Raw genomic sequence first — 240412 nt, forward strand, 5'->3', positions numbered from 1 at the left:
ACTTTTCCAACTTTGCACTAATGTCCTCTTTTTATATCAACATGTACATTTGTCTATTGTTTTTTTTTTTTTTTTTTTACTTCCATGTAATGGACAAAACCTGTCAACGTTTTTTATACGCTTCCGAATTTTGAGACAGCTGAAAACGCTTTCACTGCCATCACCAACGCACTTATTTTATCACATTGTATTTCATTTACTGTATATACCGTATTTTACGGACTATAAGTCGCACTTTTTTTTCCAACTCTGACCTTTCAAAACCTGTTAAATTGTGTTTTTTTTAGACCAAACTGTTAATGGCACTTGTATTGTCATAGTAGTTAAATTTAAATTCAGAGATTAATCCAATTTTTTTTTTTAAAAAAGGGGCTGGGCATAGGCTCATGATTTATTTACAAAGCTATTTCTTCCTTTCTAATTTTTCGTAAATTTCTTAAAATAAGGGAACCTACCCTTTTAATAAAACATTTTATTTTATTTAGTTTTTTATAAATGTGATTGTTAGACTTAGACAAAATATTAAATGCCAAACTAAAAGAAATATCACAAAAGGGAGAATAATGGGCAAGATTAGGATAATGTAATTGTTATTTTATTAGTACATTTCAATTGGAAAAGTTTTGATTTAGTTCATGTGTTTTTATTGTTATGTATTACGTCTTTTTTGTGATTAAATCTTGTCCTTTCAGGTTTGAGCTATTCGTTGGACTTTCCAGTTAGAAGGTGAGCTCGATAGGGTTCGGGTCGGGGTTATGGTTAACGACTATGTTGAGCACCAATGCTTTAACATATAATATATATTCTTGATTTCTGATGAATTTTAAAAATTGCATTTTTTTTTAACGGTACACTTTATTCTGGTGCGACTTATAGTCCAGAGAAACACGGCGTATGATCCATAATGTCTTATTTTGTCGTGGAAAGCTGAGATCTACACACTCGCCTTTTACTCAGTTGAATGTAGATGTCCGCATTCTATGCTGAAAACAATGGCCTTTATTTCAAATGTTTTTGTACAAATACAAAATAAAGGAATGTTTGTAGCATTTTTGGATTGTACCACCAAGTGTTTTCTAGAGATGGATGTAAGAGATCTGCACGTCGCCCGCCATCTCAAGCGTGTCAATCTCATTGACGGCGTTTTGCACACGGTGGCGGAAATCGAAGAGTGGGCGACCATTGACAAACACCTTGAAGCGGTCGCCACTGCAACGGACGGACATCTTTGGAAGGAAAATAGCAAATTCGGGTGAGAAACATTTTTTTTACTATACATGGTCTTTTTAAAAAAAAAAATAATAGCATTCCCAAAAATGTTGCCTCTAATTTTTCATGTATAACATACTGTAAAACACGAAAAACATAAGTGTGGACAGAGCTACTACTACTGACCACCGCGTAAACAGCGCCATCATGTGGATAGGTGTAATTTTGTTTAATTTGGTCTACTACAAATTTTAAAGAAAATTCTTTTTTTTTTATACAATGCAGTTTTCTTCCCCGGACCATACCAAACCACCAGACGGGCCGGATCCGGCCCGCGGGCCGTATGTTTGACACCCCTGGCTTAGAGGGAACATTGATTCCCACACAGTATTTTTTTTAACGAGAAACTAAAGTCTTACTGTACATGGCCTTATAACATTGAACCCTAATGTCATTCAACATGAAATTAATTCTATGTTATGCTTATTCTGATTTTATACCTCTATATCACGTAACATTTTTTTCTGCAAAATGTAATGGTTAATTTTGCAATACAGAAAACTTACGTCAAAGTACTGTCCTTCCTCGAAGGGGTTATCACCAAATAGCTGTCGTTCTTCTTGACCCCATTGACCTCCGATCATACTGTTACGCACCACCACGCCATCCTTGATGCGAGGGTTGACGTGCAACGCCGTGTCACGAGATCGACTCACCAAAAAGTTAATGCCGAATCTAAAAATACACACAAAACCAACACAGTTCCTAATTCTCGTCTCTATTAAGTTAGGTATCAACGGGTGACATTTTGGTGGAAATAAATGCACCTGCAGGCCTTTTTGGGTACCATGCCTCGGATGACGACGGTCCTCTTGGGGAACATTCCTCCCGGGATCGCACCCGAGTACGGTATGGGCTGCATAAACGCATCATGGCATCACAAATGACATTACCAGAAGTGGTTTAGCAAAAAAAAAGTACTTACGGGGTTGTAGATGGGCTGCTCAGTCATACTCTGCAATAACATAAACAAAAATTCCCAAAAATATGTAAAAAATTTTTTTTAAATACAGTTATACATTTATTATATACACCTATTATAATAATGATTAGTTTATCAAAATAAAAGCTGTTGTCATGTGTACTCACAGGCAATTGTGATCCTGGAAATCCACCCTAACAGAAAAATACATAGAATCCAATGAGTAAGTGTACCTAATCAATTGGCCAGTGGATGCCCAGTATGTATACCTATATTGAAACCAGTACATACCCCCATATCTCCAGGATATCCACCCTGTGATGTAAAAAATGGTCAAAATAAATAATACAAAACACTCAGTGGCTTCCATTGACGGTTCTAGACGTCCAATCCCCTTTAAAAATAATATTTACTACCTGAAATTGTTTTAAAAGTTAAATCTCTCACCCCTCCGCAATCTCCTGGAAATCCTCCTCCGCAATCTCCTGGAAATCCTCCTCCACAATCTCCTGGAAATCCCCCTCCACAATCTCCTGGAAATCCTCCCTGTAACAAAAATTGTTTTAAAATTATTTTGGGGGAAAAAAACAAAGAATATCTAAAGAAATTCCCTGCTGTTTAGTGAGAAAACAATCTTTTACAACACTAGATTCCATTTTGCTGCTTTGATTAACCGTTTAAATAAGTTGACGTTGTAATGTTTTATTTTGAAAAGGCTGTATTTTTTTTTTTTTTTTTAGATTTGGGAGGATATACTACCCCCTGGTGGTACCTGTGAATATGACAACTTTTATCGACCAAGTTCACAACGTGCAGGAGCAGCACAAACTTCCGGTAAGAAATATGACTCAAAAGTCATGTAAATCAATGATTATATGATTCATATAGATGTATAATAACTTGTTTACTTTCTAGGAAAATAAATATGCCTAAACGTCGATGTGAAGAGCTTCGGATCTTCACTATTTTGAACGGTAAGCAATGCATGGCTTGATTAAGCGTCAATGCTCAATTGTTTGTTAATGTTTTTATGCTACTCTATATGTCGATCAAGAAATCTAAAGGTATAATCGTAATTATAGAAGTGTTGAATATTGTTGTAGCGGTTATACTATCGTCCTTATGTAAATATAACACTAATAAGTGATTAGCACGAGGCTAACGCGAGTCGCGAATGGATAGTGGCAATGCAACCCAGTTACCGTAATACTTGATGTAGATACATTGTGAATTCTAAATGCACGTTGTGATGCACGGTAATGCACTGCATTACCACTGCTTAGTTTAGATATGCTATATAATACATTTCTTTTTTTTATTTATTTATTATGCATTGATTATTTGTTTGTGCACTTCATGGCCAAGCTTTAAATCTCACTATACTTTTATAATGTCAATACAAGCATTCAAATCTAATATCAATAAGTGTGTAATAAAAATAGTGTTTACTTCATTCAATAATAAGGAATATCATTTTGATAATATGCATTATGTGAGACTATATATATATATATACTTTATGTTGTTTTGGTATTTTAATGCTCTTTCGAAGGTACTATCTTAAAAATAAATACTATATTGATAGATTCATTGATTACTTAAATAATCAACAGACGCAGCCCTAATATTATAATTAAAATCAACAATTAAATGTAAACATTTTGCAACTTACCCCGATTCCGCCACCCTGAAAATAAAAGAAAAACATTTAATTAGGATTGAAATTTCCAAAGCGCTTTCCGAAATGGGTGCCATCTCACCCCAATCACGTTAATGCTCTGTATGACCACGTCACCCCCGATTTGTATGGCGCACACTTGGGCCAAAGGTAGGCGATACTTGAAGGTGTACAAAACTTCCCCATTGACTTTGAACTGTTGAGACAAGTTAAATAGTATAGTAAGGCTTTTTTTTCTTTTAAAAAATGACAGTATTGTAAGGCTTTTTTTTCTTTAAAAAAACGACATAGTATTGTAAGGCTTTTTCACTTAAAAAACGACATAGTATAGTATGTCTTTTTTCCAAACAAAATGACATAATATGTAAGGCTTTTTTTGGGGTAAAAATGAATAAAATAAATCAAATAAATCAATTAGGATATTATAAAAATCTGCTTTATTTGTAGATATATGTTTATATGTATACTATAGAAATAAAAAATATTTTTAAAACTCAGATAACTTGTAATATTGCATTATAGAATTTTTTCCAATTCATTTTTTAATCAATAAAATCCAACACTGTCACCTGGTAGTCGTGCGGCGAACACGTGATGACAATCTCGAAAGTTTCGCCTTTGCCGAACGGCATGCTGCGAATTTTCTCTTCGGCGTCCCACGTGTTGTTGCGCCGGCTGTTGAACACCACTTTGTCCCACCCGTCGAAACGCGGGTTGAAGTGGACCGCGATGTCGCTGCACTCGGATTGCCCGCATAATAGGTTGACGAAAAATCTTTCAAAACCAAAAAACGTTACATTTATCACATTTGTGAACTCGTTAAATGTCGTCAACGGCCATAGAAGTCATTTTTAACAAATTTGCTTGTGAAATTTGAGTCACCGCAACCCATAAATGACCTTTGAATCCCATTGGGCGTGCTTTGAAATGTTTATTTCCTTAAAAAACTGCACTTTAACCCCCTAAGCACATGCCCCCCCCCCCCCCCCCCCCCCCCCCACTTCCCCACCCAATAGTGTCGAATGTAATCACCTGGTGATCTTGTCCGGGACCGAACCCTGCAGATAGATCGACGCCCCCTCCCTTAGACCCCCATAGATGGGCCCCAAGTATGGAATTGCCTGCGAACGATTGGCAAATAAAACAAAAAAAAAACATCTACTGTAAACTCATTGCGACCAGAAAAGATTCTAAATCAGGGGTGTCAAACTTGGTCTGCGGGCCAAATACAGCTTAATTTGAGATCAAGCGGGCCGGAACAGTAAACTCATTGCAAAATGACATAGAACTAACAATAAGCCCACTTTTTTTCCTTTGTATTAGTCACTAATACTAATAATTAGTGCAAAAAATGAGTAAATTATCAAAATGTTTATTAACAAAATGTTCCTTTTACATTATGAACAATATATTATGAACAAGAGAGTAACATAAGAACATAAATAAATGTCAATCCATGTTGTCTGCACATATAAAACACTGCGCCCCCTAGCGGATAATACAAGAATTAAAAAAATAAGAAAATTCATTTTTTTTTATACAATGCAGCTTTCTTCCCCGGGCCGTGCTAAACCACCAGACGGGCCGGATCCGGCCCGCGGGCCGTATGTTTGACACCCCTGTTCTAAATGATATCTAAAAAGAAAATAGAGTACTACCAGAGTACATTTGTGAGAAAAGACAACTCACTGGATTGTAGACAGGCTGATAACCAGGTGGTGCCATGAAAGCCATGTTGGAGGTTGGTAGTAGAACCAAAATGGCGGGGCGTCGTCCTATTTTATAGTGGCTGGCAGGCAGGGAGGGGCAAGAGGCACCAAAGAGCAACATTTGCTTTAGGGCAGAACTCTTAAAAGCTCAAAGGCCGAATGTGATTTATGAAGGGTATTGTACGTATATAGATAAGAATAAAAAAGACTTGTATTTACTATTTCCGTCTGGCATTTTCAACCAATGAGTCAATCTGGGATTGGATGTCTAGTGGGGGTACAATGGCAGCTAATGGGTTAATCCTTAAAAGGAAAGTTATTTTTTTAAAGCATTTATTTTGAAGGATTCATTGGCATTAATGCAGATAGGTGATAGTTCATTTTTACTTGTATTGGATGTCTATTGCTGTCAAAGGCAGTTAATTTGTTTACAAATGGGTCAGAAAATGAGGGGATACGTAAGTATATCATTCTAATAATAATAACTACTTGATGTATAAATGTAGTATTAATTTTGCCTGGCCATGTTGTGCGATAAGCAATAAAAAATCATAATAAATGAACAAAATAATTGATTTTATTTAGAATTGTACCTGAAATTTGTTAAATTAGCTGTTCATTTTTATTAGAATATTGTTTTGTGTTTGCGACTGGTGGAAAGCAAAGTTTAGGACAAAGTTTTTCTCTCAAAAAGTTTTTCATTGCTGGTTCTGTGAGGGTGAATTATGTAGGGCTTTAGAAAAAAATACTTTATTGTTCTTGTGGGAATGTTCCACCCAAGACAAACAAAAGTTCTTATCTTTTGCGCCATTTCACGGTGGGTGTTTCCTCCAAGTTTGAAGTGGAGCTGATATTTTGATTTGGTAAATAGAAAATCAAAGTGAAAAACACACTTTTAATCCTTAAAAAAAACGACATAGTATAGTATAGTAAGGCTTTTTAAAAAGTCAAAATGACATAGTATAGTAAGGCTTTTTTTTCTCCAAAAACGACATAGTATAGTAAGGCTTTTTTTTCTTCAAAAACGACATAGTATAGTAAGGCTTTTTTTTCTCCAAAAACGACATAGTATAGTAAGGCTTTTTTTCTCCAAAAACGACATAGTGTAGTAAGGCTTTTTTTCTCTCCAAAAACGACATAGTATAGTAAGACTTTTTTTTCTCCAAAAACGACATAGTATAGTAAGGCTTTTTTTCTCCAAAAACGACATAGTATAGTAAGGCTTTTTTTTCTCCAAAAACGACATAGTATAGTAAGGCTTTTTTTCTCCAATAACGACATAGTATAGTAAGGCTTTTTTTCCTCCAAAAACGACATAGTATAGTAAGGCTTTTTTTCTCCAAAAACGACATAGTATAGTAAGGCTTTTTTTCTCCAAAAACGACATAGTATAGTAAGTCTTTTTTTCGTCAAAAAACGACATAGTATAGATAGGCTTTTTTCCGTCAAAAAACGACATAGCATACTAAGGCTTTTTTTTCGCCAAAAACGACATAGTATAGTAAGGCTTTTTTTTGTCAAAAAACGACATAGTATAGTAAGGCTTTTTTTCGCCAAAAACGACATAGTATAGTAAGGCTTTTTATCGATAAAAAACGACATAGTATAGTAAGGCTTTTTTTCGTCAAAAAACGACATAGTATAGTAAGGCTTTTTTTCGTCAAAAAACGACATAGTATAGTAAGGCTTTTTTTCGTCAAAAAACGACATAGTATAGTAAGGCTTTTTATCGATAAAAAACGACATAGTATAGTAAGGCTTTTTTCGTCAAAAAACGACATAGTATAGTAAGGCTTTTTTCGTCAAAAAACGACATAGTATAGTAAGGCTTTTTTTCGTCAAAAAACGACATAGTATAGTAAGGCTTTTTTTCGTCAAAAAACGACATAGTATAGTAAGGCTTTTTATCGTCAAAAAACGACATAGTATAGTAAGGCTTTTTATCGTCAAAAAACGACATAGTATAGTAAGGCTTTTTTTCGTCAAAAAACGACATAGTATAGTAAGGCTTTTTATCGATAAAAAACGACATAGTATAGTAAGGCTTTTTTCGTCAAAAAACGACATAGTATAGTAAGGCTTTTTTTCGTCAAAAAACGACATAGTATAGTAAGGCTTTTTTTCGTCAAAAAACGACATAGTATAGTAAGGCTTTTTATCGATAAAAAACGACATAGTATAGTAAGGCTTTTTTCGTCAAAAAACGACATAGTATAGTAAGGCTTTTTTTCGTCAAAAAACGACATAGTATAGTAAGGCTTTTTTTCGTCAAAAAACGACATAGTATAGTAAGGCTTTTTATCGATAAAAAACGACATAGTATAGTAAGGCTTTTTTCGTCAAAAAACGACATAGTATAGTAAGGCTTTTTTCGTCAAAAAACGACATAGTATAGTAAGGCTTTTTTTCGTCAAAAAACGACATAGTATAGTAAGGCTTTTTTTCGTCAAAAAACGACATAGTATAGTAAGGCTTTTTATCGATAAAAAACGACATAGTATAGTAAGGCTTTTTTTCGTCAAAAAACGACATAGTATAGTAAGGCTTTTTATCGATAAAAAACTAAAGGCTTTTTTCGTCAAAAAACGACATAGTATAGTAAGGCTTTTTATCGTCAAAAAACGACATAGTACAGTAAGGCTTTTTTTCGTCAAAAGACGACATAGTATAGTAAGGCTTTTTATCGATAAAAAACGACATAGTATAGTAAGGCTTTTTTCGTCAAAAAACGACATAGTATAGTAAGGCTTTTTTTCATCAAAAACCGACATAGTATAGTAAGGCTTTTTTTTCTCCAAAAACGACATAGTATAATAAGGCTTTTTTTTCTCCAAAAACGACATAGTATAGTAAGGCTTTTTTTTCTTCAGAAACGACATAGTATAGTAAGGCTTTTTTTTCTCCAAAAACGACATAGTATAGTAAGGCTTTTTTCGTCAAAAAACGACATAGTATAGTAAGGCTTTTTTTCGTCAAAAAACGACATAGTATAGTAAGGCTTTTTTTCGTCAAAAAACGACATAGTATAGTAAGGCTTTTTATCGATAAAAAACGACATAGTATAGTAAGGCTTTTTTCGTCAAAAAACGACATAGTATAGTAAGGCTTTTTTTCGTCAAAAAACGACATAGTATAGTAAGGCTTTTTTTCGTCAAAAAACGACATAGTATAATAAGGCTTTTTTTTCTCCAAAAACGACATAGTATAGTAAGGCTTTTTTTTCTTCAGAAACGACATAGTATAGTAAGGCTTTTTTTTCTCCAAAAACGACATAGTATAGTAAGGCTTTTTTCGTCAAAAAACGACATAGTATAGTAAGGCTTTTTATCGATAAAAAACGACATAGTATAGTAAGGCTTTTTTCGTCAAAAAACGACATAGTATAGTAAGGCTTTTTTTTCGTCAAAAAACGACATAGTATAGTAAGGCTTTTTTTTCGTCAAAAAACGACATAGTATAGTAAGGCTTTTTATCGATAAAAAACGACATAGTATAGTAAGGCTTTTTTCGTCAAAAAACGACATAGTATAGTAAGGCTTATTATCGATAAAAAACGACATAGTATAGTAAGGCTTTTTTGGTCAAAAAACGACATAGTATAGTAAGGCTTTTTTTCGTCAAAAAACGACATAGTATAGTAAGGCTTTTTATCGATAAAAAACGACATAGTATAGTAAGGCTTTTTTCGTCAAAAAACGACATAGTATAGTAAGGCTTTTTTTCGTCAAAAAACGACATAGTATAGTAAGGCTTTTTATCGTCAAAAAACGACATAGTATAGTAAGGCTTTTTATCGTCAAAAAACGACATAGTATAGTAAGGCTTTTTTTCGTCAAAAAACGACATAGTATAGTAAGGCTTTTTATCGATAAAAAACGACATAGTATAGTAAGGCTTTTTTCGTCAAAAAACGACATAGTATAGTAAGGCTTTTTTTCGTCAAAAAACGACATAGTATAGTAAGGCTTTTTTTCGTCAAAAAACGACATAGTATAGTAAGGCTTTTTATCGATAAAAAACGACATAGTATAGTAAGGCTTTTTTCGTCAAAAAACGACATAGTATAGTAAGGCTTTTTTTCATCAAAAAACGACATAGTATAGTAAGGCTTTTTTTTCTCCAAAAACGACATAGTATAATAAGGCTTTTTTTTCTCCAAAAACGACATAGTATAGTAAGGCTTTTTTTTCTTCAGAAACGACATAGTATAGTAAGGCTTTTTTCGTCAAAAAACGACATAGTATAGTAAGGCTTTTTTTCGTCAAAAAACGACATAGTATAGTAAGGCTTTTTTTCGTCAAAAAACGACATAGTATAGTAAGGCTTTTTATCGATAAAAAACGACATAGTATAGTAAGGCTTTTTTCGTCAAAAAACGACATAGTATAGTAAGGTTTTTTTTCGTCAAAAAACGACATAGTATAGTAAGGCTTTTTTTCGTCAAAAAACGACATAGTGTAGTAAGGCTTTTTATCGATAAAAAACGACATAGTGTAGTAAGGCTTTTTTGGTCAAAAAACGACATAGTATAGTAAGGCTTTTTTTCGTCAAAAAACGACATAGTATAGTAAGGCTTTTTATCGATAAAAAACGACATAGTATAGTAAGGCTTTTTATCGTCAAAAAACGACATAGTATAGTAAGGCTTTTTATCGTCAAAAAACGACATAGTATAGTAAGGCTTTTTTTCGTCAAAAAACGACATAGTATAGTAAGGCTTTTTATCGATAAAAAACGACATAGTATATTAAGGCTTTTTTCGTCAAAAAACGACATAGTATAGTAAGGCTTTTTATCGATAAAAAACGACATAGTATAGTAAGGCTTTTTTCGTCAAAAAACGACATAGTATAGTAAGGCTTTTTTTCGTCAAAAAACGACATAGTATAGTAAGGCTTTTTTTTCGTCAAAAAACGACATAGTATAGTAAGGCTTTTTATCGATAAAAAACGACATAGTATAGTAAGGCTTTTTTCGTCAAAAAACGACATAGTATAGTAAGGCTTATTATCGATAAAAAACGACATAGTATAGTAAGGCTTTTTATCGTCAAAAAACGACATAGTATAGTAAGGCTTTTTTTCGTCAAAAAACGACATAGTATAGTAAGGCTTTTTATCGATAAAAAACGACATAGTATAGTAAGGCTTTTTTTCGTCAAAAAACGACATAGTATAGTAAGGCTTTTTTTCGTCAAAAAACGACATAGTATAGTAAGGCTTTTTATCGATAAAAAACGACATAGTATAGTAAGGCTTTTTTCGTCAAAAAACGACATAGTATAGTAAGGCTTATTATCGATAAAAAACGACATAGTATATAGTAAGGCTTTTTTGGTCAAAAAACGACATAGTATAGTAAGGCTTTTTTTCGTCAAAAAACGACATAGTATAGTAAGGCTTTTTATCGATAAAAAACGACATAGTATAGTAAGGCTTTTTTCGTCAAAAAACGACATAGTATAGTAAGGCTTTTTTTCGTCAAAAAACGACATAGTATAGTAAGGCTTTTTTTCGTCAAAAAACGACATAGTATAGTAAGGCTTTTTATCGATAAAAAACGACATAGTATAATAAGGCTTTTTTTTCTCCAAAAACGACATAGTATAGTAAGGCTTTTTTTTCTTCAGAAACGACATAGTATAGTAAGGCTTTTTTTTCTCCAAAAACGACATAGTATAGTAAGGCTTTTTTCGTCAAAAAACGACATAGTATAGTAAGGCTTTTTATCGATAAAAAACGACATAGTATAGTAAGGCTTTTTATCGTCAAAAAACGACATAGTATAGTAAGGCTTTTTTTCGTCAAAAAACGACATAGTATAGTAAGGCTTTTTATCGATAAAAAACGACATAGTATAGTAAGGCTTTTTTTCGTCAAAAAACGACATAGTATAGTAAGGCTTTTTTTCATCAAAAAACGACATAGTATAGTAAGGCTTTTTTTTCTCCAAAAACGACATAGTATAATAAGGCTTTTTTTTCTCCAAAAACGACATAGTATAGTAAGGCTTTTTTTTCTTCAGAAACGACATAGTATAGTAAGGCTTTTTTTTCTCCAAAAACGACATAGTATAGTAAGGCTTTTTTCGTCAAAAAACGACATAGTATAGTAAGGCTTTTTTTCGTCAAAAAACGACATAGTATAGTAAGGCTTTTTTTCGTCAAAAAACGACATAGTATAGTAAGGCTTTTTATCGATAAAAAACGACATAGTATAGTAAGGCTTTTTTCGTCAAAAAACGACATAGTATAGTAAGGTTTTTTTTCGTCAAAAAACGACATAGTATAGTAAGGCTTTTTTTCGTCAAAAAACGACATAGTGTAGTAAGGCTTTTTATCGATAAAAAACGACATAGTGTAGTAAGGCTTTTTTGGTCAAAAAACGACATAGTATAGTAAGGCTTTTTTTCGTCAAAAAACGACATAGTATAGTAAGGCTTTTTATCGATAAAAAACGACATAGTATAGTAAGGCTTTTTATCGTCAAAAAACGACATAGTATAGTAAGGCTTTTTTTCGTCAAAAAACGACATAGTATAGTAAGGCTTTTTATCGATAAAAAACGACATAGTATATTAAGGCTTTTTTCGTCAAAAAACGACATAGTATAGTAAGGCTTTTTATCGATAAAAAACGACATAGTATAGTAAGGCTTTTTTCGTCAAAAAACGACATAGTATAGTAAGGCTTTTTTTCGTCAAAAAACGACATAGTATAGTAAGGCTTTTTTTTCGTCAAAAAACGACATAGTATAGTAAGGCTTTTTATCGATAAAAAACGACATAGTATAGTAAGGCTTTTTTCGTCAAAAAACGACATAGTATAGTAAGGCTTATTATCGATAAAAAACGACATAGTATAGTAAGGCTTTTTTGGTCAAAAAACGACATAGTATAGTAAGGCTTTTTTTCGTCAAAAAACGACATAGTATAGTAAGGCTTTTTATCGATAAAAAACGACATAGTATAGTAAGGCTTTTTTTCGTCAAAAAACGACATAGTATAGTAAGGCTTTTTTTCGTCAAAAAACGACATAGTATAGTAAGGCTTTTTATCGATAAAAAACGACATAGTATAGTAAAGCTTTTTTCGTCAAAAAACGACATAGTATAGTAAGGCTTATTATCGATAAAAAACGACATAGTATATAGTAAGGCTTTTTTGGTCAAAAAACGACATAGTATAGTAAGGCTTTTTTTCGTCAAAAAACGACATAGTATAGTAAGGCTTTTTATCGATAAAAAACGACATAGTATAGTAAGGCTTTTTTCGTCAAAAAACGACATAGTATAGTAAGGCTTTTTTTCGTCAAAAAACGACATAGTATAGTAAGGCTTTTTTTCGTCAAAAAACGACATAGTATAGTAAGGCTTTTTATCGATAAAAAACGACATAGTATAATAAGGCTTTTTTTTCTCCAAAAACGACATAGTATAGTAAGGCTTTTTTTTCTTCAGAAACGACATAGTATAGTAAGGCTTTTTTTTCTCCAAAAACGACATAGTATAGTAAGGCTTTTTTCGTCAAAAAACGACATAGTATAGTAAGGCTTTTTATCGATAAAAAACGACATAGTATAGTAAGGCTTTTTATCGTCAAAAAACGACATAGTATAGTAAGGCTTTTTTTCGTCAAAAAACGACATAGTATAGTAAGGCTTTTTATCGATAAAAAACGACATAGTATAGTAAGGCTTTTTTTCGTCAAAAAACGACATAGTATAGTAAGGCTTTTTTTCATCAAAAAACGACATAGTATAGTAAGGCTTTTTTTTCTCCAAAAACGACATAGTATAATAAGGCTTTTTTTTCTCCAAAAACGACATAGTATAGTAAGGCTTTTTTTTCTTCAGAAACGACATAGTATAGTAAGGCTTTTTTTTCTCCAAAAACGACATAGTATAGTAAGGCTTTTTTCGTCAAAAAACGACATAGTATAGTAAGGCTTTTTATCGATAAAAAACGACATAGTATAGTAAGGCTTTTTTTCGTCAAAAAACGACATAGTATAGTAAGGCTTTTTATCGATAAAAAACGACATAGTATAGTAAGGCTTTTTTCGTCAAAAAACGACATAGTATAGTAAGGTTTTTTTTCGTCAAAAAACGACATAGTATAGTAAGGCTTTTTTTCGTCAAAAAACGACATAGTGTAGTAAGGCTTTTTATCGATAAAAAACGACATAGTGTAGTAAGGCTTTTTTGGTCAAAAAACGACATAGTATAGTAAGGCTTTTTTTCGTCAAAAAACGACATAGTATAGTAAGGCTTTTTATCGATAAAAAACGACATAGTATAGTAAGGCTTTTTATCGTCAAAAAACGACATAGTATAGTAAGGCTTTTTTTCGTCAAAAAACGACATAGTATAGTAAGGCTTTTTATCGATAAAAAACGACATAGTATATTAAGGCTTTTTTCGTCAAAAAACGACATAGTATAGTAAGGCTTTTTATCGATAAAAAACGACATAGTATAGTAAGGCTTTTTTCGTCAAAAAACGACATAGTATAGTAAGGCTTTTTTTCGTCAAAAAACGACATAGTATAGTAAGGCTTTTTTTTCGTCAAAAAACGACATAGTATAGTAAGGCTTTTTATCGATAAAAAACGACATAGTATAGTAAGGCTTTTTTCGTCAAAAAACGACATAGTATAGTAAGGCTTATTATCGATAAAAAACGACATAGTATAGTAAGGCTTTTTTGGTCAAAAAACGACATAGTATAGTAAGGCTTTTTTTCGTCAAAAAACGACATAGTATAGTAAGGCTTTTTATCGATAAAAAACGACATAGTATAGTAAGGCTTTTTTCGTCAAAAAACGACATAGTATAGTAAGGTTTTTTTTCGTCAAAAAACGACATAGTATAGTAAGGCTTTTTTTCGTCAAAAAACGACATAGTGTAGTAAGGCTTTTTATCGATAAAAAACGACATAGTGTAGTAAGGCTTTTTTGGTCAAAAAACGACATAGTATAGTAAGGCTTTTTTTCGTCAAAAAACGACATAGTATAGTAAGGCTTTTTTTCGTCAAAAAACGACATAGTATAGTAAGGCTTTTTATCGATAAAAAACGACATAGTATAATAAGGCTTTTTTTTCTCCAAAAACGACATAGTATAGTAAGGCTTTTTTTTCTTCAGAAACGACATAGTATAGTAAGGCTTTTTTTTCTTCAGAAACGACATAGTATAGTAAGGCTTTTTATCGTCAAAAAACGACATAGTATAGTAAGGCTTTTTTTCGTCAAAAAACGACATAGTATAGTAAGGCTTTTTATCGATAAAAAACGACATAGTATAGTAAGGCTTTTTATCGTCAAAAAACGACATAGTATAGTAAGGCTTTTTTTCGTCAAAAAACGACATAGTATAGTAAGGCTTTTTATCGATAAAAAACGACATAGTATAGTAAGGCTTTTTTTCGTCAAAAAACGACATAGTATAGTAAGGCTTTTTTTCGTCAAAAAACGACATAGTATAGTAAGGCTTTTTATCGATAAAAAACGACATAGTATAGTAAGGCTTTTTTCGTCAAAAAACGACATAGTATAGTAAGGCTTATTATCGATAAAAAACGACATAGTATATAGTAAGGCTTTTTTTCGTCAAAAAACGACATAGTATAGTAAGGCTTTTTTTCGTCAAAAAACGACATAGTATAGTAAGGCTTTTTTTCGTCAAAAAACGACATAGTATAGTAAGGCTTTTTTTCGTCAAAAAACGACATAGTATAGTAAGGCTTTTTTTCGTCAAAAATCGACATAGTATAGTAAGGCTTTTTATCGATAAAAAACGACATAGTATAGTAAGGCTTTTTTTCGTCAAAAAACGACACAGTATAGTAAGGCTTTTTATCAAATAAAAAACGACATAGTATAGTAAGGCTTTATTTTCTCCAAAAACGACATAGTATAGTAAGGCTTTTTTGTCCTTCTTGCATTTCTCAAATTACTTATTGGGCTTTTGAAAGGGATAAATATAACTTCCAATCATTTCATTTCAGAAAACTCCAGTGGAAAAGACAATGAATCAAAACACAAGGTGGATACAACTTCAAATCAGGAGTGAGTCCAATTTCTTTCTTTAAAAAAGGACGTTTTTTTTTGTAAAACCGATACCACTTCCGACTGATTGCATTTGTACAGTTTATTATAACTTAAGGGTAATTGTAATTCATAATAATGGGAGCAATTGGCCAAAGTTGACAGGTATAATTTTTATTATTTTCCATCAAATATATTGACTTTGGACATAATGATTTAAAAAATAACTTTTTAACTGGAGTTAGACCACTTTAATTCTCCTTAACAATATTAAGCATCCTCACTTTGCCCCCCAAAACACAAAAATTGAAACAGTGACTTTGCTCTAGGCACTAAAAGACAACCTCCTCCACGCTCACGTTCATTTTATTGGATGAACACGTTGCGTTCAGGCACAGTTCGGAGTAGAACGAGCTGCGCAGGCATTTGAAGCAAGGCAATCTACGGACATGGTCGTTTTTTTAAAACAAAGACCGAAGGGGTTGTGATGTAGGGTCTCTGATCCAATGGGATGCTGCCTTTAAAGTGTGCATAGCATTTTTTTGACTTCTTTCTCCTTTTTGTTATCCTAGCTGATCTTCATACTGCTTTCGGAAACAGTCGCCGGCGGGGAAGAAGTCCCAGCAACGTTCCTGGTACATCTTCCAAACGTAGGATTCCTAAGAGACGTAAAATACTTGTTAATGTCCACATCTTGTTGTGCAATTCTTTCAAGAGAGAGAGAGAGGAACGGACCTGTCCAGTGTGCTCCGTTTCGTCCTTGTTGATGAGATACATCAGGAAGAACCTGCAAGACAACAATGAGGGAAGTACGTATTCCTTGAAAAGTAGCGGAAAAGCACAACTTACATGTAGTTGGCTAAGTTGTGTTCCTCCAAAGTATGCGTCTCGAAACCGTGTGGCGTCGTGTCAAAGTAATCGCTGCCGATTCCACAGATGAAGCACTTTGTCTGCAAGGACCCAAAATGAAGACGTTACCAAGAAAGCCAGCGAGATTAATAACGGCGAGGGAGCTACTCACCTCCATGTCTTCCCTAACTTGCTCCTGCTGATCTCTCAACTCTCCGAAGGCGTCGATGATCAGACCTGATAGACCACAATGCAACTCAGGATTGAGCCCGCGAGTCAGATGAACGCCGGGCGAGATATCCTACCCTGAATAATGGCCAGCAGGATGACGATGACGAAGAAGAAGAAAGTGATGTCGAAGACCACTCTGTAGAGCTCGTATTCGTCTCCGGCCGGGTCCTCGATCTCGTCTCCGATTCCTCCTCCGGCACGCACGCCAACGTACATGTGGAACAGGTAACACTGTGTGTAGAAGCATCCGTAACCGTTATTAAAAATAATGACAAAGTAGAAATGATCAAATGTGTGGTAAACTACAGAAGATTCTAGAGAAATTGCGTGGGGATGCTTTGTTTTATTAGTAAACTGTAGCCAACTTGTTTTCAGTAGCTCAACAGTAAGTGTGCACACTTTTATTATAATAGTGTTTATTTTTATTGTGACAACATTTCGCACCGTCATCATGTCGTCACACTTCATGTCAGGCTCATCTTCATCCTCGCTTTTGTTGTAGAACTTGCGGAAGAAGTTGAAGGCCACCACAGTGTAGAGGTACACCACCACGGCGAGCAAGCCTACCGTCATCATCAGCTGTAAAAAGGTACACATATTTCAATAAACATTAACTACTTCTGCCTTTGTACATGCATACATCCATGTATGTATACATACATACATGTATACATGCATGTATGCATGTATACATGTATCTATACATACATGGCTAATACTTGGATGGGAGACTGAACATTTGGTTCAAATCCCGGTTAGGATTCATTTTCCCCTTAAATAGAAACAACCATGTGTAGTCAAAACCTTCCAATAGTGACTAAGACTTGTGTAGCCAGTATGGCGCAGAGGTTAGTTCACTGGACTCCCGTCTGGGAGACCTGGGTTCGATTCCCGATGCCGTCGTTTGGCTGAAAATACTTGGAAAGAAGAATTGGTCAATGGAATAAGAAGAAGGGAAAAAAAAAAAGAAAAAACTTTTTAATTTATATTAAACACTTAGTCATACTTTTCAGCAAAAGGTTATATTCCGAACTGCCTTCGGCAGTTCGGAAGACAGTTGAAGGACCTGTCTGTGCGAAAGGCGTTCTCGGGTCGGCCTTCGGCCGACCCTCGACCGCTTGCTTGGTCAGTGAACCGCCGACACCGGGAAGCGAACTCACGTTCTCTCGGTGCAAAGGCGAGTGTGCAACCCACTACACCAACTCGTGCCCCACTTATACATGGGTGTTGAAACGTTTTATCCAAGGAAACGGGGTGAAACACTTAGTCATTTTTTTGACTAAATGCTTCATCCACCACTGAATACTTATACACTTAAACACTTAGCCATTAGAACTTATTCTTTTAACTGAATAATATTGGGAAAATCTTTGCCTGCACTGGGATTTGAACCCAGGACCTCATAGGCGGCAGACTGATGACTTAGCCACTGGGCCACCACCCTGTGAAAGAAGGTAGTAATACTTATACTTTTATCTCATTCATTTACCTGAATAATTTTTGGAAAATCTTTGCAGGCACTGGGATTTGAACCCAGGACCCCACAGGCGGCAGACTGATGACTTAGCCACTGGGCCACCACCCTGTGAGGGAAGGTAGTAGAACTTATACTTTTATCTAATTCATTTACCTGAATAGTATTTGGAAAATCTTTGCAGGCACTGGGAATTGAACCCAGGACCTCACAGGTGGCAGACTGATGACTTAGCCACTGAGCCACCACCCTGTGAGGGAAGGTAGTAATACTTATACTTTTATCTCATCCATCTACCTGAATAATATTTGGAAAATCTTTGCAGGCACTGGGAATTGAACCCAGGACCACATAGTTGGCAGACTGATGACCTAGCCACTGGTCCACCAAGCTGTAAGAGAAGTTAGTAATACTTATACTTTTATCTCATTCATTTACCTGAATAATATTGGGAAAATCTTTGCAGACACTGGGATTTGAACCCAGGACCACAGAGGTGGCAAACTGATGACGTAACCACTGAGCCACCACCCTGTCAGCGTAAGCAGTATTACTTATACTTTTATCTCATTCATTTACCTGTATAATATTGGGAAAATCTTTGCAGGCACTGGGATTTGAACCCAGGACCACAGAGATGGGAGACTGATGACTTATCCACTAGGCCACCACCCTCTGAGGATATGTGGTAGTATCTGCAGTACATATGTATGCATACATACATGTATGCATGCATACATACATGTATGCATGCATACATACTTGTATGCATGCCTACAGACTTGTATGCATGCCTACAGACTTGTATGCATGCATACATACTTGTATGCATACATGCATACGTGTATGCATACATGCATACTTGTATGCATACATGCATACTTGTATGCATACATGCATACTTGTATGCATACATGCATACTTGTATGCATACATGCATACTTGTATGCATACATGCATACTTGTATGCATACATGCATACTTGTATGCATACATGCATACTTGTATGCATACATGCATGCTTGTATGCATACATGCATACTTGTATGCATACATGCATACTTTTATGCATACATACATGCATGTATGTATACATACATACTTGTATGCATGCATACATACTTGTATGCATACATGCATACGTGTATGCATACATGCATACTTGTATGCATACATGCATACTTGTATGCATACATGCATACTTGTATGCATACATGCATACTTGTATGCATACATGCATACTTGTATGCATACATGCATACTTGTATGCATACATGCATACTTGTATGCATACATGCATACTTGTATGCATACATGCATACTTGTATGCATACATGCATGCTTGTATGCATACATGCATACTTGTATGCATACATGCATACTTGTATGCATACATACATGCATGTATGTATACATACATACTTGTATGCATACATACATGTATGTATACATACATACTTGTATGCATACATACAAGTATGTATACATACATACTTGTATGCATACATACATACTTGTATGCATACATACATGTATGTATGTATACATACATGTATACATACATGTATGCATACAAGTATGTATGTATACATACATGCATGTATGCTTACATACATGCATGTATGCATACATACATGTATGTATGCATATATACATGTATGTATGCATACATACATGTATGCATGCATACATACTTGTATGCATACATACTTGTATGCATACATACATGTATGTATGCATACATACATGTATGTATGTATACATACATGTATATACAAGTATGTATGTATACATACATGTATACATACAAGTATGTATGTACACATACATGCATGTATGCTTACATACATACATGTATGAATGCATACATACTTGTATGCATACATACATGTATACATACAAGCATGTATGCATACATACATGCATGTATGCATACATACATGCATGTATGCATACATACATGCATGTATGCATACATACATGTATGTATACATACATACTTGTATGTATACATACATACTTGTATGAATACATACACACTTGTATGTATACATACACACTTGTATGTATACATACATACTTGTATGCACACATACATGTATGTATGTATGCATACATGTATACATACAAGTATGTATGTATACATACATGTATACATACAAGTATGTATGTATACATACATGTATACATACAAGTATGTATGTACACATACATGCATGTATGCATACATACATGCATGTATACATACATACTTGTATGTATACATACAAGTATGTATGTATACATACAAGTATGTATGTATACATACAAGTATGTATGTATACATACAAGTATGTATGTATACATACAAGTATGTATGTATATATACAAGTATGTATGTATACATACAAGTATGTATGTATATATACAAGTATGTATGTATACATACATGTATGTATGTGTACATACATACTTGTATGTATACATGTATGTATACATACATACTTGTATATACATGTATGTATGCATACATACATGTATGTATGCATACATACATGTATGTATGCATACATACATGTATGTATGCATACATACATGTATGTATGTATACATACATGTATATACAAGTATGTATGTATACATACATGTATACATACAAGTATGTATGTACACATACATGCATGTATGCTTACATACATACATGTATGCATGCATACATACTTGTATGCATACATACATGTATACATACATACTTGTATGCATACATACATGTATACATACAAGCATGTATGCATACATACATGCATGTATGCATACATACATGCATGTATGCATACATACATGTATGTATACATACATACTTGTATGTATACATACATACTTGTATGTATACATACACACTTGTATGTATACATACACACTTGTATGTATACATACATACTTGTATGCACACATACATGTATGTATGTATGCATACATGTATACATACAAGTATGTATGTATACATACAAGTATGTATGTATACATACAAGTATGTATGTATACATACATGTATACATACAAGTATGTATGTACACATACATGCATGTATGCATACATACATGCATGTATACATACATACTTGTATGTATACATACAAGTATGTATGTATACATACAAGTATGTATGTATACATACAAGTATGTATGTATACATACAAGTATGTATGTATATATACAAGTATGTATGTATACATACAAGTATGTATGTATATATACAAGTATGTATGTATACATACATGTATGTATGTATACATACATGTATACATACAAGTATGTATGTACACATACATGCATGTATGCATACATGTATGTATACATACATACTTGTATGTATACATGTATGTATTCTCTTAAAAATGAAAAATTCTACTGTCACCTGCTTGCCGTTGTGTGTGACTGATGACAAGATTGTTCGCAGGGTCTTCACTCCCATGGCGATGTCCAGCAAGTGAGCAGCGAAGAAGAAGTTGTTGTAGTGACCCAGCAGAGACATGAGCATGTACCACACCAGGTACAGAAAGGTCTACAAGGAGGAAAAACAAATAGTCAAAAACAGCCTCTAATCAAATTGTCGGCTTTCAGAACTCACGTTGTCCGTGAACACCACACCAAACTTCCAGATCTGGTACTTGATGTCAATGGATGTTATCCTGTGAAATACAATAAAACCAAATGGGAACAAATTTTGAGTCTTTTTTTAGGGATGGACTTGTGTCCCAAATATCAAATAGTCACTGATTACAAGCTACTGCTAAAATTCACCCTACCAGCTAAACACAGAGTTGTCCGGCTCCGGTTTCTTATCGTGGGTCATGGCGCTAACATCCAGGGAGGCCAAGTCCATGCCCAGCAGTTCAGCAATCCTCTCTCTACCGTAGATGTCCCCGTATTTATCCAGCACCTGAAACAAATACAACAAAACGTCCTTTAAGCAAAAACACGGGGCGACCTGGGAGAAGAACCAAACCGAATAACTCACCTTTCGTTTCACAAACTTGTCCCAGTAGTTGTTGGGGAACGATCTATAATAAACATACAACTCTCATTTTGGGCTAGTTCGGATTTAGGTCTACGAAAACTAATCTTACGGAGTGTTGAGAACAAGGCGATCCCACTGGCCCTTGATATCGTCATCTTCTGGCTGCTCTGTTACGTAGACGCCATCAAACTCCAGCTTTCTGGCCAGTTCCTTCTCTCTCTTGAAGATAACCAGAGGAACCTACAAGGGAAGAAGAGACCAAAACATGGGATGGTATGCTGAAGACAATGGCGTCAACTTAGGCCTCACCTTGAGGCAATTGTATCCGATGATGCAGAGGAAGGAAATGACGGTGTGGAGAATGCTAAGGAAGGCCAATGCGGGCTCCATGTAGCCCGTACTCTCCTCCAGGAAGTAGTACAAGGGGCCCTCATCTTGGTCTTCGTCATCTCCCGCATCTTCGAACCCGGATCCTTCCTCGTCGCCGGCCGAACCTTCAAAGAGTCCCGAGGCGCCTTCAAAAAGGCCAGAACCTTCAAAGTCTTCCTCTCCTGGTGGGCTGTCGGACACCTGGGTGGGAGGAACATTCCTTAGCTTTAGTAATCAAGTCAATGGAGTTTCTAAAATGACAGTAATCCCTCATTTATCGCAAATTCACTGTGTTTTTTCCCCTCGCTATGTATTATGATTTTCAGCACGGAAGAAACAAAGTTGTAATACTGTACCTTATAGAAGAGCAGGATGAAGTTGAGTGCAAAAGCAATGAAAAGCGCTAAGAAACGTAAGTTGTAGAAGTTTCTGGAGAGGTAGTTCTGCAAGGAGATATCCACAGAAATCAGCAACTTTACACATGGCAACTTTTTATTCCGTGGCTTCGTGAGATGGAAGAATGGGCAACTCACCATGAATTTATTCCTCTGGATCTCCAACTCGTTCCACAGCTCAAAGCCTTCCTCAATGGTTTTTTTCTCCTTCTTGACCTTAGCCTTCACCGGCTCACCGGGCCGATCAGTTTCTTCTTCTTCTTTTGACTCGGGCTCAGGCTGCGCCTCCACCTTCTCGGGCTTTTTCTCGTCGCTCTCGGTGCTGTAAAAGTATGAGGTCAGGTACTTCAAACTTATTTGGTGACAAAATAAAGGACAATATAGATAGTTTGAAGGCATAACCGGACGTTTGTTCGGCCGGACAGTAAACTCTATCATGTTGTCAAACGTCCGGGCGACCAAACGTCCGGGCGACCAAACGTCCGGGCGACCAAACGTCCGGGCAACCAAACGTCCGGGCAACCAAACGTCCGGGCGACCAAACATCCGGGCGACCAAACGTCCGAGTACCATTTTAAGGTGTTGGACTTACTCTGCTTTTTCTGGTTCTGGAGGAGTTTCTTCAGTTTCTGTAATCTCTCCTCCTTCACCTCCTTCTGTTGCTCCTCCTTCTCCTCCTTGTTCCTGTCCTTCACCCTCAGCGGTCTGTGGGAATAAATGCAGAAATAAAACCAATCGTCTTCCACCGATCGGGCATCCATCGTCGACTTACCGGCTTCCTCTTGAGCAGCGGCGTTCCTTCAGGAGTGGGCGGTTCTTCCGGCGTGGTTTCCCCAAAGTCCCCAAGTCCGCCCGGGGCGTTGAAACCCGGCAGCCTCCCCCCCTCACCTTCTTCCCCATCTTCCTCCTCTTCCTCCCCGCCCCCAGCGTCCAAGTCCACCGCTCCATCCGCATCTTGAAGCACCCCGGCTCCCGGTTCCGGCGGTAGGTCGCCATGCACCTCATCCTGCGTGGGGTCCGGCATGCTAGCCAGGATCTCGGTCACCGTCATCTTCTTGGCGCCTTCCACCAGGCCTCCCCCAAAGAGTGCTTTCCAAACCAACGTGAAGAAACCCTTGGCCACGCCGTAGACGAACATGAGGACGCCGAGAAGTACGGCGTAGAAAAAGGTGACCAATCCCACCACCATCTCCTTCAGGGTCATCTTACGTAGCTTGCGGTAACGCCGCCGAAGATTGCGGAAGGTGAACATGCTGTAGAAGTTGAAGACGCCGGTTAAGAAGTCTGCAAAAGCCGAGGCCGACTCGGGTGGCGATTCCTCGCCATTGGCGTCCTCCCCTTCGGCGGAGTCCCCCTCCTTGGCCGTCGCCGCTGACTCCTCCTCCTCTTCCTCAGGCTCCTCCTCCTCCACAGCCTCGCCCTCGGGCTCCGAGATGGAAGCGGCGATGTTCATCTCGAAAATAGTGTCCTCGCAGAAGTTAACAAACAGCTCCATCTTCTCGCTCTCGCCACCCTCGTTGACCACGTCGAAAATGAACTGGCGCTTGGACTCGCGCACCTGCGGCATCTCCCATTGGTTGCGGTTGGCCTCGCTGATCTCGAAGTAGATGCGTTCGATTTTCCGGCTAGCGCCCATGATCTCGATGCGGCCTAGGAATGGCCGGAAGTAGTTGAGAACGCTCTCGGCCTGCTCCAGGAAGTTCTGAAGTCGAGTATCGTGGGGGACGTGTTCCGACAGGTTGGTGAGAAGCACGGCGATGTTGAAGCCGATGTCTTTGGCGGGTTCCTGGAAGCGGTCGGCGAATTCCTCGAAGTTGATCATCTCGTTCTCGTCCGCCTCAGAGCAGGAGAGCAAGAACTGGATTTCCGAGGGCGAGTACTGCTTCTGGCTGTCCATGGCTTTGGAGAAGTCTTTCTTGGAAATCAAGCCACGCGGGTCGGTGACGTAATCGCGGAAGGCATCCGACGCCACGATGTCTTTCAGTTTCAGGAACATGTCGAAAAACTTGAGGATCATTTCCACGTTGCTGGACGACTCCACCAACATGTCCACCATTTGTTTGGCGATGGTGCCATTCACCACATTGCCTGCAGGGGACAAAAACACATTTTTAAATACAGATATTTTCACGGCTGACCCAAGATATTAAACTTTCTCATGAATGTAATTTGGAGAACTGGTTTCAACAGTACTGGGACATTAAACAGTACTTCGATATTAAACTCTCTCTCATGAATATAATTTTGAGAGCTGGTTTCAACAGTAAACTCTCTGTCATCATTTGACCGGCGACCAAAAGACCGGCGACCAAATGTCCAGGAGACCAAAAGACCGGCGACCAAACGTCCGAGCACCATGTGACATGGACTACTTATTTTTTGATTATTTATTTGTCTGATTGTTGCTGTTATTTGCACACTAAATTATGAAAAAGCTTTAAATCTTATTCTACTGTAGTATAATGACAATAAAAAGCATTTAAATTCCATTCAATTCACTTTATCTTAACTTACCTTCCAGGAGAGAAAGAAGCATAACCACCATATCCTTCTGCAAATCCAGTAGTTCCTTCAAAAGCCCAATTTGACTTGAATCCTAAAGACCAACCAAAACACACAAAAGAACAAATAGTAGAGAGAAAATAATCTTTAAGATTCTCCTTTTTGGGGGAGAAAACACGACTTTATAGAGGTTTTGTTCATTCTAAAATCAGGATAGAAGGTCTTAAAAACGCTACCTCAAATATGATTCCACTCCAAAAAAAATCCTGGGTTTGCAGTTATTAGAAAGAATACATTTTTTTAGCAAGGTAATAAATAAGGACATGTGATTGGATGATGGACACATGAACAGACTTTGGAAATGTTTGGCTTCTGAACTTAACTTCTGAAAGTGACCATTCAGTTGAAAATTACTATAACCGAAATGAAATGAAATATAATACTAGCATGGAAGAAAAATGGGATGGCGTTGCTATGGGGAGTGGACAAAAGATAAACATCTTACGCCATTTTGTGGTTCTGAATCAGGATGCATCTATCAAAGATACAGAACAAGTTTTTGTATATACTTGTTATTCATTTTTAGACATTAATAAATCATTTTATGATCATTTTACTTACAAAATTGGGACATTTTAACCAATCTTAAAGACTTTAGTTGTTAATTGTGTGAGCACTGTGGAACGCATTACAGAATTTACATATAAAGTACTGCTCTACTTACGAAAAAAGTCTGGAACCATTTAATTTTGTAAGTAGAGGTATGACTGTACTATTTTCAGGTTTAAACCAAAAGTGAAACCTGAGAAAAATGTGCCAAAAAACAAAGCAATAAAGGATTAATTTTCCATAAAAATCCATACTGTAGCCTACCTGAGCTAGCTTCATCATCATATGAGCAAAGACGTGTAGGAATCCCACCACGGCATCCCATAATCGGCTATGGGCTAATGACTGCTGGTTGCCTGTGCATGGACCCTGCGTGTTGGACAGAAAACGTGGGTTATTTCGAAATTTAGATGCCAAAAAGTACAATGGGAAGTACCTGAATGTACTCTGTCAAACTGTTGAAAACCTGCTTGGCAACCGTCATGGCTTTGGAGAAGTTCCTCTTGCCAGGCTCGTCCATGATGTCCTTGCCCGAGTAGTACCAGTAGAAATCGCTAATGGACTCCTGTGTAGGCATAAGGTTGACTGTTTAAAGTGGGAATATTTTTTGGGGGTAAAAAAGGGAAGTAAATTGAACTGACCTGTAATCGGAGTAGGTAGTCCACTGTGCAGATGATTACGTTGATGGTGGTGGTGCTGCCCGTTTGGGTCCTCAGGTAGTTCTGGAAGTCTAACAGGGGGGACAATTTTAGTTCAGGCATGTCTTCTGTGGAGTCATTTTTTGAAATTTTTGACTTGGATTTAAATAGTGTGGGAAAAAAAATCGTGACCGGACGTTTGGTCGCCGGTCTTTTGGTCGCAGGTCAAATGTACTTGGATATTAAACAGTACTTTGATATTAAACTCTCTGTTTTAGATATTAAACTCACTTTCACCATTTGACCGGCGACCAAAAGGGACCAAAAGACTGGCGACCAAAAGACTGGCGACCAAAAGACCGGCGACCAAACGTCCGAGCACCAAAAAAATAATTAGTAAAATTCATCTTCAAGATCTACTCTCAAAGTGCCAGTCGCCAAACCCAAGCTAAAATGATCCAAGATTCAAGTCATAATTCAGATTTCTCAAAATTTGGACAGTTAGGAATTCAGATTTTAAAGACAGAATATTGACTCTACTTTTAAAATGATGAATATTGACTTTTAAGTCGGATTCTTCTTATTTTTCCATCATTTTGAAATTGGAATCGCGTAGAATTTGCAGTGAATAGGGTTATAATTTGCTATTTTCTTCTTATAGGTTTTGACTTACTGACCGTTATTGTGTCCCTCGCAAAGAAGCTGCAGGAAGCGGAAGAGGTCGCACGTGAATTCGTCGTCCGCCATCACTTTCTCATCTAAATGGACAAAAGAATGAGTCCACCATTTTGAGACAATCATTAATCGTTTAGTAAAAAACACAAAATTGTAGTATTAGCTTTGCTTTTTCCAAATAAAAAGCAGAGGTGCCCAAACTTTTTTCTTCCATTTCTTTAAGATTAAAATTTGGAAACACTCTATATTCAATGACATTTCCATAACTTTCCAGGCAAAAGAAGGCGGAGCTTGGACACCTCTGAGGAAAACAGATAGCACTTTGTTACATGATTCTTTTCACATTTCATAGATTAAAAATTAATCATTTGAAACATTCCAGTGCTGTACATGCAAGAAGAAAAATGACTTTGAAAGAAAAAAAGTTGTGCCTTGTCTTGCATGCGAGAAAATGCACGGGAATTAATGCAAAATCAAATATTTTGCCATGAATATGACCATAAAAAAGTTAAGTGGTACGGGGGGTCCCGAGAAGCGGATTAATTTGTCACGCAGGAAGGCCAAGCCAGGTCTAATTACCACGTTCGAGCTTCTTATCTGACGGCAGCGACGGACGGAAAGACGGACGGGGGAGGGAAGGAGGGAGGGAGGTTCGGGAGGGGAGGAAAGAGAAGAGAGAAGATGCGGTGAGTGCACAAACCTCGGCGCTGTCAGTCAATTTGTCACTCACTCGCTCAACCACATTCGTCACGAGTTTCCCGTCGGGAAAACTCGGACGCACGCAAGTGCACATGAATATTGCGGTAAAAAAATACAGTGCTGCATATAAAATATAGTAGTTTTTTTTTAAAAGGGGGTATTTTTCCAACAATAAAATTAAAAAAAACACATTTTTTTTAACTAGATGAGCCCTATTTTTAAGTGTAAAGTGTTTAAATAAAGATTTTTGTTAAAGATTACCATTGTTTTTATTTTTTTAGATTATCAGAAAGCCATATTCCACAAGGCTCACAGTTAAAAGACTTGTGATTTTAAAGGGTTAAATGCACAATTATTCATAAATATAGGTATTCAAAATAAAAGAATAATTAAAGCCTACTTTAAAACAAAACTGCATTTTATTAATAATAGTTTTAATTTTGAATAGAGGCAGATATCTCTAATTTTTTAACTGAATCTTAAGAAGAAAAGGTAAAAGTCAATACTCACTGGTGCCTTCTTCTGAAACCATTCCAAGTCCTTCTGCCTTGTTTTGCCTCTCAAAAGCGTTCAGGTCCAAAACGCTGCTCACAAGTGGCACGCAATGATTTCAAGAATTCAAACTTCCAACATTGAGATCTGACAAATACTTGAAAAAAATAAAAAGTGAAAAAGTCTAGGCATAAAACCTGCAAGTCTGCATCAGCGTTTGAACGCTCAGGAAAAAGCCCACGTCCTTTTTGTCCTTCAAGTAGTCCAGCATTCTCTGCAAAAAAACAAAGTTTATCGCTCATTAGCTATCGTCAAGGGCGAAGAACTTGGGATTTATCTGACCAACCTGTTGCACGTCACAGTTGCCTCCGTTGAGGATGGAGATTCCCAGTTTAAGGGTGGAAGAAACCATAACACCAGGCTCACCTAGTATTAAAAATAAAATAAAAATAACATGACTTGCTTATAAGGTACAGTATTCCCATGTTTTTGTAGTACACTGTGAAAAATTGGGTTTTCCTGTGTTTTTTTGTATTTTTTGTGGTACTAATGAGGAAATATTTTTTACAGTATATGTCATTTTTTGCAGTTTTTGCGTTTTTTTCTGCAGTACATAGCAAAAAACTTTTTGCATTTTTTGTGGTACATAGCATATAAATGAGAGACTATTGAGGAAATATTTTTTACAGTGTATTGCCCCATTATTTGCAGGTTTTGCATTTTTTTTGTGGTACATAGCGAAAAAAGAGGGACTACTGGGGGAATATTATTCATAGTATTCCCCATTTTTTGCATTTTTTTGCATTTTTTGTGGCATGCAGCAAAAAAAATGAGGGACTACTACGCAAATATTTTTCAGGTGTTCTCCATTTTTCACATTTTACAGTTTTTTGTGGCCCACCTTTGCAGGCACTGATCATCTGCAGCACCATCTCAGCAGCTCCTCTGTTATGCAAACGAGACTGTTGATAGAGAAGCCTCTGTTTCTCCATCTCCTTTTCCTAAAAGGAAAAACATAGTAGCTGTGAGAACAGCTAAGCAGAGTGCACGGCCCCCCCACACTCTCTCGTTCACACTACTATATCTACTGTGTGCATTAGTTAACTTAGCATGCTCACTTGTAACATGCAAACAGCATTTGGCCCAAAAACCAACATAAAAACAAACAAAAATGTGTACAAATTATTCCATTATAACAAAATTACCATTCAAAAAAACCATTCACTCAAGCATGCACCTTCATAACCCCAAAAAAGAAAAACAAACTTAATTAAATAAACATCTACTGCCCTAATATGTTGATATATGCAGCCCACAAAAACTTTAACCAATGATATTCCACTACATGTCCATCTCATTGAAGGCTGGACTCAAGTTTCTTGTGGGGGCCATATTCAAGAATTTCAGCTACTTTACAGCAACTATTATATATATTTTTTTAAATATGACGATTTTTGACAACAGCCTTCTTCTACTACTCTTAAGTCAAAGGCAATGATTCGAGCCACTCATATCTCAAGACACCAGCCACTCCACACTATCATTCCAACAACAGTGCTCTATTTTAGTCTTAAAAACACACTAAATATCATGCCCCGCCCCTCCATCCCCAGCTCCGCCCTCGCTGAATATCATGCCCCGCCCCTCCATCCCAGCTCCGCCCACCTGCTTCACATTTCCCCATCATGTTGCTCGAGTATGAACGTCGTAAGACTTGCTTTAAAGGTTGTAAAAGTGTTTGACTCAATAAGTGAAGTGAGTGCGCGCCATTCATGCATTAATTTACTGTTAGTGGGAGTTAAAAACTGGGTCTTCCCATGTAAGTACATAAAGGGGAGGGGTATACGTCAGTTTTCAAATCAGGTGCGATGCAAAACTTGGACCCCGAAAGGGTCTGGGGTTGATACGAAAACTCTGCGATGCTCCGAGCTCAATCCACCATCGCAGGAAGTGTGAGTGTTTTCAAATGAAAGTTGAATGGTGTCGCATTGCTAGGGGGCGCTGCCGTGTGGTCGATGTCGTCTCGGGGGGGGAGCGGCATCTGGGCTCGCTCCCCCGTGTCCCCTTCCCCCAGGTCCCCCCATACCATCTCTGTCTGCCGCACCTCAAAGGATGGCTCCTCCCCCTCTTGCTCCTCCCCTTCGTCATCCTCACCAATATGGCAACTCTGTAGTCGGGTGAATAAAAAGAACAAATTCAATTCAATTATTATATATCATATATATTATATTATATCATTTATTAAAATCCTAGATTGAAACAATTCATTACATATTTTTTAACAGAAAAACTATACTAAAAAATGCCCTATATAATTTCCAAATGTAAAAAAACATCCATTATAAATTTGAACCAAGTGAAATAATACTTCAAATATTATTTAAGTTAATTAATTCTTAAAGATCATTCATTTAAACACTATTTTAAAAAAATAACATGAAATGGCCCCACAACATATTCCGGTGGACCAAATCTGGCCCCCATCCCTCGGGTTTGACATCCATGAAATAATTCATGTCATCCGGTTATCCTCACAAATGTGGCCAGGGGGTGCTGGAGCCTATCCCAGTCAACAATGGGCACGAGGCAATAAGTCAATGAAAAAAAAACATTGTTTGTATTCTATTGAAGTTGTTCTCACCTTTGCCATAATGTCAGCATATGACATATAAAGATGGTCGACATCAAGTTTTCTGCAGTGGAAACAGAGTTGGTGAGTCCAAGTAGCCAATCGCAAGGAAAGTAAGAGACGAGGATGCGTTTTTACGTTTTCTCCGTGAGAGCCGTTCTGCTGAAATGCAGGATGAGCTGATGAAGTGGGTCGGGCTTAGTCTCCGTCTCTTCTTCCTCCTCTTCCTCTTCCTCCAGAGTTTTCTGCAAATATACCAGAATAATTCTTACTCTATTTCTGATTGGGACTAGCATTTCTGTCCATAATTAATATTGTTCTCGAGTATGAAGAGTCGACAAACCGATAAATCGTCGATCATCTTGTCCTCAAATGAGTAGCCCTCCGTCTCCAGCCAGTTTCGTTTGTAGGCATCCAAAAACATATTTGTTGCTCGATGTCTATGATGGTCACATAATAGATTAGATTCGAACTTTATTTCATCCCGTATTTGGGTAATTTCATTATTTGCAGTAGCAAACACAGACACAGAAGACATTATAGAGCTAGGTAAAAAAACTGGAGCCACACATAGGAAGTAATAAGTAATTACGTGGGTATGTTGTAGAGGGGCGTCATCCTGAAGCAAGCCACCACGGCTCTTCGTCGTTGCTTGGACAGCAGCTTGTGCCAAACCATCTTTTTGGATTTGAAGGGATGCTCTGTCTATAGGAGAGATAATTACAATTTAATACTAGAGAAAAAAAATTGGAAGACCTTATGCAGTCATCTTGGGACTATTTAAACTCGTAATGTGGCTTTTTAAACCCATATTGTGGCTATTTAAATACATATTGTGGCTATTTAAACTCATATTGTGGCTATTTAAATACATGTGACTATTTATGTTGGTGTTATGCTATTTACATTTGTGTTGTGACTATCTAAATTCATTTTGTGGCTATTTAAACACGTGTTGTGGCATTTAAATTAATGTTGTGACTATTTACATTGATGTGTTGGCTATTCACATTCGTGTTCCAACTATTTACATGTTTGTTGTGACTATTTATATTAATTTTGTGGCTATTTACATTTGTGTTTTGGCTATTTAAATGTGTGTTTTGACTATTTACCTTCGTTTGTGTTTGCCATTTGGCCACTTTGCATCTTTTTTGGATGCCTGCCATCGGCGATCAATAAAGTTATCCAATCCAATCCAAATCCGACACCCCTAGTTTACCAAAATTTGTATATTTCCACTCACCACCTCAATGTGGTAAAGCACCGCCGACACTTCTTGCACCCTTCTGACCACTTTCTCCTGGTCCTCGGCATCTTCTGCCTTTCCGGACATCTCTTTGTAAAGCGACATCTGCCAGCGCATTGCTGGGTCCTCCACCTAAAAAAACCCACAAAAAAACACATATTTAAACATGTTTTGCTAACACGTAAGCAATAAATGACTTACTTTGCCTTGGAGATGAAAGTTGTTGTGCAAAAATTCCCTCACTTCCTCATCAGTGTCTTTCTACAAAGAGGAAAACGTTGGATCGGGTTATTATTTGTTCAGAAGTGGATATAAAAGACATAGACCTACCAGCGAGTATCTGATCTTAGCTAAGTTGATGAGTTCTTGGTCCGCGGGGGAGCACATGTTGAGTCCAATAGGAAGCATTTTCTTCAAGGCCGCCACAATCAGCGAAGTCTGCACCGAGTAGCGATCCCCCCGACGTTTCTTCTTGGTTCGTTCCTGCTCGGAACCTCCAGACTAGAACGGAGAAAACACAATGTTCACACCAACATGGCAGTGGGGGTCTTATCAATGTTACTTCAGACCACCTTTTGGATTTGGTTGCCAGTCAATGGTCACGTTTTTGTGGCATTGACGCCCTATTTTTCAAAGTAAAAGCATCAGATATCCAATTTTGGAAAGGTGGTTTCAAGTGACTTGGTAAACGTCAACAAATTTAAGCCAAAACTGAACAAAGTGTGCAGAAAAATGTTACAATTGTGATGGTTACATTGGTCATGCACAATGGCAAAATGCATTAATGTTAACTACTCACCATGCAGGGAATGGTGACAGTGGGACTTCAATGCCGGGATATTTTTAATAGTGTCAACGAATTAAGAGGGATTTGTGTTAGTACAAGTGCGACAGAGTCTCCCTGTGACCAACGCGGGTTGTGGGAAAGAATCCCGGACAGTCGGACGAAGTGACGAAAACCAGGCGTGTCCAAAGTGAGGCTGGCAAACTGTGACTCCATGAATCAAAGTGAAAGATGGCACCCGGTGGCGAGTGTGAAATCTCCCAGCCGAGCGCCATGACACCCGTCAGACCACTACAATCTCCGAGAGATTTTGTCAAGACATTGCAGAGCCAAGCTCGCTAACACATGCGAAAGTTCATTTTGATCGTAGCAGACTTGGACGTTCGCACTAAATGTGCAGACTTTAAAAGTTATGTGTTCAAAAATTGTTGCTTCACAACATCGCAGATTTTTTTTCAGGGAAATCTAACCTCTCCGTCTCCAGCCTAGGGAACCGCCGTCCGAGCGAACCCGACCCAGGATACAAAGAAAGAGCACAGTTAGCGACGCGAGCCAGCGTCCGTCCGTCCTCGCCCGCCGTACCACCCTTCTGGGAGTTTGCCATGTTAGTGGGGGGGTCGGAGGGAATGGCTTCTCATGAGTGGGTGAAATGGTGAAATTGGAAAATTGTCAGAGGTGCTTTGCTTTTGTTTTTCAATAAAGTTAAAAAAATGAAAAAGAAAACATGACGTAGCACACAGTGGTGCATTATTTTAAGTCTATTAAGATTATTTTAAGTCTATTAAGACTATTTAAGTCTATTAAGACTATTTAAGTCTATTAAGACTATTTTAAGTCTGTTAAGATTGTAACAATAGTTTTTTGCGCATATCTGTGGCCTAGAAAACAACAACAGGAGTGATAACAAAATTAAAAACTTACCTGAAAGGTCTAGAACAATCTATAAAGTGTGTTTAAAGCCTGGTAAATACTGAATAATAGAAAAATATAATACTGCACTGTTTTTTTTGTGTGGTAGCAAAAATTCCACTAGTTGAGCTCTGATAACATAGAGGGGAAAAAAACATAGTGGTCATGAAATGGTCAACTTGGAATTGTTGCAATCTGGCTTGCCAACCGTCTCTTGAAAAACGGAATAAGGCCTTTTTTCAAATAAAAGTACGCGTTGAGAAAAACGAACGAAAATGGAGCATGGTTTTTATAGAAAAATGTTTTGTTGTTCCTTTTTATTACTAATAAAAATGGCAAATGTGATTAATGGCATGCCATAATTTCTATTTGGAACCAATAGAACACTGAAAATAAGTCAGGTTTGAGTCAAATAATATATATATATTTTTAAAACCAAGAACTTTTGACTTCAGCAAGTTGGCAAACCCATCTTGCAATATGTTTCAATTAGTAAGTTGCCCAAATATTAGTTCCTTAATGTGTTATGGGATATGAATTGGCTGGATTGAAATTGTCAAAACTATTCAACAAAATAGACATTCAACCCATAGAAATGGATTGAACATCTATCTCGGCGCACCTGGTCCTTAGACGGCCATTTTTTTTCTGAATCCTCTCTCACCTTACTCATCTTGCTCTTACTGTCGGCAGTGAGGAAGGACATGTTGTTGATCTCGTTCATCACCACAAAATTCTGCTCCTCACGCTTGAAATTCTGCCAAAAAAATAGAGCATAGTTAGCCAGGGACCGACAATTGATGGACGGACGGGAAAATGGAGGCCTTACGTGGGATTTGGACCAGAAAATGAAGACCTCGCCCACCATCCTGAAGAGTTCCTCGGCGTCGGGATCGGGACACGTCAGCCATCGAGCCCTGAGGACAAAGACGGTTTAAATGGGATGAAGGGAAAGTAGGGTGGAAGGTGTTTTTTTGCCTGTTGTTGTCCACGTAGCGGATGAGCAGAGGGTAGAGGGCGTAGAGGTCGCGGCAGAGGACGGCAAACTCGTCTCGGATGGTGCCGTTCTCGCTGTCCACCTCGGTTTTGCCTTCCATGCGAAGGTGGTCCTCCTCGGCCACCACCTTGCCAGAGCGCTTCTTCAATTTCTCCATGGTGGGGATGAAGTGCGACTTGAGCATCTCCGGTTTGGCCCGGCTCACGATGGGCTGTGCGAATACTGACAAAAAACACAAAAATTTGCACTTGAAAATAGATATACTCCCACCGGGATCAAAATATTCATGCACACATCTTTCTTCCCTCTCAGGTTTTCATTCAACTGTAGTATGCGCAAGTACAAGCACTTGTAGTACAAGTACACACAAGTGCAAGCAGTTGTAGTAAAAGTGCACACAAGTGCAAGTAGTTGCAGTACAAGTACACATAAGTGCATGTAGTTGTAGTACAAGTGCAAACAAGTGCAAGTACTTTTAGTACATGTGCACACGAGTGTAAGTACTTTTAGTACAAGTGCACACGAGTACACATACTTGTAGTACAAGTAAACACACTTGTAGTACAAGTACACACACTTGTAGTACGAGTACACACACTTGTAGTACGAGTACACACAATTGTAGTACAAGTACACACACTTGTGGTACGAGTACACACACTTGTGGTACGAGTACACATACTTGTAGTACGAGTACACACACTTGTAGTACAAGTACACACACTTGTAGTACAAGTTCACACACTTGTAGTACTAGTACTATAGTACATGTACACAATAGTTCGCTAATACGAGCATGTACACATCCTTTTTTTGCCAATTCCCTTCCTAAACTACTAAAAACAACCAAAAAAGCAAAAATGTAATGACTTGATCAAATCAATTTATGGGCCAGAATTAGTTCAAATAATATTGGTCAAATCAATAGCCAGGTACTTTCTGACTTGATGAATAATATATTTTTTTATAGAATGTTGTCTCACCCGCCAACCTCTTCATCCAGGAGGCCTCGTCGATGCCCAGATTGTTGACCACGATCTTCATGATGCTCCCCAGGAGTTGGTTGAGGTGTTCGGAAGTGACGCAGGTGCAAATCTGGCCCTCCAAGTCGGGAAAGTTCTCCAGGCCTCGCTCCCACCAGCGCGGCAGGTAATTGCACAGCATGGGCAGCGTGATCTCGATCACGTGCGGCATCTCCGTGTAGCGCGCCCCCGACTCGGCCAGGTCGCGGATTTCCTTCATCAGGACGTCCAGTTCGGGGATGTCGGGGCACAGCTCCTCCACTTGGCTTGGTAGACCCAAAACTAGGGGGCGGGGCAAGAAAAGGAAATGGAGAAAGGGCTCGGCGTGATTGGCCGAACTCGCGTCAGGGACTCACTGGTCCTTTCCCGTGGCGTCTTGGTGGTGTAAACGGAGAACGCGTTGAATTCGTTCAGCTCCGGTTCCAGGAAGGCCACCGGCATGGCGGCCGCCAGGTGGGCCAGACACTCGCCCAGGGCGGGACGTTGCCTGTAGGGTAGGGGCAAAAAATGAAAGAATGGAGGGAGAGGAAGGAAGACATGGCGAAGGAAAAAGCGCCTACTTTTCCACGTGCGGCGTCTTCACGGTGCCCAGCGAGTAGATGCTGCACATGAGCCGATAGCAGGAAATCTGCAGGTCGTCCACTGAGGAGACCAAAAAATAGGCAAGGTCGTCATCAGCGAGCGGCCCAGCCGTGGCACGCAACCGAGGCGTGACCGGACGTTTGGTCGCCGGTCTTTTGGTCGCCGGTCAAATGTACTACGATATTAAACAGTACTTAGATATTAAACAGTACTTAGATATTAAACAGTACTTAGATATTAAGCAGTACTTAGATATTAAACAGTACTAAGATACTAAACAGTACTTAGATATTAAACAGTACTTAGATATTAAACAGTACTTAGATCTTAAACAGTGCTTAGATATTAAACTCTCTCTCTCTTAGATATTAAACTCTCTCTCATGAATATAATTTTGAGAGCTGGCTTCAACAGTAAACTCTGTTACCAGCTGGCTTACTCACTCATCACGTCGTCTCCGAACTGGTGCTGGGCGATGTGGTCGAACAGGGACGTGAGGACGGGCAGCAAAGCGTTGGTGGTGTAGTTGATGTTCTGGGCCACGCCTTTCACCTGCAAGGCCGGTCCACTCGCATCAGATGGGTTCCAAACACTTCTTTTGTCTTGTCTTCCTCACCTGGTTGCGGCTAGACATTTTGCCCAGCTTGAGATTCTCCACCATCTTCTCGATGTCGTCGGCGGCGCTCTCGAAGAACTGCCGCAGGCCGGCTTTGACGATTTCGGGGCCCGATTTCATCACCGTTCTAAGGATGGCGGAAAAGTTGCTTGGCATTTTGCTTTTGTTTTCGAAATATGAGACAAGGAAACAGTCCTTCGTACCTGGCGTCCAGCGAGCGGGACAGGATGTGGAGGCAGTTGACCACGGCGCCGGCGTCCGTCCCTGCAAACGAGGAAAGGCTATTTTTACACATGAGTGCATTGAATTGAAAAAAATAAGTAAACAAGGAGTTAAATGGCGTGACAAAAAGAAATGAAGGAATGGTTTGTCTATAAAATTGAACAATTTGTGGAGGAATTAATTTTGATTAGATTAGATTAGGGTAGAACTTTTTTTTTTATCCCGGGAATTTAAAAAGACAAAAGTGCAAGTCCATTTTCCATTTTCTGGAATTTTAGGTCACTTTTTGTTGATTACCACATCATGTCCTTTCTGTATCAGACTCCCTTTCTGGACAGGCCCGTTTTTCAACTCTAATCATAAACTCGTACTCGACTAATCCAGATAACAAAAAATGAAATCCCAAGGAATATGTTAGCAGCACAGAATAAAAACAGATGGCAGCAGAATGTTAAAAAAAAAGTGCAAGATCAACAAACTGAATAAAGATACTAAGGAAATACCAGCGTGCAGATTGCTTACCAAAAAGAGAAACTCGGTGCCTCACCAAAGCAGCCAACTTACAGAAGATACTGACACGAAGGAGGAGGGAAAAAAAGAAGGCGGCAAGGAGACAACCAGAGGAGGAGAAAACGATGTTTCAGGCCAAAACGAGGAGAGCCGACATTAGGAAAGGGAAAAGACGGACAGAAAGATGGACAAACTTACCTGGCGATCATCTCCTTCTCCTTATTGGACGAATGTCCTCCACTGCCCAGGACTTTGGCAGGAGTGGACAAAAAGTACAAGCAGTGGTTCTTGAAGTACTGATTGACGAGCGGCAAGAGAATCTGGCAAGGGGAAATAAATTTGGTTAATTAGAAGGCTTTTTTGACAAAAACTTGGAAATCAATGGATGCTATCTTAACGAATGGCATACCTTAGCGAAGAATTTAATCTCTTGCTCATGAGGCGACTTCTCAACACGACCACTGCTAACCACGGCCTCTGCCAAGAGAAAAACAAAGCCACATTGACGTGATGTGATGTCAGGAGTCCAATCGCCGACTTTAGCCGATCTGGCGCACCCAAATGAGCGATAAACTCCTGCGCAATGTCCATCCATTTGAGCAGTTTCTGCAAAAATCCGTAGGCGAATCGCTTCTCGATGGACGAGATGTCCTGTTCCATGTCCTTCATGCCTCTGAAAATGGATGTGTATTAGATACCAATCTGCGATTGGACCATGTGAAAACCAACCTGGTTACGGCGTAACCGTTGAGTTGGAGGAACTTGAGCAAGTCCTGGGCTTTTTCTCGGTCTCTGGCCTTCTCTTTGGCGGTCAGTGTGTCGTAAGGTACCAGCAGAGGATGAGTCCCACCGCCTGAAATCAGAAGTTTGGGTTAATTTACCTTTCTATAAAGACTTGGTGATGAAGATTGTGACCTTTGGATTGAAGCTCTAACTTCTTTTTTCTGCCCCAAGTGTTGTGGTAGTTCTCCGCCAGTTGCTCGGCCATTGACTGGGAAGTAAATAGACAAATGCATTTTTCAAAGGTCATGGTTTTATTATACGGGATAATTTGACTGACAAATGGGCTGTCCAAAACAAAGAGAATGACTTGACAGATTTTATAATGGTCAATAGATTATTGATAAACATTAAAATTTGTCCAAATCTTAATTTTAAGCCTGATACGAGCCAATATTGTATACATTTTTTAGTATAAGATTTATTTTTCGGAAAAAAATTACATATTATACCCTATTTATGTTCTGTTTTTATATTAAAAAGCCAAAACTGTCAATATTTTGCTTTGTTTCAATGAAAAACGAAAGGAAAAACCAGTCAACATTTCCTGTTTCATATTACTAAATTTTCAATGGTAGGGACTCCAGCACCCCTCCAACTCTCACCAGGAAAAGTGAATGAATATCATTAACTGGTTATCGAGTTTAGAAAAAAAACTGGAATTAACAAATGACTAAATGAATTTCCAATACATACCTGCAACTCTCTGGATAAAGCCATTCCCGCGATGTCTATGGGTTGAGGATTGTAACATTGACTGGGATCATAAGTTGCCTAAAGACAAAAAAAAATGGGTTTCATTTAAGGCTGCCACTAAACCACCAAGGTGAACGTAAACTAGAACCTGAGCAGTTTGTGAGATTTTGCGCGTGGCCGTCCCTGTCGTCTTCTCCGCCTCTCCTTCGCCGTCTCGGGCTTTCTCCAAGGTCCACTCCCACGCTATCATGGCTTTGATGGACTCTTTGATAGGCCAACGATAGATTTCTTTGTCCTGAGAGACAACATGGAAAAGGTCAAGTACCTGGCCACGCTCGTGACTGGACATTTGGTCGCCCGGACGTTTGGTCGCCCGGACATTTGGTCACCCGGACATTTGGTCACCTGGACGTTTGGTCGCCCGGGTGAATATAATTTTGGCGACCAAACATCCGGGCATTACGAGAAATAATTTGACGGAAACCTTTTCGGAAAATGTTTTGTACGGCCTCAACATGGGGTGAGTTTTGGCGTCCTCGTCCAAGGTTTCTCCGTAAGTCCAGTTGTTCTGAATCTGTGAATGGACAGACATTAGCATGGATGGAAAAAATTGACATTCCCATGATTTAATCACCCACCTTTTCAAATGCCCATTTATCATGAGTATGCTCTGCGTATTTGTTAATGAAGACGTCCAACCTCTCGGGGATGATGGTGCTATTGACAAAAGGACATTTTGTTTGGACAAACAATTAGACAAACTGACAAATGCCTATCCAATCTCACTTGGTGGTCTCCACAGGTTTGGGGTCAAAGTTCCCCTCGGCATCCACAGACGCCTTTTTCTCGGTATGAGAGGAGTAAGTGGCGTCCACGTAATCGGGTGGGATGGCTCCGGCGATGCCACACAGGCATGGCATGGCGATCTTGAAGAGCTCCGCCTCAAATTTCTATGGGGCAAAGACTTAGAGTTACCCAACTCAATGATTTTTTTCGGTTGCCATTCAAGGTGGTTTTCCAGTACCTTGTGAGCCAAAGACTCAAAGATTCCCCAGAAGAGTTTTCGGGAAAGATGTAGTTCTTCCTCTGACGTCACCCCGAAATTTGCCCAGCCATTGGGCAGGCAGTAGTACTTCCAGCATCGCTCGTAGTGATTGGTCAGAAGCTGCGGAAATCGTTTGGAATCGTTGATATTTTATTTTCAAGTAGCGGTTGGTTAGTAGAAAATGGCAAACCTTAAGAGGCATCTTGGCGTATTCGTTGAGGATGGGTACGTCAAATACTAATCTCCTGAGCAGGTGTTGGAGCATGGATGGCCGGAGGTACCTGCCCACAGAACGCCGTGAGCATCGTTCATAGCACCCCCAAGTTTTTTTTTGTTTCCTAGACTGACCTGCAAAGCGACATCAGGCATTCTTCGATCACATCCCGCTGGGCTTTGGTGAGGGCTCGGCCACGAGATAGCCGGTAGATGGTGTGGAGCATGGAGTCGATCATGATGGCGCGGTGGTCCGTGCCGGCGAAGAGGGGGGCGCACTTGGTCAGTAGAGGCAGGACGGCCGAGCTGAGGTAGCGGTTCAGGGCTAGTGCCATTTCTGTGGTGCTGAAGGCCGCCTATAAAGAGAGAGTTTGACTGGGTTACAACTTTGATCAGCTCTGATGGAAATAAATATGTCTTCATTGGGAGAAACCCCAAAGAACGAATGAGGTACTACAACCTTTTCTTTCATCATAAAAAAAAACTAAGCAATTTTCTCTGAATTCAGTAGTAACAAAAAAAAACATCATCTGAGTTAATTAAATATAAAATATGCCACTGGAATTTCAAATAAAAGATGATAATAGAAATGAGATCTAGAAGAAGTTTGGAAAAGCTACACTCTATCACGACCAAAACAGACAGATTTCCAAAATGACTTGAGTTAGAAAGTAAAAGCCAGAATAGTAATTGGCCGTGCAAAAACAAAAACAAAACAAAAAAGATTTCCAGAACAAACTCACCGTGTCCAGAGACGCCGCCGCCCTCATATCAGGCAGGAATCCGACCTCCAGCACATGTAGAAGGAAGTCCTGGTTCTCAATACCGTACACTCTGTCCAGAAAGAGCACCATGGAGGCTTTGTGGTCGGGTACGAAGCTGGCAGACATCTTGGGTTCCACCACCTGGCCATCTGGAAAGCCCCCAATACAAAAAAAAGCATTAAACAGCAGCCATCAGGCCATTGACCACCTGATGGGGCCCGGACTCATACCTTTGCCGTGAGCTGGGATCTGCACGGGCAAGCTGATGACCCCCACCAGATCCTCAATGGGAACCAGTGATCTCAAGATGGCTCGGATCCTCAGAGCTTCGCCCTTTCCAGCTTGGATCAACTAATGGACGTCAAAAGAAACATCAAGAGTCCGTAGGAACCATTCTGGGAAGAGCATCTTCACTCACGTGCATTTCTGGGGCGCAGCGTCCCAGCAAATCGATGAGGGCCGAGTAGAAGGACATGATGGCGTTTCCCAGGTGGACCCGACTTTCCTCCTGTTGCTCTTCTCCGCCGAACCTGACAAAATAACCGAGGAGTTCGTCCAACGTGAATGAAGGTCCCAAGACCCAACAATGTAGAGGAGCTCGAGGAAAACCCACATAAAGCGTCTATCTTTTTTGACAGTTGGTCCATCCCTAGCAGGATCCTCGGAGATTTTAATGGCTTCCTCCATGGCGGCCAGTAAACCGTTGCCGCCCTCTCCTCTCAGCGCCGGGCCGAAGCATTCGGGTCGGCGGATGAGAAGACGCACCACCACGTTGGCGTTCTCCTCCACGCTCTCGCCTGCAAAAAAAAATACCACATTTTCTTGCATACATGCCGTAAATTGTAAAATTCAACAATTTTAAGGCAATTTTAAGGGTGAGGCTTATATGTGGGTGCGACTTATATGCGAGAAAATGCGGTAGAATAAAACTAACTGGAGCAAAAGTAATGACTAAAACGAAAGGTAAATGACGAGAAGAGAGGAGCAACTTTACCATTGACAAAGACTGCAAATCGCAGGAAATCCAAATATCTTTCCCCTCCACAAGGGTTCCAGGCAATGTCGGGGTAACCCTTGGAGAGAAGCATAGGACACATTCGTAGACCACAGCCTGCCAAGTACGTCACCACCTGTAACATACAGTACCATCATTAAAAAATACTTAAAATAAGGTCTGGTGTAATGGTTTTGGGGTTTTTTTGCTCGGTTTTCAAACCATTTCTAAGTCCTGCTCCTGCAGGGCTAAAGCTAGCTCGTTGTTGTCGATGCAAGACGCCGCCGCCACATCCAGAGGAGTCGAACCACGCATGCCTAAGAGTCAGAAGCATATGACAGATAGTTGTTTTAGACAGTGTTGTGATTGCAATTTCGTTCGTCTAACAGCCTGAAAATAAGATGATTGGCCAAGAAATTCAGAGACAAGAGTTCATGTATGTTAATTGGTATTGAGTATTTGTATTGCTTTGGCTAAAAAGCACTCTTTTGGACGGGAACTACACAGCCACCTCTAGAGCCAGCCAGCCCTCATGCCTCGAGTTGGACACTCACCGAGTCCGATGCCACTGTTTTGCAGCAGGTAACCAAGATGGTCGAACATGGATCGTTGGTTCTGTCGACTAATTCGGCAGAAGTAGCAAAGGAATCGGCAGCAGTTGGTCACCATTTGTGGGAAGCGGATCTCCTGTGGACAAAAAATGTGAGACATCTTGTCAAATGTCTGCTTTAAGACCGCCAGGGTGGAGGTTTTTAGTGGGAAGATGGCCTACCTTGGAGTCTCCACCCCCACCCAACACATTGACCATCACCTCCATGACGGTCTCGTGCATACCGAGGGCTCTCATCAAGTTGGGGTGCTGGTAGAACACTTTATTGTTCATGATGTTCCTGGGGAAATCAAAATCAGGGTCGATTAGAATGTTTTAAGGCAGATGTGTCAAAGTGGTGGTTCGGGGGTCAAATCTGGCCCGCCACATCATTTTGTGAGGCCCGGGAAAGTAAATGATGAGTGCCCGCCCACTTTCTGTTTTAGGATCAAATTAAAATGAAGAGTATTGATGTATATTAAATTTCCTGATTTTCCCCCTTTTAAATCAAAAATTGTCATTTTTTGATCATTTTTTTCTGTTTTTAGTTCAAAAATCATTTTGTAAAATCTAAATATCTAATATATTTAAAAAAAAGCTAAAATAAACATTGTTTTATATCTATAAAAAAACTGAATATTCAGGGCTTATAATCCAGTTCTTTTAAACCATTTATAAGAAAAAAATTCTAAATATTATATCCCCTGTTTTAAGGGCTGTTTTTTGACATAGGCTGGTCCACCCATGTCACCCACCCATCTCTGACTAAAAAGATCCTAACCCAATGCTCTGGATCATGAGTCTCTCCTCTTCCGGGCCCATCTGGACGATAAGCAGCGATCGGATCTGTCCCAAACACTCCAGGAGGTCCATGGTGTCCTGATAGGACACGGCGTTGATAGCGTAGGCTTTGGGCAAGGCCCGGATCAACTCCCCCAGCCCGTCGTACTGCCGATGGAGCAAGCTGAACATCAGGCGAACCAACTCCGGGTTCTGAATAAACGACTCTTGGGCCCAATGGATCATGGTGTGGGAAATCAGCTCCTGGAGGGTGCCTGAGGACATAGAAAAGACGTTTTATACGCCAGTTACTTCCGACTTTCAAACCAAGACGTCTCACTGGGTTTGGCTTCGTCCTCTGGCTCGGGCTTTTCGTCTTCTTCCTTTTTTCGCAAGTTCTTCACTTTCTCCACTAAGCTGAGGAGACGCCCACTTAGCGAGGTGACCACTTGCTCCTCCTCTGTCTCCTCCTCAATGTGGACCCCTGCGAGGGGGAAGGGGGGTAAAAGTTTTGATTGAGGATGGCGAAGAAATAAATACGAAAATTGTTTCTGGGAATACTGACCACAATGAAGGAGGAGGTCGGTGTGAAAGTCGCCCAAAGTGTCTCGCACGTCCTCAGGTACGGGACAATCTTCGTCCTCGGGACTGTGTTTGAAATTGGTCAGCAAAAGAACCTTTCCGATAAAAAAATGAGAATAAAAATGAAGCCTTTTGCTAACTGTGAACATTTTTACTTTATCAAATGATTCATTTGTTCATTGAAAATCCCATTAATGTTAATGATTAGTTTTCTATACATGTACAATAGCATTAAAAACAGTGAAGTTATGAATAATATTATTCTAAAATCCATAATTTAATTCCCTATCCAAGTCGCTTATAATCACAAGGGTCGCGGGGGTGCTGGAGTCAATCAATGATTTTCAAAAATCACTGTTAAAAAGTTAAAAATACATAAATAAAATACATAATTTTCCCAATATTTATTTTCGTTACCTGATCTTGTGGCGGCGAACGGAACTCCCGGGTCTTGCGTGCAGTTTCAGCCGCCGACATGGTAAAAGCCGTCATCAGCTGGTTGTAGCGAACACGCTGGTTACTCTGAATTTCGTGCACAAAGTTGTCCGAGTAGGCCACGATGGCTTCCACGCGGTGTCGCAGCTCGCAGTCGCAGAAGTACTGAAGCAGTGTGCACATCTGACAAGAAAAATGAGATTTAGTCAAATTGAGTCCAGTAAAATCATTTCCGCATCTTTCTAACCTGCAATTTGACAGATTCCGGCAACTTCATTTGAAGCAACCCCTCCTCCAGACCCTCTTCTTCTTCTTTAGGCTCCGCCTCCATCATCTCCGCTTCCTTCTCATCTTCTTGCTTTTCCCCGCCCACCTTTTTGCCCAAGACTTCTTCTCCTTCCGACTTTTGCTCATCTTCTTCATCCTCTGCATTTTCCAGAGCTTTCAGCTCCTCCTCCTCTTCTTCCTCGTCGTCTTCTGGCTCCGCCTCCTCGCCAACTCCGCCTTTCGCCTCCTCCGCATCGCCCTCGTCCTGTTCCTTCCCGCTGAAGACGTTGGGGTCAATCATCTTGAGGATGTGTTTGGTGTCTTCGTCATTGAAGATGCCCATGATGAGCAACGTGCTGATCAGCTTGAGAATGGGCACGAAATGGAACTCCACACTGCCTCCTACGGGATCGCGCATGGCTTGGCTACCGTCCAAGACGGCTTCCGTTAGCATGCTGATTGCTCGGGTCTTTAGCTCCTGAAACGCAGTACAATAACAACACTTTATTTGTAGTTTTGTGTTGCAAGAGTTTTAAAAACATGTTGCTTTATTAAAAACTAGGATGTCGCTATTTTGAAGCATTCAATTGCAATTCAATTCCAATTCAATTCCCTTTTAATTTCATTTCCATTCCATTTCAATTCCATTTCAATTCCATTTCAATTCCATTTCAATTCCATTTCAATTCCATTTCAATTCCATTTCAATTCCATTTCAATTCCATTTCAATTCCATTTCAATTCCATTTCAATTCCATTTCAATTCCATTTCAATTCCATTTCAATTCAATTCTCAATTCAATTTTTCCAATTCAATTTGCAATTCAATTCCCAATTCAATTCCCAATTCCAATTCCATTTAATTCCAATTCAATCCCAATCTCAATTCCAATTCCAATTCATTCCCAATCTCAATTCCAATTCCATTCAAATACAAATTCAATTTGTCTTACCTGCAGCGGAAAAATAGGGCTAAGCGTATACAGGTCTGGATCCATTCCCACAAAGTTGATGGATGAAAAATGCAGCTTGGGGCGCAAACAGGTGTTGAGCCCCACCCCGGGAAGGGCGTGAGCCTTCTTAGCGTCAGGATAGAGGTTGATACTGAGCGTCTCCTCCGTCATGGGCACGATGAACTCCTTGTTAGTGCCCAGACGCGCCCGTTTGGCCGACTCCAAGTGGATGCTGATGAGAAGGTCGTAGTAGCCGCTGCGTAGGGGACCCGGCAGGTAGGTGTTCTCGATGGCGTAAAATAGCTGCGACTCGTCCACGTGGCTGCAGAGTGCGTGAGCTACTCGGTTGTTGCCCAGGGCGCACACAGCGCAGTACAGCATGAGGGTGTGGTAGTGGAACTTCATCAGGTCGTGGCGCTCTGACAGTTCCAGGATGTCAATACATCTGAAAATAAGTTAGGCAGTGCTGCGTTATGTTATGCTATGCTAGTGGTCAGTTGTTGTCAGGCCGATATCGGCGTCCCACCTATTTTCCTCCGGGATATGAAGAGCCATCATGATGAGCGGCTCGGTACACTCCACCATCCAGCCCAGCTTCTCGTTGACTTTACCCACTTCTGGGTTGAGGAAGCGATTGGGCATTCGACTCCAAATAACCGGGGTCAACATCTGGACATCCAGCCTCGGGGGGCACTGGGGGACCGGGTTCTTGCGCTCGCTACGGAACATGGCGGCCGAGATCGGCATGATGTTCTGAGGACGCCAAGTAAAAAGTTAGACAGTCTTGATGAAACAATGAAAACATAAAGATTGGCGGACCTTGAGTTTTCCAAGCTCCAGCTGGACCATGTTCTGGCTGGAAGGTTGGATGAAGACGGCAGGAAAGAGCTTGGTGTTGGGCTCCACCTGAGACAAAACCTTTGTACTTAGAGCAGAACGAGATACACTTCATGAAATAGATTGGAGGAGGATGGGTTCACCTGGTAGAAGGCGTTAATTTCCTTGCCGTTGGCTGTGAAGGTCATGAGGCCCGTGGCCAAGTCCACCAGGCAACCCACTACCATGTCTTCTTGGCTGAAGCGGGTCTGCTGAGTGCTCACCAGGTCGCCTCCCCACACCATGTAACAGTTGCTATGCTTCATGCTATTGGAAATGAATTACAAGTAGTACACAGATTAAGACATTTTAGTGGTATATCGGTGCAACACTAGGTTTGCTTTTTGAAAAGATGGAAAAAAGTGGCAACCCACCTGTCATGGATGTTTCCTTTGTCGTCCCCCACCGTGACCGTGACGTTCCGCACTTTCGGTAAATCGAAGCTCGGATCAAACTGGTGGTAGTCAGGGGTAACCCAACCGATCCAAACGCCAGTCGGTTCCTGACCAGCAAAAATCCTCACCGAATAATAATACTGGAAATACAACAAGAGAAGAGGTAAAGAGATGTATACAAAGCTCCTCTCTCTAGACCTACATATGTCTAAGTTGAGATCTCCAGATCTGTAGATTTCTAAAGAGCAGACCTTTTAGGGAGAAAAAGTAGTAATAGACCATTTTGAAACATGTCACTATGAAATTCCCCCAAAATATAAATAAAAAAATATAAAAATATATGCGTCTTACAGTGGTGGTGTTTAGGATGATCTCAGGGTCATCTCGATCATCAGGAACCACGTCTTCCACCAAGCGAGGTACAGTCGGAGGGGCGGGAGGAGGAGCCAGAGGTGTCATGGCGACCTTTTTAGCTTTGAAGAAAAATCTGAGTAGTAGAGAAGATTTTCTTGTTGATGTCATGTCCCAATTTGTAGTCCTACAAAGCTTACCCTCTTTTCTTTCCCTTTTCTGACATGGCGTCCTTCTCATTCTCCACAGAAATCTCCTTCGGCACTGACGGTTCCTTTTTGTCCTCTTCTTGCTCTTTGCGGCTAGCCGACTTCTTCAGGACCTCGAACTCCGAATCGGGCTCCACCACCAGCACTTCGTCTTCGGGTATGGTGAGCGCACGGGTGAGCAGGGTGGTACCCGCCGGGATCTTGAAAGTCTCGTGGAACTGGACCGGCATACTGAGCCTGAGGAACATCATGTCGGTGTTGGCGTTCTGCGAGCCGAAGGTCTTGTGGGTCAGTTTCAGACAGGGGGCGCTGTCCACCGTCCCATCTACTCGGGAAACCTAGGGAAAATGAAAGAATGAACCGTTTTACTTTTGTTTTTTTTACAAAGCGAATTTCGGAGGAAGAAAATTTGGACACCCTGGCGCTAAATGCTTACCTCCAAATGGTTGTGGTCAGCAGGGACAGCACCAAATTGGGGCAGGCTTTTACTAAACCACATGGTAATGTCTCGCTTCATATTAATGGCGAAAGGCTCGAAGCCTTCTTGAAGGCCGCAGATGGCAAAGTAGCGCAGGCTGCTAACGTTCTGGCCCAGATTAATCCGTCCAACCTGGGATAGGCCCAATGCACACACTGGGATGAAACCTAACAAGCAAATAGAAGAGAATATAAATAAGAGTAAATGCATTTTGGAAAGTCCATTTTGTGAAATTCCGACCTTCTCCGATTTCAATGTCTTTAAATGCCATCTCCGAGCCGGAGTCGCTGATCAACATTTCGCCGTTGAGCGTAAACATGATGTTCATCTCGGTCAAGTCAATCATGCAGCCGACAACGTCGCCCGGCTGCCACTGGCGGCCGAAAGGCTCGTTTCCGACGTGCCATCTTTGCGCCTAAAAAGAGCCCATTTTTTTAAACATTTTCTATTAAATTAAATAAACTGTTAAGGCTAATCCCCAACATCAAAATAATATTTTTTAGACTCCATTGGCCATTTGGAGTGGTGAAATGGCAGGCCGCTTTTCAAGATGGACGTTATTGTCAAAAAGTTCAACTATTAAAATAGAATAAAAATCAAGACTGACCTTATTACCGTTAAAGACGTAAGCCAGCTCATCCGCTCCCAGTTCGGTGTCCGAGCGGACGCTGGGCCGAGCCCAACCCACTCGCATCTCCCCCGTGCTCACGGCCTCGAATTCAAAGTACCATTTCCCTTGCGTGATGGCGTACGACCTCTCGGCCCGGAAGAGTCGGACCTTGTCGCCACGGACGTTCTCCAGGGCGTGGCCGGCTGCGGATTAGGGCGACACCCATCACGTGAAAATAACAACGTAGGCCTAATTGTAAATTCTGCGTTCAGACTGGATGCGTTTTTTTCTGGTCACCCAATAGCATCGATGAAATAGCGGAACAATCCAATCATAAAAGTGACAGACAAGCCTTAATAACATCCTAATTTATCATCTTTTCCCCAACTGCCTTGGCTCCACCCCCTAAAAATGAGCTAGGATGGTATCCATTGACTTTTTTGTTCTCTTGTTACTATGCAACGTACTCATTTTAGCAATAATTAATCGCGAATGCATCACTGGAAATCTAGAGATGATTGTCAATTCTGGTTGTGACATCACAACCAGAATTTCGGGATATAGTGAACTGGCAACATAAGGTCTGTATCAAAATAAAACAACTTTTGGCGTAATATTAGAAGATTATAGTCACAATAGGACCAAAAAATGCTGTTAAAAGATGAAATTAAAGTCATCATGTGACTTATTTGTACGGGAAGCAACATTTTTCAGATTTTATTCCGACGTTGAGGTCGATGGGAACCCAAACCAGAATTTGGCGAATTAACGTCACAAAACGCATCCCTTCTGAACACAGTAGCAGCCTAAAAAGATGCCTTACTGCTCTCCTGATCCGGTGGCTCAATGTTATAGCCGTAGCCAATCAGAGTGCGGACAGCATTGTTAACACTGTCCCTGTTGGTTTTCTTCGTTCTTTCATCCAACAAGTTATAAGGCACCAGGCGTGGATTTCGCTTACTTAGGATATCCTAAGAAAATGGCAGACAAAGTGGTCAAACTGGTCATATTTTCTTCTATTTTTCTTACCTGAACTATGCTGTAAGTCCACCCTTGTCGAACGCGGTCTCTAGCCCAAACATTGTGTCCGTTTTCTGCCAGTTTTTCCACCAGTTGGTTCTGGTTGGGAGTCAGCTTAACGTGATTGAGGTCAAGCGGCGCTGGTTTGTACCCGTTGCTCATGATATAGCTGAAAAATGGACGGAAAGAAGCGGACTTTCATGGTGAGGCTTATACGCGAGTAAATAAGATGTTGGCTAACGTACGTCTTTGGCAGCTTGATTTTCTTGAGGTTTTCTTCCGCTTTTTCGTCACCCATGCCCACGTGACATCCCAGAGCCAGGAGAGTTCTGTCGAGGAAGAAAAATACATTATTATTAGAGAGATATGATTTTCTGACCCAATTTTGATATTGTTAGCCAGATTTTGTCCATTTTCTACTGTGATTGGCATTAATTCCTCAATTTTTTCCTCAATTTGGAACATAAAACTCACTTTAAAGTCTCTCCCGACATTTGTAGGTTGTAATTCCTCTCGGGTTCGGGGAGACCCTGGAAGTCCACCAAGCAGGGATGAAGTTTTTTGTTGTCGTCTCTGAACTGTGGATTATAAATAAATAAAGAGTTTTGAGTAAAAAAAAAAAATAGCAAAATATGTTCAATTCATTCCTGTCAAAGAGTTTTTTTAAAAGGTGAAAACTTTTTAATGTGCCACATGGGAGTTTGATGTACTACTTTTATGGTTATTTATACTTATGGTATTGAAAATAACTTGTAAAAACCTCTATTTTAGGTTTGCATATTCTCTCCGTACTTAATCCTATGTGGGTTTTCTACAGGTAACTTGGTTTCCTCCCGCATTGAAAACAAACATGCTAAGCTAATTGTAAAGAAGCCAATGGGACCAATGGGCCAAAGCCACGCCTCCCTGTTCGTTGTTTACACTAAATTGAGTGTGAATGGATACTTTTCATCAATTTCCACACTCACCGTTCCGTACGTCCATCCTTGTTCGATGCGGGTGATGGCCCAGAGCTCATGAATATTCTCTGCTAACTTTTCTCGAATTCTTTCCAGATGTGGAGGCAATACAATCTAGAGAAAAGGACATTTGGATCAGGTGGGAGGCGTAAATATTTAAAAAAATATATTTTGCTTTCCCTTACCTGAACTGTGTCCACCGGACAGGGTGTGAAAGATGTATGGGTGAGCGACAGGGTGGGCCCAAGCAGGTTTCGTACCCCACCAAAGTCGTGTTTGTACTCTTTGATGGGCTCGAGGCGCATCCTTTCTCTGGGGAGAAGAGCTTCGTAACATGGCGCGTAGCCCGGCGGGGGAAGGAACTTGAAGTCTCCGTGACGACCGCCCAATAGGAAACGGGCTCTGGTGGAAATATATAAATATATATACACATTTTTTGTGAAGGAAAGAAACAAAATAAGTTGGTCTTACTTGACTCCAGCGGAGAAACTAACGACGGGGAAGAAGAGGGCATCTACATTGAAGTTTTCAAACATGCCCTGAACCGGGTGCCCGTTGATCCGGAAGGAGATGCTGGGCACGCTCAGATCCAGACAACAACTGACCACGTCGTCTGCGGCCAGAGTGTGTGCGGACGGTGAGGCCACCTGACGAGCCACCGTGCCTGTTCACATGGAATACAATGGGTTAAGCCCCTCTATCTATTTTTAAATGACATTTTAATATTTCTTAATACATTCCTTTTGACTTGACTTTGTACTTTATACTTTTTATTTTATTGATGAGTGATGAGTATGTTAATACTTGAGTCGTTTTTTTTCTGTTTATGTTTCATATGTACTGTTAACGGATGCACTTTTTTATATGTATCGTATCTTGTGCTGACCCCACCCATCTGTCAAATTTTTTAAGTCAATGTGGCCCCCGGGCCCAAAACTTTGCCCACCCCTGGATTAAGCCTATTGGTTGAAGAACAAAAAGATCAGGAAATACTTTCGTGTTTTTAGGTGCAAATTTCCATTGGAATCAATCAAATGGAATGTCAATGAAGATGTCCCGATATCAACTTTTTGACAACAATGTGGGATTTCCCGATTTGACGACGATAATCTCACCTGACCACAAGTGTAGACCGTCAAAGCCATACGAGTAGAGGTCGTCGCCTACGCCGTTGCCTCCCCAGCCTTCGCCACCTCCAGGATAAGGACTGTAGCCTTCGGTCATGGCCCAGCCCACGCGTAAGTGCGACGCCTGCGCCGTCACATGGGGTTCCACGTAGTCCACCATCATCTCATAGTACCACTTTTTGTACTGAGTAGAACCCTCGCAGGTCCCCAAGAATATATTTGGCCGGACACTGCGGCCGAGTACACAATCATCATGAGTGTCAGGACTGCCGGAAAGCCGAAAAGTAGCCACCATACCTGGTTACGTAATTGACTATGTTGGTTTGCAGTAGTAGATCGCGACCTGGGAGGAGGTTCTCAGTGATACGGTTCTGATTGGACCTCACGGCGACGCCGTTGCACACGCAGAGAGAGCGGAGGACATCAAGAACCTTTCAAAAGAACGCAGTGGGGGGAAAAAATCACTGGATTTGAGGGTGGGGATCAATGTTCCCTCTAATTTTTCATGTAAAACATGCTGTAAAATTTTGATTTTATTTACTGCACGCCATATGACTGCTGCTGCGCAAAGAAGACGAGAATAGTGCGCAATTGTGCAGCTTAGAGGGAATATTGCTGTGGATCAAATCTCCAAAACTCACCTTATGATTCCGGCCATGTTTATCCAGGAGAGAGATGATGGATTTGATGTGGTTCTCTTGGATGATGTTTAGAACCTCAGGGCTTTCAATGAGGACACAGTAGAGAACCTCCAGAATACCTAAGCGTCAAACAACCCAAAAATATATATTTACTTTTTAATTCATTATATATTCTTTGCACAAACCCTCATAAATTAAATGCCATTTGATACCTGACGAGGCTTCCAAACGGTCTAGTTTGCTGACCAGCCAGTCCAGGTTGTCGCAAAACAAGGCGCAGTTGGAACGATTGCCCCGAATGAGTGAAGCTAGGGAAAAAACGAGGGTTTAGATCGTGACTAACGGGTGTTTTTTTTGTGGAAACCCGTTCGATTGTCATACCCAGCAGCTCGTAGAGAAGATTCACAATCTCCTTCCAAGACTCTGCCGCTTCCTCGCCTGCAAATTCGGAAAAGTGAGCCGCCGTGTTGTACACGTTGAGCCGGTCGATGCACTCCAGCACGATGGTGATCATTCCCTGACACACAAAATGACTTTTAGACTTTTTAGCAGTGAAATAAGCCTAGTAATGATGCAGCAATGGATATTTTGGAGCTTGTCTCACCTCCTCTTGAAAGAGATTCTGTCGATTGCGGAGGGATCGCAACTTGGTTTGCTTCTCCTCGTGTTCCAGTTCCTCCTCAGGTGGACGAAAGTAGAAAATAAGATCCTGCAGGGAGAGGACCACGCCTTCCAGAGGAAGCGATAAAGGTCCTGGAGCTTTGTTTTTCCCGCTCAGAGAGTCCAAACCCCTAAAAAATGAATTGGTATTGGATTTTTCGGACTAAAAAACAATATATAAGTTGCACTGCAGTATAAACTGGATTTTTGGGAGGTACATTTTTCAAAAAAATCACAAACCAAGAACAAATATTTGTTAAAATAACCATGTGACATACTTGATAAACTGCCTGAAGAGCCCCATGGTGCTATAAATCATTCGAGCGGCTTGCGACTCCTCGGTCTGGGATCGAGAGACGGTGAGGGCGTCGTCCATGTGGCCTTCTTGGTGCAGGATGACCTGCGAGTCATTGGGACGTTTGGTTAGCTACTCCAGCCTGGAAATGTGCCATCTGACCACACACCTTTCTCTTCATCATCCCTAGACGGGCAGCCTTGGCGTCCAGCGCGGCGTACGTGAGCCACAGGCCGGTGGACACGTGTTGTACGAAGCACATGGATTCCCCGTACTTGATTTCCGGGATGCCCATCCCTTCAACGTCTCGCTTGTGACCAACGTCCACCTTTTCCTGCTCGGGCAGAGATGTTAGTTGAGTTTTAGACCAAAACGTTCATCTCATTTAAATCTCATCGAAATCTCATCTAAATCTCATCTCAGCTAAATCTGATCTCAGCTAAATCTGATCTCATCTAAATCTCATCTCATCTAAATCCCATCTCACCTAAATCTCATCTAAATCTCATCTAAATCCCATTTAAATCTCATCTAAATCCCATCTAAATCTCATCTAAATCTCATCTAAATCTCATCTAAATCTCATCTAAATCTCATCTAAATCTAATCTAAATCTCATCTAAATCTAATCTCATCTCAATTCATCTCATCTAAATCTCATTTTGTCTCATCTCATATAAAATGTCAAAAAAAAATGATGTCTGACCTTTGACACCCGGAAGCAGAATGCAGACATTTTGGTGTTGGCTCGGTCCGAGTCCACTACCAACAAGCCCTTTTCCTCATCCAGACCCAGGTACCGGCCTGTGGTGATATGGCGGATGCGGAAGGCTTGACCCCACTTGAAATGGCTACCGCTCCAACTGCAGGGAAGACAGACAAGACAAACAAACTTTTAATTCAGTCATCTTCAGAGTGGACTAGCATACCAAAAACCAAAGTTTAGATTCGGTTGAGATGGATCACCTGATACGCAAAGGTTCCAAGCGCCACAAGGAACGAGCCTGGCTGCAAACGGCCCCACCTTCGTAGTGAGCCATTCTGGAGAAAATTGGAATTAGCAAAAATGAGAAACAATGAAGATCTTGGCAAGAATGAGCAGCGTTTCAACAGTTAGAAAAAATAAGTTATTTCATACAAACAGTATTGTCATCATCATAGACTAAATAAGGAATAAATGAAGGCATTTTTCTTCTCACCTGCGCTTCTCTTCACCTTCCTCCGGTGTGGCAATGGTCAGACACTCGTCCATGTGACCGTGAAAGAGTCGGAGCACATGACCGCCCGTCAAAAAGCCTGAAAATGGAGAAAAGTTTGCACCAGGGCTGGATCTTAGGGGGGTTTATGGGGGACCGGGCCCCGACATGTATTTTCCGCCACGGCTCTTTTGTGGTCGTACCTTCAGCTAGTTCACATCCTGAGCAAATGGGGTTCATATTCCACAGAGTCTGCATGAAGGAGGCGTCCACCATCAGATCTCCACTGGCATAAGACAGATGCTAATAGAGAAAACAAAATATGGCTCAGTTTTGAGCTTATTATATTATTATTTTGATTTTAGAAGAGTCTTTCTCACCAAGTATCGCTCAGAAGACACACTAACGAGGATGAGGTCATCACCAACTCTGACCTTTTCACCTTCCGACCTCTGCTTGGAGGCGGGATGAATGGTCCACCAACATGCCTCGCCTGGAAAGCACCAAAATACACAAAGTCAGGCTACAGGAGAGATTTACAACAAAATAATTTGTGTAGGAAAATGGTTGACCAGTAGAATCTTCTTGCAAGCCCACGTCGAAGGCCAGCTTGTCCGTGAGCGAGCGAGATGTAGTCAAGCAACTCAGGTACTGGAGGAAAAAAAGTCCAGAGTCAGTTTTTTGGGAACTCTGAAACGGCGTTGACCTTGAACTCACCATTCCCGAGTGGTTGTGCCTGAGGAGGATGGCGTGGCCGTACAACAAGGTGCGATGGCCGCCACCTTGCGACGACTGCAAAAGTACAAGATAGCACATTTACCAGTATGAACAATTTTGACAAGACCTTCTATAACAGGGGTTGGGAACCTTTTTTAAAGAGGGAGCCATAAACAACTGTTATTTTCTAATGTTATTTCTAAAGAGCCATTCTCAGAATTTAAAAGTAAAAAATGTATAAAAATGTGCCATCTTTTCTCTTCATTTCACCACTCTTTAATCACAATAAGTCTCTGATTTATTTCGACAACATTGATATGCTGATGCAAATCAATCCATTCTAATGATATGAGTAATAAAAAACTAAATTATGATTAAAGTGATGCTAGAGCCAGTCTCAACGCCACAGTGGACCCATGGAAAGAGCCACATATGGCTCTCGAGCCGTACCACTATTCTATACTGATATCTACATCTATCTTAATGAATGTTGGCTAATCAAACTATGATTTTTTTTGTCTATACTTAAATAAATCTACAAAAAAAATACATTCCAATTGACAAAAAAAAACAATTAGCAACCCGAGTGGGTGACGACAATAGACTTTTATGCAGGGTCACGTTTTCCTAATCCCCAAGAGGCGGCACGAGGGGGTGCCGGTATGTCGAGTACTAGCGTAACACTGTCAGCATTAGCGCTAACTTGATCAAGACAGGTGGCGATGCTTGCCTTTCCCACTTTGTGTATGAGTGTGTGTGTGTGTATGTTTAGGAAGTGTCTAGTTGCCCCTCTACCTCCGACAGAGGTGGGTGGGCCGCATGCCATGCTATTCCCAACCCCCGGCTGGCCTTGTTAATCCTCATCTGGGATTCCCCCGAATGAAGTTAAAATGTGTAAACAGAGATCTGAGATGACATAAAATCTACATTTGGTTTGTTATTTTTCTATTTGGAGGGTGTAAAAGGCAGTAGAGTTGAAATAACTGGGGAAAAATATCAATAAAAATGCTAAAGCCTATACATTTCAATATGGAATGGACATTGAAAGTCGTCAATGGCATAGAAATATGATAATTTAAAGTCCCACAGGGTTTTAAAGGAATTGGATGGATGAAACTTGACTGAAAATAAACTGAAAGTGTGCAATGGGTCAAAATGTGGAATGAATTTGATTCTAGAATACAAATAGGTTGGAAAAAACGACCACAGATGGGGACTCAGAAAGAGATGACATCATGGGAAATGTCAAGAGATAGACGTACCCATTTGTCCAAATGGTTTGCCTGGAGGAGAGCGGATCCACAGATTATTTACAGACGTATTATTGGACGTTGCATGCGGTGAAATAATAGGAATTATAATGAGTGGGGGGTTTTATATTTCATCGAGTTCTCAGAAAAATGGAGCATAAAGCATATTTCCTCAACAGAATTGAATTTTTTTCCCCTTTTCACCCTTTTGAAATCGGGTGGTGGTTTTTGTGACCAGTCAGTTCTGTTCTCTTTTTATATACTATTGTCTTTTTTATATATTCTTAAGGTAGGTTGGTAGGAAAGAGGAATTTGGGCCATTGAAGTATAAAAAAATAAACTTTAAAGCCCGAATTTGGACTTTCAACTACTATATTTACTCACGTATAAGCCGAACCCTGAAAGCCGCCTTGAAATATTTGAATGTTACATTTTTTTGCATCTTTTTATGCGCGTATAAGCCGTACCATCAATTCAGTCATCATTTTTTTGTGTCCGAAAAATGCAGCTTAAATGCAAGTAAATACAGTATTTCCCTATTAGCCAAATTGTAAAAACTTTAGAAAACTTTTGGGTAATCCTACCTCTGTCATCTCCACCGTGTTGGCCAGCATCTCCTGCAAGGCGCGTACCGACAACGACTGTTCCAGGATGAAGCTGCATATCGCCAGATCTGGAGGAACTTTCTGCCAACAAAACCAAGAAAAATCAAATGATTTCGACTTGAAAATATCAAGTTGCTGCTTACCTGGGCATTGGAGGTGGTTTCCAGAAAGCAAAGACGGTTTCCAAATCCCTCGCAGGACAGACAAAGTTTAATCTGCTGCTCCTTCAGGATGGAGGCGGTGGACTGTAGAACCACCTGGTCATCCTGCATACATCATAAAAAAAATCATAAATTTCAGGTTCAATCTTGTTTTGACAGTCAAAATGGATTGGACACAAACAATATCATCTTATGGACCACCACCATGAATTGGCGGTCTCGCCCCGTCCTCATCCTTGGCATGGCACGAAGGGACAGTCATTTGACTGGCGCAAAAGACCGCCATAAACGCCCCCCCGCTGCCCCGGCTGACACCGGCAATTCTCAGCTGTTGCCCGAAGCTCAACCATTACACGAGCGAGAGAATCCGGCGCTTAACCCGACGCGTTCCCAAGCCATTTTGTCCCATTGAGAGGATTTCCGCTTTTGGGGAAATGGACTTGTCAGAGTTTAACCCCTCTCAAACATGGTAATTTCTCATCTGGTACCTAAAGGGAGATTTATTTGGTCCTAAAAACATACAGCAACATCAACTAGGCTAGCAATAACGGAGAATGCATCGCTAGTGAGAGAAACCAATGACAACAAAACCGATAACAATGTAAAGCAAAGGCTACGGATGACAGCAATCCCATAATAGAATAATATATGGGAAAAGTTGGTCTGGTATGCTCGTATCTCAAATTTGTCTGGTATCTCAAGGCAGACATTTGCTCAGAATTTTCCTCGTATCTCAAGGCAAACATAAGCTCAGAATTTTCCTCATATCTCAAGGTATTGCAATACAGTGCAATCTTATTTATTGAATGATTGTTGTTAATTACATAATTGTTTTTGTTAGTTAGGTTAGAAATGTATTTCATCCCATATTGGGGAAATTTATTGGTTGCAGTAGCAAGACAGACACAGAAGACATTGTAGAACTAGCTAAAAAAATATTTTTTAAAAAGTGAGGAATAATTAGTATTATATTGGAATTATATTTATGTGTATATATGTGCAGAACTGGGCATGAATCTGTTCATTAGAACATGATAATTCAAATTTTTTTATGTCATTTATGTCTCTTTCATTGATTTTTGAGCAAAGGGCTGAAAAACAAACACCAAATTGCCACACTTTAACAGAGAAACACCCGCTCGGATCCCGTTGTTCGGGTCCTGGCGGGAATCTAACTCCGTGACCCGGGTAACCCCGGCGATACCTCGACTCCGCTTAAAGGATTTAGCGGTTGGGAAAGTTGAGACGCGAGAGCGACTTCCTTCTGACGGGCAGATATGCCAGTGGGCTGGAGCAAATTTGACCAAGTGACATTTAAACCCACGTAAAGCCCACTAAAGGAGTGACAATATGGTAGCCACGCGAATAGCAAATACTTGGAAGAAGGATTGTCATTGCTTGCTTGCACGGTGCTTCTAAAAAGTTGAATTTGGCTATTGAATGATTGCGTTCCGGTTTGTGTCTTTCTATGGCGGATGAGCTCTTCCCCGTCAGTGACACGACCGACGGTCGGTCGGCCAGACTATTTTGGGCGGCCGCACCTGTCGCGATCACGTTGCCTTCTTCTGCTGACCCGCAGATATTTGGACGCTCCACGCGGGAGAGACGGCGGCCAGAGAGCCAGCGCTGGGGAACTCAAAAAGTAAACTGCTAAACTCAAGTGAAGGAGGATTGACTCAATACAAAGTCATGGACAAAAAGATGAGCAATATATACATATATATTTACCAAGATAACTATGATAATAAGTAATTTTTTTAAAATATCGCATGTCTAAAAGTTTAGCAATTGACATTTATACAAAAAAAACATGTTTACTCAATTTCTTTTTTGAAAAAGAGCAATATATATATATATGTATAAGTTATTGTACAAAACTATGATAAGCAATATATATTTTTGGAATATCACGTTTAACATTTTAGCAATTGACATTTATTCAAAATATAAGTTTATTCAATTTATTTTATCTAAATGGGCGATATATACATATATGTATAAATAAGTTATTGTAAGATAACTATGATAAGAAATATTTTAAAAAATCAAAATATCACATTATGTTTAAAATTTTAGCAATTGACATTTATTCAAAAGATAAGTTTATTTAATTTCTTTTTTAAGGGGCAATATATACATACACATGTATAAGTTATTGTATAATAACTATGATAACAAATATAAATATCGCACACTATAGGAATTGACATATTTATTTGAAAAGCTAATTACATTTATTTCTATTTATAATGATCACATGCTAGCCCAAAAAGAATTTATGAATATTTTCACCAAACATGTGGTCCTACTTGACATTCCCGAAAAATTGCATCATCATCGATAACTGATAAGCACGTGTTTATTATGCTAACGACCGCCACACACGCCACGACAGGTGGCGTGCGTGGATCCCCCGGGCTCAACACTTGCCAAGCCCCGACTTTACCCGCAAAGTCGCCAAACTCCAGCCAATAAAAACATCTCCCTCCAATGATTTTTTTAACCTACCCACAAAAAAACGGATAAAGCCAATCTTAGTTCCCTCACATAACCAATTAACACGTGTATTTATTTAGAAAAGGGTTGTCAAAAGCCAAAATGAACTCATAACCTGCCATTGACAATGATAGATGTCCAAAAAATATTAAATTTGGATGCATCGTGGCACTGCAAAGTACGTTTTAGAGCAGTATTGCAGTTTCAGTCTATAATTGAAAGGCCTTTTTTTAGCGTGCAGCTTGAAGTGAGCGCCCTGGTGGGAACAGCCATTGGCCTACTTGCCGCCATCCTCGGGGACCGACGGATCAGTGTGTGTAAACACCATTTTTCAAATGACCTTACGTGCGTCTCCTGAGACAAGCTCGCCACTCGGAGCTGTCCAACTGGAAGCCCGGGGGTCAGATCGGGTTATATTGCCGCGGCCCGCAAATGTTCATCCTCTATACGGACTTCATTTTAAGTCAAATTTGAATGTATGACTATTATACATGGGTTCATTGGTCCCTACTCGTACTCTACTCTAACCAAATACTATTTATTTCATTCAAAAGAGAAGAATTACAAAAGTAAGAAGAAAAATGCAGTAATCCCTCAAATATCGCGGTTCATGCAGACCAGAAATGGCCACGATAATTGAAAAAGTATAACTTTTTTTTTACTTAATGTTGAGTCGCAAAAGTCTTACAAGATTACAAGATCTGCTTACACGTTTTAGCATGGATTTTTACATTTTTATGAACTTATATTAAATAATTATAATAATTAATAGCGGGAAAAAACTTGTAATCGAGGGATTACTGTAAGAAATGTTCTCCTCTTTTTGATTGAAAAAAATGTAAATCCTTTTTTTAAATAGCATAAAATAAGTCAAAAATACTCTTGACAATCACAAAAACTGTCCAATCAGGACTAGATTAAAAATGACAGCCTATTAGTCAGACATATTGTGCTATATTAAGTGCTAATATTGCTATATTATCACATAATGTATTTGACCCTTTAAAGCTAATCTTTTCCCCCAAAAAAAGACTGTCATGTAGAGCACATCCGGTGTTATGACCTTAAAATATATAGTGATTTTTCCAGACTCACCGTCCTCAGGAACTGGATCTCCTCCTCTCCCTCGCCGCCCTCCGCCATCCTGGGCCACTGGGCGTTACTGGCAGCACCTCCGGGGGGGACAAGACAAGATCCGTTAGTTTGCGTTCTTCTTCTCCTCCCGGTTCCTTCAACTCCTGGCGCTTCCCACCCCCCACTCTCCCTCGCTCTCTCGTTCTGTCGAGGGTCCGGATGGACTGACTTGCAGAATTGGCCAAGGAGGGAGAACCGGAGAGGGGCGTGGTTGGCCCACCTTGCCGTGTCACCATGTTTGTAAGGCGGTGAGAGCCTCCCCTCCCTCCCCCTCATACTGGGTTGCTAAAAAAGGATGGTGGGGAAAGTAGGGGTGGGGGGCATGTAGAAGATTTTAAGGTTGGCAAGTTTTCGGTCTATGGGGGGCAGGCTTTTAACTCTTTCATGATGTCATTTTGACAGAATAATTAGAAAATAGTCTATTTTTAGGGACTTTAAAATTAAGGGTGTTTTTTGGGGAAGAAAAAGAAAAATTAAAAAATAATCTATTTTTAAAGACTTTAAAAGTAAGGTACTTTTGGGGAGAAAAAAATGAAAATAATCTATTTTTAGGGACTTTAAAATTAAGGTTCTTTGGGGGGAAAAAGAAAGAAAAAATAGAAAAATAATCTATTTTAGGGACTTTAAAATTAAGGTTCTTGGGGAATAAAAAAGAAAAAATTGAAAATAATCTATTTTTAGGAACATATATACATATAACATATTAACGAACATATTTATTATTAAATAAATCAAACAATTTTGCTCCTCTCGATCATTATTGGCCAATGCGAGAAACCTAAACAAAAAACATGCATTACGACAATTAAGCCCGAGAAAATGGGGGCGCACATTTGCAGTCTTGACCCCCAAAAAATGCTGCTTTGATTAGGCTAGGCCTTCCATGACATCTTGTGGCATCTTTATGCATTGCACAAAAACCCACCAATTCTGCAGCTGACTAAAAATAGTTACCCCAACACACACACACACACACACACACACACACACACACAGAAATCCTCATTTTCAGTGGTCCAATAGAAGACATTTGCAGACAGCAAATATGCACGAGTGACATTGTCAGTCCTTTAAAGCACATTTTCCGTCAAATAGTGGCACGTCCAATCACGCAATGCACGTTACCTGCTTGGTATCCATCGGGCATCCGTCATCCTCCACTCCGTCCGTCTCCAAGAAGGCGTTTTGAGGACGCAACTCTCCGGGACGACCACCACTACCGCCACCACCACCACCGCCACCTCCATCGCCGCCCCTCTAGAGAGAAAAAAAAAAGAAGCAGCCGTTAGTCAGGCAATGACATGTGGGTCCACTAGGGGACGTGCCACCCAAGAGCCGAGGTGCATTATGAGAACTGGAGTCTTTTTTTTTTTTTTTTTTTTGCTACAATCGTGACTTGGCGTGTGCTTGCAGATGTAGTTGCGTTGCGACGCCACAGCACGGCGCTGTTGCTTTGATATTGCTCAGTGGTGATTCGAAGCGCTGCAGAGCATGCGCGCAAGTTAGATTCCAGTTTTTCAATTGATTCTTGTGTCTGTTTTGTAAGGAGGACAAAAAACAAGATGATGAGAATCAGAAATATTAAAATGATGTAAATCAAAATTTACAGATCCTTAGCTATTGAATTGATGCCAAAAAAACATTCATTAAGGTCACAGTTTGCCTTTGCATAGTAGAAACCGGTGGCGTAATGGAAGGATTCCAATGGAAGGCGTAAACATTAAAATTGTATATACATATCTATATATATATATGGAAATAAGACTCATGTGGATCCATAAATATTGAAATCATACCAAAAAACAATAATTTAGGTTACAGTTTGCCTTTGCATAGTGGAAACCAATGACAGAAGGCGTATGACTCAATGGAAAACGGTAGTTGAGATTATTCATTCATTATCCTCACAAAGGGCACAGGGGGTGCTGGAGTCTTCCATACATATTTTGGTATGTGGGAAGGAAAGTGGAATACCTAGAGAAAACCCACACAAATCCGGGGAGAACATGCAAATTCCACATAGGGAATTCAGAACTGAAATTGATCCAAAAAGTAAAGGAAGGCACTTTCTAATTTAATAGCAAGGTCCCATTTAAAAATGGTGGCAACCTACCCCATTCTCTCCCCCCCTGGGTCATTTCCAGGGAGGCCAGTTTTGAGAACCCCTGTGCGATGATCCCCTTCTTATCAGGTTTCCCATCCTTTCTTCCCCACGTCCGCGAGCGCACAGGGCGACGAGTGTTTGCTCCGGTGAATGTGGCCGTGCAGCTGGACGGGAGCGTCTCAATGGCATCCTTGTTGGGACACCGCGCCAGGAGGAAGAGGCGACCATACAGGGAACATTAATGCCAGCCAAGTGGCTTGGCACCCAAGGGGGGAGGGGGCTTACGGGGGGGTCGCTACGGTACGGTAGAAGGAGGTGAAGATGCCGAGGCTGTGACCATTTTGAGGCCCCCCAGAAAATAATGAAATCTCCAAAAACGTAAATGCATTTTCTGTATCGGTTATCTTATTTTCTTGACACTGGCCTAGCTTCCAATTAATAAATCATTTTCTCTCATTTTTGTGTTTTTTCAAATCATTTTAAAGGTTCCGGTGGGCCAAAGAGAATTTCCATATAAAGCACAGCTCTACTTACAAAAAAAAATCCAAGTTACGAAAAAACTACAAATTAACTTTGTAAGAAGAGGACGGCATCACTCTCTCTCTCTAAGTGTAACACGCAAAATTAATTCAATTATTCATTTTCCGAACCGCTTTATCCTCACTAGGGTCACGAGGGTGCCGGAGCCTATCCCAGCTGACTTCAGGCCAGAAGCAGGGAACACCCTGAATTGGATTTTTCAGCCAATCACAAGACAATGAGACAAACAACCAATGCAAACCATGAACGTTTCTGGAATGTGGGAGTAAAACTGGAGTACCCAGAGAAACCCCACACAGGCCTGGGAATAACATGCAAACTCCACACAACAAATCACTCATAACTAGGGCCAATTTAGAATGTCCAATCAGCTTACATACATATTTTTGGAATGCAGTAGGAAACCAGAGTACCAACAGAAAACCCACACAGCCCCGGAAATCACATACAAACTCCACACAACCAATCCCTCACAACTAGGGCCAATTCAGAGTTACCAATCAGCCTACCATGCACATTTTCGTAATACGGGAGAAAACTGGAGTACCCACAGAAAACCAACACGGCCCAGGAGAGAAGATGCAAACTCCACACACGCCCTGTATTAGAACCCTAGGACCCCATATACGTAATATATGTGGTCGGTATATTAATTTCAACAGGAGGGTTCCTTTAAGTGCGGCTTCCTGGGCCACATGTTGATTGTTGATGACCCACACACAAACACACACACACATATACACACATTTACAGACACTCACATATACACAAACACACACTCCCTCCACGAACTGGGCATGTGTGCACCATTCTGTGTGGACGTCCTCCCCCGGCCAGGCCCTCCCCCTTTCACACAGAAAGCCATGCAAGTTCCCCTATCCGCCAGAGCCAGTTCCTCCATTTAAGATGCTGACTCGTTGGCGTGGCCGCAACAAGTGATTTTTTCTTTTCCGCCTTCCTCGTTTCCCAGCGCCTCGTCGACGGCAGGCAGGTGCTGCGCCCGGGCCCATGGGCGAGGGGGCCGAAGCCGGGCCGAGGACGCCGTGAGGGGGGGGTCGAGCGCTCAGATGGGGGAGAGAACGCAACCGAGATGAACAAGCCCAAGAGGTAAAAACGGCGAGAACCACGGCGGGGGAAAACCCGGGTGCGTCAAGAGAGGTTTTTAAGTCAGGTGTGGTTAAGAGGACGCCAAAAAAAAGTGTCATATGGGGGGGTTTGGGGAGTTTTGGAGGGCGGTTGGTGGCTTATTTGTTTGGCCAACATGCTTAAATGTCAGATCTGTTTTTTTTTTTTGGTTAAAGGGTCAAAAGTCTGGCGAAGGGGGGTCGGAAAGCCACAAACTATTCATATTTATAATGTTATTCCTCAAGGGCTATATTGCGAATTTCTAAGTAAAAATGGGTTCTATTTTCATGTCATTTTTAGCACTTTAAAAGTATGACAAGTCTTGGAATTGTGTTGACAACTTAGTTACACTGTTGCTAAAAAACGAGAGTAAAAAAAAGTGGAAATGGTGATAAAATATGATTAGGTTGGCACTACAGGTGCATTTCAGTTTGGAGGTTAGAGGAGAGTCATATGCACCCATCAAAAGAGCCACATAAGGCTCGAGAGCCATAGTTTTCCTACCTCTAGGCTGAGGGTTCAGGTATTGCAGGGTTTAATTTTCAAAATAAAATTTAAATTATGTGAATTCTTTTTGTCATTTTAATATACTTCAATATGGCTTATTTGTATAGGGAATGATATTTTATCTGCAATTTATCTTGTCATCAAATTGTTCTATGTGCAAATAGGAAATAGATACATTTATATCATTGTATATAAATACATAATTTTTCTTATTATTTTTTGACTGAGGGTTGTTGTAATTATTGACTGCAACAAATCAACCTTTGTGAGCGGAATGGTGCAATGGCCACAATCACTAGAAACCGTCGCGACAGTAAAAATAGAAAAGAACAAGAGGATGAGCAGGTAATTAAGAGTCCCTCCTGCATCCCAGCATGCATTGCAGCGCAAGGGATGTAAACAATGCTCAAAGTTCATGTTTATTTCTGAATATTTCAACGGTTGATGTTACGTTTTGCTACATTATTTGCTATTGTTGAAATGAATTCTAGCCACGCCTCTCACTTGCAACGCCATTTGAAATCAATTCAATCCAAATCTAATCCAAATCTAATCCTAAATCAAAATCTAAAGATAAATCTAAATCAATCCTAATATAATTCCAATCTAATCTCAATCAAAATCTAATCCAATCAGAATCCAATCAGAATCCAATCTGAATCCAATCCTAATCCAATCCTAATCCAATCCTAATCCAATCCTAATCCAATATGAATCCAATCCTAATCCAACCCCAATCCAATCCTAATATAATCCTAATTTAAATCTAATCTAATCTAAATGGAAGGCTATTTGCATTTTATTAATGGATAAAATACATTGGAAAAAACATTTTGCATTTGTTTAAAATTATGTTGGCCACTCTCCCTTTCTGTTATGCTAATTTAGAATTTGAACTTTACTATACAAAATCTCAGCAGAATCATGTACTTCCTCCACTGACGCACTTTCCATTTTGTCATGGCATGATAACAACAACAAGTTTCACCTGCCATTTTCTATCGAGTCATTCGTCCTCTGCCGGAATCCCCGCCTTCGATTCACTCCTGATTCTCCTCTATGCAGAGGCAAACGGCTATAAAAAGGGACTTGATCACCTATTCATTCATTCTAATCAGAGTGTGCGTACTTGAATATTATAACCTAAAGGTGCTGTTAGCATTAGCATTATGGATGAAAGGAAAAGCATCCCTTCATGTAAATTGTGAGGCCCTCTCTCCCTTGAAAAGGGCCTTCAATTAATCAATTAAGGACAGAAAGCGAGGAATTTGCATATTCCCTTGTGGAGGCTGATGGGGAGGGAGGGAGGGATGGAGGCCTTGGGGGGGGGAATCGGGGGGCTTGGACTTTTGTTGCCAGGAGTCCTGACATAAATGGGAACAAGAAAGGGGGGGTTTCCAAGGGGGAAAGAAAAGGGGAAGCCATTTCCCGACACGAATAGCATGAAGAAAGAGGAAAGACGGCACTGAGGAGGAAAAAGGTGAACAACTTCCTCCCTTGTGACGCCATTAAGAGACACTTGCTTCTTGATGCTTGCTATTGAGCCAATGACAGCAATAAATGTCCAATTGAGCAAAATTCATTTAAATTAATTACTATTATAATTCCTAAAAGTGCTCCCCTAGTCTTTTATTTAATAAATTTGCGTTGACAGGTTAAATCCTTGCAAAATACATATTTTTGGTTCTTATGCACATTTCCAACTAAAATGTAAATCTCACATTAACATAAGAGAATATATTTTTTTCTATATGATTAGTCAATTATCACAAAAAGCAAAAAAAAGTGGTCAAAATGTGTATATATAGATAAAAAATACATATACATATACATATACATATACATATACATATACATATACATATACATATACATATACATATACATATACATATACATATACATATACATATACATATACATATACATATACATATACATATACATATACATGTACACGTACGTGTAATATCAGTTGCGTAATGGTTTGTGCGTGCGAGTTCCAGAGAGGTTAGGGGAAGGGGATGTAGGTCTGGCCATTCAGGGAACTTGTCGTCATTTCTGTGAAGTGGCAGACTTTCCTGGTAATGTCACAATATGAGCGAGCAGCGGTCACACGCACGGACGCACGCACACTTTTGCACAAAACTGGCCGCAGACAATTAAATACGCAAAGAGGATCGTTCGCCGAGTACCTGCGTGCTCGATCTAAGCTGATAAACAAGGAAATGGCGCGTGTCAACATCTTTCACGTGGCCTTGCTTCAATTTGTCGTTATTTAGGGTGGTCCAACAATGTGGGTTTTTTAACGGCTGACATCGATTTAAAATTGAAAACCGTAAATAAAAATATTGCCAAAATATGGAGGGCGATATTATACAGTATTTTGCACATTTTAAGTCGCTTTTATGTCAATTTATGTTATTTTTTTGCCGGTTTGTTTACAAAAACCATATATTCTATATTATTACAACATTGAAAACATTAAGAATGTTTGTGTCATATTAGTCCTCCTACAGAAACTAAAAATATATTTCTGTCCCCCATTTGCACAAAAAAAATGAAAAAAACTCCAAGGAGCTACTGGGAAAGTGCTCAAGAGCCGCATACGGCTCCAGAACCTGTGCTTACCAAATCCCCAGCCAATTTTAAACGCTTTGACTACCAAAATCATGTAGTTGTATATTATTTCACTGGCCACAAGAGGGGAGTATCGACCTTTGGGAGGTATAAAATACTACATTGAGGTTTTTTTTCATAGTAATATTAGATTAGATTAAATTAGAACTTGATTTCATCCCATATTTGGGAAATTTCCTTGTTTGCAGTATCAATACAGACACAGAAGACATTGTAGACCTATCTTAAAAAAACTGGAGCCACTTTTAATACACTTTAAAACATTGGAACTGATTTACTGCCAAAAACGAGGTATTACTGTCAATGTTGGTTTGAAGTAAGCAAAAATACTAGTTTGTTTTTGAAGAATAGAGTACAAACCAAGTTGTATTGTGTAAAAATATCGGGTTTGATTCCCCAGGAAGCTGGTGGCGCGCAGACGCAACACATGTCCCAGTCCCCAGGACATCAACCGGGCCCTTCGGGGCCCCCCATCGGCCCCCAGTGCCAGCGCGGCCAGCCTGGATGACCTCATCCTACGCTGCCTGGGCTACTTTGGTCAGTTTGATCATAACCTGCTTATGTAAATGAGCTGTGGGCTACACAGGGGGAGGGATGGGGGGACGTGGGAGGGGGGTCCTATGCTCGAAAAGGATCACACAATGGAGCTTTTTGTTCCCCCTCCCGAGGGCTTTTCTGGAAGCCGTTGAAACATGGGAAACATTTTGCCCGGAGGTGAATTTGTCTTTTTTGTACTTACGTCAGATGCGGAGGGGAAGCTGTGCAGCCCCCGAGGGTCCCAGATGGTCCACATGACGCTGATGATGCACAGCTGGGTGGTGCCGTCGCAGACTTTCGCCCAGAAGCTCTTGGCTTTATATCCTTGTCCTCAAGTTTGGAATGAAACGGCTCGGGGTTTTTACGTATCTGGTAGAGAGACGATATTATGTTGTTAGTACCGTTTTGTTCTACGGGTGGCTGAGAAAAGGACAGCCAATGGGAGGCCACCGTCTCCCCAAAAAAAATACAAATGTTTTGATTCAAATTTGATAACATTAAGCTCACTGGCTGACAAAGATGGTACAAGATGTCCAATCTGTTTGGACTGGGAGAGGCTATTCACACGCAGGTGCTGTGTGGCGATTGGATGTTCTCCCCAGGCTTACGTGGGTTTTCTCCGGGTTCCCAAAACATGCATGTTATGCTAATCTGGTTGGTTGAAAACTTGAAATTGGCTAAATCTTTATGTTTTTGTTTGTTTGTTTGTTTTTTAACCTAAAGGTGCTATTAGCATTAACATTTTCAAGCAACACAATGACTTTAAAAAGACTTTTGAGTAATATTACCATTGGAAATTTGTAATATGTATTACAAGATATTACAACTTGTCTCACAAAAAAATGACAATGTGACATTTTGGCAGGTTATTTCTCTGGAAGTGATTTATGGATTCCACTTAAATGGCAGAAATCAGGTTTAGGCGTGGCCAGTGGAATTGAAGTCCTCGTAGCAAAAAACTGGTTCGTCACCTTGAACTCGTGATCAGACGAGGGTGGAGCCATGACTTTTTCCACACGGGTTCAAATCCTCATTTAGAAAAGTGAAATTGAAACATCCTAATGCATGAAAAAAGACCAAAAAATGAGTATGGAATGGTTTCTCCTTGACTAAGGGACACATACGAGGACTGCACTCCCGACAAGAAAGGCCTAAGGCGGGGTCAAGTGTGCCACCTGGTCAGGTGTGTTCCCAAAACCGGTTCCCTCCGCCCCGCCTCGTCCCGTGCTTACTAAACACGCGCTTTTCCTCACACCCCGGCCTATCAGGACCTGGATTGGCCAGTTCCCCGCCACCTTCGAGGCCGACCCCCTCCTGGAGCGGACCATGGGGGACCTGTGGGTGTCGGTGCGATCGGACGCCGTGGAAGAGGCCCACGCCGCCGACGCGACTTGCCCGTGAGCCCCCCCGTCTACGATTGGGATTCTCGGGTTCTGACATGTCCTTGATGCGGTCCCGCCGGTTTTGGCGCATTGTTTACGCTCCAATGTGCACTCGTGGCGAGGATGCTTCGCCAAGCAAAGCTGCCCGCATATCATATTCCTTTCATTTGGGGACTTTTAAATGATTGTAGGCTGTATTGAAGCTTCTTGTGTGGGCCATATTCAAAGATATTCTCATTAGTAGCCCCAAATTACAAGCCTTTAAAAAAAAGAATAGAATTTTATCGCTTTTCATGCTTTTTTGTTTGTTTTTTTGGCAGAAATCCTCACATGGATTTGTCACAGGCTCCTTCGCCGTGCGTGAAGAAGAGGAAAGTGTCGCTCATCTTTGACCACATGGAGGCTGACGAGATGGCCGAGCATCTCAGCTACCTGGAGTTCAAGAACTTTTGCAACGTTTCGGTGAGATCCTGAAATGGTGAACTACAAAAGCTTGCTAGCATTTGGAAAATCTCTAAAAATCCATGGGTTCGATTTTCTAAACATTGGGTAACATGCTTTATTTTGGAAGACAGGATAATGTAACCTGACGCTTTGCTCACCGGTTAGTTTCTAGACTACCGCAGCTACGTGGTGCGAGGATCGGTGCGTGACAACCCGGCGTTGGAGCGCTCGGTGATGATGTGCAACGGAGTATCGCAGTGGGTCCAGTTGATGATTCTCAACAGGCACACTGCCCAGCAGAGGGCGCAGGTTTTCACCAAGTACATCCATGTGGCTCAGGTTGGGACCCCACTATTAATTTCTGTCACTAAAATAAGAAACTATGTTGACTACTGTATGTTCTCACATTTTAGCCGCACCCTCAAAATGGCGTTCAAATAATAGAATTTTACAATTTCTCTCATATAAGCCGTCCCCTGATTCACAATGTTCCACTCCATATTATTGGTTTTAATAGGGAGTACAATCTTATGACCACTATGGGGTTGTCTGATTTTTTTTTCTTGTAGAGACTTCGAGCTCTGCAGAACTTCAACACCCTGATGGCCGTCACAGGAGGTCTTTGTCACAGCGCCATCTCCCGCCTCAAAGACACGTACAACCTGCTGCCTCCTGATGTCACCAAGGTACTTCAACAGAAACATCCAAACTTTTTCATCAAAAATATTTGGACCAAAAACCAAGATAGCTCAATTTATCACATTCAATTATTTCCCGTATTTTTTAAACTATAAGTCGCAACAGCCAAAGAATAGTCAAGAAAAGGCAAAAAAAATATGTCTACAAATTGTACTTTTGTAGAAGACGCAATAGCCAAAGAATGCAGAAGTAAAAGGAGAATAAAAGAAAAGAACTTACATTGCAGGGTATGTCGGTCTCACAGTTCTGGGGTCGAGGGTTCAATCCCAGGTGGGTCCTCATTATGTGGGACTTGTGTGGTTTAACCATTTTCTGGATATTTATAGCCTAAAAAACACAACATAACATTGGTTAGATTGAATCAAGATAAAAAACACAAATTGCTAAAAAAAATGCGACTTATAGTCCAGAAATACGGTAGCTAAACTAAAATTCTCAATACTAAAATGTTCCTACATTAAATGTTCAATCAAAAAACTAACGGATTCCCCCCTTTACTGCCATTTTACCCTCAGGCTTTGAGCGAGATGACCGAGTTGCTATCGTCTCGCAGCAACTACGGCAACTACCGGCGCGTTTACGGCGAATGCTCCGGCTTCAAGGTGCCCATCCTGGGCGTGCACCTCAAAGACCTGATCGTCCTCAACGAGGCGCTGCCCGACTTTGTGGACGGGGACAAGATCAACCTGAGCAAGCTGCAGCACCTCCACAGCAACATCAACGAGCTACTGGAGCTCCACGCTCTCTCGCCGCCCTTCGAGGCCAACAAAGACCTCTTACACCTGTTAACGGTAGGAGACCCCCAACCCCGATCGGTCGCCTCCGAGGAGACCCTTGGCCAATCGAGTGTCGGATGCTTCAGCTGTCTTTAGACCTCTACTACACCGAGGATCAAATTTATGAACTGTCCTACACCAAGGAACCCAAGAACCCCAAAATCCAGGTCAGGTCACACAACTTGGACACTAACTCACCCAAATATGAATATACATGATTTTTACTGAATAAATCAAAAGCTATTACCGTCAATTAAAAAAGAAATACAGTATTTTCTCTCATATAAGCCGCACCCTTAAAATGGCCTTAAAATCATTGAAATTTTACAATTTCTCTCATATAAGCCGCCCCCTGATTGATAATTTTGACCTCCATATTCATGGTTTTAACCAAGTTAGCGTACTTTAGCATTAGCGGTGAGATTGTTTTTGGAAGAAAAAAAATGCGACCTTGAAATGACCTTAAAAATCATTGAATTTTATAATTTTTCTCGTATAAGCCGCCCCGATTCATAATTTTGACCCCTATATTTATGATTTTAACCAAGCTAGCGCATTTTAGCATTAGTATTGTGATCGTTTTATGGAAACATTACATTTTAAAATGCGTACGTTGTGTTTTTATTTTTTATTTTGTACGCAGCCCGTCACTCCAGTTAAAGCGCCAGTGGTGGCAGATTGGGGGTCCGGAGTGGCCCCCCGCCTGGACCCGGACACCATTTCCAAACACGTGAAACAGATGGTGGATGTGAGTACGAGCCGTACATCGGAGGCCGCGTTTCGCTTCCTTATTCGCCGTTACGGCAAAGCAGAAGCGGTGAAGGCAGGCGGTGGTTTGTGTGTCCCCCCCGTTTCAGTCCATCATGAAGAACTACGACCACAAGCAGGACGGCTTCGTCCCCCTGGAGGACTTTGAGAAAATTGCAGCCAATTTCCCGTTCTCTTTCTGTACGCAGCAAAACGACAGGTGACCCCAACTCCTTTTAAACTTTATTTTTTCCCATTTAAATTTCAAAAGTAATGCTATTTTTTTAAATTAAATGTAAAAAATGCATATTTTGTAGTTCTTTTAAAGACTGATGTCATGCTTATAAGGTGCACTTTAGTATTTTATTTCAGAACATACATTAAATTAACTATTTACATTTTTATCCTGCTTCTACGTTGACTAATACTAAATAATATTGAATATGTTGACTACTTATTTATTATTATTTAATTGGGACCATCTCAATATTGTAAAATTGATATTAATATCTGGAAAAAAAGGAATTGCAAAATTTCCTCTCCTCCTTCGTAGGTCAGGTCAAATTAGCCGTGAGGAGATGACGTCGTACTTCGTGCGTGGGATGTCGGTGTGTGCCAAGCTAGGCTACAACTTCAACGAAGCGCACAACTTTCACCAGACGACCTACAAAAAGCTTACGTTCTGCGACACCTGCGGCGGTCACGTGAGTTTTTACTGATGCGAAACGGGACTACGACTCCAATCGGAAGATGGCGAATAGCCTGCTGTATTTTCTTGCAGCTGAGGGGCGTCCTCAAACAAGGCTACCAATGCAAAGGTACGTAATCACATGTTACTTGCTATTCATTTTGGGCCATTTACAGTCAATTTAGGATCTCTTTTTTTGTTGATTTAAATTGAATGAAGCGCAATGGCCGACGAGAGAGTAAAACAAAACGAGCTAAAGCCAGACTTGGTCCCTTTGCAGGTTGCGGGATGAACTGCCACAGACACTGCCGCGACCTGGTGGGAATCGAGTGCATGAAGAAACACAAAAACAGTGGCGGGTCCTGCCCATGCACCCCCGCCGCCGACTCGCGAACCAAGGGTGGCGTGCCGAGTAAGTGTCCACGACACACGTCGCCAACTAACGCATTGATCGAATTTCTACCGTCACTTAACATCGGATATATTGTTGTAACGCACATTTTGTCCAGCAGAGGGCAACCAATCTTTATTAAGAGAACGACATCTACAGTATTCCCTTGATTATTGCGACTTTAATTATTGTGATTTTTCCTCATTATTTCCTCGATATGTACTAATACCCCTACATTCCGCCTATCAGATTCCGAAGAAGAAGCCTTCTTCTTCCCCCACGGCAACGATTCGGAAACCCACAAGGGCGCCCCCTTCAGGAAAAGCGTAGACACCTCAACTGTTTGGGAGCGTTTCACGCCGACGGACCCTGGTGTGGGGACCCCTCAGGAGAAGGGGCAAAAGACGTACTACCACAACGTTCCCGGAAAGGTGGGACGACTTCAGACCTCCGGGTCAATGCTAAGCTAATTTTGTTTTTGTTTTTATTATTTTTTTTCTTTTTCTGTCAGGCCAACACGTTGCCTCCCCCGAGGAGTCGCGGGTGCTCAGTGCCGGTCTCCTTTTTGCCCGAAAAACTGGAGCAGCTTCACCTCAGCAAGGAGAAGAACCGGGAGCCTGACTGAATGGACTCAGGGAATTTTATCCAGATTCCTATTGAATTTAACCCTTTGATGCTTGAATTTACATTTCACATTTTAATACATCAAAATGCACTGAACGAGTAAACAAAGACATTATTTTTTGGGGGAAAAAAATATGGCGGAAGGAAAACTAAAATAAATTGCATTTTTGGGGAGAGTTTTTTTTTTTATTTGGCACAAATAGTTTTAGAATACAAACCCTGTCAATGAAAAATTATCAGTCAAAATTAGGATAAAAATTTTAATTAAATGTATTAATAAATTGCTTTTTTTAATGCATTTATATGAATTTTACTATTCATTTTCCCTTTGTATGATTTCTGATTATCCCATTTTAGTTGTATATTTCTATTTAATTTTCAGTTTTTTATTATTACTATTTTATATAATTATTTATTCCTCCAGCAACTCATGAAAATAATAGACATTCAATTAATTTAGACCGGCATATAAGTCATTATTAAAACTAAAAAAGACTTCTATTTATTTCTTTAGGACTTTTGTTTCAATTTTCCATTTTGTTTTGTATTTTTCAATGTGCCATACTTTTAAGACTATTAGTTAAACTTTTTTTCCCATACATCGCCTGCAATATACAATTCGACACGTATTCTAAAATGTTACATTTGGAGTAAACATTAGCCACACCAAACCACAAGAGGGCGCGCCTTCTTGTGATTAAGAAGCCAATATGTGAGTGCTCAGGTGTCAAAGGGTTAAATTAAGGACATCATCATCTGTGGTGCTAATGTTTCCCTTTTGAATCCGTGAAGGGAAATGGACACTAAAGCGGAATTTCTTCTCATTTTTTTGTTCTCAAGTGTACCATTAAAAAAAAAGTGTATTAAAGTCTCAACTCTGGCGTACGTTACTGAATTTGGATAGATTGAACTACACGGAGCAAAAACAACCCATCATCACTTTTCTCTGGGAATACACAAAAAAACGATCAGAAAAGTTATAAACCTAAACAAAAACATATAGGATAAGATCTAAGACTTGTTTATGTAGTTTGATAAAGGTTTGATCACTACGATTCAAAATATTGACAGGAAGTGTTACGGCGTGCACTAAATGTTTGCCAAAGTGCAATCGCTTATGCACAAGACACGTTTTTCGAAATCGGTTGAAATCATGACTTGGATGCTTCATTTTGGAGTTTCATAAGAGTATTATTAATGTTTATGATTACTTTTGTTCATGCAATAGATTGTTTTTTCACAAAAAAAGTGAGCGTTTCTTACCCTTCTGCAAATTTCTACAGCTGTATTCATTTCATTAGCAGCGATTGATTGTGACGTCATCAGACGCGACTGTGGTGAGCCAATGGGGGTGGACTTCTCAAAATGTCGTCACTCTTCGACCATGTTCAAGACGCACCTACTTTGAGGCACATTGGACAAGTTATGTTTGAATAGTGACAAGCACTTGGTTTATTACAAACTCTATACATAAAATGTTATTTTTATCATTACAACATCCAACCTGGATTGTGGCGAACGGAGACGAGTGTAGTCACCTGTAAATAAATCATTCAAAAACATCACAGTTTTCAGACAATTAGTTATACTATAATAAATATTTCAGTCATTTAGTTATTATCTGTCATAAACGTTCAAATTTAGAAATTTAACTTCATATTTATATAATATAAAACCACTGGAGTGGATGAATTAGTTGAAATTAGAAAAGCCTAATTGAAAAATAAATAGTATAGAACATTTATGAATTTTAACTGATATAAAATTTGTATTGGAACATCCCTATTTATGACATCATTAATCACAAAAGTATTGTAATAGAGTTTGGAATAACCATAAAAAGGGGTCTAAGAACTCAAAAAAAACTGAAAAATCTCATCCCGGTGTATACAATTATATTTATTGTATAAAGACAGATTTTTCACACTGGTACAAAAAAAAATGTTGGAAGATATTCATCGGATTCAAACTACAGGAACCACAATAGGATTAAAAAAAAAATCCATGTTAAAACAAAATGCCTCTACTGAAAAGGATTCTAAAATGTCACTTTTATGCGCGACTGTGAAAAGAATTTCAATGAAAATTATAGAGCATGCTTTTGTATACTGTTTGAGCATCTCCGATAAATGGCGTAAAGCATCGGAAGGGTTAGCACGGGGGCTAGCTAGCATCTATCACCACGCCACTGCTTAATGATTTAGGTAAGAATTTATGGGCATAGCACACACAACAAGTGATTGTAGGTAAAAGCGGGGGGAGAGCTACTGAGAACCTGAAGATGAGCCTTGGCTACCCTGTCCGGGGTAGCCGCCATACTGGCTGTAATACTGGTTCCACTGGTTCTGGTTGTGGTAGTACTGCTGCCATTGCTGAGCATACTATAGGGAAACACAAATAGGGTTAAAGCTATGGGGCAATTTTATGATCATAGTTAATGAAATAAGAGTTTGTGTGAAATTAAACCTGAAAAAATGAATAAATCAATAATTTTGAATGGGTAGCCTGACAAAATTTAGGTTCTGTCAACGGTAATTTACAAATAAAGTTAAAGCTATGCTTGGCTTGGGCAATATTATGATTGTAGTTAATGAAATGCACTGTAAATTAAGTATCAATGTGAAATTAAATGTGAAAAAATGAATAAATCAATAATTTTGAATGGGAAAAATTAAGACATATGATTGGTTGTTCACTCCTTACCTGCTGATACTGCTGGTTGTAGCTCTGCTGCTGTTGTTGTTGCTGAGGCGGGGCCTGGTGTTGCGCCACAGGGGCCTGCTGTGGGGGTGCCTGGTGGTGGCCGTATGACTGGCTGGCGGCCGCCGGCTGGCTGTAGCCCTGCCCGTAGCTTGGGTACTGATTGTAGTTCCCATAGTAGTTCTGGTTGTAGCCTCCCTGGTTATAACCACCTTGGTTGTAGCCACCTTGGTTATAGCCGTATCCCTGCGAGTTGCGGTCAAACAACCATGTAAGAAAAGGCATTAAAGAAGCTAGATTGGTGAAATTTACCTGGTTGTAACCACCCTTGTTGTAAGGAGCCGGCCGATTGTAGCCGCTTCCCGATGACTGGTTGCGGTACCCGGACCGGTTGTCGGAGCCTCCGTCACGGTAGCCGCCGCCGCCACCACCACCGCCGTTACCCCCCCAGCGGTTCTGACCGTAACCGCCCCCCCGGCTGTAGCCTGAAAAAAATAGTTTAACTTTCATGAACAGTGCATTTTCAAAAGGCGGGAAAAAATATCTACCAAATAAGACACTGCTAAGATGGGTCAAAAAATGCAGATTTTTAATTCTATCATATAAGTGTTGTGTATAGCAAAAAAATAGGAGCTCACCCCTGTATCCACCAGAGTCCCCACTTCGGTTCTGGTAGCCACCACCGCGGGGCGCATCGCGGTTGTCGTAGCGTGAGAAGCCGCCGCCACCGCCCCCACGGCCGCGGTAGCCGCCCGGCCGGTTGTCAAAGCGTTTGTCGGGTGGCGGTCCCGCCTTGCGGCCCTCTTCGTTGTACTGTTTCATCAGCTTTTCGGCTTCTTCGCTCTGGACCTCGGCGTAGGTGACCCCTTCTAGGAAGTCGCACTCCTCCGGCAGGGTGAAGTTGGCTTGGAGTCGGAACGGTGAGTGAAGGGTCGGGAGAAAGAGAGCAAGAGAGAGAAGGAGAAGAAGAAAAGCGTGGGGACCGGAGGGGCCACGCCGCCAGAAGACAAAAAGACAAAATGGAGATCAATTAGAGTCGCGCAGAGGTGGTGTAGAGTAGAAAGATGAAGTTACGAGGGGTAAACGTTTCCTCCGTGGAGGCAACATTTGAGGATAGACAAAGGAGGGATGGGGAATGCACTGCAAACTGAGGAGAGCACCCATCAGCTTGGTCAAGCTTTAGCTTTAGAATCGAAATTTGGCAAATTTGAGTTGAATTTTCTAAAATGTTCAATTTTTTTCCGTGACCAGGATAATACATTTTAAAAAATGGCGTCCCCCTTATAAACAATAGAAATGGCATCAATAATTTTGTGATTTTAAACATGTAGCACCATAGTTTTTGCTCCAACTCAATTGACATTGTGCTGTTCCTTGTTTCTTCCTTGTCCACTAGTGGGCAGTAGAATACATCTTACAACAATTTTGGTTTAAATAGATTAGAAGCTAAACCAAAACTACTGGAAAATATTCTTGAATGTTTGAAATAAAATATTTTTGCATTTAGCTTGATGGTAAACATTGCTACTATATATACAAAAAATAAAGAAATTTAAATTTCAGTTTTTTGGACGAGTAGAACAATTAACATTTAGAGGCAGCATGTCCGCCATCTGGTCGCAAATAAAAGATATTTTTCGTAAAACTCGATAAAAATGACAAATAATTAATCATTATCCGCGTATTAGAGTGAAAATAATGGGATACCACCTGTGTTTGCAGTGCACAAGACAGAGCATTTAAAAATAATTATAACTTAAAATAAAAAAAATAAAAATATAAAGTCCAGGTCTGATGACTTAGTGGATTGAAGGGGAAAAAGGGGGAAAGAGAGGAGGAAGGCAAAAAAGGGGGTATCTTCCAAGTTGAGATGTTTTTTTTTTTACACATAGAAAACTAAACAAAAGAAACAGTAGATCTGATGTTTTTGTAGCTTTGTATCCACAGCGGTCCTACCTTTCATTTCTAACACAGCATGATCAGGCACATCCTTCCCCTGCTCATTGGTTTGCTTTAATGTTCGCTCTTTTAAATCCTCGTCCGTGGGACAAATTACAATAGCCTTGCGTTGAAAACCCTCAAAAGGACGCATTTTTCGTCTCCTTGCTGATCCATATACATTTGTCTAGCGATGGCGACAAGAAAGAGGTAGAAGCTTGTTTGTTATTGTTTTACTTGCGGAGGCGTTCCGCTGGAATGGCAAGCTGGAACCCTGCAATCATCAAGTGACACAGGTTTGTTTGACTGGGATGAGGCTACGAGTTAGCTGGAGCGCTATAGGCCGCGTCATTCGCCACCACTCACCTGGCAAATTCGCCGACCCTGGGTTACCTGTTTACTCAGATTGGAAGGAGGGGGGCCCACTAAAGCAATTATACGTTTTTGTAGCGTTAGCAAGCTAAGCGATTTACATGGAAACGTGTGTAGTTTGGCGGTTTTCGTACGTGACGTACATCAAAAAAGTGCGGAAATGTATATTATTAGCATTACAAAGTTAGTATAGAATAGTTGACAGAAAAAATATGTTTCGAGTAGTGTGTTGAACTAGTTAGTTAGGTGGGGCTGACCCAACTTTGGTTACAAATGTACGTTAGCGACAGTATATTCAATTGTTTTGTATTTCTAGCCTTTAATCCGACATTGTAGCAATGGTACCGACAACCTCAGAATATATTTGTAGATGTATACTTGTGTGAGCTTTGTTTCAAAATAAACATTTTGTGTAATTAGCTTCAAAAGGCTTAAAGCCTCTTTGAGTTCCGATTGTTCAAAAAGACGTGGATCGAGTAAACGCATTTGTAGCATTCTACTTCGTGATAACTTAAATCGGAGCTCCTGGTATCCTTCTAGCGCCGCTCTTAGAAACCCTTGCTGAGGTTCTCCATAGAAAGAAGTTTAAAATAATGTTTTGCTTCAACAATTTACTGCCGTGTAACTCGATCCTGTGATTTGCTTTACAGCTGTATAAAGATGCGAGGTTTTGTGGTCCAAAACAAAGCATTGCGGGTGTCGTGGGTGACAGAAAGACACAATCGGACTTAACAAACGACAAAGACACGTCGCTCTAAACCAGATCCAGCAACTGTCCCAAAGCAGTATCAGTCTACCGAGTGCTTATAGTTATCAATGTGAAAGCCTGTGGTTCTAAAAATGCAGTCTATGGTCAGTTCGCGGTCCACTTTGTACCATTTCTAACTATCCAAGACGTAATGGGAAAACATCACCATTTGACTCTCCTATTGAAAAACGGGTTGCAAATACACCTGAAGTTTTAAGATGTCAGCTAAACGGTCCAAATATTAAGCAGCGTAATACTTTAAGTCATTTTTTCCAAAGCAAGTACGCGCAAGGTTATTTTTTTGTTATCCGAGTGGGCCACCCTCCCCCACACTTACCTTAACTTACCCAATTTGAACGAGTTCTAGTCCCACGCAAGACAAACGACACAGATACAACCCACCTGCCTGTACTCACGTCTCCAACGTAATGTCGCCATCTGACCCCACCTACCTTTGTTGCCCCCTCTGCCCGAGACCTGAAAATCTAGTCAGTGTTAGTATTACTTACCTTGGGGGGGTCAATTCATTAAAACACACACTCAACAGTTCCACGTATCTGAGTTCTACTATTCAGCTTTCAAAAAGGTGAAAAAGCTCTCTCTCTCTCTTAAATATTTAGCAACAGAAGGTGTTTTTCTTACTCACCAGAGTCAGAGCTTACTTGTTTCTCAACATCTTTACAAAGTCACGGTCTACTTGTACATTGTCGCATTTCACAAGACATTATGACAAGAGATATAGCAAGTGCAAAAAAAGTAAGATATAGCGAGGGATGACAACATGGAGTAAATAGCTCGTCACTTTTGTTTACAGTACAAGACAATCAAAGTGACATTAGAGGGTGAGATTCAATGCGGCTTGTACTACTTCTACAATACACAGAGCCCCCCTGAAAGATAAATAAATAGTCCATTAGAGAGAGTAATCATTGAGTGACGGTGCTGACGGTGTGTTGAGTGAATGCGTGTCTGGGGTTACGCTACCTGGTCCAGGATGTAGTTGCGTCTCTTTCTCGCGGCGATCTCGATCAGGCGGTTCAGACACTGCGTGGCTTGTTGGATCAGGATGTCCCAGCGCCCCGCGTAGTTCCGCTGGCGTCGCAGGCCCATCATCTGGTTAGGGTAAGGGTTTTTTTGTTAATAATGAGCATAGCCATGATATCAAGCTAAAATTAGAAACTTCTAAAAGGAAGCTAAACTAAAAACACAGGCATATACAATTAAAAATAATCTATTTTATGTTTATTTAGTCGAGATTTAGAGTAACCGGACGTTTGGTCACTGGTCAAATGTACTTTTTATTAAACAGTACTTCGATATTAAACTCTCTCTTGTGAATATAAGTTTGAGAGGTGGTTTCAATAGTAAACTCTGTCACCATTTGATCGGCAACCAAAATGGACCAAAAAGACCGGCGACCAAAAAGACTAGCGACCAAACGTCCGAGCACCAGACTTAGTTGTCTTTGTTACTAAATTTAAACGAAAAGCCTAATAAAAAGGCTAATGCATTCTTAGAGGCCGTAAAACGTAGTTTTGGTTTTGAGTGGAAACATTTTTAATTGAAAATTAGCTAAAATAGGCGTCTGTTAGCATCCTTGATGAAACGAGTGCTATTTTGATGCCGGTCAGGTGGCGAGTTTATTTTTTTCCGTTTCAGTTGAAGTTAACTTGCCTGTACTCCAAGATTGAATTGTTTCCCTTATACTTGACCTAATAAGGCCTGGAAAAGAATTTAATAAATTTGAAGGAAACAAGTAGCGTTGATGCTGTTGTAGCATATTTAACTGACCTTCATCTTGTCCATGATGGCATTGGTTCCCAAGATGTTGTACTTCTTCTCCGGGTTGGTCTCAGCGTGCTTGATAGCCCAAGTAGTCTTTCCACAGGCGGGGAGGCCAACCATCATCAGAATCTAATATTATGCAAGTGTAAAAAAAATGTTCAAATCCGCTCGAGATGGTGTAAAATTACGGTCATACAAAGAAACAGCAACTTGAAACCTTTACTTACTATTTTCAATTTTCCTACTGCATTTGATAATATTTTTCAAACTATTATTTACTATTTTTGGAAATGTAAATGTAAACTGCAAATGAAAATCAATTAGATTTTTTTTTTATATCTGTTTCACCGTGACCGGACATTTCGTCTAACGGACATTTCGCCGACCAGACATTTTGTAGTGGCTAAGGTTAGAATTAGGGTTAGTGGTTAAGGTTAATGGGTAGAAATGGGGTATAGTGGCTAAGGCTTGGGTTACCCTAACGTCAACCTTGCGAACAATCGTTCTGTTGCATAAATAATTCGTTGAAAGCCATCAACCAGGTAATCAACATTTTATTAAAACAAATTCACAACTTACAAATTATGTGCAATGGTTTGTAGGTAATGTAGTCTCTCTACATTTCCATAGTCATCCGTGAGCTTTTTCAACCGTTCATTAACAACTGCGTATGCTTTAACGGTCTTTTTAGGCATAATACCGCATGAAGCCTGTTGTATTGTTAGTTCGCAATCATTTTGTTCTTTTTGGAGTTTGGTCACAAGACGTGATAAATTTGGATGACCGACTGACATTCTATGTTGAAATGCACGGTGCCAACCTTCAAGAGAATTATTTGTGCATGGTATTCCTAGCAAGGTCTTTTCTCTTACATTCCATAAGGAGATATCAAAAAATGGCCGTCGTCGCTTTCCTAATTGTACAGCACCTAACCAAGTAGTCTCAAAGTAGACAAGAAATTCTCCTAAAACTTCATCTGTTTCCTTATCTAGTGAAGCCATTAATTCATTAAAAGCATCTATGACATCCTCCTTTGGAACGAAAGCAAGTGCTGTAATATTTTTGATTAGGAAAGCATTCCTTGGCTCATTATACCAATCTTGTAGGCCACATGCTTGAATTTTTCGCCAAAGGCATTGACTAAAATGAAAAAAGCATCCACATGTATGAGAGTTAGGAAAATTCTTTTCTATACTACTTATTGAAGCTCTTTCAAAATCCACAGTTATCGAATTAGGCTCCATCACACACCTTTCTTTAAGCTTAGAAAATATGGTATCGTAAGTTTCTTGAGTTTTAGACTTCGTAATGCAGTACACAAGTGGAACAGTATGATCTTCACCAAGGAGAGCATGGATGGTATAGAGTTGATGGATGTCCGATGCACTATCGAAGGTACCATCGCAAAACCAGTGCATACTTTTGGCCAATAAATCGAGATTAGTGTCAGTTGCCATTAAAACGATATCTTGCTCTTCGAATAAAATAAATCTCTCCCCTTTTAACGAAACCCTGAGTTTGTCTGTTATTTCGTTCCCCTCTGCGGATCTCCTTTGTCTTCTAATCATTCTGAAAAGTGTTTCTTTAGTGGGAAGAGATCCAGTTGCTTCTAAGGGAAAATCGGATGTGCAGTTCTTAATTATAGTACTCGAAATGTCTTCAGTATTAGAGGCTTGTTCCTTAATCTTCTGTACTGTCTTGAGTACAACAACTCTACTGGGATCTGGTCGGTGAGAATGTGGCCCGGGGGGACCTTGTAGTATATCGTTCACTGTCTTAAGTCGCCCTCCACATCTTCCTCTTTCTTCGCATCTCCAATAGGTAATGCTATTACTCGTTCTGCTAACTATATAAGCATAGCCATTGTACAGTAGTTTCCTTCCACCACGTTTAGTAACAGTGAACTCCATGGCCTGTAAGAGAAAATATACATTTTATAAAAAGAAAAAAAAAATCCCGAACTGTACCGAGACAATAAGTCAATTAACTGAGTGAGTCATCGACTAAATATCCATTCGACACATTGTCCGGCGACGATATGTCTGTTCGACAAAGTGTCCAGGCGGCGAAATGCCCGGGCGGCGAAATGTCCGGCTGACGAAATGTCCTTCGAAGAAATGTCCGTCTACGAAATGTCCGTCTATGAAATGTACGGGCACCAGTTTTACAGACAACCATATCAGCCGCATGGTCTTGCGGGTGCTCGGACGTTTGGTCACCGGTCTTTTGGTCCCTTTTGGTCGCCAGACTTTTAATGACAGATAGTTTACTGATGAAACCAGCTCTCAAAAATATATTCATAAGAGTTTAATATCTAAGAGAGAGTGTTTAATATCTAGGAGAAAGAATTTAATATCCAAGTACATTTGACTGGCGGCCAAAAGGGACCAAAAGACTGGCGACCAAACGTCTGGTCACGGGTTCAGCACCATGGCGGCATGACGTTATGGTGTATGCCGCTTGCAGTTTCATGCATGTCAACATTTTATGCGCATATAAGCCGTACCTTCGATTCAGTCTATTTTTTTGAGACCAACAAAAGCGGCTTATATGCAATTAAATTGTAATCATAGGCAAAAAGGTTAAAAAATGGCCATGTTTTTACCTCACATTCGCCTTTGCTGGCGGGTCCCTTGGTGCCCCGGACCTTGTTCTCCTCGGGTACGCCATGGATGTAGGTGTAGCCGTCCGGCGGAGGGAAATAAGGCTCTTTCTGTCCAAAGTTGAACTCCACGGCACAATTCTTCACCAGCACGTGAGGGAAGAGGGCACGGCCAGCCAGCTCCTCCTTGGTGGTTTTGAAGGCTACGCCCAGTGCCACTCCGTTTTTGGAGTATGCCATTTCCACTTCGTCACCTTGTTCAAAGTCCTGAGAGCATCACAAGTGGGCGTTAGCTTTTTAAGATAAATCCGGTCGGTCAGTGTCACTCACGATGTAACAGCCGATGACGTCATTTTCTCCAAATTTCTCTCCGTAGTCGGCAAATTTGCAGTCGGACGACTTTTTTCCGGTTCCTCCAAACCCGAAGGAAAAAGGCTCCTCTCCTAAAAAAGAAAGAAAATTTAAAAAAAGAGAATTAGGGTAAGTAGTAATTGTTTAATTTCCCATAATTTTGGACTTAAAAGTTCTTACCAAGCTGAGTACTGGAATGATTGATGGACCATCCAATTCGTACCACGTGTGGATCCGGTTCTGAACTAGGAAGGTGCTTTACTGGAATTTCCTCATTGATCTGAGACAGAGCAAAAGTCACATTTCAGATTCTGATTGGCTTTCAGCGATCAGATCATTACAGCAATCACATCAACTAGAGAGTTAAAATGAACGACCTTCATCTCATAGCAGACACGTCCACAGCTGACGCCATGGGTCGCCCTTGCTCCCGCCCACAAGTAGGCGAAGCCCTCAATGGTCAAGGGGTAGCCGCTGTAGCGATCTCGGGAAACCTTGAAGTGCAGATCGCAGTTGTCTGGAAAGCACACAGCTACAGTGAGCTAAAAATCCATATATTGATTTGGCCATAGGTCGCACTTACATGTGTCGATGGTAACGAGAGCATCATCAATGTTCTCTTCTTCGTCTTCTGCGGGTGGTTGTGGTGTGCGAGACCTTTAAAAGTAATGAGAAGGGAGGGAGGTTAAAGGTGATTGTGAACATGGAAAATTTACACATTGACAGCCATTTAAGAGTTTTGACTGACCTGTCAAGAACCACTGATTGTAGTGGTCTGCGAGCTACCCAAAGTTGAGCTTCTTCTTTTAATAGAAAATACTTGCTTGCTATCATTTTCCGTTCCTTAATTTCACTGGTAAGCTTTTATTTTTTGGAAGAATAAAGGGAATCCTATAGTTCTGGGTTTTTCACGTGATAAGAGAAAAATGTAGAACCCTTAAGAATTTACGGCACCCAAAAATTATACTAAAAAGTTTCCAGAACCGAAACAACAAAAAGAAGCGAATTACAGGGTAATTTTATAAAAAATACATATAAATTTGAAAAATCTGGCTAGGGTGCTAAGAAAAAAACTACAGGTTTTGATTCAAACTTGGAGGGACAATCAAGAAAACCAGTGGCCAAGTTTACATGCAAAATGAAGGAATTAATAATATTCTCAATACTTAGCAAATGGAAGCCAATTAGTCTCTCATGTACAATTCCGACTAAAGTAATAGCTTGACTAAAAACTATGAAGTACTTCAACATGAAGCAATTATGTTTTCTCCAGTGTAACAGTCAAAATGCATGGAATTAAAACAAAGCATAAACAGACAGAACACACTCATTCCCATTAGGGGAGAATCAGGTTGGTCGTCACAAAGGTCAGTTGTCAGACTTACTAAAAGTCAATGACCAGACAACAGTGTTTCCAACATGAGTATTAAAAGGATCAGAATTGCACCCATCAAAAAAATTGAATATGGGTACAGGTTTGTTTCACATTTGCTAGCTAAGTGCTTTGTAATTGTTTGTTAGCCTGGTCAGATGTCAGAAAATCAATAGTTCAAAAGGTCAGAAGCTTTTCAACAGCTGCGCACAACATATAAATAGAAAGCAAAAGTCAGGAAAATCAAAAGCAATGAAGCAAAATTGTAGTTAGCACAAGACCTCTGAATATTTGAAGAATCCAACCTTGCTAGTTGAACATTGTGACAACCCACGTGGTTCTCTCCTATATCGCGATTGAGGGGTTTAAACGCACTATTTTAATCGTTTTAGCGATTCCTTCTAATCGAAAAGCAAGCCTGAAACGCGGCTAGCGACCATAGCTACCGATTTTGGCGACGCCTCAACAAAGTCGGAGAATAAAACAAAACAAAAACGCAAGTGGAAAGGTCTTCTAATGAGAAACTTTATTTACAAGCAAAATTATGTACAAGTTTTACATGGGGGGCAAAAATGTGTCAACATTTGAGCCATTCACAGTTGCGTGTGGATTCCGACACAGCTGCGGCCAAACTGAGAGGGGTTTGCGTTTCTCAGATCTCGGAATAATTAATCTTAGTGTGGTAATCGGTAAAGCAGTCTCCGGGATGCAAGGGGATGAGACACGAGATGCACCACATTCTGGTATCCTTGCGTAGACCCCTACGCGTGCAGACCCTGCACCTCCTAGCTGGTTTTAAACGTTTGTTAGTGGGCTTCAAGTACTGTAGTTTGTGTTTGGCGATCTGTCCATCGAGCCTACTTTCCGGGTCCGTCTTATACGGCGCCCTCTTAGCATTCTGCGGGCCTTCCTCGGAGATGCAATTGTCCTCGATTTTAACGACGGCAACTTCCACCACCTCGCTCTTCCTATTTAACTGCACCCCCGCGTGTCGTTTTACGGTCCAGGACTTGATAGCCTTGCGCATGAACTCCAAAAGGCTTCTACACTCTCCCGGGTGCCTGATTCTGTAGAGGACGTAGGCATTAAACATGCAGATTTGAAAGAGATAAGCCACAAACTTCTTGGACCAGTCCATGGATTTATGGACTAAGGGGTAATATTCGACATTTTGTTCTAATTTATCCACCCCGTTCATGAAGGCGTGATGTGCGACAACACACTCCGGTCTGATCTGCACTTCTTTGTCTTTCTGTCCCTTGGGCAAGAGGGCCTTCAACATCTTATCGTGGTGGCAGGTAGTCAGCATGGTCACCAGCTTTTTTTCCCGAAAGGCCAACAGCATCATTCGACTATTGTGTCGGGTGATTTTTTCTCCTTCCTTCAGGTCGTTTGAGCCCTTTAAGATCTCGCCCTTGCCCCTCTTCAGGATTCCGCAGACGTTCGTTTCGGCTCCTAGCAATAGCTCACACATGGCTACGGAATTGAAAGACTCCCCCAGATAGAGCGTGTAACCGAGACCGGGTAGACGGTCGAGGAGGGAGAAGACTATCTCCGATGTGGTTTGTGTTTCCCCGCCGTAGGGTAGCATATTAAAGCAGTAACCCGTTGCCGAGTCGCAGAGGATGTAGTTTTTGATGCCGTGTTTGGCGGGTTTGTTGGGATTACATACTTTGAAGCACACGCGCCCCCGCCACACCATCACGCCTTCGTCAATGCAAATGTTTTGCCCCGGTTGGTACATCTCCCTGAACTTCTCCACGATATAATCAAAAACTGGACGTACTTTGTACATTTCGTCGGGGTCGTCGTGCGTTATGAGATTGTTGTAACAAAGGAATTTCCATATGAAATGATAGCGGTTCCTTCCCATGGTCTGGCTGAAAAAGGGAGTGGCCTCGATTTCGTCTACGCTCCAATAGTGATTGGTGGTGGGCTTTCTGACGTAAGTGGTGACAAAATTGAGTCCCAGAAAAGCTTTCAATTCCGGTACCGCGACGGGTTTGAACGCAACGGCATTGTTATTCAGCTGCCTCTCAGCGTTATAACAATGGAGGGCGTTCTGATTCGTCTTATCGACAATGTGTTGGAGGAGCTCGTCCGTTAGGAAGAGTTCCAAAAAGTCGGCCGGCTGGTCGGAGATCAACTCCGCGGCAGCGCTTCGAAGTCCGGGATTGGCGGCAAAGGGAAACATTCGGGGTTGCCAACTGGACTGACGCCACTCAATATCGTGGCTCATAGGATTTACTGTGGAAACAGAAAAACATTAATATCAAAATCCTTGAAATTGATTAGTTTGATGATCCAAAAAAAAAAAAAAAAAAATGTTTTACCTTCTTCATAAGTTTCAGACAGTAAGGGCTCGGAATCAGTGCTAAAAGAAAAGACATAAAAATGTTTTAAAAATCATAATTAGCACCAGAATATGTTTACGGAATATGCAAACCCCAAGACCCGACTTACCCGTCATCTTCAGACTCCGAACTAGCACTGGATCCCCGCAGGAAAAAGGATCTGTTCAATTAAAAGCCTTTTCAGTTCTGCCAGAGTGTGTTTCGGTATATGAACTACTGAAACCAAATTGCATTTGTTTGACACAAGGATGAATTACTTTGATTGTTCCAATCAAAGTAATGAGAGCCTTGGTCAAAACAATGAAAAGGAGCTATCTAGAGCAAGTCAGTTCTTACCTCTAAAGTCTTTTGGAGCGTCTGGGGACGAGGCTGCTGCTGCTTCCGGTTGATCCAGACGGTAACCACTCATCTGACGAATCCGGGTCAGTCACACGGAATTCATTGACCCGGATTCGTCGGTGGTAAAACGCGCTATGCGTTACGCTAACTTTCACGCTAGCATCGGGCTTTGAATCGTCGGGGTCATGCTCCCTAGGCTTGGCCGACGAAAATTTCACAACGGTTTGTTGAATATTGACGGAAGATCCGCAAGCCCGTCCCCAGCCCGCCCCATTCAAAAGCATACATGACTTAAGTCTGCAGACGCAGACATCATTCAACAGTTTTTTTTTCTTTAAACACAACAATAAACATGTCAATCACATATAATGGTAAAAAAACATTTGAAAACTGTGCCAAGAAAAGAATAATTCTTGTAATATTACAATGTAGGACATGCTGGATGCAATATGTCATGGTTTGTACTCCTACTAACATAATATGCAAAAATATTTAATAGGTCTGCTGCATGGTTAGGCTATTGTAATAACTGATAAGTTCCTAACATTAGCTGTGAGCATTCATTCTTGGTTAGCAAATGATCCCCTGGGTCCATTTGTGGTCATTATGTAAACTGAATACTTTGAAGTGGCTCGGACATCTCCTCTGAGCACTCGGTCTTGGTTTCCAAATGATCCACGGTTTGGTTTTTGTCAAGATAGGTATATTATAACTTGTGGTGTCTCCATTCCACTGTTATCACAAGGAAATGGCCAAGCAGGTCTTTAGGTACATCTATTTGAGGTGGCTCGGACCAAAGACGATGGACTTCTATCGGCTGGTCTATTTCTAGCCCTTAAGTGGTCCTTGACTGCATCTGTTTGCTGTTTTTTGCGTGTCTAAGTGTTCAGGAGTACTGTTGTTGGACATGTCTGAAATTGTCGTCTGTTGACGGTTGCCCTAACTCCCAATAAACACCAAAATCAAGGATTTTAACCACTATCTGGTTCTCTGCAGAAATCTCCTAGCTTTGATCTTATGGATGAGTCGGGGCTAAATTCAGCTCATCACCTAACAATCTCCATTTAGAATTGGCTTGGCTTCTATCAGTGCTCTCTCATTCAGATGGTACCCAAATGGAACCCCATTGAGTATGGCTTGGCTTGGACCTACTGTATATCCCCTTGAAAGGAATCCCTATTTCGTCCACAAACTTGGGCTCTTCCGTGCCATGATCTGAGCTTCCAGGATGATTTGTTATGTCTCCGATACTCTCAGGATGTTTACAAAATACTTCAGCAGAAATTGGTATGTCTCCCAGTACAGACAGATTTAAGACATTCCTTTCGTTTCTTTAAGGGCATCTACACTTAATCACATGCAGCTCAGTGGAATGAATAATACTTTCTGATGGTTGCATTGTGAAGTGCAGAATGTAAATTTAAGAAATTAATCTGTGTAAAATGTAAGACTACTCTCCTGGGATAAAAACTTGATCATTCAAATGTATTCTAACCCATTCCAGCATCCAGACTCTGACTATAGTTTAGATCAACTATTATACTCTACATCAATCCACCAAAACATTCAAACATGCAGTAGTGCAAATTAATAGAAAGCTGCTATTTGGCCCACATCAAAGATACCAGATGCTCACAATCACATACAACCCTATTCTCTCGTAGTCTACGGTTTGAGACTACGAATAAAATTAACACAATCAACGCTCTGTTTTAGCTCCTTCAACTAATCCTATAGCAGTGAGTTAGCTTTGCGACTAATCATTTTATCGTATGGAGGTGTGGGTTGCTTTTAAAAGGGCCAACTAGGAAAATCCAGAAGGCCCCAGTTGTGAACAATCCTGCTATATACTTTTGCACTGTAGCTTGGCTCAAGTGGTCACTAAGCAGACCAAACAAGTTCATGACAGTGCCAAAAAAACACAATTCACAAATATTGTGATCTGATATATTATATCCCAAGGACCCAGAAAATATACAGGGATAATATTTAGTAGACATATTTTGGATCATGCAGTTTACAATATAAACATTTGGTATAAAAGTGCACTAACATGAACCTAATGTGTAAAATATGACTAGTGTTATATGTTTTGTCAGATGTTTCTGTCGATTTTCACCCATTGCAAATAGCTTTGGAACATTCCACTCATTCTGCTCTTCACACTTTGACTTGTAAACAATGAATAGATACATACCTTTTCTCCTCACGGTGCTCGTAGTAGCTGTAGCCCCTGTTCTCCTCATGTGGCCGCTTCCGACTGTAGTGTCCGCCTTTTTCAGACTCCGCCTTCACCTGGTCGGCGTCGCTGCCGGCGTCTTGCTCAATTTTGGTTTCCTCCTTTAGAGCGTCGTCGTGCACGGCGTCACCGCTGTTCTGGGCGGCGACGTTCATTTGGGCGTCTTCTTTATCTTCTGTAGCAAAAAACAAGGGAAAGTGAGATTCTGTTTCCACACATTTGTTTTCCTTTTCTGCACTTTTTCTTTAAGGCTCTCTATGATGTCACTACTGGGATTGTTTTACAGCATACCGTCTTTGACGTTGGCATTTTCGATCTCTTCGTCTTCGAGTTTGATGACGTTATCGTTAAGGTCGTCGGTGCCAGGGTGCTCGACGGAGAAGTCCGGCGCCTCGTGAGTCGATTCTGGCGTCGTGCGACTTTCGTACGCCTCACGCTCGGCCGGCGGCTCGGCCTCTTCGTCTTCGTAGTAGCCGCCCGAATCTCTGCCTTCGTCTTCCTCGAGCAGACCGTCACCATCCCCCTCGGCAAAAGCCATTCCTGCAAAAAATTGGAAATATATGAAAACTTTGGAAATATATGAAAACTTTTCCACAACCCTTCAATTGCTGCCAAGCATCTTCCAAAACCCCAAAACATGATTTGACATGACAGTCCCCCCTCATTTAATCAATCACTCCCCCAACTGCTACTGGCATCAATCTTTTAGAACCCCAAGGACAGTTGCTAGGATACCTAGCAGAGGTCACTGTCTGTCAATAAAGGTCATTGAATGGAAACGCCATTAGGAATATTACCCACATGTCCACCCAATTTGAATAGCAAAATTATAACCACAGAAAATGAATAAACAGTGATTTATTAATAAATATATTGAGGAATTTAACAACTGTTGACACGTCAACATAACTTTATTTGCATTGGCGGCAATACAACAAAGGATTAAGGAGTTATATGTACTTAGGTGCTAGTATTTACATCATTAAAAAAATAAATCAACCTGCTTTGCCTTTTATTATTACTATGAATGAAATGGTTGTATTGGGTGAAGAAAAAACAGAAGTTTGTGAACGAATTGTACACAATATGACAAAACATTAAACATCTCAATTTGGTAGCCCACTTAAAATTTAGCTTTTATTACGAGATGAAATATTAGAAACATATTGACTCCTATTGAAAAGTACAAATTTGCAATTTACCTTGAGGCTCTTGCATTTCGTCCCCATCCTCGCACACACCCCCGTCGTCATCGTAGTCCTCGACCACATCATCAGCTTGTTCCTCGGCCCCTCCGCCGGGCGACTCGGCCAATGCTTCCTCTTCCATGGCCGCCATGAGTCGCTCCACTAAGTGTACCTTCAGGCCTCGGGGGTCCAGGCCTCGGCGTTGGAGCTCACTCTTCAACTCATTTACTTTCAGTTTCTTCACGTCGAAACTCATCGCTTGCTTATTGTGTGCGCGCGCGTGCAGTACAAATGCTGAAGAGAAAATGGAGGGGGGCGGGTTATTGGAATGTCAATCGAGTCGAATTGTATTGACCACTCAAGGGCCGCCATAATGGAGCGTTATGCTAAAATGCTAATACTAGCTGATAACTACACGGCTGTAATCAAAACACATGACCAAAACACAGTGACGTTGGGCAAAACGACAAATTATGCAAAATTACATTGAAATAAACCATCACACGTGCGGATATTGCCGTTAAATAATTCATGTTTATTACCGCCGATATTAGCCACCTAGCTTAGCACAAAGGCCAGTGCAGCGATGCTTCAAAAGCATTTGAAAAGTGCATTTGGCAAACAAGAAATTAGTACGCATGCAAATAGAGTATTTGAACCGCAGTTCGCACCAGTTAGAATAAATGTGATGGGGCGAATTGTTGCTGAAAATTAAGTCGAGGCCTACCTTGTCCGACGCGAATCTCGCGGGCGATAAAAACGTAGTTGACAAAAAGGGCGACCGTTGCCAACTAGCGTCGAGCACAGCGACTGCTCACCGGAAAACAACAAGGACCGGAACCTGCGTCATTAAAAAGTTCAACAGGAAAAATACGCATTTTACAATTAGTTTATTTTGAAACTTTTAAGTTTTGGTTGCAAACTGTTCTTTTATTGCCCATTTTATGTTTTTGAAAGTTTATGAGCCTTTTTTGTAAAGTAACTGTCTGGAGTGGTGCAGTAGACTTAACGTGACGTATGGGGGATCTTGGGTAATGTAGTTTTAGGGAATGCCCACCATTTTATTTAGAAAAAAACGGATAATGGGCTTGAATAATCCTCGCATTTGAGAACACTAAAGATATTTAGATTTTTTAACTATATTAAAAAGTTTTTTGAAGAGCAACAAGGACAAAGATTGATAATGCCATCATTTTATTTTTAGGGAAATTTGTACAACCTTTAATACCATTGTCTTTATTTTACACCATTCATCCACATAAATCAGCATCAATTATTGACAGTGATTATGACTGAGAAATTGTCATGTCTGAAACAAAACCTATCCCACTTGATATTGAAACGGTCATTGCTGTTTCATTTCACGTTTGAATTTGTTGATACAATTCGTATTTACAGTCAGTCCAATTTGTAGCAAGCATGTAATATCAACCACAAAATATTCACTATGAATATCATAGCAATCACCATTTTCCATGCACAAAGTTGCTCCAAAAAATGAGCCCCTATGAAATGACAGCTCCTTGATGTTATGTCCACTTCTTCCTCCCTGCAGTGGCGGTGGTCAACGTAGCAGCGTCACACTTCACACGCATCAATGGCGTGTTCTCTTTTGAAAAGCAAATCACTTTTTTTCAGGCATAGGGAAGGAGGCCAGCTGCCTGTTCACCTCTCTTAACTGAGCGCTTAGCGTCTCTGTGGTAAACGTGAGCTCGCCAATTTGAGTCTGTAGATGGTTGAGCGTCTCGTTGAGCTCGTCCTCTTTGCGACGCGAGTTGACCGCCTGCCTGGTGTACTCCAGGACCATGCACCCGCCACCCACCAGGAAGATGACAGTCTCGCCCAGCAGCTCGGCGCCCAGCTCGGCGGCCGCGTCTTCGTTCAGTGGTTTAATGTTGGCCCCTCGGAAGCCCATGATCCGCATCTTGGTTCTCATCTCGATCCAGTGGTATACTGCGGTGATAGAAGGAATATGTGGGTTTCAGTAATGCCATATACTGTATTGTGTTGGGGGTAATCTCCCTTGAGCTATTACTTTATCCATATTTTAAATTAAGGTTTATAATAAGGTTTTGCAGATACCTAACAGTCTGTGATCAATATCTGGGTACTTGATTATGAGATGCATTCGTGTCCTTATATACAAAATTAAAAATATTAGAAATTTGTTTTTATTATAATCCATCTTTTTCAAGTTAAAAATCATCAGTGTTAAAATATTATACACTAAAGATAATAATTAAAATATGTGTGTAAGTTTAATGCCTTTAAATGTGGATTATATTGAAACTCGAGATAACACAAAATGATCAACAGTAGATTGCTCTTCTAATCTAATTAAATATGTCGTTGGACTTTAGACTGTATTTAAAATGAATTAACTATTGAGTAAGTGGGGAGTTGTCCTGTATTGCTAACACAGGCTTCAATGACAAACATGACCCACCCACTTTGTCTTTCATTGGTCGGTCAAGGGAATTCGCGACTCCCATTGGATACGAGGCTAAACTAAGCACGATCCCATTGGCTATTTGCAAGAAGGGTTATAATAGCTGTCTGATACTCGAATCTAGCGGTCACCACGCGTCCTTAAAGGCCGGTTACTCACATTGTGCCGGCGGCAGACATATGTAGTTCTTGAAAAACTGGCTCCTCCGAGCCCCAGCTTTTATCCGATTGGCAACGGGTTTGCTGAGGTGCTTCACTCCGAGATACAGGAGCTTGGCAATTGGGAAAGCTCCGACGACCATCTTGGGGCGGAAGTGCGTTCACGTCCAGGGGCGGAGCGCCTAGAAAATGTAAATCACGTGGTTACCCCATCCACGAATCAGACGTCGCGCCGATACGACGCAAACATCATGATGACAAACGCACACCAGACAAGGACTACATTCATTATGTGCTCATACGTATTTGTACTTTGACATTCGACTGTCTTTCGGTCTAAGAAATAGAAACGTAAGGTGTCATTGTAAACACAACAAAATGATAATTTAATGTATTAAAAAAGTGGCATGTTTTATCATGTTCATAAACAACTTTCATTATTTGTCTGTGTATTTTGGTATCATTGACGTCATAAAATGACTGCACCTGTGAGCAATGTCATTTTTTTTGTGTGTCTTTAACTCTTTCATTGCCATTGATTATGACAGACGTCCAATCAAATGGCTTGTTCCAAATGCTGTGAATTTAAATGAGCTTTCCATTAGTTTATGTCTAATCCATTTGAACTGGGAGGCCTGGCAGATATCCACCATCTCAGTCCTAATGGAATGGACGTCAGCTGTCAAAGGCAGCCAGGGAGAAAAAAAAAACAATTATACATACATAATTACTTTAAGCATAGCCATCTTCTATACTAAGTATTGTCTCTTTAAGCTTCTTGCACCAGGTTAAAGGCGTTCATGCAGAGGAGGAGCATAGGGCGGATCTGGAATGGGGTGTGTGTGGTGGGAGAGTGTGTGTGTGTGTGGTGTGTGTGTACATACACTCCACTCTGTGACTGGGCAGCCTACTTCAGGAAGCCCAGGGAAGAAAAAAAAGTTCCAGGGTCAGGATACGCAGGTTTTCTTTCTCCCGTAGTCTCAATAGCAGGAAAAAGACAGGAATTTTCCTTTTGCTTGGAGGTAAGAGTCTTCTTATGTGGATTCTTGCAAAATTCACCCCTTCTTTGTCCTAAAAGAATGAAGTTTTAGTCGGGGTGAATTCCTAAAGGCGAGGAAGTGTTTTTTTCTGTTTTCACATGCTAATGGAGATCAGATGTTACTATTTTTGTAGGAGTCTGATTTTGCAAGCATCGACCAAAGAGAACATAATAGTCCAGAAATAGATTGGAGTAGTTTTAGATAAAATTATTGTGGTAGTATAGCAGAATTGTAATGGGCTTGATTTTTCTACTGGAAATATTTTGTGAAAAAACTAGCATGTTCTTAAATGTGTCAAACTCGAGGCATGGGGGCCAGATAGGGCCGACCGCATGATTTTTTTGTGGCCAACAAAAGTAAAAAAAATGACAATAGTTTATTTAAGTATTGCCTCACACATTAGCTACCCTGTCTAGCAAGCCATGATAGCAATTATTATACATTTAAGTGAATATGCAGGGATTTAATATGTAAATAAAAGGATAGAAATATGTATTTTAAATGTGCGGGTCCATGGGATCAGTATTTGTGCAACACTATTATCCAACCGAATGAAACTGAAGTGTCAGTCAAACTATTTTGACAACTTGTTATGCTGTGTCAGATAAGCATGGGTATGTTTGGGACTTGACACATGTTAAGGACGTGCAAAATTGGAAGCTTTTCTCACCTCGGCAAGCAAATCAAAAGTATTTGTAGAATGTTCTTTAGTACTTGATTAGCACAATAACAAACTTGCATGTTTCTACATAGTCTTAAAAATCAGAGTTGTCCTAATTGCATATTTTTGCACCCAAATTCAAGTCACATGGTTTTGGGAAAATCTCCATGGCGATTGACGACCCAATACTTCTGCAATTAATTTAAAAGTACAGTTTTTCCCCCATTTTTGATGTTTTTTTACGTCTATTTTTGTGTTTTGTAGCCCTTAAAACATATTTTTTTACCCAATTCCTGATTTCTAATCATGTGATAGGATTCGGAACATCCTAATCTTTATACTAGTATATATTACTTATTTTGAAGTCATAGCATTTAACTATTTTACTGTCATTGTCCGCCAAAGAAAAGTAGAAGTCTTTTTCTAACCTAAGGAAACAAGATTTTACCCTAAAATAGCTTCAGTTAATCTTCAGTATTTCACACCAATAAATATTGTGGTCACAAAAACCACATTGTGGCATAACACTCGCTTTCTAAGTCCTGAACAGGAAAAAAAACCTGCAAAATCGCTTGGACAGAGAACATAAATTGTGGGAAACGACCTGCAAATCTTTGCGTAACGGCTTGGCTTTGTTAGCTGTCTGGAAATGTTGAACGTGTGTCGCAGCACGGACGGATTCCTGAGATGCATGGACACTAGAGTAAAGGGAAAGAGTGTTTTCTTTAAAAAAAAATGTTATGATGCAATGGCTAGAACGTCGGTGAGTCAACGGGTGAGAGTTGTTTCGAGCAAGCTGGGCGTAACTCTTGCAAAAGTCTGCAAATACAAAAGATTGACTGAGTCATCTTTCCGAGGTGACAAATGCTTTGGCAGTACATTTTTTTTTTTTCAGTGTAAGGGGGGGTTAAAAATATCTCGGCGGGACCAATGCGTAACCCACTGACATAAAGGGCTGAGGATAGACAGATTTTTTTGGGGAAAGTATGCCAAAAAAAGAAGGGAAATAAGTATTTGGAGTGATTGAAAGTTGAGAAGATTTTTTTTATCTCATAGGATTTTTGATGGTGTTTGGAAAGATGGTTTAGGAATTGAATAAAAGTGAAATAATATTTTTGAGGGGAAAGAATGGCAAAAAAGAAGGAAAATAAGAATCTTGGGTGATTTAAAGTCGAGAAGATTTTCTTAATATTATAGGATTTTGATGGGATTTAATTAAAAGCAAAAGTAATCAAAAATAAAGGAGTTTTGCTAAATTAAATCAGACAATTTTGGAAGATTATGGATTATTTACCTTGAGTTTTGAGGGATTAAAGAAGTCTCATGTGGTTTTTGTGACAGTTTTATGGGATTTTGCTGCAAGTTGTATGAGATTTTTTCAAGTTTCATGATGTTTTGTAGCAATTTCTTGCCAAATTTGGGAAAATATTACATTTCTTTGCTGATTGTTAGGGTGTCTGGTCAAAATTGCATGTTTATCCGTCATTAAAGGAATGAAAAACATATTCCTCCTGCAATGATATTTAAATGAAAGTTTAAAAAGACAAAGCTGACCTCTGAGCAGAGTTCTGTAAAAAGGAAATGATGGAAGGACGAATAAAATGAAAACAAAGGAGTTTTGGAATGCGAAAGAGATTACGGCAACAAAGACAAACAATGCATGATATTACGCAAAAGATGATAATCTCTAATTCTCCTTACATATAATAAAACAAAGACCGACCTTTGGTTACCCTGTAAATTCTGGTAAAAGGTGAAGAACCAAAGTCTTGCTTAACTTATAATTTTTTTTGGGGAAATGCAACATTCTGATTCAGCGGAACTGACCTTTTGAACTTTTACTAAATATGGTGCAATCGTACGTTGGAACTGCTGTTATTTATTTTCAGTTTTTTTGGGGGTGAAAGGTTAAGCTCTGTTTTTGAGTAAAAGTGGGTCAAATGATTAAAGATCAGCCACATGTACAAGAAGTAAATTAAACTTGTAAAACTGACAAAAATATTAAAAAAAACACAAACAAACGTATTAACTGGAACAATAGTGTTAAATATTGAGTGGTCACTTTAGTTTACAAACCTTTAAACATAAGCTCCTCCTCCACTGCAAGATTTTGTACCAAAAAAATCCAAAACATCACCAAGGGCTGGCTCTAGAGGTGACTGTGTAGTTCCCTTCAAAATAAGAGCTAAATCAGCCAAAGCATCTTCTTTGTCCATGTATATATAATATAATAATGTCAATAATGACAATTAAAAACATTCAATTCAACATACCTGGAACTTAATAGCAATTATCATATGTGGACTCTTGGCTCTGAACCTCTTAGCCAATCATGTCGAAGCTTGGCTGTAAGACAAATCAAATTGCAATTATAACATGAGTCAGCAAACAGGAAAAACTTGTCAAGAGGGGCTCCCGCGGGCCCTCCGACGCGACGCCATTGAGTCACGAAACTAGATGTGAGGTCATGTCGGTAGAAAAGCAGTTGACATACCTATCGCCCACGATGGCGACGCATACGGGAAGGGTGTGGAGATGTCAACGTTTAACCCCCCCGGGGATCACTTCATGCTTCGTGGCGAACAATAGGGACGGCCCAGGTTAAAGATGCGGTGAGAAAATATATCAGTTTCAGGGTGGGACTAATGGCGGCGTTCTTAAGGGTGTCTGAACGATGTGGTCTGGTATTTGAAGTCTAAAAATACTTGAAATGTCTGGATGATAGCGCGTTGAAATCGGTAGCTTAAAATAACAAAGCATGGTTTCTATGGGAGTACTGAAAAAAAATCAAGATTTAAATGGTTGAATGATGTCATTGTATTGATAGAATGATAAATTTTTGTAAAACATTTTTGTAAAATAAAGATGCATCATTCGTTTGAATGAATGCTAGAAAGCAATGCTACTTGTATTAGGTAGCATAAATATTTTTTCTCAGGTATCCACTACATGGGCTTTGTTCTTTTTAAAAAAAACTTTTAGTTTAGTTTTAAATAGTGATTAAATGTCCTTTATAATCATATGGTTGAAATTTCAAAAATCAGCCCAAAATACTGCAAAGTTTTGACCTTCTTTTGTGTTTTCCAGAAGCCTAACATCGCTAGATATCTAGCTAACCACCATGACTTCTCAAAGTAGCTACGGGAGCAGCCTATTGTGTGAGTATACACATCCCCATCATTCGTTGACTTCCCCTAAATTTCCACAACTTTTTCCAGTCCAAACAATGAACGAGGACCTCAACGCCTCATTCGCCAACGCGGACGCCCTGGCCAACCAGTTCGACTCCATGCTAAAGGACGCTTCTGGAACCAAAGACAGAAAACCTGGGTTTCAGGTAAAAACCTAGACTAATGCACTAATGCTAACGCGACCTAGCAATAACGTGCATTATTTTTTGGCGCACAGAATCCGCATCGCAACAGCTTACCGCTGCTCGACACGTCCAGCAACTGGACTAACATCAGCTACACGTTGACGGAGTCTCCAAGCAATACGAATAAAAGCAGCCCTCTTTCCTCGCCCAGAATGGGGCGATCTACAACACCCCGAGCCGCTTCTGACGGCTACACTTATCGTCAGATGAGCCCCAAGCAGTCTCCCCACGGCCCCAGACGAAGCTACGATAACAGTTCCCGTGGATCGGCGAGCTACACGGAAAGAAGTCCGTCCCCGGCACATAGTCCCGTCTCGCACTTGCCGCTTCCCTCGCCTAAACGGTTGAGTCCCTTCGATGGGCGGAGGTCGCCAAGGCCCGAAAGGGTTCCGTCGCCTTTGGCAGTTGAAACGCTTCCTCGGGCTTTTGCGTTTAGGCAATCTGGTGAGTGACCGTAAACATTTTGGTAAGGACCAAAATGGCGAGATTTTTCCGATAAAAATGAATAGCAGAAAAAAATCGCCAAGTCGTGAAGTCGTGATAATCGAGGGATTACTGTAGCCTGATTTTCAGAACTAGTGCCGTAGTACAGTGAAATTGTGGCAAGTTAAGATTGAAATTTTAGTGGGATGTGATGCCACAACATGTTAAGGAGTCTTGAAATTGCTTGAGAGGGCGGAGCCGCTGCCGGACTTTTCGTGTTACAGTAAAAGTTACATTTTTCCATCCAAGTGGGAACACGCAGCCGTCAAACAGGTTTGCGACGACAGTGAGAAAGCATCCAAAACCACACTGCATCCAAGAAGTCATAAATGCATAGTGGATATGCCATTCAAAATGAATGCCAGGACATAAAATGACAGCTACATTTGGTTGACGGGCAGGAAATCATTTTCAAAATCTTCCCACTCATTCACATATTTTCCGTTTGGCTTGTCACTCACTACAGGGGTGCTGGAGACAATCCCAGCCCAGTGTGGGTAGTAGGCAGGGGACACCCAGAATTGGTAGTCGGCCAATCACTGGGCTGTGACCAGTCACAATTTAGCATACAATTAGCCACAAAGTTACCAAAAAAGGTTATAAAAATGACACAAGATGTGGCAAGTCCCTTTATCAGTTCAACATCAAAAAAAATATTTAATAAGTACCACACTTGAGATGCTCAATTATTAAATGAGTCAGGTATGCACGCCAGGCAAATTAAAATGTTACGGCACAAACGAAGCATTGTTTAAGCCAAGAGGAAACAAAAGGACTGGATCAAATCTTAGCAAGCTATCAACCAATAGGAATTTGTCAATAATTTTTTGTTTTTTTTTTGTATTTTGACGGTTAACTTCAGACGAGGGCATACAGAGGCAAAAGAGTCCTAACAAGTGGAACGAGACAGATCTGGACACGTCCTTTGAAAGCAAACCTCACCGCACCTATGACAGTGAGTCAGTCGTCCATATTGGCTTTGTACGAGGCAAATTAGAGACATCAAAAGGTTCTTCTATGGTCTTGTTCCAGAAAGCGAATGGTTGAGAACATCCGTGCCAAACAGCAACTGGAGAGAATCCAATTTGGACGGCCCTGCCACCGCCTCCAGCTCCAAAAAGGTGTGTGCGGTGTGGAATCGGCCATTTTAGGCCTGGGATCATAAAATTGGCATCCTTAAATCGGGAAGTTGCCAGTTGGAATATAACATTACGGTGGGGACCACATTTAAGAGGTTATTCTGTAACATTCATGTCTCAGCAGTCCATTTTTTTGAGTGGAGAAACTCAAATCTGGAAGACATCTGTTGCTACGGTCCAAAAAAGACAGGGTTTAACATTTAATCCTTGATGGGGTTAGGTGACCAAAGATTTTTGGAGTTTACTTTGGCAAAAAATCCACTCCTTGCTGTTAAGAATAGAGAGAAAAAATCATCTAGTGGTGCAAAAAAAATGGGCTCTAAGATTGAGCCTTGAGGAACACCACAGCCTCTGATTTGAAGGGCTTTTTGACCTCTGAAAGAACAAAAACCAATGGACAGATTCCACTAAGCATTTTCAATTATGACTGCATTTTCTTTCCAGAATCATCGCAGTCCACCAGTCCAATTCCCACCAGGCTCCTTGTCCAGAAACACCCGTGTGAAAGTCCTTCCAGATGTGGCATCTCCAAACCAATCCCAACAATATCACCAACAGCCCATCATTTCCCGCATTTCCATCCCTCCCGTGGCCACCCAGTCCCGCCAACGTCGTCCCATCCCGCTCTCCGTCATCCTACGTCTTCAGAACCCCCAATGGGGTGCCATTTCCGATCTGGCCGGCCCACCCGGGAATCCCTGGGAGGCTCACTACCAGCCTGGCCCATCCAGGAACTTCTTCAGCCAAGCCGCTATGCATCCACCACCCGAGTTGAGACAACCGGCTGTTTACAGTGACGGTAAAAAGCAAAAAAATATCCCTTTTGGGAAAACTAAATCATCATTTCAAGTGTCTATTGTCCTTTCTCGGCAGCATTGAACCCTGGTGACATCGACGCCGAGCTATCCCGACGCGAGACAGTTCACCCCATGCCCCCGATCCGCGAGGGCGAATCCGGCCCTCCCGGTGAACCTCCCCGACCTCTTAGCCCCACCCGCCTCCAGCCGGTAGTGGCCCCCGAAGCCCAGAGCGAGGAGATCCCCGACCTGGAAGAGCTACTGCGCATCCGCTCGGAGATCCCCCGCCCCCTAAAAAGGCGTGGCTCGGCGGACCCCTCGCGACCTCATGGCAAGGCGTCGCACTACGAGCGCAACCAATACAAGAAGCTCATCAACAAGCTGTTCCGGCGCAAGGGAGGCAGCGAGTCGGGCAACTTGTCGGAAGACGAGGACACGCCCGCGCTACCTCCGCTGCGAACCCCGTCCTCGACGTCCACTCTCCAGGACTACAGAGTAAGAAACAGTAAAGCCTGAATAAGCAGGACAACCACATTTCAACTCTGACTGCCTTTTCCTTTCAGAACTACCATTCCATCCTGAGAGCCGGCCGAGACAAAAGCAAAAGCTCTGGTAGACGAGCTCGCCTCAGCCCATTGGTGCTAGCACTGGACGGCGCACTGGTGGGGGAGCTGGAAACGGTGCAACGCGCCGTGCAGGAGGTACGAAGACTAATGCTAATGTTATCCACTGATTACCAATGGAGAAATGTGCATGCCGTAGATGCCGGATCCGAGCCAGCCTAACGACGAGGGCATCACGGCGCTCCACAACGCCATCTGTGGCGGCCACCACAACGTGGTGGACTTCCTGGTCCGCGCGGGCGCAAATGTGAGCGCCCCCGACAGCCACGGATGGTAAACGTCTACATTTCTTACGCCAACCATAACAAACCACAGCACAGTTTAAAAAAGCTAAATTTGTCTATTCACATTTATTGCTAACATGACAAAACCAAAAAAATATTAGCATCTGTCTCTAGCTAACGTAGCAACCGCCTGGTGTACATTTTGCCAATGCCCAGCCCCTCCTGTGTCAATTAGTATCAACTGCTAACCAATCAAATTGCCCTTTTACGACAGGACTCCGCTACATTGTGCAGCCTCGTGCAACGACCGCCCCCTCTGCGAGTTCCTGGTACGTAACGGCGCGGCCGTCATGGCCATGACAGAAAGCGACGGCGCCACGGCCGCGCAAAAGTGCGACCCGTACGCCGTGGGTTTCGAGGATTGCGAGAGCTTCCTGAGAGGTAAGACACCACTTTTGCCAAACGACATGGTCACTAGCATTTGAGTCCCGCCCCTTTCCGTTCAGACATGGAGGAAGCAATGGGAATGGAAAATTCCGGCGTGCTGTACGCCCTGTGGAGTTACCCGGCTCAAGCCCCGGATGAACTGAATTTCCGTGAGGGCGACATGGTCACCATCCTGCAGAAGGCCGAGGGTGGCGATTGGTGGTGGGCGTCGCTCTGCGGCCGTGAGGGCTTTGTACCCAACAACTACTTTGGGGTAAGACCAAATCCAATTGGTTGATCGGCAACATTGCCTAGTACGACTAAACAAACATGGAAATAATCATATATTCCTCCTTTATTCTATGTTTTTCAGCTTTTTCCAAAGGTTCGGCCAAAATCCTTCTCCTAATTGACAATGACAAGCCAAAGGACGACTCTCAGTATTCTTCAATTTGCGGTTTCACTTTCTGTTAGCTGAGTTGAATTAGCCTGGCACCAATACCCGCCTCAGTACTAACATGCCACTAAAAAGTCATCATGGAGTACTAAGAAAACACAGATTTACCGTATTTATACTCGCATATAAGCCGTATTTGTACCTAAAAAAGACTGAATCAAGGGTATGGCTTATGTGTACAAAGACTTGCTATCCATTTTTCACCAGTGGATGTAACATTTACTATATGTTGGGGGGCGGCTTATATGAGAAAAATTGTAAAAAAATGTAAGAATGCGACTTGTATGCGATTAAATGCGGTGGTTTCCTAGCGCCAGTTGCCCTACCCATCGCGTCCAATTAACCTTCTGCTGTGAGTTTAATGACTTTATTATTGGTGGATGTCCAATCTATTGAGAGCAGGAGGGGTGGCAGCAAGTGAACCAATGACAAAAAGTGAATGTTCACACCCACACCTCCCACTTGAAACAAGTTGGACGTCTAGCACCATCAAAGTTAAGCTATGATTACATTTTACCTGGAAAAAGTGTGATGTGTCATATTTTCTACTGTGTTGTATGAATATAAAAATTGATATTTGTATATCTTGTGTTAGATGGTTGTTTTTTTTTAAATAGGATTACACTTTGTATTGTTTAATAGGAGTGCAATGCCTATTGCTGTCCACAAGGCGGCCTCATGTAATCACATAGTATTAATACTGTTTTTTTGTAATGTGAGCTATTAAAATGCCTTTTTTGTTTGACTTTTTGGGTGTTTTTTTAACATTTAGCATTCACTCACATGGGAATTGACAAATTAGCATTGGTTGAACATGATTGGTTCATTTTGGAGGGTGGGCGGACTGACTAGTTTGGCAAAGTCATCCATGTCATATTGGTTGTTTTTGTGTTTTTTGCTTTTTGAGTGGTTGAGATCAATGCTCTCTTGCAGTGAGTAAAAAATAACATGCGGAAAGCTGCTGTATTATTTAGAGAAAAACAACATGGTGCTACTAATTTGTGTCAATTCCCTTGTGGTGGATCATGTTTGCTTTTTCTTGCACGTTAATAATACAACAGGCTACATTTGCTTCACTTGAGGTTTGGAAATATGGTTCAATCATTTCTTACCTTTTTTATATGATTTCATCAGGCGCTTTCAGAAGATGAGTGGAAGACATTTTTCCATCATTGGTTTACAATGGTGCATTCAATTTCCATTAAAAAAATGTTCCATTCACTTGGATAGATTTGAGCACCTGCAAAAGAAAGAAAAATCAATTTTTGGTCATTTTTGAATAAAAAAAAAAATACAACGTACACTCCTCTTGATTTACAAATTGGACTCACGCAAAAAAACGTCAATGTTCATCATTTCTTGACCAAAAAAATGCTGGAAAATTAAGAATACATGCCTCAAAGTGAAGATCAAGTGACCCAGAAATGTCCCAATGTCTTAATTGATGGTCATTTTGGACAAAAAAAATTAAAAATAAGTTGCCAGTAAATAGAGCCCAAAATCAACCAGAAAATGATTAGTAAATGACACAAAATGTATGCAAATGGTCCTAAAACTCCCCAAAAAATGTGCAGTATTTCTCCTAAAGTGACCCACAACTACCCTAAATGAATAAACCCAAAATGTCTGCCTTTGACAACAATAGGCCATGAATGAACAAAACGAGGTGAGCTTGGCCGGCAATTTATACCAAAATGCCATTTTGCATTGATCTGTAAGCATAGGAAAGGAGGAAGTGTGAAAAGGAGAACGTACGTGCATGACTTTGAGTGCACAATAAGTGGGCCGCGAATGAATTTTCCTCCGCACATCCTGCGGCACCGTTTGTTCCCCGTCTCCGCATTCGGATTGACGTCAGCGGCGGTGGCGGCGGCGGCGGCGACGGCAGCGACTCCCTCCCGCCGTTTTCCCGAGCGGCCTGGCTCCAAAATGGCACCACTTCTGTGTTCAGTCTTCAGTAAATGACTCACTCTGTAATAAAGAAGTAGTCAACATAAATAAGTAGCAAAGTGCACACATAACAACAACAACAAACCAACAAAAAGGTCAATAATAAGATGTTATAAAATAAATAAATGAAGAAGTAATAAAGAAATAAGTAGCAAAGTGCACAAATAACAACAACAATAAACAAACTGGCAAATAAATAATAGGTAAAAAATAAGTAGTCAACAACATAAATAAGTAGCAAAGTGCACAAATAACAACAACAACAAACTAACAAAGAGGTTAATAATAAGATGTTATAAAGTAAATAAATATATATAAAAGAAAAATATATATAAACTAAATAAATATATAAAATAAATAAGTAATAAAGAAGAAGTAGCAAAGTGCAAAAATAACAACAACAAACTGACAAAGAGGTCAATAATAATATGTTATAAAATAAATAACTGACTTTCCTCAACACGTTCCCTTTCGAGATGAACTTTACGCGAACTCTGAAAACATAACGATTTAGCCTTTTTGCCTCGCTAGCCGTCAGAGCGAGGCTCCCTGTTAATCCGGCTCCGTCACCCCCGAGGGGGAGGATATTAATCACTGTAATTGCGCCTCCGTTTTCTATTGTTAGCCCTGGTCTTCCTTGATTGGACACAAAATACTTTTCAGGCCAGGATGGTGTCAACTCATAGATGTTGCGGGCCATGCCATGTTTGCTAATTAGGGGTGCCTAAGTTAATTGACCAATGAAATGACAGTAGACTTAATATAACATGAGATTATTTGGAAATATTAAGATTTGTCTAAATCCAAAAGAAAAGTATTGGACAGAAATGCACCAACACTGTCAGATACTAAAAAAATACCCCAAAAATCTTCCTCCACTGCTAGATTTTGTACCCAAAAATTCCAACACAACAAAAGATGGCTGGCTCTAGAGGTGACTGTGCTGTTACTTTCGAAAAAGAATCCCGTTTGAGGTCGGGCAGGGAGAACCATTCCCAAACTACTTCTACTTGCCTCGGGCAGCTCGATAACAACAACAAAAACAGGTTGGGAAAGAATCTAATGGGAGGCATGTTTTGGAGTTGAGCGCTAGAAATGGATTACTTGTGTTCTCCCTAATGAGCTTCTCAGCGCCTCAGGCTGTCGCGCTAAGGCCAGGTTTGCTGAGGAGGCCTTTCAAATGCTTCTGCCAGCATTTCTGCAAAAAGAACACAACATTTCCAAGTCAGGGGAAGATTCTTCCTGCCAATTTTTACGTCTAAGATGCCAGATTGCGTGGGTTATCTTCGGGTAGTCCGGTTAACTCCCACAAGGGAATCACAATGCAAACTGGCGATGTGATGGAAATTGCCGCTAGGGTCCAAGTTGAAGTCTACATGGTACTAAAAGAGTAAAATATGTGAAAATAAGATGCTGTAGTACCAATTTTTGATGAAAAGTGCCACCTGACTCGTTAAAATAACACCCTAATTTTGAGGTGATGTGTACAGATTTTTTTTCGCCCTGGCAACTCTTAACATAACAGTTTAGGCCCCAAAAAAGCAAGCTGTCAAAGTTCAAAGAAGGAAAAAAAATTGCAGGCCAAAACAGACAATGAGAAAAAAAGAGTGCGACTTATAGTCCATAAAATACGGTAGGTCTTTTCTCCCAAAAATTATTCTTTCTAATATACACGCCTATCATTGGAAATGTTTACTTTCAAAATGGCTGAAGGGATCTATTGCTAATATAAAGGACTTTAAAAACAACTTTGTTTTAAGCCATTCAAACAATAAGAAATAAAAAATAAGTAAAAGCACTCGAAAGTGTGCTCACAAAACAAAAATCCAGGTGGCGACCTTTCGAGCGTGACTCCGACACGCCAAAGTGGGTCAGAACCACAAAGCGAGCACGCATGAGAATCAAGTGAAAGCTAAACAGTTAGAAACGTCAACATTTTGGCCATGAAAACAAAGCGCACTGGCCCGATTTCTCCCCTCCCGCCCCTAAAGCCCCCCCGTCCGTCCGTCCGCATGTGTGCTCTTAACCCCAATCCTAATTCCGTCCCAAAAAAAAAGGAAAAAAAAATCAAGCCTTGACCTTTGTAATCCTCTTAAACAAGTAAGAAAAGGCCAAACGTCCTCACTAAGCGAGCTTCTTTCTATCCCCTCTGCAGTAATTGAAAGAGCTCAAGGCTTTAGGACCTGGTGGTGAAGCTGCAAAGCGCAGGAGGACCAAGAAGAGGAGGGAGGAAGAGGAGGAGGAGGAGGAAGAGGAGGAGGAGCAGAAGGGCTGCGGTATGTGTCAACGCGGGGAGATCGAGAGACCGATCGCTGGGAAGTTGGGAATCGGGAGGACGTTTATTTGGCTTGGGAAACCATACAGCGATTTGGGCTAAAGGAGTCTGAGTAAGCTGCCTGAAAAAATGGATGGATCCCACCTGAAGGTGAGCCCACCGCCGATGTGGAGCCTAACCTAGCGGATTTCTTACCCTGTTTGTGTGTGAGTGGCGTGCCTGCCTGACAGTGTGCGTGTCGTTGGTAATATTCGCCAAAATACAATATGGGTATTATTGTTTTGACTTGTGATGATGAACCGTTAAAGTGTGGTACAATGTGAAGATGTAGAATTGTGATTGGTGGCTGAGTGGTTAGCACGTCGGCCTCAGAATTCTGAGATTTTGGTGTACTACCCGGGCTTGTGTGGGTTTTCTCTGGGTACTCCAGTTTCTTCCCATGTCCTAAAATCATGCATCTGAGGCTAATTGTAGGATAAATTGTTGGTTTGCTTTGTGGACTGCGATTGGCTGGTCGCCCATACAGGGTGTTCCCCGCCTGGGTGCTTGTTTTTAGCTGGGAGAGGCTCCAGCACCCCCTGTGAGGGTTTAGAAAGGGAGTGAATGTGCATTTTTCAAATTATAATTATATATATATTATTTTTGTGGAATAGTTTGGAGACTGCAGTTGTGGATTATGAAGACCGTTTGTACACAATCAATTGATTTTTGTTGTCAATGGCAACTAACAAGTTAACGAGGGCCTTAAGATGACCCCTCAAAATAAAATCAGGAAGTTACCTGGACATGCCACCCAATTTGCAGAACGCCAGAAATAGGAATTGATAGAAATATGACAGCAAGTGACAAAAAAAGTGATGCACTTGCTGTTGTTTTTGGGGGAAAATCAAAGAACACTTCACTAAGAAGCAATTGGAAGATGTCTAGGGATTGGACTAGAAAGAAAATGATAATAAATAGAAAGAAAATTGGACGGCGCTGATTTGATGATGTCTAGGCTAAATGTAAATTCAGGCGTCGAGGGGTTAAACCCACTTTTTAGCGTACGCAAACATTTAAAAGCCTAAACTAAAAATAACTGTGTGCAGCGAGGCACGTTATATGTCAGACTCAGTGTTCCGTGTGTGTATATGTGTGTTTGTATGTGTGTGTGTGTGTGTGTGTGTGTGTGTAGCACAATGGTGTGTGTGCTATTGTTTGTGCGTATGCGCAAATGAGCCAATCATGGAGCTGCAGCTGTTTTCAACCCAGTTTATTAGCCACTCTTGCTTTTTTTTATTGCTGTGGGCAATGTCAAACGCCCAGCATGGCTTAATGCTATCATAAAAGCATATTTTGGAATAGACAAAAAAATTCCCTAAAATTCCCAAAACGTGCGTTGACATGATAAACCACTTTTCGATATAAAATATCTTCAAAGCTTTTTTTTTTTTTTTTTTAGATTAATGATGAGAATGGTTTTATGATAGCATACCCACAGTTTATGATCATTTACTAAATAATAAGTTGCACCGATCAAAAAGATAATTTACTCTATAATAAATCGCACCAATCAAATGAAGCACAAAAAAGAGAAAAGTAGAAACTAGTCGCACTGAATTGTAAATCGCAATTTTTGATTTAATCAAAAATATTAAAAATAAGAATACAATGGAAGCAAAACAGGATAAATATGTTATCTGTTTACTTAATATTTGCATTTTTTAGGCTTTAAAAAGTGTCAGAAAGGATTTTTTTAAACGCAAGTATTAGAGCCAACTATAAAATGAAGTGCGCCTTTTATTCTGGAAAATACGGTATGTCTATTTCTTTAATACAAATTCAGGCATTGAAAGGTTAAAAAAATAAAAATTGCCATCCCATTTTCCACCACTTTACAGGAGTAGCCCGCATGCCATTTGGCGAACGTCAAGCGCTAACAAAAGCGTACGCGCCCGCCCCAAGCGCCGCTTAAACGTCGTTTTCACCGTAGCGATAAAAACGAAAAATGCGCGCGGCTCACTCGCTCGCTCGCCGTTCCCAAAGTGGGCTCCTGCTTGTTCCTATGGAAACGCTCGGCGATGGATACGCCGCCGCCAAAAAAAAAAGCTAATTATTTGCCTCTTTGTGAGAATCCTGTGGGTTAACAGGGATTTTTTTTTTTTTTGCACGGGATGATTTGGCTTTTGTCGGCCATGCGTTGATGATTAAATGTGCTGCAGTGCCCTTCAAAAAATGAAAAATAAAAAGATGGGATTGACACTTAGTGCTCAGGTGAATTAGATTTCAAGTGGGGGGAAAAAATATGATTTCATAACACGGTTTTGACAATGTACGGAAATAATGATAATGTTAGTGATAAATGGCGATACTTTGATGCTACAAAAAGTTATTAATATGCTAAGAATGGTTTTGTCGTTGTTTAAAAGAAAAAGGGGGAAAAAGTAGGTCGCTAGCAATTTTTTTCCACTATAAAAAGTGTCCTATTTTATTTGTTGTACTGTTGAATGATTTAATGATTTCCAAAATTGACACTAAGCTATCGCGACGTAATCATCTAAAAGGGTGATTTCAACGCCGTGAAAAAATAATCATAATCTGTTTTGTCGGCAGAACAAAATAAGCTTGCATACAAATGAGGAATTTGTGGTACATAAAATGAAGTTTGTGAAACGGAGATATTTTGTTTGGGATTTTGTGACTTTTTGCAGTGGCTTAACATTTGTTTTTGTTCTGAAAAAGTTTGTTCCAAGAGTGTAAAAAATAATATACTGTCATGTTATTGTATTAAAAAAATGTTGTGTTTTTTTAGGCTATCATCACTGATTGGACATCCACTAGGGACAAACTTCAGAGCAGCTCAATTCAAACGGATTGGACGTCTACTGTCGTGAATGGCAACCAGTGAGTGACAGACACAGTCCGAATATATTAAATCTTGTTGTTGAAAAATTTGACTAAAGAAGTACTATAGGGACAAAAAAAACTGATTTTGGATTTTTTAAAATAAATCCATACATTTTCATTTAAAAAAACAACCAAATATGACATTTAAAAAGAAAAACAACAACAATTATTCATGTACTTCAAATAGGTAAACATTACCCATACATATGTATAATCTCCATTAGAGTACAGTGGACATGTATTTCAAAAATATTCCTAAAATTGACTAAATTAACTTTCAGGGACCACAAAAAATGAGGTGGTGGGCCTGATCTGGGCCCCCGAACCACCATTTTGATCTGGATGAAAGGAAAAGGCGGGGATGCGCGCTCTCTTTTGTGATTGATGTCAGCGTCCTTGTCGCCTCCCTCGTAGCGGTTGTTTTATTAGCGTTGCAGAATCCCAAACGGGGGTGGCACGCGGCGGTAATAAGCCGAGTGCATCACTCACGGAATGAACAAGACGCAAGCGAGGGAGCGACGCAGTAGGACGCAAAGGAGAGAGCGAGCCGTGATGCAATCCTCGCTCGCCCTTGTCAAGTAAATGGCTGCTGCGTTCATTGCAGGCACGCTTGTCATTCTTTTCCACGACAACATTGGGTGTTTGCGCTAATGCGCAACTAAAGTGGGTGACAAAAAGCTAGCATTTTTGTGGCTTTGTTTTGGGTTTTTTAAGATGATTCATGCAATATATGCCATGCATACTAAAACCAACAAATAGTATATTTTATAACAAAAAAAATCATATCTTACAGTAGCTAAAGAGAATGTTCCAATTTTGCGAGCCTATTTTCCTCGTGGCATTTACCAGGGACACCTCCAAAAATAAAGTCAAATATTATCTCATGCTTCTCAAATGTTTTCCTGCAATGCAAAACTCAATTCAAGTTAAAATACAGTCAAAAATTAAAACTTTCAACATTTGCATTTATTATGTAATTTTGTCATAGTTTTGATACAAAGTAATTTGGTAAAGACTAGCAAACTGAAGATTTGTAGCTTAGTCTACACTCAAAACAAGCTGCCATAGCTAAAATAAACAGACAAAATTTTGCTCTTATATTTGAAAACATCATTTTCTACCACAGGTCCCTCCAGAGAACTTCCTGATCTCATTGGCGGACATCCAGAAGCCAACAAAGTAAGCATCAACGTCTATCGATGCGCAAAGTAACTTTCTAAACTCCCACCATCCCTCTTATATAACGTTGATGTGGAGTCTGCTCTAGAATGAAATTAAAGTTCTTCTTAGGGATTTTGCTATTCACTCTGGAGCCGCTTTAAAAAGGGAATGACGATCGTTGTGCGATTGATCAGCGCATTCCTGGAGGAAAATGCTTTGCTTGATCAAGGGAACGTCCATGTTGAAACGTCTTTGTTGTTTCTCTTTGATAGGCTTTTGCTGGCCACGCCTCCTTTTCCCCGAGCGAAACCCCATCAAGCTGGACGATCAACGTTAAAGAAAACGCAACCCAGCGTCCAAGTCGGTGTGCTGTAAATCGACATTGAATTCTATCTGTGGAGCCTTGTGAATTACGGATTAAACCGCCTTCCCAATATGGCCACCCTCGGAGCCATAAATTTGACTGATGCCCGAGCATAAACAGCGAGCAGCCATTTGACCAAGGACCATCTCTCCAAACCTGACATTTCTTCCTAAACCGGAGTCAGTGGTGTCTACACAACCATTCCAGGACAAAACCTGGTTTTCCAGGATTCGTCACAACAAGACAGATGGACTGAACATCTAAACCAAGAAAGTTCAGACACTAGTTCATCTCAGAATTCATTTTCCAAGACCTGGATAGAAAAACTGTGACTATACCATCCTTCCAAAACTTTGTCCAGTACAGAAGACAAACCTAAACATCTAGGCAGGGTCTAATTAGTTTCAGATTATTCCTCAACTCTCATTGCCACCCAGAACTTCTAATCCTTGACGGAAAGGATTCATAGAACAACCCTACACCCAGACTTTGATTAGGCAAGGCAGTCATTCCTATTTTTGGGAAAACTTTTCCATCTGGAGAACCTTGGATTGTCCCCAAAAGGCTTTTCCATTTGTCGTCCATTGTCAGAAAGGATCCCCAATTGAAACAGTTGAAGATTGAATCCGATTGGATCCTGGGGACGCCAAAAGTGTGTTGTTGTGTTTGGCGGGCAAGCTTTTACCCGGAGAGAAATGATAGAATTGGATTAAAGATGGATTATCGCTAAAACGCCAGCAGCCGGCAGAGCGTCTAATCCCATTGTGCGGTCCCTCGGTCCGATTTTGCAGATTACATTTTAGGCGCGGAGCGGATGCCAGTGGAAGCCAACGACCATGGAGAACCGCGACGAGCTGGAGCACCCTCTGCTGGGCGATAAACCGCCATTGGGACCCTCTCCCGGGGGAGTTTTCAAGGGAATGCTGGTCAAATGCGAGGAGGACATGGCCTACCCCCCTATGGCCTGGAGGGGTTACTGCGGACACCCGCCGGACGTCCGGCAACCGCATCAACTTCTGGATCCGTGTTCCTTGCCCCGCACTTTTGAATCCTTCTACCCGGCGGCGCCCATCTGGAGCCACGGGGACTCCATTCTGAGTAAGGACTACCTGGAGACCACCTTTGTGGACATGGGGCCGGGGTCTACGCTGGAACGGAAGCTTCTGGCGGAGGCACATGGAGACTTCCACAGCTTGGATGATGAAGATGACCTGCTGCCAGACTCGGACGTGAGTGGCCATCTTGTATTTGAAATGTGGTCTTCCTCCACAAAATGAGGGTCCTGATAGTCTTTTGGTTCTTTCCCAAAATACTGAAAAGTCTTCATTGGCACTTGGGTTTATTTGGAGTCCACATTTCTGTGGATTCCTGTAGATTTTACTTATTTTAAAAATGCTTATCTGGGTTACTTTCTGTTGATTTGGGTGTATTTTAGGTCCTTCTATGTCAGTTTTGGGCCACTTTTTAGTGATTTTAAGACATGGAATTGTGGCATGATTCCAACGTCATTTCCCGGGACGTATTAATAGACCCCGGCAAAGTACTATTTTGGGAAGAGCGGCAAGCCGAAGCTGTCAAGGAGTCACATTGCATAAAGCTAGGCGCAGGTAACTATTGTTGGGTGACAGCTCTGTTCCGACAGCCGACGACACACGCGGTCGGCCAAGGACGAATCGGAGAAAGCGTGTCCCGTAACAGAGCAAAAAAAGCTCCCCATACTTAATATTCTTATTTTGTTAACACTCCTAAACCACCCTCACAGTGGGAACGTTCCAACTTTTAGGATTTCTTGCAAGATTTCCTCAAATAGCCCCAAAACCAGACTGAAATTCATACAAACTGAACAAAAAGTCAATTATCAATAGGAGGATCCAAAATATCAGGGAAGCGACTCATAAGCATTCTAAAATACTGCAGTAATCCCCCAATTATCGCGAATTAACTACTTTGCAGTTTTTTTCTGCTATTATTTTTAATTGTTGTTTCAGCATGCATTTTCACATTTTTATGAATTTAAACAAAGATTTAAAAATATGTTTTCCTTCAGTGCTGAGTCTTAGTAGCAAGAGTATATACCGCTTACGAGCTTCTGCCTGGATTTTCACATTTTTATGAACTTCAGAAAAAAAATTAAAAATATATATATATATATATATATATTTTTAAAAGTTCATAAAAATGTAAAAATCCATGCGGAAACTTGCAAGCACAAGCCACCCGTCTACGAGGACTCAGCACTGAAGAAAAGTAAATAAAGGGTAGTTATACTTTGCGATTTTTCGATTATGACAGTTCTACATTAACAGCGATATTCGAGGGAATACTATAGTATTAAAGATAGATGTCGGCTTCATTTACTGTGAGGACAGGGTTGGAATGCTCAAGTTTGAGTGGCATTGGCAGCCTTAGATGTCTAATCCATTTGGACTGAGGAAAAAAAAGTGACCCAAAAAAATGACAGAAATCAAGCAAAAATCTACAAGAAGAGACTTCAAGGGAGAGCAAATCATGCCAGATAATTTCCTCCCCAAACTGTTTGACTGCCTCGACACTGTCAAAAGAATTTGGCTCCTGTAGGACAGACAAAAAGCTCCACCGGAATTTTGCCGGCTGCGCAGTCATGCGAAAAAGCGCGGGCTTGGGGGGAAAGAAACCTCGACGTGACCTCCAACGCAACACGGCATTTTCTTCTCCTTCGTCGCACTCGCCGAAGCCCCGAATCGTTTGGCCGGGGAAAATGGCCGACGTGCGGGAATTAAAGCGGACAGGAACAAGTCGAGCACAAAATTGCATTATTTAGACTTCAAATGTGAGCACTGTTGGATTTTCAAGTACAAAAAATGAGATCACTGCAACAAAAACAAACAAAATCGTCCAATCGCTGCCAACTAGTCATTGTTTTTCTTACAATTGGACTTCTATTGTCGTCAATGGCAATAAACTCATTTAAAAAGTCGCTCATAGTTAGCATTGCAGAAATGTCAGGGGTCCCTTGGAGCTGAATGAGGTCATGTGACTGAATTAGGTTAACCCCGACGAGGTCTGACAGGTCGCTCGTGAGTCATGCTATGCGAAAAAGCCAGGGTTAAATCAGGCTGACTTCCAATAAGCTTGAATGCAATTATGCAAACATCAGCGATCATTTCGATTGGTCGAATTCTTTTGGCCATCCCATTCAAAATAGATTGGACATCTATCGCCATTAGGGGCAGCAAGACCTGATGACTCAATTGCCACTTTCAATGTTTGAACGGATTTGTTGTCCAGAATTGAAAAATAACCCTAAGGTATAAGAATTTTCCACTTTTTTTTTAGATTTATCTCAACGTGTCACCCATTTTTTTTTAACTCTTAGCTAATAGAAAGTCACCATTTAAATGCCTCGCTGCATCTTGTATTAAAGTTTTAGTTTGACCACACCAGTTTTAACCCAACTTAACAAAGCTAACTTTTGAATACATGTCCACTGTAATAATAATAACAAAGCTTTGAATCATGAAATGTGGCCCCGCCCCCCATAGTTAAAATACATTGGACATCTTTAAGCAAATCTGTAAAAAAAAAAAAGCATGCTTTCTGACCTTATGGACCGGCACCCTCAGGACTCCTCCATGGAAGACTTCAGCGATAGCGACAGCGAGAGCAACTTCCCCCTGATGATCCCTCAGGACTACTTGGGCCTGGCCTTCTTCTCCATGCTCTGTTGCTTCTGGCCCTTGGGCATCGCTGCCTTTTACCTCTCGCAGAAGGTAAACCACACACACACACACAAAGAAGTGTTTACACTTACTTGAGCAGACATTCGGCCTAACAACGGACTAACAGCTTCGGTGTTTTAAGAGCGGGGATTACAAAGATTTGTAGGATTAAATGGACCACAATGGATCAAACAAACTGGGCTAAATTTAAAACTTAAACCTGGCGTGCGGAAAGGACGATTTTAATCAACCAGGGATTTTATTTTAGTTTAAATGTGTGTGGATTTCTTAAAAACTTAGGGGCGCCCCTAAAAAAATCTTACTCACTCTTGCTATCTTACCGTTAGCATCCATTAACAGCTAGCATAACATTAGTTTCTGCTTCAGATGTCTATAATGTTACATAGTAAAAAAAAACTACTTTTATTTTCTTTTGAAAACATTTTATCTATTTGTATCCCTTAAAAAAATCAATTACTGCATGTTTTTGCATTAAATTGTACCCGAGTATAAGACGTGAACGCTAAAACAGACTAAAATGCAAAACTTTTAATGAAAAATTTAGTTTTTAGTCAAATCCAACAAATAATTATGATAGAATAAGAGCTCCTTTGTAGTATAATAGATGAATAAATTAGCAATATATAGGCTCAGGTGCAAAAACTGTGTTACTATCTTTTTCAGACCAACAAGGCTTCAGCCGAGGGGGACCTCCAAGGGGCCAACGCGGCATCCCGCCAGGCCCTGTGGCTCTCCGTGCTATCCATCGTGTTCGGCATCATTACTTACATCTGCGTCATCTCTGCTCTTATTTCCTACCTGTCTGCTAAACCTCCTTAAAAAAGGCAACAATATTCTTCCAAAAAATATTAATGGACCTTGCCCACATGCCCTCAACAGCTACTTGTAAAATATTCCAATTTTAGTGCGTCAGCTCTTCTACTTTTCGTCAATATCATCATCAATTGGTTTGTTGCTGGTCCTAAAAAACCCTGCTCAAGGGGTGTGGCTTATTTAGCCAGCAAATGTCTTTTATCTAATCTTAGTGGAAATGCGCTTGGTTTTTTCCCACTGCAACCTTTTTTTGGATTCTTGTTAGCTGTACCAAAGTAAGAAGAAGAAAAAAACACACTGTACATATCATTGTCGCTCTTAAGAATAACTGGAAATAGAATTGAAAAATGGCGGAGCTCGCCGTGGGCTGGTGAAGTTCGAAAAACGTGCCGCGAAAAAATATTTTGTCATTATGACGCTATGGTAAGTATGCAAAAAATATCTTGTGAATGCCATTTTTTTGTGAATTCGTCTTTGCATTTCGTTGTGAACTTTGAACTCATTTGTGGCTATCGGTGGCGTTAGACGCCCCATTCTTTTGGACCTGATGCACTTATTGGCTGCTTATGCAATTGATATTAAAAATATTTAAAAAAATAATCTAGAGATAGAGTAATATGATTTTTAAGTAATTTGAGCTGAAAGTAATGTACAAAAAATCTACTTGAATTAAATGGATGCAAAAAAATGAACTTTATAGATTAGGATGATTAAAATGACTAACTTTAGAATATGAATTTAACATATTTAAGTAAATCAAATCAATGCAAAACAAATATTCACTTTTTTTTTATCCTGATGGTAAAATGCATTATTCCCTATTCATTTAAGAATAGATTAATCAGATTTTTTTTAAATTAATTTCAGAACATGATTTGCAATTAATTGCTCAATTCGACACAAATCAGGCTAAAAGTATTCTTCAGTTATTCTTGATTAATTAATTTCAGATCAAAATTTATGGATGGGTCATCAATCGCCGCCGATGGCAGCCAAAGAGTTAAAGCGGCGTGGACGGAAAAAAAAAAATCAAACAATAGTCACTCTTTCTCTACCGATGCTAACTCGAGTGCTCAGGTTAAAAAAAAACTATCATCACCCTTCAATTCAGGACATTTGGGATTGAATTTGAACATTTCCAATGATCAGTATGACGAAATGACGCCATTGAGAAAAGTGCCAAAAGAGACTGAAAAGTGGGGAGTTTTGCGACATGATGTACAGTGACAATTCCCAACATGTCCAGCATGAATCCCTCACCTGACCTGACCTTGGCTTGAACTTCATCATAAGCCAGCGACTATTTTAAGGAAAAGAAATCCACCTTTTCTAAGTAGATGGAGATCTGTTTTGCTTTGAATCATACATAGAGTGCACTAATGAAAAACAAACATACTGTGAGTGAAGCGTTCCACTTGCCGACAATCCTCCTTCACGGTTTTTCTGAGTGGTTTCCAGTCACGTGGACTTCCTCTCCGGGCTCAATTTCTTCTGTTTCATGTAAATAAAGTGAAAGGGAAAAAACAAATCAGTAGAATTCCAATAAAAATGCACTTTCAAATATGCAGTCGCCTATTTTTCCCATGTTTTAGGTACAATATGAATAAGCTACTAAGTGTTGATCCGAATCGGACCCCCTCGCCACCCACGAGCTGTATGTTTGACACCAATTTTTTTAATCAAAACCCTTACCTCGTGAGTTCTTTCTTTTCACTTGCGCCATTCCAATGTAACTCTTGCAGTCTGCTCAAAGCACAAGACAGACTACACAAACAAAGTGAAATGGCCTAGAAGTGAAATGAAGCAGAGGAGGCCTAAAGTGGCTGTTGAATATTTTATTATAAAAATCTGTCCTTGTGCGGCGAGTTACAGGAGAAAAAAAAAAGATCAGACGGTTTTGGAGTAGCGCCGGGCGAGTGACTCTCTGTGGAAAGCAAAGATCTTCTCGGACGCTGTTTGACTGATGGCGATGCACTGCTGCATCTGTATCAACACATACCATTTTCATGACCCTTTTTTTAAGCCCTGATTGGCTTTCTATGAACTCATCGTCGGCTATGAACGATGCTGGGCCTCGTCACGGTCTATTTTTTCGATCTATGACTTAGCTGGTCCAACTGGATTGAACGTCTATCATATTCAAAGGCCCTAAAAAAATGCAAGTATCATTTAACTAACCTCTTTCCCTGAAAACGAACCCTTAGTTGTGGTCATCATCACTTGACGCTCTTTGCTGTCAATGGCGAAAGTCATCAGTGCTCGACTCTCCTAACAAAGCAGAACAAACATTCAGAGTTAATTATTGACTATCAGATATTTTTGTTGCCAGTGACAAATTTTCACTCCAAAAAAATCAGTGATGAAAAACGTTAAAATTATTGACTGATTTTGATGCAAAGTTTTGACTCTAATGTTATTTTACCCCAAAAATGTTTGGGTAAGACTCAGAAAATGTCATTTTGATTCCCAAAATTGAGGAAAATGTACTCCAAGATTGGTGACAATTAGTATATAAAAAAAAATGCCATGATTAATGACACTTATTAAAATTTGGACTCCCAAATGATATAACACACTCAAAAAAACTCAACTTACCGCTTCTTGAGCAGCAGTCGGGTCCGTGATGATTGTTCCATCCGCTTGGATGGCGCAGGTGACAGCGCAGAACAGGCGACTCATGGGCAAGCCGGCGTCCATCATGGCCATGCAGGCAGCATTCAGATGACAGGACAAGAGCTTGACCAAAAGTCAAGAAGCAAAAGACTCTCTGCAGTCAACGCAGTACGATTTGAGATAGAAAAAGTCCGAAAGGATACAGCGCCGTCATTATGGAGCTCCTGCAAGACAACAGTGAGGGACGAGCGAGGATGGAGAGACAGCAGTAGAGAGGCTTCACAGCTTTCCCGTACACACTGTTCATGAGATCGCTCCTTTACAGCTACAAGCAAAAAATAAGAATATTCATTCCCTTTAGTTACAATCGTCTTAATTATAGCCATGAAATACACATTTTGCAGACTATCCCACCAATTAACGGAGTAAAAGGCAGCTTTGATGTTATTATAGTATTTGAATTTAGATCATGACTTACTTGACACTCCAACTTTGGGTTGTATTATCACTTCTACCGTCGCCCGGTCATAAATCTCCTTGCTGATTTTCACTTCAGCTGGTCCGTACACTGCAGCAAGCACACTGGTGTTCCCTAACACAAATAATTTTGTAAATAAAAATAAAAAGACCACACATAATTCCTTCAAAAATGTATCTTGATTAAGAAAGAAAATATTTTGTTGGATTTTGTCAGATAATATGACAAAGTTGCTCTGAATTAAATGTGAAAACATTTCATTTTAGAGAAAAGATGGGTCCCCTCTACCACATGTGATGTAAACAACCCTGTTTAATTCATATCACAGAAAGGGACACATTTTTCTAAAATTCCCAATTATTCAAACAATTCATTTGGAAGTTACCTTGTACGAAAGAGGCCGACCCATCAGGACGAGAAAGTAAATTTTGTTCGCATCCAAACTCTCTTAGAGAAACTGTAGTTGCACCGCAGTCCTCCATCGTGTTAGTCGCGAGATAATGACGTCACAGCATCCAATTATCCTGCAGTGGGAAATGTAAGTAAATCCGGTTAATAAAATAGCGCCGAGTTGTGATAAAAAATCTACCAAAAACTTAAAACCTTTAAAGGACAGTAGGAAAACACTTTATATCCGCAATTCATTCAATAAACGTGCTAAAATTGTAAAACAATACATTCCGAGAAAGAAAAACAATTAAAAAGTCAGTCTTATTTTGAAGCCTCATTTGGTTTCCGTTACGCTCTTAAAACTGTGTCGAGCTTTGTTTTTCTCCCCGGATTTATGGCTGTGCCTTTGCGCTTTGAAAAGTGACTGATCTAGTTTGGTGATCGAATTACTAATATTAATTTTCAAGCACGTGCTACTGCCGGTGACAACTTATTGATTGATAAATTGAGCGCTGAAGATTTAATGGCAGCTGTGGTCGGCAGCATTAGCCTCATGAACAAAATGTATAGGACGTGTTTCCACGCTGGCCGTGCGGCGGCGGCACTGAAGACATCGAGGCTACCGCAACAAAGATCTTTTAGACTCAATGTAAGTGCACATTTGTATTACTTTTTCAACCCCGAAGGTCGCGTTAGCATCGATGTCTCCCTTCCCATCCCCCCATATAATCATGCAGACAATTTTGCAACCCGGAAGGGACATTTAAAATCAAAACATACAACTATAAGCATTATTTTTAAAATGTATACTGTGACCATGAGTTTAATTTAAAAATAAGTAAATTAAGTTGTTTAAATAAGGTTTTCCTCAATGATATACCCTTCGTGAAAGCTGACGTATATAAATCTCGCGATAGTGTGTTGCGCATTAATAGTGGGAACAGGTATCGCGATACTTGGCTGTTAGGGAGTTCGTTAGCTAAGGGTAGTGTAACAAAAAAAGTTGTGATTGGTGGAAGAGTGGGAGCGTCCGAAAATGATGTCACGGCAACAACATTTGACACGAGACCACTTTCTTTCTTTCAATTTGTATACTGAACTATGGAAATAACTTAAAATCATAAGAACAAAATTCAAAATACTAATAGACAGATGCACACTTTTGTGAATTTAAAGTCACCAACCGTTTTGTGTTATAACCTAGTCCTAGACACTAAATTGCGGCCTTCCAAGTCCTTTCCGAATGTAGTCATTTGTTGCATTAACACTATAAACCCAGAATAATTTCCTCCCCAAAAATATGCCAAGCATTTACACTGTACTTTATGTTCAGGCAGCGCAAAGACAGCAGCCATTCGACTCCACGCTGGAGAAACCACAATTTCCCGGCGCTTCAGCAGAATTTGTCGACCAGCTGGAGTTCATCGAGCCCAACGTGATCTCTGGTATCCCAGTATACCGGGTCATGGACCGCCAAGGCAACATCATCAACCCTTCTCAAGACCCTCAGGTAGATGCTCAAGTATAGCTACTAATCTCCTCCCCAAAATAACAAAAAAAACCTAAATTCCTTTCAGCTCTCCAAAGAAACGGTTCTGAATTTCTACCAGAAGATGACGCTACTGAATACAATGGATCGGATTCTTTATGAATCCCAGAGACAGGTACTTTCTGTGCGATTGGGGGTTGAGTTAGTGCTAATTTTTCAAATGACATCTATCACAGGGGAGGATTTCTTTCTACATGACCAACTATGGCGAAGAGGGGACGCATATTGGAAGTGCTGCAGCTCTTGATGAAAAGGACTTTGTCTTTGGTCAATACAGAGAAGCTGGTCAGTATAAGTTTATCTACTTAAAAAAAAAAATACACATTTTAAGTAGAAGTATACTGAAGACCTCTCATGCGCCCTCCACAGGCGTTTTAATGTATCGCGGCTTCCCCCTGGAAAGCTTCATGAATCAATGCTACGCTAACGCCGACGACTTAGGCAAAGGGCGGCAGATGCCAGTCCACTACGGCTCTCGAGACCTCAATTTTGTCACCATTTCGTCACCGCTGGCCACGCAAATTCCACAAGGTGAGTTTGCCGTCACCCGGTGGGTCGAGTCCGGTCATGTGACCCGACGGGTGTCCCTCCTCCACCCCAGCCGTGGGAGCCGCGTACGCCATCAAACGAGAGAACGTCGACCGGGCGGTGATTTGCTACTTCGGCGAGGGAGCGGCTAGCGAGGGCGACGCCCATGCCGGCTTCAACTTCTCGGCCACGCTGGAGTGTCCCATCATTTTTTTCTGCCGCAACAACGGCTACGCTATTTCCACCCCCACTAACGAGCAATACAGAGGCGACGGCATCGGTAAACCATTTCTTTACGATTAAAGATATTTTAAAAAAATAAATTCTGTGACATTACCTTGCACAATTCAAAATCAGTCTGAAATCTGAACTTTTTTCATGTTTTTATATACGTTGTTTCATATATGTACATTAATGTGCTTACTAACTAACAATAGAGACATTAATATTACCGTGTGATGTTTTCCAGCGGCTCGTGGGCCAGGCTACGGCATGCTGTCCATCCGCGTCGACGGCAATGACGTCTTCGCCGTGTACAACGCCACAAAGGAAGCGCGCCGCCGGGCTGTTGCCGAAAACCAGCCGTTTCTTATCGAAGCCATGACGTACAGGTGAGTTGGCACCTGTGCTGCAACACCTGGAGATAGACAATATGCAAATTAGGGATGTCCCGATCACATTTTTAGCTCAAAATACATTGTTAGGGCATATCTGCTGATAAAAAAGGGAATTTTTTGCGTCATTTTCCTCACGTTTTGTGAAAAATGCAAACTATTTTTTTCAATTTTAGGACCAAGACTCTTGTCAAGTTAACAAATTCCCGAATATTTTTTCAGAATTGGCCACCACAGCACCAGCGACGACAGCTCGGCATACCGCTCGGTGGACGAGGTCAACTACTGGGACAAGCAAGACCACCCCATCTCGCGTCTCCGACACTACATGTCCACACGGGGCTGGTGGAGCGAAGACGACGAGCGCGGCTGGCGTAAGCAGTCGCGCAAGACCGTCATGGAGGTGTTCGAGCGGGCCGAGAAGCGCCTGAAACCCAACCCGGAGCTGCTCTTCACCGACGTCTACGAGGAGATGACGCCGGCGCTCGATAAGCAACGCGAGGCGATGCGCAGGCACGTCCAGCAGTACAAGGAGCACTACCCCGTCGACCATTATGTCAAAGACTCTCACTAATTAATACATTTAGAGCAACCGGGGCTTCTCAAACAAATGATCATGTTTTGGTACCTGACAAAATCATACTGTCAAAATATTCATTGCCATAGACCTATCAATGCTAAAATTTGTTTAACTGACTGTTACAGTAACATACTAAGTGCTGCCCTTCATGTTAATTACATTTTAATCGCAAAAAGTATAATTTTGGAAGGCAGTGTTTCTTTGTTGTGACGGTTTTAACTAAAGAAATATATTGTTTTAAAAATATATACATATATTTTGTGGTGGGACCTTAACAGAATACATTATTAGTATTTCCCCTCAAAATTGGGCCCCAAGTACAATTTCACAAAATTTTAAATGTTTTTAACTTATTACCTTAATTACAAATGGTGCTCCTTTTCTTCAAAATACTTTCAATGATTGGGTCACAATAATCGACTGTTCAGTCAATTCAACTGAAGTATGATTTAGCTACACATGCTAACATGCTAATAACATGACCTAGCTTGCTCCAAAGATGAGACGTTTGAGAATACCCAGTTAATTAATAATGCACAAAAAAACAGTTTGATTGAAGATTGTGTTCTCATATATGCTCTTTCTCTCGGTGCCTTACCATTAGCATTAGCACAAATGTTTGTCATTTGTCATTCAAGTGGAAGCAGAATGAAAGGATGCTGTTTGAATGAGGAAGTCATATCGCGCCTTTTCCAGGCGGAAGGTTTTTAATCGGGTTATATGAAATGGATACTTCTTCAATCGTTGGTACAGATACAATATGCTGAAAGCTTCTGACATGTTTTATGGAAAAATAAAATACTAAACAACAAGAATTATGTGGCCACTGCTCTTTTAATTTTCGATGAAATAGATTTTTGAATGTTTTTGTTACAACGTAGACAGCATATTCTATTGGAAATATTTGTCTATGTGGAGTTTGAGTATGACGTTTAAATGATGCTAATTAGGGACAGACTATATTCAATTTAAGCTAGTGGTGGAAACAAATACTTTTGTATTTTAATGGAAAAAAATGAATATTTTCTTATTTAGTTATACAGAATGTCCCACTTGGAACGTAATAAACTGCTTCAAAACCAACAACACACCAAACTCAAATGTTAAAGACTCAAAATAGAATAAAACATGCATTAAACACACCATTACTTTCAAACAAAACCCAACATGTATATTTGTCTTCTTATTGACTCAAGTTGACTCTTCTTTTGCTAGCAAGCAAGCTAACTTCTACTTTTTGGCAGCAATTTTGATTGAAGTGTCTTTTGAATTTCCCTAGTCATGCTAACAAACAAAAAGGCACCTGAAAAATCAACTGAAATATTATTTCTTTAATAGTTTCCTTTCTCCCTGCCACACATAAATGGTACTTTGCTTCAACAAGTGAGAAGGGGACTATGAATCCCCCTCCAGATCTTCTTAAGCTGCTTTGGGGAGCGACGGTGGACTAAGATCAACTTCTTGTAGGCGCACAAGTTCTCCCGGTCTACCTCCGGGATGTCGAAGGTCTTGAAGCCATAATGCGCCTGTGGCGCGAGCCCCAAAGCGCTGAAGCACATGGCCACGTAGACGTCGTCGATGGGGAAGAAAGGAATAACCCGGCAGGTGGAGTAAAGCGGTCGCAGCAACTTCCCGGAGACTACGAAGCCTCCTCCGCCAGCGTAGGCCGGGTAGTGGCCCTCGTAGAAGCTCGCCGGGATGAAGTACTTACTCTTGGGGTCACGGAGGGGCCTGGCTGTTTTTATCACTTGACCGACGTACAAGTGCTTGGCTTTGGAAGGGTCCAGGGAGCGTAAATAGCTGAGTAAAGCCGGAGTGTTGACCAGGACGTCGTCGTCCCCGTTGAAAATGAAGGCAGCTCGCGGGCAGCGGTCCAGGGTCCACCGGAGGAATACGTTCATCTTTAGGCTCAGGTTGAAGAGCGACTCGTGGAAGTCCGCTTGGACGATGTCGCCGTAGTGCTCGGCTTCGAACCTTAAAAAGGGAGGATTTTTTTTGTAAACATGACAATCAATAGTCGCAATAATCATGACATTGGTATTAAATCCAGAATAAATAACAATAAAAGGCACGAGTCGGAAGGAGCGAGCATTTAAGAATGCTAACCTGACTAGCACGCTGAGGTCCGGGTCGTCCGACGAGGCAGTGCCCAGCAGGAACACGGTCCTCACGTGCTGTCCGGCGCCATGGAGGCGCTCTCGTCCCCAAGTGTCACGTACTGCCTGTAAAATAAAGTACAAAAATTGATCATTTCAGTAATGGAGACATTCTGCCATGGTTAAATAGAAAATGCACAATCCAGTAGAAACTCGTTATTTTCAAAAAAAATAAGTTTTTTTCCAGTTTTTGTAGACTATGTCAAAAAAATATATGCAGCAATCCCACGAAAATTGAGGATTATGTAAAGTAGAATAAAAAATCCACAAACCTGGCGCTGCTCAAAATTGGCTGGAGCAGATTTGATGGCAAAGAGCAAGAAAGTAGCATTTCCTTGGCATTTGTCGGGCTGATCCAGCAGAATGGGAGGCGACCGGCACTTCATCCCACGCAGAAAGTTTTGCAGCAGGAGCGGGTAGGATGCCAAATTGTGCACATTAAGCTCCATCACCTCCCGTTCTGTCTCCCTACAACTGGACCAAGGCGGTTCCCGGACGGACGGGTCTTCGCCCCGTGCCACGCTTTTCAGCGCATAATGCAGAAGCCGGTTCCAGTAGGCTCCGTTTTCCGGGATGGAGGCCCTGAACGTCAAAGACACGTTGGTGCCAGACGAGGCCGGGGCCCGGGTTCGCGCCGAGGCCCGGACTGCGCCGGGGCGCTCGGGGAGGTCTTCAGCTCGGGGGACCGCTTTCTCGTGTAGGCCGGAGTAGAGACAGAGGAGAAAAACTGTGGACAGGAGGAGCAAAGTGAGGAACCGCTGAGTGAGTCTCATGAGGGCATCAGGAGTGGCTCATCTTTTCCAAGTGGACCGGCAACCTGTGCGCAGGAGTGGAATAAATTAAAATACATTTTATAATACATTTAAATAAACATCTAAAAATTTGATTCAAACCAATATCAAAAAAAAATTGAACAACGTTGGCGGGCCGGATTAAAAAGCATAGTGGGCCGTAAATGGCCCGCGGGCCGTAGTTTGCCCATCCTACTTTTATACCCAAATTTGCCGTGTGTAAATGTTAGCTAGCAAGAAACACTACTTAAGTTTTTTAAAAGTTTTTCACGGTACTCTGTAAACATTTTTTTCTGAGTTACTGAACAACTTTAGCTTGTTTAGCACCAGTTTTTGTGGTCTCGGTTAAACCACGAGTGTTACACAAAAAGTAAATTAGGAAGAACTTCCTTACATTCGGACAATAGGAAAAGAGATGCGAACAGTCATGCGTAATGAAGCTCTAAATTTAACATTTCAGAAACCTTTAATGAACAATTAATCAAAATTAGTGAATTGCGACTTACACAAATGCGTTCTCGGACGGAGATAGCGAAGATAGCGTGAACTCACCTCGGCGGAAGCGGATGAATAATTAAAGAGAAAGTAGTGCGCGCGGCGGAGAAGGCCTGTGGCAAAATGTGACCGATGATGAACACCTGCTGTTAATTATTGGTCGTTCACGGGAAATAAAACTCACATTTCTTGAAGGAAATGACTAAAATGAGAAGTTTGCTCATTTCATTAAAATAAGAGGTTGTGTTGTCATAAATGTGGATGCGAAATTATGTTGCCATTGATGAAGGTAGACGGACCGTGCAGTTCCTCTAAAAAAAATAATACGCAGTTATAAAACTTCCTAGTGTTCTATCGGTTTTAATATTATTTTCCAAATTAACTCATTTTCTGCCGTTGACGACGAGGGACGTCCATGGCACGTTATTTATTACCAGCAGTTCCAGTTTAAATTGATTTGACATCCATCGTCGTCAGTGGATGACGTCATACCAGATACGTAATCACAATGCATTTAAAAAAACATTAAAATAAGGAAAAATACAAAAAAACAATAATAAAATGCAAAGGAAAGAAAACTTGAGTACTACTGGTTTACTGATACAAGAATTATTTTTATTTTTAATCCCATTCTGAAGTGTTTCCATACATACACGTTTATCAACTAGAAACAAATCAAATTACATATTTTAATGTGAAAACTGACAGCACAGAAAAGACGGTACTTTATTTTAAAACAATTTGAGGAAAAACACGACAGGAATCAATGTTTTTTATACCTCAGTCAGTACCATAGAAGGCCATTGGGTGTCGTATTGCTTTGCAAACAGTTCCAATATTGCGTCTGTCAAACACGTACAAAAGTTGAGGCGTTTCTCTTATTTTACCTTTATTTGTCTTTTTTATACAGTGATTAAATTATGGTTGCACTCACACGATAGCGGGGAATGTTAAAATGTTACTTAAAACATTGCCTGTATAGTTGTTACTTGATTTAACTTCCTATTGCGGGAAAAAGTGGATGACGTGTGGAACATAATTACACCAGGTCCTTGAAGGGCAAATAAGATTTACTAGCTGGTTTCAGTGCCATTGTTGATAGATGTCCGAATCCATTTGAAAAGGAATATGTGGCCTCATCCGAAATTCCGCAGATGTAACGGGAAGGAGAGAGGGAGGAGAGTCAAGGCAAACACACGAGGTTCGAACCCGCGAAGAAATCAACGCAGGTCGCTTTCCTCCTCCTGTATGGTCTTCTTGATGCGCAATAACATTGTGGTGAGCCATTGATCCAGCCGCGAAATGGTGTCAAACTCCTTAACCTGTTCAAATTTTACAATTAGACCTCAAGACGACATTTTGTCTCATTAAAAAATGTAATTGTCTGCTTACCGAGTCGGTGTAGGCGTCCACATTTTGTTCTTCGTAGGCATCTAAAAGTTTCTGATTGACAAAAAATAATTTTGGGTTTAAGAGACATTAAAAGCCGTCCGGATCAGACCCCCTTGCCGGACCAATTCTGTCCCACGGGCTGCACCTTTGACACCACAAGTTTTTGTGAACCAACCTTCAACAATTTGCACTCTCTCGAGTCGGAAAATGCCGGAAACATCTCTTCATACTTCTGCACGGCCAGCTAATGAGATGAGAAAACGGGTTAGCGAGTTTTTGGATAGTTCAAAAAAGCCGCCACGCCCACTCCCTCACCTTAGCGTTCAGCATGTCCACGCAAAAGTGACACAATGCCGCTTTGAAGAAGTGATCTTTGGCACTGTATTTGAGCAGCGTGCTGTCCATGGCGTGAGTGCCAACCTGCAAAAAGCACATTTTTAAATTATATAGCTTACATGCTAAAGCTTTTTTGTCAAAATTCCGGGTGCTAGATGCTAGCTTGTTAGCCGACCTGCTCGTAGATCTCGATGGCTTTGGGGTACTGCTCCAGTTGGGCGGCATAGGTGGCCACCTTTAGGAGGCACTTGTTGGCCGAACTGGAATTTCAAGGAAAGAGTTGTTCAGTCGGGAGAATGATGAAATTGAGGTGATCAAGACAAGAGTAATGGTACTGAAAGGGTCACCTGGTGGATTCTTCGCCTTTGTAATAATCTGCCGCTTGTTCGTAGTGAGCGATGGCCTGCAAGTTTTTTATTATAATATTTATTTCTATTTTTATTTTATTTATTTTTTAAATATTTCACCTTGTCAATGTCCACCAACTCAGTCTCATAGACCTCAGCGATGCCCATGTGATGTTTAGCCGCAATGGTGAAGCGACCCTGAAAAAAAAGGCAAGAATGAGTAAATAAACAACAACAAAAAATCACATTCCAAGACAAAAATAGTCAACCAAATCCAAACTCACCATATCTGTATATATTTCGATTGCTCGAATTAGACAGTTGATGGCCTCTGTTAAAACCAGAAAAGGAATAAATATGTGCACTTTTATAAACTGGACTATTGGTGGAAGCATTTTTTACCTTGCGGGTCTGCTTTTTTGAAGGCATTCCCTGCATCGATGAAGTTGGTCGCCGCGTCGTGTTTGCTTTGCATCTGCAGGTGGAGCCGGGCCGCCTTAGAGAAGGCGTTCCCCGCAGCTGTAAAAAGACAAAATTCCCAGTTAAAATGGAAAACAAAAAGGGGAGTGGCTGATAGTCTCAGGTTGAAAAAACGTCATCTTACCACACCAGTTTTTGGCCATTTTGAACATGTTGGCGGCTCTTATGTACATGTCGCAGGCTTCTTCCAGTTTGGAGGAACCTCTGTGTGGGAGACAGTTACTAAAATTCAAGTTCAAGTTCTCAAATCTCACATTGAGTGATAAAATGACTCAAAATGCCTATTTTTCATCATTTATTCATTTTATGAATATTTATCTTATGTCTTAAGCAATTCCTAAGTTTGACAATGTTTTTGTTAGCCAAAATTAATGATCAACATTTTTTACGTCAGTAATAACCAGAATTCTCCACTAGGCGGCGAAATCCAGTAGCCATGCTATTTGGTTTGGGTGATGAATATTGCATTTTATCTTTTACGATGCTTGTGGTAAACCTGAAGAAATATACTCTGTCAACTACAAGGATTTTTCTAGTTCACTTTATATGTTTATTGACCGTTTTAATGTTAATTGGAGCTCATTCGCGTTCTTGTGTATTCGAAGCGTTGAGATGACACGTCAATCTATAAAATGGTAAACAACAAAGTGTATGACAGATAGCGAGAGTAATAGAGAGCCTCATGAGCAGATGTTTTTAGCCATGACAGCTAGCTACATTTTCCGGTTAGTTGGCCCTTTAGCTACGGGAGCTAATGTGGCAACTCACCCAAAAAGAGCCCCAAAAAACGACTGGGACGACTTTAACTTCCTTTCAGCTTCGGTCATCAACGCCGTGGCTTCCTTTTCTTTGCCGCTGTTGTCCATGTTGGCAGCGTGTCTCTCGATTTAGAGAGAGAAGATGACAAAAAGACGAAAAGTCAACAAACTTGTAGCATATGCAGGGAGCCGTCGATTTGTCACTAGAAACCAGCTCACTTGTCACGTGATAGCTAACATCGGAAACGACAGTCTGGGGCGTTCAAAGACTGTTGGGAAAAACGAGAAAAAAACACCAGTGATAATTTAGGAAAATGCATTTTCATCCCAATGAACTTGAACGTGACAAACAGCGTTGAAAATAAATGAATGAAAGCCTATTAATTCATTGATACATTCATTTATTGTGTAAATACAGTTAGAAAAACAATTTTCATGTCTGCAATTAAAAAATGTCAATTCTATCAAGAGTGTACAGTGTAAATGCTATTTAGTTTTGACTTTTATTGTTCTTATTATTTTAAAGAGACATTTTGGTCCCTATTTTTTGTTTTGATTCAAAGATGGAAACAATAAACATATTTAATGGCAACTAATTGGCTGCCATTGACATCACTAGACGTTTAGTTATTCACTTTTATCTGGGATGGATGACAGCGACTGTCATTTCCCAGTAAATACATTATTTTCAAAATGTTGGGCTCAAAGGGGTTAACCCCCCATAAAACAACATGGTGGGTCACAGATGGGCTGTTTTGTTGGTAAAACCCTGGAAGAGCATATTCTTTGGTGTTATGTCTAACAAAATGCCCCAAAATAGAAAATACTTGTATATATGTACAATAATCAAGATTGGGAAACACTGCATTATCCCACCGTGTTGCCTTACTGGCGCATCTTTTTATAAATTATAGAAAATTGACAGCCCTTTAAAATAGAAGATTTAAAAGCAAAACCTAAAACAAAACAAAAAATAATTCGCTGGTGGGAAATGACGAACGTGGCTAAAGTCGACTTTCCATCAGGCACAGCGGCAGTCGACTAAGTTCCCTGCCTGTAGTCGGGTCCTGTGCAGCAGCCCGTGTGAGGCTGTCCTGGAGACCCCGCGCTGCCTGCACCTCTATCGTCTCGGGTGAGTTTGTTACAATGTAGCAATTTCACAATTAATCGCAATAACTGCTACAAAGCTGCATTTATCCACGCAACGCGTGGACCGCCGCTTCGTGCACGGTGGTCGGCGTCGACTCGCCACACTGCCGCACGGCCCGCCCAAAACCGGGGGCTCCTTTTTCCCAGCGAATTCCCAAGCATACCCCCCTCCATCCAAGAGTATTCCAACATTAACTCATATTTTTCTGCTCGCTGGCAGACATAGGTTTACCTGTATTGCTACTTTTAGCGTCTTCCACCTTCTATCTAATTGCTACTTCTCTACCCGAGTGGGAGCGTGCAAGCTCGGGCGTTTAAACCGCCTCCGCTGGCGGTTTGTTTTGAATGTCAAAGGCTCCCGAGCTAGCGATACACGTACGAATAGTGTTGGTAGCCTAGCTCGGGCTAACCAGCTAAGGCTAACCAAACGTAACCCACAAAATGGGATAATATTCCGGCGTTATAGCTGGGGCGTGTTAGTTTTATTCTTCACGCGGACACTTTGTGTAAGATTTGGGCTTGTTATCGTAAACGTAACGTGACGAAAATAAGCGTTATTGCGCAGACGGCGATGTTGGGGGATGCGAGTTAGCATGTAGCTAAAAGCGTCTCCCATTCATATACTGCGCACTGGCGCCGCTAAATGCTAATATCCGCCGCCTTTGTAGAGAGGGCAAGTGGGGGTACGTACTGGTTTTCGGGGTACTGACTGGCCAGTGTATTGATGTATGTTAATGTGTCGGGGTGGCCCCTTCCACAAATCATAAGGAAAAATCTCGAGGTGCCAAAATTCCGCGCGTTTTCACTTTGTTTTCTTTTGGCTTGCCCTGCAGAAACCAGTGCAGATAACTTAACAAATAATTGGGACAAAGCAGACAATAACGATGTGATCGGTACTGGTTGGATTTTGGATAAAGGGTTAACTCTTTGAATTATATAGAAATTGTATGCGTTGTTGGAAAAGTGTTTTGGGAGATTTTTGCATTCTATAAGGCTAACAGAATCACAGATGGGTTTTTCTTTGCAAAATTCCAAATAGAAATGTGTAAGACAATTTGGGGTGTCATTATAGCTGATTTGAAATATCTGTCTTTAAAAATACATGTATAATCATTAAGACATGAAATTGTATATGACATTTGACCCTACAACTTGACCTTTGGCAATTTCGGGACAGGGACAAATTTGCTACTTATTTTGATCATTTGTTCAAACAAATCCCCAGTATTGAAATCATCACCAACTAACCTAAGCAAACCACAGTGGCTTTTAACTTAGTGGTAGCTCCCCCTGGTTATCATCTTGTAAACAAAAGACTTTGGCCTTGCTACAACCAACTTTCTGTGAGGACAGTTCCAAAACATCCCACAAAAATGCACGGAGTGTTACAATTACATAAAGGTGACATATCCATGGCCATAAGAATGACAAAATAATGCTATCTAGTGTTTTTTTTAACTAATTGCTGGATTTGTGAAGTCCGAAAAAATCTTCACAAGCTCATGAGTCATCATTATATTATTGTATTTTGTTGTTGTTGTAGCAAACAGTTGATTTGTTTGTTTCTGTGATAACTGAAGCAATTTTACTTCATTTGAAACAGTTGTCATGGATGATGAAGACGGCAGGTGCCTTCTCGATGTGATTTGGTAAGTTGCCCTGAAGAGTTTCCACTTGAAAGCTCCTTCAATCTTTATTTATTTCTTGTTAATTTAATTGTGCTTGTCGTGCAACTGATATGAATTCCTTCCTTGTTTGCACAAACAGTGACCCAGAAGCTCTCAATGACTTTCTTCATGGATCTGAAACCCATGTGAGTAGGAAAACAACGTTGGGGTTTTTTTCTTGGTTAGCCTGATGAAGAAGGTGCTAGTAGATTACAGTGCTAATTAGCCTCTAGCATCAATTTAATACACCATTTAAAAATAAATGTAAACAATGATACACGTCAATGCAGGAAAAAAAATAATGTTCCTATAATGCAACCACTAATTAGGGTTCTTTTTTGATTAAATATAACTTTTTTTTATTTAAACACATAAAACGTGTTTTAAAAGTATTGTGATAGCAAGTATTAAACATCACTGTTATGTTTTTTACTCTTTGAAATTCAGTTAAAAAAATGACTTTTGAAATGTAAAAAATCTATATAATTACTTCAGAAAATATTTACTGTTAACTGATCTCTGCCAATTGTAATGGATTGAACCAATTTGTTAATTAGGTGCCCTGTAAAGGGTTAATGTTTTTAAAGATTTTTAAAGCTCACACTGTTTGCAGTTTGTTTGTTTTTTAAACTGGGAGAGTTAAAAAGCCTATTTTGTCCGTGAATCTGCATATAATTGCAAGATCAGCTGAGTGTAGATGCACCTTGCAGCTCCATCCCTTTTTTTTAACCAACAACACACACACATGCACGCACACGTACACTCTTTATTGGCTGTTTCCTTTCTGGATGCACTGTTGTTTATGGTTTCAGCCTATCCCCTAACCCCTTCCCCTTTGACTCACCCAAATGACAAAAAAAAACAAAAAACTAACGCTTCCCAAGTCTACCAGAACCCTGTGGTCGTCGTGCTTTTCTTTCCCTAATCTTTGGCTGACTCCTTACAATCTTGGTTCTCTTTTTCTATGTCCTGTCCTATTCCTTGCCACTGCCTTCCCTTCGCCTCGCCCTCCCCCACACCGCCTCCTCCTCCCGATGTTCTGTTTCCCTGTCCTGGTGGCTTTTGCCTGCTGGTATTCTGTCTGTCCTATCCCGGGTGGCCGCGTGTCCGTATAGTTGGACACCGACGACCTTTTGGACGGTTCGGGTGATCCTACCAGCTCGTTCTTCTCTGCCAGCGAAGTGAGTAAAAAAAAAAACATTCCCCTTCCAACTTGTTTTTTTATGTGTATGTGTATGGCATGCATGTTAAAAACCCCACCTCCTACCTCTGCTTACCCCCCCCCCCACTAACATACATAGGTGTTTTTGTTGAGGAGTCGTTCCTCGACAATACTTCAACGTAGAGTCTTGCAAAAAGGCACAATCTTGAAATGTAGCTTTAAAACAAACAATGCAAGTCAATACAATGGCAAAAATCTAGAAAAGCTGGTTTTATCGTGGTGGGGGTGGAGGGAGCCTGGCGGCCCACCAGGCTTATAACTCTGGTAGAAACCCTATTCATAGTGTAATGCAAAGTGTACTCATCTGGAAAATGAATGTCCGTCATTAAAATACAGCTTTTATGCAGTATTGAAACTCTTAATAAAACTTCTCAAGATAAAACTTCCTAAGAAGTAGAAGAATTAACTAGATTTGAAATCATGATACATTTCTTGAAAACTTTAGGGCATTTTTTAGACAATTATTGCATTATATTTGCCCCAGACTTTGGTAAAGGCATAAGACACTGGCTAAACATCCGTTATTAGCTCATGCTAAGAAAAACTCAAAGCTAACTAAGCGCTGCCATCTTCACATGATCTCTCATCCCTAAATTCAACCATCTTCTCGCTTTCAAGGGCCATGTTCCAGAAGTCCGGCCCACAGTGCAGCTCTCGTCCAATGAGGCGGCAGGTCTGCCCAGAGTCAGTGTTGACCTGGACTTTCTGGAGGATGACGACATCCTGGGCGGCTCCCCCGACGGGGAAGGCGGGAGCAACGGCATCGGGGCCAATCACGAGCCCTGCGACATCCTGCAACAGAGCTTGGCCGAGGCCAACATCACCGAGCAGAGTTTACAAGAAGCCAACGCGGAACTCGACCTGGAGTCTTTTGAGATTCCGGGCCTCCCGCAGGTTGTTCAGACACTACCCGAAGCTAGCCTCTCCGGGGCCGCGGGCACCGCCGTCGGTGTAGGTATTAGCGTCGGCGGTACAGCGGCCATCTTTCCCGGGTCGGCCCAAAGCGCCGCCGGGGCTCCCCCGAACGCAACGGCGGACATGTTGGGCTCTGTTCTGGCTCACCAAGGTCTTCAGCTCCAACCGCAAGTCATGAACAAGGCCATCAGCGTTCAACCTTTCATGCAGCCGGTAGGCCTCGGGAACGTGACGCTTCAACCCATTTCCAGTCTTCAAACGCTCCCCAACGGGAGCCAGTCTGGACATTTGGGGATCGGACAGATTCAGGTTGTGGGGCAACCCACGGTCATGACGATCAATCAGTCGGGGCAGCCCATCCTCGCCAAAGCCATGGGTGGCTATCAGCTACATCAGTCTGCGCCGGAGGTCTCGGGGGCCACGACTCAGGCGGGGCTGGGGGCACCGGGAGGTGGACTTCTCATCCAAAGCAACAAAACCACTTTGGCATCTCCAGCTTTAAATGGACCGGCGACAGTTGTTAGCAGTGCAAATAGCAGCGGTGGCGTAACCATGACCGCCTCCGCTGCACGTCTGGGCTTCGGTGGCACGCCCCTGAGTTCGGGAATGGCACCCCAGACTCAACCCCAAGGCCAAATTATGCACAACGTGATTATCCAGCGCACACCCACGCCCATTCAGCCCAAGCCCCCTCAAGGGGGAGCCCTCCAAACGAAACTCTTCAAGCCGCAACAGCAGCAAGCGCAGCCGACGACGGCTAACCTGCAAACCGATGCCGCCAAGGCTCTCGGACTGCAGCAAATTCCTGTTTCTGCCGCTCAGAATGTAACTTTCCTGACAGGAAAACCCGCATCGAACGTCGTCCTGGGCACTCAAGCCGCCACGCAAGGCTCGCAGTTCCAGCAAACGCTCTTCAAGCAACAAACGGGCCAAGCGGCGGGTAAGCCGCTCAGCGTCCACTTGCTAAACCAATCGGGCAGCATCGTTATTCCCTCTCAGACAGTCTTACAGGGGCAGAACCACCAGTTCCTCCTTCCACAGCTTCAAGCGGGTGGTCAAATTTTGACCCAACACCCTGGCGGTCACATCATCACTAGCCAGGGTCCCGGCGGCCAGCTAATCGCTAACCAGATCCTAACAGCCAACCAGAACATCAACTTGGGTCAGGTCTTGACATCCCAAGGACATCCTGGAGCCGCCCACATTCTATCAGGATCCATTCAACTCCAACCTGGCCAGATGGGTACGCCCACCTTGTTCCAGATGCCGGTCACGTTGCCTCAGACGCAGAACCAAGCGCAGACTCACACTGTCACGGCGCATGGTCCCACCGTCATCCAGGGAATGCCCATCCAGAACTCCTTGACCATGCTAAGTCAGGTGGAGGGTTTGAGTCCGGCAGTTAGCCTTCAGACGGCCCTGCAAGCTCAGTCTGGTGGAGTCCCCAGCAGCAGCAGCATCAGTAGTACTACTAGTGGTGGTAGTAGTAGTAGTAGCAGCAGTAGTGGCAGCACTGGGGCGGTAACCATGGCGGCAGCAGTGGCCCAAGGACAGCCAGGAGAATGTGTCACCGTGTTGGGGACCTCCGCTGACCAGGCTGTCCAGCAGGCCTCAATGATCACCATGCAGCAAGCTGCCGTCGCGGTGTCCTCCGCTCCGTCCATACCAACGTCTACGTCGATAACCGCAGTGGGCTTGGTTCCTCACCAGGCTCAGCACAGTCCAGGACGGCTTCTGTTTACCAACCAGGGTTCCAGTATGATCCTGAGCCAGGAGTCTCTGCAGATGTTCCTACAGCAGGTCAGTGTTTTCGTCGCCCGCCTCCTTCTTGTTCTGAAACTTTCATTAACGTTGTGACAGAGTGGTAGCGGCTGTGTTGGGAATCACTCCCTTTTCCCACTAATACCTTTTATTGCTATTTTCTTTTCTAAAATGTGTTGACCAGTTATTGGGATTAGTCAGTGGGTCGATAGGTTAATCAACAACTATGGTTTAGCAGATCATTGTACACTAAGTAACATCATTTTTCCTGTCAAATTGACTTTTATTGCTAGTTTGGGTGAGTGTAAGTTAAACATGGACCAAATTTGGTAATTTACATTGGCTAGCACCACCAAAAATTGCTGTTGGCTTAAGCTATTAAGTATTGTTAAAGAGGAAAAAACTATATAATCTGTGATATCTGTAGTTCTTGACCTAGGACTGACCATCCCCTAATACACTTTTTAGTTTCCTTGTGCAATCTCAACAATAATAGTAAGCCCAAAACAATATACCAACAAATTGCATCAACTTTAGATACGAGCTGATTAGTCAACCTTTAAAAAAACACATTATCGTAGCCCCACACTATCTAAAAATGCCTATTTAGTGATTAAACTGGAACAAGTGAGTGATTCCGAACACAGCCTTTGACCGACCTCTCTGGCTCAACATTCTGCTTCTCATCCAACCAACCAACATTCATTCCTTCTCTCCTTTTTGGACCCGGAAACTTTAAACTATTTAGCCAGAGAACAGAGGAAGTGATTTCAGCCCCTCTGTGGGCGTCCCGGCGTCCGTAATCGTCAACAGCGCCAACATCGCCTCTCCGGCCCAATTAAGTGACCCTTTGGTGGGTCAGAGCCCCCCACTGGTCAAGCAGGTAGACGCGCCATGCTACGTTAAAGTCTCCCCACCCTACCCTGTCCAACCCACTTGCTGCAACTGCCACGCCCCCCCACCCCTTAGACGTGATGTTCCCTTTTAGCTGCCTTGCTCCTTGTAATCCTTGCTCGAATGTCACTGTATTGTAGCGCGCAACAAGCTAACGTGCCCCCCGCTGCTTGTGTGTGCTACTAGTAAAACGTCTTTGCTGTGTGTGAACGCATGAGCTAAAATTCTAGAATGGCTAGTTAAGAATATTTTTGAAGGGAAAGTGTTTGGGTTTTTTTTCCAAAGGTTTTGTTGGCTTTTTATCTATTCTCCCTTTTATGTCATGCTAAAGTGTGCTAACCTTGTAAAAGCATGAAACAGAAAGTGGCTTGATAAAGAAAAATCTATTACTAACAAAACTTCAATTCAACCAACTCAGTTGCTTTTATTGTCATGGACTAATTTGTCAATTCGACACAGCTGCGCTGCACTAAATCAAGGCTACTATCCCTCGACACCCTTGAGTCAGATTAGGGAAGAACCTGCCATTGAACTGAGTCAAAATGTTACAAAATTCCAATCATATCATCACGACTCTTCTCATTTTATATTCAAATACATGAAGTCATTCATTGGGTTTTCAGGCTTTTACATTTGTCCTGTTTCTTTACTTCAGTCAATTGTCGCGCATGTGTTGTTAAGCTAGCGATTTGAAGCTATTGCTGTTTTATTTAAAAAATGCAATGGAAATGAAGGCACCCAGTCATAATTTATGCAAATCCGGATTCTGGTTTTCGTTGGAAATAATTTTATTATTTCACTTCAGAAAATTTTGTTTGTATGGATGTAATTCCTTCATTTATTTTATGAGATAAGTAGCATTAGTAATAAATGAGTTGATGGCATCTGCAGGATTAGAAATACATCAAATTCCAAAAAAATCCCACACTAAATTATGACAAAATTGCCAAAGTACATTTCAAGTATTTGCTTGCAAATGTCAACAGCTCAAGTAATTGCTCTGCATTTTAGTTTGCTTCTTCCGCTCTCTTCACAAATATTTTTGTATTTGTCTTTAATTGCCATATTCCACGTCTACAGGTACCCACCAGCGGTCACCAGCAGCCCCTCAAAATCCAAGGCATGTCCCCTTCGCCGGCCCTGAGCGGCCACGTCACGGCACCCCCAGTGTCTGACAGCCCCCAACCCTCGCAGTCGCCGCTGACTCTAAGCCAGCAAATCCAGTCGCCGCACCAGCAGCAATCACGTCCTCCCTCGCAACCCCAACCACCATCACAAACTCCTTCCCGCTCTTGCACCCCCTCGTCTCACCCGCCGTCCCTCTTCATCGTCCACAACCAAATCGGCGAGTCCCCCTCGCAGCCCCAAGTGGGCCAACCGCAGTCGGCTCCCATCCAAGTGCAGCTCCTGTCACAACCCCGCCCCCCCTCTCAACCGGCGCCCTTCCAGCAGCAGGAGCAGCCCCCCATGTCTCGGTCCCCCAAACCTCCACTCGTGCACCCGTTCGCTGTCGCCGCCTCGACGGCGCCCGCCGTGATAAAGACCCACGGGCCCGTCCACAGCCTGACGGCGGATCAACAACAGCACTTGGCGTTGTTGGGTTCGCAGATCCAGACGCTGTCGGCCATCGGCCAGCCTTCGTTGCAGCAGAAGCAGTTGTTGGAGAAGCTACACCAGGTAAGTGCAAACTCGACCCCAAACGTTTAAGCCATGGGGTGTCAGACTCTGGTTGGTTGGCGGGCCGCATTAAATGTCTTTTATACGCTACCAGATCCAGCAAAGCATCCTGCTGCAGGTCAAGCTGCCCACTCAGGCTCAAGCTCCGCCTCCCCTAAACAACCAATTTAGCACGCAGCAAGACACGCCCCTCGACAAAGCAGTCATCACCTCATCGATCGGCGTCGTTCAGCCGAGCCCCGCGCTGCCGCTAGCCCCCACGCTCGTCACGAGCGTCGGCGCAGGTGAGCTTCCGTCGTTCCCTCGCCACGAGATGCCGACGCCCCCGTCCTTCAAATCTCTAAGCCTTGGGCCCGCTCTGGTTTGCAGCCTCAAGTGACTTACATGCAGTCTCAGGAGTCCAGGGACCAGCCGGAATTGCGGTGAATAAGAGTATCGCTTCCGTGAGCCTTACTCAGCCTCCTCAGGTAAGGTCAAAGGTCAAGGGTAACTAAAGAATGTTATTCTTAGCCCAATCATTTTTTTCAGAGGCGTTACTGACCTAAAATAAGTAGTTTTTTTTAAAATATATATATACATATTACACTTTTTTGTATTATTTTTAATACTTTGAGCAACACAAAAGGATATATTTTCAGATTGATATTTTATTTATTTTAATTCTGCATCTGTTGTCATTTATGTGGTTAATATAGATTCACCCATGTACTCCTTTTGCGCTTACTAATTTTTCTTCTATGACTGATTCAGCCAAAGCCTGGAGTAATCAACTCCGTCGGAGGGATGACTCTGGGTAAAGGTGGCATGCAGATCCACGTGTTGGGCACCAATGTCACCCAGATGCCTGCTCCACAGCCCCCCACTCCACTACAACCTCAGGTGGGTGATTTAAAGAGACACACTTCCGCATTAAAACATTGATGACATCTAGGCATTACTATTATGTCCATCGAAAGTATTGAAGTACCTTTTGTTCCACATTACAGACAACAGCGAAGATGCCTTTCAGTGCAGAGCCAAGCAAAGAAGCCAGGTTTGTCCTCTAAACAAACACCATTACGCATTATTGTCTTTTTCTCTGTAGAAACATCCAATCCCCTTCTTCAGGTTCCTGGAGCAGCTACGCAAACATCAAGGCTCAGTGCTCCACCCCAACTACAGCGCTTCTTTCTACTCTTTTGAGGACACGTTGCACCGATTACTGCCTTACCATCTCTACCAGGGAACTGCCAACTCATCTCAAGATTATCAGAAAGGTAACCCGAGATGGCCAACCTCCCACGCAAGTGTCCATTTCTCATCTGGCGACTCTTGTTTGTACGCAGTGGATGACGAATTTGAGAGCGTCTCCTGCCAGCTGCTGAAGAGAACGCAAGCCATGCTTGATAAATATCGATACCTGCTCTTTTCTGAATCCAAGGTGAGTCATGATAATTGACCCCACTGTCTGACCCCATCCTGAGTGTATGTCTGAACCCGCAGCAGAGACTCGGACCCTCGGCAGAGATGGTGATGATCGACCGCATGTTCATCCAAGAGGAAAAACTCGCGTTGAGTCAGGACCGGATTTTGGCTAAGGAGAGACCAGGTAAGGCTGGTGTGCCATTTTCTATGTAACTTGACAAATGGGAAGCAGTAAAATGTAAAGTATTTATTTATTTTTTTTAATTTTTTTTAATGAAAAGAACAAAAAACATTAACAGAATTTTCGAGTTAAGTCTCACAGCTCGTGAAAGACATTTTTGGATATAGAAATGATAGTTGTCAATGGCATGGGTTAATTCACATAAATAAATGAATATGTTTTTAAAAACTTGATGTGCTAACTGCCGTTCACTTTATGTAATTGCAGAGGAGTTTGTCGCCAACGCTCGTCACCTGGAAAGTTTGGCGTCTTCCCAACATAAGTCCCCCCCACCTCAGCCCGGTGCAAGCACGAGAGTCGCCCCGCCCCCCGCGCCCCCGGAACCCGAGCCTGCCATTCCGGTGCACGTCCCACCAAAGCCCCCTCCCATTCGCATCCCATCCCCGACTCCCGTCGCCCCCACGCCGGTTGCGCCGCCACCTCCCGCCGCCTTTCCAACAAAACTGGTCATCAAGCAGGGCGGGGGCGGTGCATCGGTGTCGTGGTCCAGCAGCTGTGCCCCTCCTCCTCCTCCTCCTTCGGGTGGCGCCGAAGCGCTCAACACCAACCCAGTTTTCACGCGAGTAGCGGACACGGCCTCGTCGTTATTCTCTTCTTCCTCCTCAAACTCTAAAATGGACGACGATGACGACGCACTGCCGCAGAGGGTCAGCAAGCCCCCCATCAAAACCTACGAGGCTCGGAGGAGGATCGGCCTGAAGCTGAAGATCAAGCAGGACCAAACGGGTTTCGGTAAGGTGGTCCACAACACGGCTTTAGACCCCGTGCACGCCTCTCAGCCCAACAAACCCGAAGCCTCGCCCGTGACGCCGGCGCCCGTCGAGGCGGTCCGCACACAGTCGGCGGCGGCGGCCCCCGCCCAGTCCTCCATGTCCTCGGCGCAAGTCAACGGCACTCTAGAACACCGAAACCCGGCCCCCGCCCACCCCGCCCCCTCACAGACCACATGCCGCCTCCCCCTACGGAAGACTTACCGCGAAAACGTCAGCCCCCGGGTCCGGCCGGGCGTGCCCGGGGGCGGCGGGGACGGCGACTCGGCGCCCTACCCGCCCCCTGTGCTGGAAAGGACGGTCATAGCCAGCGTCAAGGTGGAAAAGCGAAGCCGGGACTGCGACCCAGCGGACGACGCTTTCAACCACGCCTGCAAGGGGTCAAAGGGCAGCGGAGACGACGGCTCGGAGCGGGACGACTTCCCTAAATACAAGCGGGCCAGCGGGAAAACCAAACAACGGCAAGCGGGGACTTTCCGAATGGACCAGCACGCCCCGGGGCCGCCTTCGCCGGACGTGCCCTCGCTGGCCGCCAAGCGTTGCAAATCGGACTCGCCCGACATGGACAACGCCAGCTTCTCGAGCGGCAGCCCCCCCGACGACTCCCTCAACCAGCATTTGCAATGCGCCATCGACAGCATCCTCAACCTGCAGCAGGAGCCGGCACCCCGCGGGCACCATCACAAGGGCGGCAACGGGCGGACGCGACCGAGACCCTCGGCGGCACCCCCGCCGCCGCCCGCGTCGTCTTCCTCCGCCTCGTCCGCCGCCTCCTCGCTGGCCCAACGCGCTCAAGTGGGCGGGCGGGGCCACAACGGCAGCCTAGCGCCACGGACTCAGAGTAGATAACGTCCCCCCCGGCCCCCTGTTCCCCCGGACTGGCAGGGGCAGGGGGGCGCCCGAGGGAATAGCGAGAGGAATGACGACGACTCTGCCAAGTCTGTCAGCGGTGGTGTTTTTGTCCTCTTCCTCCTGCGTTGTCACGTGACCCCGCCAGCCCTTAAACTCCGCCCCACATTCCTTTGGGGTCTTCCTAAAGCAGTGTTTCGCAACCACGGTTGAGCCGAGGCACATATTTTACATACACGGCACACTAGCGAACAAATTACCACAAAGGTGTCTCTGCACTATTCAGAATCGACTCTAAACTTAAAAGTTGAACTTCTCTTAAGGTTTGAGCATCCAAATGTTTAGCTCATTGGCTGCCGTTGACGGCAATCAAAGTACAAATTGTTTAAGGGGGCACTGCAGCAAAAACTAAGAATTAAAATTTATTTTTACATTAAACCACATATAGGCATTATGCTTAGCAAGGGTTAGGGTTATAATTTTAATATATTGTGGTTAGCACGGTTACCAGAAAACCACATAAAGGCCTACTTTGCTTGAAAATTATGGTTCACATTTTTTAGAAACAGGGATGTCCTAACCACATATTTTTGCACTTGAGTCCCAAGTCCCCTCATTTTGAGAAGTCCTGAATCCAGGAAAATAAACTGTTAAATACAAAAGGTTTAGTGCAACAGTGATTTAAGCAATGTTTATCATACATAATTATTTACTCATCATATTTGAATATTCTGCCTTTAAAAAGTAATTAAACATTGGAAATTCCACTTATTGCTAAATTTTCATAGCATGTCGAAAAAACACTCAATTACACATGGTGCAAAAAAATTCAAGCACTTAATTTCTACTTCTAAAACTGAACATTCAACTTAACCTATGATGTGAAATTTAGCTAGCTCGCTAGCTAAAAGTTCAATTTGAAGAAAAAACAACTTGTGTAATGAGTGCCCCATTTAACTGAAAATAACTAAAACCCCACATTTGTATTAAAAATTGTTGTTAAACTGGCATAATTACTAAACAAAAGCACTGAACAGTGAAGACAAAAGGCTAAACTTTGAAATGTAGCTAGCTAGCTAAACTGTTTATTAACATACTACATAGTATTTGGTGAAGTGCCCCCTTAAACTTGAAGTCACAACTTAACTGGCTCTAAACCTTAAGCGGAATTCTTAACATTGATATATAAAACCTGTTTTAATTATTATTTATACTTTATTCTTTTTTGGGTCAAGCTACAGATCATTGGGGAAAATTGTCAACGTGTAGCAAAGTTAGCTTGCTAGCTAGCTGTCACTTTGAAGTGAATAGAAAATTGGAAAGAAAAACATTTTTTTTTTGGCATCATGCTCCCTTAAAGTAGAAATACCCTCCCAGTCAAAATGGATTGGACACCTATCACGTTAGTGTCAGCTAAATGTTTAATTGGAACTATTTCACGTTTTTAAATGGTTATAAGTAGGCTCTCCAGGCCGTGGATTATTTCGGCCAGCAGGGGGCAGGCCAAACTCACTCACTCATTGTTCATCTTTCAACGACACGCCTTCCTTTTTAATATTTTTCTTTTTCCAAGGTAAACTTGGCAGACAAAAAAAAGTCCACCTGAAATGCAGCACAAGCGGGCGGCAAGTGGGGAATACAAACAAGGAAAAAAAGGAACAATAATAATGTACAAAAAAAAGAGCGCAAGAGAATTTGAAGTATAGTATTACAGATTAATTTTGTATTGTATTTATTGTGTATAAGGATACTTTTTAAAAAGATATGTACATTTAGTAAAAGTGTAAATTAAACCTTGCTTCTTATATGAATTGTGGGGGGTTATTTTTTGGTGAAAATTGACTTTTTGAGGGGGAAATTGTTTTTTGGGATTATAACAATGACATTTTTGAAACAGGATATTTGCATTAGAAAGTTTTCTGGAGAAAAATCGTACAGTTTTGAAATGATGGAGTGAAAAAAAATGTTTTTTTACGACTATTCATGTCAAGACTGACATTTTCTAAACCATTTAATCTGTTTTAAATCCTGACTAACACTGAAAGTTGAATTTGCTTCCACAGTAGCAAGTTGTCATGTGAAGACCTCGTGTGTCACACTTAAAAGGAAAAGAAAAAAAAGAAAGTCCTCTCCACCCAAATGCAATTTTTCATGCACCGTCCTTCTTTTCCCCTCCTTTTAATTCCTCCTCCTGGAGTGTTTTGGATTTTTTTCTAGGGTTGCCAGGCATCCCCGCTTACAGGCGGAAAACGGGAGGAGGAAAAATAAGAGAAGGAGGAGCATCCAAGTAGGAGTGAGGAGGAGAAGAAGAAGGAAAAAAAACTGGACGAGAACTACCGTCAAACCTCACAGGAGACGGAACGAACCAACCCTCCTTTTTTACTTCCATCTTCACCCCCACTTGAAGCTAGCAGGGGTGCCACCTGGTCCAGGACAAGAATCACAAGGTAGGAAAATACAATTTTTGCCACATCTTAACATGAAAAGTATACGTTTTAACTTCAAATAGTCTTTATTCTGTACTTTTTGGCCAACAAATTGAAGATAAACAAGCTAAATATGCATGTTAGCATCAAATATTAACAGTTTTTCCAGATAAATGTACTGTATAAAAGTCGGATCAGGCCAAACTTTTAAATGCGACTTATAGTCCAGAAAATCCGGTCATAGCATGTTTCCTGCAGTACAAAATAATGCTAAAGTGATTTATATATCATAATAAAAAAATAAATAAAAATTAAAAATAAATAAAACATGGTTAGAGAGAAAGAAAAAAACACTAGGTTGCACAAGAGTACTCATTCATCCATTAGGCCTATCCTTGAAAGGGTTTTGGGGGTGCTGGAGTCCATCCCAGCTGTCATTGGGCAAATGGCAGATGCCACCCTAGACGAGTCGCCAGTAAGCCGTAGGCCACACATAGAGACAACAACAACACATCTGTAATCATATCGTCATTAGCGGGAATTGAGCCCGTGTCTGCCCATAGTAAAGTCAGGCAAGTGAACCACTTCACCACGAAAGAATGTCATTTATAATGCTACTTAAAAAGAATATTACAGTAAACAAAGGACCTCATAGAGTTGAAATGTTTCCATTTTGACCTTTCTATTTTCTAAAAGTGGCTTTAATGACTTTCCACTCAGTTGTATTTAACTTTTTTAAAGGGTTTTATTCTATTATTCTCTTGTTGTTGCTTTTATCATTTCTCACACTAACTTGGTATCTTGTGACATGTCAAGTATTGAGTTTGGCTTCTTCCTCCGCCCAACTAATGACTCCAAAAATGGAGACATTGCCTCCGCTGCACTAAATGAACAGGCACTCTTTTTTTTTAATCCAAAAGCAGGATTCCCCAATGGAATTTTTTTTCTTTCCTCCTCCCCCAGCCGTACGGCGTAAACGTCGCGGGGCGAAGAAAGCGGAATGTTTTGGTCACTTTGCAGTGAAGTCATGAAGTGTGGCTGAGGCTTGAAAGGCTTCCACTTTAGTGCACCAACTTTTTTTTTTCCAGGCATGTACAGACAATGCTTAGGCAGCCTCCTGGAGGGCTTGCGAAAAGAAAAGAAAAAAAGAAAAAGTGGAAAATAAATTCCACATCTGTACTCGAGGTGCAGCAAGCAGACCTTCGTGAGCATCTACATTTTTTCCACTTGTGCTCACATACAGAAAACATGGAAAGGAGGCTGAAATTGGGACTTGGCACTAAAAATTATAAGAAAAAAGCTAGAATGTAACACTCTTCTGATGGCAGGAAGACATTACCAACTTACTCCACTCTCTCAAAATGATTGGCCAACAAAATAGGGTCAAACATTTTCTGTTAAAATTGGAAAATCAAGAGGGTAGATCTCATCTCCTAGTTGGCCTAATGGTATATTACTTTGAAAATACCTGAAGCTAAGCAGGGTTGACCCTGGCCAATACTTGAATGGGAGACCAAACACTTGGTTCAAATCCTGGTTAGGATTCATTTTCCCCTTAAATAGAGACAACCAAGTGTAGTCAAGACAGTCCAATGATGACTTGGACTTGTGTGGCCAGTGTGGTGCAGAGGTTAGTTCACTGGACTCCCATCTGGGAGACCTGGGTTCGAATCCCGCTGTCGTTTGGCTGAAAATAACTGGAAAGAAGAATTGGTCAATGGAATAAGAAGAAGGGAAAAAAAAAAGAAAAAACTTTTTAATTTATATTAAACACTTAGTCATACTTTTCAGCAAAAGGTTATATTCCGAACTGCCTTCGGCAGTTCGGAAGACAGTTGAAGGACCTGTCTGTGCGAAAGGCGTTCTCGGGTCGGCCTTCGGCCGACCCTCGACCGCTTGCTTGGTCAGTGAACCGCCGACACCGGGAAGCGAACTCACGTTCTCTCGGTGCAAAGGCGAGTGTGCAACCCACTACACCAACTCGTGCCCCACTTATACATGGGTGTTGAAACGTTTTATCCAAGGAAACGGGGTGAAACACTTAGTCATTTTTTTGACTAAATGCTTCATCCACCACTGAATACTTATACACTTAAACACTTAATACTTATACACTTAAACACTTAGCCATTGGAACTTATTCTTTTAACTGAATAATATTGGGAAAATCTTTGCCCGCACTGGGATTTGAACCCAGGACCTCATAGGTGGCAGACTGATGACTTAGCCACTGGGCCAGCACTCAGTGAGAGTAGATAGTAGTACTTGTACTTTTGTCTCATTCATTTGACCTGAAAAATATTGGGAAAATCTTTGCAAGCACTGGGATTTGAACCCAGGACCAAAGAGGTGTAAGACTGATGACCTATCCACTGGGCCACCACTCTACAGGATTAGGCAAAAGTATTTGTTGTTTTGTCTCCTTTCACTCCCAGATCATACTTTGTACTTTATTGTACCTTCAAGTGGGAAAAAGGCCTTTTCTTGTCACAATGTGTTTTATAGTTGGTGCCTTCTTTGCAACATTTGTGGGGGAAAAAAGTACTTTATACCGTCTCCAATGACTTTACTTTAGAATTAAATGGCAAAAAAACTTTAGAAATACCAAATGCCACGCCCAAAAACTCATAACGTTTCTAGACAAGCTGTGAAATTCTGATGTCATTCCAACGAAAATACTTCAAAATGATTGACATACGAAACGGGGTCAAATATTTTGGAACAACCTGCATTTCAATAATTCCCGTGACATCCACTTTGTTGCCCATCGGCCACTTCAAAGGAGATCTTTTTGGCTCGAAATGTGACGGAGCATTTGTCAAACACAAATACAGGAAACATCTGAAATTTTGGGCTTTTTGGTGTTCCTGTGGAGGATATCGAGCTTTCCTTCACTCACTCTCTGAGTATTTCTACTCCATACTTGGATTTTTGTTGGTTTCTTTAGCTAAGCCAGTTGGAATTTAGCTACTGGAGAAGTTATAGATGTTGCCGCAAACAAGTCTGGGCACCCCAGCCACAGACAATTCATCTATTCATACTTAAAAAAAACATTTGTGTGTTTTTTGGTGCTTTTAGATTGGGCCAAGATGTCACGCTGGGGGCGTAAGAACGTGAAGAAGACTCCGGAAGTGATCCGCACGGTAACTGAGGGTCTCAAGTCGCTGTATCGCAAAAAACTTCTGCCACTGGAGCAGTACTACGGATTCCACGACTTCCACTCGCTCAGTTTGGAGGATGCCGACTTTGACAACAAACCTATGGTGCTGGTGGTGGGACAGTACTCCACCGGCAAGACCACCTTCATCAAGTGAGTCCCTCAATCCGCCCTTTAACTCACAGGCTCACTGTTGACAAATATATCTAGAATGCAGGTGTCAAAGTGGTGGCCCGGGGGCCAAATCTGGCCCACCTAACCTTTTGTGTGGCCCGAGAAAGTAAATCATGAGTGCTGACTTTCTGTTTTAGGATCAAATTCAAATGAAGAGTATAGATGTATATTAAATTTCCTGATGTACCCCCTTTTAAATCAATAATTGTAATTTTTTAATCATTTTTTCTGTTTACTATTTACTCTTTCTACCCTTTTATTTTTCTACACTTTAAAAAAATTGTGACTTATAGTCCAGGTTATACGGTACTCAAATACTATAAAAAGAATGATAAGAATGTGATAGGTAACAGGCTAATGCTAGGTTTTTTGGGAAGGTATCTACTGGAGCAGGAGATTCCGGGCAGCCGGGTAGGACCTGAACCCACCACCGACTGCTTCACCGCCATCATGCATGGCGAAGTAGAGAGCGTCATACCTGGCAACGCCCTCATCGTGGACCCCAACAAGCCCTTCCGAAAACTCAACCCTTTCGGGAACACCTTCCTCAACAGGTAAAGTTGGTCCTGAAATACAAAAATAAGAATAAGTTAAGAAATGTTAAACTAAAGGACGGATCCCCTGAAAGGTAAATGCGACTGGGAATACCCCAAGCAGAATCATTGCTGGTTTTCATTTTCCACCAATGACGTCTACAGGAAGGCATTTGGACACGCCCCCGTGGTAGAAATCCCGGGACTCCCTCTTTTGCGTTTGTCTTTGACTTCCTGTCTTTGAGGGGTGAGGCGCACTGGTTCACCCCGGCGACCAATTGCAGGGAGTCTATGGACAAAAAAAACATTTTGAATTAAGTTCATAAAAATGTGAAAATCCCCACTAAAACTCATAAGCAGAAGCAAAAAAAAGTTAGACTATAGGTGACCCAACTTTGCGATTTTTCAATTTTTGCGACCATGCTTGGTGTACATTAACCGCGATATTTGAGGGATTACCGTATAGTCCTTTTTATCATTAAAAAATGACAATGAATAGTAAGGCTATTTTTCTTAAAGACCATGAATAAATAGTAAGTGAGCCCTTTTTAAATTAAAAAGAATAGACTAAACTGAGCCATAAAAACAATGTTTTGGCGCAAGCCATGTTACCCTTTGTTGGTGCTTCCGTCATCTGGGGAAGTCTGGGGAAACGGGGCACTCATTAAGCAGGGAAGCGGCCTTGTTGTTTTTCCGCAAACGCAACATCGTTAGCCAGCCTCATTGTTGCTTTTCGCCGCCCGGGACGCCCTCTTTTTCCACTCAGGAAGTCCAAAACGGCGCCCCGTTCCTCGGCTCCGTTTGGGTTGGGCCACAAGAGCCGCATTGTTCGGGACTGACGGATAAAAGACATATCGTCTTTGAAATCAACAACTCTACTGTTCTAGTGTGAAAATACATTTTTCCCCTCATTCTCAGTACACGTGCAATTTTTTAAAAAGTTAATTCAATGACCAATACGATGAAAAGTGATGAAACCATCACATGATTAAATAGAAAATAGTTTACACCAGAAAGACTTCAATTATGTACCAAATCAGACTTCATTCAAGTGAATTGAAATGAATATATCAGAAAATATTTGATTATATTTTTAAATATTTTAATGTATTGGTTTTATAAAAATGATTCTATCATTTAATACGTGTAAATTAGATTTTGGAGCAAAAAATACAAATTTGGACTTGTAAAGCATAAAAAAATGGTTTGGAGTACTTACTGTGTATTTTTTTAATCTTCTGTTTTTGTAGATTCCAGTGCGCCCAGATGTCCAATCAGGTGTTGGAGAGCATCAGCATCATTGACACGCCCGGAATCCTGTCCGGAGCTAAGCAGAGAGTCAGTCGAGGTCAGGCACCCCCCGCGCCCTAAAAAAAACAAAAACTTTTTTGAACAATTTTTAAGTATTACATTAGCATAAAGTGATAAAGCAAAGACCAGCATCCCCAGACTCAAAACCCAAAGTGGTTGCAAACTGGTTGCAAAGCGGTTGCCTTGTGCCACACTTAACGTGCAAATCCAAAAAGTTGAGTCACCAGTGTCAAAAGTCACACAAGCAAAAAAGATGACATCATTCTTAGCACTGAGGCATAGAATGCCACGCTGGAATGGTCTACTTTTCCACTCCTTGACTGTTGTCGGTGCTAGGCGTTCAATCCATTTCAAGTGGGAAGGTTGGTGGCATCCAAGCGAGCATTTCTTCACTTCCAGCCCTTTTACTTAAAATAAGTTGGACATTTACAAGTAATAATCTCATTCTAACTCTAATTCTAAGCAGTTTGTTGCCCCTCTCAAAATGGCCGCCCTGGGGCCAGGTGCCCATCAATGTCAATCAATTTACATTCAAATCAAGTCATAACTAGCCCATTTCTCAACTATTTACATTTTTTTCAATGTCTCTTATCTCAAAATAAGTTACCTGACTCCGCCCACAGGCTACGACTTCCCTGCCGTGTTGCGCTGGTTCGCCGAGCGCGTGGACCGCATCGTCCTCCTCTTCGACGCCCACAAGCTGGAGATCTCGGACGAATTTGCCGAGGCCATCGGCGCCCTCAAGGGCAACGAGGACAAGCTGCGGGTGGTCCTCAACAAGGCCGACATGGTGGGGACGCAGCAGCTCATGAGGGTCTACGGCGCCCTCATGTGGTCCCTGGGCAAGGTCTTCGGTACCCCGGAGGTCCTCAGGGTCTACATCGGCTCCTTCTGGTCCGAGCCGTTGATGGTGACGGACAACCGCAAGCTCTTCGAGCTGGAGGAGGAGGACCTCTTCACCGATATCCAGAACCTCCCTCGGCACGCCGCGTTGCGCAAGCTCAACGACTTGGTCAAGCGGGCGCGCCTGGTTCGGGTGAGTCTCTGAAGCGGTTCCCGGATGTTTGGTTGCCGGACGTTTGGTTGCCGGACGTTTGGTCGCCGGGCGTTTGGTCGCCGGACGTTTGGTCGCCGGACGTTTGGTCGCCGGACGTTTGGTCGCCGGACGTTTGGTCGCCGGACGTTTGGTCGCCGGACGTTTGGTCGCCGGACGTTTGGTCCCCAGACGTTTGGAGCCTATCTTGGCGGTTTTACAATGGTAAAGGAGTCAAAAAGGATATGTTTTCCGTTCAGGTGCACGCTCACATCATCAGCTACTTGAAGCAGGAGATGCCATCCGTGTTCAGGAAGGACAACAAGAAGAAGAACCTCATCTACCAGCTGCCTGTCATCTTCTCCAAAATTCAACTGCAGCACAACATCTCCGCCGGAGACTTCCCGGATTGCGCCAAGATGCAGGTAAGATCCTCTAACAGACCCTCGCTGGGGCCAAATCTGACACAGTCTTCCGCCTTTCCAGGAACAACTGATGGTTCATGACTTCAAAAAGTTCAAAACCCTAAAGCCCAACCTGATGGCGGCTCTGGACGAACTCCTCTCCGTGGACATCGCCAAGCTGATGCCGCTCCTCCGACAAGAAGAACTGGAGGCCGGCGAGATGCCCGGCGTGCAGGGCGGCGCCTTCCTAGGCGTCCGTGCCGGCCCCTTCGGCGAGGGCGACCCCTTCGGCGACGAGGACCACGACCTGGGCGAGGAGGGCGACGAAGAAGAACCCGACAGGTGGGTGGTGACCAAGGACAAACCCAAGTACGACGAGATCTTCTACAACCTGGCGCCCGACGAGGGCAAGCTGAGCGGGACCAAGGTCAAGCACTGGATGGTCAGCTCCCGTTTACCCAACTCGGTGCTGGGCCGCATCTGGAAGCTCTCCGACGTGGACCGCGACGGCATGCTGGACGAGGAGGAGTTTGCCCTGGCTAGCCATCTGATGGAGGTCAAGCTGGAAGGTCACGGACTGCCCCCGGAGTTGCCCGTCCGCTTGGTGCCGCCATCCAAACGCAGGCTGAAGGGCTCCGACGTGTGAGACGGGGCCGTCGTCCTCCCCGCTGCCGACCGCCAACGCTGCTGGGAACAATCCAATTAAATCTCCTCCTTCCAAATACTTCCTTGGCAACGATTACTACTTTTCTGTTGGCTACTCTCAGTGAGTAAAACATTACTGTAATGTGAGGATGTTCAAAGAAACTTGGAATCCTGCCACTCGTTTGTTAAATGGAGGTTTGGCCAAAAAATTGGGGAAAATTATTTACAATCCACGCATTGGCATTCCATTTTGAATTGATGAATGCGCAAAGGCTAAATTTGAGTTAAACGAGTTATAGTTTAAAGTAAAATTATTCATGAAATCGTTAAAATTGTCTTTTAGCAGAGCCTAAATATTCAAATTTCCCAGGTGCCCTGAAAGCAGCAGTGGTTTGTTTGCTTGGAATGGATTAGTCTGCAGGTTTACCACACAAAGTGGTGAAAAGAGTAACATAAGTACAAGCCAAAGTGTATTTAATATATCACAATTGTGTCATATTTGAACTATTTAGCACCCACACCGCTTACTTAGCTGCTTATCTGTCATGTCTGTTGCCTCTCGCCTTCTCTCGTTAGCACATTAGCATTTAGCACGTGGCGTATTCACGTGCATCACGAGCACTTTGACCTTAACACTTATGTTCAGGTGCGTCCCATTGCTGCTTTTGTTTACACGATTGTATTAATTAAAGCATTCACTGAGGCTGAAAACTACTACTGCTGTGCACAGCGCCACCACCTGGCCTCATTGTTCTTAATATGGCAATACATTTATTTGTTTTTAGTCTGCGCTTTGCTGTAATTTCCTTGTTATTTTTTTGTAAGCCGCTGTAACATGCAAAGTTTGAGCGTTAACATTCTTAAAGACATGAGCTTGGAAAGTGAAACCGTGTGAATTCATTAAAATGTACATGTGAAAAGTTGAATTAAAAAAGTGTCAATGAAGGCAATTTTTGATTAACAGAAAGTCGAACATTTTGTCTTGAAAAAGGCATTATGGGTAAATTAAACGGACCAAATTAGGTATCATAACAATGGGCGAAAGTCCATTTTGGGAAGGGTGTGCTTAGCTGGTGGCCATCTTAGGTAGGGCATAACCTTGACCTTAAAAGTACATTTTGGACAACGTCGACACATTTTATCGGACTAAGACCTTTTGATAAAATGTGTTTGGACAAAATCCACCCATCCACCTTATTTGCATTGCTAGCTTCCTACAAAAACAAAATTTCTTTGGAAATGAGTCCCACGGCGTGTCATGTTCTCGAGCAGGCCGTCCTGATAAACACTGACTCCAGCCAAGGGCGCATACCACCATTTTCCAACCCCCCTCAATCACAACATCATCCTCACAAAGTGAAGCCTATCCAGTTGTGCATACACGCAGATGTTATGCACGTGTGTTGGTGCGTGTATGCGTCAACTTTTCCATATTTTCTCATGGGTGGAAAAGGGAGGCAAATGAGAAACAGGAGCAAAGCTCCCCGAGTCACTGACTTGTTCGCTGGCACTGACGCTGACTCACGAGGGAAGAATGTGGAGGGCCGAGCCAAGGGTTATTAATATCTCTGTCAAGTTTCCTTCATGGGAGCCGCGCGCTGTACCTTTAAGAGAAACACAACATGATTTATTTGACTTTGGGATTAAGTAAAATAAAATAAAAAATCACATCAATAAAATGCAGATGATTTGACTCGGTGATGGTACCAAGTTAAAATGAATGTTAGTGTAGTTTACTTACTGTGCCACTGGTGGAAATAGGCATCTTGAGAGTGAATATTCTGTGCAAAAAAAAAGACAAATTCACAGTATTAAAATGACAAATAAAACCAAATTTAATCACAGAATAAACTATTGAGAAAGGTTATGTACCTTATGTAAACTGTTATAATTGGAGTACTATGGCAAATATCTTAAATATACAAATATGTATCGATCATTGTGATAATTTGAGATGATTAACAACAGAAAAGGATATTCTTTATACTTCTCTTTTCTTCCTCAGTAGTGAATAAAAAGCAGGCAGGTCTCCCTCTGTGTGTAGGCGTCGACGAAGGGAATTCCTCAGTCCAGAGAAGCAAGGATAGTGGAGACCTCTAGCGGACAAAAACACCAAATGGATATTTTCCTCCTTTTTTATTGAACATACAAATCCATCGTACAAAGATATCTTAAATGGGAAAAAAATCATTTATAAAAAATGAAGTCCACAAAATGGGACAGCTCTCATTTGTTTCCCGAGTCCATGTCGGAGCTCTTCATGGCGACCAGGCGGGACATCTCCTTGACTTGTTTCATCATGTCCACAATCTGCTGGCCTTCTTCCCGAAGCACGTCGCGTACGACCTTCTTCTGAGGCCCGCTCAGGGAGACGGAAACCCCCCCGGCGTAGGTGGCGGCGGACGGCTGGCGCTCCACTTGCGTCTTCTGGTACTCCATCTTCATCTTCACCTGTTTGATGCACACGTCCAAGTGCTTGAGTTGCTCGGCCACGGCGTGCAGCTCCTTGCGCATGTCCTTCTCGCCGTCAGAGAGGACGGGCAGACGCAGTCGCTGGGCGGCCAGCGCCCGCTTGACGCGCCGACTGGCGGCATCCTGCCGGTACTTGACGTCCTCGTATTTGTCGGCCAGTCGTTCTGCCTCACGGCGGAGGGTGGCGCGTTCTTCGCGGCAGCGCCCCAGCTCCTCCAGCTGTTTGGCCCGTTGACCTCGCAAGAGCTTGACGCGTTTCTGGAGCTCCTCGCGAGCCATGTCCTGCTTCAGGATGTACTCCTCGCGGAAGACTTGCGTGGCTCGGCTGAGGAGTTGGAGGCGTTCTTGCGGCGAGGGCTCGCCGTCGCCCGCCTGCCCGGAAAAAACTTCATGTCATTCTCGCCAATCACAATGGTAAACTATAGTCTTACCTTGAGCAGAAGTGGGTTGGTGGCCCCCCGCGCCAGGATGTTGCGCACATGCTGCTCGAAGGAGCTTCCGGCCAGTCCACGAAGCGGCGAGGCACTGGACCCCGGGTCGGAGCGGCCGCACAGCAGCGGTGGCGACGGCGCTCGCACTGAGCACAGCAATGGTAGCAGGATGCACTCGTAGGCGGCGCTCACGCAGATCATGGTGGCGCCCAGCGACAAGTCCGACAACACCAGAAAGCCGCACACCGGCGCCGGCTTGCTGCTGACCAGAGGGCGGGTGCACACGATGTGCTCCACGGCGCAGCGGCGCTCGGCCGGAGCCTCGGGCAGCCCGTCCCGCTCGTCCTCACCGGCCCGAAGGAAAGTGGCCAGCTTGTGGGCCCATGGGAGGCCCACGCTGTGGACGCCGGCTTCGTGCGTGCAGTGGTAGCGCTGCGGGCATAGCGGGTCGCGGTGAAGTCGCAGTGGGCAGGCCGAGTCCGGCTCGTCCTCTGCTTCGTCGCCCGCTGCTGCCACTTTCAGGGTTAGCTCCAGCTCCACGCACTCGAACACGTAGAGCGCCGGCAAGCTGCCCGTGAGGCACCTGTTATTGGAGAAAAAAATAATAACATTAAGGGTGCTTTTCGGGTACGAGTTAAAAGTCTTGGGATTAGTTTAAGGCTAGCGGCCACCAAAATGGAAAAAAAAATTGTGTTTATTTTTGTTGACAATTCGATTTTCATTCGTGTAGGCATTTGTAGAGGGGGCAAACCTGGGCTCGGCGACATCCTCCTCATCGTCTTCGTCCGACTCCATCACCACGCAGTGGTAGAGGGTGCCTGTAGCCGTGGCGATGACCAGGATGGGTGGCACGCAAGGCAGGCAGAGCACGGCACAGGCGTCGTAGCCGTAGTTGTCTTCGGCCCCGGGGTACATGGGCAGGGGGCCCATTAGCTTGCCCACACGCAGCGTGTTCACCTGGCTGACATGGCACAGGTACGTCTCGCCCGTTTCGTAGAGGATGTAAAGCGGGTAGACGGGCCTTTCTCTGACGAACGATGCCGGGCCGAAGTCGAAGGCCACGGCGACTTCTCCGAGGGAAGCCGCAAAGGAGCGCGCCGGTGCTCGGACGCCGCCGCTGGTGTCGTCATCGGTCTGCGACACGGGCACCACTTTGAGAGGAGCATGCGGGGCCTTTAGCCCGTAGAAACGAAGGGTATTGTCGGATGTGAGGAGCACCAGGAGCGGTTCCCCGGTCGCACTGGGGTACCAAGCCGCCTGGCGAAGGCTCACAAACGGCGAGCTGGTGAAGAAGCGCTCGGCCACCGGGGTGCTTTTGCAGTTGACGCAGCTGCGCCCTCCTTCGTATTCCGATTTTTTACCCCATCGTTGCGGAAGCTCCAGCACCGAGACACCGCGCTGGCCGACTAGCGCGACGTGGCCTTGTGTGGGGCTGAGTAGTAGCTGGCACACCGGGAAGCGAGGCGGGTTGATGCACAGCAGCGTCTGGAACGAGTCCCCTTGGTCCTCCGCTGTGTTTAACTGGCGCAGACTGGTCGTGTAAAAAACGCGATCCACGTCGTCCCAAAGGAAAAAGTCGCCTCCCATGCAAAAGATGAGGTTCTTGGCCACCGCACGCTCCAAAGTTTTGGGCTCCGATTCCAATTTATCACGTACTTTTTTGAACATGTCATGATTTGCTAAGGCGTCGAGCCAGCGGTCCGTGCCGAACGCCGCCATATTGAACAGACTTCAAATTGTAGTGGGCGGAGCAACATAGACGCCGTTCTAATAGACCCGCCTGAGGAGCCGGATTGCAATTACGTTACCTGGCCGCCATATTTCATGTGTCAAATTAAAGGCAAGTCTTCAAGTAATCGTCAACTAACACTTTACAGCTTTGTTTAGTCTGGCATTGAGTGAAAAATGGTGGCATTGTTCGCCTTATTTTCCACCTTCAATATGGCAGCTGCGTCTTTTAAGAAAAAGTTTGATTTTCCAGCCATCCACTGCACACGGAAAGCCCTCCCCATTTTTACGACAATGACTGCCGTATTTCGTCGGCCGGTGTCGTGCAACAATTTGCAGAATCACCATGGCGTTGAGGGAGACCGCCGGGCTCTACGAAACGCTAAAAGCGGAATGGAACAAGAAAAGCCCCAGCCTTAGTAAATGTGGCGAACTACTTACTAAACTTAAGGTAGATCTCCAACTCAAAACGTTCAATTTGATCTAAGCTATTGGGGTATCTTCATTTATTTGGATAGAAACTGGTTAGCAAACAAGGCTAAACATGCTAACGTAGCAATAACGTTGTTTATATAGGAAAAGTGCTCATTTTTACATTAACGTCAACCCTTCATAAAACATTGTTAAGACATTTACAATGTAATCAAGAAAAAACATAATAGCTGTAACGAACTGTTTATTGTTATTTTTAAAGTCAATAATTGTGTCAGTTCCATTGGCGACGATAGACGTTTAATCCAGTTGAATTGACAGTTCACATGGACGTCTACCGTCAATAGCAGCCAATGAGTTAACATAATCCACCACATCTTAGGTATCGTTACTGGAACTCAACTTTCTTCCCACAAGTGGCTCCACGTTCACTAAACAGCAGCTTATTTTAGCACGTGAGTGTTATCCTTCTTAACAATGATCATTATGACTATAATATGTATATTTTAACTGAAAAAAAATCTTATTTTCAGGCGATGTCCTAGAAATCGGAGCCTTGTGGAGCATCCTGAAAAAAGACATCCCATCATTTGAGCGCTACATGGCCCAGCTCAAGTGTTACTACTTTGACTACAAGTACAAGCACAATTCATTCATTTGATTTTTCATGTCATTAATGACTATTTTTAACCCTCTGATCTTTTTTCCCCCCTCTTCTATTGCATTATTTTTTTCTTTAGGGATGAGCTTCCGGAAGCAGCCTACATGCATCAGATTCTTGGACTAAACCTGCTCTTCTTGCTCTCGCAAAACCGCGTATCCGAGTTCCACACGGAGCTGGAAAGACTGAGCGCCCGTGACATCCAAACCAACGTCTACATCAGGCATCCCGTTTCCTTAGAGCAGGTAAATATTCATTAACTCATTCACCACACTAACGTAAACCCTAAAAACGGCCATCTTTATCGCCTATTTTCCAGTATTTAATGGAAGGAAGCTACAACAAAGTCTTCCTAGCCAAAGGCAACATCCCAGCAGAGAGCTACACATTTTTCATCGACATCCTGCTCGACACTATCCGGTAACAAAATAGCCCCGCCCCATTTCGCTATGGTGAACCGATGGAAAAAAACTAACCTAGCATCTCCACAGGGATGAAATCGCCGGCTGCATCGAGAAGGCGTACGAGCAGATTCAATTCACGGAGGCCACGCGTGTGCTTTTCTTCAGCTCGTCTAAAAAGATGACCGACTATGCTAAAAAGGTGGGTGCTTTTGCCGAGGGGGGCGCTGAACCGGTCGATTTACGTGCGGTGTTTTTTTTCAGCGTGGTTGGAGTTTGAACGCGGCCGGATGCTACTCGTTCAGCGGTCAGCAACAACGTACGGAGGAGGTCAGCATTCCGTCTACGGAGCTGGCGGAGCAGGTTATCGAATACGCCAGGCAGTTGGAGATGATCGTCTGACACACCCAAAACGTTACTCTTGCCTTCCCCCCATCTCATCTCCTTTTTTCATCTTTACTGTCTTTTTACAATGACACCCACCCATCTTGTAAAAGTGAACGCGAACTCTTTATTGTCATTCAAAACTGATATTTTGGCTGGTCTTTTTCTTAAGTTGATGATTTGCCATTACTGTCATTAAAAATGTCAACTCTATCAACAAATGGAGTTTTGGTTGTTTTTCTTAAACTAACTCTTTTCAGCACTTCTCAATGGTCAATATTTTCTACCATCCCAATAAAAATATTTAAAAAATGAAGAAAGTCACCCTATATTAATAAGAACATCCCATATAAGTAAGCAAACTTGACAAAGTGACTTAAAATGGAAAAAGTGAGCAAAAATATATAAATATTTAAATATATAAGGTTCTACTCACATGATGAAGATTTTCAAGATGTCATCCGTGGATGTCCATCCCTGTCAATGGCATTCAATAAGTTAAATTGGCATCATTTACAGACCTGATTAATTTCCAGTTATAGACACCAATTCCTTCTTACCACTTAACCATAATGGACGTCTATTACCGTCCAGATCCCTTTTCACCACCATTTCTCTTCTTTTGCTAACTACCACAACACCTACTCTGACTTGAGTTAAGCTCACGATACCTGAACAATAGTCCAATAGTTATTTTCCCTACAAAGGGTTAAAAAAAAGCCCCCAAAAAATCCTAGAGCGCCGTTAAGCAACTTTAGTCCAAGTGGATGAATGGAGACCGCTGTCCATGGTCCTGCCCCCTCGCTTCCTGGAGTGGGAATCCACCACCAACCCGCCCTGCCTGCCTGCCTGCCTTCCTCCCTCACGTCACATGGCCGCGCGGCGTGCACGAGCCTGTCAATGATTAGTGCGGATGTGCAGCAGGTAGCACGAGAGCGAGCGAGTGAGAGAGAGAGAGAAAGAGTGTGAGAGAGGGAGGAGAAGGAGGAGGAGGGAGGAGGGAAGGAGGATGCTTCCAGCGGAAAATGGCTGCTGCAACCTCCAGCCTGTCCTGATCGGCCGAGTCGACGTCGAGGAGGCCGACCGCGGCCGGGAGAGCGAGCGGACGCCGGGGAGGATGTGAGCCGGGTCGCCGTGCCTTTGCGGAGAGGAGAGGAGAGGAGGAGGCCGAGGAGGAGGCCGAGGAGGAGGCCGGGTCGAGCCCAGCCCAGCACAGCCACACCACAGCCCGCGGCCGCGCGGGGGCTCCGGGGGCCGGGAGCCGGGGACCGGGGAGCCGGGAGCAGGGGACCGGGAGGGGGCCGGCCATGGAGGGCGAGTAAGTCATTCTTATCTACTCTCATGATGACCATTCAAAATCGCACCATTAAAAAAAAATCCATCCTGCGTTATCCCTATTTTTTTTCCATGCTGGGAAAAAAAACGCCTACCTGAACATGAACACGTCATCATGAATGGCGCCGTGATTTTTTTTTTTTAATGAACGTGTCTCGGGCTTTTCATTATGATTTTTAAAGCCCAACTTTATGAATGAAATGTGATTTTTTTTCTTACTCCCCTCGCCGCTCCCTCCCCCCACTAGCATCCTCATCATCATCTTTCCTTCCCCCCCTTTCATTCTCGACCCCCCCATGACTCCCCCCTCCCTCCCCCAAAGCCTCGCCTAGCCTTGCTTTTCTCTCCATTCATAAAAAAAAGAAAACAACAACATATATGTCTTGTTAATGGCTTGCAGTAAGCAGGGGCGGAATGGGAAAAAAAGGGTAGGAGAAAGGAAGGGAGGAGGTATGGGGAGGTGGGTGTAGGGGGGGGGGGGGGGTAGTCCATTGGAATTATCGCGATGGTTGATGTGGTGAAAGAAAAGAGGGGAAATGCGCGCGCGAACGGGGTTCATTGATGGGTAGCCAAGGAAACACTCGCTGGGTGACGTCACAACGCTGCCACCATAACATTGGACAATATGGATCATGCAATCTTGGCCATAGGAGGAATGGAAATAGAAAAAAATGACATGCTTCTTTTCACCACAGGGAAATATGGAAAGTGAAGAGAAAGGGAGACTAAATTGATCGAATGAATCGCTATCTGATCATCCATCGATTGATTATTGGGAGTTACATTTGATGTAGTGGAAAGGTCTTTTTTAAGGATTTTTATAGAGGGAACGCGGTCAAAATCGTTTCTTGCTTTTCTGATCTACATAAAAAAATTAAGAGTCTTTTACTTGTATAATACCTTTGGGGTTTTTAAATAATATATATTTTGGGATGATAAAAATTGGTTACCATTGACATTATTGTCTAAATGCTTCATGAACAAACACTCACCTTAGAAACTTTCAATTTGCAGCTCTGTTGACATCGAAAGACAGCTGATCCATTTAGACTGAAAATAAAAAAATCAAAAAAACAATTTTTAACTCACATTGACAGCAATAGACGTCCAATTTATTTAGCCTGAACAAAAATAGCCAATTCTTAAGCCAATCTAACTTCATGTAATTATCCCAACTCTAGATTTAAATGTAAATTGTACTATTTTTCCATTCTAACAAAAAATCCTCCTCATCTACCCAAATATGACCTCACCACTCATCACCTGTGTTCTCACCTCACCCAGCGTCCGAGTCCGCGCCGTGGTGATGACCCGCGACGACTCCAGCGGCGGTTGGGTTCCCCTTGGCGGCGGCGGCCTCAGTCACGTGGTCATCTGCAAGGGGCGGAGCCGGGATCGGCGGGAATACCTCATCCGTGGCGAGAGGCTGCGAGACAGAGCGGTCGGTGATGACCACGCCTCTCGCCAACTGCATCCATCCCTCACTTCCTTGACCTTGTATATGTTTTTTTTTTTTAGCCGGTGTTGGAATGCACGGTTCGAAGGGGGCTGGTCTACAACAAGGTCAACCCCATTTTTCACCACTGGCGGGTGGACGAGCGCAAATTCGGCCTCACCTTCCAGACCCCCGCCGACGCCATTTCCTTTGAGAAAGGTCTGCAGGTCGTCATTGACAAGTTAGAGCGAGGTAGGCAGGCCTAAACTATTGGAGAATGAGCGCTATTAGCATTAGCATGGCCGCAATGGTTGGTTTTAATGTCCATCTCGCCATTTTGGTAGGCTCGGATTCGCCCTCGTCGTCCACCCCGGAGGAGGCGGACACGGAGGATGACGGGCAAGCTGTGAGTATGCTTTGGGGTCTTTTTTGTTTGGGGTTCCTTGCGACTCAATTTATTTCCCTTCATTTTGACCCACAGTCCTGCTACACCCAAATTTTACTTGTCGTCGTCGGTACGTTCTTAACAAAGTCCGCCGGCTGTTAGTACTCGAGCCGCCGACTTCAAGGTAACGCTTTGTTTTTGTAGAATTTCAACTTCCACCTCGATCGATGAGCCCTCTATTGGAAAACATCGAAATTGCAGGCGTTGAATATTCCCGAAATTGATTCAAAATCCATTCGTCCTCAAGCGTAGGATTTGAAGTGTCCGAGATCAGTGTATCGCTTGTGGAGCAGTTGTTTGTTTGTTCTAGCTTTTCCGGGATTCAAAAGCTACAGGCAGACCTGCTGTGGATTTGTCAAGGGGTCCAACCCCGTGGGACCCCTTTAAGATTCCGACCTCTGCTAGTCCCACACAGGCAGCGAGTCGTCGTCCAACAGCCGGAAAGAGATGCTCCCGAAGCCCCTCACCATCGTGACCAGCGAGTCGTCGTCGACCTGCTTCGTGCGGACTGACGAGTTCGCTTTTGCGTCCGGCGGAACAGCGCAGACGCCCATCCAGGTAGTCCCAAAAGCCTCCAAACCGCCATCCCTCCAATCGTGTCAGGGTTTGACTTTACTTCGTCTCCGCAGATCCACGGCAGGCCAGGACAACGGCGACTCTCTGACCCCCCTTCGCCATCATCGCCGTCGCCGCCTCTGGAGCCGCCCGCCGGCCCTCCGTCTTCGTCGCCCCTCTCGCCGACCATTTCCCTACTGGAGGAGGGCGACCTACGCAGCGTGGATCCCTGCAAGGACCTCTGGGGGTCCAGGGGCTACGAGGACTACCGCCGGGCGGGTTCCGCCAGGACGGTGGTGGGCGGGCTGACGGGAGGCGTAGTGGTGGTGGGCCCTCAGGACAAGTCAGAGCTGTGCGTGGTCCGTTTCGAAAAGGAACCATCCGGGTCGGGGGGCTGCGACGTGACGCTAACCCTGGACAGCAAGGCATCCCGGCGCCCGTCTTCGTCCCCACCGGCCCCCAACGTCGCCTCGGGCGGGTCCTCGGGGGCCGGCTCCCCCCAAGAGACGGGCAAAGGCTCCCCCTCGCCGTGCTGCATCCACACCTCCTTGGCCACGCCCCGTTCGCGGACTCGCAAAAGGGGAGGCGGGGCAGTCTCCCCCGACGAAGACGGGCCGTGTCCACGGGCGTCGGGAGGGGCTTCGTCGTGCTCGTCCCGCTGCGTCTACTGCCGCTCGGTGTTCAGCGCCTCGGAGAATGGGCGGGGCCGCTGCAGGGACGCCCCGGACCCGGCGCTGCGCTGCCTACGCCAGTGGACTTGCGTGTGGTGTGCCGAGAGCCTGTTGTACCACTGCGCCTCCGACTCGGAGGGCGAGTTCTGGGAGCCCTGCTCTTGCGACGAGTCCATGGGGGGCCGGCCGCACCCCCTGTGCTGCGCCCGCTGGCTGGCCCTCTTGGCCCTGTCGCTCTTTGTGCCCTGCATGTGCTGCTACCTGCCTTTGCGCGCCTGCCTGCGTTGCGGCGAACGCTGTGGCTGCTGCGGGGGGAAGCACAAGGCCGTCCGGTGAGAGTGGGCCGGGCTCGGGCGGGGCGGGGCAAGGGGAAGCCCCTCCCAAGCTTCGCCGAGGCTCCATATCCGCTCCGACCCCGTGACCCAGGAGGGTAAATTATGTCGACCCCGTTTTGAAATCTCCGTTTCTAAAACATTCACAGCAACACTTTACAGACGCTCCCTAAATTTTCCTGAAAACTGACGTTTCCATTCAAAGCTTTCTTTCATCCCTCAAGCCAAGGCATGGATTTAAAGACAAAAAAAAATGTCAATATCAGTTTTGAAAATGTCCCCTAAATGAATGGGCTGTCAATGCAAAATCTCAATTGTTCATAAATCCAAAACTGTCTGTCAGAAGCACATTTAATGATATGTAACAAAGAGCTCCGCCCCCAACACCCACAAAAAGGCCCTATTGCTACCCTTAAGAAAGCCACCACTAAAAGTGCATTTACATTGCCACTTTGCTCCAAAGAAATTCACTTAACAAAAAAAGAGCAAGTTCAATGAACTAAATATTTGTGTTTTTAGGACTAATAATACCCAAAAATAAAGTCCTTAGTTTTAACACTAGGAGAAAAAAAGCCTTAATATTACAAGCTTACAAAATTATAAATCAATTATGAGGGAAAAAAGTCAAAATTGAACCCTAATCCAGATTTTTTTTTTTACTAAAATGCGTCACTTAGGGTCCCTTGTTGGAAATCACCCGACCTAAAAAAATTGAGCACCATTTAAAAAAATCATCTCAACACTTTACCATCCCATCGAATAAAAACACATCTAAAACAAGACAAAAAACCCACTAACAAACCCAAACTCTTACAACAGTGCATCTAAAAATCTTCCAAATAAAACCCAGTCGCTTCCTCTCCCCTCCAAAACAAAACCTGAGCCCATTTAAGTCCAAATCACATCACCTTGAAGCAGCCATTTTGCCCCATTTGCTTCTTGCCCCCTTTTCAGAGTCAATTATATCATCTGAAATCAATTAAACTGCCATTCCCTTTCTTTCCTACCTTCCCACACCAACAAAAACCCACACACGCCCACTGTCTTGATTCCAGGAAGTAGACGGACCCAAGCCGTAAAAGAAGCCATCACACACACACACATTTGGTACTTCCGCTTAAAACGCGCACCCCCCTCCCCTTCTTACATCTTAATAAATGTGCCTTTTGATTTAAGTAATCAATACTTTATAATTTACCCGAGTAACTCTGTATATCCGGTACTGTTTCCCTTAATTTTTTTGGTTCTTTTTTTGCCGGTGTGCATATTTCCAAATGTATGAGTTTTTAAAGTAATTAACGAGATGACCTGTTAGATGATTTATTTATTGGGATATTTATGGGGTTTGTTTTGAGGGGGTGGGGTATTTTGTCCCAGGCAGGTTTTTAAATCTTCTGTGCTGTCTCTTACTTCTGACTTTGTGCCAATGTGCTGCTTTGAGGTGTTACATATCGTGGGTTTCTATCATTATTAAACCCTCAGTCTATATTTTCAATGCGCCGCTCTGGATTTCTTCGCCTTTTTTGACCTTGTGGTGGCTTTTTGAATTGAAAAAAAGGGGTTACTTAGCAGAGTACATGTGTTGTCTCTTGTGTTTGAGGATTTCCGTGGATGTCAGGGTCAGGTCTTGGTCGCAGACGTCACAATGGTAGACCCGGGATAGGGCGGAAAATGACGATTTGGGTTTGACCTCATCTGGAGAAAATAAAAAATAAAGTGAATATAGTGCAATAGTGACAGCAAAAAAATCACATTCCTTTTTGGCAAATATTTTCTTTCATGTTCCTTTTTTAAATTGACTTTTTAAAATGAAAACACTCATTTAAAGCCAGTGAATGCCTCTTAACTGTTTATATATACTGTATTTTCTCACAACCCTTTTTGAACTCACTTAATTGCAAATGTTTCCCTAATTTTTTGTCATATTTATTTTTTTAATTGACTTTTTAAAAATTAAATCACTCATTTATATAATTTCTCGCATATAGCTATGTCTGCGTATAAGCCACACCCTAAAAAATGCCCAAAAAATTGTTACATTTTACCATTTTTCTCGTATAAGCCGATCCCCTGATTCACAATTTACATCTCCATATTCATGGTTTTTAATAGGGAGTACAAATATGTTAGTCTGAAGAGAAAATCTTAAGAAAAAACATCTAATCTAAATGTGTAATAGTAAGAAGGGTCAACCAACCTTCGTCCTGGTCCTGCTGTTCACCCGCTGGCCTGCAGGTAGTCTCGTGCTGCATTCGTTCCAGAGGCGTAAGGGGCATGTTGAGGTCACAGTTGGGACAATTCCAAAAAGTTCGCAAGCAGTCACTGTACAGGTCCCTGGAATCCTGAGTAAAAACACCAAATGTTCAAACAATCCACCACAGAGGCATTTTTTTACTGGATTACGGACTACGGTTTATACTTACAGTCAGGCAATTATACGTAAAGAAGTCACTGACGCGCAGGCCCCCCTTGATGGGGTCCGGCTTGGCCTCCATTCCCGAAAAGAGCGGCACGGCGCCCAGTCCGAGATCCGAATCGGCCTGGGGTCCGACGTACAAATTCTGAATGCTGAGAGCGGAGAGGCGCTGCAAGCTGTAGTTGACCTGAAGAACGTAAAAGCCAAATGTCAGACGGCTTATACGCGAGAGAAATTGTGTGAGCGTACCTCAGTGTAAAGCAGGAATCGAACCAAGCGCTCGGCGAGCTTCCGCGTGGCCTTGCGAGAGCTTTCTTCAATGGTGTCTTGTCCCAGCTGGGACTGTAGGAGGCGCTCCCACTCGGCTCGGAGGGTGAGCGCCCCCGACAGAGTCTTGAGGGCTTCTTCGGGGGCTCTCATTTGGAGCTCCAACCAGCCGTCCACTACCAGACGGGAGCAGTCGGCGTTGCTGTCTACCGAGTTGGCCACCAAAAGTAGAGCCTGTCAAAATTTACACATGATTAACACTGTACTTGTATTTTTTCTTGCATCTTGGAAATTGTAGAATAAGAGTTTTCTATAGGACAGAAGATATTTTATACTTGAAAATAGTTGAAAAAGTGAAAGTGAGTACTAACCTGCAGTGCTGGAACACGCACACAGTTGGACAAATATGGTCTGTTGGTTTCCAGCAAAGTGACAAAGGCTAGAAGTTGATGCTTGCTGCTGTCTCGGCCTTTTTGTTGGGAACACACAAAAAGTCATAAATGTGTAAAAAAAATATATATAATAACAATAACAACAATAAAAATGTGACTTTAACCCCGAAATGTAGAATTCAAATTTTCATTTTCATTTGACTGACTGCTATCTTATGTTATGCTATCCTACGCTAGACATCCTATCCTAGCCTATGTTATGCTATCCTATCCTGTACCATGTTATTATCCCCTATGCTATTTTATCCCATGCTCTACTATGCTATCTTATCCTACGCTATACATTCCTATCCTATTTTATGCTAAGCTATGATATGTTATGCTATGTTTTCCTATGCTCTCTATGCTAAACGCACCTTATGAAGAAGCACTACCGAATTTCGTCATACAGTTTCTGGGTATGATGACAATTAGGCTTTTGTTGAGCCAATGATGATAACAAAGCCTAAGTCTGATTATTAATATTATTATTAGCCTACCCTACGCTACACAATCCTATACCCCTTATAATCTATACCTTTAAGTTGACTTTCTTTGTTTTTTACACACAACTGATGTTTTAATAGACTTACCAGGGTCTCGCGGATCATCCCGCACGTGTAACACCTCGGGGTCACTCGCAAAGACGCTAGTAGGGTGAATCACAATACCCTGCTTACTCTTGGTATGGAAGACCTACAGTTCAAAATCAAACAGCGAGGTTGGCTTCAACTTCTGATACCATCATGTGACAGATCCCACCCACCTGTTCCGTGTCCTTGCGCGTGCCATTGTGTTCATCAGGCAACGCCAGCTGAGGGTAGAGTCCTCGACAGAGGAGAAGTTTGAGAAGCGCTTGTTGGCGAGATGATAAATCTTGGCTGGCGTCCACCGCGTCTTGCAGATCGGAGACGTTGTGGCGCAATTTGAACTTCACTTCCTGAGGGATGAAGGGAAAAATGACAGACATAGCAAATAAAAAGGCCACTTTGTTAACAAGCGTCTTGAACCTGGATGTCCACGTTGCCTTCATCCTTGTCCTTCTTCTTCTTCCTCCTCCTCCCCCGTCCCGCGTCTTCCGCATCGGAACCGGAGGAGAAGTCGCCGTCCTGGCCTTCTTCCAGTCGGAGGACTTTGCGTTTGGTGCCCTCCTGCTGTTCGTGTTCTCGCTTCATCCGATGAAGTTTCCTTCTTTCGGTCAGACGTTCGCGTCGCTGCTGTCGGTCGTCCTGGCGTCGGTTGTCGTCGTCTGCTTCCACCAGGCCGTGGCTTTTCAGTAGTTCCTGCTCGCCACAAGACAGTTAAACGGAGAGTTAATTATAACATCAACTCGATTTAGATATAATATTTTAATTCATTTTTTAATTGGATTCTAAGAATTGGATCAAAATCCCTAAATATTCTGATAACTGAAAATATTCTTATATATTTATTTTTAGATTCTACAAAATGCTTTTTGACCTAAAAACACCAAAAGAAAAAAATGGATAAAAAAATAGCAATTAATGATTTAAAAACGTAAAAATCTGAAAATATAATATACATCTATAATCTTCATTTGAATTTGATCCTAAAACAGAAAATTGACTCTCATGATTTACTTCTTCGGGCCGCACAAAATGATGCAGTGGGCCAGATTTGGCCCACGGGCCACCACTTGGACACCGATGGAATAATTAATTCATTTTCTGGACTACCTTGAACTGCCTGCGCAGGTTGACCATCTCATAAAGTCGCTGCTCCTCGATGCCACGCCTCCGGCACCACTTTCTGGAACCGCCCCCTCTTTCACCCTTCACCTGCAAACAACCCCCACAAAGAGTCAGAATCCATAACACAAACAACTTTCTATTGAATCACTAACCTCCACCCAGGCATTAAAAGTGTTGAGTAGCGTGAAGGGGTCGCCCTGGTTGCAATGCAGCGGCTGTCGGGCGGTGGCGCAATCGGGATTCTGCTGCGAGCTGCGTAGGAACGGCGACTGGACGCTGAGGGCGGCGGCCACCGTCAACACGGGTTCCACCAGGTTGAACAAGGAGCCCAACACCAGCATCTTGCCTTAAAGGGACAGTACATTCAATATTCCGCCTCAAAAATCGACAAAAAGATGAGGGGTCAGTACCGATGACGACATCCACGGGAAGTTGGGCCAAAACGGTCCCGATGGTGGTCAGCTCGCCGACGTCATCTAGCGCCCCCTGCTCCTTCAGGTAAGTAATGGCGGTCTGGATACTGGCAACCGGTGGCGGGTCGATGAAGACGAAGGAAAGTGGATCTCCGAGTCCCATGCTCTTCATCTGTGAATGAAGGAGGAATTGAAGAAAGGTTTCGATGAATTAAAATAATAGCATACCTGCAGGACTAGGGAGTCCAGCGCCACCCGGTGGATTTCGGGGACAGGGTAGGAAGCAAAGGCGTCGTAGTCGGATTCGGCGTACAAGCGGTAGCAAACGCCCGGACCCGTGCGGCCGGCACGTCCTTTCCGCTGCTCCGAACTGGCTCGGCTGATCCAGAATTCCTGAAGACGTTGCATTTTGGCTTTGGGGTCGAAACTCATCTCCTTCACTTTGCCTGAATAAACAAAATCCCAAAATAAATACACTTTTATGAACTCATTTGCTCTTAAGTCAAAGCGGGGTTTTTTTTGCCCATTTTTACAGACCCGAGTCGACGACAAAGCGCACGCCGTCGATAGTGACGGAGGTCTCGGCGATGTTGGTGGAGATGATACATTTTCTCACGCCAGGAGGCGCTATGTCAAATACCTATAATGATAAGATAGGGATTTCATTCAATGTGGCTTGTTTTTCAACAGTAATCCCTCAAATATAGCGGTTAATGTAAAACTAAAAAATTATAATAAATAGTGGAAAAAATTGTGAATTTGCGATAATCGAGGGATTACTGTGTAAGAATTGTCAAAAATATCAGTCAATATATATTCTATCTGGATATCATATTAAATTGTAATGAAATGTATGGATACTAATTTATGATCGCTAATGAGGCAACAGTGAAAAAAAAATACACAACAATATTTAATCTATTTCTTTTTTAAATGTATCTATATTCCAAAATAGTATTTTTGAAATGCCAACCTTGTCCTGCTGTGCCAACGAGAGGGTGCTGTGTAGCGGCAGCACGATCCACCGACGAGTGTGCGTGGCGTACACCTGGCACGCCTCCTGAATGGCGCCGATTTCCGCCACGCCACTCAGAAAAATCAACAGGTCGCCGCGTTCCTCGGGCGGGTATCGCTGATCGATCCCCTGCAGGATCCGCAAATACGGACGCGGTTCCAACTTCTCCGTGCGGGACTCCGCCTGCTCTTCGGCCGGGATGGGATGATAAGTCACCTGGATGGGGAAAAGCCGGCCTGGCACTTGCAGCACGGGGGCGGAGCCAAAGTAGTCAGAGAAAAGCTTGATGTTGATGGTGGCAGACATCAGGATGAGACGCACGTCGGGGCGAGCGGCCACCAGGGAGCGAAGGACCCCCAGAAGGAAGTCGCCGTGCAGGTGGCGCTCGTGTACTTCGTCTACGATCAGAACCTGGTACTGTTCTAGCATTTTGTCTTGCTGAATTTGCCTCAGGAGCAGACCTTCGGTCAGGAAGATTAGTTTGGTGGCCGTGGTGCGGGTGGTCTCGAAGCGGATCTGGTAACTCACCTGTAAAAAAAAAAAAAAACAACAAAGAAATTTAGGCATTTTAGACATAAATAGATAAGTAATAAGTAAGTTAATAAATAAATACATGAATAATTATATAGATAAATGAGCGTGTATACATATACATGTGTACATACACATATATACATACATACAAATACACATACATACACACATACACACATATACATACATACACATACATACATACATACACACACATATACATACATACACATATATACATACATACACATATATACATACATACACATATATACATACATACACATATACATACATACACATATACATACATACACATATAGACATACATACACATATACATACATACACATATATACATACATACACATATACATACATACACATATATACATACATACACATATACATATATACACATACATAAGCACATATATACAAACTTTTTTTGTCTGCTCAATTGCAGATTTGCCCTGCAAAAAAAAAAACAACAACTACAAAAAAATGGCAAACCTTGGACCCGTACTGGTTGAGACTCTCAAAGCTGACCCTCTTGGCCAACGAGATGCAGGCGATCCGTCTGGGCTGAGTGCAAGCGATCTCCGAGAACCCGGCCGAGAGCAGGTATTGAGGCACTTGGGTGGACTTCCCGCAACCGGTATCCCCCGCCACCACCACCACCGGGTTCCCGCGCACCAGGTCCACCACGCGCTCTCGGTAGCGGTAGATGGGCAAGTTTTTCTGCTCGCGTTGCAGTTTGGCCAACTTGCCGAAGCTCTGCCTCTGACTGAAGTCCAAATAATGCAACAAAGACAGACGGAAATCCGAAACGGCCTCATCCGTGGGGGCCCAAGAGTCGCGTTTGCCGTGGGACGGTCGGCCCATGCGCTCCTCCACATCTTTGGTGATCAACGACACATTGATGCGGTAGCGGGCGTCATACTCTTCGGGCAGGCCCAAAGACCCGCTTTTGACTCGGTCTCTGTCCTCACAGTGTCCGCGCATCTCTTTCTTTATCTTGAACCTCTGGAAGCGGTCGAAAAAGGCCCAGAAGTCTCGGTGTTCCTGGCTACCAGCTTGGATATAGTCATTCGGTCGGAAGAAGATCTCGTCCAACAGGGACCGGCAGTGAGGGCTGTCCCAGTCCCAAGACCGAATGCGAGGCCTTCCGTCCACATCCATTGACCTTTCACTCTTGTCAACGCACCCTTAACCTTAACGAGTTATACTTTGGAAATGTCACTTTTAGGATCTAAATGTACATTTTCTTAAAGTGGTTTCCACTACAGCGCAAAAATCCATTTCGATTTTAACATTATTGACCTTTAATTAAATATCCTCATGTTGCAGAGATTCAACATGGAATTAAACATGATTATTAAAAATCAACAAACACGATGATCTTCATTTTTGAACAATTAAATGCAAGTAGACACGCCCAGCATGTCGATCTAAGGACTATATTTCATATATATTTGAAGAGAAATAGTTAAGTAATAAAGACTTACGGGGGACGGCGTTTAACTTATTTTGAATGTAGTCGGAAGAATATTACTGCTGCACTGATTTCTGGTCCGTTTCTAATATAGTTCGTAGAGAATAACGTCTGTCTTAGTGATTTCCGGATAGCGGAAAAAAATAAGAGCAGACAAAAATATATTTGTATTACAAATATATGTATTTATATTATAACTTAGTTCTAATGCATTACCATTTTTTGGACGTATTATAAGTACGATGACAGACAATTAAGTAAATGGGCAAGGTAATTGGTGGAGGCCATCTTGCTACAGGGGATTCTGGTGGGCTGAGGTTTCAAACTTACTTAATTTGTGTAAGTTTTCTATGCAACACATTAAATAGCAAAGGATTACAAAATATTTCATAAGAAATATTTTATTTAAAACAGCTGCTATAAAAACATCCACAGAGAGTGACATATAAGAGTCATATTTCTATTACCAGCGCATTTGACAAAAAATAAAACCGTTCATGTACTGATGAAATAATGTTCAGCCCAGATAACATTTTATGGCATATGTGTTGAGGGACCTGCGTTCACTCAAAATTCCTATCGTCCCAAATAATTGTGTAGCACTTTGCCCGTTAACATTTACCGACTATATTTCTGCCGGATCCTGACATGGGAGGTAGGATGAATTCATCTATTTAAAAACCTTTTCTGTGCTTCCTAAAAACAAACATGCTAAAAACATAAGTCATATGTACAACATCTCCATTGGGCTATAATCAAAATCACATTTGACACGAATCAGTGCTGCATTTGGTGTTCAGGCGACATGTCGTCATCTCCCGCTGCATCGAAAATCCAAACACTGACGTGTCTCAGTTTGAGTTCAAGTCCGCGGCCCGAAGCGCCGCCACCATCATTTGAGGGTGGTTTCTTACACGCCCGTGGTCTGTTTGATCCAGCCGCGATATTTGGTAACTGTCGTGTAGATGCCTGGCTTGTTTCGGCGGGCGCAACCGTCGCCCCAGCTGACCACGCCCCCTAGGAAATTGCGGACGCCGGATGGAATGGTCAGAGGCCCACCGGAATCCCCCTGCCGAGAAAAAAAAAATGCACTATTATCACGTGTTTTCAGAAATGAAGACCCACAACTATTAAATGCAATAAAAATATTTGTTGTAACAGTACGCCTCTGCATAGTTGAAACTGATTACAATAAAACATTTTTAAAAAACACCATCTGAAACAGGCAAAAACAACCAACTCTAATTTGCATTTTATTTAAAAAAAAATGGACTAGTTTAGGACAGCTGTTGCATGTCCCTTTAAAAACGGTAGGAATTTGCGGCATTACCTGACAAGCGTCCACTCCTCCGGTCAGAATACCGGCGCACATCATCCTGCTGGTCAGTTGGCCATTCATCAGCCTGTCGCACACTGTGTAGTTAATTGTGCGCACCTGCGCTTTTTGCAACGTGGGGGCCACCGAGCCTGCACAAGAAGATAGCTTTGACATTTACCGCCATTCTGACAGGCAAAAAACACGCTAGCACAGGGGTGGGCAAACTTTTTGGCTTGGGGGGGGGGGGCACATTGACTTTAAAAATATGACAGATGGGCCGGGTCAGCACAAGATATGATACATATAAAAAAGTGCATCCGTTAACAGTACATATGAAACATAAACAGAAAAAATGGACTAAAGTATGAACATACTCATCATTAAAGTATAAAGTACAAAGTCAAGTAAAAAGGAATGTATTAAGAAATATTAAAATGTCATTTAAAAAAATTGTGTGCCATTCCTCACCTCCTTCTCTCGTGGCGCCCCAGCCGGTGATGGTGACGGTGGTCCCGACGGGAAAGACGTGTTGGGCGGCGGGCAGGCAGATGGGTTGGATGTAGTCACTATACTTGACGGGACGATCCAGCTCCATCAGGGCGATGTCGTTATCGAAAGTGAAGTGGTTGTAGTATGGATGCGGGATGATCCGCTTTACATTCCTCTTCTCCACCGGGCCGCCGACGTTGCGCTGCGTGTGGAGGCCCATGTACGCAAACCAAGTCTCGGGTCGGTGGAACCTATCCAAAGCCATTTTACCATTACCTTCCAGGCCCCTCACGGGAGTCGGCACAATGGTGGGCCGCCATTTTGGAACGAGACTCGTACCTGTTCTTATTGTCGTCTTGGACGCAGTGGGCGGCGGTCACCAGCCAGCTGGGGGCAATCAGGCTGGCACCACAGAGGTGTCCAAATTGCTTGGCTTGTAAACTGACCTGCCATGGGAACTCGCCCTCTTCGGCGTCCTGGCCGCCCACGATTCGAGTCAACCTGAACTTCCCGCGGCCGCAATCTGCCAAAAATAGCCGCTCATTAGGAAGCAATTCAAAGCAAAACAGCAAAAAAATCCCTTTATTCCTTCTTGAGTTATCTTACATACAAACCTTCCAAATAATAATGCAAATCAAGCTGTGTAAATATACACTCACCGCAGTTGATCTCATCGGAGCCGTCGTCGCAGTCTTTCTCATCGTCGCATTCCGGGTTGACTTTGTTGATGCATTTGTTGTCGTTGCATTTGAAGGTGAGTTCCGTGCATGTCACGGACCCCGTTCCTGCACAGCCAAAGCCAATCGGATGGTTACTATTGAAGCGAAAACACTTCGATGGGAGGGGCTCACCTCGTCCGCAATCGAGCTCGTCGGAACCGTCGCCGCAGTCGTCTCTGCCGTCGCAGCGTTTCTTCTCCGAAGCGCAGTTGCCGTTCTTGCAGCTAAACTGTCCCTTCGAACAAGCGCCTGTCAGGGGGTTCACAATTAGAACAAGTTACTTAATGCAAAAAGTGTTCAAAAATATTGGTTTCCAATTTTTTTTTGGGTGTGCGTTTTGCCAGTTTTTGTTTTACTTCAATTTTTTGGCTAAAAATAAAAAAAAACACAGAAATCTGAAGAGAAAAACTGCAATAACTAGGAAAATCACAATATTGCAAAAACTGTCCAGCAACAAAAACATAAAAAACAACAAAAAATAACCCCCTAAAAATAAAAAACCCACAGAACACCTACATAATTTTGGTCAACAGCCATTTTCTACAGTATAATAATATAAAAAAGGTACTTCTGTGTAAAAAAATTCCCAAAACTCAAAAAAAAACAAAAGAAAGTGGTCATACCGCAACCCTGCTCGTCGGTGCCATCACCGCAGTCGTCCACACTGTCGCACTTCCAGAACATGGGCTTGCAAAGGCCGTTCTTACAGTGAATGTGCGTGTTGTCGCACTCTGAAACAATCAAACACCACAACGTCAAGCTACGTCGAGCCACGCCGCGACAAGCGAAAAGTACGTACTGCAGTTGAACTCGTCGCTCATGTCGCCACAGTCGTTCCAGCCGTCGCATTTGAGTTCCGACTTGATGCAACGTTGGTTCTTGCATTGGAACTGCTTGGGGCAAGCTAAAAGGTCACCATTCAAAAAATAAAAGTGGGAAATAAAAATAAATAGGATTAGAATGGCCGCACTCCGGGGTGCTTAAACAAACGTGAGAAAAACGACTCACGATCGGTGCCGTCGACCGCCTCGTACGTGGCGCTGAATCCTCGGTCCACGTGAGATCCGTCGGAGTAAAACAGCACGGTCATTTGGTTGGAAATGCTGGTCTCTGTTACTGAGTTGTCTTCGTGATCGCCACAAAATCTGGAGAATTTTTTTTTTTTTAGTGAGGAATGGTACTTTTTTAGTACATTTAAGTGGGTTTTACTTTTTTCCGTTGATTTGAACGTAGTCCTTGCGGCAGCCTTTGCTTCCACCCTGGCCCGGTTCGTCCATGAGGAATTTTTTGAAGGTTACCTTCACTGACTTTCCGGCAGGGACCTGAGGAATGGTTTAAAGATTATAGTAGGGGCGTTTTCAGAAAAAATAAATAAAAAAATAAACTTAATTTGTCACCTGAATAGTCCACTGGCACGAAGTCCTGGGCGGGTAGTAATTGGGAAAATTGGGGGAGGTAAAACTTCCTCCATTACCCGTCAGCGTTCCGCCACACTTTGTATCTGTTGAATAAGTACAATTTTAAATGGGCAAATTTTTCACTATATAATTTTTTGGGGGGCGTCTGGGTGGGCGTGGCTTCCTACTAGTGCTGCCGCGTCGCACCTGCGACACTTGTGCTCGGAAGCCCGGGTAGTTCTGCGCCCCGTTGGTTGCCATGGTGACCAGCATCACGTTGCTGGACGATAGGAAAGCCAGAGGTTCGCTGGGGGCGTAGTAGCCACACATCCTGAACGTAAAAATGCAGTTGGGTGCTATTGACATTGAATAGAACGTCCCAGTTTTAAAAATATATATATTTAGCGAAATCTTTTGCTATTGTAATGACATCATATGTCCGCCAGAGGGCGCATACGAGCCACATAGTCATTTCCAAACTTACTCTTGCACCACACTGCTTTCTATGGCCACCAGGGAGTCGTAGATCTTGATGAAGTCGTTCTGGCAATTCTCCTCCAGGTTGATGGTGTCAAAGTCCAGCTTGATGACGTAGTCCGGGTCGGCTCGAACTTGCCACTGCACGAAGGTGTTGGGTGGGTACGGGCTGTCGGGGAAGCCCGGGGACCGGATCTGGCCTATGTGGTTGGTTCTGGTGTGCTCGGCGAATCTCAAAACTCCTTTAAAAAAAATTCAAAATAAACTAGTATAGAGATTATTTGCTTAAAATGTCCATTTCATTCATTCTATGTCAGCCATTTGCAATAAAGCCACGTCAATCCCAATTTTGGTGTCAAAAGTCGAAAAATATAAACAAAATGGACTTACACTGTACGCACAGAAAGTACCCTGCGTTATTATTTTACCACATACATCACACAAATGTATATAATTGACATGAAATATTCAAATTTGAGTCTTGGAAAACAGGGGGTCGTCTTATATTCGGGCCAAAACAGTCTTTTGAGTCTAAATGTGGGGGTTGGATTCAAAACAGGCAAACTTACCGCTGAAGGTCCTTGAAAACAACCGGGAATCAAGTTCTGTAAAGTAAAAAGACGCTATATAAATCAAGTGCCTAGAAATCAGGTGCTAGATTAATTTCTGAGGGCGACGGTCTCACCCGACGACACCACGTTCTCCAGCAACAAAGAGTTTCCCGGCCGGTAGATGCTGCGCTGCTCTTTGTCCACTAATTTGTCCATAGAGGCCATGGCGGCGTCCACCGCTCCCTCTTGGCCAGCGGGAACGCTAAACTCGGAGAGGTAGTAGGCGATCACGCTGCCCTCGCTGAAAGCTTGAACGGCCGAGCCCACGTAGTATTTGGACAGCTGTGGGCTTTTGCCGTAGAGTCTTTTGAGCTGTAAAAAATGAGAGATGACTGTGAGGAGAGCGGAGATGGCGGTGGTCGGGACGTCGTCTCACCTGCGCCTTGACCTTGACGGCCAGGGCCTTGAACTCGGAGCTGTTGGCGTTCTCGTAGGCATTCTCGAAGACCTGGTTGGTGATCCGCATGGAGCCGCTGAACATCTTTTTGACGCGGACGTCCTGGCGGACTGCGAGGACATAAGAGAACAACAAGTTAGGGTTGGGCAATCCGGCGATTTTATATCGGCTTTTGTTATTTTTACTAGGGGGAAAAAAATGGGGCTTCTGCCGTTAATTACTGTATTTTTCGGGATGACATTTTTTACAGTGTGTTGTGTAATGTAGCTAACAGTTAGCTGAAACATGTTCATGGACAATATTTGGCTAAATCAAGATTTTCTCATTTTAATAGTCCTCTATCAGCCTCAAATTGTTATTGATTTGATTGGGTATTTACAAAATATATCAAAATAATCTCAATATTCTTTGATTTCTGTCTTCAATAAGAGATGATGTCTGTCAAATTTTATACCCGGATAATATTGCTGGTCCAATTTTTGGCGCCTGTATTTTTTTTGCTTCAAACGCGCCTTGAAAGCAAAAGCGCAAAGCCGAGCGAGCGTAAGCTAACTGTGACTCTAATGAGCTTTTCAAAACAAGAGAAGTCGCCTCCGCCAAGCACACAAAGGTTTTCAACTCAAAAGACACGCATTGATGTCTTCGCCTACCATTGCTTTCTTCATTTGTGACGTCTCAGAAGCCTTTGGGATCTGCACGGACGCCCCCGTCGCCCCCCAAAAAAGTAAAAACATCAAAAAAGGAGAAAAAAAGCGCTACTTTCTGCCGCTTCATCAAAAGCGGCTCGGCAGAGGACGCCCGGGGAGTAAGAAAAAAAGAAGAAAAAAAAGATCTGATATGTATTTATTTTGATTTCAGTTTATTCTTTCTGAGTTTTGACGCGAATTAAACCCAAAACTGTGCCCAGCAAAAAATAAAAAATAAATAAACAGGACAAGAATAACTAAATATTTGGTTGAATTACCCACACTACATCCAAATTATGAAATATAAACTATGTAATATGATATAATTAATCTTTTAATATGCAATGGCAGTTTACTGTATGACAAAATATTTTTCCTTGCAAATTACAAAATATTACATAATGTTACGTATTTAATCTCATAATAATACTTCCCATGACATAATTTGACTTTTTCATTGTAGTATTGGAGATTTATGTATATGCGATTTATTCTTTTAATAGGACTACTTAAATTAAGTATGATAATATGACTTAATATTAGCTCAAATTATATATTAGCACATTTTCCTCATAGTAGCATATTAAATTATGTCATAAGGTGACTTTCATCTAGTAAAATGATACAACTTTATTGTCATAACATTATGACTTTACTATGCTACATAACATAATGACTTCACCTCTAACATTACGTCATGTCACATATTTATTTTTCTTATCACATGACGACTTAGCACGTGGACCTAATTCCCATGGTATCATAAAAAAGCACGACAGTGGCGACTTACAATGGAAATGCCAGACCAAGAGCCCCGCCATTAACGCCACCACGGCGCACAAGACCAGCACGCCAATGATGGCGCCCACCTTCCCTGGCCCTTTCTTCTTCTCGAGCTTTTTGTTGTCGGACGCCGGCAGAAACTGAACGTCGGCATCCCAGTCTTTGGCCTGTCCCAAAAACAAAAAACAAAGTCAAAAGTTAGCAAAATGACTTTGGAATTAATACTGTGTTACAATCATTGGCTGCCATTGACAGTGAGAGACGTCCAATACAATTGGATTGGTGCTAAAGTAGGGGATAGTTGAAAAGTGCCTTTACTTAAAATCAGACATGTTAAAAGTAATTCTAAATGAAAGCAATATGACATATGTTTTTTTTTTAGCAAATGGAGTCGGTTTCTGCCAACCTGTCAAACCTGCTGACGACGGACGCGGCAACAAAAATTGGACTCCAATTGTGCTTTCATTTCTTTCAAATGTAAAATTCACCAAAAACACCAAAGAAGAAACATTAGAAAGCAGAATGGTCACCTAAAAATGACAGCAAATTGATGGGCAATGACAAAAATATAATAGGAAGAACAGAAAGTGACGAAAAAAAACAAACCCAAGTCAACAGGAAGAGACCAAAATAAAAGAACTAGTCAACAGAAAATGACCCAAAATGAAAGTTTCCAAAAACAAACCACAATTAACAGGAATGTCATCGTTTCATTTCAAGCTTTAAATGCAGGATTTAAATGTATGTCGCCATATTTTATTTTGAAATTAATTTCCAACTTGCCTCCACGATACTTATACTAGTAATTATTTGGAAAAAAACGAGATGACGTAGCACCAAACAAACAAAACCTTTGGCCTTTCGATACTACGATGAATATTAAACTTAACAACATTGCTTGCGAGGCAAAAAGCATAGTTAGCATCAATTCATTTATGAGGTTTAAGTTCGCGTTAATTAAGAATAATTACACTGTAATAAATCAAATCTTGTGTTATCGGCAGATATCGTATCGTACCAATTTTTTCCCCAAAACATTCCTACTCCAATTAATTGGTTTTGAAGGAATTCGGGATTTAGAGTCACCGCAGGGGACTCTTGGAACAAGTTTGAACAAGGACGAACAACCTGAAGGAATTCAATCAACTATGAACTTCCATCAAAACTAAAATGTCACATTATGTTCAAGTATGTTAGCCCGTATTTAACGTTAACTGTACACACACACACCTGCATAATACCTTACGTAACTGAACTTTTGGCTCAAATACTACCTTTCATGAAATTTGATCAAATAAAAACAAAATTACCCCAAATTTTCATGTGCACAAGTGTAGTTTTGAAGCGTCTCTAACCAGAGAGGTGAGTTCAATGTCAGCTCTCCGATTTAACAACCGTGAGGTACCGAATAAGAATTGGACTTCTTACCTGGGTGGGGGTGTATCGCAGACCACTATCCATGTAATCCATGAAACTTGCAGGGGGGGTCGAAAAGGAAGCAAAAATAAAAACAACTGATCCCACGCCGTTGTTCCTGCTGATCTTATTATGTCTACTTTTCTCGGCTTTCTAGATGAGCTATGCGATCTCCGAGGTTACCTGAAGTTGTCAACACCTAAATTCAAAATGCGTTCGAGATTATAGTAAATATAACAGCTATTTTTTAAATGTATGTCAATCGGAGTCTTGCGTATGTAGGTCGACCGGGTGTGTCCTACAACGGCCAGAAATGAAGTACTTTACGAGCCAAAAGGAAGGTAAAAAAAAGTCTTCCGGTAAATTCAGGTTTCTGTGGGCGTGTCGCGCACCTGCTCGTCCTTCCGTGTTTACCTGAGTAACACAAATGACACTTTTACATTGAGTTTACCCATAAAACAACAACCTAGCTGATTCTAACGACATACATTTACGTTAAAAGAACAAAAAAGGTGCAAAACTTGAGACAAGATGGCACCTTGGGACAGAAGATTCCCAAACAATAAGGAACTACTTTTCTTGGCGGATTTACTGCGGAGTAAAAAAATGGAGTGAGCTGACGCAATAATATGATGGCTGGCCTGGGTGGGCTAAATTTAGAATAGGAGATTTCACCTTGATTATTTTTGGTATCGGATGTGTGATTTAACCCTGAATTTAAAAGTGATTCACCTGTGCTGACTCAACTGCCCCCAGCGGTGACTCATCAGGTTTCAGTTTGGCTTTGAGAGAATTACATAATGGAAAAGAGAATTCCTAAATTGCAAAATAGAGACTAAAGTGGGTGTACTTTTGTATCACTATATAATAAAAAGGACTGGGATTGCTCTAATGATGAAAAAACACACATTGGACTGTAAATTGTGACTTTATTGACATGACCTCCCCTTAACCAGAAATAAGCTCGTTAACGCCACTCTCTGATAACTAATAATAATAGTACAAACCAAATACAGCATAAACAGTATTAGCCGCATGTTTGCGTGTTGTCTTTCCACACAATCAACAGGTAATTAGAGTTACAAGACTGAAGCTATTTGTAATGTTTATTTTTTGTACTTTTTTATGTTTTTTATTTTTATTTTTTGGGGAGTGGGGTAGTGCAGTACTGTCACAGGACGAGGAACAAATAAAAAAAGAATATATATTTAAAATATCTTCTTATGTATCAGAACAATGCACACCAGCACAGAAAAAGTCCACCGGGAAGAGAAAAAAATAGTTTGATTGTAACATCGACTATACAAAGACGGCGATGGAGATTTTAGTTCAATTTTAATGGTAATTTGGAATTTTTAAAGACAAACATTTGATTCTTTTTGTAGTAAATATCTGTATATGTACATTGTTTATTAGTGTTATGGAAATAAATGCTGTGTTTTAGTGGGGAGTACCACTTTAAAAAATGGGGGGGGGGGGGTTAACCCTTTATTGGGCATAGATTATGAAATGATTTTTTTAATTGGAAAAATCTCAAATTTTATATTTTGTTTAGAACAACATTGTATTTATTTTGTATTTGATGTATTTATGGAAAAATAAATATAAAATGATATTTAAATTAAATTGATTTCAATAGTTACTTGCCCTATAAAGAGTTATATTTAAGATTGGGGGAAAATAATCAAAGAAATCAACAAATTGACATCCCCAACAGTTCAAAAATGGAACATTCCATCTTACATTCAACAAAAGTTGTAGTGTATGGCAAATATCATTAACTCATTCAGTGCCATTGACGATCTAATGATTGTGGCCAGCCTCTCCAGGTAGAAATAAATTGGACGTCTATCACCGTCTGTGGCAGTGAATGAGTTAATAACATTTGAGTTATAGAAATATATTTCTGTTACATCCATTTTTTATAGTGTTTGTCTTTTTTGGAATACTTTATAAGCCTAGCGGCCAACAGGCTGAGACACTTCTTTGCTATTGCACGGAATTGTATTGCATTTTTTTGGAGTTTGATCACTCTTGCAGTGCCATTGACGGTGCTAGACGTCCAATCCTATGGCGTCCAATCATCTTTTTGCAGTAAATCTAAGTGTTGATTCACTGCCAATTGGATTGGACATCTAAGGCCTTCAATGGCAATTGGAACTGTATTTCCAGACTAGAGGTATTGGTAAATGATAACAACAAATGATAGTTATAATTTCTACATTACAGCCAATTAAATTTACTGGTATTTTTCCTCTGCAGAAAAACAAAATGGCGACCTCTTTTCCATCATAAAAAAACGTGTTTGATTCAATTTTTTTAGAACAAATCATCAGAAATGTTACACATCTTTGATCCAAGGTAACGCAAATAACAAGATAATCAACAACAGTGAAAAAAAAGCGCGCTATGGTACAATAGCGTGTTATGATTTTGTTACGGAATTATTGGTCAGTAGTACGGCAGTGGGCGACGCCCCCCTCAGGTTTTAGATCTGCATCTGCTCCAGGTATTTGTAGGTGGGATTCTCGTAGCCATGGTTTTGCATTTTGTTGAGGTGGCGCTCTTCGGGTGTCAACATGGGGTCCACCTGACAGACACATAAGTCACATGACATCGTTAAAATAGGGGTGGGACAACTAATCAATGAATTGTGATGCTTTTGCGTCCTGAAACGGATGTATGGTTTTAAATGAGGCAAAGTAGTCCTCCTGGCCACTAGGCGGCGCACCATACCTCCACGATGCCGTGGCTGATGGTGCCGTAGTGGCGCTTTCGAAGAAGCACCAGGCTGATGACGATGACGGTGGCCACGGCCACGGCGATCACCAGCAGGCCGATGAGAACGCTGCTGCCAAAGCTAAAGTCCTCACCAAGCGGTCTGTAGCTCGCCTGTAGGGGGCAACAAAAGCGCAATGACCAAAAGCAACCTGCTCAACAAAAGCCACTTCATAGAAATTTTGTTTGAATATGAGGTGGATTTGCTAGTCACTCCAATACCCAATCATGCCACTGGGCACATATGACATCATCATATGTGCCGTCACGTGACCTGACGAGTCACGTGATCAATCCATTAGCCTTCTACGCATGCAGCCATGCACAAATTACTCAAAAATAAGAATAATCATTGTAGAAAAAACTAAAAAATACTTTTTGGGTAATTAGGATTCTAAATTTACTATTATTATTATTATTACTACGTTTTTCAATCTTTCATAACATTGAAACCTCTAAAGTTAAAACAAAAATGGCCGCCCTGAGGCGACATACGCACCAAAGACAATGCATTGACATTACCCCCCAGCCCCCCAATGAGTTTATCACTAGTAGACACCCAATTTGAGTGAAGGCGGAGGTATGGCAGAAAATCAATGCTCTGCCACCCTTCCCACTTTTAGGAGATTGGACGCCTACTAGTGAGAGACATTTCAATTTACAGCAGAAGCATTAAAAGACCGTTCATCGCCTCTACCAAGATGGCCGCCATGAGACGACATTTGCGCCAATGTCAATGCATTGCTCAAAAGACGGAAGTGACGAGCCACGCCCTTTGACCAGCAGAGGGCGCCACCGTACTCACCAGCTCATCGTCATGCATTACGCGGATTCTCTCTGCACTGTAAACAACTTCTTTAACATCCAGAGACTCATCAATCACCTGTCAACACAGACGGGTGACGACGTGTAAGTCCAGGTTTCGTTTTGGTGTTTGAGAGAGAAAGTTGGGTAGCATTTTAAGCGTTTTGGTTTTCCTTTTGGTGACACAAACCTGCAGAGGAAGCGTCTGTCACCTGTGCCAAGATCTTGGTGAGAATCCTCCGTATTTACCACACAAATGCACAAAAAAACTGCTTTTCAAATGAGAGCTTCTCAAACTTTTGGCTGAAAAAAAAATTGGGGGAGTTTTCTCCTGCGCCCCCTTGTAGATGCACCCTGGGCAATTGCCAATATTGCTCAGGGCAAAAACCGGCTCTGCTAATAAAACTTGAGCAATTAATCTTTTTTAATGATTTGATTTAATGCTATAATTGTATCATTTATATATAAAAAACAATACCTGTAGTAAAAAGGTGCTTTTAGTAAATAAAAAACAGCATTGCTTTTATGTCAGCCTCCATTTTTTTCTCTAAATGAACAACAGTATTCATGTCAATATGTCAGATATGCGCTAACATAATACAAGTATTTTTAATGGAGCCAAAACAAAAACAGTGGGCCGTAATTGCCTCAATATGCTATATTAACACTCTATTTTCAATACACAAAATCCTTTCTCATGATAAAATAATGCTGAAAACACCAGTTTGAGAAGCTGCATTTTAGACACATTTTAGCATGCCAAATACACGCATGCGACATCCCAAACAAACACCAAAACACTCACATGCTGACCAACAAACACAAACAAATAGCCAAATTGGACGTCCATCCCCTTTGATGGCACTGGAGACATTAAATATGATATTATACATAGCATTTTTCTTACCACATTGGGTCCCATGTTAATCTTGCTATTGATGACTCGCTCCTCAGCTCCGATGAGACCGTCCAGGTCGGATGCGGCCGAACCTGCGAAAAAGACCACCAATGAGTTCTCAATACAAAGCACCCCCGCGTGCGCGACAGGCTCGTCTCCGTAGGGCTCGGAGAAAGAAGACAATAAAAGTCATTGTTGTTAGTGGCACAAAGCCGGTACTGTGCTGACCATTAGCAATATGGCTAGTTGCTAGCTACATTGTTTTGTGTATTAACTTTAAAAGCACATATTAGGATTTGGTTTATTTTCAACTTTGTGAAATTTAGGTGGACAAGAATTCTATGGGAAGGAAAATAGCTTAAAAGGGGATGAAAGAAAAGAAAAAGAGGAAAAATGGAGACCAACCTTTCTTGAAAACTCGCGGGAGGTCGGACAGATCGCCTTGTTGTTAAAAAGTGACGATAAAAGAAGAAGAAAGAGAAGGGAAAAGTGGATTGAGTGATGAAATATAGCAATTTTTGAAGGAATTTCTATGAGAAAAGTATGAGAAGTCACCAACGGATTGGACAGGGTTACCTTCAGGTTCTGGGCGGGACCCCAACGAGTTGACCTGGACAGGCCGGAAGGGTCTGACCTCCACGCTTTCCTCCGAGGACACTGTGATGTCGGGCTGGGACTCAGAAATGGATGACAGGAATTGGTCCATATCAGCTTTCTGTTCCTGGAGAAGTTCATCTGGTGCATTCAGGGACACACAAAAAAAAAAGATCATTAGTTTCTATGGAGCATCAGAGATAGGTATTATAGTGTGAGGTCCACATTTTGTAGTATGGACAAAAAAATGACATTTTTGGTCCTTGGGAAGAAGAACTCACCAATTTCATCCTGGATCTCCTCAGCCACGTAAGGAACCTTGTAAAGTAGTGACAAACTTTGGTTCATCCTCTCTTCAATCACGCGTAGGTGGGTCATCACCTGTCAGGAAAAAAAAACAGAGGAAATGAGATATGTGGCATGTACATATTGTGACAAGGGCCTAAAATAAAAATGAGCATGTCAGCTTGAATGAGCGTCAGGAGTGTAGCACAGTCTGACCAGCAGGTGGCAACAGAGCAACGATTACGTGGTAGCAACCCTGCCTGCTGCAGTACTAGAAAACTGCAGTATAAAGAGGCATCTTGACAGTAGGAAACATAACTGATCTTTGTATGAAAGTGATACTTTAACACCACAATTTTGTCTCCGAATGTGGACAAATTTTCATTCAGGTTAGTTAGAGATTTTTATAGGGTGTGTGTAACTTTAAGTCGGAAAAAATAAGGTGAGTCAAGGTGTGTGCGTATTAAAAAAATCTGGTTGGCTACCTTAATAAAGGACAATGTTGGTAATCCCTGCATTCAAATTGCATATTGACACGATAAGTCATGTGTGAGTCATTTGTTGCAATGTACTGCTTGTTTTTGAGACACTTCAGTCTACGTGTTTGGACTTGACTCCCACTCATTATCACGAGTACAGTTGTCTTGTAATTCAGTCTTCCCCAACTGTTATTAAGCCAAGTATGGTAATAAACTGCTTTTACTTGGAGGAAAAAAACAGTCTGACTGAATTTGCAATGTTAAATATAAGGAGAAAAATGAAGCCCTAACCCTTTTATTAAACCTTAATAAGGCTTAGTTATAGTTATAACCCTACTTTAAAATCTTTACCGAAAAAAAAGCAGGCAAAACTGGCTGCCATTGAGATGATATGTCTGAACTTATTTGAATTTTATTTTAGCAAAAAACATGAAGTCAAAGCGCGACTTTCACCGGCCGTGCAAAATGATGCACTGGGACCGGATTTGGCCACACGAGCTGCATGTTTGACACCCGTGCTTATATATTAAAAATCTGAACATGATTTCAACCTGACTTTAAGAACTTAAATCCTGATACAAAACCCTCAATCCCTTAATTCAAAGTTAGCATAACATAGCATGCCAAAGGATAACGTAGCCTAGCATAACATAACAAAATGTATCATAACATAACATTTTACATCATTTGAAATTCTAATCTTGGTCAAATCATACACTTGCCTTATAAGATAACTTGGAAACTTTAATCTTGAGTATAAAACAACACCAACCGTTCATAGTGTTATTTTTAGCAACCCCAAAATCTCCAAAACCCACCTGTGACTTCATCTGAGCCGCCTTCTCGGGGTCCACAGCCAAAACATGCTGGTAGTGGCGGATAGTGTGCTGACGGTCCTTGCTCTCGGCACGCACGTAGCGGCGTAGCGCCTGCAGGATGCGGTGGGGCTGCCGAGTGCATACGCCGGTTAGCTAGTGAGAGCGTTTTCCGGACAGAAAGAAGTGCTTACCCTAGGGGGGTCGGCCTGCAGGGCCGCTAGGTAGTTCTCCAAGGCCTGGCGGCGTCGGTCGTTCAACATGGCCTCCACCCGAGCCAGGTGTGTCTCAACTAGTTGCTGCTTTTCGCTGGCGGCTTCCTCCTCCAGGGACTCCACCATGGCTTGGAAGTGCTAGAACATAAATAAGATTATGTTATTGTTTTGGATTAATTTTGTATCTGGTAAATAGGATGGAGAACCAATGCTGCCAAAATGAAAACAAAATCAAAAGGAATAGAAAAAAGAATAAATCTAAAGTAATACATGCAAAAATAAATACTTTGTAGAATGAATGTACTGTTAGGAATTGGGTTGTTCGGTGGGTAAGTGGTTGGGACGTCCGCCTCGCAGTACTGAGATCGATGGTTCAATCCCCGGTGGGTCTGACCTCACTATTTGGGGTATGTATGTTTTCCCAGGACCTGCATGGGTTTTCTACGGGTACTGGTGTTCCCGCTTTTGAATTACATATTTATTTCAATTTCTTACATAGATTTTTTTTTTAAATCCAATTTCTTACTCTTGTATGTATAGTTGTTTTCATATTAAATTTTATTTCTTTATTTATTTTTCCTCTTGGCAGCTTTGGTCCTCCATGAAATATTCAATCCGAGACAAAGTAGTTGTGGTTGAAAATGATAACAGTGAAAAACTGCAAGATGTAATTTCTGACCCAACCACAGGGTGGCGTCGACTGACCTGCACCAAGGTTTGCCTCTCAGCTTTGGGCAAATTCTTGGCCTGGCTATCCGCCTCCTCCCACTCCTTCCTTACCTATGACAGAAAATCAGCAATTAGACCAGTTCTACCACTATCTATATATTTTATAATGCTAACATGAGCATTTAGCATCACAGACAAAAATCCCCATATTTAGCGGGCTTGGTTTTGGGTTACCCTTTCCATGCGGTTGCGGTGCCTCATCTCCAACTGCTCCTTGGCCTTCTGGAAGCGACTATGCTCCTGGTCGTCTGCCGGCGTTTCAAAGTAGATGTCCACATCGTCGGCGGGCTGAGGCGTGGGGGGCGTGGCTGTTCAGACAAAAGGAAACCGCCGTCAAAACAACGCAATGCCATGGAGGATGGCGGAGCTTTGTCGGGCTCACCCAGTCGCTTGCACACGGCCATGCAGTATTCCTCTGAGTCAAAATTATTGCGATTTCCGGCACAGCCTCCGTAGATGAAGAGGACGCATTTCCGTTGGCTCATGTCAAAGTGCCAGCGGGGCATGGAGGCCCTGCAGGGACCCGTTTCCGCCTCCACGGCGCACACGGCTGTAAGGGTGGCAACAAAGGCATGTTGTTAGTGGAAATGCATGGTAATTTTCGCGAAAATGTCACTCTTATGTGAACTCAAATTTTTTAAAAAAGTGTGCAGGAAAAAAAGACAAAAAGAAGGTCCAAAAGATGACTTTTGTGGTCACAAAATACACATTTGTCCTTGAAAATTTCAATATTATACATACAGAATACTAATTAGGAACCAATCCAATGTTATTTTGGAATCATCAAAATTCTAACTCATGGTGTCAAAGTGGCGGCCCGGGGGCCAAATCTGGCCCACTGCATTATTTTGTGTGGCCCGGGAAAGTAAATCATGAGTGCCAATTTTCTGTTTTAGGATCAAATCCTAATGAAGAGTATAGAATTTTTTTGATTTTACCCCTTTCAAATCAATAATTGTAATTTTTTAACCATTTTTTTAGGGTTTTAAAAAAACAGAGGCTTGGAATCCTACCCTGTAACAAGTGACGATACCAGACTGAATAATTCCCATTGGAAGAATGAAAAAAGTCAAACCTTTGACTTCCTCCAGACTTTTGTCCAAGTCCTCCCGGCTGTCCGTCATTCTGCTACTCTCTCTCTTGTCTTCCTCCTCATCCATCTCCTCGTCCTCATAGACGTAGTGGTCATAATCATCCTTGTCCTCGTCCTCCTCTACCTCATCTTCCTCATCCTGTGGCTCCTCCTCTTTCTCCTTTTGCATGTTTTTCTCTTCAGCCGGAGGCTCGCTGCCATAAAACCACATTGACACTCACATCTTAACTCTAAAACTCCCCATGTATTACTGCATTTTTTTAATTTTGTTGAGCTAACCTGTCCTCTAGAGCGTCCTCATCTTCACCCAGGTCGTCCTCTGCAATTTCCTTGTCCTCGTCCTCCTCTACCTCGTCTTCCTCATCCTGTGGCTCCTCCTTTTTCTCCCTCTGCTCGTGTTTCTCTTCAGCCGGAGCCTCGCTGCCATAAAACCACATTAACACTGGCATCTTAACTCTAAAACTCTCCAAGTATTACAACATTTTTTTGTTTGGTTGAGCTAACCTGTCCTCTAGAGCGTCCTCATCTTCACCCAGATCGTCCTCTGCAATTTCCTCATCCTCAAAGTCTTCCTCCTCTTCCTCTTCTCGCTCCGGGGCCGATTTATCCGTCTCCTCGGCTCGCGAAGCGGGGCAACAGACGAACTCTGTGCCGTGGAACTTGTCGGTTCCGCATGGGAGGAGCATGCCGTAGCTGTGTAGCACCGTGGAACTCTTAACGCACGCCTGTGAGGAGGGAGACACCAATTAAAAGATGAAAAATCTCAGTTTTTTCCCCCCCACATCCATTAGGACTCTAAACTTGCGGTAGCACGACACACAATCCCTTCTGTGTAATAACATTTTGCTGGGAAAGCGCCCCCTATGGGGAAGCATTACCAATTTCATCATACACAGAATTGGGTATGATGACAATTAGGCTTTTGTCGAGTCAATGATGATGACAAAGCCTATGTCCGATTATTATTATTATTATTATTATGACAATTTTTACCTCCTTAGCCACACCATGCCATTGCTGGTGACTAGCGCACAGGTCCATACGCTCCTTATGGAAGAACTTGCATTTCTCCGGAACCAGCAGGACAGCACTGACAAACTCCCCAACTACAAAAAACACACCCAAAAACTTTTGTTAGCAGCTGAGTGTCCCCCGATGATGAATCGCGGGGGACCAGAGCGGAAAAAAGGTTTGCCGTCGGGGCACGTTTTGACCTGTGAACATCTGCCCGTTCTACTTTGTTAAATGATCCCCTTGCTTGATGAATGAAACTAGTTTTTATTTATAGAAGCTGTCCAAGAGAAGGAGAAATGAAAGGCATGTAGTGGTGGCAATGCCATCGCACAATTGGTGTGGGGATTTTTTTTGGGTGGAAAAAGGGAAAAACATCAACAACTCCTGAAATTTTGAAGTGTTATTGAATTTAATCTGGAATAAGATGAAGCTAGCATTGCTGTTTTGGTTTTGAATTCACAACCAGAATTGTGTAAAAAAAATATAAATAAAAAAATAATGGGTGTATTGCTTTCACAATTGGCTGGGAAATGCTCCAGCACCCCTCGCAAAAAAAGATATGCGATATGGGTGTCACCTTATGCCAGATCCGGAATAATCCGCAAACTTTTGCAGTCTTCTACCAAAACGTTCTGGTTGTGACATCACAACCAGAATTGTGTAATAAAAAAAATATTTTAAAAAAATTAAAAAATTGGGCATTCCCTGATGTATTGCTTTCACAGTTGGCTGAGCAATGCTCCAGCACCCCTGAACAAAAAAAAAAGACTTTTAATTTTACAACTTCTCTTCCTTTAGCATATTTTGTTTTACACACATTTTTCCATTACGCAATATGAATGCCACCTGATGCCATATCCGGAATAATCTACATACTTTTGCAATCCGCTACCAAAACATTCTGGTTGTGACATCACAACCAGAATTTGGTAAAGAAAGTGTGTGTTCCCTGATGTATTGCTTTCACAGTTCCCTGACAAATGCAATCCAACCAATCGAATCATCAAAGCAGATTTTGTCAAGCTGACAAACTTCCCATTGTCCCGTCAAGTTTGATTTCTCTCTAAACGCGGCTAATCCATCGTGTCTGCGGCACTCCGCGCGGGTATTTTCGTCAAAGCTTCACTCTTGTCAACCGCACAGAGAGCTTTTAGTGGCTTGTCACGCTGCGTGCATGACAGCCACTGATTTAATTGCCTGCAAAAGCATTTTTTTTACCCTTAAGGCTTACTTCTCTTGTTAGCGCAGTCATTTTTTTCCAGACAGGCATATAAAAGACAGCGCTCTATGAAGCTTATCTTAATTCTGCACTAATGTCATTGTTTGGCAGTAAACGTGAAGCAATATGCAATAAATCAACTCATCACACGGTAAATTAAATAAAAGATGGCTTATTTTTTCCGGCTGCCATTTATTGAGTATTAAAATATCGCAATTTGAGGGGCGAATAAACACAACTAAGTTCAAGTTTTAAGTACTTTTTTGTCGTCGTAAGCACTAAAAAGAGTTCAATAACTTCATTGGTCATAAATTTTTGCATGTGAATTCTATATGAAACCCTCCCCAGATAAAAAAAAAAAACAAATTTAAAAAAAGATTGTAACCCGTCCGTCAGTCCGTCCTGCCAAAAATGATCTTGGCCATTTCACAGTCCGTCGCAAAGGCTAATGGATTTTTTCAATCGCGGCAGCACGACTCAATCAGCAAAAAAGGCTTCCGCGCAGATGAAGAGTGGAACGGAAAGCTGCTGCAGCACAAAAGATGATTTGGAGCTTTCTTCCCTTCTATTTTTTTTCTCTAAAACTCATTTTTATTTGTCGACATTCACAATTGAGGCGACTGTTGTCTTCTAAAGAAAAAGCACAAATAAACCTAGACACCCATGCAAAATCTAATATACATATGCTAGAGGACTGGTGTCAAAGTGGCGGCTTGGGGGCTAAATCTGGCCTGCCACATCATTTGGTGTGGCCCGGGAAAGTAAATCATGAGTGCCAACTTTCTCTTTCAGGATCAAATTAAAATGAAGAGTATAGATGTATATTAAATTTCTTGATTTTCCCCCTTTTAAATCAATAATTGCAATTTTTTAATCTATTTTGTCTGTGTTTTTAGTTCAAAAATCATTTTGTAAAATCTAAAAATATATTACAAAAAAGCTCAAATAAACATTGTTTAAGATCTATAAAAAAACTGAATATTCAGGGCTTTTAATCTAGTTCTTTGCATCCATTTATAAAAAAAACTGCACTAGAGAGTAAATAATAATAATAATAATAAAATATGTACATAGTGGTGGTACCTCTACTTTTGAATAAAGCATTACAAATTACTTTCATTACTTACAAAAGCATTAATGGGAAACTTTTTCTTCCAAAATATGAAAATGAGTCCAAGTTATTCCTTCATCTTAATTTGCAGACCCGCCATTTAACATAATGGCTCAAAGTAATTCTCAAAGTAGTTGATGACAGATGCCCAATGTGTATGTTTATGACTGTTAAAAGATTTTGGAGACCAAAAAAAGTCAACTACGGACATTCCTGGTCTAAATGGGTCATAAAAACAAACAAAATTTAGAGCGGCGCTTACCGAGGCATTTAAAAGGCACCACGGTGTGGGCGTGGCCTTTGCACACCTTCTTCTCCTTCCTACACCAGTTGTCGATACGTAGCGGTTGATTGGCCTCCACCACGTTGGTTATCTGGAGCTCAGGGTACATCTATCACAATAAAAAATAATAATAATTAAAAAAATAAAATACAGGGCGAGAGGAAATGGTCCATTGGGCACATACAAATTAGTATGTTAGTGAGTTTCCAAGCTTATGGACTCACCTCTTGGCAGTAATGCAATACGCCTTCTTTGGTACCCAAGCAGCTCTTGGTTCCGGACGGATCAGGTTCCCAGCGGCCCGTTTGGATGTTGACGTGCATGTTAAGCTTGCCGCAGAACATGGCCACCTGCGGCTCGGCCACTGCGAACCCGGTGCCAGCGTTGGCTGCTAGCGCCTGCAGGAGAAATTGACAATTCACATTCAACTCATAGTACATTTCTGTTATTTTCTTTTTCACTCGTCATCTGTAATGCTTAGGCACAAAAGAATGGATGCATTTTATAGTTTTTTTTTTGTTTTATTTCATCAAAATAATTTTTGAACTAAAAACACTGAAAAAAATCATTAAAAACATTTGAATTATTGATTTAAATGGGGTAAAATCAGGAAATTTAATATACAACTATACTCTACATTTTAATTTGATCCTAAAACAGAAAGTCAGCACTCATGATTTACTTTCCCGGGCCACACAAAATAATGCGGCGGGCCAGATTTGGCCCCCGGGCCACAACTTTGACACCAGTGCGTTAACTGGTCAAAAGGATTCAGTAGACGTCTCTTGCCAATTATTAACATTGTGCAACAAAGATGACATTCAAAGGTCAGACTGGAGGGAAATTAATATGTTTAATCAGTAACACTCTGTTTACTAGTAGCTTTGTTGTGGCATAATTATTAACTACTTGTACGTGGTGTTGAACCAGACCATGTTTTGGGACCCGAGTCTGATACCAGACTGTGTAAAATAAAATAAAAATGAAAAATAAAGAAAACTAAAAAAAATAATCTTAATTTGGTGCCACACCTTCTACTTGAAATGGATTGGGCGCCTACTAGGGACAGTCATCTCAATTTGTGGCAGAAGCATTAAAAAGACCTTTCATTGCCCCTACTGACATGGCTTTGGGGCGGCCATGTTGGTAGGGGCGAATTTACCATTAAAGTCAATGCATTTGCATTGAAATGAACTTTTCATTTTTGAATTATTTATAAAATTAGATTTTTATCTGTGTCAATTGGCATCGTTTTACATGGGAGATATTCGCCAAAGTCCACTGGGGACGCCCAATGACGTCCCACCAAATCTAACAAAGCACACGCCCATCCCGAGAGGAAGTAAACAGGAAGATAAGGAGATGTACAAAGTAATTTTTGAACTTTTTTTTTTTTGCACTATGCCTGAACTTTTTCCAAACGTCGGACCTCGTCTAATTTGGGGCGCGCCTCCTGGCACGTCTCGGTTTAGGACTTTTCCCAGAATGCCCGTGGGCCATGTGACGGCAGAGAAATGCCTGGTATGGTTTAATCCCGCTAATCCTTCCCTGCGGTGACTAGAGATTTAAGTCGGAGAGTGTAGCGTGAAAGTCACTCCCTCATATTCACTCTATCACATTGAAAACACTCTCATATGAGCTTTTCTGCGGGTGCCAAGATAAAATGCAGAAGCGTAATGGCGGCTTTTATTGGACTTTGACTGTTTGGCGCATGGGATTATTCGACAATAATTAGCCATATTTGCATGGGTAGTGTTAAAGTAATGTTTGCCGTCATATTTAATGCCTCAATGAATGAAGTAAAAGCTTTTCTGATAGTTGATAGAATATAAAAAAATGATCCACATTTTCTTAGCAAGTATAATTTTTTATTTTCTCAAAATGTCTTGGCATTTTTTTATTTGAAAATATCTATTTTAACATTTTTCTAGTTGATAGATTGTTTCTAGACATTAAAAATAATCCACATTTTTTAGCAAGTATTATTTTTTATTCTCTGTACTGTATTTTCATTTTTTTATTTTAAAATATTTATTTGATTTTTTTTCTTAGAGAAAATATTAAATATTTCTCTTTCTTATTTTTATGGAGGACAAAGCAAATATATATATTTTTCAAAGGTTAAAAAATAAATAAAAGCACAAATATTCAGTTTCATGTGTTTATTTTTAGAGAAAAAAATGTATTGGCTAAAAAAAATGTATTAAAAAATAAATATTTTGCCCTCAGGCCACAACTTTGAAACCCGCATTTTACCCACTTTGTAATGCTGAATTTGTCTGGTTATAATGACCCACAAATTGCTAGCTTTGAAACCCAGTTAACCACTGAACAAAATTTTATAAGACTAATTGTAAATTTTGGTCAAATTCCACGGCAGAAAAATAAGGCGACGGCTCACACACATACTAGCGCACACAAATACCTATGAATCACATAGACGGCCAAACCGTGGGAAGGCCGAGACCTGAGACACTGCACAAACATCAAATGGACAGTGGGACAGTGTGGAAGGACGCCATCCAATGACACCCACCCCCACACACACACACACATGGACGGACGAGACAAGCCCTTCCCCTTGGCCAAGGGTGAACAGTAAAAACAGAGTCATAAAAGGGACAAAAAAGAGGTGTCATGCTCTGAATCCGAAGGGCAAGGCCTCACAGGAATGCAAACAAGAATCTCTGTCCAGCTGAAATACTCTTTTGTCCTCAGGGCCACTGGACAACTTTCACCGCCAAAAAGAATTGGGAAGACGTTTTGTCCCCTAGCGACGTACAAACATTCCTGGCTAAAATATGCCGGCTTTAGAAGAAAACGGTCATGACTGTGGTTCACTTATGGCGTTTTTGTCATTCAAAGAGAGTCAATGAAAGATAAATACCTTTTAAAAACATCTTTTTTTTCTATTGGGACAACTCTAATCTTAACCTTGATCCATTTTGAACCTCAAAGGTTTGAATAAGAGAGCGAGCTGGCCTCGTTGCTAGGATATGCAGGTGCGTAATAAGATAAACTATAGCATTACGCAGACAGCAACATTTACTTCCTACAAAATGACAGATAATTGCTTGCCAAGACTGGAACATTTTAATGAGTCAGCTCTGTTGACATTCCCTCAAAAGCATTTGATTACCATAGCGGACAAAATACTGATCGACTTGGAACCAGTGTCAGAAATCCTAATATGAAATCTTTAGCCGTGTTGGAGACCTTAAGTCAATATGTTATCGATCCTGTCGACTCGGGTTGGTTCGCGGGCTGCATTAACGGCAAATAGTTTTTTTTTTAATAAATGGATTAATAGAACTGGATTAAAATATCTGAATATTCATTTTTATAGATATAAAACAATGTGTATTTTAGCTTTTCTTTCATCTATTTTTAGACTTTACAAAATGATTTTTGAACTAAAAACAGAAAAAAATATTTAAAAATTACAATTATTGATTTAAAAGGGGGAAATTATGAAATTTAATATACATCTATACTCTTCATTTTAATTTAATCCTAAAACAGACATGATATACTTTCTCGGGCCACACAAAATGATGAGGCGGTCCAGATTTGGCCCCCGGGCCGCCACTTTGACACACCATGATTTTTATAGTACAATTTCAATGGTAATGGAGCTGTATAATTCATTTTCAATTACTTATTTGACAAAATTCCATCATTTAATTCCTTTCGAAAAACTCCTAAAGGGACTTAAAGATTCCATCTCACCTCCATCCCCCCCTTTCACCTCATCTTCTCGCCCATACCATTTCTTTAATGACTTGACACTGCGTCTTTGGGTCCCCCCTCCATCTCGCACGGCTAATTTAATCAGTCTAATGCCCTGCGTGGCAGCACAAAGCCTATCGAACGAGCGCTCCATCCCCGCGGCGCTTCCACGCGCCACACGGATGGAAAAGCCAGACGGGAACGACCCCGTAAATTTAGCCGACTTAATTAAGAGCATCTTCGCGCCTTAAGCAAGTCAAGAGGGCGACACGGACGTTAGGCTAAAACAGTGGAATGTCGGGGCCCCTCGTGGGGGTCTCATTCGGCGGTAAACATCTGGCAACGTGATGTAATCTGACGGAGGACACGTGGACACTACATAAGCTAGGACTCGAGGCTCACATGGCGAGTTACAGAAAGTAGGGTGGCATTTTATGGTGTTATTTTGCTAGCAATAAGATTGAGAGAGGAATTTTAGATTTCCAACCAAGCTATGGCGGCGCCATTTGTTTTTTGAACGACAGTCCGGCGCGTCAAGTCCGTCCGTTCCGTCCTGCGCGCTCAGCGGGTTTACAAAGAGCAGGATTAGCTACGGGAGTGGGTTCTCGCCGCGGTCGGCCGGCTAATCTCTGGCGCTCAGGAGGAGGATTTTGAGAAGGGATGACCTGTGCTGGCTTCACTCTGTAGCAAACCACATATTGCTATATTTTTGCCCATATTTATACGTTTCTATTTGGACCTTTGTAATGCAGAATGGGCGCTCGATTCCAAGCGTTTTTTTTCCCAAGACGGCCGCCGCTAATGAGCTCGTAAGTGGCGAAACACGAGTATGGAATACGATAACAACACAAATGGAGCAAGAGGAGAGCCATGTTTGAATTCCAGGGGGAATCACATTGAAGTAGTGTCAAGGACAAACTAACCTTTTTCCATGGAAGACTAACTAGGTATTTAATTTATGGCTAGGCGGTATGGTGGAAAAGTGGTTAACATGAGCGCCTCGGGGTATGAGATCTAGGGTTCAATCCCCATTAAGTTCCGACCTTCTTGTGTCAGAGCTGCCAAGAAAATAGATCTGAAACAATGTTTATTTGAGCTTTTTTTATATATTTTTAGATTTTACTAAATTATTTTTGAACTAAAAACAGAAAAAACTGATTAAAAAAACACAATTATTGATTTAAAAGGGGGAAAATCAGGAAATTTAATATACATCTATACTCTTTATCTTAATTTGATCCTAAAACAGAAAGTTGGCGTGATTTACTTTCTCGGGCCGCACAAAATAATGCAGCGGGCCAGATTTGGCCCCCGGGCCGCCACTTGGACACCAGTCCATTAGGAGAAAATAAAAGCTAACAATGTTAGCCACTGCATAAAATCCCAACTCATTTACATTAGGAAGGAAGCAAGCTGAAAGCAAGAAAGACTAAAATTAGCCATGGAAGATCACATGACCTTAAAAGACTGTCTGACTATTTCACATTTGCAGCCCGCGGCTTAAATTCATAACTCATCAAACTAATGGAATTCTTGTCCGCACTTGATTGCTTTTTATCCTGAAAGCCCGGAGTGACTTTTCTGGACGTGGAAAAGAAAAAGTGCAAGCACGGGCAACTAAGTAGGTATCGTAAAAAAAAATTAAAAAAAAGAAGTGAATCTGATTCACAGATTGCTGATGTGAACAGTTTTAAAAAACTGATGTTTTGTAACGTTTTTTTTCCAAGGTTGTTACGTTTTGTTGTTGTTTATCTGTATTTTACAGGGACATCATGACCTGAACAGGACAGATGTTGTTTTGTTTTTGGTAGTTGGTGTTGCTAACATTTATCTGTGTACTTATTTAAATCTGTCAATTTGGTGGCTTTTTTTTATCCTTCTGTTGTAAATTTGTACAACTTTGACGCTAGTAAATATTGAAGCGCGTCCTTGCAAAAAACAAAAGCCAAAATAAAACAAAACATCCTTTCTCCTACTTGATAATAAGAAAGTGATACAAAGAGATAACATTGGCGCTAACATAGCCAAAACAAAGCTACTTTTCAAAAACAATGTGAACTCAATGACAGTGCTAGAAAACAAAATACATTTCACGTAATTCTCTGCCCTCCATTCCAGTCAAAATAACAACTAATTATAGACCACCGAAGAAGGCAAGTCAGGTTGTCACGGTAACCACAGAGATGCAATTATTCTTATCACAACGAGCCTGGACGATTTTTCCTCAAGTACATTTCCATTCTGTCTTTATGTCATATCAAGGTGGGGGTCTTGAACTTATATTGACCCCTACCAGTCAAAATGAATATCATGTTGGGGGCTCTACCTTTCACTCACTTTCAAAACATATTGCGACTCACCACATGATGAAGTCAATGGAGTCACCACTAACGTTTTCCATTGAGTCATATGCCCTATATTGTGAAATTGCAATAGTCATCAATCTGCATGAGACTCAATCATTTATGTTTCAATACTCTTTGACAAGGCTCCACCCTTTAAATAGAGCACTGGTGTCAAAGTGGCGGCCCGGGGGCCAAATCTGGTCCGCTGCATCATTTTGTGTGGCCCTAAAAGTAAATCATGAGTGCCGACTTTCTGTTTTAGGATCAAATTAAAATGAAGAGTATAGATGTATATTACATTTCCTGATTTCCCCCTTTTAAATCAATAATTGTATTTTTTTAATAAATTTTTTCTATGCTTTTAGTTCAAAAATCATTTTGTAAAATCTAAAAATACATAAAAAGCTAAAATAAACATTGTTTTGGATCTATAAAAAAATAATATTCAGGGCCTTTAATCCAGTTAATTTAATCCATAAAAAATCTAAATATTATATCTAAAATGGCCCACGTGAAATCAAGCTGACATTAACGCGGCCCGTGAACCAACCCAAGTCTGAAACCCTTTGAAATAGCCAATCTATAAAAATGGCTCCAAATTGCTGGCCATACCAACTGCAACATCATCCTGCGGCAATGTTCAAAGCAGACCAATGGCTCATAACGAGCAGTCATTTGAACCCCCCCAGTGCAACTTCTTTCCTCCTATCCCCCCCATTTCCATGCCACGCCCCCAATGCCAGGTCACATGTACATGTAGGACAACATAGCCCTCCCAGCACACCTGCGCAACCTCGCAACAGCTGCGTGGCGCTGGCCTTTGTGTGCAGGAATGCGGCGCTTTGTGCTTGTATTGTGCTTCGAGCCGGCTCTTTTCCTGCCCTGGCTGGGTCGGCCAGACAAAACCAACCCCCCGCCCCCCCCTACACACACATACACACACACCAATAATGCTGCTGCAAGCAGGACCGCCTCTTATTATTTCATGCTTTCTCCGTTGGAAGATGCGAGGCAACCAAGCATTTTAAACTCTCACCCCTCCTCGTGCTCGCACACTTTTATGCCATTAATAAAAGATCAAGCGCAAAGCGTGCCAGCTATCGAGCACTTGTCGAGCCTGTCTCGGATCCGTCCTCGCCCCAAACGGTCCGTTGGTGCGGTCCCTTGGTGGATTGACTAAAATGATTACCCAGCTCTACTAGCGCGTTTCTGTAGGAGTGATCTCACGGACATGTTTCCTCTCAGGAAGAGAAGGGAACAAGCAGGATATGAAAAAGAGGGAGTGACAGGGAAGAGAGCAGGCTGACATGGAAGGAAAACAACAAAATATGTTAAAAACGTTAAAAAAATTCTTTTTTCAGGTATAATATGCATATGCTAGCTAAAAATAGCCATGAATTGAGGCTATAATGTGATTTATGTTGATTTAATTCATTGGTTAGCGCCTCAGGCTCGCAGTTCTGTGGTCGAGGGTTCGATCCCGGGTCGGTAATTACTGTGTGGAGTTTGGATCTTCTCCCCGGGATTGTGTGGGTTTTCTCCGGGTACTTCAGTTTTTGCCCACTTCCTAAAAACATGCATGCTAGGCTAATTATACACTAAATTATCCTCACAAGGATCGCGGGGGTCCTGGAGCCTATCTCATTCATACCCAGAGGTAATATGGAGTGTTCAAACAGCACTGCTCGTATCGTCGCTTACTTTTAAATGAAGTTTATACACGTAGATTTTTAAAATGACATATTTTTTATGCATTATATATTTTTTCAAGATTTTTTCATCTACAAATACGCGTTTTATACATCACAGTCAGTTGATCAATAGCAAATAATGTTTTCTTCCGTTCAAGGGGATTCTCTAAAGTGTTTATTGACACTTTCAACAGCCCAATGAAGTCATTTGCATGTGCTGTTGCTACTGCAAATAAATTCCAAACACAGAAAACAAGCAGCAGCACCATTCAGCTCAGCTATCGATTCAACAACACACACACACAAAAGCTCTGCATGCAACCCGTCCGCCGCCGCCGGCCGCCATGGTACGATCCCGCCATTTAATCACGCCGACTGATCAGGGGGAGCCGTACATTTCCTCCATTAATCTGGCCCGGGAGGGAGTCCGTCCGGAATCGACCGTCGCGTGGCGGCATCGATTTCGCTTTGCTTTGCTTTGCGTTTTCTGACTGCGAGGGGCTGCGCCCGGCGGGTGGTCCGACCTCCAAAACAGTCAGCTAGACGTCTTGTTAAAAGCGGCTTTGTTGTTACATATGTGCCATCCTGCGCTAGGTGTGAAAGTGGAAGTCAGTTGAGTGTGAAGTTAAATGGGGAAAGGGGGGTGGGGGGGGGGGTTTGTTTGAATAGGAGGTCTTGGACCAATGACCACATTCTTTCTTAACCTTTAGTCAGGCGAGACATCTTTTAGTAAAGCTACCGTTTAACAAGAAAAGCCAAAGAATAGCATTTAACTTTGCAACTGTTATTGCTTTTGACTTGTAAAACCACAACATTAATTCTTATTGAATTCATTGGCTGCTATTAACAGTGCTAAATGCCCAATCCATTTTGAATGGAAGAACCAAGAGTGATCCTTCAATACAAATGATTTTAAAAATGCTACTTCTTATAACCAGATTTTAATTCTCTGAAAATTGTGTGTTGCAATCTGGAACATTTTTTGACCCAACAATTTAAATAGGATTGGACGTCTATGGCCGTCAAAGGCATTGATAAATGACCATTTTGTTAAATCACTGCTGTACTAATAACCTTTTTATAATCCTATAACAGGGGAATTTTTGTTAAGGGTTTCAAATTGGAATTTATTATTCCTTGTTACATATGCAAAATCAGGTTATGAAAGTTGCAATAATTCTCATGCTATTAGCATTGGGCGCTTGACGTCCAAATGGACGTCCAGCAACGTCAATCACAGCCAATTAGTTCAATGATTGCCATTTCTCCACACGTTATGGAAAGGTTAAAACATAACATGTTACATCCACAACATGGAGAGCGTAACACCTGACAGGAGTGTCTAAAAGAGCTCAGGGGGATTAAAAACGTCCTCCTCTGAGATAAAGATAGACTGTAAACAGCTAGCTAGCATGGCGGGAGGGAGGGAGGTTACTATGTGTTATGTGCGAGGTCCCCCGAGGCCTGACAAAGCCACTCGTCTTTCATTTGATCTCTGCACCACGCACCTTCTCGAATAAAACCACGCAGCGAGGGGAGTGGGAGTCGGACATATTTTTATTTTTCATTTGTGTTTGACATAGCCTTTGTAATTAAATAAAATTAGCTAAACGGGCCCCCATAAAATCATCATCAACAACATGGAACAGACCATACATGTTTTAGCGCGAATTAAACCACAGAAGAAGAAAGCTCTGCTGGCATACCGACATAAGGTAACATTAAAAAGGGATAAACCAATGAAGAATAGCGTTGTCATGCTTGTTTCGAGTAATAATTCAGCAATAAAGCATGAAAAAGCAGTACGTGGACGTACCTCGATGTATCCGGCAAACGATGGGACGACCACGGCCAAAACCAGTGCTGATATCACCGGAACGGAACCCATCTTCGACAAGTGAGAAGAAGTAAGTCCTGTAAAGAGCTGTTATAGTCTGTTAAAAAAAAAGGTCCTGGGAATGATATGGCGGTATACGCTCTTTGAACGAGCGCTACCAAGTGCGGTTCTTGCTTGTTTGGACGAGGAAATGCGAGGTAGGGCACCAAGTGGGAGTCTCTCCACCGTGGAAATGTGGGCAGAGATTATTTTGAGGGCTGCCTCCTTTTCCTCCCTCTCCCTGCCCGGTTTAGATCATCCATTTTACCTTAAAGTAGGGATGAACAAACAGTGCCCCCTAGTGACATTTAAGGGTATGATTTCAATTTCCTCTATATTTTTGGTTTATTTCAATTTTTCTATTGAACTGTCAGTTCAATTGGATTTGACGTCTATTACTGTCAATGGTAGGCAATGAGGTAATACCAAAATAAATTATCTGTTAACTGGGATGAATCACATTCTGCATAATGATGAATTGAAATGTCTCATTTAACATTGTCAATTAGTGAAATATTAATCTATATTACAAAGTTGAACATATTTTTTGGTTGCAAAACATTTTGGTATGTTTTCCATTGTAACCTTAAGCAAAATAATAAAATATTGTTTTGCATCTTTTTGTTACAGATAAAAAAATATATATCAAATTACTGTTTATCCCCATGATGATCGCCGAGGGTGCAGGAGCCTATCCCAGCCAACCACAGGAACCCTGCAGTGGACATCCTGAATTGGTGGCCAGCCAATCGCAGAGCATATGGCCAATGTTTATGTCTTGCTGCTATCAAATTGAGTAAATGAGTCATTTTTTCCATAAGTAATGTTCAACATTTTATTCATTTTAATATAATAACACAAAATCTGGTGTTTTACGCAGTGAACTAGTGTATTAAATTGTCTAATGTCTACCGTTTTTGCTTGTAAATACCAACCAATCAAAAGGCTAAACACTCGCCGTTGCTGGGCAGATTATGTTAATATATGCAATACGACCGTCGCTGCAGCTACCATTCTGAGGTAAGGACAGCTTGATATTTTTCCATAAAACGCCTTAAAACGTATGATTTCCACCCCTAAAACGCGGCGTTCATGTCTTAATACTCTCACGATGATCACTATTCAAACGTGAGTCTGCTTTTGGGAGCACAAGCGACGCGAAACAAGATAGGATTTGTAGCTAGTTGACTCTGCGTCTCTGGTAGTCCCACCCAAAATGGAGCCCGTCTTCCTTGTTCCACATTCGCCTTGATGGCTGGGCTCGGCAAACTAGCGCGGGGGACGGGTGGGTCGACTCAAATACCGCACTTATTTACCGGTTTCCACAACGTTTTTCTCACAATAGCTACACCCAGGCAATAACTCGGTGACTGAAATGTTATCCGTTCCACTCATGTCGGCCTCGGAGTGACACAAAAAGGCCGAAATGCTAACACTAAACGCACGCGTTTCTACTGCTCTCATTTGGTGGTATGGTCCGATTGGGATCGACAACCTGCGGGGTTAGACAGGGGGTAAACCTTAATTACGTTCATAGACTGGTTTGGTAGGAAAATCTGACATTTAGGTTCTATTTTCTCCCCCATGCACATTGTTTCTATTGAACTACACGCGTTTGCTTTTAGGCACCAGTTCAGCGGCTGCACTGCAGTCAAAACTTAGCCGCTTCTAGTGCGCTTTACCCCCTGTTAGATTGAATTGTGCCGGGTGACCATTGCACTTGAGTGCGATGGATCACTCTGTTGTTTGTTTTTAAATGTCCACTGAAAATACATCACTGAAATAAACTATATATACAAATATAATTATAGAATTGCTTTTATTGACTTTTTTCTGCAGGGCTATTTATAATAGCCAAGCAGATGACTTCCACTTTATTTCAATATCTCTTCTGCCACAAATTCATTGTTTTATGACATATTTTGCACTAAGTAATGAAGATATAACTGTCTGACAGTGGAAACGTATGTATATGACTTTATTAACATTGTTCCACTGTGTTTTGGTAGAGATCATTAATTTTATCATGCAAATTTCACATCATTAATGCATACATTTTCTTTATAAATGGTGTTTTTTTTTTTTTAGGTTGTTTTTCTTCTTGCCTGGGGAAAACGAAATCTCAAATTGCCAAATCTAGAATTGCACTCTGCATACAGAATCAAGATTTTTTTTCCGCCGGGGAGTCCTGACATAATAGCAAGTGATGGTAAGTTTACAGTATTGCTGTAGTAGTAATTGCATTTTTAGATAATGAGACATATCGGTACATTGTATTGGTTTATTCAACAGTTAATGCATTTCATTTCAGTTCATTGTTTTACTTTTGGGCCCAACTACATCATTAAATGTGTTATTGTTATGGCATGATGCAATCATAGGTGATGCTGGTCCGACTGCGGTGACTGGCATCGCCATGGAAACCAAACCGGAGTCCGCCACTGTGTGGAATCAGTCCGGGAACACGGATTCAGCCGATGCCACCCAGGTGACAAGAATGACAGAAAACAGTTCATGTCATGCATACCTTCATTCTAGTTTACCCCATTTGTGACATTGGGTACTTTTTTTCGTGTGGTTCAAGGTTCATTTCGAGGGTGGCACGGTGGCCCAAATAGTTTACAGTGGAGATGGTAGCGACCAGGCACGGGGGCAACAGCAACAAGTGGTCTACACGGCTGACGGGAACTCGTATACGTCGGTGGAGTCGGCGGAGCATACGCTTGTCTATATTCACCCTGCAAATGCCACCCAGGTAAGGGTAAAAAAAAATTCTGCATTTTTCTTAGTCGGGGGTTTAATAAACTTTTTTTTTTCTTTTTCTAGGCCGTCTTTGCAGATCAACCGCAAGTAGCATACATCCAGCAGGATGGCACCTCCCAGCAGGTGCGGCTATCCGAATTGTTCATATATTTGTTTGCCTTAGACACAGTTTTTAATCAATTTTTATTAAATCTATGTCCCTGGAAAGGTTGCAGTTTTGCTTCCAAGTGGGCAAAACGTCAACACCGCCAGTCTACATGTCCTCAGCAATGTGGCCGAGGCACCGCAGTCCACACTTGAACCTACGCCTCAGGTACTCACTCATATTTTGAGTTAAAAAAAAAAAAGTTAAAAGAACGGTCAATATTCCCACAGGAGCAACTACCCGTTTCCAACTCGTTGGCCTCTATGGCTGACATGGCAGATTCCTCATCCAGCCCACTCGGAGTCATGGACACCACGGACGACTCTGAAGAAGATGATGATGATGACGAGGATGACTTGGACATTGTCGACTGGGAGCCTCGTCAGCGGTTCAACCCTCATAACCTCTGTACGTATTGACTTCCCTATGTTTTTCACTCTTATTTACTTATTGTACAGTAATCACCCAACCCTGCTTTGAGTAATGTATCCAAAATTTGAACAATAACTCAAGTAACAAACAATATGGGTATTTACAAGTCATTATTTGTATATAAGTGGAAAATAACTGTACTAAAAATAAACCCCTTAATCTTTTGTTAGGGTGCGAGGAATGCAATAACGCCAACCCGTCAGATTGTCTCAACCATGGCCCCCTCCATCCCATCCCCAACCGGCCGGTGATGTCCAAGGCTCGTGCCAGCCTCCCATTGATCCTTTATATTGACCGCTTCCTGGGCGGGGTCTTCTCCAAGAGGTACATCCCCAAGCGCACACAGTTTGGCCCTGTGGATGGACCCCTAGTGTCCCAGAGTGAACTAGGGGAAAACTATATTCATCTAAAAGTGAGTCTGCGACATTTGAAATTATTTTCAACAACCATATTTTCTGGCGTAAAATTGTTCACAAAATGATGGGTTTACCGTTTCTATCATGGCTTCAGCTTTGCATCCTGGACGCCGAAAAAAACTTAGAAAAATCACAGGACTCGTGGCTGGACTTGTCTGACGAGGACAGCTGCAACTGGATGATGTTCATCAGGCCAGCCCAGAACCATTTAGAGCAGAATCTGGTGGCGTACCAGTATGGCCCTGACATTTTCTACACCACCATCAAGAACATTGAGCCCAAGCAAGAGCTTAAGGTGGATACCAATTCATATGCCAGTATATTATTCAGAGAGAATGTGCTGTAAAAATATCTTGGACACTTATCACATCAATGACAAGCAGTGAGTAAGAATATAAACTTTTGATCTCTCCTCAGGTTTGGTATGCGGCCACATACGCAGAGTTTGTCAATCAGAAGCTGCACAGCGTTACAGAAGAAGAGAGAAAAGGTTAGCATTGTTAGCATTGAAGCCAGAAGCTAACACACAACCACAATGACTTGTGGCAACAATAATAACAAGATGTACTTCTCAGTTTTGCGGGAACTGGAGAAGAACTGGCCTTGCTACGAGTGCAGTCGGCGCTTTGTGAGCTCTGAGCAACTCCAACAGCATCTCAACATGCATGACAACCTGATTCAATCTGTCAGCAGGTACAGAACTACCTGAGGAATTTTGAATATCAAGTAAAAGTTGGTTCATTTTGGCCAGTGTGTTTTTACACACTGATTAAATGATAGAAATATGTTAGAGTATTGGACCATTAAAAACACATTGGAAATATTTTTTTACGTTGTTGTCCTTTCTGTTAAGTCATGTTTTATTCACTTTTTCCGGATGTCATTCCTCCCCTTTCTTTTCCAGGTCCAGAGGGCGTGGGCGGGCCAGAGGCAGGAAGCGATTTGGTACTGGTAGGAGGCCAGGGCGACCACCGAAATTCATACGTTTAGATGCACCGGTTGAAGATGAAGTGGACAAGACGACGGTAAGGACCCTGTGTTCGCTTACCGTTAAACATGTCGTTAGTTTCAACTTTGGACACCTGTTTTTTTTTCCAAGGACGAGATAGATCTTGCCGAGGCACAGCCGTTAGACGAGCCAGCAGAGACGGTGCAAAATGGCGTCGAAGTGACCGTATCGGAGCCGGACACAGAAACCGAGGGCCAAACCGCACCCTCAGCGGCGGGGGTCTCGGGAGCTCCACCCCCTAGTGTGGTGGATCCGCCTCTTAAGGAGGAGCTAGCTCAGAGCGACCAGTCGGAAGCGCCGCTCCCGTCTCCGGATGTGAGACGTTTGAAAAGGATGCGGGTGAGACGGAATCAAATTCAACTCAAAATTAACATGATTAATAATGACTAAATTTTTTAATGTAAAGAAAAATCTAAAAACGACATGCTCCCCCATCGAAATTGAAACTAAACTTTTTGTTGTTCGCCAGAGCGCGTCACTGCAGCATCACTTCATCCGAAAGACCTTCCGTCCCTTCAAGTGCAAACACTGCGAGAAGGCCTTCCGCGACAAAGAAAAACTGGAGCAGCATTTGCGCGTACATGGCCGCAACAGCTTCCTCTTCCCGTGCCACCTGTGCACTAAAACCTTCTTGACTGACACGGCACTCGACGACCATTTACTAGTTCACGCCGGGAACCGCGCTTACCCTTGCCTACTCTGCACCGATATCTTCGACAAGGCCGACGCACTAAAGGACCACATTGAAGTGCACGTCGTGGATGGCAACTTCACCTGTCCGGCCTGCAAAAAGACTTTCCCCGACTTTATCCAGGTCAGTAGCGGTGCATCTTTTTATTTTTTCCCATAGATATAAAATTTGACGTTTATGAAATTCCCCCAGGTGAAGAAGCACATGCGCTGCTTCCATTCTGAAAAGCTATTCCAGTGCCCAAACTGCGAAAAGGCCTTTTGTCGGCCGGATAAATTGCGTCTACACATGCTGCGCCACTCGGATCGCCGGGATTTCCTGTGCTCCACATGTGGGAAGCAGTTTAAGGTGACAATGCAATTTATTATTCACATTATTTAAGGAAAAAAGGGGCCCTAAAATGAGTCTTAAGAGTCTAATTTGTGCGAATATAAGCGGTAGCCTTGATTCAGACATTTTTTTAGTGATGAATACGGCTTATATGCGAGAAATTACAGTATATTTTATATATATAATTTGTAGTTTTTTTTTCCAGAGAAAGGACAAACTGCGGGAGCACATGCAGCGCATGCACAATCCAGAACGAGAAGCTAAGAAGGCCGAGCGCAGCCACCGCGCTAAAAGCCAGAAAATGAAGATCCCCACCACTGACTTTGAGAGCTTTATGTTCAAATGCAGGCTGTGCATGATGGGATTCCGACGTAGAGGAATGTTGGTGAGTCTGAAAAGGTGGACTAAATAAGCTATCATGATATTTAATAATTGTCTTTGCAGGTCAATCATTTGTCCAAGCGTCACCCCGACATGCGAGTCAATGACGTCCCAGAGTTGACTTTACCCATTATCAAGCCCAATAGGGATTACTACTGCCAGTATTGTGACAAGGTGACGACTCTAACACATTCTCAATGTTGCCGTACATATGAAGTTATTATTTAAATTGTAATTTTTGTAGGTGTATAAGAGCGCCAGTAAGAGGAAATCGCATATACTGAAGAACCACCCAGGGGCGGAATTGCCACCCAGCATTCGCAAGCTGCGTCCGGCCGCTCCTGGCGAACCCGACCCAATGCTAACCACGCACACGCAGTTAGCGGGCACCATCGCCTATGCGCCTGTGTGTTGCCCACATTGCGCCAAGCAATACAGCAGCAAGGTGAGCCTGAGGAAATTCAGTACATTAAAAAAAATCCTGGTTATGTCCACCAATAACACTGAAAAGTATTGAAGTGTTGTCAAGTAAATCCAATGAGAGATGAAATTTAAAGATTAAAAAAGGATGATTTTGTAATTTTTTTCCACATGTATATCCTCCTCAGACTAAAATGGTGCAGCACATCCGAAAAAAGCATCCAGAGTTCGCTCAGCACGTCCACAACATTCAAACTCAACTCCCGACGACCATCATCAACAATACGCCACCCGTCATCAGCACGGACGGCGGCACCGCTGAAGCCGTCGTGGTTAGTCACAAATGCAATTTAGCATGGAAAGTCAGAGAAAAAGACCCACAATCATAACCACTTTTTATTTCTTTTTTTTGAAATTGCAGACCACCGACTTATTAACCCAGGCCATGACGGAACTCTCTCAGACTCTGACGACTGATTACAGAACCCCACAGGGGGACTACCAGCGGATACAATACATCCCCGTGTCCCAGGCTGGAGGCAACTTGTCCCAGCAGCAGCACATTCAGTTGCAGGTGGTCCACGTGGCCCCGGTAAGAACACATTTAAAAAATAAAAAATAAAATGGAAAGGCCCTTGATAGTCACTGTTTTTGTCTTTCCAAGGCTCCCTCGCCGCACTCTCAGCAGCAAGCTGTGGATGTCAACCAACTGCACGACCCCAATGGCTACAGCCAGCACGCTATCCAGGTGCAACAGATCCAGGTCGCGGAACCTTCTGCTCCTGGACAAGGTGTAGATCAGGTGGGAGCCCCCTAGTGTTAGACGTATTATGTGACTAAGTGGAGATTTGACCTAACCTGAAAAAGCCAATTAAGTGTATATTCTTTGTGTTTTTAGCTAGTCTGTTGCTCTTCTCCCTTTTTAAAAATAAAAACCCAGAATTTTTTTTCCTAACATTAAAAATAGATTTTTGTAATGGACTATAAATCACTTGTTTTATATATAGTTGGCTAGGCCTTCAACTTAGGCTCAGATAACTTTTTTTTAATTTCGGACAATTATGTGATAGTTTCTTTATCCTGTTGTTATTCCTTTTCATATTATTAATTTAACATATATTGTTTGTACATAGTTTCTGCTAAAATTTCAAAAAATACCACTCGTATAAATGGACCAAATATTGCCAGTTTGAAATTATTGCATTCCTTCCATCCACCATAATGGCAGTCACATATTTCTTAATCATCAATCTCTGATGTTTTTCTCAGGTGACAGGTCCACCTCTCAGCCCTAACTCACAACAGACCAATGAGGAGCTGAGCCCTACCCAGTTGGCTCCCAACCAGAATCTTCAGAGTGGAGGGCCTGCTCAACAACAGACGCCTCAGCAGCAACAACAACAACAACAACAACAACAGCAACAGCAGGGGGCGGTGCAGCACGCCTACATACAATCCGGCAATTGGAACTACCGAGGCTACCGTAAGTTTGGCGCACTCACGAGTTGTTAGCAGTAACTCCCACAGTTCTCAAAAAAAAGAGTAGTTTAGAAAATTATCTTTGGACTTTGACCGCTCAGTAACTGAAATTCTACCCAATTAGCATCCGAGATCCAAATGATGACACTACCTCAGACTCAGTACGTCATCACTGAGGCTACCGCACCTGCGCCCGGACCTGACAGCAACCAGGTGAAAACGGTGAGTGTAATCAACTCATTCACTTGTATTGAATTTGTAAAGAACAGATAGTAATAGTAGTTTTTACACAATAAATACAATCTTTAGATTTGCAACAAATATTGCACCATATCTTGATCAATAATTCTCGTTTTGGTATCAAAGTATGTGAACTGTTTATTTAACTTTTTATTATTATAATTTTTTAAAGTTTTTAGGATTATTTTTTTAGGTTAACCAGTTAAAGTATTTGTACTCTACACATAATGGAATGTTTATTTCTTTTTCCCCCTTCTATTTATTTGCAGTTTTAATGGCTGTTATTCAGATTAATGAATTTTTACTCTGGGGCTCTCCAGACGCACTACGTCATCTCCGATGGTCAATCGGAGCTCGACCCGAGCAAGGCTTCGGCACCCCCAAGCGCCGGTCCAAATCCCGTGGAACAATTAGAGACGCCGGCCAGCCGTCAATCCACCACGCAGTACATCATAACCACCACTACTGACGGGACCGGCGCCAGCCAAGTCCGAATCACCAAACCGTAAATTTCCTTGAACTTTGACAACCGAGAATTGAAGCCAACCAAGTCCTTTTCAAAGCGGCCATCTTGGATCCGCAGAAGAGATCCCCATTTTTTTGTTCTCCGGGAAAACAAAGTAGTTTTTTTTTCTTTAGTAATCCTGAGTAGAATTTGGGTTGGTTTTCAATCATCATTGTAATTGACATACTTGTCAATCAGTGTGAATTAATCATTGGGAGAAAAAAAAACAAAAAGACACGTTATCGGACAAAATGAAGACCAGCACAGTTTTATGTGTTTGTAAAGTGTTATGTTTTGTTGTGTTTCTGTCCCACAATGCAACGGGTGACAAGTTATTTGCATTATCTGGGCAATCATCTCCTGCTCAAATAGCAGTAAGATTATTTTAATCTATTTTAGACAGCCACAAAAATTCTTTATTTGTGAAGTAAAATATGCAAGGATTGCAGTTCAATGGCACGGTTGTTGTTTATAATTCTAGAATGATGTTTACAGTGTCCTCAACCATGGATATAATAATAATATTTTATTTTATGTATAAAAAAATATAGCCTTGAATTGTTTTAACAAAAATTGCAGTATTTTGTTTTTATTTACGGAAAATTTCAACTCAAAACATTCAAATTTCACCTAAAACTCACTTATAATATTGCATAACGACATGCCCAATATAAATAATACTTAATCAAACCTCTTGCAAATTTGTTCATAAGTTATCACAAAATTCCTTTGTGGACCTCTATGACCTTTGACCCCGTGACTCCGCAATGTAATCAATCATCTGTTTTATATTTCAAACACCTTACAAAATAGACCATCCCTTTATTCATTCTTGAGCTATCGCTAATTACTTTTTCTAGTCTATGACCTTAATACCCAAAAGATGATAGTTCACTTTACATGATAATTACATATGAGTTGATTCCAGGTTGGAGCGCCATGGCTTTGAAGTGGCCATGTTGCTCTCAGGGGTGTGGCCTATCTTAATCTCCCGGTTTGTACCTGTTCTACAAGCTCGTCAGGTAAATCGAAAGTCTATCGGCATGTTGTTCTAATTCTTTTCCATTTGTTTTTTCAGAGTGGGGGCAACAGGCCTCGTGCCCATGCCTCAGCTGATGCTCGGGGGTGACGGGGGCGCGCGGGCGGCCCTGGATCGAGCCCACCGACGGGGGCCGCTGGCGGAACCTGTTCAGGATAACCTGGAAAAGACGCACAGGTGAGTTTGATTTCCTGTTTATGGCCAACGTTAGACACAGAATGAGATTGTTTTTTTTTTACATTGAATGGTGTATAGTATAATGAGTCCATAAATGTAACAATGCAGTGTGGTTTATGAGTAATATCACTCCAAGCACTAAAAAATGTGAATGAATGAATGAAAAGTGTTTGTTTTGGGCAATCCCACAAATCAAACCATGATTCTTTTTTTTATTTGAAATACCAAACTCAGAGGCACATGCAACCCTATCGTTAATGATAATATTAAATATTTGAATTTAGCCTTGGAACATTAATGACAGGTGCCCTTTGACCTTTCACCATTCACACCAGAACACCATTTTATATTTGGGCCAAAACAATAATTGACAGACATAACAGACCCACCGACTCATCCCACGACAAATTAATTTGACCCCTGCCATGCTACACACAGCTCGCCTCAAACAACTGGTGATATTCCCACGCCGTCCACCTCATCACTTTCCCTGTCACGGTGGAAGAAAAGTCGGACCCTCGTCTTTGCAATATGTGGCACTTCCCTGCTCTTGCTTGCCGTCTCCATTTACCTGGAAAAGGTGAGTTGGCTAGCGACGTTGCTGTGCCTAATGCTAGGCGTCTGTGGCTACTTGCTGCTAAGCTACTTGAAGTCAGCCCGTCAACGGCAACCCACCCCATCAGTACGTGAAGAAGTCCTCACCCAACGAGGGATGATTGTCGATGAGTGGTGAGGATTTTTTTTTGAAGGCCCAAAACCTTCAAGGGGTTTTTTGTACTTATTTTGTGTATTTGCTGCTTTAGGTGTCCGAGTCCAGATGTTAAAGGTCCAGGCGTCTCCGTTCCTTTGGCAATGGCTTTGGCCGACAGCCTGCTTCTGAGTGTGCTCCAGGAGCCTCTAGCGGACCCTAGTAGGCCCCGGGTACAGGATCTCCTCTCCAGGCTGGAGGTGGGTAATAAGACGGGACAAAGCATAGCCCCTCGGTCACTTTTTACAAAGTTTAAGTGATTTCTTGTCCTTTTTCGTTGCAGTCCACGTTCCAAAATCTGGAAAGTGTATACGAGCGGTGTGAATCCAGAGAGGAGGACCGTGTTTTGATGGAAAAAGTCACCCTGGTTCAAAGTTATCTGCATAAAAGGTAAGGTGAAGAGGTCGGGAATTAGATGTGATGGATTTCTGGGTGGGTCGTTTTTTCAAATTTTTTCTTCAATTTTAGGAGTAGTTCGCTTAGGAGGCTTCTCAAGGTTCAAGCTGAATATGAGTCCAGGGTTAAGGAACTGCGGGAGGGTGTGGAGGAGAACTGGGGCCGACTTGAGGAGCTTCATACCGCCGTCACGCTCACAAATCAAGGCGTTGAAGACCGAGTGGACTTGGCCTCGGCTCATCAGGATGTGGAGGTAAGGAAAAAGCTCAAAGGCTCTTAAGTTTTTTTTCTTCTTGTTCTACCCTTGGGATGTATGCATAAATCATTGGAATTTTTAAATCTAGATTTCATGCATTTTATTTGCACCCTTGAGACAATAGATCAAATTTTAGTACTAACTTACAAAACTAAAGAAATGAAAATTGTCCAAAAGGGAAAAAAATGGCAGACTTGCTGTTGATTTATTTTGGAATTTATCATATTTTATTATTTATTATATCATATTGAGTTTTAGATACAATTTTCTAACCAATTTTTAACATAAAATAAATGAAATTTGTCCAAAAATACATTTTCTCATCTCATAGTGCTATTAAAAATTTATATTTCATATTAAATTTCATATCAGGACTCTTTTTATTTCCCCTTTCTTACAACATACGAGTTTTCTGAAATCCACCAAATCATCCACAACAACATTTTGTGAAATTTTATGCACGAATGCTTGCTATTTTCTGCTGCATTGCCTTCTCATTAATATTTCATATTTGGACAAAGACTTCATTTGCAGTTCTGAACCACCATCGAGAACAACTGGAGGGTTGCCAGGATCTTCTAAAAGACAGCACACAGCTCCTCCAGGTAAACATTTCTTATTCCTTTCCCTCTCCTGGGATCTTTTCCACATCCCTCTTTCCCACAGGAGTTGTTATGGAGTCACGGCCATGCAGGAAACACCCTCAAAAACTGCACCAGTGAATCCGTGTGGCCCGAAATGCTTCTCCAGTCCAACTTGGAGCAGGTAAAAAAAAAGCGAATTACGTTTGCCCAACGTATATTTCTTCCCCTAAACACATTTTTTTGTGGTTTTTCTAGTTGGACGAGGTGCGAGAGAGCTTCATATCCCTGGAGCAGCAGACCACCACCTTCCAAGCCCACCTAAAGGGCCTGGCCGTGGGGAAAGAGGCCATCAGGGCCCCCTCCCCGGAGCCCAAAATCCCCCCCGAGCACCAGGATTCCGACGATGACTCGGATGCTCGCAAGTCTTTGTGTGAAAGGTCGGCGCAGCGTTTGTCCTCCACGATGGGACGTTTACGTAAATCTGGAAAAAAGACTAAATTGATTGGGCATTAGCAATTGTACATTCATGGAATGATGTGTCTAAATTATACAACAAGGCGTTGTTCCTGAATTCGACACTAGAGGGCGCATGGCTATCACGTGTGGGCATGCAGCTGGAAAAAGCACTTTGCGTTAAAGTGATTCCCGGTGTGTTCGAAGAAGTTGGAGATAGGTTATGAATAAGTATTGAGGAAATGTTTGTTAAAATATGAGCCAGGATATTCAACCAATGTCACCGTTTCAGATCCAAATCGGCAGTTTGCTTTAATTTGGGGAATCCCAAATTGCTGCTTCAAACTTCCTGATGAGTTTACACTGGTGAGTCCTGATTTTTTTTCTATATACTGTTATAATATGTCCTTAAATGTGCATGTCATTTGATAAAACTGTTGCTGATTTTGACCCTTGAAAAGTCATGGATCAGAGCATTATATCAGGTCACTAGATCTTAATTTATTCACATATTAATTACATTTTAATGCTCAAACAGTCTAAATGTGTGCATTCCCTATCATCATATGACTGAATTCCTGAAAACCAATGTTTGTGACTAAATGCTAGTGGGCCAATCCAGCAAATTGATGCTTGTATGGGTTATATTGTTTTTATTGTCAAATTAAAGATCCCCTAAAATATATTAAATCATATCAAATGACACATTATTTCTGGGAATACTTGATGTTTGCACTGACGCTATTTTAACTCTAGATCAAGGGTGGCAAACAAGTTAGACAGCCAAAAAAATCCAATCTGCCCAATTATTTTTTTCAATATAATATATATAATAATAATAATATAATAGTATTATTTGTTTTAAGAGAGAATAAAAATAAGACAGTATATACAAAACATAATAAGAACCAAAGAGCTACATTCATTTTGGCCTGGAACCGCAATGGGCTCGAGAGCCGCCTGTTGGCCACTATTACTCTAGATATACCATGTATTTTTTTTAATCTTTAAAATGTTTTTTGGTAAGTTGTAAATTGAAGGTAGAAGAAAGGTTGAGCAAGGTCAATGCCGGAAGTGTTTTTGTTATTATTCTAAACGAAGGTGACCTCTTGACCTTAGCTTCTTTGATCCCAAATTCAATTATGTCGTAGAAGGTTTGCTGGACTCCCCCCTCGTTAAATATGAAATCGTACAAAAGTAAACACAGATGCCATGTTGGACTCAAGCAAGCAGGGCGGCGCCGTTGGGTTTTTGCCTCGGGGGTTTTGGAACTAGAGAATGTTCGAAGGTTGTCGTCATGGCAACGTTGCCGGACAATGAGTAAACTCATTAAAAAGCTTTTTTTGGGGGTTAAGTTTTATATAACCTTGACTTTATTTATATATGTTTCTCGTGTCACAGATTGAAGGAAAGTTATGTTTCAAAGCTTCTCAAGTGTAGTGTTATTTAACAAAATAAGCTACTTGGGGAAAGGTCAATCCCTTGATTTAACCTGACAATTACTGCAGGTCGAATTTCACACGCATTTTACAGTAGCGTAAGGAAACATATTTCAATAAAAATCTTCAGATATAAGCTTTGTTTTTCTTCTTTGACAGGATATTGGGAAGCTTAGATAGGCTAGTCTAGTACACAGCAGCAGTGGTTGTTGTCAGGATTATTAGTTTTACATTATTATATATTTGCTGGCAATGAATTGAATTTTCATTGAGAACTATTCAGTTTTTTAAATGTTTGTGTGAATGTAATGACTGAAAGTTGGCTGGTAGTTAAAGTAAATGTGAATAGTTTTCATATTTTGTCATCTATGAAAGTTTGTTGATTAGATAAACTTACATGCTAAACTAAAGTAGGCAAACTAAGGAAAGCTAAAACTTACTAAAGTCATCATATTTTTGTTATGTTTTAATAACAATACTTGCACTTTACATCTTACAATAGGACTGGGGAAACTTAAAAAAAACATTTGCATTGAAAAACCATAAAATCTTAATTATTCTTTGACACGATATGTACGTGCTAAGCTAGGCTAGCTCAGTGGTTTTGTTTGCTAAATGGCGCGTTTGAATGTTGTCTACTTTAATTGTTTGTTGTTATTTGTGCACTTAATCTAATTATAGTTGTATAATGACAATAATTCAATTCAATCATTTTAAATGTTTGTGTACTAACGGAAAGTTAACAACTATTTTCGCTAAACCAACAGTGTCCAGTTATCCAACCTAGTGGGGCCATTTTGTGTCCAAATCGTTTAAAATGAGTAACGGTGTTGTTTTGACACAAATGCTAGTTATTAGGGAAAGGTAAAAATAAAGAAATTTTCAAAAACTTGACATCACCGGCCTAACTAGAGCTCGCTAAAGTACGCTAACGCTCACGAATGGCGTCACCCGCTCGCCGTTTTGTTTGTCTAACGGCACCTGTGCCGCGTTTGGATGTGAAAACGACATTAGAAACATCATAAAATCATGCCAAGGGCTTTGTAGCTATACCGATATTGTGTGTTTGTTGATTTAAGACGTGTTTTTGCTGCGAGCGGACACGTGCGTCACATCAAAAAGGCCATGCACAGATGTGCGTAATTAGCAACATGGCAGACATTTGGAGGGAGCAAAGGTCCATAAAGTGGCAGATTATTATGCTTGGTTTCATAATTTAGAGGGATAAAGTCATACTTTTGCCAGAATGAATGAGAAAAGTGATGAAAAAACAAATGTTTTCGTTTGAAATAAAGCTGGGGGATAATATATAGTCACTGTTTTAACAACATGAGGAATAATACAGGGATATAGTAGAAATTATTACTAAAATATTTGATTTTATTTGTTTAGAATAGTCATATTTTCAGATATTTTGAATTAGAGCATATTTCTATTTAAAAGACTATCTTGATCATTTAAGAGTATAAAAAAATCATTTTTTGCAAGTATTACTCCCCGAAAAATACAGCATTTTTAATCAAAACATCTGCATTTAATTTTTTAAAAACATTAAACAGAAAAATGTTCTTCAACTGCAAAACTGAAAATAACCAAGAAATAGTAAATGTTACTTTGCTGACACCCATTGGTAAAAAAGAGTATAGCAAGTCTTGTGCGCCTATGAGCCACACCCTTGATTCAGTCATATTTTTTGATACAAATACGGCTTATATGCGAGTATAAATACAGTAGTTCACATTCATCATTGTTGTTATCTTAAAATCCCATTTGTAAAACGCAATACACTAAATGGACAGTTGCCTATAACCCCCACACCCCCTCATATGTTAGCAATTGGCCAAAATATGTCATTAGAAGAGCCGTGTTATCATCCCTCTTGCTTTTAAGAGCTCCTTCCCTCCATCGCAGCACCTGTCTTTTATCTCTGGCTAATACTCCCCGTCAGCTGCCAAACATGTGGAGCGCTTAATAACTCTTAAATCCCCGCAAAGTCATCATTTTTCCCCCCCGAGTGTGCACGGACAGCTGCTACGAAGATGTTGCCACTCTTTTTTTTTTCATTCCTACTCATAACTCAAAGCCTGCGCCCGATCGACCTGCGCCACCTGCGCCGTTAGCGTGCCGCTAAGCAAACACGGCGTACAAAAGCGGCGGACGCGCGACGACGTGGCCGCGCAGTCCACGTCCGATCACCCCCAGTGATGTTGAATAGGGAGAAAATGGAGGAGGAGGGGAAGAAAACGCTGATGGCCATTCAACGCGTGTCAGGCGTATACAAAGGCGGGCTGCGGCGCATTGGCGCTAGCTCGCGCTAATGGACTTCTTTCTCTCGAGACAGATCGGGGGTGTCAAACTCACTTTGGTTCATGGGCTAGATTCATAGACCTCGTGGCCTAGACCAATCTATTTTTGGCGAGCTTTTGAGACGACGTTAGACGTCCGTTAGAACCAGATTGGACAAAAAGGAGACATTTTTAAGTGAATTGGACATATATTGTTGTCAATGGCAGGCAATGAGGTCATTTTGCGTCACTTTCTTGCCATTTTTGGTGTTTTTTGGTCAATTTTGGCCATTTTTTCTTGATTTTGAGGAAAATTCACTCCCATAATAAAACATAACATAACATAATTTTCTCTTACCATTATATAAACCTACATAACATGTCGTAAAGTTGAGTTTTAATCTCAGAATGAAAACATTTTCTTCATTTTTTTGCAAGACAAGAAGAGTCCATTTGTGTTGAAGGCACACCTGGAAAATGAACCATGTTAACGAAACAGTACAAGCGTCACCTGACTTCCTAGCAGCCAATCACAGTGTGTTTACGTGCACGTCCGTTCATGTGGCAATCCGCCGGTCATGCGTTGTGACTTTTCTAAGCTGTGGCTTAGCCGCTGACTCACTATTAAACAAACACAGTCCAAGCCACGACCCCCCCATCAGCTTGTCTTATTCTTGGCACGGCTCGGCCTTCCATTACAGTTTGCTGCTGCTTAGGGTGTGTTTATGTACAGTTTTTCTAGCTAAATCCAGACCAATAGTATTACATGCAAAACACTGAAATTTGAAGGTTCTGGAACTCTAAATCAATAAATTAGGTATTTATTGTCATCAATGGCAGCCAAAGACTGGCTGATTTAACGTCAACTTTATTTCACGTGGGCCGGGCCATTTTAGATATAATATTTGAATTTCTTTTTTTATATAAATAGATTAAAAGAACTGGATTAAAATCCCTGAATAATACATTTTTTATAGCTCTAAAACAATTTTTATTTTAGTTTTTAATTTATATATTTTTAGATTTTACAAAAGTATTTTTGAACTAAAAACAGAAAACAATGGATTAAAAATGACAATTATTGATTTAAAAGGGGGGAAATCAGGAAATGTAATACACATCTATACTCTTCATTTTATTTTGATCCTAAAACAGAAAGTCAGCACTCATCATTTACTTTCCCAGGCCACACAAAATGATGCAGCGGCCCAGATTTAGCCCCCGGGCCACCACTTTGACACATGGCTCACTAAATCATTTTTAATATATAAATATTCTCCTCTCACCCTCTTTTTTGGCCCACAAACCGGGGCCCCTCGAGGTCGGCCCCCCCCCCCTCCCTAAACTCCGCCCCTGGTGCTATAGTAGTAGTTTCCCCCTCCGTCATCTCTCTTTTCTGCTTCCATTCTTCTTCTTCCCCTCGGCGCTCGCCTTGTGTGGTCCGAGTCATTGCCAAACAATCGGCGTTAATCCAGGGAAAGCGCAGAAGGGGCCTGCCTAGAGTGTACAGTACACACACAAACACACACTAAGTGAAAAACTTGGCCTTTTAATACCTACTACAGTTACTTCAGGCTTGCAAAGTTATGTTTCAAGGCTTAATCTAGCCAGAAATGAAGTCAAAGCGGATGTAGTGGGCCAAATCCGGCCCCCGGGCCTGAAGTTTGACACCCTTCTTCCAGACCGGGAGGCGCTTCGTCTGCCCGGGTGAATTCGAGGCTAAGATCCGGGTCACTTGCTCGCTTACGGCCATTACCGTCATGAACTTTGCTGTGCTTAATTGGTTCCTTTGGGGCCTAATGAGGTGAGGAGACAATTAAGGAAGTGGAGGAACTTAAAAAAAAAGGCCGCCTCCCCCCTTTTAACCCCCCCGAAAAAACGAAAACGTGCGTGCATGCGTGCGGCGAGGCGCCGGAGTGCGGGATTGAATTGTCAGTGCAGGTTATGATTAGGAGACGTGAAAGCAGCCATGTGAAGAAATGAATTTCATGCCTGTTGATTCCGTCCGTCAATTCTCCCGGGAATGTCGGATTGAATTCCTCCGGCAGATGCAGATAAACATCATGTCTTGACGTTAATCGTTTACTTTTGGATATCCACTTGTCAGGTTCCTTATAATGAATATAAGGGGGAAAATGTTTATTAGAATGTCTTAACCTGATGTCTCTAAATTCTAGACCATATGTGTCAAAGCTGCGGCATGAGGGCCAAATCTGGCCCGCCGGATCATTTTTTGTGGCCCGGGAAAGTAAATCATGAGTGCCGACTTTTTGTTTGAGCATCAAATTAAAATGAAGACTATAGATGTATATTACATTTCCTGATTTTGCCCCTTTTAAATCAATAATTGTAATTTTTTAATGCATTTTTTTCTGTGTTTTTAGTTCAAAAATCATTTTGTAAAAACCTAAAAATATGTTTTAAAAAAGCTAAAATAAACATTGTTTTAGATCTATAGAAAAAAACGGAATATTCAGGGATTTTAATCCTGTTATTTTAATCAATTTATACACAAAAAATCTAAAAATTATATCTAAAATGGTCCAGCCCACATGAAATCGGCCCGCGAATCAACCCAAGTCCGACACCCCTGTTGTCGACTTTAATCCGCCCCTCCCAGTCCCAAGTAATTGGACGTCTGGCAACCGACGAGTTAATCGGACGTCCTTTTGATTGATTTGAATTGGCTTTATGAAGCGACTTGTTACGTTCCCCTTGGGATGAAGGCACTGGCGCGCGTCCCCACAATGGCAAGGCCCCTCAAGTTTTTCTGGCTCGCCACAATAAAAGAGCCGACACACTGGGAGACGAATATGGGGGACGATGGGGGCCCCCTCCCGACTCTGACCCGCTCGCCTAAAACCCGAGGGTGACCTTTCCGTCTTTTCCGGCGGAGTCCCGGGCGTCCCCCGATGGCCGCAAACCGGATTAGTCGGCCTTCATTCTCTTGGGATTTGGGGTTGTTAATTACCCTGCCACCAGGGGGCCTCGTGGGGGAACAAGCTCAGAGAGGGGCGGGAGACGGATTTTTGGAATAATCCTGGAAACCCACAGGAGTAAACTAAGGGGTGTATTCACACTGGGAAAGTCCACAGTTGACTTTCTTTGGTCCGGACCAGAATGCAACAGGGAGAAAAAAACTCAAATGTGACTTGGTGCGCAAATTTCTGTAACTTAACTCCTCCTTGAATGGAATTGAATACTTTTATTGTCATTGTACAAGTATATTGAGATTTAAAGTTTCACTACAAAGAGCACAAATAACAACAACAAACAAACAGACAAATAACCAATAAATAATGACTTAAATTATGAATTAATAAGTAATAAGTAGTCAACAACATAGATAAGTAGATAAGTACACACATAACAACAACAAACCGACAGATACATAAAAAATAATAATAAATACTGGATAAATAAGTAATATATAACTAGGAAAGTGCACAAATAACAACAACAAACAAACTTACAAATAAATAATAACAATAAATATTGGATACATAGGTTATATATACCTAGGAAAGTGCACCAATAACAACAAGCATACAAATAAATAATAATAATAACAATAATATTGGATAAATAAGTCATATATAAGTAGTCAACAGGATAGATAAGTAGGGAAGTGCACAAATAACAACAACAAACAAATGGACATCTGTGTTTTGTTTCTTGGAAGTATGTTTTGTTGATTTCTATGTATATTTATATAGTTATAAGTCACCTACACGTGCAGTCCATCTGCATAGCTATTGGATATCTAAATCGCCAAAAATGTCCGCCACAGAAAGTAGAAGCTGTCTCCACATCCCAAATTTGTAATACGTCGTGCTTATTTGTCCCTCGGAATTAGCATTAGAAGGGCATCATCTGGCATTCCGTCTTGGCACGGCACGGGTCGGGAATTTTCCACAGGTCGTCGCGCACAGGCCTACCTTTGTGCACACCCGCGTTCTCTCTCCCCTCGCACACACCCGCGTACACACACGGCGTGCCAATACACACTGACTCACTAACAACGTCACCAATCCCAGTCCAGATGTCGAAAACTGGCCCGCGTTGTCTGGCTGGCTCCGGGCGCCGTTTAAACGTAGCTCGCGAACGCTAAGCGGGAAGTCGTTAGCGCGCTACGGGGGAACGAGGTGCCGCCTGGGAGTGGACGCGTCCAGCTGGGCCTCGGTGCCGTTGACGTCATTCCCGCACGTCGGAATGGGAACGGCGGCGGACTCTGTCGTTAAACGTTTGGCAGGTGGCGTGCCGGTGGACCAACACAAACATGCTCGTTGTTGCGTTTGCAGTTGGCGATTCGCCAGGTTTTACGAAGCCAAAGCACGTTTGACAGAAAGAAAAAAATAAAACGATACGCCAGTTTATATTTTGCAATAACGTAGTAGTTTCCAGAAAGTTGAATTTCTGACCACGGCTTTGCATAGAAATAAAAGCAAATGGTGACCATGTGGATTTGGCTAGCTAGCTAATAGCCAAAATGGGCCTAAAATGCTAGGTAGCCAGCTAACGCTTGGGACATGTTTCTTATGCAGTTTTGGTTGATTTTTGAGCCACTTTCTGATGATTTTAGGGCATTTTTGGGCCACTTTCTGATCATATTGGATGGCATTCCTACCTCACTTCTTGTTGAATTTGGGCCAATTCGGGAAAGCTGTTTTTGGTCAAAAATAATGTACGCTTAAAATGTTTTAAAAAATAATAAGATAGAGGTTTTTGTTTTTATATAACAGTGATACATTTACTTACCAATGTCTCTACATACGAAATATTCAAGTTATAAAATGAAAATTCAAAAAAATTCAAACATCCCCAAAAAATGAAAAAAATCTCTTATTTTGGTAAACGCAATCAAGTATGGGTGACTAAAGTCATGTAACATTAAAATACAATTCCTTCGTTTCCCCATATGTTTTATACATACATATATATATATATATATATATATATATATATATATATATATATATATATATATATATATATATACAATCAATTTTTTCCTTTGTTTTTTTAATACATATCTGCCCCCCCCTCCAAAAAAAAGTCATGTAAAAAAAAAAAAAAGGCAGGCAGTTACCTCAGCATTTGGCAAGAGCTCTAATTAAAACCAAACTTGTTTCCTTCAGTGAACAAACATGACAGGCAGCTTTCTTTTTTTTTCTTCTTCCCAGCTAAATAATAAGTGGCTGCAGGTGCTGGGGGAATGCCTACAAATGCACGTGTGTGTGTGTGTGTGTGCGTGTGTGTGTGTGTACGTGGCGTCTATTTATGTATTTGTGTGTGCGCTTATAATCTTGACACACACACACACACGTGGGACAGAAAAGGAGTCCTCGCTGGTCCAGCGTCGCTTTGTCGGCTCGCGGGGAAAGCGCAGTGAACGACGGGGGGTACTAACCAAAAACAGATGCGAGGGGGTCTCACTACAGCTCCTGGTGGAACAGTTAGTAGCCTCGGTGTAGGGCTGGTTTTTGCAATGGGCAATGAGGCCGACCGATTGGGGTGCAATCTAAGTGAGGGCGCACAAGAGCCCTAAAGACATTTTTTTGCAAATAATTATCTAGACTTTAAGTTATGCTAGTAGCGTGGACCATCCTAACTGTAAATTGACATCCTAGTTTGAAACCTTAATATCCAGTCTGTATTCCTCCAAAAGATTGGCCCCAAACCAGGTGAAGCAGATATTTGTAACGGCCCCATCTCTCAGTCCTGATTTGTCAAGCAGGTGTTGGCGCGGATGTTTTAGCCATTTCCCGTCTTATTCAATTGAAAATACACACAGAAACCGCAAACCTTAGTGGAAAAAGCAAAGTGTCAGTCAGGACGGTTGGGTGGGCTCCACTCAGGGGGGGTGGCCTGGCCTTGTGAGCCCCCATTGTGGCGTATGAAGGTGACTTGATGAATCGAGGGTTTTCAAATTCCAAATAATATTAAATAGACATGATAAAAACACTGTCCTAACATGGCGGTTTGCACCAATTGCACCGCAATAAACGAGGTGTTACTGTACAAGCTTGCACCCCCAAACTAAACAAATCATCATCTTTAAATACACCCGGAAATATTCTGGCTGAGATTCGTGGACGGGCCGACCCCAAAATAGCCGTGCGCTAGTTTGCCAGGACGTTGCGGGGAATTGTGTTTACGAGGTGCCCTCAAGTAGCGCCTGTCCCGAGCTGATTCATGACCACGAGGTCAGGCCTCGCCACTGTAGATCAGCTTCTCACTTTGTTACTTGCAGCAGCTGCCATTACTTTTAACACAAGCGCAAACGGCGGGGTCACAACGTGGCCAGATTTGAAGACGGCGCCGTAACCCCGAACCGATCCAGGTTGCCTCGATGCTGCCGGGCTAGGTGGTCCGGCCTCGTTCACCCCCCTCTTACGTGGCGGATACACAGGCGGCCTTCACCAACGTTTGCCCTTGGACGTCAGCGCGTGCTCATGTGCGGCCGTGTCGAGGGAAAAAAGCAGGGCAGAAAATCAGCATATTTTCCGTACTATTAGTGGCCATTTTTTAGAGTTTGGCTGGGTTTGGCTTATCAGAAAACCTGTTAGTAGATGCCCATTTAGATTATTGTTCTCCATTTTAGCGTTATAGTACTTTGACACATAATATTAGCTTTTTGTTCCTGATAAATGGCACCCCAAATGAGGCATTTATAAGTACTTTTTTCTTCGTTCTGCCTTGTTTGGCTGTTGAAACTTCAGTCAATTTATAGTTCAAATAATAGTGTGTCTGTGTATGTATATATATGTATATGTGTATGTATATATGTGTGTATATATATGTATATGTGTATATATATGTATATGTGTATATATATGTATATGTGTATGTATATATGTGTGTATATATATATGTATATGTGTATATATATGTATATGTGTATATGTATGTATATGTGTGTGTATATGTATGTATATGTGTATATGTATGTATATGTGTGTGTATATGTATGTATATGTGTATATGTATGTATATGTGTGTGTATATGTATGTATATGTGTGTGTATATGTATGTATATGTGTATATGTATGTATATGTGTGTGTATATGTATGTATATGTGTATACATATATGTATATATACACATACATATACATTCATACATACATATGCATACATGCATACATACATGTATATATATGTATGTATGCATATGTATCTATGTATATGTATATATATTTATATGCATATGTATGTATATGTAGGTATGTATGTGTATGTATAATGTATATGTATACATATGTGTATGTATATGTGGATATGCATATGTATGTATGTATATATGTATATGTTTGCTATGATTGACTCAGTCCATGTCACTACAACAGCGTTTCCAATTAAATTGGTACCTTAGACGAGTGTAATATGCAAGTGGTGTGGATAAAGCGCATGTGATGCGATCAAGTCGTCAGCACCGCACTCGCGACAAAAGGCGCGACTCCCGGCCGCCCGGCTTGACTTTTCCCCCACCGGGCGCCTTTTAACATCGACCAGTAGAGCGTAGCAAGCGGCGCTTTGATCCGACGGCCCATTGAGGGGAAGCGGCCATCTGCGATGTCTTTAAAGGCGGGTTTTGATCCCCGACGCTGACGTGCGATTTTTGATCGATGATTAGCACCTCCGACAGGCGTCCCCCCCGTTTACCCTCCCAGCCGTCGCCTCGCCCCTCTCCAAATGTCAACGATGTTAGTTTAGCCATTGTACACGGCCGGCCGCTTCTGAATGGGCGACTTGTAGCCGGGCCGGCCCCCTACAATGGCCTCCTTTCTCATGGAGACTTGTTCTCAGCGTTGGCCTCCTCCGTGGAGACAAGGCTCTCCCTCTCGCACTCTTTCTTTGGGAGTCAATTGGACGCCAGTGACGCTTTGGTACTTTTTAGGGCCACTTCAGCGGGGACGCCACACCGCATGAGCAGAAAAAAAAGACGCCTCGGGCCTTGGTCAAAGCGGAGGGGAACGCCTTGATAGTGATCAACTGGTCCCAGTAGAATGGATGACAATCAGCATAAGATTGGACTTAAAAACAAAACAAAAAAGTTGCATTCAAAACTATTAGAAATTCCAGATTTCCAACAATGCCATGCAATGCTTATGATTAAAAATAATTTTAAAGAAACAGTTCCTGTCGCCAAATTCACATCTGGGAGGCATATGACTTTTAAGAAACTGATGCATCCAAGGGCCAAAGGTCAAGAGGGAGTGGCTTTCTTTTTTATTGAAGATTAAAGGAGAAAAGTCATGACTAAAAGATGCAAAAAGTCTTTAAAAGTTGAGTTATTTACTTCATGCCATTGACTGGGATAGACGTCCTATCAATTTTATTTGCAGGAAGCAATGAAGTGGATTTCACTTATTAAATAATATTCAAAATTAAAGTAACACTTTGACAAAATTCAAACACAAACTATATTTTGTTTGCCGAACACTTTAGCTTTATGCTAACATACAAAGAAATCCAATATTCAAATGCTAATGAGAATTAGCATCCATCCAAAAAGCCACTTTAATGACATAACATCCTAAAAAAAAAACATGTATTCCAACATAACTAGTGGGACTAATTCAATAAAATGGCATATATCTTCCCCTTTTTTGGTCTTGAAAATGCATGGGCACTTTTTCATCACCTCCCGGCTGCGCTCCAACACGTCTCTGGCTCCCTCCTTGGCATTCCCTTCTTTCAGAGCGAGGTCGCAGGTCAGGGACCGTGACCCACCCCGGGGCCAGCCGGGGTGAAGGACCCCCTTCCCCTCGCCTGTGAAAGAACCCCCTCCCCTCACCTCTTTTATTTTGTACACACCTGAGTCCTTCTTCTCAGACCGGCAGATCCGGTGACACAAGCGTAGAAAGAAAACCGCCATATCGGGTTATCCTCGGCCCCCTCCCTCCCCACTTCAGGATCGGTCGCGCAGATCGATACGACCCCTTTTGCGCCGAGCCGTGTCGGGTGGGGTTAAATCAGGTAGAAAGACAACACCTGTGGTGTGTTTTTTGGCTAAAAACCATAACAATTCTTTACTAACCCCCAGATTTTTGAGGAGATATGAAAGTCCAGTTCTTTTTCATTTCCTGTTTGCCTGCCTATTATTTACGGGGGCCTGGGGGCTACCTGTCATCCCAGGTTGCGCCGTTGCCAAAGCCATGGCGACTCCCAAATTCCAGGGAGCGACCCCCCCTCCCAAAAAAAAATACCCGTTCCCACAGCCTCTCGTTTTGCCATAAAGTGTTGACCTATGACCCCCACACCTGTGGACACAGGTTGCGACGGTTCATTAGAATGCGGAGAAGATAGCGTGTGCCCCCCTAAAAAATTTTTTACAGGGATAGGGTCAGCTTGTAGCAACATTTTTGAAACTTTCCACTGTCTTCAGTACCACAGCTGACAGAGTAAACATGATTAAATGATGAGGTCCCCAAAGGGGACATTCTTGAAATGCTTCTTTATTACAATGGACAGCAATTTGACCAAAAATATATCTTATATATAATATCTTATAGCTTTATTTATTTATTTTTTTGAGTCAGTCATACCTCTTGTAAACAATTTTAATCTACAAAACAACATTTTTCTAATACTATATTTCCCATTTAAAAAAAATGCCAGAAAATGAAAAATATAAAGATAAATCAATATAAATGTACAGTTTCCAGTATATTTGAAAAAAAAATAGATGAATAAGTGGAAATTTAAAGTTTGTTCCTTTTTTGCCTACTTTTTCACAATTTATAAATAAATGAACATGAAAAAATATATTTGATTGCATTTATTAAAAAAAAGAATATTAATAGTAATATCTGTTTAAAAATCAAAATAAGTCAGTGAAAATGTATTTTATATTAAGGCTACCAATGCACGAGACTACATTTCAGCACCATTGAAAGCGACGTCCAACCCATTTGGACTGGGTCCCAATCGAATGGTCGCTATCCAAACACATTGGACGTCTATCCCTGTCAATGGAAGCCTATGTGTTAACATTCAAAATCCTTGTAATTGTCTCAGTGACTGTGATTCTTTTCTCCTAAGACGACTCCACTAGAGTAGCTTTATTTAAGTAAGTAAAAAAAGAAAACATACACACACACACACAATGGATGCGCTTGGTGTACTTCTAATGACGCAGACATTTGATTTGGCACGTCCCGTTGTCAAGATGCCACTCTGGACGCGCCACCTGTCCGTCACGGCTTGTTAAGCTTCCCCAGCGGAAAGCGGCCCGGGGGCCAAAACCGCACAACCGGCCGTCTTGCCGTCTTGCCTGCCTGCCCTCGCAGACACGGATCATCAAAATGTTATTCCAAAGCACTAGTGGAACCCCAGAGTGTGACGTGGATGTCGGGAAAGGGAAAATTCAAAGTAAAATTATTCAAAATGTAGTTGTTTTAGGCCCATTTATTTATTTTTTGTAGCCAAATTGCCAACATATGCCACTTTGTATGTATTTTTTTGACTGGATAGCCTGTTAATTTTGTATTATTTTCATGTATGCCCCAACATCAACCCCCAAATTCCCCAAAATGCATTTTTTTTAAACAAATTTGAGATTAGTTTAAGTGTAGTCGACCCTCTGTCTCTCTCCACTCCGACTGTACTCCCTTTCTCCTCCCGTCTTTGTTTGAAAACATCTTTCAATTTCCTGGGTCGCCATCTTCAAAGGGAGCCATGGACAGAGGGGGGAAATTTGGGGGTGCATCCATCCGAGTGGGCTGCCAGAAGCGTGGTGACAGCTGGAAGGCAGGAGACATCAGAGAGCACAATCTGACCGCCAACTGACATGCTCTTTTTGTGCTGTCACTTCACTCCCACAACACAACACAACCAAAAATACACACATGCATTCTAAGATGTACACACTGATTGATAAGTATTTTTTTCTCATAGTTTCCGTTGCATTATGCGAAAAGAAAAGAACACATTTCATTTTAATGAGGAAAACAAACTACTTTTTAATGTATGCTACCTTGCTATATGTAGCATTACATCCTCATTCCCTACCGTATACATCTGTGTATGTATGTATATATGTGCTTAAACATGTATGTGTATGTATATGTATATATGTGCTTATATATGTATGTGTATATATGTGCTTATATATGTATGTGTATATATATATGTATATATGTGCATATATATGTATATATATATATATATGTGTATATATACATGTATGTACACATGTGTATATGTATTTATAAAGTATTTAGTACTTTTTCATTTTTAATTCAAGAACAAATGATATCCAAGCCATCTGTGTTTTGTAAAACATAGTTATGTTATGTTAAATTGGTTTTATATTATTTGCTCTTCAATTTAAAAAGAAAAATGTGTGCAGAGCTTGAAAACATAACATTTTGGTCAGAAATTTGCATTATTTTTGTATTCGTGTTGCAGAAATTTGCATTTGTGTTGTAGCAAGTTTTTTCTAGACCATCGTCGAAATCGGATTAAGACCGTTTACATTGTAAAGTAAATGCTGATAGTACCACTTTACATAATTTAATTACATTGTGTGCTGTAAAATGAGGCAAAAATGGATGGAAGTGATCTAACATGGACCATTTTGGAGCAAAAAAAAAAGCGAAATTGGAGGATGGGGAACTGAAGAGTTATCTGGGTAAAGTATGAGGGGCTTGGGGGGTGGGGGGGAGTCGGGGGTCTTCGCTAATCCCTCCACATCTGGCTTCTATTGGGATGCGGAGGCTGCTAAAATAATGTTTTTCACCCGACAAGCCTCTCTGTGCTATAAATTACCCAGCAGCCACTCAGCGAAAGCCATTGGCGGGGGCCACTTTGTGTTTCTGCTCAAGACAACTCAACTCAGACCCCCCCTCCGCTAAAATGGGCCTTCCTTCCTGTCGTCCATCAACCCAACCGCCGTTTGAACTAAGAGGCTCGGCGAGGATTGATTGTGTTCGAGCGCCGTTGGTCGTCAACCCGATTGGTCGTCCAAAAACTTGTCTAAAATCAGTGGAGGTTTAATAATAATAATCTCACAGATTTCCCAGTAGTCTTTCAATGGCAGTCATTCATATTTTTTAAGTGATTTTGTAACTCTTATGTTGACAATTTTTCATCCGGGTTTTTGTGGCCTTTGCGAGAAAGCATAAATTCCATTATTTTTGGTCATGAACCAATCACTTTTCATTCCCTGAGGCCACGTCCTTAAAAAGTTAACTCCTGCCAAAAGGAGATGGAAGTTTTTTTTGTTTTTTTTTTTTGTGGGGAGGGATCTGGACCTGGTTAATGGTTTGTGGCTGTAAGAGGTCACTGATGGGACAAAGCCGATGTGAGTCAGGGTAATAAATCGACTTTTCAGTTTTTACGTTTGTCTAAAACTGCATCGTAAATGCAAGGGTGGATCCACTGTTTCTTATGTATATAATATATATATAATCGGACATAGGCTTTGTCATCATCAATGACTTGACAAAAGACTAATTGTCATCATATTTAGCCGCGTATGACGAAATTGTTTTTTCCGGTAAAAAGGCCCAAATAAGTGATAATTTCAGACTCGTAATTTGGCATTCTGCCGTGATGGATACATGACTTACCTTCAGTCATCCACTAGGAGGCAGATCACCCCGCCCAACATCTTTTCAAGTTATTACACAGAAGGGATTGTGTGTCATGCTACCGAAAGTTTAGAGTGCTGATAGATGTGGGAAAATGCCTATTTTTCCATACATTGTAGCTTTTGGAATTCCGTGTCATTTACAGGGACATCGTTTATGGGATGTTTAATGTTCATATATAGACAAAACAAAAGCTGTGGTTCCGGGATTGATCCTTGTGGAACTCCACCAGTTTCAGTAAAAATCAGTGACTTGAATACTGAGTAACCTTGATAGAAAATTTAAATTCTTACCCTTAATTAATGCCTGAAAATATAAATAGAACACATTTTCCACTCTAATTTCTCACATTATTCAAAATATGTATCTGTATCTTTTACCAACTACACTATTTGACATCCATTAACAAACACTAGCACTCTCAAAAGTTCAAAAGCTCGCTAGAATCCACCAATCCGTCAAATGATAACAAACGATGACTCTCTCCCGCTAGCGTTTGGCCTCTTTCATATTTCATCTTTTAGCCCGGCACCTGCAGGAATGCGGCCCCGCGCCGGCCCCCCCGGCGGCGAGACGCTCCTCCCGCACGGCCCCGTTGCCGACGATGAGCCCGGGCTCGTCAACGTCGGGGGCCGAGAAGAGTTCAATGTGCAGAAGCGCATAAGAGCGCATAAGAGCGCATAAAAGCGCATAAAAGCGCAGCACGCACGGCACCGCGGCCCGCCGGAGGTCTCGCGCGGGAGGCGCCGGGTCAGCGCCTCTTCGCCGCTTACACCAATTAGATGAATACGAGCTGACAGGCCGCGGGATGAAAGGGAGAGGATGGACTAAAAAGACCGTCCTGCCGAGACAACCTGATTTTACAGCCATTAGGCACCTGTCGGGGAATCAAGCAGGTGATCCCCCCGCCCCCCCACCACCATTACCCCGATAGCCAATCTGGAATTACATCCGCCCCGAAACCGGAGACTGGGGGTGACGCCATCTGTCCAGACGTTCTTCCGCCATTTCCAGTGAAATACACTATTAACTGATTCTACACCTGGAAGATAATGTAGCGATTTCCCAATCTAGATTTGGTGACAAGATCCGATTCAGTAGTCATGTGTGTTTTCACCACTAGGGAAATATGTCCAATTTTTTCCTTCTTCACATTTTTCCTGGTTTAAAAATAATACGGTATCGGCCAATCGGATTACTCTATCTTGTAGTGTCTACTCCACAGGTGTCAAAGTGGTGGCCCGGGGGCCAAATCTGGCCCATTGCATCATTTTGTGTGGCCCGAGAAAGTAAATCATGAGTGCCAATTTTCTGTTTTAGGATCAAATTAAGATGAAGAATATAGATGTATATTATATTTCTGGATTTTCCCCCTTTTAAATCAATAATTGTCATTTTTTAATCATTTTTTTCTGTGTTTTTAGTTCAAAAATCATTTTGTAAAATTTAAAAATATATAAAAATATTTTCTGTTTTCCACTTTAATATGGAACATAATAATTAAAAGAGATTTTCCTTTATTAAGAAAAATAATCTAAAAAAAACATTGTTTTAGATCTATAAAAATGGAATAGTTAGGGCTTTTAATCCAGTTCTTTTAATCCATTTCCAAAAAAAAAATTAAATATTATACCTAAAATGATCCGGCCCACATCAAATGGAGTTGAACCACCCCTTTGTTTTCTGCATTTTTACATTTCCAATGATTTCTAACCTCTGCCATATTTTCTTAATATTAACCTGCCAACCACATCTTCCAGGATATTACCATCAATTTACCCATTTTTATTCTTCCATCTAGATACATAAAGTCTACTTGTTTTAGAAGAAAGACAACAGCCGAATCTGAGCAGGGGGTCTCATTGATGGGGGAAGCATAGTTGGGGTCAGCGCTGACATATTTCATCGCTGCGTAATTCTAGCCGGTCACGGACCATCATGTGTCATCCTCATGTCAATGGAGGCCTTTTGCCTCCCCTCCTTTCCAGGACCGTCTCACCATTACTGCATCCCATAATTACCCCGCAGGCATACAATGCGGTCCTTCCCGTCCACTCTTTGCCCGTCTGCCAACTCCTCGTATGTTGTCATCGGTCGGGGTCTGATCCCCTGTCCAGACAGGTCTTAGCCAACTGTCTGCTAGCGCATCTGCTTTCACGGCAAATAATCCAAAATGGTCGATCTGGATTTTACATTAACTTTTTGAAACTGTCTTCCTTAGTTTTTTGGGGTATACGAGGAGTATACACAGCTCTACCGGGATAACTAACGGTTATGGGCAAAAGCCAGGTTTTTGTCACGTAAAATGGACTATTTTTAGGTTGAAATATGAGTAAAAATGGAGATTGAAATTGTGATCTTGTGATTTGGGAACTGTTTCCAATTTTTTTTGACTGAAAGCTTAGTTCCAGTTAAAGAGAAACAGCCCCTGTTCAAGATGCTGCTACCAGCATGCTTCACTGTAGGTAGAGCCGTTCTGTGTTTTTGCCAAATATTCTTTTAGGAACTACGGCCAAGAAGTTTAACCTTGGCTTGAGAGTTGTATAAAAACAGATTTGCCATCTTTCAAATGCAGGAATTGGAGGACAAATGTTTAAGATTTTCCAAAATGCTCGGGTTGGTTTGCGGGCTGCTTTATTTTAGACAATTTTAGTTATAATATTTAATTTTTTTTAATTAATGGATTAAAAGAACTGGATTAGAAGCCCTAATTATTCTGTTTTTTTATAGATTTAAAGCAATGTATATTGTAGCTTTTTTAAAATATATTTTTAGATTTTACAAAATGATTTTTGAACTAAAAACACAGAAAAAATGATTAAAAAATTACAATGATTGATTTAAAATGGGGAAAATCAGGGAATTTAATATAGATCTATACTCTTCATTTTAATTTCATCCTAAAACAGAAAGTCAGCACTCATGATTTACTTTCCCGGGCCACACAAAATGATGCAACGGGCCAGATTTGGCCCCCGGGCCACCACTTTAACACATGGCATAGGCATATTATTTTTTTTATGACTCTTCAAGCCAAAACATCTCCCAGTAATTCTGAACATACTCAAAACTAGAAGAACCTACACCAACTGTCTCATATATTTCTTCCATTCCAGATCCTCTGAAGTTGATCTGAAGCGGGGTCAACAAGATAAGCGATGACCCTGGAATTCCACCGAGGGAGCTTCCCGCCAGAGGCCGTCAGGCCAGACTCTTTTCACGGCTACGTCGAGGTAAACGTCCCACACCCGGGTGTTAAAACGTTATCCGGGCTAACGGCTAACATATCAAAGAAGATCCTCGCAGCAACTAGCGGGGGGTGGGCGCTGGTATTTCAAGCCTTGCCTTTAGGGAGGCACCCCTTGGCTTTTGTTCCCACTCCTCCGGCAGCATCCCCTGAAAAGATCGCCGAGTGGGCCCGATTGGTCACGGCTGAGATCGCCCCCCCTCTGATTGGACACGGCGGACCGGCGGCGGCAGATGTTGGATCTACGGCAGGGGGGATTGGACGCTTATAGCGTGGCGCACACGGCGCTGTCACGCCAAAAGGGGGACGTGTATGCTTCTTAGATGACAGATTTGGCAATGAAACTAGTTCTATATGTCAGCCTATTCAATCTAGGGACATTGTACTTGTCTCAAAATGTCCTTGGTCGTCCTAAAATGACGTTGTCCTTTGCCCAGATTAATGTCATCAAGATGTGGCAAATCAAACTGCAACTGAATTACCTTAACGTTTCATAGTCAGAAAGGTTATTTTTAAGGTTTCGTTGTCCAGTACTAAGTGAAGCAAAGCAGCCCCAAAGTAGCCTTTGCGCTTCACATGGGGGTTTAACACCGTGTTTGTGATTAAAACTAGCAAAAAAGGCACAGTCAAATGAGTCAAATCAGCAGAAATTTGTGGTTGCGTTTAGTTTTTAATCACAAAGAAAGACATTTTAGTGTATGGTTTTGTAGAAAAGGCCCGATTCCAATCTGATCTCGACCCGGCTGCGTAATTCTGACCTGGAAAACTCTGTTTTACGTTTTTCTTGTTGTCCCAAGCAATGTCAAAGGAGATGAAAATGACAAAAGCTTGTTCAGTATATGTTGATAAGATTCCACGTTTGCCAATTCTGTTTCTTATCCTCATTTACCAGATTATAACACTAGTTGTACAGTCATGGTATGTGTAATTATTCTACTTTGTCTCACCAGGTGCCTTCAAACCGACCGAAGAGTCGGAGTAAGTAACACGTTATCTAGAAGAATCTGCAAAAAAGGACTTTCCCCCTCTGGCCCGCCACCCGTTGGCTCATGGTGTGAAGTAACGAGCCATTTGGACCATTACTCTCTTCTTCCTGACATCTGACATTGCGCAAAAAAATGGGGTTTGAAGAAGAAGAAAAATGGAGATAAGAAATTCTTCAAGGTGCTGACTTCGCCAACCACAGCCATGGTCAGCCAACAATCACATCAGGTCAGTTCAAAACATTTTTTTTAGCCAATGGGAGGCCAGCAGGGTGTTGGAACATAGATTTGAGAGCTGTTTGTAAGTTGAATATTTGCTATGTTGTAGTATTTGTAAGTAGAGGTACTATTGTAATTTGAAACCACTATATTATATGAGTATGATAAAAATAGTTGGGAGAAAGAAAAAATGTTAATAGGCACAGCAAAGGGTTAAACAGAAACACAAGTCAGGAAAACACAAAGTCTAAAGAGGATATTAGAAAAAGACTGCAGAGGAAAAGTGGCCTCTGGCAGTCTTTTTCACTTTGAGGAACAATTTTGTACCTCGGGATGAAAAAAGGAAAATGGAGGAGGGGGAGTCAGTCGGGGGGGGGGGGGGGGGGTAGTTTTGAAGTCGTAATGAGAACCAACTGGCCGGCCGTCACTATCCATCCGTCGGGATGTGGACAAGTTTGACGTGCGGAAGAAATGCAGGCCTCTCGTTGACTGCATCCAGACGCCAGAATATTTCAAGGCGGGACAAGAATGATGATGATGATGATGATGATGATGATAATGATGATGAGGGAAATGGGAGCCCACGCTTATTAGTTTTAAGTTTGATCAAATCCACTTCCTTTCCACTGACATTAGAAGTTCTTTCTATCATCAAATGTTCGGATTTCAATTTATTGAGGCTTTACATGGCTCCGCCCTTTTTTTATTGACTCCTCCCTTTTCTGGAGTCACGGTTTTACAATTTGATTTTTCTGAGAAAGGTTCCTGAAATTGAAAAAGACTGCCAGAGGTGACTTTTTTCCCGTGGAGTATTTTTCTAATATCCTCTTTTTCAGACTCCACGCCCCCCATACCCCCTCCCGCCCCCCTCTATGGTGCCCCCTCGCTTTTAAGTAGAAGCCTGTCATCCACCCCGCGGGGGCTCCTGTGGAATGCCGCTCCAATATATAAGATCTCTACCTTTGCATTCCCGCTAATGCCGCGTTGGACCGAGGGGGTCTCGAAACAGAACGGAGGCGACTGTTCTTTGTTTGTTACCCGCATACCAGCGCAACTTTTTGAAGGGCAACAAAATAAGGCACAGATGTGCAGAGTCGAGTCCTGCTCGGCTTGTCCGAGGTCTGGCGCGGAGGTCACGTGGTCTGGAATGTGGGCCGCCAGTGCGTTTTAGTCCGTTAAGATCATAGCCTGAACCAAACCCAAATCGACTCAGTTTTGGGAATCGACTCCAAAATCAGGCCAAGACTTGGCTGAGATCAGTAGTCACCGATTTTGATTTGAGATTTTTGGGAGTCAAGGCCAATGTCCAAACCGAAAAACTAGATGAAGAACAAGACTGAGTCTTTTGGGAATTGAGTTGAAGACCTGACCGAAACTTGAAGACTCTTGGGGATAAAGAGCTTGAATGGACTAAGACTGAGGCCGAGTATTTTGTGGGTACAGCCTAAGAACTGACCTAGACTTGCCCCAAAACTGGAATCACTGTGAGTAAGTCAGGGTCAAGACCAGGACCAAGACTCAGTTCTTGGGAATCCAGCTTCCCAAGGACTTGTTTGAAATCAGGAAACTGAGACCAAAGCAGCCAAGACCAAAACACTGTCACTTGCCCCAAAATCAGGAATCAGATTAAATCAAGATCAAGACCAGAAAGGAAACAAAACCAGGACAGAGTCTATTGGGAACTGATTCGAAAACCAGTCCAAGATCTGACTAGGACTTACCCCAATTCAGAAATCAGATTAAATCAAGCTCAAGAGCTTTGGTAGTCAAGACTAGAAACTGAACAAAACCCAGGACAGAGTCTATTAGTAACTGATTCCAAAACCAGTCCAAGATCTACCAAACTCAAAACTCCCCTGTTCTATGTATCCAATCAGGTGCTCTTACCACCCCCTTCCATTCTCCTGGAACTGTTGGACTTTTATGAGGCCTGCGCCACTTAAACGTTAATTAACACTCCGTCCAGCTCGTTCCCGTCTTCCGTCATTAATGGGCTGCCCGACAGACTCGTCCCATTAGGCTTTTGGCCTTTGTGCAAAACGCCGCCTCTAATGAGCACGTTTCCAGCGTGGTGGCATTGCCGTTGGTTGATGCTCGGGCACCCCAACGCAGCTGCGGACAACGTGGCGAGAGGTGTGAAGCACCCAGGCTTTAATGAGCCCGCGGCGCAGGCGGATTACACGCGAGGTCAGAGGTCAGGGGACGGCGACCAGAGAGGCCGCTCCTAATATCCGCCCGGGAGATTAACCCGCGGCGGATTAAGTGTGTCAGTGTCCATGAGAATTCCGCGGAGGAGTCGGCGCTGAAAAATGGGGCACATTTGTGTCATGTCCATTTCAAATTTACGCTGTATTATTGACATATTTGGGCTTTTTTGTGTGGAGATTTAAATCCGGATGGAGTTTTATGGCATTCATTCATTTTCCATGCCGCTTAGCCTCACAAGGTTCGCGGTGGGTGCTGGAGACTATCCCAGCCAATGATGGGCACCGGGCAGGGGATGCCCCAAATGGGTTGCCGGTCAATTGCAGGGCCCGAGGAGAAAATCAACCAATCACATAACAATAATAATAAGAAGAAGAATAATAAGAAGAATATAACAATAATAATAAATAATAATGATAATAATAATAATAAATATTATAAAAATAAATCCAAATAATAATAAGTAATATGAATTAACATGAATTAATAATATGAATAATAATCAATAATAAAATCAATAAAATCAATAAAAATAAATAATAATAATAATAATAATAAGTAATAATAAAATACATAAAATCAATAAAGAATAATAATAATAAGTATAAGTAATAATAAAATCAATAAAATCAATAAAGATAAGTAATAATAAAAATAATAAATAATAATTAAGAAAAAACTAATAATAATATTAATAGAATTATTATTAATTACAATGATAATTAATAATTAATAATGAAACAAATATTACTATAATTATTGATAATGCATAATAAATAATAACACTAATAATAATACTTCTATAATTAATAATCATAATAAATAATTGCTTTTATGACCGCTGATCTACTGGAGATACACTTATTTCAATTCACAGTGAAAAAGCTCAAAAAGGCTGAAAAGAATTGGACTATGTATCTCTGTCTCTGCACTGAAACATAATCCCTCCCTGGGTTTTTAAAAGTCCCAAGAGTCGATCCCAAGACCGCGACTCTGGTCTGGCGCTCCTTGTGAAACGGGAGCCTGTGGACGATTTACGAGAGAGCCAATTGTTCACGGAGCTCCCAATCATCACTTTTGTGAGTCTTCAAATACACATCAAGACCCCCCCCCCCCCAAGCCCCCCCTCACCAAACCGCAAAGATCATCCTGTTCCGGAGAGGAAATGGCACCCCCGGGATTAGACGAGCTCTGTCACATCTTGCGTCCCGTCAGCGACTTCAGCTTTGGGAAAATCGTCAAGAATGAGGATGCGCAGACAAAACACCCTCCAAGCCCCTCGTCCAATCCCGGCGACTGGCAAAGACAAAAAAAAAGTGTCTGTCTCTGTTGACATTTTTGGAGGCTCCGCACTGATTATCTACCGATGATTACGCATTCTGCCTCGTGCCACGTTTCTACGAGTGCGCAAAGAAATCTGGGTTGGGAACCGAATTCTGTAAAGTTCAGATTTTGGGTACTTGGACGTTTGGTCGCCGGTCTTTTGGTCGCCGGTCAAATGGTGACAGAGAGTTTACTGTTGAAACCAGCTCTCAAAATTATATTCGTGAGAGAGAGTTTAATATCTAAGTACTGTTTTATATCTAAGTACTGTTTTATATCTAAGTACTGTTTCATATCTAAGTACTGTTTAATATCTAAGTACTGTTTAAAATTCAAGTACTGTTTGATATCCAAGTACTGTCTAATATTTAAGTACTGTTTAATATCTAAGTACTGTTTCATATCTAAGTACTGTTTAATATCTAAGTACTGTTTTATATCTAAGTACTGTTTTATATCTAAGTACTGTTTCATATCTAAGTACTGTTTAATATCTAAGTACTGTTTAAAATTCAAGTACTGTTTGATATCCACGTACTGTCTAATATTTA

The 240412-nt window shown here is 41.8% G+C and overlaps 21 protein-coding genes, 5 long non-coding RNA genes and 1 other non-coding gene across 33 annotated transcripts; 12 read left to right on the forward strand and 15 right to left on the reverse strand.

Annotated features, from left to right (window-relative positions):
* Positions 1 to 984: 984 nt before the first annotated feature.
* On the reverse strand, positions 985 to 5608 carry LOC144200742 (galectin-4-like). The gene is made up of 12 exons (XM_077723035.1): positions 5559 to 5608; positions 4902 to 4990; positions 4439 to 4643; positions 3952 to 4065; positions 3864 to 3878; positions 2639 to 2737; positions 2483 to 2506; positions 2359 to 2385; positions 2195 to 2224; positions 2037 to 2125; positions 1776 to 1944; positions 985 to 1226 (listed from the first exon to the last, which is right to left on the reverse strand). Exons 1-12 carry the CDS (start codon positions 5601 to 5603, stop codon positions 1077 to 1079), a joined length of 1056 nt encoding a protein of 351 aa, XP_077579161.1. The 5' UTR covers positions 5604 to 5608; the 3' UTR covers positions 985 to 1076.
* On the forward strand, positions 2979 to 16240 carry LOC144200744 (uncharacterized). The gene is made up of 4 exons (XR_013327186.1): positions 2979 to 3025; positions 3107 to 3165; positions 15581 to 15641; positions 16193 to 16240. It is a non-coding gene; the product is annotated as an uncharacterized LOC144200744 (long non-coding RNA).
* ryr1b (ryanodine receptor 1b (skeletal)) lies at positions 15502 to 62614 on the reverse strand. Its single transcript, XM_077723036.1, has 107 exons — positions 62476 to 62614; positions 61312 to 61388; positions 57703 to 57825; positions 57539 to 57640; positions 56967 to 56987; positions 55705 to 55779; positions 55560 to 55638; positions 55368 to 55480; positions 55191 to 55290; positions 54991 to 55087; positions 54758 to 54832; positions 54498 to 54654; positions 53961 to 54125; positions 53775 to 53896; positions 53441 to 53627; positions 53218 to 53353; positions 53049 to 53144; positions 52837 to 52955; positions 52493 to 52626; positions 52184 to 52425; positions 51540 to 51732; positions 51254 to 51470; positions 51078 to 51182; positions 50584 to 50687; positions 50355 to 50438; positions 50119 to 50278; positions 49913 to 50060; positions 49087 to 49292; positions 48720 to 48894; positions 48438 to 48646; positions 47993 to 48339; positions 47793 to 47928; positions 47421 to 47581; positions 47151 to 47313; positions 46990 to 47076; positions 46697 to 46923; positions 46171 to 46615; positions 45198 to 45695; positions 44933 to 45133; positions 44499 to 44610; positions 44274 to 44417; positions 43935 to 44208; positions 43337 to 43454; positions 43119 to 43251; positions 42787 to 42881; positions 42565 to 42700; positions 42184 to 42367; positions 41989 to 42100; positions 41801 to 41921; positions 41550 to 41719; positions 40942 to 41162; positions 40784 to 40874; positions 40573 to 40713; positions 40335 to 40498; positions 40187 to 40265; positions 40033 to 40122; positions 39697 to 39843; positions 39549 to 39626; positions 38988 to 39063; positions 38802 to 38925; positions 38630 to 38745; positions 38482 to 38549; positions 38271 to 38392; positions 38085 to 38134; positions 37544 to 37604; positions 37341 to 37467; positions 37168 to 37276; positions 36703 to 36784; positions 36499 to 36629; positions 36104 to 36424; positions 35102 to 35342; positions 34953 to 35040; positions 34788 to 34880; positions 32761 to 32931; positions 32632 to 32691; positions 32428 to 32562; positions 31774 to 31886; positions 31525 to 31621; positions 31320 to 31426; positions 31194 to 31245; positions 30657 to 30719; positions 29454 to 29553; positions 28899 to 28978; positions 28750 to 28826; positions 28571 to 28644; positions 27941 to 27958; positions 27364 to 27444; positions 26690 to 26778; positions 26485 to 26613; positions 26313 to 26417; positions 25452 to 25533; positions 23710 to 25025; positions 23530 to 23642; positions 23076 to 23259; positions 22899 to 22985; positions 22483 to 22743; positions 22283 to 22413; positions 22174 to 22216; positions 21962 to 22095; positions 21784 to 21844; positions 21571 to 21717; positions 17145 to 17279; positions 16775 to 16931; positions 16642 to 16706; positions 16470 to 16570; positions 16356 to 16407; positions 15502 to 16279 (listed from the first exon to the last, which is right to left on the reverse strand). Exons 1-107 carry the CDS (start codon positions 62495 to 62497, stop codon positions 16184 to 16186), a joined length of 15243 nt encoding a protein of 5080 aa, XP_077579162.1. The 5' UTR covers positions 62498 to 62614; the 3' UTR covers positions 15502 to 16183.
* LOC144200745 (uncharacterized) lies at positions 16563 to 18874 on the forward strand. The gene is made up of 5 exons (XR_013327187.1): positions 16563 to 16925; positions 17203 to 17289; positions 18359 to 18567; positions 18641 to 18714; positions 18782 to 18874. It is a non-coding gene; the product is annotated as an uncharacterized LOC144200745 (long non-coding RNA).
* Positions 62615 to 64810: 2196 nt separating the features above from the next.
* rasgrp4 (RAS guanyl releasing protein 4) lies at positions 64811 to 76060 on the forward strand. Its single transcript, XM_077723474.1, has 17 exons — positions 64811 to 65101; positions 68667 to 68803; positions 69011 to 69122; positions 69924 to 69986; positions 70072 to 70200; positions 70506 to 70647; positions 70795 to 70968; positions 71199 to 71315; positions 71844 to 72119; positions 72191 to 72271; positions 72748 to 72852; positions 72962 to 73071; positions 73405 to 73555; positions 73633 to 73669; positions 73820 to 73951; positions 74180 to 74361; positions 74442 to 76060. Exons 1-17 carry the CDS (start codon positions 65085 to 65087, stop codon positions 74553 to 74555), a joined length of 2079 nt encoding a protein of 692 aa, XP_077579600.1. The 5' UTR covers positions 64811 to 65084; the 3' UTR covers positions 74556 to 76060.
* Positions 67611 to 76403, reverse strand: LOC144201040 (uncharacterized). Of its 2 annotated transcripts, XR_013327254.1 has the most exons (4): positions 75818 to 76403; positions 71548 to 71655; positions 69006 to 69172; positions 67611 to 67707 (listed from the first exon to the last, which is right to left on the reverse strand). It is a non-coding gene; the product is annotated as an uncharacterized LOC144201040 (long non-coding RNA). The 2 variants fall into 2 exon arrangements; XR_013327252.1 differs by lacking the exons at positions 67611 to 67707; positions 69006 to 69172 and adding an exon at positions 71166 to 71318.
* A 29-nt stretch (positions 76404 to 76432) lies between these two features.
* hnrnpul1 (heterogeneous nuclear ribonucleoprotein U-like 1) lies at positions 76433 to 93387 on the reverse strand. Of its 3 annotated transcripts, XM_077723476.1 has the most exons (16): positions 93269 to 93387; positions 92557 to 92835; positions 91646 to 91894; positions 91313 to 91529; positions 85634 to 85707; positions 85428 to 85567; positions 85231 to 85330; positions 85030 to 85142; positions 84703 to 84966; positions 82104 to 82226; positions 81297 to 81425; positions 79211 to 79379; positions 77893 to 78159; positions 77567 to 77739; positions 77258 to 77500; positions 76433 to 76935 (listed from the first exon to the last, which is right to left on the reverse strand). In XM_077723476.1, the coding sequence occupies exons 2-16, from the start codon at positions 92795 to 92797 to the stop codon at positions 76819 to 76821; spliced, it is 2619 nt and encodes an 872-aa protein (XP_077579602.1). In that variant the 5' UTR covers positions 92798 to 92835; positions 93269 to 93387; the 3' UTR covers positions 76433 to 76818. The 3 variants fall into 3 exon arrangements, with proteins under 3 accessions (XP_077579602.1, XP_077579601.1, XP_077579603.1); XM_077723475.1 differs by lacking the exons at positions 76433 to 76935; positions 77258 to 77500; positions 77567 to 77739; ... (2 more) ...; positions 81297 to 81425; positions 82104 to 82226 and adding an exon at positions 82636 to 84010; XM_077723477.1 differs by lacking the exons at positions 76433 to 76935; positions 77258 to 77500; positions 77567 to 77739; ... (7 more) ...; positions 85428 to 85567; positions 85634 to 85707 and adding exons at positions 86924 to 88669; positions 88756 to 88796; positions 88886 to 88936.
* LOC144201077 (small nucleolar RNA SNORA50) lies at positions 90892 to 91029 on the reverse strand. Its single transcript, XR_013327274.1, has one exon. It is a non-coding gene; the product is annotated as a small nucleolar RNA SNORA50 (small nucleolar RNA).
* A 331-nt stretch (positions 93388 to 93718) lies between the features above and the next one.
* opa3 (outer mitochondrial membrane lipid metabolism regulator OPA3) lies at positions 93719 to 99231 on the reverse strand. Its single transcript, XM_077721975.1, has 5 exons — positions 99123 to 99231; positions 98926 to 99020; positions 96033 to 96219; positions 95150 to 95330; positions 93719 to 94494 (listed from the first exon to the last, which is right to left on the reverse strand). The coding sequence occupies exons 4-5, from the start codon at positions 95289 to 95291 to the stop codon at positions 94166 to 94168; spliced, it is 471 nt and encodes a 156-aa protein (XP_077578101.1). The 5' UTR covers positions 95292 to 95330; positions 96033 to 96219; positions 98926 to 99020; positions 99123 to 99231; the 3' UTR covers positions 93719 to 94165.
* On the forward strand, positions 95816 to 104450 carry ppp1r13l (protein phosphatase 1, regulatory subunit 13 like). Of its 2 annotated transcripts, XM_077721967.1 has the most exons (11): positions 99968 to 100007; positions 100068 to 100186; positions 100258 to 100669; positions 101571 to 101663; positions 101741 to 101829; positions 102292 to 102646; positions 102721 to 103139; positions 103208 to 103345; positions 103407 to 103540; positions 103766 to 103932; positions 103998 to 104450. In XM_077721967.1, the coding sequence occupies exons 1-11, from the start codon at positions 99971 to 99973 to the stop codon at positions 104213 to 104215; spliced, it is 2181 nt and encodes a 726-aa protein (XP_077578093.1). In that variant the 5' UTR covers positions 99968 to 99970; the 3' UTR covers positions 104216 to 104450. The 2 variants fall into 2 exon arrangements, with proteins under 2 accessions (XP_077578092.1, XP_077578093.1); XM_077721966.1 differs by lacking the exons at positions 103766 to 103932; positions 103998 to 104450 and adding an exon at positions 95816 to 96170 and having other exon boundaries at positions 99937 to 100007; positions 103407 to 103602.
* Positions 104451 to 105487: 1037 nt separating this feature from the next.
* On the reverse strand, positions 105488 to 117315 carry LOC144200086 (uncharacterized). Its single transcript, XR_013327037.1, has 3 exons — positions 116592 to 117315; positions 106130 to 106345; positions 105488 to 105614 (listed from the first exon to the last, which is right to left on the reverse strand). It is a non-coding gene; the product is annotated as an uncharacterized LOC144200086 (long non-coding RNA).
* On the forward strand, positions 111389 to 119105 carry tmem91 (transmembrane protein 91). The gene is made up of 5 exons (XM_077721972.1): positions 111389 to 111482; positions 112612 to 112664; positions 112919 to 114239; positions 116613 to 116759; positions 117393 to 119105. Exons 3-5 carry the CDS (start codon positions 113847 to 113849, stop codon positions 117546 to 117548), a joined length of 696 nt encoding a protein of 231 aa, XP_077578098.1. The 5' UTR covers positions 111389 to 111482; positions 112612 to 112664; positions 112919 to 113846; the 3' UTR covers positions 117549 to 119105.
* A 257-nt stretch (positions 119106 to 119362) lies between these two features.
* exosc5 (exosome component 5) lies at positions 119363 to 121157 on the reverse strand. Its single transcript, XM_077721973.1, has 6 exons — positions 121019 to 121157; positions 120634 to 120747; positions 120359 to 120480; positions 120138 to 120278; positions 119721 to 119810; positions 119363 to 119525 (listed from the first exon to the last, which is right to left on the reverse strand). Exons 1-6 carry the CDS (start codon positions 121113 to 121115, stop codon positions 119430 to 119432), a joined length of 660 nt encoding a protein of 219 aa, XP_077578099.1. The 5' UTR covers positions 121116 to 121157; the 3' UTR covers positions 119363 to 119429.
* A 203-nt stretch (positions 121158 to 121360) lies between these two features.
* bckdha (branched chain keto acid dehydrogenase E1 subunit alpha) lies at positions 121361 to 125109 on the forward strand. Its single transcript, XM_077721968.1, has 8 exons — positions 121361 to 121672; positions 122357 to 122533; positions 122601 to 122687; positions 122749 to 122857; positions 122942 to 123103; positions 123174 to 123380; positions 123570 to 123711; positions 123937 to 125109. The coding sequence occupies exons 1-8, from the start codon at positions 121547 to 121549 to the stop codon at positions 124286 to 124288; spliced, it is 1362 nt and encodes a 453-aa protein (XP_077578094.1). The 5' UTR covers positions 121361 to 121546; the 3' UTR covers positions 124289 to 125109.
* Positions 125110 to 125610: 501 nt separating this feature from the next.
* b3gnt2l (UDP-GlcNAc:betaGal beta-1,3-N-acetylglucosaminyltransferase 2, like) lies at positions 125611 to 128054 on the reverse strand. 3 transcript variants are annotated; one of them, XM_077721970.1, is made up of 4 exons: positions 127794 to 128054; positions 126723 to 127267; positions 126401 to 126516; positions 125611 to 126268 (listed from the first exon to the last, which is right to left on the reverse strand). In XM_077721970.1, exons 2-4 carry the CDS (start codon positions 127221 to 127223, stop codon positions 125671 to 125673), a joined length of 1215 nt encoding a protein of 404 aa, XP_077578096.1. In that variant the 5' UTR covers positions 127224 to 127267; positions 127794 to 128054; the 3' UTR covers positions 125611 to 125670. The 3 variants fall into 3 exon arrangements, with proteins under 3 accessions (XP_077578096.1, XP_077578095.1, XP_077578097.1); XM_077721969.1 differs by having other exon boundaries at positions 127748 to 128053; XM_077721971.1 differs by lacking the exon at positions 127794 to 128054 and adding an exon at positions 127636 to 127736.
* Positions 128055 to 128329: 275 nt separating this feature from the next.
* On the reverse strand, positions 128330 to 131295 carry napab (N-ethylmaleimide-sensitive factor attachment protein, alpha b). Its single transcript, XM_077722451.1, has 11 exons — positions 131060 to 131295; positions 130416 to 130495; positions 130214 to 130330; positions 130096 to 130142; positions 129932 to 130009; positions 129812 to 129867; positions 129640 to 129724; positions 129444 to 129548; positions 129304 to 129372; positions 129129 to 129179; positions 128330 to 129058 (listed from the first exon to the last, which is right to left on the reverse strand). The coding sequence occupies exons 1-11, from the start codon at positions 131155 to 131157 to the stop codon at positions 128957 to 128959; spliced, it is 888 nt and encodes a 295-aa protein (XP_077578577.1). The 5' UTR covers positions 131158 to 131295; the 3' UTR covers positions 128330 to 128956.
* Positions 131296 to 133438: 2143 nt separating this feature from the next.
* On the forward strand, positions 133439 to 144684 carry bicra (BRD4 interacting chromatin remodeling complex associated protein). The gene is made up of 15 exons (XM_077722452.1): positions 133439 to 133599; positions 133802 to 133847; positions 133966 to 134011; positions 134981 to 135046; positions 135706 to 137802; positions 138512 to 138646; positions 139738 to 140334; positions 140429 to 140618; positions 140704 to 140813; positions 141091 to 141213; positions 141321 to 141367; positions 141442 to 141590; positions 141660 to 141754; positions 141817 to 141922; positions 142187 to 144684. The coding sequence occupies exons 1-15, from the start codon at positions 133572 to 133574 to the stop codon at positions 143596 to 143598; spliced, it is 5247 nt and encodes a 1748-aa protein (XP_077578578.1). The 5' UTR covers positions 133439 to 133571; the 3' UTR covers positions 143599 to 144684.
* Positions 144685 to 145850: 1166 nt separating this feature from the next.
* On the forward strand, positions 145851 to 154168 carry ehd2b (EH-domain containing 2b). Its single transcript, XM_077723052.1, has 7 exons — positions 145851 to 146045; positions 149103 to 149334; positions 149733 to 149909; positions 151139 to 151236; positions 151823 to 152235; positions 152493 to 152657; positions 152719 to 154168. The coding sequence occupies exons 2-7, from the start codon at positions 149114 to 149116 to the stop codon at positions 153280 to 153282; spliced, it is 1638 nt and encodes a 545-aa protein (XP_077579178.1). The 5' UTR covers positions 145851 to 146045; positions 149103 to 149113; the 3' UTR covers positions 153283 to 154168.
* Positions 150028 to 151271, reverse strand: LOC144200759 (uncharacterized). Its single transcript, XR_013327190.1, has 3 exons — positions 151108 to 151271; positions 150501 to 150723; positions 150028 to 150177 (listed from the first exon to the last, which is right to left on the reverse strand). It is a non-coding gene; the product is annotated as an uncharacterized LOC144200759 (long non-coding RNA).
* A 1255-nt stretch (positions 154169 to 155423) lies between the features above and the next one.
* nup88 (nucleoporin 88) lies at positions 155424 to 158129 on the reverse strand. Its single transcript, XM_077723114.1, has 3 exons — positions 156936 to 158129; positions 156185 to 156767; positions 155424 to 156125 (listed from the first exon to the last, which is right to left on the reverse strand). The coding sequence occupies exons 1-3, from the start codon at positions 157901 to 157903 to the stop codon at positions 155508 to 155510; spliced, it is 2169 nt and encodes a 722-aa protein (XP_077579240.1). The 5' UTR covers positions 157904 to 158129; the 3' UTR covers positions 155424 to 155507.
* A 69-nt stretch (positions 158130 to 158198) lies between these two features.
* On the forward strand, positions 158199 to 160011 carry psmd8 (proteasome 26S subunit, non-ATPase 8). The gene is made up of 7 exons (XM_077723115.1): positions 158199 to 158363; positions 158727 to 158799; positions 158878 to 158980; positions 159085 to 159250; positions 159325 to 159425; positions 159497 to 159608; positions 159671 to 160011. The coding sequence occupies exons 1-7, from the start codon at positions 158259 to 158261 to the stop codon at positions 159806 to 159808; spliced, it is 798 nt and encodes a 265-aa protein (XP_077579241.1). The 5' UTR covers positions 158199 to 158258; the 3' UTR covers positions 159809 to 160011.
* Positions 160012 to 160764: 753 nt separating this feature from the next.
* On the forward strand, positions 160765 to 166058 carry spred3 (sprouty related EVH1 domain containing 3). Its single transcript, XM_077722805.1, has 6 exons — positions 160765 to 161108; positions 162410 to 162566; positions 162644 to 162812; positions 162905 to 162966; positions 163411 to 163563; positions 163635 to 166058. Exons 1-6 carry the CDS (start codon positions 161098 to 161100, stop codon positions 164565 to 164567), a joined length of 1485 nt encoding a protein of 494 aa, XP_077578931.1. The 5' UTR covers positions 160765 to 161097; the 3' UTR covers positions 164568 to 166058.
* dhx34 (DEAH (Asp-Glu-Ala-His) box polypeptide 34) lies at positions 165875 to 172913 on the reverse strand. Its single transcript, XM_077722804.1, has 15 exons — positions 171865 to 172913; positions 170776 to 171345; positions 170340 to 170442; positions 170031 to 170248; positions 169800 to 169974; positions 169542 to 169735; positions 169375 to 169476; positions 168688 to 168960; positions 168444 to 168617; positions 168271 to 168373; positions 167618 to 167715; positions 167229 to 167480; positions 166987 to 167166; positions 166761 to 166905; positions 165875 to 166258 (listed from the first exon to the last, which is right to left on the reverse strand). Exons 1-15 carry the CDS (start codon positions 172531 to 172533, stop codon positions 166125 to 166127), a joined length of 3390 nt encoding a protein of 1129 aa, XP_077578930.1. The 5' UTR covers positions 172534 to 172913; the 3' UTR covers positions 165875 to 166124.
* Positions 172914 to 173231: 318 nt separating this feature from the next.
* st14a (ST14 transmembrane serine protease matriptase a) lies at positions 173232 to 181503 on the reverse strand. The gene is made up of 18 exons (XM_077723266.1): positions 181152 to 181503; positions 179731 to 179890; positions 178234 to 178364; positions 177932 to 178169; positions 177816 to 177851; positions 177254 to 177488; positions 176958 to 177100; positions 176770 to 176873; positions 176582 to 176694; positions 176381 to 176517; positions 176172 to 176276; positions 175996 to 176103; positions 175505 to 175621; positions 175313 to 175438; positions 174993 to 175176; positions 174633 to 174904; positions 174177 to 174313; positions 173232 to 173915 (listed from the first exon to the last, which is right to left on the reverse strand). The coding sequence occupies exons 1-18, from the start codon at positions 181191 to 181193 to the stop codon at positions 173757 to 173759; spliced, it is 2547 nt and encodes an 848-aa protein (XP_077579392.1). The 5' UTR covers positions 181194 to 181503; the 3' UTR covers positions 173232 to 173756.
* Positions 181504 to 183265: 1762 nt separating this feature from the next.
* On the reverse strand, positions 183266 to 203301 carry aplp2 (amyloid beta (A4) precursor-like protein 2). The gene is made up of 19 exons (XM_077722216.1): positions 203038 to 203301; positions 193681 to 193854; positions 193436 to 193565; positions 190823 to 190935; positions 190334 to 190554; positions 190109 to 190249; positions 189812 to 190023; positions 189119 to 189286; positions 188911 to 189044; positions 188713 to 188787; positions 187987 to 188145; positions 187796 to 187924; positions 186495 to 186594; positions 186196 to 186354; positions 186025 to 186060; positions 185629 to 185711; positions 184723 to 184800; positions 183876 to 184031; positions 183266 to 183729 (listed from the first exon to the last, which is right to left on the reverse strand). Exons 1-19 carry the CDS (start codon positions 203107 to 203109, stop codon positions 183628 to 183630), a joined length of 2442 nt encoding a protein of 813 aa, XP_077578342.1. The 5' UTR covers positions 203110 to 203301; the 3' UTR covers positions 183266 to 183627.
* A 432-nt stretch (positions 203302 to 203733) lies between these two features.
* Positions 203734 to 212482, forward strand: prdm10 (PR domain containing 10). Its single transcript, XM_077723258.1, has 24 exons — positions 203734 to 204117; positions 205186 to 205306; positions 205479 to 205585; positions 205682 to 205852; positions 205924 to 205983; positions 206069 to 206173; positions 206236 to 206413; positions 206608 to 206849; positions 206948 to 207148; positions 207271 to 207343; positions 207429 to 207546; positions 207758 to 207878; positions 207953 to 208201; positions 208332 to 208676; positions 208746 to 208901; positions 209089 to 209268; positions 209328 to 209438; positions 209509 to 209709; positions 209873 to 210016; positions 210106 to 210276; positions 210349 to 210486; positions 210954 to 211167; positions 211288 to 211385; positions 211724 to 212482. The coding sequence occupies exons 1-24, from the start codon at positions 204082 to 204084 to the stop codon at positions 211910 to 211912; spliced, it is 3729 nt and encodes a 1242-aa protein (XP_077579384.1). The 5' UTR covers positions 203734 to 204081; the 3' UTR covers positions 211913 to 212482.
* Positions 212483 to 214132: 1650 nt separating this feature from the next.
* On the forward strand, positions 214133 to 216264 carry LOC144200578 (uncharacterized). Its single transcript, XM_077722821.1, has 5 exons — positions 214133 to 214262; positions 214341 to 214521; positions 215046 to 215129; positions 215191 to 215289; positions 215364 to 216264. Exons 1-5 carry the CDS (start codon positions 214222 to 214224, stop codon positions 215619 to 215621), a joined length of 663 nt encoding a protein of 220 aa, XP_077578947.1. The 5' UTR covers positions 214133 to 214221; the 3' UTR covers positions 215622 to 216264.
* The last annotated feature ends 24148 nt before the right edge of the window (positions 216265 to 240412 follow it).

Source organism: Stigmatopora nigra, chromosome 8 (genome assembly GCF_051989575.1).
Source record: "Stigmatopora nigra isolate UIUO_SnigA chromosome 8, RoL_Snig_1.1, whole genome shotgun sequence".
Lineage (NCBI taxonomy): Eukaryota > Metazoa > Chordata > Actinopteri > Syngnathiformes > Syngnathidae > Stigmatopora > Stigmatopora nigra.

What these genes read in the sequence shown, in the direction of transcription:
- LOC144200742 (XM_077723035.1), bottom strand. Translation starts at nt 5,603, where the DNA reads ATGGCTTTCATGGCACCACCTGGTTATCAGCCTGTCTACAATCCA. An exon ending in TTCCAGGAGATTGCGGAGGG is followed by an intron (nt 2,507 to 2,638) that starts GTGAGAGATTTA and finishes TTTACATCACAG; the next exon opens with GGTGGATATCCTGGAGATAT. An exon ending in TTCCAGGATCACAATTGCCT is followed by an intron (nt 2,225 to 2,358) that starts GTGAGTACACAT and finishes ATGTTATTGCAG; the next exon opens with AGTATGACTGAGCAGCCCAT.
- ryr1b (XM_077723036.1), bottom strand. Translation starts at nt 62,497, where the DNA reads ATGCCCGATGGATACCAAGCAG. An exon ending in AAACCACCTCCAATGCCCAG is followed by an intron (nt 57,641 to 57,702) that starts GTAAGCAGCAAC and finishes TTTTGTTGGCAG; the next exon opens with AAAGTTCCTCCAGATCTGGC. An exon ending in CGCTGCTCAAGAGGAAGCCG is followed by an intron (nt 23,643 to 23,709) that starts GTAAGTCGACGA and finishes TTATTCCCACAG; the next exon opens with ACCGCTGAGGGTGAAGGACA.
- rasgrp4 (XM_077723474.1), top strand. An exon ending in ACGCTGCCTGGGCTACTTTG is followed by an intron (nt 68,804 to 69,010) that starts GTCAGTTTGATC and finishes TACTTACGTCAG; the next exon opens with ATGCGGAGGGGAAGCTGTGC. An exon ending in GCCGCCGACGCGACTTGCCC is followed by an intron (nt 70,201 to 70,505) that starts GTGAGCCCCCCC and finishes TTTTTTTGGCAG; the next exon opens with AAATCCTCACATGGATTTGT.
- hnrnpul1 (XM_077723475.1), bottom strand. Translation starts at nt 92,797, where the DNA reads ATGAGTTTCGACGTGAAGAAACTGAAAGTAAATGAGTTGAAGAGTGAG. An exon ending in GTGTCTGCTATGAGATGAAG is followed by an intron (nt 85,331 to 85,427) that starts GTCGTTCATTTT and finishes GCTCTGTCTCAG; the next exon opens with ATCAATGAGGAAATTCCAGT. An exon ending in ACGTCATCGGCTGTTACATC is followed by an intron (nt 84,967 to 85,029) that starts GTGAGTGACACT and finishes TGATGCTCTCAG; the next exon opens with GACTTTGAACAAGGTGACGA.
- opa3 (XM_077721975.1), bottom strand. Translation starts at nt 95,291, where the DNA reads ATGGTCGTCGGAGCTTTCCCAATTGCCAAGCTCCTGTATCTCGGAGTG. An exon ending in ATGTCTGCCGCCGGCACAAT is followed by an intron (nt 94,495 to 95,149) that starts GTGAGTAACCGG and finishes CTATCACCGCAG; the next exon opens with TATACCACTGGATCGAGATG.
- ppp1r13l (XM_077721967.1), top strand. Translation starts at nt 99,971, where the DNA reads ATGACTTCTCAAAGTAGCTACGGGAGCAGCCTATTGT. An exon ending in CTACGGGAGCAGCCTATTGT is followed by an intron (nt 100,008 to 100,067) that starts GTGAGTATACAC and finishes AACTTTTTCCAG; the next exon opens with TCCAAACAATGAACGAGGAC. An exon ending in ACCGGCTGTTTACAGTGACG is followed by an intron (nt 102,647 to 102,720) that starts GTAAAAAGCAAA and finishes CTTTCTCGGCAG; the next exon opens with CATTGAACCCTGGTGACATC.
- tmem91 (XM_077721972.1), top strand. Translation starts at nt 113,847, where the DNA reads ATGGAGAACCGCGACGAGCTGGAGCACCCTCTGCTGGGCGATAAACCG. An exon ending in ACCTGCTGCCAGACTCGGAC is followed by an intron (nt 114,240 to 116,612) that starts GTGAGTGGCCAT and finishes CGGCACCCTCAG; the next exon opens with GACTCCTCCATGGAAGACTT. An exon ending in CCTTTTACCTCTCGCAGAAG is followed by an intron (nt 116,760 to 117,392) that starts GTAAACCACACA and finishes TATCTTTTTCAG; the next exon opens with ACCAACAAGGCTTCAGCCGA.
- exosc5 (XM_077721973.1), bottom strand. Translation starts at nt 121,115, where the DNA reads ATGGAGGACTGCGGTGCAACTACAGTTTCTCTAAGAGAGTTTGGATGC. An exon ending in ACCCAAAGTTGGAGTGTCAA is followed by an intron (nt 120,481 to 120,633) that starts GTAAGTCATGAT and finishes TTTTGCTTGTAG; the next exon opens with CTGTAAAGGAGCGATCTCAT. An exon ending in AGCTCCATAATGACGGCGCT is followed by an intron (nt 120,279 to 120,358) that starts GTATCCTTTCGG and finishes CTTTTGGTCAAG; the next exon opens with CTCTTGTCCTGTCATCTGAA.
- bckdha (XM_077721968.1), top strand. Translation starts at nt 121,547, where the DNA reads ATGGCAGCTGTGGTCGGCAGCATTAGCCTCATGAACAAAATGTATAGG. An exon ending in AAAGATCTTTTAGACTCAAT is followed by an intron (nt 121,673 to 122,356) that starts GTAAGTGCACAT and finishes CTTTATGTTCAG; the next exon opens with GCAGCGCAAAGACAGCAGCC. An exon ending in TGGTCAATACAGAGAAGCTG is followed by an intron (nt 122,858 to 122,941) that starts GTCAGTATAAGT and finishes CGCCCTCCACAG; the next exon opens with GCGTTTTAATGTATCGCGGC.
- b3gnt2l (XM_077721970.1), bottom strand. Translation starts at nt 127,223, where the DNA reads ATGAGACTCACTCAGCGGTTCCTCACTTTGCTCCTCCTGTCCACAGTT. An exon ending in CCAATTTTGAGCAGCGCCAG is followed by an intron (nt 126,517 to 126,722) that starts GTTTGTGGATTT and finishes TTTATTTTACAG; the next exon opens with GCAGTACGTGACACTTGGGG. An exon ending in GACCTCAGCGTGCTAGTCAG is followed by an intron (nt 126,269 to 126,400) that starts GTTAGCATTCTT and finishes TCCCTTTTTAAG; the next exon opens with GTTCGAAGCCGAGCACTACG.
- napab (XM_077722451.1), bottom strand. Translation starts at nt 131,157, where the DNA reads ATGGACAACAGCGGCAAAGAAAAGGAAGCCACGGCGTTGATGACCGAA. An exon ending in AGTTGGTGGACATTGACAAG is followed by an intron (nt 129,868 to 129,931) that starts GTGAAATATTTA and finishes AAAAACTTGCAG; the next exon opens with GCCATCGCTCACTACGAACA. An exon ending in TGGACGCCTACACCGACTCG is followed by an intron (nt 129,059 to 129,128) that starts GTAAGCAGACAA and finishes AAATTTGAACAG; the next exon opens with GTTAAGGAGTTTGACACCAT.
- bicra (XM_077722452.1), top strand. Translation starts at nt 133,572, where the DNA reads ATGCACGGAGTGTTACAATTACATAAAG. An exon ending in TTCATGGATCTGAAACCCAT is followed by an intron (nt 134,012 to 134,980) that starts GTGAGTAGGAAA and finishes GTGTCCGTATAG; the next exon opens with TTGGACACCGACGACCTTTT. An exon ending in GAGCCAAGCAAAGAAGCCAG is followed by an intron (nt 141,368 to 141,441) that starts GTTTGTCCTCTA and finishes CCCCTTCTTCAG; the next exon opens with GTTCCTGGAGCAGCTACGCA.
- ehd2b (XM_077723052.1), top strand. Translation starts at nt 149,114, where the DNA reads ATGTCACGCTGGGGGCGTAAGAACGTGAAGAAGACTCCGGAAGTGATC. An exon ending in GGGAACACCTTCCTCAACAG is followed by an intron (nt 149,910 to 151,138) that starts GTAAAGTTGGTC and finishes CTGTTTTTGTAG; the next exon opens with ATTCCAGTGCGCCCAGATGT. An exon ending in TAAGCAGAGAGTCAGTCGAG is followed by an intron (nt 151,237 to 151,822) that starts GTCAGGCACCCC and finishes CTCCGCCCACAG; the next exon opens with GCTACGACTTCCCTGCCGTG.
- nup88 (XM_077723114.1), bottom strand. Translation starts at nt 157,903, where the DNA reads ATGGCGGCGTTCGGCACGGACCGCTGGCTCGACGCCTTAGCAAATCAT. An exon ending in GAGGATGTCGCCGAGCCCAG is followed by an intron (nt 156,768 to 156,935) that starts GTTTGCCCCCTC and finishes CTCCAATAACAG; the next exon opens with GTGCCTCACGGGCAGCTTGC. An exon ending in CCAACCCACTTCTGCTCAAG is followed by an intron (nt 156,126 to 156,184) that starts GTAAGACTATAG and finishes TTTTCCGGGCAG; the next exon opens with GCGGGCGACGGCGAGCCCTC.
- psmd8 (XM_077723115.1), top strand. Translation starts at nt 158,259, where the DNA reads ATGGCGTTGAGGGAGACCGCCGGGCTCTACGAAACGCTAAAAGCGGAA. An exon ending in ACAGCAGCTTATTTTAGCAC is followed by an intron (nt 158,800 to 158,877) that starts GTGAGTGTTATC and finishes TCTTATTTTCAG; the next exon opens with GCGATGTCCTAGAAATCGGA. An exon ending in ATCCCGTTTCCTTAGAGCAG is followed by an intron (nt 159,251 to 159,324) that starts GTAAATATTCAT and finishes CCTATTTTCCAG; the next exon opens with TATTTAATGGAAGGAAGCTA.
- spred3 (XM_077722805.1), top strand. An exon ending in AGAGGCTGCGAGACAGAGCG is followed by an intron (nt 162,567 to 162,643) that starts GTCGGTGATGAC and finishes TTTTTTTTTTAG; the next exon opens with CCGGTGTTGGAATGCACGGT. An exon ending in CAGCGCAGACGCCCATCCAG is followed by an intron (nt 163,564 to 163,634) that starts GTAGTCCCAAAA and finishes TCGTCTCCGCAG; the next exon opens with ATCCACGGCAGGCCAGGACA.
- dhx34 (XM_077722804.1), bottom strand. Translation starts at nt 172,533, where the DNA reads ATGGATGTGGACGGAAGGCCTCGCATTCGGTCTTGGGACTGGGACAGC. An exon ending in CGCGCAAGGACACGGAACAG is followed by an intron (nt 168,374 to 168,443) that starts GTGGGTGGGATC and finishes TTTGAACTGTAG; the next exon opens with GTCTTCCATACCAAGAGTAA. An exon ending in GATTCCTGCTTTACACTGAG is followed by an intron (nt 167,167 to 167,228) that starts GTACGCTCACAC and finishes TACGTTCTTCAG; the next exon opens with GTCAACTACAGCTTGCAGCG.
- st14a (XM_077723266.1), bottom strand. Translation starts at nt 181,193, where the DNA reads ATGGATTACATGGATAGTGGTCTGCGATACACCCCCACCCAG. An exon ending in CTTGGTCTGGCATTTCCATT is followed by an intron (nt 178,365 to 179,730) that starts GTAAGTCGCCAC and finishes ATGTCCTCGCAG; the next exon opens with TCCGCCAGGACGTCCGCGTC. An exon ending in CTCCGATGAGATCAACTGCG is followed by an intron (nt 175,177 to 175,312) that starts GTGAGTGTATAT and finishes TATTTTTGGCAG; the next exon opens with ATTGCGGCCGCGGGAAGTTC.
- aplp2 (XM_077722216.1), bottom strand. Translation starts at nt 203,109, where the DNA reads ATGGGTTCCGTTCCGGTGATATCAGCACTGGTTTTGGCCGTGGTCGTC. An exon ending in GAGGACGCTCTAGAGGACAG is followed by an intron (nt 190,250 to 190,333) that starts GTTAGCTCAACC and finishes GTTTTATGGCAG; the next exon opens with CGAGGCTCCGGCTGAAGAGA. An exon ending in TGCAGGCCGACCCCCCTAGG is followed by an intron (nt 187,925 to 187,986) that starts GTAAGCACTTCT and finishes TGCACTCGGCAG; the next exon opens with CCCCACCGCATCCTGCAGGC.
- prdm10 (XM_077723258.1), top strand. Translation starts at nt 204,082, where the DNA reads ATGCAATACGACCGTCGCTGCAGCTACCATTCTGAG. An exon ending in TTGGAACTACCGAGGCTACC is followed by an intron (nt 211,168 to 211,287) that starts GTAAGTTTGGCG and finishes CTACCCAATTAG; the next exon opens with CATCCGAGATCCAAATGATG. An exon ending in ACAGCAACCAGGTGAAAACG is followed by an intron (nt 211,386 to 211,723) that starts GTGAGTGTAATC and finishes GGGGCTCTCCAG; the next exon opens with ACGCACTACGTCATCTCCGA.
- LOC144200578 (XM_077722821.1), top strand. Translation starts at nt 214,222, where the DNA reads ATGGAAAAAGTCACCCTGGTTCAAAGTTATCTGCATAAAAG. An exon ending in CAAAGTTATCTGCATAAAAG is followed by an intron (nt 214,263 to 214,340) that starts GTAAGGTGAAGA and finishes CTTCAATTTTAG; the next exon opens with GAGTAGTTCGCTTAGGAGGC. An exon ending in ACAGCACACAGCTCCTCCAG is followed by an intron (nt 215,130 to 215,190) that starts GTAAACATTTCT and finishes TCTTTCCCACAG; the next exon opens with GAGTTGTTATGGAGTCACGG.